This window comes from Medicago sativa, chromosome 5, assembly GCF_051527215.1.
Source record: "Medicago sativa cultivar Bolivia chromosome 5, Bolivia_mono, whole genome shotgun sequence".
In the NCBI taxonomy this organism is placed as follows: domain Eukaryota; kingdom Viridiplantae; phylum Streptophyta; class Magnoliopsida; order Fabales; family Fabaceae; genus Medicago; species Medicago sativa.
Window position 1 is genome coordinate 6346090 of NC_140753.1, and position 284111 is coordinate 6630200.

General features: G+C 33.9%; 18 protein-coding genes, 4 long non-coding RNA genes, 2 other non-coding genes and 3 pseudogenes across 45 annotated transcripts; 14 read left to right on the plus strand and 13 right to left on the minus strand.

Annotated features, from left to right (window-relative positions):
* The first annotated feature begins 10965 nt into the window (after positions 1-10965).
* LOC146919536 (FCS-Like Zinc finger 1) lies at positions 10966-12116 on the plus strand. The gene is made up of 2 exons (XM_085712962.1): positions 10966-11386; positions 11497-12116. The coding sequence occupies exons 1-2, from the start codon at positions 11088-11090 to the stop codon at positions 11678-11680; spliced, it is 483 nt and encodes a 160-aa protein (XP_085569088.1). The 5' UTR covers positions 10966-11087; the 3' UTR covers positions 11681-12116.
* An 8138-nt stretch (positions 12117-20254) lies between these two features.
* On the plus strand, positions 20255-76494 carry LOC146919537 (pleckstrin homology (PH) domain-containing protein). Of its 10 annotated transcripts, none has more exons than XM_085712973.1 (63): positions 20255-20444; positions 21325-21428; positions 21650-21784; positions 21884-21934; positions 22165-22259; positions 22338-22455; positions 22864-22965; positions 24293-24481; positions 24569-24729; positions 25986-26156; positions 26520-26612; positions 26717-27038; positions 27141-27264; positions 27336-27431; positions 29178-29245; positions 34090-34210; positions 34289-34483; positions 34570-34773; positions 34881-34990; positions 35809-35905; positions 36004-36102; positions 37852-38013; positions 38095-38169; positions 38243-38662; positions 38743-39213; positions 40233-40346; positions 40424-40608; positions 42936-43044; positions 43255-43398; positions 43547-43837; positions 44826-45470; positions 45573-45764; positions 47684-47787; positions 50003-50292; positions 50381-50465; positions 50568-50888; positions 51210-51569; positions 51680-52169; positions 53280-53443; positions 54824-54986; positions 55121-55390; positions 55696-55884; positions 56895-56937; positions 57129-57259; positions 57339-57836; positions 59389-60159; positions 60256-60329; positions 60486-60834; positions 60916-61014; positions 61098-61253; positions 63503-63684; positions 64409-64921; positions 65532-65709; positions 65834-65970; positions 66440-66566; positions 68691-68912; positions 68981-69340; positions 70722-70880; positions 70961-71245; positions 71316-71528; positions 71620-71672; positions 72720-72828; positions 75880-76494. In XM_085712973.1, exons 14-63 carry the CDS (start codon positions 27339-27341, stop codon positions 76216-76218), a joined length of 11229 nt encoding a protein of 3742 aa, XP_085569099.1. In that variant the 5' UTR covers positions 20255-20444; positions 21325-21428; positions 21650-21784; positions 21884-21934; positions 22165-22259; positions 22338-22455; positions 22864-22965; positions 24293-24481; positions 24569-24729; positions 25986-26156; positions 26520-26612; positions 26717-27038; positions 27141-27264; positions 27336-27338; the 3' UTR covers positions 76219-76494. The 10 variants fall into 10 exon arrangements, with proteins under 10 accessions (XP_085569099.1, XP_085569091.1, XP_085569092.1 ...); XM_085712965.1 differs by having other exon boundaries at positions 27141-27245; XM_085712966.1 differs by having other exon boundaries at positions 27141-27245; positions 34304-34483.
* A 10320-nt stretch (positions 76495-86814) lies between these two features.
* Positions 86815-89267, minus strand: LOC146919538 (uncharacterized). Its single transcript, XR_015011519.1, has 2 exons — positions 88981-89267; positions 86815-87099 (listed from the first exon to the last, which is right to left on the minus strand). It is a non-coding gene; the product is annotated as an uncharacterized LOC146919538 (long non-coding RNA).
* A 2485-nt stretch (positions 89268-91752) lies between these two features.
* LOC146919539 (uncharacterized) lies at positions 91753-93428 on the minus strand (annotated as a pseudogene).
* Positions 93429-93551: 123 nt separating this feature from the next.
* On the minus strand, positions 93552-95883 carry LOC146919540 (uncharacterized). Its single transcript, XR_015011521.1, has 2 exons — positions 95718-95883; positions 93552-93836 (listed from the first exon to the last, which is right to left on the minus strand). It is a non-coding gene; the product is annotated as an uncharacterized LOC146919540 (long non-coding RNA).
* Positions 95884-99295: 3412 nt separating this feature from the next.
* Positions 99296-101088, minus strand: LOC146919541 (uncharacterized). The gene is made up of 2 exons (XR_015011522.1): positions 100950-101088; positions 99296-99543 (listed from the first exon to the last, which is right to left on the minus strand). It is a non-coding gene; the product is annotated as an uncharacterized LOC146919541 (long non-coding RNA).
* A 4008-nt stretch (positions 101089-105096) lies between these two features.
* On the plus strand, positions 105097-114770 carry LOC146919542 (lon protease homolog 2, peroxisomal). 2 transcript variants are annotated; one of them, XM_085712974.1, is made up of 16 exons: positions 105097-105342; positions 105680-105886; positions 105996-106165; positions 106721-106812; positions 107141-107320; positions 107406-107489; positions 108216-108343; positions 109141-109342; positions 109438-109644; positions 110308-110438; positions 110896-111109; positions 111605-111907; positions 112270-112464; positions 112856-113101; positions 113851-113952; positions 114184-114770. In XM_085712974.1, the coding sequence occupies exons 1-16, from the start codon at positions 105236-105238 to the stop codon at positions 114265-114267; spliced, it is 2652 nt and encodes an 883-aa protein (XP_085569100.1). In that variant the 5' UTR covers positions 105097-105235; the 3' UTR covers positions 114268-114770. The 2 variants fall into 2 exon arrangements, with proteins under 2 accessions (XP_085569100.1, XP_085569101.1); XM_085712975.1 differs by having other exon boundaries at positions 106732-106812.
* Positions 114771-117497: 2727 nt separating this feature from the next.
* On the minus strand, positions 117498-131688 carry LOC146919543 (MraZ). The gene is made up of 23 exons (XM_085712976.1): positions 131529-131688; positions 130164-131111; positions 129658-129773; positions 128580-128788; positions 126951-127070; positions 126666-126794; positions 126427-126552; positions 125993-126048; positions 125769-125868; positions 125303-125420; positions 124957-125166; positions 124453-124777; positions 124081-124174; positions 123777-123885; positions 123430-123695; positions 123178-123302; positions 122388-122622; positions 120936-121124; positions 120560-120843; positions 120113-120320; positions 119787-120026; positions 119119-119204; positions 117498-117943 (listed from the first exon to the last, which is right to left on the minus strand). The coding sequence occupies exons 2-23, from the start codon at positions 130970-130972 to the stop codon at positions 117784-117786; spliced, it is 4314 nt and encodes a 1437-aa protein (XP_085569102.1). The 5' UTR covers positions 130973-131111; positions 131529-131688; the 3' UTR covers positions 117498-117783.
* Positions 131689-139707: 8019 nt separating this feature from the next.
* On the minus strand, positions 139708-152912 carry LBA1 (RNA helicase). The gene is made up of 29 exons (XM_085712983.1): positions 152204-152912; positions 148509-148760; positions 148254-148424; positions 148077-148127; positions 147811-147903; positions 147562-147657; positions 147402-147452; positions 147201-147319; positions 146225-146333; positions 145234-145356; positions 145066-145137; positions 144912-144983; positions 144742-144808; positions 144381-144523; positions 144232-144303; positions 144032-144160; positions 143691-143846; positions 143435-143548; positions 143254-143352; positions 143100-143177; positions 142828-142962; positions 142226-142300; positions 141949-142060; positions 141425-141786; positions 141265-141327; positions 141105-141176; positions 140796-140927; positions 140586-140705; positions 139708-140400 (listed from the first exon to the last, which is right to left on the minus strand). Exons 1-29 carry the CDS (start codon positions 152702-152704, stop codon positions 140278-140280), a joined length of 3762 nt encoding a protein of 1253 aa, XP_085569109.1. The 5' UTR covers positions 152705-152912; the 3' UTR covers positions 139708-140277.
* Positions 152913-158311: 5399 nt separating this feature from the next.
* LOC146919545 (serine/threonine-protein kinase RUNKEL-like) lies at positions 158312-164450 on the minus strand (annotated as a pseudogene). The gene is made up of 10 exons (XR_015011523.1): positions 164403-164450; positions 164228-164322; positions 164074-164126; positions 163763-163838; positions 163478-163539; positions 163310-163388; positions 163143-163202; positions 161385-163006; positions 160285-161154; positions 158312-159655 (listed from the first exon to the last, which is right to left on the minus strand). The product of XR_015011523.1 is annotated as a serine/threonine-protein kinase RUNKEL-like (transcript).
* Positions 164451-169406: 4956 nt separating this feature from the next.
* On the minus strand, positions 169407-171589 carry LOC146919546 (putative cytochrome c oxidase subunit 6b-like). Of its 2 annotated transcripts, none has more exons than XM_085712985.1 (4): positions 171306-171589; positions 170024-170118; positions 169849-169930; positions 169407-169661 (listed from the first exon to the last, which is right to left on the minus strand). In XM_085712985.1, the coding sequence occupies exons 1-4, from the start codon at positions 171471-171473 to the stop codon at positions 169608-169610; spliced, it is 399 nt and encodes a 132-aa protein (XP_085569111.1). In that variant the 5' UTR covers positions 171474-171589; the 3' UTR covers positions 169407-169607. The 2 variants fall into 2 exon arrangements, with proteins under 2 accessions (XP_085569111.1, XP_085569110.1); XM_085712984.1 differs by having other exon boundaries at positions 170024-170124; positions 171306-171587.
* A 2220-nt stretch (positions 171590-173809) lies between these two features.
* On the plus strand, positions 173810-178391 carry LOC146919547 (ras-related protein RABH1b). The gene is made up of 6 exons (XM_085712986.1): positions 173810-174182; positions 175393-175463; positions 175830-175918; positions 176492-176603; positions 177468-177558; positions 177931-178391. Exons 1-6 carry the CDS (start codon positions 174066-174068, stop codon positions 178072-178074), a joined length of 624 nt encoding a protein of 207 aa, XP_085569112.1. The 5' UTR covers positions 173810-174065; the 3' UTR covers positions 178075-178391.
* An 836-nt stretch (positions 178392-179227) lies between these two features.
* On the plus strand, positions 179228-181206 carry LOC146919548 (Haloacid dehalogenase-like hydrolase (HAD) superfamily protein). 2 transcript variants are annotated; one of them, XM_085712987.1, is made up of 5 exons: positions 179228-179288; positions 179883-180000; positions 180135-180286; positions 180378-180639; positions 180715-181206. In XM_085712987.1, the coding sequence occupies exons 1-5, from the start codon at positions 179260-179262 to the stop codon at positions 180889-180891; spliced, it is 738 nt and encodes a 245-aa protein (XP_085569113.1). In that variant the 5' UTR covers positions 179228-179259; the 3' UTR covers positions 180892-181206. The 2 variants fall into 2 exon arrangements, with proteins under 2 accessions (XP_085569113.1, XP_085569114.1); XM_085712988.1 differs by having other exon boundaries at positions 179886-180000.
* A 3410-nt stretch (positions 181207-184616) lies between these two features.
* On the plus strand, positions 184617-189955 carry MED8 (mediator subunit 8). Of its 2 annotated transcripts, none has more exons than XR_015011525.1 (11): positions 184617-184780; positions 185242-185643; positions 185724-185848; positions 185924-186107; positions 186427-186540; positions 186631-186695; positions 187353-187658; positions 188537-188743; positions 188954-189128; positions 189248-189396; positions 189481-189658. XR_015011525.1 is itself a non-coding variant. In XM_085712989.1 (11 exons), exons 2-11 carry the CDS (start codon positions 185334-185336, stop codon positions 189690-189692), a joined length of 1638 nt encoding a protein of 545 aa, XP_085569115.1. In that variant the 5' UTR covers positions 184617-184780; positions 185242-185333; the 3' UTR covers positions 189693-189955. The 2 variants fall into 2 exon arrangements, 1 of the variants encoding a protein (XP_085569115.1); XM_085712989.1 differs by having other exon boundaries at positions 188954-189007; positions 189336-189396; positions 189481-189955.
* A 1096-nt stretch (positions 189956-191051) lies between these two features.
* Positions 191052-194436, minus strand: LOC146919550 (protein TOC75, chloroplastic-like; annotated as a pseudogene). Its single transcript, XR_015011078.1, has 6 exons — positions 194418-194436; positions 193160-193416; positions 192650-192869; positions 192442-192549; positions 191543-191786; positions 191052-191442 (listed from the first exon to the last, which is right to left on the minus strand). The product of XR_015011078.1 is annotated as a protein TOC75, chloroplastic-like (transcript).
* Positions 193801-197076, minus strand: LOC146919551 (pentatricopeptide (PPR) repeat-containing protein). Its single transcript, XM_085712990.1, has one exon. The coding sequence runs from the start codon at positions 196810-196812 to the stop codon at positions 194605-194607; it is 2208 nt and encodes a 735-aa protein (XP_085569116.1). The 5' UTR covers positions 196813-197076; the 3' UTR covers positions 193801-194604.
* A 1272-nt stretch (positions 197077-198348) lies between these two features.
* On the minus strand, positions 198349-202904 carry DRT101 (phosphoglucosamine mutase-like protein). Its single transcript, XM_085712991.1, has 9 exons — positions 202807-202904; positions 202419-202681; positions 201044-201163; positions 200808-200950; positions 200431-200682; positions 199779-200191; positions 199524-199699; positions 199201-199297; positions 198349-198740 (listed from the first exon to the last, which is right to left on the minus strand). The coding sequence occupies exons 1-9, from the start codon at positions 202865-202867 to the stop codon at positions 198598-198600; spliced, it is 1668 nt and encodes a 555-aa protein (XP_085569117.1). The 5' UTR covers positions 202868-202904; the 3' UTR covers positions 198349-198597.
* Positions 202905-203011: 107 nt separating this feature from the next.
* LOC146919553 (allyl alcohol dehydrogenase-like protein) lies at positions 203012-203521 on the plus strand. The gene has a single exon (XM_085712992.1). The coding sequence runs from the start codon at positions 203073-203075 to the stop codon at positions 203388-203390; it is 318 nt and encodes a 105-aa protein (XP_085569118.1). The 5' UTR covers positions 203012-203072; the 3' UTR covers positions 203391-203521.
* Positions 203522-205987: 2466 nt separating this feature from the next.
* On the minus strand, positions 205988-208370 carry LOC146919554 (Vacuolar protein sorting 55 (VPS55) family protein). 3 transcript variants are annotated; one of them, XM_085712993.1, is made up of 5 exons: positions 208112-208370; positions 206922-207064; positions 206775-206814; positions 206560-206644; positions 205988-206367 (listed from the first exon to the last, which is right to left on the minus strand). In XM_085712993.1, the coding sequence occupies exons 2-5, from the start codon at positions 207018-207020 to the stop codon at positions 206175-206177; spliced, it is 417 nt and encodes a 138-aa protein (XP_085569119.1). In that variant the 5' UTR covers positions 207021-207064; positions 208112-208370; the 3' UTR covers positions 205988-206174. The 3 variants fall into 3 exon arrangements, with proteins under 3 accessions (XP_085569119.1, XP_085569122.1, XP_085569121.1); XM_085712996.1 differs by having other exon boundaries at positions 206922-207031; positions 208112-208252; XM_085712995.1 differs by having other exon boundaries at positions 206922-207085; positions 208112-208235.
* A 2774-nt stretch (positions 208371-211144) lies between these two features.
* Positions 211145-215784, plus strand: LOC146919555 (Man1-Src1p-carboxy-terminal domain protein). Its single transcript, XM_085712977.1, has 10 exons — positions 211145-211425; positions 212315-212442; positions 212544-212615; positions 212748-212884; positions 213003-213117; positions 213235-213315; positions 214066-214203; positions 214746-214833; positions 215076-215186; positions 215311-215784. The coding sequence occupies exons 1-10, from the start codon at positions 211188-211190 to the stop codon at positions 215331-215333; spliced, it is 1131 nt and encodes a 376-aa protein (XP_085569103.1). The 5' UTR covers positions 211145-211187; the 3' UTR covers positions 215334-215784.
* A 925-nt stretch (positions 215785-216709) lies between these two features.
* Positions 216710-216782, plus strand: TRNAK-CUU (transfer RNA lysine (anticodon CUU)). Its single transcript has one exon. It is a non-coding gene; the product is annotated as a tRNA-Lys (tRNA).
* A 13417-nt stretch (positions 216783-230199) lies between these two features.
* On the plus strand, positions 230200-236373 carry LOC146919557 (two-component response regulator-like APRR2). Its single transcript, XM_085712978.1, has 12 exons — positions 230200-230428; positions 230982-231182; positions 231862-231941; positions 232385-232451; positions 232694-232740; positions 232959-233036; positions 233119-233655; positions 234084-234224; positions 234339-234611; positions 234743-234811; positions 235160-235207; positions 235594-236373. Exons 2-12 carry the CDS (start codon positions 231053-231055, stop codon positions 235753-235755), a joined length of 1632 nt encoding a protein of 543 aa, XP_085569104.1. The 5' UTR covers positions 230200-230428; positions 230982-231052; the 3' UTR covers positions 235756-236373.
* A 7507-nt stretch (positions 236374-243880) lies between these two features.
* Positions 243881-246782, plus strand: LOC146919558 (small ribosomal subunit protein bS16m/bS16c-like). 4 transcript variants are annotated; one of them, XM_085712998.1, is made up of 4 exons: positions 243881-244969; positions 245101-245314; positions 245430-245644; positions 246296-246782. In XM_085712998.1, the coding sequence occupies exons 3-4, from the start codon at positions 245466-245468 to the stop codon at positions 246507-246509; spliced, it is 393 nt and encodes a 130-aa protein (XP_085569124.1). In that variant the 5' UTR covers positions 243881-244969; positions 245101-245314; positions 245430-245465; the 3' UTR covers positions 246510-246782. The 4 variants fall into 4 exon arrangements, with proteins under 4 accessions (XP_085569124.1, XP_085569123.1, XP_085569125.1 ...); XM_085713000.1 differs by having other exon boundaries at positions 244028-244969; positions 245434-245644; XM_085712997.1 differs by having other exon boundaries at positions 243881-245314.
* An 8793-nt stretch (positions 246783-255575) lies between these two features.
* Positions 255576-262391, plus strand: LOC146919559 (tobamovirus multiplication protein 2A-like). Of its 2 annotated transcripts, none has more exons than XM_085713002.1 (7): positions 255576-256097; positions 256273-256606; positions 257583-257682; positions 257865-257945; positions 258044-258148; positions 260345-260557; positions 261891-262391. In XM_085713002.1, the coding sequence occupies exons 2-7, from the start codon at positions 256344-256346 to the stop codon at positions 261996-261998; spliced, it is 870 nt and encodes a 289-aa protein (XP_085569128.1). In that variant the 5' UTR covers positions 255576-256097; positions 256273-256343; the 3' UTR covers positions 261999-262391. The 2 variants fall into 2 exon arrangements, with proteins under 2 accessions (XP_085569128.1, XP_085569127.1); XM_085713001.1 differs by having other exon boundaries at positions 255576-255624.
* Positions 258932-261065, minus strand: LOC146919560 (uncharacterized). Its single transcript, XR_015011526.1, has 2 exons — positions 260679-261065; positions 258932-259442 (listed from the first exon to the last, which is right to left on the minus strand). It is a non-coding gene; the product is annotated as an uncharacterized LOC146919560 (long non-coding RNA).
* Positions 262392-272063: 9672 nt separating the features above from the next.
* On the plus strand, positions 272064-276505 carry LOC146919561 (type I inositol polyphosphate 5-phosphatase 2-like). Its single transcript, XM_085713003.1, has 11 exons — positions 272064-272116; positions 272244-272303; positions 272380-272485; positions 272584-272676; positions 272789-272879; positions 272992-273096; positions 273452-274262; positions 274580-274764; positions 274865-274973; positions 275714-275862; positions 275947-276505. The coding sequence occupies exons 2-11, from the start codon at positions 272274-272276 to the stop codon at positions 276158-276160; spliced, it is 1893 nt and encodes a 630-aa protein (XP_085569129.1). The 5' UTR covers positions 272064-272116; positions 272244-272273; the 3' UTR covers positions 276161-276505.
* An 824-nt stretch (positions 276506-277329) lies between these two features.
* LOC146919562 (U6atac minor spliceosomal RNA) lies at positions 277330-277466 on the plus strand. Its single transcript, XR_015013084.1, has one exon. It is a non-coding gene; the product is annotated as a U6atac minor spliceosomal RNA (small nuclear RNA).
* Positions 277467-284111: the final 6645 nt, after the last annotated feature.

Genomic DNA, 284111 nt, shown 5'->3' on the forward strand with positions numbered 1-284111 from the left:
ATGATTAGTATTACTCAGTGATCATAATATCACTTAGTTTACAATTCCTTGCTGAGCAAGTTACAGCTGTTAGGGTTCTTATCATATATTGCATGCTTATGATAGGTTACCATGCACTTACAGTTTTGTATATATACCAGTTGTAATGATCAATTCATCAATAACAAATCATTTTACTCTCATTTCTCTTCTTTCCTAATATGGTATCATGCGCCTCTTCTCCATAGGAGAAAGGTTGTTACGATCCAATAACGGTTTTGTAACCGTTTTTTCTCCGCTGCATTTTCTTCTCCGATCATCATTTTGATCGTTGATTTTTGTTCTTTCCGGTGTTGATTCTTGTTTTCCTCCGTGATTTTTTGCTTCTTGTGGTTGTTTCAACCTTGTTACGCCGTTGATTTTCACAGTTGCACCAATTTCTTGCTTCTCTTCATCTTCTTCATTGAAGCTTCTTCATACTCTGTTTTTCTGCAACTTAAATTCTTCTCTGAATTTCCATGGCGCCTCGTAATTCATCTCCTGATACTGAATCTGTTTACTTCGTTCATCCTAGTGAGAATCCTAATTCTCTTTCTATTACTCCTAAGCTCACTGGTTCTAACTACATTGCATGGAGCCGCACTGTTGAGCGCTCTTTAGGAACGAAGAACAAATTAGGTTTCATCAATGGTTCAATTCCAATTCCTGATGAAGATGATTTGAACCGTTCAGCTTGGGAACGTTGTAATCATCTGGTTCAATCTTGGCTCATCAATTCGGTGTCAGAATCTATTGCACCAACTATTGTGTTTTGTGACACTGCTCTTGAGGTATGGCTTGATCTGAAAGAAAGATTTTCCAAAATTGATCGTATTCGTATTGCAAATTTGCGTTCATCAATTAACAACTTGAAGCAAGGTTCTAAGAGTGTTTTAGAGTATTTCACTGAAATGAAATCTCTTTGGGAAGAGTTATCTTCACACAGACCAATCCCTAACTGTGTTTGTGTTCATCCCTGTCGTTGTGTTGCTTCAAGAACTGCTAAGTATCATAGAAATGAAGATCAAATAATGCAGTTTTTAACTGGTTTGAATGATCAGTTTTCTGTGGTGAGAACTCAAGTTCTTCTTCTTGATCCTCTTCCTTCTTTGAACAAGGTTTACTCTTTGGTTGTTCAAGAAGAGAGTAATCATGCTTCTCTCACTTCATTAAGTGTTTCTGAAGATTCCTCTGTTCAAATTAATGCTTCTGAATCAAGGAAACCTCAAGGGCGTGGTAAAGGTTCCTATGGTAATAAACCAACTAGGTTTTGTACTTTCTGCAACCGTACAAATCATACTGTGGATTTTTGTTACATGAAGCATGGTTACCCCAATGTTAACAATAGATCCATGCCTCGTGCCAATGCAAATGCTGCTTGTCAAGAAGATGTGGAAACTGGTACTTCATCTTCTCCTAGTTCAGGTGCTTCTGCAAGTTCTTCATCTGCTGGTTTCTCTCAAGAGCAGCTTGCTCAGCTTGTATCCATGCTACAACAATCAAATTTAGTTGTTTCAGCATCTCCTCCTTCACAAGCTACTTCAAATCATGTCACTTCCACCAGCATTGCAACACCTGATGCTTCTGCAGGTATATCTGCTTCTGTTTCTTCTTCCACAAGTAAACCTTCCTTTTGGCTCATTGACTCAGGTGCAAATGAGCATATTTGTTGTGATCTTTCATATTTCAGTTCATTTTATAGAATCAAACCTATGTATGTCTCTTTACCTAATGGTAATTTGGTATTAGCTTATCATGCTGGTACTGTCTCTTTCAATTCCAAGTTTACCTTGCATCATGTTCTTTATTCCCCTCATTTTAAACTCAATCTCATTTCTGTAGCCAAAGTATGTGAATCATTGTCTTGTTTCTTTCAATTTTATCTTGACAAATGTATCATACAGGACACACAGTCTTTGAAGATGATTGGTTTGGCTAAACAAGTGGATGGCTTGTACAAGTTTTATCCTACATGCAAGGCTTCAAATATTGAGTCACCTTCTGTTTCTAGTGCTTCTTGCAATGTTATTTTACCTTTCAGTTGTAATAAAAATGATCATTTTGTACCCAATGATGCCTTATGGCACTTTAGACTTGGTCATTTGTCTAATCAAAGACTTTCCAAAATGTCTCTTTTGTATCCTGATATTACTTTCAATAATAAAGATACTTGTGATCTTTGTCACTTTGCCAAGCATAAGCATTTACCTTTTATCTCTAGTTCTTCATATGCTTCTACCAATTTTGAGCTTATACATATGGACATTTGGGGTCCTTTATCTGTCACTTCTGTGCATGGACATAGGTACTTTCTTACCATTTTAGATGACCATAGCAGATTCCTTTGGGTTATTCTTCTTAAAACCAAATCTGAAGTATCTAGTCATGTCCAGAACTTCATTCTCATGATCAAAAATCATTTTCATACAACCCCCAAGTTCATAAGATCTGATAATGGTCCTGAATTCAATTTACCTTCATTTTATGCATCTCATGGTATTATTCATCAAAAATCTTGTGTTGAAACCCCACAACAAAATGGTAGGGTTGAAAGAAAACATCAACATATTTTAAATGTTGGAAGAGCCTTATTGTATCAATCCAAACTTCCACCCTCTTTTTGGTCTTATGCTATTCATCATGCAGTTTTCCTTATTAATAGAGTTCCTACACCTATATTACAAAATCACTCACCTTATTTCATGCTTCATCATAAACTTCCTAACATTTCTTTGTTTAAAGTTTTTGGATGCCTTTGTTATGCTTCCACCTTACAATCTCATAGAACAAAGTTACAGCCTAGAGCTAGAAAATCCATATTCTTGGGTTACAAGACAGGTTATAAAGGTTTCACATTATATGATCTCCATTCCAGAGAAATTTTTGTTTCTAGGCATGTGACTTTCCATGAAAATCATATCCCTTATCCTCATTCACCCTCTTCTACTTCACCTGATTGGGAGTATTTCTCTCATCATTCTCCTTCTCCTTCTATTGATACTTCTCCTTCACAACCTCCCATTTTTGATGACATTGTTTCTCCACCTACTACTACTTCTTCTTCACTGCCTTCTCCCATTGTTGAATCTGTCCCTTCCTCTTCAACTGTTGTTCCCTTTGTTCCCAGACATTCTACCAGAAATATTACTACTCCTTCTTATTTGCAAGATTATGTTTGCAATAACATTCATGCATCCACATATCCCATTTCACATTATGTTTCTCATCACATGTTATCTAACACTCATTCTTCTTTTGTTATGTCCCTTCACTCTCAATCTGAGCCCACATCATATGCTGAGGCAAGTAAATTTGATTGTTGGAAGAATGCTATGCAAGCTGAACTTCAAGCTCTTGAGAAAACTGGTACTTGGAAGCTTGTGGATTTACCTCCCAATGTCAAGCCTATTGGTTGCAGATGGATATATAAAATCAAGTTTCATGCTGATGGTTCAATTGAGAGATACAAAGCTAGGCTTGTGGCCAAAGGATACAATCAGATTGAAGGCTTGGATTACTTTGACACATATTCTCCAGTTGCCAAGCTTACAACTGTGAGATTGGTCATTGCTTTATCTTCAATTCATAACTGGCACATTCATCAGCTTGATGTTAATAATGCCTTTCTTCATGGTGAACTTCAAGAAGATGTATACATGATAGTTCCACCTGGCATTAAGACTGATAAACCAAACCAAGTTTGTAAATTGCAGAAGTCCTTGTATGGTTTGAAACAGGCCAGTAGGAAGTGGTATGAAAGATTAACTTCCACTCTCATGCAACATGATTACATTCAGGCAGCCTCTGATCATTCCTTGTTTGTGAAGAAAACATCATCCTCATTTACTATTCTTTTAGTTTATGTGGATGACATCATCCTTGCAGGCAATTCTCTTCAGGAATTCACTCACATCAAATGTGTTTTGGATTCATTGTTTAAAATCAAGGATTTGGGCTAGTTAAAATACTTCTTAGGCATTGAAGTTGCACATTCCAAATCAGGTATTTCTCTATGTCAGAGAAAATATTGCTTGGACTTACTTGATGATTCAGGTACTATAGGTTCCAAACCTGTATCCACTCCTTCAGATTCATCAGTTAAGCTTCATCATGATTCTGGCCCTCTCTATGATGATATTCCTGCATATAGGAGATTAGTAGGTAGACTGCTATATCTTAACACTACCAGGCCAGACATTACTTTCATCACCCAGCAACTGAGTCAATTTCTCTCTAAACCAACTCAAGTTCATCACCATGCAGCTCTCAGAGTCTTAAAGTACCTCAAGGGTTGTCCAGACAATGGTTTGTTCTTTCCCAGAAACACTTCTCTTGCCCTCCAAGGATTTTCAGATGCAGATTGGGCTGGCTGTCTTGACACTAGAAAATCAATTTCTGGTCAGTGTTTCTTTTTAGGAAGCTCTCTCATTTCATGGAGGACAAAGAAGCAGATCACTGTATCCAGATCTTCTTCTGAGGCTGAATATAGAGCTCTTGCATCTGCTACTTGTGAGCTTCAGTGGATTCTGTATCTTCTCAGAGATTTGCATGTCTCTTGTACCAAGCTTCCTGTGCTTTATTGTGACAATCAGAGTGCCATTCACATTGCCTCTAACCCTGTGTTTCATGAGCGCACAAAACATTTAGAAATTGATTGCCATTTGATCAGAGAGAAGCTGCATTCTGGCATACTTAAGCTGCTACCAGTTTCTTCACAAGACCAAGTAGCTGATTTCTTTACAAAAGCTTTACTTCCAAAGACATTTCATGCCTTATTATCCAAGTTGGGCTTGATTAACATCTATCAACCTCCAACTTGTGGGGGGATATTACTCAGTGATCATAATATCACTTAGTTTACAATTCCTTGCTGAGCAAGTTACAGCTGTTAGGGTTCTTATCATATATTGCATGCTTATGATAGGTTACCATGCACTTACAGTTTTGTATATATACCAGTTGTAATGATCAATTCATCAATAACAAATCATTTTACTCTCATTTCTCTTCTTTCCTAATAATTAGAGTTTCAATGTTACTAACAATATATATAGCACTACTACAAAATTACCTTTGAACTGTATCGCAGGAGACAACAGCCTACGCACTTCTCAATCGTCCGCCATCCGCCTCTTGTCTTCTTTAATGTCTTGTATATTTGAGTCATACTTTAACACTTAACATTTGTATGCAACGTCATAAAATTTTAAAAATATGAAACCACATATAATTTGAATGTGCAGTTTTTAATTTATTTGTTTTAATTTTTATGGTTGATGCTGAAGGTCGCGAACCCAAATTCAACGCCGACTGCTGTTTACTTAGTCAAGGGGTTCGATGCTTCAATTATTCAAACTCCATGGCAGGAAATAAATGCTGTTCACTATCAACCGATCACACCCGTGACTAAAATAAATACTGTGGTGGTTTCAATAGGAAAAACTTTTTTTTTTTTGTGAACATAGGAAAAACATTATTATTGATTAAGAGTAGAGTTGCTGCAGTGAGTATAATATCTATAACTATTTAGGTCATGTCTTGAGAAGGCTCTCAAAGAGGTATTTATAGCTTGTTATGGACTTGGATCCTCATGACTTAAGCCCCAAGCAATGAGGGCTTTTCAATCTTTCTGTCGAGCTCTAGAGATTTCTAGAAGCTGGCTGAGGCGGCGTTCCCTGAAGGACACGCCTTAGGTCTTGAAGACCTTTTGGAGGGTGCTCAAGCCTCTAGGAAGGGTTTCGGGTCCTTCTGGAGGGTCTTTAGGCCTTTAGGAATGTGTTGACAGTTCAAGGTCTATTTTTTTAGGAAATTGTGTTATAACTTAATAATATAATGGTGGAGTAATATATATATATATATATATATATATATATATATATATATATATATATATTGTTTTTTTGAAAAACAATGGTGTGATATAATTAAAAGTGTGTGTAAAAAGATACTAATATTGTTGTAATATGTACTAGTAAACTTGCACTATGACAATTTTTTTTAGAGGTGAGAAAAACGTAATCACGAGGTTGAAATTAAATTTATATATCTCTGCCTCTAAACCATTCTTACAAATGTTACTGTATTGGTTATTATTTTACATGCACTTTTTATTCAAGAAAGCGAGGAGTCAATAGCAAGGTTTATGACATTATATTTTTTTTTTTGAAGGAATGACATTATAATTTTTAAATAGTAACTTGAGTCTATAAGTTTTTATAGTGATAAATATGCGACCTTATTGCAAAATATATTTTTGAACTGTTTTTATGTTCAGCCACACTTTTAAAAGGAGTTGGAAAATAAATAAATAAAAAGGCTTACATCACATACATAAGGAACGCAACATTGGTCATATAATTTTGATATTTTTTTACGGTATATAAGTTTGAACTTTTTTTTTTTGAGCAATATAAGTTTTGAACTTAACATAGTATATTTTGATGCTTATTTAGGATTACCACGAACCTTATTTGTCTTATCTTTGTTGGTCAATGAGTTTTTTTTTTTATTTTTACAATAAGACATCTTCACGGTTTAAGCCATTTGAATTCTTTATGGGACTAATCTCTAAAATAGGGGGACATTTATTTAATTTTATAGCATGATTGAATTACGTCTCAAATGGGGAATTTCAAGAATTGAATCCATTTTTTGTTTTATGGAGCAGATTCAAGTTGTTAATTATCCCAACACCATATATATAAAAAATTATCCCAACACCATATTAAGTTTTAACCTAAATTGACATATGTCAAATTTTGGTTTTCTTAAACAGGTTATTAACCCCTAAAAAAAGTTATTAAGTCGCGCTATAGTTCTAAAAAATTAGATAAAATAGGAATGAATTCTCTCATATAACATAAGAGTCTAATAAAATATCTATCATCAATTTGAAGGGAAAAATAAAGATAGTTTAAAAAAAAATATAAACTTTAACACGAGAGATCATTAAACACAAAGAAAACAATTAAAATAATCTATTTTTAAATCAAACCTAAAGAAATGTGACAAATATAAGTCGGACTTAAGATTCTAAGTTGAATTTGTTTAAATTTAAATACAATCCTTATGAAGTTCAACAGTGGCGAGCCCTTCATGGGCTGGGGTGGGTCACAACACATCCGAAAAAAATAAAAAATTAAAGACTATAGATTTATTTTGTGAAATTTTATACAATTTTGTGTCGATTTTAAGTTTCGGTTGATCCATATTCCCGCAAATTGGTGCAGTGGTCCACCCAAAAAATTTAAATAATTAATTCAATTATAGTTGTATTTTGCTAGACTTTGAACAATTTTTCAACGGTTATAGTTTTCCGCGGTTTCAAAAGTGGCATACGCGATTTTTGTGATGCTTATACGCATGTTAGCGGAGGCTTATAGTACAAATTTGCTTAGGTTTCAAATCTCCCGCATATTGTCTTGTCAACTGAAAATTCTCTCAGTTAATAGTTGTAATGTACAATTTTTTTTTTTTATAATTTATAGTAGTTCTTAAATATGTAATTATATAAGTATGCACCATAACTTTTTAGTCAAACTCCGTCATTTCAACTTCATACTTGATGCTTATTACAACTTTAATTTGTATTTATATATTATAATTAATTTTAGTGGAACACCCGAACTTTTTTTTTCAGTGAGTTCAACCCACTTAATTTCAATCCTAGTTGCGTAAATGGGTTTTCCTATAGGAGGAAAAAATAGGTCACGTGGATATTAAATAATGGCGGTGTACAAAATTAAATCCTTCAAATTTTGTGGGGTTGAAAATCAAAATTAAACTTTTTAGCAGGCAAAAATAAGATTTCATTTCCTAAAAATTGATCATAAACAAACAAATATCAACTACTTCTATCATATTTAATGTTATCATTTATAAATTACCATTTAATTAATGTAATTTTTTTTTCTTTTCATGGAACAATCTCTTAAAAAAAAAAGTTTCCATGAAAGAGAAATTGCACTCCCTCCGTCCTAAATTGTAAGAAAAAAAAAAATTTAAATCACACTTATTAAGAAAACTAAAACATAAGAATTTGAAATATAGTTTTTTGTGTTTTCTTTGGAATAAGTTTTATAGAAAGATGTAAAAACAATTTTCATTGACTATTTGTTATGGAGAAAATGGAAGAGAGAGAAAATTGAATGTAATTTGCATTTAATTTTATAATTATAAACAAAAGTTTTTCTTGGAAAAAGATTGTTTAAAAAAAAATTAAATATGATAAATGTTTGTCTTTTTTGCTTACATTTTAGGACAATGAAAATGAATTTTTTTTGCTTACATTTTGGATGGAGGGAATATTTTTTATAACTTTGAGAAAAATACTCCATCTGGTCCTTTTTATAAGAAGAGAAACAAAAAATCATTAAAACCAAGACAATTATTAGTTGTTGCAATTTTTTGAATGTTTTTACAAATATATCCACATAAAACTTTGTGAAGTACTCCCTCCAGTCACATTTATAAGCAAAAATTGACTTTTTAGGTACATTGAATAATTAATGTATCCGGTCACGTTTATGGGTTAGATACATTAATTATTGAATGTATCTAAAAAGTTGTTTTTTGCTTATAAATGTGACCGGATGGAGTATTAAATATATCCACTATTATTAAAAAGGCAAACATTAAATGAGGGTTGGAAAAATCTTTTAAACAATAAACGTACCTCAAAAGTTGTAACTTTTTCTTAATATGACCGGAGGGATTAAATGACATCAACTAATTTTCTTAATTGGTGCGATTAGTTTTTTGTTACTTATATTCAAGAACAGTGAACAAAAGAAGTAATCGTTTTCGTGTAAAAGTATACTCCTGTTGAAGTTTAAAACATTGTATTATAAATTATGTAAATGTTGAAGGAGTATATCCGGAACACTTTTTAAAAACCATAAATGTTTTAAAAAGAGCAAAGAAAATCTTAATGCTATGTTTGGTTTAGAGAAGAAAGTTAAAGGAAAGAAAGTGAATGGATAGATAATAGAAGGAAAGAAAGGTAGAAGAAAGTGAGATGATTTGTTTAGATGTTTGGTATAAAAGACAATGAGTAGATTGTGAGAGGAAAGAAAGATATGTATATTTGCAAAATGACAATTATAACCTTAAAAGATTTTAGTTAAATATATTTATTTTAAATTAATTATATTATCTACACATTTAAATATATTTTATTAATAATTTTTAATTTACATAACATTTGTTAAAAAAAATTTGTTAATGTCATTATGCCAAGAGAAAAAATTGCAGAACATGATTCAAAAGCATAACTTGTCTTACCATTGTTTGCTGGTTCAAAAAGTAATATTAACAATTATAGCAAGGGTAATTTTGACATTTTTCCAAAAAGTTGGTGCTTCCTTGATGTTTCCGTCCAAATCAATGAGGAAAGGTTTTGAGTGTGGGTCCCACCTCAAACTTTCTTTCCTCAACTTTTTGAAGTGCTGCCAAACAGTGGAAAACCAATCTTTCCACAAACTTTCTTTCCTTCTTCAATCTTTCATTAATCTTTCTCTGGATCCAAACACAGCCTAAGAGAATAGGAGTATGTTTTTTGTATTCTAATAATTGTTGAACAATATACTAATATTTATGAAAATCCGTGTATTTAATGCATTGATAATTGAAATAATTAACTTTTTAAGAGAATAACTACTTAAGAAAGAATGCTTAAAAGTACATTGAGCTACTCGTTAATAAGACTCAATAAATTATTAACATTAAACATAATTATTAAATTAAATAATTTACATAACGTATTTAGTCACATTTATAGATCAGATGCATTAATTATTCAATGAACCATATAATTTATTTATTTATTTATTTTCCTTAAAAAAAAAGTTTAAAGTAAAAGGACAAATGGAGTGAAAAGATCGCCTTATAAGACGACACAGCTAACAGTAGTAATTTATTTGTGTTTATGGGAGTGTGGTTAGTTGAGGTTAGATTTGATGAATGTGGGGCAGGTAGCCTTGGTGGCCCCATTTAACTAGCTCCTGAGAAGTGTAGTGTAGGACATGGGCGGTGCTGCCGTTACTCTTACGCGCGCTACGTGAGTTTGGGAGTTGGGACCCAATTTTCCTTCCTTTCTCCCAGCACAATTTGACGTGGAGAGGACAAGGAAGAGAGGGACATGTGCAGTTTGGTCCAAAATGGACCCTACCACTTTGTAAAGTTTAACTACAAGATCTTTCTCTTTTTCTCGTTTATAACCCTTCTATTCTCTTTAAACCACCAAAATGCCACTCATACTTTCCATCACTAACATACATAGGCTAAATCCCATTATATTCAGATTACATGAATATTTAGATGATACTCTCCATTTGTCATAACAATTGTCGCATTATTAAAAACAAATTGTCCGAAAATAATTATCATTTTTCAATTTTAAATTAAGCATTAATTTTTTTAAATCATACTTTATAGTTTAAATAATATTACACACCATTCACAAATTATTATATTTTTATTTACAATAAACAAACACGACACCTTTTATACTAGCATTAGTCAAAAAAAAATTAGTTAACACAAATGGTAAAAACCTTTTTTAGAGGAAGTGGTAAATACTCAAACCTCTTATCAATATGGTACATGGTTGGCTTCTATTTGGTTTAAAAAAAATGAGAATTTTTAGGTTACATATAGAAAAAAAATTATTTAGAACCATAATGACACTCCCATTTAAGGATTAATTAATTGATTAATGCTATTTTCTTAACTAAAGTCTCATAAATGGCATTGATGTAATTTCCTCCATGACGAATGACACAATTTTGAGTGCTCCTTGAATTATGCAATTATAAAATAATCATAATCATAAACCAACAAAAAACTGATTAAAAAAGTGCATTTAAGCCAATGGATTCACTAGGACGGATTCATGTAAGTTGTAACCTGCCGCTGTTTATAATCCCCTCTCAATTCCGCATACAATTCAATTCATCTTCACCTACCAACCACTTTATATAAACTCATTCTTTCTTCTCTCTTTTTCTCTCCCATTCCCATTTCTCTCTTTTTCCTTTCCATCCATAACCCTAATTCTCTTTCATTCATCCATGGCTACTTCTTCTAAAAGACACTGTTTCTTGAACGATGAAGAAGACGATGGTTTGGCTTCAATTACAACAACAACAGACATTGAACCTGGCTATTCTGGTCACAATCATTTCTCTCATCAACACGGTTTCGTTTCAAGAACTTTAGGTTACGGTTACGGTCTCAGAAACAACACTAATTCTCCTAGATCTGGTCGTAGATTTTATGATGCTAGATTTGAAGATCATCAACCTCACTTTCTTCAATCTTGTTTTCTTTGCAAAAAGGCTTTGGGAAACAAAGATATCTTCATGTACAGGTATTAATTAATTTTAAATTAATCAATTTTCCTTAATCCATCTTATTATTCTTCTAATTGTTTTGATTTGGTTTTGATTAGATCTATTTTATTTTTGTTTGGTATTGCAGAGGGGATACACCTTTTTGTAGTGAAGAGTGTAGACAAGAACAAATAGAGATTGATGAAGCGAAAGAGAAGAATATGAACATTGCTTCATCAATGGCTTTGAGAAAAAAAGAGCAAAGAAAATCTTCATCACCAAACAAAGCACAAGATTACTCTTTTCGCACAGGGACGGTTGCTGCTGCTTAATTAGTAGTTAAGAAACTGAATTTTCAAGTTTCAAAATTCAAATTAGGCTTAAAGAAAAAAAGAAAGAAATGGAACTGTAATGTTCTCGATAAAGCAAGGAAAAGGGCAAAAAAGGAAAAAAGATGGAAAAAAGAAGAGTAGAAGTGAAGTTCCAAGTTTAACCTTCCTTTTTTTACTACGGAGAAGGGTTAAGAAGAAAGAGAGAAGAGATCTTCAAGAAAGTGATTTTTGACCAGAAGCTGTGAATATGGTAAAACGGTTTGAAAAATTTACTGCTTGTTGATCCTCTCAATGAAATGACCCAATTTTAGTTTGTTGTGTTTTTTTTTTTTTCTTTCCTTTTTTTAATATTGGTTATTGGTTATAGCTTTACATGGATGTAATGTATCGAGTAGATTCGAAGTTTATAAATGAAGAAACTTGATACGAACATAAATTTGTTGGTCCAATTTTTGGTTTTTCTGTGATATTAAGCGTTGTTCGCGGAGGATTTTTAATTTAGCTGCGATTGTGGCCTGCAGGATGAAGAATACGGTCGAATAGGTTAAAGACTTGGGTGCATATAAAATTTAGAGGTGGGAAACAGAATATGCCATCGTTATTATTAAGAACAATCAATAATAATTTATTATTAAAAATTACATTATTATTTTTGTATTGTTTTTGTTTATTTGTTATTGATTATGTAAAAAATGGAAGAAGAAAAAAAAATTACAAACTGCTTCCAATAAGATTTTTTTTAATGGTTTCTAATATTTTTTGTGATTATAGTTTCTATATCTTCCAAGTAAAAAGATAATTAATCTTTAAATTAATTGCTTACTCCCTCGTCCCATTGTAAGTTAGTTTTTTTTTTCTTCTCGTTTTACACATTTAAGAAAAAAGTTTAGGAGTGAATGAGAGTAAAAAAATGATTTGAAGTATCTTGTCAAGTATCGATGCATTCTTTTTTTTTGGTACAGTATCGATGCATTCTTTATTATCATAAATGTGAATTATAATATATTGAATTGAGACTGATAAAAATAATATTAATAGACTTTTAATTGAAAAAAAGAATTAATATTGTATAAAAAAGTGAAATGAGTCAATTATTTTTGAACAATTTTTTTAACAAATGATTCACTTATTATTATATGGGGCAGAGGGAGTAACAAATTTGAGATTGTTCTAGATTTTGGAGAGACTGTATAAAGTGTTCTAGGCAAAACAATCATGCTGATTTAGATCGGGAAAGGTGTAGGTTGTGTTTGGTTTGGAAGAAAAGATTCTAACATAGAAATATGAATGAGATTTTGAGAGAGATTGTGAATAGAGAAAAATTCCTAAAAATAAAGTATAAGGTAGTAGCGATGATAATATCTCGAAGTAACCACAATAGTTTTTAACGGTATAAGTTATGGTGCATAAGCCATTTCCTTATGCACCATGCATAAGGACTTCACAACCATCAGATTTCTTTAACGATCATGATTTGCTAGTGCATCGTAAAAAGGAAGAGAGGAGCACACATGATTAAATGAAATAAGGGAGGTATATAAACAAAAAAGTTGAAGATAACACTCACAAACTCTTACGTTTCTCTTTCTTTAGAGAACGGCTCCCTCTCTCTTCTCCCTTTCCATTCATCTTCTTCAAAAAAACAACCGCCGGAAACTTCAAAGGACTCGCCGGAAACTTCAAAGGACTCGCCGGTAACTTCATAGCTCCGGCGACACTTCCAAATTCCGGCGAGCTCCGATTCATAATATTTTTACATCATTAAAATCGTATTCTCACCCTCTTCAAGGATCCGGCCTTACTTTTTCAAAATAAAACTCGTACAAGCCTAGATCTACAACTTTGGATTCAGATTTTTTTGAAAATAAGCAAAGAGAAAGCAAAGTCACGAAGTAAATTAATGGTGAAACGGAACCGAACCTACTTCTTCTTCTTCGAACTGGTTTCAGATTCACCTCTTCTTGGCTCTGATTTCGTTCCGGTCTCAGGACTGTATGGTGATTTTCGATTGAGATGCTTGCTGTTTGAGTTCGATTTTGCAATGATTTCGTGTGTTTGAGACTGGAAACAGTTTGGATGTTGTTGCTATATGAATTTGGAAAATTATTTGCGCGATGAGTGTTATTGTGAATGGATTTGTGTTAGGTTTTGAGTTTATCTGAAAAATTATTTGCGTGATGAGTGTTATTTTCAAAGAAAACCATTAAGTACATCTAATGGTTTTGGAGTACAACTCACAGAACTGAATGATGGCAATGATTCTAGATCCTTAGTTTTTTCACTTGCTGGAAACCATTAAGTACATCTAATGGTTTTGGAATACAACTCACAGAAACTATTTCCACAACAAAATGGTTTCATTAAAAACCATTACACAATTATTTTGGTTTCACATACAAGACTATCAAAACCATTAAACCATACTTATGGTTTCAGTAATCCATACCCTGAAGTTAGTGAACAATGGTTTAAATGTTTATTACATTTGGTCTTTTGTTTTATTACAAAACCATTAGACAATTATTTTGGTTTCAGTAATAATTTCAGTGTATAACATCTTTGTTGAAGTTGTTTTACTCTTTTTTTCATAACATCGTCACTGACAAAATTACCGAAGCTTTTTTCTTTCTTGAGAATTGGCAAAAACGGTGAAAAGCTTCCGTTTATTATTGTAAAACACCCATTTCAATGAAAAATTCAAGTGTGCTAATCATGAAGACACTAATCTGACATTATTGTGAAAAAACAATTCTTTAATTCGATGGAAACATTTTTTGGAGTGGAGAAAAATGATCTAAACTAAATCCAATGAAATGGAATTGCATCTAGAGCTAAAACGGCACCGTATCATTTACGAGGGAACATGAAGTGGAAAAAAAAATCTGGAAACTTGTGGAAAAAAAAATCTGAAAACATGAAGTGGAAAAAAAACAAGGGAGGTTTTGACCAAAATAAAATTCCATATTCTTTAAGGGGGTGCAGTGTGTGAACAGTGAGGGTGTAAAAAAACAAATAAAGCAAACGGGCCTAGAGAGGAGAGGTATTGGGCTTGCAGCTGGATTTATGCATGGTGCATAAGGATTTCCTTATGCACCATAACCACTCCCGTTTTTAACATATAGAAATTTTAAAATAGTTTCTCGTTGTGCACTTCGTTAGTTGAAATCGTCTCTAACATTAAAACACTTTCTTAACAATGTTGACATTAACTTCTTTTTTTATATTGAGACTGATATGCAGTAAATGAGTATTTATAAAGACTAATATGACAATAAATAAATATATTAAATGACATATATGACAATATTATTAAATCATTTTATTGTAAAAGATTATTTTGTCTAACATGATGTACAATCATAGATTATTTAAAATTTTGGTACATTAAAAATTATTGTAACTATTCGTTGCATATTCAATGATCGAAATGACCATTGTCCAATAAAGTATATTTGTTATATTCTTTGAAATAAGAGAAAGTAGAGAGAAATAAACTAACATTTTAGTCATCTCACACATAATAAGAAAAAAATTATACGTGAAAGAGAGAAAAAATGATTTTGAGTGTTTTGTTAATTGTTGATGCATTCTCCATTATCACAAATGTAAGGTATAATATATTGAATTGAAAGTAACGAAAATAATATTAATTGGAGTTATAATTAGAAGACAAAAAAATATTACATTGAAAAATAAATTGGTCAGTTATTTAGGGACAATTTTATCGAGGTAGCTTCAAACTATAAATTAATATTATATTGTGAAATATGAAATGGGTCAATTATTTGTTAAAAAAATAGTAGAAAAAACTAAAAATTATACTCCCTCCGGTCACTATTATAAGCAAATTTCTACTTTTTAGATTCATTTAATAAATGATGTATGTGGTCTATATTATAGACCACATACATCATTTATTGAATGAACCTAAAAAGTCAAAATTTGCTTATAATAGTGACCGGAGGGAGTAGAAATTAAAATAAACAGCTATAACAAACAACCCCTTAATATGCTAGTTTGAAGTTCCTTAAAAAAACACTATTAGTTTGAAGTTTGTATTTTGATCTTGTTGATTAGAACATTACTCATGTTAGTCTCAAATTTTTTATTTCGGCATTGCATTTAATGGTGTACTAATACATTCTTAAAAGGTTCAACCTAGTTATTCATTAAGAGAGCTCAATGAAAAGATCAAGTATAAACAAGGCAAATAGGCCAGCGAATGGGACAAGTCAAGGTCCACCAAGGTACCCGCATCGATAAGACATGTGGTATCACGTGTGAGTCAATCTTCTCCACCAAAACGTCAAAAACAACACCTCAAAATGATGTGCAATGCAGATTAACTACCACAATAAGATATTATGAACCACCTCGTCCCACTTTGTACACTACCACGATGTCTATGTGTGCCACCGCCACAAAGCAAAATCAACATTTAGATAGCTAGTGTTTGTTCTAGATTGGATCCAAAGACCTGGTCTATTTACGAGTATAAAGCCTAATCCATCACTTGCTACTTCACTTCATCATAACTCCTCGTAAGATCCCTTCACTATATATAGATCCCAATCATCACCCTAAAAGCGACACGACTTTATGAACCATTTGACTCTCTTACTGCGTTGAACGTCAAAATGTTTGCAGATACTATCCTTTCTTCGCTGCAACAAAGACATTGTTCATCAAATCGACAACCATTTTCAATCTATTGTGTATCAACATCGAATAATTTTTTTTGGGAACACGCATTTTGAAAAGGGGGGAATTTCAAAATTTAATTTGTGAAACATATTTATTCATTTAAGACTTGAATTTTTGAAACACATATATCTGTATTTTAGAAATTAAGTTTCAGTAAGCTAAAAAAACGGTTTATAAGTAAAAAAGGGAGGTGTAAAGAATCTTTTCTTTTTAATAATGAAATGAAACATAGTAACCAAAGTAGTCCGATCCAATAAATAAATAGGGATATAAAAATTCTTTGGCTGGAAAAACAAACGAGTAACAAAAAAAAAACATTTTGACAAGCAATAAAACATAAAATATAAAAAACAACACTAAGTGCTGTCCTTTTGGTGTGGGTTTCTATGTGAGCTACAAATAAAAAATGGATTTTTTTGACAGACATGAAAAATAAAGGAAAAAAAAAAACTACATCTGTCTCAAAATAATTGTTTTTCAACATTTTTTATCGCTCTCAAAATTATTTTCACTTTAGAATACTTGTGCAACATTTATTATTTTTTCCACTATTATGCCCTTATAAATTGAATTTCTTCCAACTTAACCACTCCACTAACTACAATTAATAAATGTATTTTAGTAATAATACTACCTCCGTCCCTAATTATAAGACCCTTTTGAGAATTTTTTTTGTCCCTTTTTATAAGACCCTTTTGCTATTTCCAACTACATTAATTATTTCTTTACATACATGCCCCTATTTATTATACATCTTTTTCTTCAATCAGCAATAAATAACATGTTGAAAACATAAACCAACTCTCTCTCTTAAAGGATAAAATTGTAAAAACAATAGTAATTACAAACATATTTAATACAAATATCCACTATCTTAATTCCCGTTATTTTTTCAAAAGGGTCCTATAATTAGGGACGGAGGTAGTATTAATTTTACCATTAAAATCAGCACAATTAATCATTTTATTAAAAACCGTATACAAATCTTTTTTTTTTTTTTTGAGGGAGGGAGTATAAGAAACTACAAATGGTTTTAGAGAGTTGGATAATGTAGAAACTATTTTTCTTTTATAGAAAAAAAATTAAAAGATAGCAATTTGGATAAATATAACATTATACTGTTATATTTGTTCAAGAGGTGTTAACTTAATAACAAGAGTTTGACTTTGTAACGTCAAAGATTATGATTTGAATTTCGCACGGAACATTAGTAAAATGATTATTAATGTCACTATTAAATGTGCATTTTGTGCAAGTGTTATATGATTATGTGATCATTTGATCGAGATTGTCCTATTTCTTACTATACATTGCATTGCATAACTCGACCATTCACTCCTTTTCATCTACTCGTAAATGGGTGCTTGCAATGGTGCAAACATTCAACATGAAACACATTAATTATTAGAGGATGTATGATCACTTTGATGTTTTTAATAATGATTAATATTAGAGGATGTATGATCACTTTGATGTTTTTCATGCTTTGAGGATTTTCATATTGTGAGACATTTGATTGATTAATTGCCTGAGTATTTACTTTCTTTTAGGAACTTTGACTATCGTTGTGATAATGATACTTGGAGAATTGTTATCATGTTGTTTTCCTACCTTTCTATTTGTTGAATTTTCAAGTGAGTGGTTAAATCCGCACAGCCTATAAACAACTAAAATATTGAATATAAAAGAGTTAATTTACATATCTAATTGAGCACAAGATAAAAAACTGTATAAAAAAATTTAACCCTAAAAATTGTGCATTTACAACCTTAAAAGGTTAAAAACTTATATTTTCTTTTTGGTTACACAGCTAACAAAGAAACAAAAAAAGAACAAAACAAAAAAAGACTAGTGTCTCAGGAACAAAGTCCTGGAAGCATCATTCCGTAGGAAAGGACGGAGATCTTCTGGTGGCGAAGGGTGGAGAAGAAGACTAGCATCTGAACTTGCTCCTAACTTGGCCAAAAAGTCTGCACATTGGTTACCTTCGCGGAGAGTATGGTGGAGCGAATAGTTCGCTTGAGACAGCTTGTCTTTGATGTCTTGAATGAGAACTGCATGGACATGATACTTCGATGAATTACCGGATATGAGGTTGATAGAGAGGAGAGAATCTGAGTAGCAGACCAACTCGGTGATACCCATATTCGTAGCTATAGAGAGACCGTGGAAGATGGCAGTTAACTCAGCTTCTAGGATATCTGAAGAAGAAGGAATGAAGCCTGCAAACCCAGTCAGGTAGAACCCAGCACTGTTACGAATTAAACCTCCAAAGCCTGCACGAATTGGATCACCAATACAACTACCGTCTACGTTTAAAATGGCACAATCAAAATTTTCGTTATTCCATCTAATGTGCCTATCAGAAGAGGCAGCAGGAAATGACTGATAGAAACAGAATTTAATGTCTTCTGCTGTGTTATAAATCTGCGACAGCAACCTGTTTAATTGCATGACTTCATCATTCAAGCACATGGTGTTGCGGTATCTCCACACCCACCACAAACCTGAAGCGAACAAGTTAGCAAGCGATCCGTTTAGCCTATCCTTGATCCAATCCTTGACACTGGAAGCCGCAAAGAAAGAAGGATCAGAAAATCCAATTTGCTGCCAGATTTGCTTCGAAAACCTGCAATCACGGATGCAGTGAAACACCGATTCTTCAGAATCTCCGCAACGAGTGCAAATAGCTGTCGGAGCAATGTTTCTGTGATGGAGTAAAGCTAACGTCGGTAACGAATTGTGAAAAATTAGCCAAATGAAGAACTTATATTTTTCAGGTATTTTTTGTTTCCAAATCCATGTCCAGGAAGTGTTATCAGAGTGAGCTTCTTGAGAGGAGAGCAGCCAATTATAACCGCTTTTTGTAGTATAAGTTCCATTTACGTTGTGATGCCAAATAAAGATGTCACCTATAGCATCGTTGAACCTGAGATTGCTATTGTTGATAAAATCAGCCACGGCAGGAGGGAGAGGAGTATACAACAGCTGAGAACTTTGACCATTTGTTGTTATAACGTCCTTAACAGTAAGGTGGGTATCATGAATGTCAATGACGGGAACAAGGGATCCAAGGGGGCCAAAATCACTCCAAGGGCTGAACCAAAAGGAAGAAGTTCCGGAACCTGCGCGCCACGAGTAACCGCTCTTTAGAACATTCTTTGCTCGGACGATGGATGACCAAGTGGGAGAGCTGCTAGCGGTGGTGGAAGCCTGAAGGAAAGCCGGTCCAGCTGAATACTTCTTCATGAAAATATGAACCCAAAGCTTATTATTAGTTTGAATCAAATCCCATACCAATTTCCCAAGAAGACAAATGTTGGCTAAACTTATATTTTCAATACAATATTTATTGTTTAATTCTATTTTAAGATCCTTATCTTATGCTCTAAAGACACAAATTAACATGACCCCACACACCTCCTCCTCTCTCATCTATTACTCTCTCTTATTTATGCTTTAAGAAAAGTTGATTATTCACATCACACAACGTGGCATGTTTGTTTGGCCAACTAGTCTTGCAGATCTTTGCCACGTCCTGTATTGCCGACCTCAAGGGTGCTTACTTTTGCCTTGTTGAATGCTAAGTGTGCGGTGCTGTGCATACTTCCACCGATCGAATGGATACTGGCAAATATTATGCAAATTAATTAATAATAATACTAAATTAATTAATTTTACAATTAAAGTAGAAAATGACTATACAACTACTATATGCGCCACATCCACGTAACTGTAAACGTGAGCTCACGTGATCAAATATTCTGTCAACTCTTTGTAATAAAATACTACCTACACCCGATTTTACGCCATCTGCACCCCCTTCCAGAAAAAGGAGGTTAGAAATATCATAACGACAACGTGTCCTTCAAGCTCCGAATCACGCAGTTTTCTTTCTTCATCTTTGTCTTCGAAACGGTTACGATCAACGATTTTGTGCTTTGTTCATGATCTTCAGCAACGATGCTGGAGGATCAAGTAGCGTACCTTTTGCAAAGGTACCTTGGCAATTATGTTCGAGGCCTCAACAAAGAAGCTCTCAAAATCAGTGTCTGGAAAGGTTCATATTCGTAATCACTTTCTATAAGCTTTTAAGTTTTGTTAATTTTTCACTTCACTGTTCAATTGAACTATGAATCAGACTATGAGTTTACTCGAATGCATATAGAGGTTTAAATTAACTGTTTAATTCATTATGTTGACTGTATTTACGCGATGTTGTGTATTAGCAAATTGTGCTAAAAAATTGGTGAATGCGAAAATTCTGCATTGTTTTAGTTACTATTGTTTTGATTTGAATTAGAGGGAAAATAAATACTAGATAAATGCCTATGTTATTTGCAAGTGTAATTTGGCTGTGCTGGAGTATTCAATACTTAATTTGCTACTATGAAGCACGTACACAGACACCGGACTTCACACATTGACATTGGTAATAATTTGTGCAAATGACCAAATTTAATGTAATCACAAGTGTCACTGTTGTCGGACACCGGATACGCCTATGCTAAAGAGATTTGTTATCTAGTGGTTTCTTATTCCAAACTAAATTTGCATTTGCAGGCATATGTATGCATACATTATAAGTAGAGAAGTGATACTTTGACATCAAAAGATTGATGTCAAATACGGTGTCCTTTTATTTTTATGTGTATTTTTGAAATGTTTGTAAGTTGTAGAAGATGAAAAGTAGCACAGAGATAGATATGAACATATAAGTATATGTGTATCTTAGCCACATACGGTGTCTGTATTTTGATGTTAAAAAAACACAACTGTTATAAGTTTATATGTATCTTAGTCACAAATTATTGAGAGATTCATTGAGTTTATGGATGTACATTTGTGTGTTTTTGCTTTTTATTTTCTTCACATCAATTTTTTTGAATGTATCTTTGATGCTTTTTTTTCTTCGTCTCTAAAACTGAACTTTGAAACAGGTGATGTAGAGCTGAAGAATATGCAGCTGAAACCGGAGGCTCTAAATGCTTTAAAATTGCCAGTGAAGGTTAAAGCAGGTTTTCTTGGATCAGTGAAACTTAAGGTTGGTGGGGCATTAACTTCTTTCTTAGAAATTTAGGAGTATAATGTATTGAATCTGGTTATATGCAGCGGAATGATCTAGATTCCTTTGTTTCTTATTTTGAGTGGTTATATTTATGGATATAGAATGTTTCTATTGTTCACTCATTGAGCAAACTATTTAAGTAGCATATTCCTTTCTCTATAAGTGGTGTTCATATTTGATGTTTGTATTTTATCAAGGTTCCATGGAGTAAACTTGGCCAAGATCCTGTTTTAGTATATTTGGATCGCATTTTCTTATTAGCTGAACCTGCAACACAAGTTGAGGGATGTAGTGAAGATGCTGTCCAAGAAGCTAAGAAGAGCCTAATACAGGTAATAATATGTAGGAATTAGGCAAAAGGTTTTGTTCGCTTTTTTACATAACAATTTTATTTGATGATGAAAAATTCATTCCTTTCCTTTTGCAAACAGGAGACGGAATTGAAACTGTGGGAGAAGTCACAACAACTACAGTCAGAAATGGTACGAGCTTTAATTCAGTTGTTTATGTCTTTTTTTTTTTGAATTAATAGGATGTTTTCAACTTAGGTGGTTCCATCTATATACCCAAGGTTCTGCAAAACTGCTTGGTTTCTTATTTCTATACATGCTCGAATGACTGCGGCCTAAAATATTTGAATGACTGCATACACGTTTCTATGTGTTCAGGAATAATTTGTATTAACTTGTTGATCTTTTTGTTTATTTTTAAGAATAAGTCGTGGTTGGGATCCCTCATCAGCACCATAATTGGAAATTTGAAGCTTTCAATTTCTAATATTCACATCAGATATGAGGACAGTGAGAGGTAAAGGAAAATTCAAATAAATTAGTTGTCTTACAGATGTTTATATCTTTCACCAGCCTGATATGTTCTGTCTTGTAGCAATCCAGGGCACCCATTCGCAGCTGGTGTTAGTTTGGACAAACTCTCGGCTGTGACAGTTGATGATAGCGGGAAAGAGACTTTTATTACTGGAGGTGCACTAGATCGCATTCAGAAGGTTCTATTTTATCTTAGTATAAAATAATTTGGTTGCAACAATGAAATCCCTTGGTCCTAATTTAGATGCTTTATAATTTGATGAAATTCTGAACATCTTGCATTATGACAAAGAAAGGTTAGCTTAAATTTTTTATATTGATTTTTTCTTGCTCGAGAGTTAGAACCAAGAAGCTTATTTCGTTGTTCATAGTCTTTAATTCTATTCACTTTTTTTATTGGCCTTTTTTAACGATCTTATTACTTACCAGTACTGAATTACTGAGAGTTGTAGTTAAATCCATCATTGCAAAACGAAAAATAATTTTAATTTAGAGTCCAAAATGGTCATTGTCTTTCACTTTCCATAACTATATCATATCTCTAGTTCTTTTGTTCTTAATGTCTTTTGTCCTCGTCACTTTTGCAGTGTGTTGAACTTGATCGGCTTGCAGTTTATTTAGATTCAGACATTATTCCATGGCATGTTGACAAAGCATGGGAAGATTTACTTCCTTCTGAATGGTTTCAGGTGTGTACGGTGGATATTAGAGTGAATAGTGAAGGCTGAGTTTATGACGATCCTTTTATCCGTTATCTTTTGTAGTTCTTTTCTGTCAATTTATACTATCTATTAAAGAAGTTATTGAGTTTACAGTAGCGAAGATACTATCAGATAAAAAAAAAGTAACGAAGATACTATATTTGCGGTGAAGGTTGGAAGTTTTCACCCCTAGGGGTGGGGTGTTCTATATTACTACCTTCCCATCCTTATTATAAGAGAATTTTCCGAGATTTTTTTGGTCTTATTTATAAGAAAATGTCACAATTTTTAAGGGGTGTGTATTTATTTCTTAAAAGACTTTTTTTACCCTCATTTCAATGTTTGTCTTTTTAATCTTAGTGGTTGTATTTAATGTCACAATTTCTCATGAGGGTATATTTGTAAAAATATTCAAAATTTTTACAACCATTCATAACTCCATTAGCTTCGATGTTTTTTGATTTTTCTTCTAAGAACAAGGACTAGGGAGAGTATTATCTTATGGCAAAGTAGTAGAGTACTATAGTGAGTTTTGTACATGGTATGTATTAGGTTTTTACATTGCGCCGTACTCATTCTTACAAATACGACTTGTAAGGGGAGGGTGGCACTAGTGCTCAGAGGCACAAACGAATCCTTTGGTACTTTTACATAGGTAGAGTTGGAAAAATAAAGCGGAGACCCTCTTTCAGTTTTGCCTAGGATTTCTGTGGTTAGAATATAATATAATATAATATAATATAATATAAAGATGTATAACAGAAATCTTTTATGTCTTTGTATTATATTAGACATAAAGTTAAGGGCTCCTGACTAGTGGTTTGAGAGTAAAAGTTTTCAATTTACAATTTTGGATGTAAAATATCAGTTCGAAATATTGTTTACTTTTTGCATAAAATAGTTGCATACTGGGTGATTTGTTCGCAACTCAAAATTCTTAGCTTACCCAGGCCAGGGTTAATTAAGAGTTATTAAAGCTATTCTCAGGTTCCTTGCTTAGCATTGTATTATTATGGCTACATAAGACAAATCACACGAGAGAGTCTTGCTAGGCTTGGGGAATTGTAGGTGTCGGGGGCTTTGGAAAGAAACATTCGTAAATAGACAACTTCCAGGGATGTGTATGATGTAATGTTATTTGGTTTGAATGGGACAACAAATATTTAAAGCAGAGCAGGTGCATTTTGCCCCTCTGAAACGAATGGATTATTTGACTTCTTTATAGGTGGCTCGCGATTTTCTCTTGTCATCACGATTTTATTATTACTCCATCTCTCCCTTATTGTTTCTCATAGAGATTCTCATAAAAAACCAGATATTTAGTTTTGGCACTAAAGATGGGAAACCAGCGGATACTTTGTCGCAAAAGCACTCATATATTCTGCAACCGGTGACTGGGAAAGCGAAGTACTCAAAGCTGCATTCGAGTGAAGTTGCTGATAGCAAACAACCTTTGCAGACGGCTGTGGTGAATTTGGATGATGTTACAATCAGCTTGTCTAAGGTTCATTTGATGCTTCTTTTTTGAACATTTTGTTGCGTGTGATTGTTATTATTTTTGGGGATAATCTTTGTATTTCTGTCTTTGCAGGATGGATACAGTGATATGATGAAATTAGCAGACAACTTTGCTACATTTAATCAGCGTCTAAAGTATGCTCATTTCCGTCCACTGGTACCAGTAAATTCTGATTCCAGGTCTTGGTGGAAGTATGCTTACAGAGCTGTATCTGATCAGATGAAAAAGGCAAGGTATTTAAACACATTCCGACTATGTTCACAGCCTCATGCATTAGTTGTCAATTGCTAAGATTTGTGATTGCTAGTTACTGTAATAGGGTTATAACTTGCATAAGTAGCCTGCAGTTTAATAATATAATTTGTAATCAAACAAGACTAGTGGCCAGTAGTTGACTAATCTATATACTCGTTTCACACTGTTGAGAACTCTTGTGTCAACTAGAGATGATATCAGGCCTTATTCTAGATCTGTTTTGGGCCATGATCTATGTTGCACCACCCGTATTTGTCCACACTCCATATATACCCCCTTATGGGCACGAAGGAGTGTGTTGACTGTTGAGATCCCTGTTATTTCACCCGCATTTCATGCTTAAGATGACAGAACAGTGATTGGGCAGCTAATCCTTTGGAAGGTTCTGACAGCAGTAAAGGCTACTTAGGAAGAAGCAAACGTGGTCATGGGACAGCTTCCCTCTTTCTGTCTTGAGGATAATGGCATTAGAGTTATCGAATAGCTCATCTGTTGTCAAGCGGCGATACCCTTTGTCTGACTTGAAGACAAGACAAAATTTAAATGGGGTGGTATTGATTGGCTTTTGATTTGAATGGAATCATGACAACCTAGTGTGCAGTACTTGCTCCCAAATGTCCAGGCCTCCAGGGCCTATTTAGAGTTACCTTAGTTAGGAAATAGGAAAGGAGGGAAGAGGAAGTTAATGATAGAGATGAGGAGGAAGGTTACATATAGGAAATGGAGGACAGACACTCCCATTTCTGTAATAGTTTCTTTTCAATCTATGTTACTTTTCTGTCAATGTTACAATTTTGTTCATCTATTGAATTGTGCTCTTATCAGAAGCAAAGTAGACAAACACTCACTTGCACTATTTAGTCTCATGTAATGTGTGATAAACTCTTTGTGTTCAGATGACAAATTTCATGTGGTTACTGGTACCTCCTACTAGATTTTGGAAGAAGGGGAAATTTTATGTGGCTTTCAGTTATCATTCTTCTGTCTATTTAGCAACCTAAATTTTATTCAGCTAATGTACTGTCTTATAAGGTGAATAACTTGTTTTAATGTTTTCATCAAACCAAACAGCCACTTGAGTTCTTGTTTCTAGATTCAGAATACTGTGTCGACCTTTGTAGATATCAATATTATAGCTTTGTGGGACCTAATGATGATAGTTGATCTTTACTTATCATAGTTAGATGTTTGTATTTCATTACCTCTTGAACTAAGGTTATTTTATTTCTGTCAGTGGAAAAATGTCGTGGGAGCAAGTTTTAAGATATACAAGGTTACAGAAGAGATATATCTCTCTCTATGCTTCACTGCTTAAGTCTGACCCCAGTCAGGTGACAATTAGCGGAAACAGAGAGATTGAAGACCTAGACCGTGAACTTGATATTGAACTTATACTGCAATGGAGGTATATTGTTTATTCTGGGATATTTGTTTGGCATGCTGATATTAACATTGATAATTCAATCAATAAAATGTTTAATATTTGATAAATATTGTTTATGGCATGTATGATTTAAAAGTGAAAACTATTAAAACAAACTTGTATAAAAAAGCTATTAAAGGATAAATGTGTATATGTCATTCTTTGTCCCCTTGACTTTGTGAGCATTAGATATTTCTTTCTTCCCTAGCAATTGTACTAACTTGGAATCTGCATATTTGGATTGAACTGAAAGATTCACACATATGTGTGGAAGCTATGTTTGACATTGGAACGTTCTTGTCTATTCTTCAACCTTGAAAAATCTATGTTTATTGGTGTTTACAGAATGTTGGCGCACAAGTTTGTGGAGAAATCAGCGGAATCAAATCTTAATGCTAGGAAACAGAAAGTGGGGAATTCTTGGTGGTCATTTGGATGGTGTGGAGTCTCTTTTAGAAATACTTTCATATTTCAGCAATTAAATAATGGATTTTACTTGAGTTTTGGCTGTGCTGCTCACCTATAACCACATACATTCTCAGGACCAGTAATTCTCCTAAAGAGGAAACCGAGGAATTCAAATTCAGTGAAGAGGACTGGAACCAGTTAAATAAAATGATCGGGTATAAGGAGGGTGATGATGGGAAATCAGCTGTAAATAGCAAGGCAGATGTTGTTCATACTTTCCTGGTAGTTCACATGAATCACAATGCTTCAAAACTTATTGGGGAAGCAAACGAGCCTGTAGCAGAATTATCATGTGAAAATCTTAGTTGCTCAATAAAGCTTTATCCGGAAACTAAGGTTTTTGACATTAAGTTGGGTTCATATCAGTTATTATCACCAAAAGGTCTCCTTGCAGAGGTTTGAATTTTTTCTTAATGATTGGTGTGAATTTTTTTGCCTTTTGATTTTTGTAGTTGCAAAATATGTGGTATCATGAACATTTGTTTGACATCCTTTCAGAGTGCAACCTCCAATGACTCATTAGTTGGTGTCTTCAATTATAAACCTTTTGACGACAAGGTGGACTGGAGCATGGTGGCCAAAGCTTCTCCATGTTACATGACTGTATGCTGTTTTTCATTTGGTATCCTTTTTCCCCGAGATTTTATTTATTTGGTTTAATTTTTTACTGATTTTTCTTTGGCATTTGAACAGTATATGAAGGAAAGCATTGATCAAATTGTGAAGTTCTTCAAAAGTGATACTGCTGTAAGTCAGACCATTGTGCTAGAAACTGCAGCTGCCGTGCAGGTACTATTTAACATCTCTGCTTTTTGGAGTTTTGTTAACCGGCAAAGTTATAACTAAGATACCTAGGCTCAGTATATTACATAAAAAGTTTACGAGACAGTTGGACTTTGTCATGGACATAATTGTTTCTCTCCAATCAAATGCTCCAAAGAACTGCAGAAATCCAAAAGTTTCATAATGCGACAAAACTTCTGCCTCCTTTTTACCAAAGCCTTGAATTCTAACCTTACAAAACTAGTTGAAAGTCTGACAAACCTAAACTTCATCAGAAGCCACAAGGTGTTCCATAAACAGGCGTCACCTTGTGATTATAGAACAGGTGCTTACAGGTTCTTAACTTGAAAAGCACATCAAGAAAGAGGATGTAGAGGAGAGTTGTGGCCTACTGACATGCAACAGATCAATTGCGTTGATCCTATTATGTACTTCTGTTCAAACAAGAGACTTCCCTTGAGAAGGACGGATAGGATCTGCCTGATGCCAGTTTTTGGTTAGGAAATTATAAGGGACAATCATTTAATGGCAGTTGTAGGAAGCTTAATAGCAGTTATTACTTATTAGATGGTTATGATTGGAAAATAACATCTGAATTTTTATTAGTATATATATAATAGGGTTAATTATGTTTTTGGTCCCTACAAAATTGCGACCTTGTAAGTTTAGTCCTTACTTAATTTTAATAGCATTTTTAATCCCTACAAAAAAAATTTTACTTATAATTTAGTCCCTGCTAAAATAAATTTTGTTTAATTATCCTTAAACTCTTAAATTTTTTAACGATTTTTTTTATACAAGTTTAGAACACTATGAAAGGTTCATTTACTAAAATCTATAACTTTTTAACATGAAATAAATTAAATATGAATTTTTTAAAACGAAAAAAGTTTAAGATATAAGTAACAAAAATATGGACGTAGAAATCAAATTTTTGCGATATTTTTTTCGGAGGACCTTTAAATAACGTTCTTAACACGCTTGTAAAAAATTGTTGAAAAACTTAAGAGTTTAAGCATAAATTAAACAAATTTGGATTGAGTAAGGACTAATATTGAGTGAAGAAATTTTTTGTAGGGATTAAAAATGCTATTAAAATTAAGTAAGGACTAAACTTACAAGGTCGCAATTTTGTAGGGACCAAAAACATAATTAACCCTATATAATACTATGATATGGTAATATCAGAAGAAGGGGGAAGAAGGTTGTCATTTTGACAGAGAATACGCTCCGTAGGATTCTTAGTCTCTGGTACAACAAGCGTGTTAATGCAACTTGTGTAATAGGAGAATTAGTATCTGGGACAACAATTGTATTCCTATATTTTTTGCAATTTGGTGTTATCAAGGACCTTTGGATTTAGTTAACTGATCAGGATTCAGGAGGAATGTGGTAGCAATTGGAAGAAGGAATTACTAGACACAAAATTAGATCAATTCAAAATACAAACTCTCCTATCTGGATTGATACTGATAGTGGCTTAGATGAGTACAATCAAGTAAAACCAGACTCGATTCCAGCTTACTAGCTTCCCTGTGCTTCAAGTCTACTGAAAGATTTATTGTGTTTTGTTCACATTTTCATTTGTAATTTTTTCCCTCCCAGATCTGTTCTCTCTTTATATTGTTATGTTTCTGTGTCTTTTCTCAATATATTTCGTATGCGAATTTATTTTTGTCTTGCTGGAGGGTTCCACTGTTAAATCTTTTGTGAAAAAAAAAAGTTCTAATTGGTTCGTATCATTTTTCGTAGATGAAAATTGATGAAGTTAAGCGCACTGCCCAACAACAAATGAACAGAGCATTAAAGGATCACGCCAGGTGACTTTACTTTTCATGTGGTCTTCTAACTATAGAAACAGAGCCTATGGTGCTTGGGCAGGAAACAGTTGTATACTATTGTTGAAGAATGACAATAGGAAATTTCGTTGTTACGATGCTTATTAGATGTTGGTAATTGAAAATGAGGTTGATTTAAATCACACTTATAATAAGTAATAGTAACAAATGATACACAAATGAAATGAGCGTTGGACATGATAATATCCAATACAGCTATTTGACTCTTACTCAAAACATATACAAAAAATATAGGATATATGTTTATAGTTAGATTTAAATCACACTTATAATAAGTAATATTAAGAAATCATGCACCGATGAATTGTGTTGGATTGGATATGATAATATACAATATATTTATTCTACTCTTGCTCAAAACATATACAAAAATATAGGATACATGTTAAAAAGATCTGAAGTGCGTGTGGATATGCTTCTTCTGCTGCGGCTGAAACTTTTAGATTGTGTAGAATGGCTCTAGGTGATTCTGATTGTGGTGGTTTAGGCAGGGAAAGTTGCTGGAAAATTTTCTGGAAGAGGTAGTAGTGACTAGAAAAGTATCCAAATCACGTGGGAAATGCACCGCCAAGAATATATTAAAAATAATGCACATGAAGAAAACTTGGTACAGAAAATTGGTTGTAATATGTGGAGTTTTAGACTTTGGGCTGCTTAGCAATGGAATACCGACGGGATAATTCATGGAGGATGTTGCTGCTCTTATTCTGTGTTGAATTTATGGGGTTTTAAATAAAGGAGGGAAGAGAAAGAATTGAAGACTTAGAATTGTGATTATGGTTTGGTTGTTTGATTACAAAAGTAATAGGCCAATTACCCAAGTATATAGGAGAAGAGAAAAGAAAGGCCTTGAAGGGACAAGGGAAGATGCTGATGGGCTTAAGAAACAAGGCCTTCAATGTAATTCAATTTTCACATTCAAAGCAAAAACATCCGTCGGCTCTACACTTTGTTGGTGATTTTTGGGGTTTGTTTGAAGAACCTAAGAATTTTAATTTGAGATTTTTTGGGGGTTTTCTTTGAGGAAGATGATATGGATAAAGAGGATGATTTTCTTGGTTTCTTCTTTGATGAAGATGACGAAAGTTGATGAAGAAGATAAAGAATAGGATGAAGAACCCGGCTAATTTTTATTTGGAATTAACATTAATTAAAAATATGATTCGCTGAATACGAGTTTTACCCCATCAACATTGTTACAAACAACATCTAACAACCCCCGTTTTTTTTTTAAATGGAGTTAAATGGGAATTAAAAAAACGGACCATGATGTGCAGGTTTTTGAGACTTACAGGACCAATATGGGAAAATCAACTTAAAGGACTAATCCAGGAGAAAAATCGAACTTAAAGGACCGCAGGTGTAATTTTCCCACAAAAAATTGAAGATGGAAAAGTGTTTTTAGTCTCGTACCAGATATTTTCCATAAGTCTCTAACTATAATTCTCAGTTCTAGGGAAGCTAAATGTACTGAAGGTTTTATTAAGAGACATTATTGAATGCATAATTAAAATATGGAACGAGATTATTTTTTGGGGAAAGTCCCAGTTTAGGCTTATTTTTCTAGGACTACCATAAGGACAAGTTGATTTATTGGGGTAATTGTGGGGCTAGACTGTTTTCTCTGGGATAGCTTTGGCCAAGGACAGATCCAAAATTTTTAGAATGTAGTTAATATGTTTTTTTTTTTGAGAGGATATACACGGGCGGATCCAGAATTGAATTATTAGCGGGGAAAGATATTATTTTTTGAAGGTAGTAAGACAAAAAATTGGCGAAATAAATTACACAAATTACAACATATATATTAATGGTAACAAATTACAACATATATATTAATCGTAACAAATCGTCAATCACTTTTTTCCTTGTGTAGTGATGTTCATATTTTAGTGAAATTTAACTTTCTACTTATAATTCAAATAACATCATAAAAATGATAAAATATTTTAAATGAATGTTAATTCAGAGTAAAAAATCTCAATCCAAAAATGTGTCTCATTTTAGCTTAGTGGGAGATATTCAACTCAATGGGTTTCACCTCACAAGTTTGATTCCACTGTGTTTGTTTCTACGATTTATGTTGTTTATATTATTCTTTGAAAAAATTAAAGAAAAAAAAGCAAAAGTTGAGAGTTGAACTTGGGACAACCAGGTATGAACACTGAAGCTGCACCACTAGTCCATAGCATCATAGTTGATGATATTTTGTAATTGAACATATATATTATATAATATTGGCTTTGCATAAAAATAAAAAATAAAGGTATGGGCTGGGCTGGTGTGGCAATAGCCACACCCAACCTCACACACGGGCGAAGGGCTTCACAAAGATGGGGTAGCATTGGCTACCCCAAATGATTTTTTTTTTTTTGAATATTTAACTTAGGTATATATGTAGCTACCCCATTAAGATATTATTTGGCTACTCCAAATAATTTTGTTGGTTAAAACAGAGATATTATAAAAATATTGATAATCAATTTAGTTTAGTGTCAATTATGGATAAATTTGACTTCTAAAAACTCCTTAGAGCTCAACTTTTATAAGTAACACTAATGTTAACTTCTATTTTCTTTGTCACAGTTTCATTAAATATGAGTAAAATTAATTAAGTTTCGTATATTAGTATTTCATTTTTTTTTTCTTTATATTTGGCCCCCTCGTAAAAATAGTTCTTGCTTCGCCGCTGCTCACACAGGTCCGCCCCTGGATATACAGTTAATATGTATTGTGGGTGTAAGATTTTTTTTTTTCTGCATATACATTGAATTATTCTTTATCATTATGCTACTTTATTGTATTACTTTTAAAATATCTCGACAGATATTTACATGGTGAGATGTGATTACATGTATGTGTTAATTGTTCTTACTAACAATATCAACCAATTTAACTCTATTAAAAGTATAATATATTATTATTTTTAAATGAAAATATGTAAAAATATGTATTATAACATATAAGATATAATAAAATGTCATAATGTATTGAATTGTATATATATAACATATTAAAGTGGATTCAACGAGAGACCATGAATACTATTGTATTGCCTCAAACAATTTTTGTTGTGTTTTGTCAAATTTGCTTGTGAAGTGGAAAAAATATTTTTAGAGTATTTACTCGTATAACATTTGTATATCTCATGGAACAACACTTCACATATTTTTCTGAAAAGGAGCCCATCTTATAAGTGTCAAGCATACATTTTTATGAACGGTTGAAATATTACTGAGGCACTTGCCCCCACATATTCGTGAATAGCTCCGTCCCTGAGTGGGGCCTAGGAAAGGAGAGTAGATCTTGCCAAAGACTAGATCTAACCCTTAATTATACTAAAACTTGACTACTATTTCTAATTAAATAAGGAAACTAATCATGATAACAACTAGATGCCGAGAGATAATCTAAGATATTTCAACATAAGGTCAAGATATTACAGGATATTTAAAATAAGAGAAGGGATCCATTGACTCCAAGAGTAAGTCTCTAGAGTTACTCTTAATCTTGACCCTCAATTTTAATATTAATTAATGGTCATGATTAATTATTAATAATTCTTATGGTGAGATTTTTCTACATCCTCATCACACCCTAAATATTCGACTGGAAAACACCGAATGAAGACGACCATATCTTCATAGTCCTCCTGATACTAAAACTTGACTACTATTTCTAATTAAATAAGGAAACTAATCATGATAACAACTAGATGCCGAGAGATAATCTAAGATATTTCAACATAAGGTCAAGATATTACAGGATATTTAAAATAAGAGAAGGGATCCATTGACTCCAAGAGTAAGTCTCTAGAGTTACTCTTAATCTTGACCCTCAATTTTAATATTAATTAATGGTCATGATTAATTATTAATAATTCTTAATGTGAGATTTTTCTACATCCTCATCACACCCTAAATATTCGACTGGAAAACACCGAATGAAGACGACCATATCTTCATAGTCCTCCTGATGACAGAACTTTCTCTATTCCATGTTCTGAGAAATCGTGGTTGGGCCTAACACAACCCCACAAAACCGGCTTGTGAGGTGAGGATTGCCCCCACTTATAAACACATAGTCAGGCCATCTCCTAACCGATGTGGGACTCTTAACACATGTATCTCAAAGGATTAGGTTATTATAATTTCACAGATGTAATTAGGTTATTCTTGATATACCTTTTTTGATCAACGTGTAGTGCATACCTATTTTGAAGAATAACCTACATTTTGGTATGAGCACACATCATACAGATATCTGAAAAGAGTAGGGGAATCAGAAAGAAAACATATCAATAGTGATCCGTTCTAAGATCATTGATGCAGTTGGCTGTGATTCATTGTTAATATTAAGGCCATTCATTAACTTGTAATAAGTTTTGACTGAAAAAAAATCTTTTAATAAAGGAGTGATTCATTTGTTACAATTGAGAGGAGAAAGGAGTGATTCGTTTAATAAAAAAATTGATGCAGGCGGCTGTGAGTTTAGAGAGAAAGGAGTAAAACATCCTCACCATAATATTATTAATAATTAATTAAGACCATTCATTAATATTTTAATATTAAGATCAAGGGTTATGATTTGGAGAAACTTTAGAGACTTACTCTTGGAGTCAATGGATCCCTTCTCTTAAAATAATAATAAACATGATCCTAGATTTTATGGATTTTTTTGTTGCCTTCTTGTTCGTGTACATATCCGTAAACAAAAGGTTTGTTGTTGAAAAACTTGTTTTTTGTTTTGTTTTTGCAAATGGTTGAAAAGCTCCTTGCTAATTTTAGCTGTTGCTTATTTATTAGGTTTTCATTGGACTTGGATATTGCAGCTCCCAAGATTACCATTCCTACTGATTTTTGTCCCGACAACACCCATGCTACAAAGCTTTTATTGGACCTAGGGAATTTGATGATTCGAACACAGGTCGGTACTCCTGATAAGTTTTAATGTATTTATTTGGACTTTTTTAATCTTTTAAATTTTTTTGTTAACTGTATGCAGGATGACCATCAAAAGGAGTCAGCCGAGGATAATATGTACTTGCGATTTGATTTGGTTTTAAGTGATGTGTCTGCATTTTTGTTTGATGGCGACTATCACTGGAGCCAAGTTTCTCTGAATACATCCACCCATTCTAGAACTCGTGATTTCTACCCTGTTATTGACAGATGTGGAGTTATTCTGCAACTTCAACTGGTAAAGTTTTTGGCATTTGGAAATGTTCGTTACAGATCTATCTCTTTTATGAAAAGCATTTTAATTTTATTTGTCACTATGACCAGATTCAGTCAGAGACTCCTAATTATCCTTCGATGCGCCTTGCTGTGAGGCTTCCAACACTGGGCTTTCATTTTTCGCCTGCTCGGTATCATCGACTGATGCATGTAATAAAGATCTTTGAGGAGGGTGATGGTGAGAGCTCAGAGTTTCTTCATCCTTGGAATCAAGCTGACCTAGAGGGGTGGTTATCTCTTCTGACATGGAAGGTAGGGGCTTCTTTCATCCCCTTTGGCTAAGCTCTTGGTTATTTTTGTTGTCTATGTTTCACCATCATCTGATGTCCTATATTCTGTGTCCAATAAAAATGTAATAGGGTGTTGGAATTAGGGAAGCTGTGTGGCAGCGGAGATACATCTGCTTAGTTGGGCCTTTTCTTTATGTACTTGAAAGCCCCGACTCAAGATCTTACAAGCAGTACACCAGGTGCAAAAGCTTTCTTTCTCATGTCTTGTTATTAGTCCACGTATGTAAAGTTTGATTTATTAGATGTTGAAGCTGATAAGGGGTCTTTGCACGTTGCACTTCAAAAATAAAAGAAAAAGCTGTTTACATACTTATATACTATTGTGTAAAATCTTAGTCTATATATGCTATTAGTATTTATAAGGGGTAGCTGTCTTTTTGCTTTTTATTTTCAATCAATTATGTGATTCGTTGTTTGAATTTTGTTTAGAATTCCAGTTAGTTACTTCAAATTATTATATCTGTCATGGTAGCATTTAGCAAGTTATCATATGGATTAGGCGTATTCTAGAATGGTTTTTACGTCGAGTTTTATAATACTTTTATAGCGTTCCCTAATTTTTGGTGAAATAACTTTTATAATTTCACCAAAATGTTGTTTCATAACATGAGAATATCTTTGATACTTGGAAGGAGTTCAGCAGTCATTATTTCCCTATGAGAATATAATTATTATGTTTGTTTTCACCTTTGTATGGGTTTAAGCTTGCTCAGCAAGCCTTTTTTGCTAGTTTCCTTGCTGCCAGGCTGGCATCAATTAGTTAGAAGGATCTGCCAGCTTGCACTGGGAGTTACACCGGTCTTTGGTCTTTCTTCACACGGAAAGTGTAGGACAAGTGCTACATGAATACCAACATGAGATCATTTTTTCTGATTACTTATTATAGTCGTTTTTCTTAGTCAATTTTAAAGTATGTGCTTGAAGTGTTTCTTTAATCAGACATCTGAATCTTAGCTTCATATATGTTCTTAACGGCCTTTGCAATCTGATTGTATAGCCTACGAGGGAAACAAGTATATCAGGTTCCACCAGAGTTTGTTGGTAATGTAGAGCATGTTTTGGTTGTTTGTAGTCCTTCACGACCCAATAATAAGGTAATCATCATCATCATTTTCTATCCAGGCATTAGATCTTTCTGTTATTTACATGAAGTTTTGAATGTCTGTTAATAGCAATCGCTAAATGGGTGTAGGTTGTGGAGGATGCAAATGCACTGATTTTACGCTGCGAATCTGAGGAGTCAATGAAAACCTGGCATAGTCGCATACAAGGCGCTATCTATAATGCATCGGTTTGTTGGTCTTGAGTTCTCTTTCTTTGTTTCTGATGAAAATAGTTTTCAACTTGATGTGTTTTCATTTTAAAAGTGATTGGCAAAAAATTATTTGTATGTCTTGCAAGTATGCTGTGTCCGTGTCTAAAGTCTATTTCTGATATCAAAGTGATGATTATGATAGTAGTTCCGTGATTGAGTATTTACAGGCTACACCTACAGTAGTTAAATTACTACTTTTAACTGCTGTCGCAACTGTCTGTTACAGAATTTGTTACTAGTTATATAACAGAAGCATGCAGTTGATTATACGAATTAGACTGCGATCGGTAAGAACCTAAGGTGGGGAAAGGCTGGACCAAGTCTAAATCAACTAAACCTGAGATACACAACAATTAATATAGGAGTACGAAAACATAAATGGACCGGATATTAATACTGTTAATACTTACTAATTTTTAACCAGGAAAGCATTTGAAATTTAGTCTTTGATTTACTTTAATAGTTGAATTTTGGCTTAATAGCAGTTTTGGCCCCCTATGTTTCAAGAAGTTGTGATTTTGGCCCCCTAACTAAAATAATTCGATTTTGGCCCCCTATGTTTTGCCCCCTTTGCACTTTTGGCCCCCTAGGCCAATTTTGACCAAGTCAATGCTGACGTGGCGCCACATGTGTACTTTTTTTATATATTTTTTAATTATTAAAAAAATAAAAAAAATACTTTTTAAATTTTTTTTTGGGTTAATTATGTTTCTAGTCCCTATAAAATAGCGACCTTGTAAGTTTAGTCCCTACTTAATTTTAATAGCATTTTTAGTCCGTAATTTTGTTTTTCTGCACTGAGTATTAGTCCCTACTCAATTCAAATTTGTTTAATTTATGCTTAAACTCTTAAATTTTTGAACAATTTTTTGCAGACATGTTTAGAACATTACTAAAAGTTCGTCCGCAAAAAATTATCGCAAAATTTGATTTCTACATCCAGATTTTATTACTTTTTATCTTTAACTTTTGTCGTTTTAAAAAATTCATATTTAATTCATTTCATGTCAGAAAATTCTAAATTTTAGTAAACGAACCTTTCATAGTGTTCTAATCTTGTCTCAAAAAAATCGTTCAAAAATTTAAGAGTTTAAGGATAATTAATCAAACTTTGTTTTAGCAGGGACTAAAATTATAAGTAAATTTTTTTTTATAGGGACTAAAAATGCTATTAAAATTAAGTAGGGACTAAACTTACAAGGTCGCTATTTTATAGGGACTAAAAACATAATTAACCCTTTTTTTTTTTAATTAAAAAAATAATTTTTTTTAATTAAAAACTATTTTTTTTTTTATAATTTTTAATTAAAAAAATATAAATAAAAAATAAAAAATTTACACACGTGGCGCCACGTCAGCATTGACTTGGTCAAAATTGGCCTAGGGGGCCAAAAGTGCAAAGGGGGCAAAACATAGGGGGCCAAAATCAAATTATTTTAGTTAGGGGGCCAAAATCGCAACTTCTGTAAACATAGGGGGCCAAAACTGCTATTAAGCCTTGATTTTTCGGTGTTTTTCCATTATTAAGCCTTGATTTTTCGGTGTTTTTCCATTTAATTGACTGGTTTTGGTTACAAAGAAAATATTTTTTTCATTATTTCATTTTTGGATAAATAATGCTCATAATTTGTTGTTAACACCCATTGTTTGATTGAGTGTATTTAGTAGAGCACACCGCTAGAGTTTTCTAACAGTAAATGCTCATATTACACTGTACTTCTGCAGAATACTGATCCTATTTCTGGTCTAACGGAACCTTCGTCAGATCATGATGATACTGAATCAGAACATAATAATCAGGATGTCATTGATGTATCAATTGCGGAAAGATTGTTTGTAACAGGTGTTCTTGATGAATTAAAGGTTTGCTTCAGTTATAGTTACCAGGTTAGCCTTTCTGTTGCTTTTTTGTTGTATAAGTTTCAAATCTGAATTTCACCTGTATTAAAAATGTGCATCGTGCTGCAGTCTGATCAGAGCTTAATGAAGGTGCTTTTAAATGAAGAGAAGCGTTTATTTGAATTTCGAGCTATAGGTGGTCAGGTAAAATAGTTCGTTTGTTGTTTGTAACAGGACTCTTTGTCTTCTCTTTTCTGAGGCATTTATATTTGAACAGGTGGAGGTTTCTATCCGAGACAGTGACATTTTCATTGGCACTATCCTAAAGTCTCTGGAAATAGAAGATTTAGTTTGCTGTAATCAACAATCTCAGCCTTGTTTTTTGGCAAGATCTTTTATTGGAAATGCTGACGAGATTTCGTTATTCTATAACACCACAAGAGAAAATGTTGATGGTAGCGGAGTAATTCCTACTGAAACTGATGATAAGTTTTATGAGGCACCCGAGACTTTAGCAGAAAGTGCAGATTATTTTTCTCTGGAACTCCCAAAGTTCAGTCGCATTAGTGGACTTCTACCCAGTGATGCTCCTTCTACGAGTACTAAAGAACTTGGTGACAAATTGGAGAGTTTTGTTAAAGCACAGATTGTTATTTATGACCAGAACTCTACTCGGTATAATAACACAGATAAGCAGGTGAGTGTTTGTTGTGGGTTTTAGCAGATTGCTTTCTGTTTTTTGTGGTTTTTTCACCAAATATTTTATTGTCATTTCAGGTTATAGTGACTCTGGCTACCCTGACATTTTTTTGTCGTAGACCAACAATCCTAGCCATTATGGAATTCATCAATTCTATTAACATTGAGGATAGAAACCTTGCAACTTCTAGTGAGAGCTCTTCAGCCATTGTTGAAAATGATGTATCAAGAGATTTGGATGATTTAAATTCCACTACGGTTGAGGAACTTGCTGTGAAGGGATTGCTTGGAAAAGGGAAATCCAGAGTTATGTTCAATCTGACATTAAAAATGGCCCAGGCCCAAATCCTTTTGATGAAGGAAGATGAAACCAAGCTTGCTTGTCTGTCTCAAGAGAGTTTGCTTGCGGACATCAAGGTGTTCCCTTCTTCCTTCAGTATTAAAGCAGCTTTGGGGAATCTGAAAATAAGTGATGATAGCCTACCTAGCAGTCATTTGTATTACTGGGCATGTGATATGAGAAATCCTGGGGGCAGATCTTTTGTGGAGGTACTTCTCTCTACCGCCTTCTTGTATTTCATTTAAAATGTGACCCATTGATTGAGTTTAAGTTTCATTGTTCACTGTAACTTATTGCTCTTGGATAAAGATGATTTGAAGGAAGGCTATTTTTCTTTGCTATGATATGCATTACCCAGAATATTGTCCACTCTCCCTCTATTTGGTGTTCAGCGCAATATTATTTTGGGTGTCTCTTTGTTAGATTCATAGAAGGACTTTTGGGCAGTTTGTTTTAATTTTTTCATATAGGTTTAGCCTTTTTATTTCCAGTTTGGCAGTTGACTTTCTTATTAGTTTTCTTAAAAGGATTCTTCAACTTGAAAGAGAAAATATGGATATAACTGAATATTATTTATGATAATTTCTGATAGAAGTGTTGGGCGGTGAAAACCAACACAAGAATAAAATAAGTGTAGTAGAGATGAGAATGTTGCGTAAGATGTGTGGTAAGAGTAAGACTAGACGAGATATGATAGGAATGCCAACATTATTGAGTGTTGGGGTAGCACCTACCGTGAAAAGATGGTGAAAACTTGGCAGCTTAGGTGGTTTGGGCATGTGGAGAGAAAAACTGTGGATTCTGTGGTGAGGAGAGTTTATCAAATGGAGGGTAGTGAAATCGCTAGATTTAGAGGAAAACCTAGAAAAACCTAAAGAGAGACTATTAAGAAAGACCTAGAGATTAATGAGTTGGATAAAAATATGATATCTATGCTATATATAAAGACAATACATGGTTTGGGGGTGGCTTTTTCACTTCCAATTATACCCTTAAACAAAATTACCTATAAAAATACTATATTGTTGGTATCATTCAAAAAGATAAGAAATTATATTATATTTGCCATATTGTTTGTGTCATTGAAAAATATAAGTATAGTTTGTTACAATATGAAATATAAGTATAGTTTCTGATTCCTCCTCATTTCTACTAGATTTATTTGAAACTTCCTATGTCGAGTTCTAATGTAGTGATTTTATTGTTCAATGCCCCGATGACATTGTAGTTGGAGTTCACATCATACAGCAACGATGATGAAGACTATGAAGGTTATGATTTTAGTCTTTTTGGGGAGCTTTCAGAAGTGCGCATTGTTTATCTGAATCGATTTGTGCAAGAGGTATTTTACTGAATGGTTTGAGCATTGTGTATTTTGTGCATATTATTATAACATTTAATGTGTACAAACACATACAGGTTGTTGGCTATTTTATGGGTCTTGTTCCAAATACCCCAAAAAGTGTCATCAAAGTGACAGATCAAGTGACAAATTCAGAGAAATGGTTTTCAGCTAGTGAAATTGAAGGATCGCCTGCTGTGAAGTTTGATCTTTCTCTTAGGAAGCCAATAATATTAATGCCTAGGAGAACAGATAGCCCTGAGTAAGCTGAATATTTAAGTTTTTTTATTTTCATTTTGTTGAAATGATAAGGTTTTAGATATAGAATATACTACCATATAGTAGTTTATACTGTATAATTTTAACTATATGTGTGTGTTTAATAATATTTATATTTTTTGAACTTTTTATACCATGTATTATGTAATATTTAAAAATATAATATTTATTCTCATAAACTATTGAGTTTTTCTTTAATGTTTTATTTTTTCATATATACGATATATGTCAATTGTAAGCTTTTTTGTCATTTATAAAGCCAATGTTATTAATTTGTTTTGAAAAGGCAAGCCAATATTGTGAATTTACTGTTATCATACCTAGTATAAAATATTATACCTGTCAAGAATAATGGTAAATTGAATTCTATTCTATTGATTGAATTATGCCCATAATACATCAATCATATATTCTAGGGATGTTCCCATTATACTAACATATGCTAAATAGGGAAACAATATACACGGTTTTGACACTCCCCCTAAATCTGGTGAATAGGTATTTTCCATTTCCCAAATGGAAACAATCCTTTTAAAGTTGTTGCTATTCAGCCCCTTAGTTAGAAGACCTGTAAGGTTGCCATGGGAGGAGATATATGGAGTGTAGCTTAGGCCACTATCTAAACTCAATGCTTGTCAACTTCAATATGTTTGGTTTTACCATGCTTTACTGGATTAAGGGCTACACTAATAGCGGGTTTATTATCAGAATAAAGTCTCATTGGTTCATTTCACCTTATCTACAAGTTTTCCTAGATGATCTTCAGCCATAGTCGTTCACATATCCCTTGTGCATTGCCCTGAACTCTGCTTCAGCACTGGACTGAATATGTATACCACACTTCGTTTTTTACTCTTCCAAGTCAGAAGATTCCCACCAAGGAAAGTGCAATACCCTATAGATTGTGTTCTACAATATCTCAAAGCCACTCCAAGGAGAGGATGACTTCTGTTTAAAAGAGGTGGATGCCTAACTATGGAGACATATAATGATGTTGATTATGTAGGTTCAACGAGTGATAGAAAATCTACTTCTGGCTATTTTACCTTCTTGTGTGGGAACTTTGTTGCTTTGGAGGAGTAAGAAGCAAAGTGTAGTGGCTTGATCAAGTGCTGAGGCCTGAGGCAGAATTTAGAGCTATGGATGAAACTCGTGCTAGAAGATTTGAGGATACAGTGTGAAGGCCATTTGAAGTTGTCTTGTGACAACAAATCGACCATCAGTATTGCTCATAACCCTGTTTAGTATGACAGGACGAAAACATTGAGATAGACCGACATTTCATTAAAGAGAAGCTATATAGTTGATTGATAGCTACAACCTATATTCCTTCTAGGTATCAAGTCAACTGATAGATGTGTTAACAAAGGGTTTACCAACAAAAAGATTCAACCAACTTACTTGCAATCTTGGAATGATAGATATCTATTCACCAGCTTGAGCGGGAGTGTTGCCATTGTAAATATTAATATTTGTAATTATGTGTATTTGTTGAAATATGGGTTAGGAGTGCCTCCTCTTTATAAACTCTTATCAAGAGTCCTATCTAACCGATGTGGGACTAAATCCGCCCCCTCAAAGCCAACACAAGGCAAGCCAACACGAGACAGCTCAAATGTCGCAATTAGGTGACTAGTGGGAGGTTACAATAAATGCGGAATTTCCAACGCACCCCTCACGCTCGGACCCAATGGGCATGAAGCGTGGCAATGCAGAATCCCAACAAGCCAACACAAGGCAAGCCAACACGAGACAGCTCAAATGTCGCAATTAGGTGACTAGGGGGAGGTTACAATAAATGCGGAATTTCCAACGCACCCCTCACGCTCGGACCCAATGGGCATGAAGCGTGGCAATGCAGAATCCCAACGGTAGATCTTGGATAGACTTTGATACCATGTTGAAATTTGGTGCCTAACTCATCCTTACAAAACCGGCTTTGAAGATGAGGAGTGTCTCCTCTTTATAAATTCTTATCAAGAGTCCTATCTAACCGATGTGGGACTAAATCCACCCCCTCAAAGCCAACACAAGGCAAGCCAACACGAGGCAACTCAAATGTCGCAATTAGGCGACTAGGGGGAGATCGCAATAAAGGCAGAATTTCCAATAGTATTAATAGTATTCGGCTCGTTAATCAAGTCCATTAGGTTTAGAGTAGTCTATATAAACAAATTAGTGCTTGTACTGTTTTTACAACTTTGAAATGTATCAAATGCTTAATTTATACAAATTGCAAAAGTTGTTAAGCTATGGCTCAATTGTGACATGAGTTTCTTCAACATTCTGTCTTTGATGTTTCTGTTGCAGCTTTTTGAGGCTTGACATTGTTCATATAACTGTGAAGAACACCTTTCAGTGGATTGGTGGAAGTAAAAGTGAAATCAATGCAGTGCACTTGGAAACTATGATGGTTCAGGTGAGACTGGTTGGTCGTAATATGATTGATCTGTAGGTAATGGAAACATGGTTAGAAAGGATCTCCAAATATCATGTGGATGCGCTTGTGCATTGGAGTTCCCTATCTTCAGTGCTCACTTTGATGTTTTCATTTTCTTCTGGAGTAATAAGTTCCAATTTCAAAATTATATCATTTTAATAAGATTGGTCTCTCAACTCTCAAGTGTAGGTTGAACACATCAACTTAAATGTTGGAACCGGAACAGACTTGGGCGAAAGCATAATTCAGGAAGTCAATGGGCTTTCAGTGATTATTCATAGGTCACTCCGAGACTTATTGTGTCGGTTTCCAAGTGTGGAAGTCATAATCAAGGTAATATATTTCATTTTCATATGAAATGCTTCTAAAAAATTGGTAGTCATCCATTGAAATATCAATGTTATTATTTCCTCTAGTTTCCACTTGGTAAAAGCTTGCTATTCCTATGACATATATTGTATTTGATATTGTGATTCTCCAGATTGAAGAGTTGAAAGCGGCACTGTCAAATAAAGAATATCAGATTATCACCGAATGTTCTGTATCCAACTTCTCAGAAGTTCCACACATTCCTCCACTGCCGAATCAGTATTCCTCTATGGAATTAAATGAAGCAACTGTAGATATTGTGCCTGAGGTTGCAAATGGTGTTGCTTCAGGGACCACAATAGTTGAAGCTTCTGTTGTTCTTAAAATTTGTGTGTCCGTTGATCTGGTTGAGTTGAGTATATATACAGGGGTAACAAGAGATGCATCTCTGGCCACTGTACAGGTAAATTGTCTTTTTTACTGATGTATTTTCATTACACCTTAGATTATCTTTATTTTTTTCATTTGATGAAATCTCATTTGATAAAACTTTAAGAGGATAAACTATGTATATTCATTTCTCTTTGGAAAAATGAATTTTAAATTGAATGGAGTTGGTAATAAACATATGGACTGCATAGAGACTAAATTAAAAATTGTGATTTTATAGGACTAAAAACATATTTAACCCAAACTAAACATATGTATTAATTCATTTATGGTTATTGATAAAATATTATCATATCATTTTAATTTTTAGCAAGGATTTTATTATATCATTATCATATTTTTTTGGTGTACCCTAAATGCACTGTATTATTAAGTTGTCAAGGAATCATGTATCACCATATCAAATGCGCATCAAATCAAATAGCCATATTTTAGCATTGTGAGGTAGCTTGGTAATTTAAGAGTTGGGCTTGTTGGAGATGTTGATTTGCCCTTCTAAGGCAGATTATGTCTGTGTGGGGTTTTTGTTCTGATGTCATAAATGATTAAACTGTCTATGTCATTTCTCAGGAAGGTCAAATAATTACTCCCTCTATTCCTATATACAAGACTTTCATTGTTATTTTACTCAAACCAATGAATAACTTTGATTAATAAGCAAATTTAAGTGTAAAATAATTGGTTATTTTAGTAACCCATTTACTCTCTCTCTCTCTCTCTCTCTCTCTCTCTCTCTCTCTCTCTCTCTCTCTCTTCATTAATGTAAGTGTAAAATAATTGATTATTCAACTAGCAAGGAAAAAAGATAGTAGCATTGATGAGATTAATCAACAAAGGTTTGATAGCTGGTGTTAGTGATAGAGCATGTAAGAAAACATCTTTTTAGTTGAAGATTGAAGGAATAAGTTACTCTAAAGCTTAATACGGTTATAAAAGGTGTGATAGAATGATGATAGTGATATTCACTTTTGTATGGTTCTACTCTTGTTTCTCTCATGTAGGTCAGCAGTGCATGGCTGCTGTACAAGTCCAGTACAGCAGGAAATGGATTCCTTTCTGCAACACTACAAGGTTTCAGTGTTTTTGATGACCGAGAAGGAGTTGAACAAGGATTTCGGTTAGCAATAGGAAAGCCTGACAACATTGGAGCTAGTCCTCCAAATACTTTTTCATATTATGAAAATCAGGACTCGGTTGATAGTAGCTCAAGTAAAGGGAATAGTATTGAACCAGTTCAGACCATGCTCATTGTTGATATGAAATTTGGTCCGGATTCAACATTTGTTTCTTTATGCATCCAGAGACCTCAGTTACTTGTTGCACTAGATTTTCTTCTTGCTGTAGTTGAATTTTTCGTTCCAACAGTCAGCAGTATGCTATCATTTGAAGAACACGATTCCTCCATGCTGGATGCTATCATCATGGATCAGTCCATCTACAAGCAACCTTATGCTGAATTTTCCCTCTCACCTCAAAAACCTTTAATAGCTGATGATGAAAATTTTGATCATTTCATTTATGACGGGGATGGTGGAATTTTATATTTAAAGGATGCACAGGGTTTTAATCTTACATCAGCTAGCTCAGAGGCTATAATCTATATTGGAAATGGGAAGAAATTGCAATTTCGAAATGTTGTTATTAAGGTTTCAGTGCTTAACTATATCTATTTAGTTTTTAGCTACTTTGTGAATTTAAGGTTTCAATGCATGCTCAGAAAACGAATTGCCTTGGTTGTCTTTTTGCAGGGCGGACAGCACTTGGATTCTTGTGTTTATCTTGGGGCAAATAGTAGTTATTCAGCTTTAAATGATGATAATGTCTATTTGGAACAATCAGTTGAAAGTCCTAAGTCAACGTCTCCGAGAGGTAGAGTGCATGAAGTACCATGTCAGAATAATGCAGTTAATAGCTCTACGGAAGTTATCTTTGAGCTTCAGGTTAAGTGTTGCTAAAGTTAAATACTTATGCACTTGCGTATTCTTGAATATGTCATTGATTCTTAATGATGGGAGAGTTGTGTATGTGTACTTTGTCTTGTAATTACCGGAAGTTCTGGATTGTTGTTAGCAACATTCAAATAGGTAAGCCACGTTTAGCAAACCGTTTCTTACGAGGTGTGAGATAGCTAAGACCACATTATGATTTTTATCTTGATTTTCTTCCTATTTAGATTGCATCTCCTATTTAGCTAATGTCAGTGTAAGATTACTGTACCCCTCCTTCCTTCATAACTTAGAAGCACCGAGCAGATTTTGAAAGAAGACATTGCATACCATCAAATTAATAATGCTACTTTTCATCATCATAAAAATTTCAATCGATTTCTTCAAGCCAATCAAAGCCTTGAATCTCAGAAAATTAATTAACCTTACATTAACACGTAATAGTTTTTTAGGTTAACAATCCATTGCAATTGAAGGCAACCCTCTTGGATGTCATTGATAAGATTCAATGTTAACCTTCCAATTATTTGAAGGCATTCACAGGTTTGTATAGATTTTTCAATGGCTAAACTGACATCAGTTTTTAGATGGAATTGATTACTCGAAAATTGTTCACTGTTTCAGGTTTGAGGTCTTTTCTTCCATAATTAGCGTCTCATCTCATGTGTAGCGTGCTTGGTGTTTAGAGAGCAGTATAAAAATCTTATTCTAGGCATTATTAGTGATTAATCACAACCATTAATTAAAATTAAAATCAAAGGTCAAGATGAGGAGTAACTCCAAAGACTTACTCTTGGAGTCACTACTAGTATGAAAACAAACAATATAAATCCTACGGCAACAAAGAAAAGGGAGTGTAAGGAATATAGCTCTTCACAAATCTTCCGTCTCACGTATATTGGTCTGGAGTCATGTCAAAAGCTCCTTCTGTTGATTATTGTTGGATCCTTGTTAAGGTTTTGTCTTCTGACTAGAATGTCAGCAAAAGCTCCATCACGTGTCCCATGTAGCCCCCCTTCAATCCTAATTAAGCAGATTCTGCTCCAGGTTTTGTCTTCTGAACCAAAACGCCCCTGGTAAACATGCATACCAGACATATGGACAGCCTTAGCTAGTGCTTAATGATGTTGGACCATGCATTGATTAGGGAAAACTCAATGTGAAAGCATGCACCTGCCAGCACGAGCACATATGCATTCTTGGGCACAGTGATCATGACTGTGCTTGCTATCTCTTATGAGTTATCAGATCCTTTTCACTAGAATATTCTGAAATTTACTCCTTATTGCTAAAGGTTTTCTAAATGTTTCAAAAATGTAATAGAAGCATCCCCGGATTCCTGACAATAACAAGGCAGGATGACTGTTTATCTACTGTATTTCTTGTCACTCATTTTCTATGACAGCCTCTTAGGTTATGCGTGACAGGAATTGTAAATGAATATTGAAGAGAAAAAGGCAGAAAAATGGTGTTTGTATTAGAAGTATTAAGTACATAAGTCCTTTTACAAGGGGCTTCCCTTTATCCTACTGTGAAAATATCAATTTTATTCATTTACCCAAAAAAGATTTCCTATTATTATTTCAATTATTTAATTACATGTCCATTGTTTTTTGTTGACAGATTTTAATTACCTATGCTTCCTTCTACTTTTAACTGCTTAAAACCGACCGACTAGCCTCTTACTGTTTATCTTCTTCTTGAGTATACTCTTCAAACCTTACTCTCTAAAGTGTGTGATCATGTTGTGACATTCTGCTTCTTTCTTGCTTATTTTATCTTTATGCAGTCCTTTTGATATAAATATTTCCGTAAGTGTTTTGACAAGAAGTAATGGTTTTGAGTTATATTGTTTGTCTTTTTATTTCTAGTTTTTTATTTTATAATGTCTTAGCCGGATTATCTTCTTGTAGGCTGTTGGTCCAGAGTTAACCTTTTATAACACATCAAAAGATGTAGGGGAATCATCAAACCTGTCTAATAAACTTCTACTCGCACAGTTGGATGGATTTTGCAGGTGAGTTTTTCTTTGGTGAATTGCATTTACATTTTCCAATAAAATTCCATGCCTTTTTGACCATTTATGCTTCTGATTACTACTTGTAGTACTTTCTTTTTAATTATATTATTACTGCTACTTTATTTTTTCTTAGTTCTAGAATGACCGATCAGTTAGGAGCTTAATCTTTGCCCAACTAATTCTTAATTATTATTGTTGAGCATAATGTAGGCTTCAGTGAGATAATATTTCATAATGTGTTTGATATTTTGTTAGTGTCTTAGTTTATTTCTTAGGATTAGTGTTTAATCTTAAAATATCTTCGATTGTCTCCTAGGAATAATTTCCATATTTACTTGGTTATTAAGATGATTTGTTTCCTGATTTCCTTATTTATTTATTTAGTTTTAGGATTCTTGTACCCTATAAATATAAGTTAGTGTTGATTCTTTTCTATCAAGTCAATATCAAGTCATTATACCATTTTACAACAGAATCATATTTCTTCTTATTTTATCTAAACTTCATGACTTCAACATGGTATTTAGAGATTAGTTCAATGCTCTGTGACTTGTCTCATCACTATTTCGCTGCTGAGTTCTAAAATTTTGGGAACCAATTGTCTTTAGTTTTGACTTTCTGTCGCCGTGTCATCCTTTTTCCCTGTTTATTTTCGACTTTTCTGCTTTCTTAGCCTCGAACAACCAACTCAACCATCATCCATCATGTGCTCTAGCATGGTGGTTTTGTAGGGTTGAGTTAGTCTCAACCTTAATTCTAAAATAGTATTAGAGTCTGTTCAAGATTGGTTTGACCATTCATGATCAATCCACTCTAGTCATGCTCATGTCCAGTTTAGGCGTAAGAGGGGTATGTTGAGGGTCTTACATTGAATGTAATATGTCATAAAAAAGTGTTTATAAGTAGGCGACATGTTAATAGTTGTTATTAGAAGTTAGTTAGTTGATGTTGTTATAGACAATATGTGTATAAATAAGATAACACAAAGGGGGAAGAGCATCTTTAAATATTTGTAATTGTGAATATAGTATTCTCTTTGAAGAAGAAACTGAGGAGAGATTCTCTACTATTCTATCATTTGTTTTAATAAAATTGTTGTTTCTTTGGAATCCAATTATTTGGTTCCTAACACAAGATGCGAAACAAGGTTCTTCTTGTCAATAATGGAGAATAGCATTCAGTAATATGCTCTGAATGCACCTCCCAAGTGCCTCAACTCTTGCTACAATAGTATTCTGGTGAGGTGCATTCAACATATTGTTGAATGTGCTGTACCCTCTTCAAAATTCACAATTTACACGCATGCCTACTTTCCGTCCCTTCTTGTGCTATAGACCTAGCTTCCTCCTAACAAAATCCTCAACTGCTAACTAACTGCCACATTGGCAAGATGGACTTTCTTCCTCCTAGAATAGACGTTCCACGTAATGGACCTTACAGGCCTAGAACACATAATTAATCACCATCAATTATGTTAGCCTATCATGTTTTACATCTATTTTTCAGCCAATTACAGATCATGTTAGCCTATCATGTTCTATATCTATTTTTCAGTCAATTATAGTGAAACAGATAGCAAAATCAGAAGTGTACTTTGGACCCAATGATGTCATGTCATTGTTCTGTCGAGACAATTGTTGTGAGCTCAGCTAGCAAACCTCTTGCATACAATACCTTTTGCCTTTATGGGTTAATGCCATCTTAGTAATCCGTGTTTATATCTATTAGGTTTTATATTGGGCCTAACTCATCCTTAAAAACTGGCCTGTCAGATGAGTACTGCCCTACTCATAAACACTTTTAGGCCTTATCTCATCCAATGCGAAATCTTAACCCGCTCCCCCCCCCCCCCCCCCCCCCACGCCCAGGATCGGACATCTGAAGTGCGACCCAAGTCACTCGATAGTGGTGATCTGATATGAGCCGATAGCGATGACCTTATAGCACGTGGCTCAACTGATCATAGGTAGGCTTTGATACTATATTAGGTTTATATATTGGGCATAACCCATCCTTACAAAACCGGCCTGTAAGGTGAGGACTGCTCCTTAAAACATTTTGAGGCTGTATATCATCCACTGTGAGACTTTTAACAATATCATAAAACATTTATCTTGCTCCTAATAAAAAATGCTTTTTTTTCCAGTAATTTTCTTGGAAGAAATTAATAATGCGGGATTGACTGACATTTGATGTTATTTTCAATTGCCAGACTTGTTTTGAAGGGTAACAATACTGAGATGAGTGCAGATGTGCTTGGTTTGACTATGGAGAGTAATGGAATCAGGATTTTGGAGCCATTTGATACATCATTGAAGTACTCAAATGCTTCTGGGAAGACCAATATACATATATCTGTTTCTGATATATTCATGAATTTCACCTTCAGTATCTTGAGACTATTTCTAGCTGTGGAGGATGATATTCTATCATTTTTGAGGATGACATCGAAGAAAATGACTATTGTTTGTTCTCACTTTGACAAAGTTGGAATCATAAAAAGTATATTGATATTCTCTATTTTGTTTTTATTTTGGGTAAATATGTTGGCAACTGTATTGACACTAGTCATATTTCTTGCACCATGCAGATCCTCATACTGATCAAACTTTTGCTTTTTGGAGACCTCACGCTCCTCCTGGTTTTGCTGTACTTGGTGACTACCTCACACCACTGTCAGTGAAATTTCTTAATATTACCATTATTTTTTCTTGATTCAGATGGGTGCTTTAACTACCGATTGACTTAAATATTAATATGATGTGTTGCTTCTACAGAGACAAACCACCTACAAAAGGAGTCCTTGCAGTAAATACCAATTCTATAACTGTTAAGAGACCCATTCATTTCAGATTGGTTTGGCCCCCTTTAGGCACTAGCGGTGAAGAAATGGACCATTCTGACTTATCATGGAAAACTGAGTCAGATGATAGCTGTTCTATTTGGTTCCCTGAAGCTCCCAAAGGTTATGTGGCACTAGGCTGTATAGTTACTCAAGGAAGGACACCACCTCCTCTATCTTCTGCTTTGTGCATCCCTTTTTCTTCTGTATCTCCATGTTCATTAAGGGATTGTATCATGATTGGCATGCCTAATACGTAAGTGGAAATTTTGTGTTGTCTCCTGTTTAACACGTATGTCCTGTTTATAATGTATAAATTTGGCAATGGCTTGTATGTTGTCTTCTTCTGCAATGTATAAATTTGAAGTTCAGATCCATTCCATTCTCTACAAGTGGGGATGATGTCAACTCATAGATTTGATAATTTGTATGTGATCATTTTACTCGATTGTTACGTTTACCATGGATTTTAAGTTGGGTAGTGTACATACATAATAATTAATTTTAACTGTTGATCAGACACAAGATCATGTTTTTCTCATTGATTTTTTTTTTTTCTAAATTGTCTTGGTTGCAGATCATCATCTAGTGTGAGATTTTGGCGAGTGGATAATTCTTTTGGCACTTTCTTGCCAGTTGATCCTACTACACATATTTTGATGAGTAAAGCATACGAATTACGTTGCATTAAGTATGGTTCTCTAAAGGCATCCTCAGCAGCATTAAATAGTTTGAATTCTCATGCTCGTCCTGGTGGACAACAATCTTTGGAATATGACCAGTCTGCTGATGCAAATTCTAACCGGCGTTTGGAGCCTGTTGCAAGCTTTCAGTTAATATGGTGGAATCAGGGATTAAATTCAAGAAAGAGGCTGTCCATATGGCGCCCAGTTGTTCCCACGGGAATGGTATATTTTGGAGATGTAGCTGTTAAAGGGTGTGTTTTACACCATTGTACTCTGAATCTTTTATCGTAAAAGTTTAGCTTGAATTTTTTATCTTGTCTTTACAATTAATAGAGAGCTGATTCAATTTTCTGCTGTTTAGGTATGAGCCTCCAAATACCTGCATTGTTCTTCATGACTCTGGAGATGAAAATGTTTTTAAAACTCCCCTAGATTTTCAACTTGTTGGACAAATAAAAAAGCAGAGGGGTATGGAAAGTATATCATTCTGGCTTCCCCAAGCTCCACCTGGTTTTGTTTCTTTGGGTTGTGTTGCATGTAAAGGGAAGCCTAAGCAAAATGAATTTAGCACATTAAGATGCATGAGGAGCGATTTGGTTGCTGGAGATAAATTTCCGGAAGAAAGTGTTTGGGATACGTCAGATGCCAAGCATGTAACAGAGCCATTTAGCATATGGACTATTGGCAATGAGTTGGGGACTTTTATTGTCCGTGGTGGTTTCAAAAGACCCCCAAGAAGATTTGCTTTGAAGCTAGCAGATTTTAGCTTGCCAAGCGGCTCAGATGCGACGATCATTGATGCTGGAATTGGAACCTTCTCAATTGCTCTTTTTGATGACTACAGTGGTTTGGTGAGAATAAAACACTCAGTTTGCAGCTTTCATATAATAATAATAATAGCTGAGTGCCCAGTCACCTAGGCACTTAAGCTTGTAAAATGAACGGTACTTATCTTTGAATTTTCAGTGAATATGGAAAGTGTTAATTGTGGCATGCAGCTAGATTTTATATTTGAACAAAATTTATCCATTGACATACCTTTATCTTCTTATTTGACTGCAAACACTAATTTGATTCATAAGTTGTATGTTAAATATAATGAAAAATTGTGCATGTATAGAGCATAGATTTTCTTGGTTAATATTATGTTTTTGGTTTAAGTATGTAACTATTAAGTATTATTATTGTGCTTTTTTGGACATCAAGTAGGGGATTTATGTTATTTCTTGCTTTTTATTTTGCTATGATTAATGTCATTCTCAAATAGTGTTAGATGTAAAACATTCCATGGATAACAATCTAAGCTTTTGGAAGAGTTAGTTCTTAACATTATCAAAGCCTCCTTTACATTATGACTGAGTGGCACGAAGTGGTCTAGAAATTGATCTTTGATGTCTCCATTCTCCGACATAAAAGAGTTGGCTTTCAGCATTATGTTAGCATGATTTCGTGCATTTGTCCAAGTTTCAAGTCAAAAAGTCTCTTGCATGAGGGTGTTTGCTAAATCTAAAATTATTCAAATTCTGCTTTACAGATTAAATTTTGCGAGGGTTGGTTTTTGGCCTATCTTGAGTTTAGGCTCTTTTGTGTTTCAATTTAAAATTATTTAAGGAGGTGGGCTTGCATTGAACTTTCTAAACTGCTAGATGCTTTACGTGTACAATATTAATCCCATTTGTTTTTGGTTTAGACCTTAAATAAGAAGCTATAGAAATTGCTTGCTTTGAGTTATATGTGTTGGAATGATGTATTTTTCTTCCTCAGTCTAATAGTTATAGTTCACTTTAAGGAAAATCAAAAGAGTGGTCTCTCTTTCTATGCTCGTTCTGCTCTTGCTGTCCTTTTGTATTCTTCTCAGTTGTGGATTATTCAATGGTTCCTTTATGTTATTCTCGTAATGAAATCTAATTGGTATGATCATTTTACTTTTGTACTGACTGCCTTTTTTTGTATATTTACAGATGGTTCCTTTGTTCAATATATCTTTGAGTGGAATAACATTCAGTTTGCATGGAAGAACTGAGTATCTGAATTGCACTGTTGGTTTCTCTGTTGCCGCCAGATCATATAATGATAAGTATGAAGCCTGGGAGCCTCTGGTTGAGCCAGTAGATGGATTCTTAAGGTAATTGTTTTGTGTATACAAATTATAGAATTCTCCTATTACACATTGCCTTCATAAAATCTCAAGTGCATGATTGGGAGTTTTTGTTGTTGCAAACAGGAGTTTTTGTTGTTGCAAATCGCGGTGTCCGATACTCCTATGACACTCGTACAACACGTGTCGAACAACTAAAATCGGTGTCCTAAATAAAATTGTTTTTTCTTTAATTCGACACTTCTAGGACCGGTGTCCAACACCTATATAACACTCATACGACCGTGTCGCACAACTCAAACAAATATCTGATTTTTTTTCTCTCTCTCTTGCTTCCACATACGATCGATACAAGAGTTACATATGTTTTGAGAAATGTTGATCAATTAGGGGGTTATAGACATTACAGTTTATTATAACATTTTTAGCCTTTTTGATAGTAGATGAATAAATAAAAGTCAAATACTATTGTATCTTGTTTTAGAACTTTTTCTAATGAAATAACTTGCTCAAGTTAGATGTTTATATTTATGTATTTTGATTTTCATTTTAGACCGTCTATAAATAAATTAACATATATGCAGCGGTGTTGGTGTCCTATATTTTTTACACTAGCGGTGTCGAAGTGTCAGTGTCGTGTCAGGTGTTCGTGTCGGAGTCCATGCTTCCTAGTGTCTCTCTCTCTCTCTCTCTCTCTCTCTCTCTCTCTCTCACATTTCACGCTCCTCTCCTTTTGTCTTTCTGTTCTTCACACCTTTCTGCTACAACTACGGTTGGTTTTTTCATTTAGATTCAATTTCGAATTCAAATCATTCTCCAAGGATAGTAAGTAAATTATATCTGCATTCACTTATTCTTTCATCCCGTTATTAATGTTTTTGATTAATTAAAGTGGTGGTTGTTTAGTAATTGATAATTGGAAGCGATGTTAGATGGTCAAGACGAAGGGAAAGAGTCGAGCGGAAGAGAGAGAGATGATGATGATCCAATATTGTAGATGTATCATTAAATATGTGCCTTGCTTGATCCAATGGTTCTCAAATAGTCTTGCACGGTGCACCGCTTATGTGACTTTTGCACGCTAGAATTTGCCTGGTATATAAATAATAGTAGGGTGGCTGAGGTACAGTATCTTGTCATCAAGTATGTGTGAGTTAGGTGCAGACCTTTGAAGTTTTGCAGCATCTTTATCTACAATTGCAGGAGTTGATCCTTCTTTTTTGTAGTAAAAGACTAGATTCTTATAAGGGGCTTTACCTCTTCTCCGATTTATTCCCCTACCTATTAGATATAAACAAGAGTATTATTATTTTAATAGTTTGAAAGCAATTTTTAATATTTAAATGTTGTGCTTGCTTGTTTTAAAATTATATTTCATTTGTAGTTTCTAATTACAACTACTCTTAGGTACCAATATGATCTCAATGCCCCAGGTGCCGCCTCTCAATTACGTTTGACATCAACTCGAGATCTGAACTTAAATGTTTCAGTTTCTAATGTTAATATGATCATTCAAGCTTATGCAAGCTGGAACAACCTTAGCCATGCTCATGGAAGTTATCAAAATAGAGTAAATTTTCTTTGCCCTCTCTCATTTAAGCTGTGTTGAATTCTGTAAATATATTTTGATTCATACATTTCTTTTCACCTTGTAACGTAGTTACCTGTTTCCCTTTTTTTGTGGTGGTTGTTGACATCTAACAGGATGCATTTTCTCCAACTTTTGGTGGAAACTCTATCATTGATGCTATCAACAAGAGAAATTATTATATAATCCCACAAAACAAACTTGGTCAGGATATTTTTATACGTGCTACGGAAGCCAGGGGTCTGCAAAGTATAATTAAGATGCCATCTGGGGATATGAAGGCTGTGAAAGTACCTGTATCAAAAGATATGTTAGAATCTCATTTGAGGGGCAAACTTTGTAAAAAATTAAGAACAATGGTGACCATTATCATAGCAGAAGCACAGGTATGGTTTGGTTCTTTTGTGGCTGTTGAGATATTGAAAGTTGTGACTGTTTAGTTTATCTTCACTATTTATTGTATTGATTAATCTTCCTTATTAATTGGGGATTAACTAGGAGACTCCTGCCTGTATAAATGTACATTCTCCCCACATAATATGATGTAATAAACATATTTTCAGTCTCAAGAGTGGCATAGAATTTATATTTGATTTTGTTCGCAGTCTCAGTGTTCAGATTTATTAACCCTAAGGAATGCTGCAATGCTTTTTATGCAATTGGTTATAAATTTTTCATATTTTGAATGCAGTTTCCTCGAGTTGGAGGTTCAGATTCTCAGCAATATGCAGTGGCTGTCCGGCTTTCTCCTAATTCGAGTCTCCCTACTGATGGAATGGTTCATCAACAGAGTGCGCGCACATGTGGAAGAAGGGCACATCCTTCAGATCTTGAGTTAGTCAAGTGGAATGAAATATTTTTCTTCAAAGTTGATTCACTGGTACTTGACAATTTTGCTTGCCGTCATATATTCTTTCTCATGGTCAAATCATGTTGGAGATTACTTTCATTTATGTTTGCATTTACTAATGACCAAAATTGTTTCGAATAGATTATTTGGATGTTTTGTAGTCCTGGATTTCTAATAAATATTTGGCTCTGTTTGCACGAATTATTTTTTAGATATTGGAATTAGAGTAGGGCTAATAAAGCTTAATGACTCTCTGTTGATGTAAAGCAATTTGGTTGGATCCAATGTTGTAGGTGCAACTTGTATGATTTTAAATAAAGGGGAGAAGCAGAGAATAAATACTTTGAATGATGATTATGATTTGATATTATGGATGATATAAAAGACCAAGCACTAGCCCTTATTTATACTGGAACCAGACTCCTAATTCTAATCAATTTTGGAAACAAATTGTTGTGCTATAGGAACATCTTTCTTTTATTTCTTCCTATTTGTATGAGTTTCTGGATGAGGACCATCCTAGACAGCTGCTAGTATTGTTATTCCTCGAGGCTTGGCTAGCTCCTTCGGTTCGGTGTGTGGCATCGCGCCTGGGTCTCTGCTGGTCACATCTCGTTCTTCGGCAGTTGCATTTCGTCCGCCTCTGGCCATTCCTTAGGCCACCTCCTTGCGCGTCATTGCGAGTGATTTGTTTGTGGCATTAGGAAGGAGGAACTTGAATCTCTAGATTGTAAAATCTGGAACTACTGATACCATGTAGAAGTAATGGGGGAAATACTCCGAGTTTTATTACTGCAGTGTAGGACTGTTTATATGGTAGAAATTTTGGCTGTCCCATCAATCAAGACTTTCAATGGACTAAGTTAAAATCAAATGGCTAGCTAATTAAAATAAAAGCAGGGAAAATAATATCAGATTCACCTGATTCTCCTATATTTTCTTTTGCTTAGTTATTTTTTGTTGCTTCTGTTTTTATCTTCATTTTGGTTTTCCAATCAATGTTTTCCATTTGTAAACCTAACTTCATGTTTTCCTTGCAGGATTACTATACTTTGGAATTAATTGTGACAGATATGGGTGAAGGTACTTCCATAAAATTCAACCCAGACCTATGTAACATTGAATGCTTACAGATAAAGTCCAAACAAAATTAATATCAATTCAGAATTCAGATGTCCGCAATAAAATTACTAATTACTTGTGTATGTTTTTTTTGGTATTGCAAAGAACATAGGTTGCACAATCTTCACTAAAAGTTTTTCTGTTTTCTGTAGGAGTTCCCATTGGGTTTTTTTCGGCTTCCTTGAGCGAGATAGCAACAACTATTGACGATTCCTCATATTCCCAAGCCTTTTCCAATAAGCTGAACTGGATAGATTTGTCTGCAGAAGATTCTTTGTCCATGGTGAATGTAGTCTATGATTTACCATTTTTTGTTCATATTGTTTTCTCGGTAGTAATGTTTTGTCGTGCTGAGATCGTAGGATGCTTATCAGAAGAAGGCTCGCAAATTGAGATGTTCCATACTAGTGCATAGTTCTGAAGTCCAGAATAGCAACCAAAATTCTAATAATAATGTGCATAAATCTGGGTTTATTCAAATTAGTCCTAGCAAGGAAGGTCCTTGGACTACTGTAAGGCTAAACTATGCTGCCCCTGCTGCTTGCTGGAGGTTGGGTAATGCTGTTGTTGCCAGTGAAGCTAGTGTAAAGGATGGCAATAGATATGTCAATATTCGATCTCTTGTTTCTGTTCGTAACTGCACAGACTTCGTGCTCGATTTGCGTCTTAGCTCAAAAATTCCATCTGAAAAAGTAAATTTGCTGAATAATTCAAGTGATTCTGAATCTACTGTAACAGAGAGCTCTAGAATTCAGACAGACGAGTTTTATGAGACAGAAAAGCTAACTGCACACAGTGGGTGGGTTCGTTGGTCGGGTTATCCTGGGCAGCATAATACATACAAAGGAAAATCCCATCAGGTTAGTTGATAAAAGCCTTCCCTTGTGCCATAATATAAGAAAGAATCTTAGGATACTTGGGTACTATATTTGAATGTCATGCAAAAAATAGGAAGATTTTTTTTTTTTGAATGTGCTTGAGTGATTTGCACTAAGCTGATCTTCTATTTATACACAATACGATTTACATTTACAAAGAGATTAATAGCATAGCCACTTCCTTGGTGCATGTATGATATTCTCTAGGTTCATGACTATGTACATGAATCAGAATATAATGCTACAACTCTCAACACTATTTACCAAAAGCTACTTGGAAGGTGTAACATTAATGTGGTTCTATTTCCAAAGCTCCTCACCCTCAAGTTGGTGAATAGGTATTCTTACATACGAGTACAAATCAAACCAGAATCAATTTTTCTTTAATAAAATGTCTGTCCACCTCAATGTATTTCATTTGATCATGTTCAACAGGAATATGAGCTTTGCTGATTGCTGATTTATTATCACAGTAGAGCTTCACAGATCCATCCCATTTAATCTTATCTTTTAAAATAATTGAGCCAAAGTACTTCACAAATAGCTTGTGGCATAGCTCGAATCCCAACTTTCAGCACTAGAAGCAGTCACCACATTCCGCTTTTTACTCCTCCAAATTACCAAATTTTCTCCAGCAAAGCTACAATACCCAGTAGTGGACCTCCTGTCAGTAATTGACCCTGCATAATCAGCATCAATATAAACCTCAATAATTGCATTGCCAGTCGTTTGATATAAAATTCCTCGTCTTGGGATTCCCACGAGGTACTGCAAAATTCTATGAGCTGCATGTAAATGAACTACTCTTGGGTTGTGCATAAATTGACAAACCAAACTTACAGCTAGTGCAATGTATGGTCTTGTACGAGACAATATATCAATTTTCCAACCAATCATTGATACATCATTTTATCAACTGTGGTACCTTTATTTACTTTTCCCAATTTGAGGCTTGAATCTTGTGAATCAGCAAAACCAAGCACTGATGAGTGATGAATGGTTATGGTGTTCGTTGCTCGTTGAGTTCATTAGGGACTTCAACATAGGAGTCGGACACTGTCCTGAAATGTTAGGCACTAGATGTTGGGGATTCGTAAGAAAATGAAATATTGTAAAGGAAATCTATACAAATCTGAGAGAAAACCGTGTCTATTTCTATGAATCTGAGAATGAATATGATGCACTTATCTGTCAGAATGACTATATTTATAAGCTACGCATGGCTTCTATGTTGAACACTCTATACTTTTACAATTGACAGAAACTGAAAAAATCTAACTAACTAGTAACAGTTAGCATGACTGTTCATCACTTAGCTTGCTAGGTTTGATTATAGGAAGAAGCAAAGATACAACCGTACACTATACATCTATAATTTACCCCTCTTCCTTGGGGGGTTGAGATGACACCACCTTGAGTTTGTCTTGCGTCTTGTACTTGATCAACCTTTTTTGTAGGACTTGTTATCCTCTTTCTTTCTCTTATTTTGTTTTTTATTATTCTGATCTAATAAATAAGTTTTTGTATAATCCAGGATTCTCCTGAAATTGATCTACCACCAGGCTGGGAATGGATTGATGATTGGCATTTAGATACAAAATCTACCAATACTTCTGATGGCTGGATTTACGCTCCTGATGTGGAGAGTTTGAGATGGCCTGAATCAGTTGATCCAAAGGATTCTTCTAATTCTGCTAGGCAGAGGAAATGGCTAAGAAACATGAAACTTATAGCAGACGATCTTAAGCATGAAATATCTGTTGGGCTACTCCAACCAGGAGAAGCTGCTCCACTTCCTTTATCAGGCTTGACACAGTCTATACAATATTTTTTGCAATTAAGGCCAGGGTCCTCAGAAAACCCATATGAGTACTCTTGGAGTACTGTAACGGACAGACCTAGGCTATCAGAGGATGTTGGCAATGGGGAGCAATGCTCAAATCTGTGTGTTTCAGCTCTTTCAGAAGCAGAGGAACTACTGTACTGCAGTGAGATACATGGAACCTCAGGTGGTTCCCACAAGTTGTGGTTTTGTGTAAGCATACAAGCAACTGAGATTGCTAAAGACATAAATTCTGATGCCATTCAGGATTGGTGTTTGGTAGTCAAATCTCCACTAACGATTAGCAATTTTCTTCCCCTTGCTGCTGAATATTCAGTTCTTGAAATGCAATCAAGTGGCCACTTTCTTACATGCTCAAGAGATGTATTTTTATCTGGAGAAACTGTGCAAATATACAGTGCTGATATTAGGAAACCTTTGTTCTTATCTTTGCTTCCACAAAAGGGTTGGCTTCCCGTACATGTAAGATATTAGCCTGTCAGTACCTTTGTCTTAAATACTTGGTAATCTTTTTGTTGTATTGCGTCATTAATACCTCATGTCCTTTTGTTTGGACAGGAAGCTGTTCTTATATCTCATCCTCATGGGAACCCTTCAAAAACAATTAATTTGAGAAGTTCAATATCTGGAAGGTTGTCAAGTTATGATTGTGGGACAGTTGAAATTTTCCCAATCTAATAAATTATTATTTTATAAGTTTGACTAACTTGTTATTGGCATCTATTGATTCTACTTGGGAGGGATTTGTTAATTCGCAAAACTCATCTTATACGCTTTTTTATATACAGGGTTATCCAAATTATTCTTGAACAGAACTACGACAAGGAGCACACTTTGCTGGCGAAAACAGTTAGAGTATACGCTCCTTACTGGTTAGGAGTATCTAGATGTCCTCCACTTACATTTAGGATTCTTGAAACATCGGCTAAAAGAAAAATGCCAAAGATTGCTTCTCAATTTCAAAGTAACAAAAAAAATGGATCAATCTTTGAAGAAATAACCGATGAGGAATTATACGATGGCGACACAATTGTATCTGCTTTAAACTTCAATATGTTAGCCTTATCAGTAGCCATTGCTCAATCAGGAAATGAGCAGTTTGGACCTGTTAAAGACCTTGCTTCTCTTGGTGATATGGTAATGTCAAGCTTTATTTGTTGACAAACAAGAAGTAAATGCATATGGCTCTTCTAAACTTTTGTTCCTTTTTATTTGTAGGATGGTTCTTTGGATATATATGCACACGATGGTGATGGCAATTGCTTGCGGCTAATTATTTCTACAAAACCATGCCTCTTTCAGTCTGTTCCAACAAAGGTTGTTGCAGAAGATCAAATTTAGCATAAATGTTATGAAAACATGAATTTGTAATACTCTTGTATTTATGATTGTTTTTACAGATAATTTCTGTTCGGCCATTTATGACATTCACAAATAGACTTGGCCAAGATATCTTTATCAAGTTAAGCACTGAAGATGAACCAAAGATTTTGCGTGCTTCGGATTCAAGGACGTCCTTTGTCTGTCGCGGAGCTGGGGAACCTGAAAAACTCCAGGTTGGGTACACTTATTTGATATATCTCTCCGATAATTGACCCCATTTAATTAAGAGTTGTGTTACTTTGACACATAGGCGTGACATCAAATTTTGACAACAATTTACATGGTTAACACAGTTAAAATATGTGGCTAATTAAGTTCAGTGGATGATTAATGAATATAACGTGTTGCAACTCATTAGGCATCCACTGAACACAATTAATCGCAATTTTGAACGTCATTAACAATGATTTTCATGTGCTCAAATATACATATATTCATTAATCATAAGTTGAGTTCATATATAAATGATTTTATGTTGTTCAAATAAACATGATATTCATTATTAATCACAGCTTCTGTTCAAATATACACTCGAAAATTGTAGTTAATGACTTTCAAAATTGCGCTTAAATGTGTTCAATTGATTGTTAATTTTTTTTGAACAGTTCAATTGATTGTTAATGAGTTGCAACATTTTGTTATATTCATCAACGATCCCTCTGAACATAGTTAACCACATATTTGAACTGCATTGACTGTCTAAATTGGTGTCGCAATTTGATGTCAAATTTATGTGTATATTACTCCTCTTTAATTAATCTTTCATTTCTCCTTCTGTGCATAAACTTAAAGATAGAAAAATTGTGGAATCTTGAATTACAAATTGTCTAAGGTATTGTTGAATGAGAGAAAAATAGAAAGGTATATGATTTAATTGTGTTCCAAGTCTCAACAACACAGTGAAGTCTCCTTATAGACTTGAAGACAACAAATACAAACTGACAGAAATAACTTCAAGATATCCTACTCCTAATTATACGATATTCTCCTTATTTACACAACCCTATTTTATTTTCAACACTCCCTTTCAGCTGGAGCATTTAAATCATATGCACCAAGCTTGTTACATATTTATTTGATTCGAGGACCTCTTAAGGTTTTAGTGAAGACTTAATAGTTACGTTGGTTTAACTTGGCCCTTACAAAATCAGCTTGCAAGGTGAGGACTACCATACTTAAAAACTTATGTTCAGGCCTTATTTTTCCCAATGAGTCTCTTAACAACCCCACTCACGCCTAACATCTGGAGTGTGACTCGAGTGGTCTGATAGCGCTAACCTTATAGATGGTAGTCCAACGAATCTTGTATAAGCTCTGATACCATCTTAGAAATCCTACAAATCTGGCATATAAGATGAGGACTGTCCCCACTTCTAAACTTATATTTAGGCCTTATCTCATCAATGTGAGTCTCTTAACAAAGATATTTGTCAATTGATCATCTGAGTTGACAAAGTTAGTCGTGACGCCGCCTATTTCGATAGTAGCTGTCTTGTTCAATATGCTTGGATTTCTCATAAAAAACCAGATTCGAGGCAATACGCAATACTGCTTGATTATCACCTACTAGTGTCATTAGTGTTGCCTCTTCAAATTGAAGCTTTTTGAGTAGGTCTGTCTTTGCGAGGCAATTCCGATGATGTGGTGTCAAGTCGCCGGAAAATAGGTCTGTGGCAGTGACTGTTTTGGCCAAAAATGATTGGAACAGAGTGCCAAAGTGATTCACACGGCAGCGAAGGAGGGGGCAAAGCAGAGTCAGAAGACAATTTGCCTAAAAAAATTCTCACCGGAGGACCGTGGGTCCACTGAGTAGGCATGGTTAAGGATTGCGTCTCAATAGGCTCTGGATAAATAGAAAGGCACATGATGAGACGCGTGTCAACTACACAACTGAGTCTCTTCATATAGAAAACTACTCATTATTACACGACATTCTCCTTATTTACATGATCCTAATTTATTTTCAAATGTATTGATAAGCATGTATTCTTAATTTTGTCATCAAGTGAATCCAAAATAACAGGTTTTGTTACTTTTATGTACCTTGTATTAATTAATTCAGTTTCACCATTGTGAAACTACCTTACATTAAATTACCAAATATTTACAGAAATTAGTTAGCTATTATTTTTGTTATGATTATTTATAAACGTTATTTTTTATGTGAAAGAAGGTGGGTTGAAATGTCATCAGATGTTTAATTTGAGTGACTACTCGGTGTATATTATTTAATTGAAAAGTATGACAATGCAAGTGTTAATTTTTTTGTAAAACAAGGTGGGCTGAAATGTCATCAGATGTTTAATCTGTGACTACTCAGTGTATATATTAGTTAATTGAAAAGTATGACAATGCAAATGTTGCCATTATTCGTCTCCATCTTATTAAATTTTAATGATATAAATACTTTCTGTAATTTTAGGTGAGACTAGAAGGTACCAATTGGTCGTATCCCCTTCAAATTTTAAGAGAAGACACAATTTCTCTTGTTTTGAGGATGAACAATGGCACTCTTAGATTTTTAAGGACTGAGATCCGTGGATATGAAGAAGGAACACGTTTTGTGGTGGTATTCCGCCTTGGATCAATGGATGGTCCTATCAGGTACTGATATATGTATATTAACGACTCCAGTCATATATCTTCTACTCAGAGAACTCTAGCAATACACTCTTTTGGACACACTTAAACTCACACTTTGTGATTGGCACATTACTTGAAAAGAGAAGATTTGATATTACAGGCTGATTGCAGTTCAAATATATAGAATAGAAATTCAAATGAATAAAAACTGTACAAATCAAATCCATCAAATCTGTCCTATCAAGTAAAATATCTCTTAATGTTTTTCCATTCATTATATTACACAACATTCCACCTCAAGCTGGTGAATGTAATTTATCATTCACATCAAAGGTCTTGAAAATGACAAGCATAACTATCAATAGGTCTGAGAGAAATAAATAGGAGCTTGTACACCCCTTATAAGGGGTATGATTTGTGATATACCTATTTCATGGAACTTAACCAGTTAAGGATCTGTTTTCTTTACACCAAAAAATTCTCCTCTTTCTCCAAAACATCAGTTTGTTGCATTACTGCACCAATCTATAATTTTTACATTTCAGCTTTAAGTGTATAAAGATGCGAAAGAATGTGAAGATATAAAAAACCTACAATTGCCATCCCTTCCCTCAAAAGAAAATCGCTAACGTAATAGGTTTCTCTTGATAGATTCAGTGTCTTGTCTTATGTGTGTCCAAATCTCTGACTGAGATGCTTGCATGAGTGTTTTCTTTGGGACAGAAGCTAACATTGCTTGTAACAGAATTGAAAATAGAACATCAGACAAGGCACTTAGCATTCGGCAGTCTGGTTTTGGTGAAGAATCCTGGATTCAGTTGCAACCCCTGTCAACTACTAACTTTTCTTGGGAAGATCCATACGGTGATAAGTTTTTAGATGCTAAACTTAGTGATGAAGATAGCAATGCAATTTGGAAACTTGACTTGGAAAGGACTCGATCATGTTCAGCAGAATTTGGAATGCAACTACATGTTATCGATGGAGGAGACATAATAATTGCAAAATTCAGAGATGATAAGATGCTCACTTCAGGTTCATTTGAAGAGATTAGAGACCAAACACCAACTGAAAAACATGGAGTTTCTTCTGTTCACCCTGAGATGCAGAACAGTGTTACACCGTTTGAGCTCATAATTGAGTTAGGTGTGGTTGGAATTTCTATGGTGGACCATAGACCAAAGGAGCTCTCCTATTTATACTTAGAAAGGATGTTCTTAACGTATTCAACTGGCTATGATGGTGGAAGGACAAGCAGGTAACAACCCTATCACATTCATCATTTAAATATAAGGCATGTATTTAATGTACAATTTTTATCCTGATTTATAATTGACTTTGTAAAAATTACTTCACATGCATATTAGGGGCAAAAATATGAGTTGAAAGGATTTGAATTTTATATAGTTGCTTTTTTAGGATAGGGTGAGGGGTAATGTGAATGCGGGTCCTTTTATTTTCGAGTCCATTTGATTTGTAAACAAATCAAATACTGAAACGGACAAAAATATTTGTTCCATGTTTGATTTAAAAAGTGACCATGGGGTTGGACAAAAAGAGGTGAGGCATTGGTTAAAAATCTAAAATATTGTATCTCACCAAACCATGAGAAAAAAGTTGTCTATGGATAAATTATCAAGATGACAAAAATATCCTTACCTTTTTTTGAAATATTCTCTCTCCGTCTCTCTTATCTCACTCCTCCTTCTCTATTAGTATTTACATTCATAAACATTAATACATATCTATCTATATATATAAAGCGTATTTGTACATGTGCAACAACAATTTTTGCTTGTTTCTATCTCATCTTTTGTAAGTTCACTCATTTATACTTCATATATTGATTTTAAACATCATTTTGACAGGTTCAAACTCATATTTGGTTATTTGCAACTGGACAATCAGCTCCCTCTTACCTTAATGCCTGTGCTCTTGGCACCAGAGCAGACTTCTGATGTGCAACACCCAGTATTCAAGATGACAATTACCATGCAGAATGAGAATAAAGATGGAGTTCTAGTTTACCCATATGTTTATATACGGGTATGTTTCATTGAGTTTGATACTAAGACTTGATCTGATATATTCTTATTTTCTTTGGTAATATAAATTTCAAATATTCAGATAATATTGTTTTATAATCCTTTGAAATTGCTGCACACTCTAGGTAACAGAAAAGTGCTGGAGACTTGATATTCATGAACCTATCATCTGGGCTATTGTGGAGTTCTACAACAATTTACACTTGAATCGCATACCTAAGAGTTCAACAGTCACAGAAGTTGATCCAGAAATACGTTTTGAGTAATATTCTTTTCTCAAAAAAAGAAATAATTCAAGATATTGTTGTTGTTTTTGTTCAGAATTTAGTATATTATATAACTGGCTGCATTTTTGCCTAGATTTTGTATTTTCTCCATCAGCAGCAACCTCCCTTTGTGCTTGTCAATTATGTTATGTGTGCATGTCAATTACATTATATGGGCATGTGTTCTCAATTAATGCATTGGCAATTTGAAGCATGCACTACATTTGTCCTACAAAATGTAACCTTTGTATTTGCACTACATTGGCTGTATAATCTCTCCCTTAGCAGTTGCACTACCTTTGTCCAAAATGTTACCTCTATTTATATCAACGATATTATGTGTATCTTTGACATGCATCTACTATTCATTCAGTACCATTTAGCTCTGTGCAATTTATTTGCTAGTATTTGGTGTACTTGTCGGGAATAATCTTCCTATAATATTTTCTCCCTTTACCTTTGCAGCCTAATAGACGTATCAGAAGTAAGATTGAAGTTGTCACTGGAGACTGCTCCAGGACAAAGACCTCATGGGGTCCTAGGCATTTGGAGTCCTATACTTTCTGCTGTTGGAAATGCCTTCAAGATCCAGGTGAGCTATGCAATCTGTGTAACAATGTCCATAGCTCTATTTCTGGATAAATTATTTCATATTTTTTAATAGATATTACTTGCTTTATTTTAATTTATATAAAAAAAAGTTCATATTGTTGCAATCTCACATTTATTAGAAGTGTGGAAAAAATTGGGTAATGTTGTATGTCTTATGCATCAGTCTTAGATTTGTTTAAATAGAGAGAATGCAAGTAATTCTCTACCTTGAATCAAGAAGAGATTTTAGGAAAAAAGGAAAAACATATCATAAAATAAAAACGGCAAAATTACATAAATAGTCCCTTAACTTAATTTTAGGTAACGTTTTCGTCCTTTATCTTTTTTTTTGTCCCATTTTCGTCCTTTATCTTTTTAAAACATTACACAGTTAGCCTTTAAGTGAATTCTGTTATAAGCTCTGTTTAAAAAAAAAAAAAAAACTACAGTTATCTTCTTCCTCCTTCATGTTATATAGCAAGTACCTGTAACAAAACAACTCAACTCGAAAGTTACAATCATTGGCTTCATCACATACAAAACTCACACATCCAATTTTTTTTTCTGATTCCTTCACTGGCCACTTAAAATGTTTATGTGGGTTAAAACCTCTAATTTGAACAGTGAGGAAAATGGGTCTCAAAAGAGGAAGGAAAATTTGGGGTTGTATGAACACAGATTAAGCAAAACAGATTCAAAATCAATCAAACACAAAGTGATTTAGAGATAAGCAAGGAATCAAAATCGAAACAAACATAAATACTATGTTAAGAATCGCTTTCTTTAAAACAAATTCGTCTTCCTCACTTGCTCAATCTCTCACCTTCCTCGTCTTCTTCCAAAGGGACGAAAATGGTTTTGTCAGATTCTTCATCCTCAATCACGTTTTACTCTTCTTTAGATTCACAATTTCCTCTTCTTCAGAGTCGAGTCTTCACGTTTCATTCTGCACTTTTGTTCTGCTGCTTCTGCGTTTTCAAGTTTCTAATTTTCACGTTCCTGGGTTTTCCAGAAAAGTGTTTCTAATTTGTGTAAAGGATTAAAGGGTAAAAGGGTGATTATGAAAGGGAAAATAGAAAAACAAAACAATAATGTAAATTATGTGTTTTTTTAACAGAAGGATAACAGAAGGGTGACGGAAGGGGAAAATTGAAACTGTTTAAAAAGATAAGGATGAAAATGGGACAAAAAAAAGATAAAGGACTAAAACGTTACCTAAAATTAAGTTAAGGGACTATTTACGTAATTTTGCCAATAAAAACAGATCGAAGATATATTACAGTCACCTAGGAAATTACTCGTTTATTACGATAGGCCATATCAATATTGTTTAATATTCAGATGCAGATTGGGCAGGTAGTGAATAATAGAATGTCCACTTGAGGTTATTGTTTTTGAGTGGAGGAAGTTTAACTTCATATAAAATTAAAAAGCAAACCATTGTTGCAAGGTCAAGTACAGAGTATCGTGCTATGACCCACACTACTTGCAAACTTTTATGGTTGAATTACTTGTTACTAGAGTTGACAATATTTGAATTAGGTCCTATTGAACTTATGTGTGGTTATCAGTTGAAATTGTATCTTTCTTCAAATCCGTTTTTCATGAGGACTAAACACATAGAAGTTGATTGTCACTTTATCAGAGAGAAGATCATTTCTAGCATCATTAAAACCTCTCCGGTGAGCTCCAATAATTAATTAGTTGTTTTTTTGAACAAAATAATTAATTAGTTGTTATCTTTGTCAAATCTCTACGGAGGCCTTAGATTGATTTTAAAACAAGCTGGATGCATTTGATATGTATGTTCCAGCTTGATGGAGAGTGTTAATCAGTCTCTAGCATATAAATTTGCACAACCTGATTGCAAATTGCTAGTCATTGATTCTAAATTAATTATTTTGTTTAAATAAACTATTCTTAACCTAATGGCCAGATTAATGGGCTGAATACAATTATTACAAGTAATGACAAAAATGTTATTTACAATAGTTTTCTTTCAAAAAATAGTTTTCTTGTAATCCTAACATGAATTCATCCCGACATTGTTTTGCAACATGACATTGTAAAATGATGTGACTATCTGTAAATTAATTACACTTAACACTATGACCTATTATTTTAGGTGCATTTGAGGAGAGTAATGCACAGAGACAGATTCATGCGGAAAAGTTCTATCGTTACAGCCATTGGAAACCGTGTTTGGAGAGATTTGATTCACAATCCTTTGCATTTAATATTTTCAGTTGATGTACTGGGTATGACTAGTTCAACCCTCTCTTCTCTTAGCAGAGGATTTGCTGAGCTCTCCACGGATGGACAATTTCTGCAATTACGTGCAAAGCAGGTAAAACACTTTTATCATAATGATTTTGTAATCCCACGTACATCAAGATGACTTGAGTGTTGCAACAGGTTAGATCAAGGAGAATTACTGGGGTTGGGGATGGGATCATGCAAGGAACAGAAGCTCTTGCTCAGGGTGTTGCTTTTGGGGTTTCGGGTGTGGTGAGAAAGCCTGTTGAGAGTGCCCGACAGAATGGTCTCTTAGGATTGGCTCATGGGCTTGGGCGTGCATTTTTAGGTTTCATTGTGCAGCCAGTAAGTGGAGCACTAGATTTTTTTTCGTTGACTGTTGATGGAATTGGTGCAAGTTGTTCCAAGTGCCTGGAAGTTTTCAACAGCAGGACTACCTTCAACAGAATTAGAAATCCTCGGGCTATACGTGCTGATGGGATACTCAGAGAGTATTGTGAGAGAGAAGCTATTGGGCAGGTATGTTAATCAATTGCATCTCTGAGTTTATGAACCGTTTGAGTTTTGTTGTTTTTACAGCTATGCTATGGGGTCACTTCAGAAAAAATAAGTATCCCTCATCACTAAAAACGACTTGTTCTGAGACATGTTATGAAGTTTAATCTTATAACCTACAAGTTATTATGAATTCTTTTGCACTTTATGGATCAGTGACCTTGTGATGGATTCATAAATTTTGTGCTGTGGAGGAAACTCTCACACATCTTCATAAGTCTTTGATGTTAAAATATGACCTACTACTATTAAAAGTTAAAAGTAGGAATATGTATTTTGATTTTTATACAATTTTGGAAACATTGAATGCTTTTCTCATTTCATAATCAAGAGCAGTGATGTGACAGGTCTGTTAGTTGAGGGAGTTAGAGTTAGTTAGATTAAGTGGTGATTGAGATAGTTTGAGAGATAGGCTATTTATTAAAAATGAAGAGATTGGGGAGATTATCTTTTCATTTGATAGTGTCAGTGCCTTTCGGAATAGGGATGTGCAGACCCTGAAACTCTACTTTTAATAAAAGACTAAGGTCCTCTTAGTTGGTATTAAAGCTCCAATCCTGGAGCTACAGGAAAATACTAAGATCCTATTGAGTTGGTAATAAAGCTGCAACCAATAGTATTAATGATGGAGGAGGATTAACACCTGAGACATGTCAGTGAGATTCATCCAGTACCGAAAACTAAAGCAGTGGACTATACCCAACTCAACGGATTTTGAGTATGGAAAAATAGGCTTTGAGAAAGTGGACGGAGATAATGATTAGAATGTTCCATTAGGGGTTGTGATTCTAAGATGATGAGTCCTAACGTATTTGATACAAATAATACATATAGTATTAAGAAAAATAAATAGAATCCTTGCAGGGACATCATTTTGGAACTAAATAATATAGATCATTGCTTCTACCCCTATACACAAACTACACGAGGGAAGAATAATTATACCCTTAGTTTTGGTGCACTCATACTCAATTATATAAACATTATTATGAATGAAGCACAAATAAATTGTGTTTTTTTTCTAACAATACATGCTTTGAACAAACACAGTCAACATAATTTCCTGCCTCCAATTAGAACCATTTCAAGTTGGATAGGGGATTTTGATTTGTTCCTAGTTATCATTTGTATAGCTATGAATAAGTATGAGGTTTATTATGTTCTTTTTTGTGATGAAATTATATTTATATTACATGGAAAGATACGCATCTCTAGTCACTAAAAAAGATTTGCTAAGATATCTGGAGGCTTGTGGTTTTGTGTTTTTTAAAATCTTCTGTCTCTCAGTCTGCTGATTGACTGTATGGTATCTTATGCAACACCTTTTTTTTGTTTGCTATTCTAGATGGTGCTTTACCTTGGAGAGGCAAGTCGGCAGTTTGGCTGTACTGAAATTTTCAAGGAACCTTCAAAGTTTGCATTGTCTGATTATTATGAAGAGCATTTTATTGTGCCTCATCAGAGAATTGTTCTAGTTACCAACAAACGAGTCATGTTGCTGCAGGTTAGTCAAAGAACATAATCATGGAGATTTTGTATTATGTTTCTCATCTTGAAAGTAATTCAACTGCTTTTCCTGCTTAGTGTCTTGCTCCTGACAAGTTGGATAAAAAGCCTTGCAAGATTATGTGGGATGTACCTTGGGATGAGTTGATGGCACTGGAGTTGGCAAAAGCCGGCAGTTCCCAACCCTCTCACTTGATCCTCCATTTGAAACATTTCCGGAGATCTGAGAATTTTGTTAGAGTGATAAAATGCAATAGTGTGGAAGAATTTGAGGGAAGAGAACCCCACGCAGTAAAGATATGTTCGGTAGTGCGTAGAACATGGAAGGCGTATCAGTCCGACAAGAGAAGTTTGATTCTGAAAGTAAGTGATATTTATACTGTGATTCATTTCAGTTTGTTGAACTGAATTTTAATAGAATACTCACTTCCAGGTTCCTTCAAGTCAGAGAAATGTATACTTTTCCTGGACTGAAGTGGATAGAGAACCACGCACCCCAAATAAGGCCATTATTATTTCTAGAGAAATTTCATCATATAGCACTGCATCTGATGACAGGCGATTTGTCAGACACAACATTACTTTTTCCAAGATATGGAGCAGTGAACAAGAATACAAAGGCCGGTGCTCATTATGCAGAAAACAGGTGCTTTACTATTCTCCCTTACACATACTGGGCCGTGAGATTCTAAAACTGAGTTGATTTTTCAAGTATAACAAGCCATTTTATCTTTCAGATCTCCCAAGATTGTGGAATTTGTAGCATTTGGAGGCCTGTGTGTCCAGATGGGTAATTATCATTTTTTTTCTCTTCACTTACTCAACATTGCAGATTGCTAAAAATATTTAGATAGGGATGGTGAAAAGGAGAGAAAATACTTTGGATTGTCTTAAAATTTGGGTTTGAGCCTAACTCTAGGAAGGAGAAAAGCTAGATCATGGAGTGAGAGTTTCCCTGCACGTATAACCACATGGATGGTGAAAAGGAGAGAAAATACTTTGGATTGTCTTAAAATTTGGGTTTGAGCCTAACTCTAGGAAGGAGAAAAGCTAGATCATGGAGTGAGAGTTTCCCTGCACGTATAACCACATACTCTAGGACTGAACATCTGGAGTGTAGCTTGCAAGACTGGGCATCTGAATATTTAGATAGTTTGCAAGAAGGGAACAAATCATTCAAAACCAATCCTAAGAGATTGCCAAAAATATTGTTAAATATTTTGAAGAGATATTGATATTAGGAGATAAGATGTTATTATATATACCACATGAGGGTGGAAATCATGCCAACAAGTTAGAGGCTTAAGAAAATTAAATTATTTATATAAAATTGTATAAATTGACCATGTCCTGGAAATAAGCATTCAGGTAGATAAAAAATGCATCAGATTTTTGTTTTTGAAACTTCTCAAACATGATAGTTGGTACAAAGTGTAAAGGTCGCCGTTCTCTTGGTATATTAAATAAAGAAAAGAAAAAGAAACCTTGACCTCCAATTAAATACCATGTGCTAACCTAAATTAACTGTGGTCTGGAGATATAGAACATTGTGCTTGAGGACGAAGTCTTCACCGTCAGTCTAATAATTATTGAACTTTGAGTTCTATTTTCAACTTAAATAACCATTATACATATATCTCCATTATATTTTATTTAGTTGTAATAGATTGGTTGTTTTTGCCTAACAAATTCTGCCTTTATATTCTATCATTATATGGCTCTATTTGTATAATAGAAAAGAAAGTAATTTCTCCAAAATTACAGAAACGGCATGCCTTTGTACTAGAGATATTTACATAATTGTAAATTTTGTAATGCTAAAACACTTACTTTTCAGGTATACATTTATTGGGGATATTTCTCGTGTTGGCGTCCATCCTCCAAATGTTGCTGCTGTATACCGCAAGATCGATGGATTTTTTGCTCTCCCCATGGGATACGATCTGGTAAGTTATACTTGATGTTAAGATTACAAGTTACTTTTGTCACAACATTCATATGATAAAAATCAAGCTTCATTAGTCCTTTCAGAAAAGGAATAATCCTTGCCTATTCTCCACAATAAATAGAGGAAAACCATGGTAAATATGGAGAAAACTTTCATAACCCCGCTAAATTCTTTAGTTTCAGATACAAAAGTTTCAGGTTCGTTTTTGTATCGTAGGGGTAGGGACATGGAAGCAGCTGGTAAAAGATTACCATACTATCGTCTGTCCGACTAAATCATACAAGTTTTACTCCCTATTTGATGCAACCTACTCCTTCATTGATAGACCCACATCAATTTCACTGAATAATCCGTCTTTACTTGCATGCATAGTAATTTCTCCTATGAGTTATGATAAGAGATGATTGTTTGTAGTTCCCAAGCTCTGTTCAGTTAAGCCAAAAGGGAAAGGAAAAGAAACATGCCTAGCGGAAACATATGCTTAGGAAGGATTATAAAATAGTGAAGAACTTTGAGTGAATATTGAAGGTTAACCCTGCCCGCTCCCTACTCCCAGCAATCAAAATTAGAACATTATGGCTAAACTTGTTAGTGGCAAAAAATAGGTAGATGAGCTAAATGGGGTAAAGTGAAAAGGTTTTAATTTGCACTCATCCCAGTAGTTCTTTTTTTCCACTTAAAGGCTATTGGAGTGGTGAACGTATGTTGAGTAGTGTTTAGTGGTTACTTTCAAATAATTCAGGTTTTGTTATACCGGGTTAAAGTGATTTACATTGCAAATATCATATCGCTCCATTTCTATATACTCAGACATCCAAAATTTTGGAGAGAGAGAGAGAGAGAGAGAGAGAGAGAGATCCTTCAGCTTAAAGTAGGTGGGTATAAGAAACATAGGACCTCCAAAGTAGGGTATGTTTGGTTGTAAGAATAAAGTTTAAAGAGAGAAAGAGGTGTGAATGAGTGTAAGAAGAGAGAGAGATGTGAGAAATTGATGAGATTTTTTTTTGGTAGTGAAAATTGATGAGATTTTATGTAATGTTTGATGTAAGAAAATGCGAGAATAAATAGAGAAGAGAGAAGTACTATAATTTTTTGAATGCATTTAAATACCCTTGTCCACATTGTACCCCTTTTGAGCACCAAGGATAAAAGTGGAAAAGGAAACAAAAAGTGTTGTCTCCAACCATTTCTTCTCATGAATGGAGATAAAGGATTTTTGGTGGACCCCACCTTTTGTAATCCCTGTCTCTCATATTTCTCCTCTACCAAGCAAGAAAATTCCTTCTCTCTTTCCAACCTCTCACCAACTTCTCTCATAACAAACACACCTGTAGTGAAACTTGTGCCACAGTGACAGTTCCCGAACTCAGATTTTAACATTTATGTGATTTCATTTTTGTTGGAATTTTTTCTAGATAGTTGGCTAATATTTTATTTTTGTGGAGGGGTTGTGGGGGATACATTTTTTTGTCACTCGAGTGTTATGCTATTTTCGTGCGAGATAAAGAAACTGTTTGGGGATTATAACAATAAATTGTTCTCAAGTGTTGACAAAGAAATATGTTTTCCTCAACCAACAGAGATGTTTCATATCTGTAACCAAGGAGAGATATTTTTGTTGGAATATATGAAATATCTTCGATACTATGTTAGAAAGTTTTAGTTTATTTATTTAAAGGGGGAGCCTTGGCGCAACGGTAAAGTTGTTGTCACGTGGCTGAAAGGTCACAGGTTCAAGTCCATAATGGTGGGACCCCCTCTCGAACCCTGCATATGCGGGAGCTTTAGTGCATCGGGCTGCCCTCTTTATTTTTTTTAAGTTTCTAATCTTTGATTATCTCCTAATTAGTTTTCTGGTGGTTTGTTCTTCGGCACAAAGGTTGATTGTTCTAGCGTTCGTTGTTGGTTTGTCCAATATATTTTTTAGGTTTGATTGTGTTAGGTATTATATTTTCTCTTTTAAAGAGTATATTTGTATTAAGTTTAAAGATTAGTAAGCTTTAACTTGAGCAGGAGTGTTAGAATATGTAAGAAAATATCTTAAAATATTTTGTTTTGTTTTGAAGTCTTCTAGTTTGGGCTTTAGCTTTTGTAAGTGTTGGCTTTAGTATAAGTGTACGGTTTGCCTACTATTCATAAAATTCGGAAGTTGTTTCTTCACTTGGAGTTTGGTGGTTTGTTCTTAGGCATGAACTTTATTGGCTGATCATTCTGGTGTTCACCATAGGTTTATCCAAGATATCTTTTTGGGTCTACTACTTATGTATGGTTTTATATTTTCTCTTACAAAAGGAGGTATATTTGTAATAAACTTGAAACTTTGTCAGCTTTAACTTGAAGGGGGGTGTTTGAATATATGGAATATTTCGGACTATTTTTTATATTATAAAGTGTTTTAGTTTATCTCCTAGGATCAGTTTTAATTTTAGAATATCTTAGTTTATTTTGTAGGATTAGTTTCTGTTACTTGGTTATTATCATAATTTTTTTTTCCTCGAGTATCCTAGTTATTTAGGATTAGGAGTCTTGTATATCATATATAATTATAAAGGAGTTATTATTATTTAGGTCTTTTATCAAATTAGTATCCATTTGTTATGGTCGTAGTTCGTATTGTTTCTCTTCTTCTCTTATTTGAAACCTGTAACTTCAAGGTTTGTTGTGATATTTCTTTGTTAAGTAAAGAATATGATTGGGGGGTTAAAATAAAATGAACCATTCTAAGTGGTTGATAAAGAAATACTTTGCCCTCAACAGTCGAAGAGAGGTTTTCATCATTTAAACACAATTTGTCTTCCAATCAGTCGATGGCTGATAATTGTACACTTGGTTTTTAAATGAAATGAGTCTGGCTACACCATTGGATGTGTTACACAATAATCAATCACGTAGGCACTTTGACAATGGATTATTTAACTGCCCCTACAATCGGTTGTTTTTCTGTTGTGTTGTTCCAAATGTTTGTGCTAGTAAACAATGCTAATCATGATTTGAGTAGACTTTAGGTTTCATGTCACACAACCTAAGAACAGTTTGACACCCTCTGCAGGTATGGAGAAATTGCTTAGAAGACTATGTCAGTCCAGTGTCAATTTGGCACCCACGGGCACCAGATGGATTTGTGTCGCCTGGATGTGTTGCTGTTGCTGGCTATATGGAACCAGAACCTGATCTTGTTCACTGTATTGCTGAGTCCCTGGTTGAGGAAACACAGTTTGAAGATCAAAAGGTTTGGTCTGCACCTGATTCATATCCATGGACCTGTAACATCTATCAAGTACAGAGTGATGCTCTGCATTTTGTGGCTCTACGACAAACCAAGGAAGAATCTGACTGGAAGCCCAAGAGGGTCCGTGATGGCCCTCACGCTCAGTTGCAATCACCGTAGTATGATATTTGTCTTAATCTCCCTGGAGCTTCTGTATCTGTGTATGTGCCTTTCTGAAGATGACAATACTAATGCATACAAACAAAAAGAAGACAGTAATGCAAGGCGGAAGCTTTGTTTTTCTTGTGATTATGACTTCTTTACAGTATGCCACATTGATTGACCATGAATGTGTATAATGCAGTGTACGTATATTCTATCTGATTCACTGATTCGTTCTGTGATATATGTTGTTTGCTTGCTACACCAGAAAAGCACCAAGTGGTAACTTCGAAACGCCCACATGCAAATTATCCATTTATATCCTTGTGTTGCTGATGTGTGGTCTGCAAAGACTCTTTTGGCTTTTTATTTTTGATAAGCCACATGTGGGACAACTGGGGCCCACTCGCTAAAGATTTGGCTGATTTGTGGCACGTGATTTGAACATTATGTTTCCTGGCTGGAGTGGCAGTTTATTTGATTGTGTATAATAAGTTTTGGGTGGGATTTAGCATGGGAAAGCAAAGTTTTTTCCCACCATGGGAAAGTTGAATTTTTACCACTAGATTAAAAGAAGAACATGCTATTATCATGCACTCTCTACATTGGATTTTTTATACTATCTTCCCTAACCATTCTCTCTCATCTCTCACCCACCACAACATCAAGCTCACGGTCCCAACTCTCCTCCACACTCTTCTCATTCTTCTGAAACACCATTGTTGTCATCCCTAGTAACTTTAGCCTTGGACTTTTCAAGCAACACCGGCTTAAAATAAAACCTAAAGAAAAACCAAGCACTCCAAATGCTATCAACACGCCTTAAGCAAACTCTCAGTCTCATAACCACCTTGAGTACCAAGTCCAACATCCATAATATAACAAGGATCAGAATTCCACGGCTGCGGCACCGAAAGGGGTAAATTGATATCGGGCGGATGCGAAAGTATAACCTGTCTATTCATCTCTAAATCAAGTTCATCATGAGAACATCCACTTGAATCCATTGACAAAATTGTTGACGAATCGGGAAAGAAAGTAAAGAAATTCAGAAGAATGAGAAGAGTATGGAGGAGAGCTGGGACCGTGAGCTTGATGTTGTGGTGGGTGAGAGATGAGAGAGAATGGTTAGGGAAGATAGTATAAAAAATCCAGTGTAGAGAGTGCATGATAATAGCATGTTCTTCTTTTAATCTAGTGGTAAAAATTCAACTTTCCCATGGTGGGAAAAAACTTTGCTTTCCCATGCTAAATCCCACCTAAGTTTTTGTGCGGTTTTCTTTTCTTGGTTAACTGTAACACCCCGTTCTCCCAACAACGTAATATTAATTATTATAATCAGAGTAATCACACAACGGAGTGTCACACTACTTTTCAAAAATTCATAAATAGAAAATATCTATTTATTTAAGACCAACATAAAGAATCTTAATAAACCGCAGCGGAATAATTCTTTAAAAATATAGTTTCAACCAAAATTCAACATCAATGAAAATCTTGGCACATAGGCCCCAACATAAATCAACTTTATTTTCAACAACGATAAACTGTAATAGCAAGTCTTTTCCAAAATATGTGATACATAAAAGAAATGAGAAGACATTCGCAACGATTTCCCCATCCTAGTATGTATCAGAGCCCTAGACACTTGAGCCGACCAAATCTACAAGTCATCAGTACCTGCACATTACCCACGGTCGAGGCAACATATACGCAGAAGGGGTGAGAAACTTATCCAATAATAATAATATATAATTCATCAAATTAATGAAAACAACAAAGCATATCACAACAGGCATCATTAATAATGTATTTAAATAAACACATAGGCAACGACATAATTATTTTCGGCAACAAGGTACAGCAACAACAACAACAACAACGTTATCCACAACGACACCGACAACTCGACAATGCGACAACGACAACAACTCGACAATGCTACAACGACAACAACAACCCAACAATGCTACGACAACAACAACTAATGCATCATGCAGGTGGTACCAATCTACGCGCGTTGAATGCTAAGCATTCCAGGGCATAAGCCCCCAACGATTTGGATGGTTAAAGCATCCCAGGGCATAAGCCCCCAACAGGTGAATGATAAACATTCCAGGGCATAAGCCCCCAACAAAACATGAGTATGCATATGGACTCGACTTGTGTATATCAACATACAACTTCAACAACGACTACAACAACAACATATGTGCCTACAACAATTATGACACACTCCCCAACTTCGACATCAGATGATACAACGACATCAACAACGGAAATCAAACAACATAGCATATATATAAATCAATTACATTCATCTCTAAGTCTAAAACATCCTTCAAAAGCAATTAAGTTTTGATCAATAGGACATAAGTCAAATACCCATAAAACACCTCAACTAAGTCCCTAACACTTAAGTTTGAAGTTGGGAAACCAACCATATGTTTTTGGACTATCTTGGGATTAGTTATGCTAAGTTTTCTTAAAGTTTTCTGAAGATCCACTTGGACTATTTTTATCATAACTCAAAATCTACAAATCTTTTCCACTCCAAACCAAGGCCATTTTAAAGCTAACTTAATTATCTACAACTTTCATGTTTACACCTAAGGCCAGTTCAAAACAGAAACGGGTGAAAAAGACGCAAGAACACGAAACAGGGGAATGCTGTCACTATTACATCGTACTACGATGGAATGCATCGTACTACGATGGGATACACTGAAAAAGTCTTGTTTGCTGCTGGAAAAATCGTAGTACGATTTCCCAGCATCGTACTACGATGGAACATGGACAGTTCTACGGAAACAGACCAGTTTTCACTCCAAAAACCCCAATTTCATCAACCCAAACCCTAAATTTGATCCCATAATCACCCAAATTGTTTTAGAAACATGTTTACAGGTTTATTAGACAACATAGGGGATAAAACAACATATAATCATGCAATTCAACAACAAGTTTCATCATAATTCATCATCTAACATAACTTCTCAAACCCTAAAAACCAAGAACAACAAATTCATAAATTTTCAAATTATATACCATGATTATTGAAAGGAATCCCACCCTTACCTTATCTCAGCAAATTCTACAGCAAAAAACGATTGGATTCTCTCTTCCTAGCTCTTCTCCTAGCTTTCTCTTGGTTCTTCTCCTTTTTCTCTCCAAAAACCAGTTTTTCTATTGTTTGTACGTGAAACTGTTTATCTCTGCTTCTCTTTCTTTTTCTCCCAAAAATATAACTTCTTTCTTTTCATTTAACTCCCACTAAACTCTCATAATTACTAATTAACTCCCATTAACCAAAATATTAATATTTTACTCCTATTTTTATTTCTCCTAATATTTCCACAAATAATAAAGCCATATAAAATTATATAAAACACTCAAACATCCACTAAAAATAATATAATAAAAATGGGGCGTTACAACTCTCCCCAACTTATAGAATTTCGTCCTCGAAATATTACCTCAAGCAAACAACTCAGGATATGACTCCTGCATCTTACTTTCCAACTCCCAAGTAAGATTTTCACCAGTTGCTCCTCCCCAAACAACCCTCACTAGAGGTATCTCCTTGCCTCTCAACGTCTTCACCTTGCGATCATCAATCCTCAAAGGTAAAGTCTCCACCGTAAGGTTGTCTCTAACTTGCACATCATCTCTAGGAATAACATGTGAAGGATCCGCTACATGTAACACCCCGTTTTCCCAACGTAAAAATTTCATAACAATTATCAGAGTGTTTCATCACAAAACGGAATGTCACATTTCTAAAAATCATACATAGAATAATTTAATATTTATCCTTCAAAATTCAATCAACAATTAGTTAATACTTTGCAGCGGAATTATTCATCATCTAAAATAGTCTTTGGCACGCAGGCCTTATCATAAAAGTCTCATAAATCTTAGTTCAAAAATAATTCTTAAACTTCAAAAGCAATACGTAAAGGAACAGAAAATAGTATTAAAATCCCCATCCCGTTACGTATCAGAGCACCTAAGGACACAGTGAGAGATAGTCACCCACGACCGCAGCTAATCTTGATTACCTGCAAGTTACCCATACGAAGAGCAACATTTTCAAGCAGAAGGGGTGAGATTTCTCAAACAATAATATTAAGCTTATAAATCATAAATTACATTTAACAACTTAAATATCATTAGCATATCTTAAACTTCATTAACTAGCATCATTAATCTCCTACATTAGTCATATACTTCATCTTATATCATCTTAATCATAGACATAAACATCATCATATAACATCAGTTACTAATCATAAACATCGTCACATATATTAATCACAAACATCATCACATATCGTCAAATATTAATCATAAACATCATAGCATTATCAAACATAGCATTATCATAACAACTTCATAATCAATTCATGGTCAGCTTCATAATCAATCATCAACATCAACTTCGTATTCAAATTATAAATCAATCTTAACAACTTGACATCTTAACCTCTTGACAACTCGACATCTTAACCTCTTAACAATTCGACATCTTAACCTCTTAACAATTCGACATCTTAACCTCTTAACAACTCTACTCGACTATGCAACTTCAACTTCTTAAAATCATCTTAAATCATCTTGATATGCACATGCATGTGGTACCAATCAACAACATAAATGAGCGTAATTAGGCTCTTCAACGTATGAGCATAAAGCTGCCGGGCTTAAAGCCCCCAACGTAGTTTGAGCACAAGGCTGCCGGGCCTAAAGCCCCCAACTTTAATGAGCACAAGGCTGCCGGGCCTAAAGCCCCCAACTTTAATGAGCACAAAGGCTGCCGGGCCTAAAGCCCCCAACTTTAATGAGCACAAGGCTGCCGGGCCTAAAGCCCCCAACTTTAATGAGCACAAAGGCTGCCGGGCCTAAAGCCCCCAACTTTAATGAGTATGCAATGGACTCAATCTTCCTACAACTTGAACAACTTGAACATCATGAACATCTTATATGACCCCAATAATTTGGACGACATCTTACAACTTTACAACTTAGACCGACATTTACAACTTATGACATTAATGGTCAACAACAGCAAACAGCAACAAGTGCAGCATATAACAACTCTTATATAACACATCTTTAAATCACACAACTTCAAATAACACGTCTTTATATAACTCATCTTTAAATTACACATCTTTAAATCACACATCTTCAAATAGTACATCTTTAAATCATACATCTTCCGATAGCACATAAATTACACATCGTTAAATAATACATCGATTAAATTTCATTGCCACTGTTTTCTATCTAATTCCAGTGCTGCTACATGTATCTATTTTATTCCACTTAATTCTATTAATTCCATTACTCTATATTGTAAACTTTGAATTGGAATAGACAATAGCCATCACAGCAATGACTTTCATAAACGTTAACCACCAATTAATTATGACCCTAAGACCAAGAGCTAAAATATCACTCATATATATATATATACACTGTGTGCACTTGAATTACAAAGTGGTACCAAGTCACAAAATAAATATCTTCCTAATCAACAAATTATAAATAAATCATTTAATAATTAGCCACTCTTTAAAATATGGATCTTATAATACATAGTTGCATATGTATGCATATAAAGTATACGGCTTCTATAGCTGAAACCGTGCCTACTCATTGGTGATGATATAATTAATAACTCATAAAATAGTTGCTTTTGTACAGTAAACCGAAGGCATATGCAAAGAAACGAAGAAGATATATATTCAATTCATAACTCATTCGAGGAAATTAAAACCAACAGACAATATAAAACCCAAAAATTAATATGCCACAGGAAGGTTAAAAGGTATGAAGATTCACTTTTACTCATATATTTCAAACCACATCGTAATCATATATAAATCACGAAATCAATATGAAACATCACAATTAAAAAAATCGGCAATTGAACTTAGAATCACAACAACACAAATGGACACAAATTTATTCATAGATTGATCAAAAGAATAAGAAAACAATGAAAATTAACAACCTTTCACTACCCTTTATGAGTACACAACCCTTATGATGAATAAGACTCCCCCTTACATCAATTCAGCAGTTTTCCATCATCTAATCATCAATTCTCACTCAAACCCTAATTTCTCATAATCTCACAAACTCATCCTAAAACATGTTAGTTGCAATCTAATGATCTACATACTTAATATTAGTGAAAGATGGTCTCACCCTTACCTTAGATTGTTTTTCTGAAATCAAAAGCAGCGTTCTTCGTTCCTAGGGTTCTCTCTCTCTGAGTTCTCCTCTTTCTCCTCTTTCTCCAAAAAGCGGTTTAACGTAAAAACTCTTTCTAACCTAAGCTTCTTTATTTATAATACTAATCACTCTTCCTAAATCTATTTAGGCCCAATAACTTATTCTTATTTCTATTCTAACCTCCAATTTTACTTACACTAATAATTCTCGTATTCTAATAAATAATAGAATAATGCCACATAAAAAAATACTAACACCTCATATATATAAATAAATCACGTAAATAGATTCTAACTTAATAAAAAAATAATTAAATAAAAGGAGGGCGTTACAACTCTCCCCAACTTAAAAGAATTTCGTCCTCGAAATTCAAAGCACAAGAAAAAATAAATTTAGTTATTGCTTCTTCAAACAAAACACAAAACCACATCAAAATCAGTTAAACATGATCACGTAATAAAACATAACTACTAACTAGAAAACATGACGACACGACACAACGACTCATCTACTTGGCCGGACGGACCGACCTGCTCTGATACCAATTGTAACACCCCGTTTTCCCAACGTAAAAATTTCATAACAATTATCAGAGTGTTTCATCACAAAACGGAATGTCACATTTCTAAAAATCATACATAGAATAATTTAATATTTATCCTTCAAAATTCAATCAACAATTAGTTAATACTTTGCAGCGGAATTATTCATCATCTAAAATAGTCTTTGGCACGCAGGCCTTATCATAAAAGTCTCATAAATCTTAGTTCAAAAATAATTCTTAAACTTCAAAAGCAATACGTAAAGGAACAGAAAATAGTATTAAAATCCCCATCCCGTTACGTATCAGAGCACCTAAGGACACAGTGAGAGATAGTCACCCACGACCGCAGCTAATCTTGATTACCTGCAAGTTACCCATACGAAGAGCAACATTTTCAAGCAGAAGGGGTGAGATTTCTCAAACAATAATATTAAGCTTATAAATCATAAATTACATTTAACAACTTAAATATCATTAGCATATCTTAAACTTCATTAACTAGCATCATTAATCTCCTACATTAGTCATATACTTCATCTTATATCATCTTAATCATAGACATAAACATCATCATATAACATCAGTTACTAATCATAAACATCGTCACATATATTAATCACAAACATCATCACATATCGTCAAATATTAATCATAAACATCATAGCATTATCAAACATAGCATTATCATAACAACTTCATAATCAATTCATGGTCAGCTTCACAATCAATCATCAACATCAACTTCGTATTCAAATTATAAATCAATCTTAACAACTTGACATCTTAACCTCTTGACAACTCGACATCTTAACCTCTTAACAATTCGACATCTTAACCTCTTAACAATTCGACATCTTAACCTCTTAACAACTCTACTCGACTATGCAACTTCAACTTCTTAAAATCATCTTAAATCATCTTGATATGCACATGCATGTGGTACCAATCAACAACATAAATGAGCGTAATTAGGCTCTTCAACGTATGAGCATAAAGCTGCCGGGCTTAAAGCCCCCAACGTAGTTTGAGCACAAGGCTGCCGGGCCTAAAGCCCCCAACTTTAATGAGCACAAGGCTGCCGGGCCTAAAGCCCCCAACTTTAATGAGCACAAAGGCTGCCGGGCCTAAAGCCCCCAACTTTAATGAGCACAAGGCTGCCGGGCCTAAAGCCCCCAACTTTAATGAGCACAAGGCTGCCGGGCCTAAAGCCCCCAACTTTAATGAGCACAAAGGCTGTCGGGCCTAAAGCCCCCAACTTTAATGAGCACAAGGCTGCCGGGCCTAAAGCCCCCAACTTTAATGAGCACAAAGGCTGCCGGGCCTAAAGCCCCCAACTTTAATGAGTATGCAATGGACTCAATCTTCCTACAACTTGAACAACTTGAACATCATGAACATCTTATATGACCCCAATAATTTGGACGACATCTTACAACTTTACAACTTAGACCGACATTTACAACTTATGACATTAATGGTCAACAACAGCAAACAGCAACAAGTGCAGCATATAACAACTCTTATATAACACATCTTTAAATCACACAACTTCAAATAACACGTCTTTATATAACTCATCTTTAAATTACACATCTTTAAATCACACATCTTCAAATAGTACATCTTTAAATCATACATCTTCCGATAGCACATAAATTACACATCGTTAAATAATACATCGATTAAATTTCATTGCCACTGTTTTCTATCTAATTCCAGTGCTGCTACATGTATCTATTTTATTCCACTTAATTCTATTAATTCCATTACTCTATATTGTAAACTTTGAATTGGAATAGACAATAGCCATCACAGCAATGACTTTCATAAACGTTAACCACCAATTAATTATGACCCTAAGACCAAGAGCTAAAATATCACTCATATATATATATATACACTGTGTGCACTTGAATTACAAAGTGGTACCAAGTCACAAAATAAATATCTTCCTAATCAACAAATTATAAATAAATCATTTAATAATTAGCCACTCTTTAAAATATGGATCTTATAATACATAGTTGCATATGTATGCATATAAAGTATACGGCTTCTATAGCTGAAACCGTGCCTACTCATTGGTGATGATATAATTAATAACTCATAAAATAGTTGCTTTTGTACAGTAAACCGAAGGCATATGCAAAGAAACGAAGAAGATATATATTCAATTCATAACTCATTCGAGGAAATTAAAACCAACAGACAATATAAAACCCAAAAATTAATATGCCACAGGAAGGTTAAAAGGTATGAAGATTCACTTTTACTCATATATTTCAAACCACATCGTAATCATATATAAATCACGAAATCAATATGAAACATCACAATTAAAAAAATCGGCAATTGAACTTAGAATCACAACAACACAAATGGACACAAATTTATTCATAGATTGATCAAAAGAATAAGAAAACAATGAAAATTAACAACCTTTCACTACCCTTTATGAGTACACAACCCTTATGATGAATAAGACTCCCCCTTACATCAATTCAGCAGTTTTCCATCATCTAATCATCAATTCTCACTCAAACCCTAATTTCTCATAATCTCACAAACTCATCCTAAAACATGTTAGTTGCAATCTAATGATCTACATACTTAATATTAGTGAAAGATGGTCTCACCCTTACCTTAGATTGTTTTTCTGAAATCAAAAGCAGCGTTCTTCGTTCCTAGGGTTCTCTCTCTCTGAGTTCTCCTCTTTCTCCTCTTTCTCCAAAAAGCGGTTTAACGTAAAAACTCTTTCTAACCTAAGCTTCTTTATTTATAATACTAATCACTCTTCCTAAATCTATTTAGGCCCAATAACTTATTCTTATTTCTATTCTAACCTCCAATTTTACTTACACTAATAATTCTCGTATTCTAATAAATAATAGAATAATGCCACATAAAAAAATACTAACACCTCATATATATAAATAAATCACGTAAATAGATTCTAACTTAATAAAAAAATAATTAAATAAAAGGAGGGCGTTACACTACATACTTCCGAAGTTGCGACACATGAAACACATCATGCAAGTTTGAAAGATGTGGTGGCAAACCAACTCTATAAGCTATCGTGCCAATTCTCTCAGATATTTGATAAGGACCAATAAACTTTGGAGTCAACTTCTTGGACTTCAATGCACGACCCACACCGGTCATAGGAGTGACTCTCAAGAACACATGGTCACCCTCTTGAAACTCAAGGTCCTTCCTACGCTTGTCATGATAACTTTTCTGTCGACTCTGCGACGCTTTCATATGCTCTCTTATCATCTTGACCTTCTCCGTAGTCTGCTGAACTATTGCAGGCCCCAACACAACACTTTCACCCGACTCAAACCAACATAAAGGGGTCCTACACCTTCGACCATATAAAGCTTCGAAAGGTGCCATACCAATACTCGAATGGTAACTATTGTTGTACTTGAACTCTATCAACGGTAGGTGACTATCCCAAGCTCCACCTTGCTCAAGTACACACACCCTCAACAAATCTTCTAATGATTGAATCGTTCTTTCCGACTGACCATCTGTTTGCGGATGATAAGCCGAACTCAACTTCAACTGAGAGCCCAAAGCTTCTTGCAAGCTCTTCCAAAATCTCGAAGTGAACCTCGGATCTCTATCCGACACAATACTCGACGGGACACCATGCAACGTCACAATATTATGAATATAGATCTCCGCCAACTGAGCTACCGAATAAGTGATATTAATTGGAATAAAGTGTGCCGACTTCGTCAATCTATCGACAACAACCCAAATGGCATCATGTAACACCCCGTTTTCCCAACATAAAAATTTCATTTAAAATCAGAGTATTTTGATCACAACGGAATGTCACATACTTCATTTAAATCATAAAATGGATAATAATGATTATCTTTCAAATTCAACATCATGAAATATCTTAAACTATTGCAGCGGAAAATAGTTCAACATTTTAAAGTCTTGGCACGCAGGCCTTATTGGAAAATCTCATAAATTAGTTCATAAAAGAGACACGTAAGGAATAGAAGTAAAAGCAAGCCCCCATCCCGTTACGTATCAGAGCACCTAGACACCGACTGAGGAGTCCACTCACGAACGCCTCTAATCTTTATTACCTGCACATTACCCACGGTCGAGGCAACATATACGCAGAAGGGGTGAGATTTCATAATCAATACGTTAAGCATATAATCCAATAAAATGCATTTAACAACTTAAGCATTAATAACATATCAACAATTAACAATCAGTATATTTTTCATTTCATAACAATACGATCATCAAATATCATTACTAATTTTCCTCACAATCATAATCAACTTAACACTCAGCATGACGACACAACTCATCTTTGACCATGCAACTCTATCAACTCAACATCAACTCGACAACACAACTCATCTTAGACCATGCAACTCTATCAACTCAACAACAACTTGACAACTTAACATCATGAACTTCTTGATATGCAAATGCATGTGGTACCAATCAACAACAAATGAGCATAATAGGCTCTTCAACGTGTGAGCACAAAGGCTGCCGGGCCTAAAGCCCCCAACTTTAATGAGCACAAAGGCTGCCGGGCCTAAAGCCCCCAACTTTAATGAGCACAAAGGCTGCCGGGCCTAAAGCCCCCAACTTTAATGAGCACAAAGGCTGCCGGGCCTAAAGCCCCCAACTTTAATGAGTATGCAATGGACTCAAACTACCAGCAACTTAGACGACACCATGAACGACTCATACGACTCATAATCATGGACAACTTCTTAATTTCTTGCAACATAGACCGACTCATGCAATCTCAAGACATTAAAGGTCAGCAGCAATGAACAGCAACAGATTTACAACATATAACAGTGTTGGAATATCTCAACATCATTAAAGGAATGGATTACATCAACATAAATATCATAAAAACATCATAACATTATTCATGCAACATTACTAATCATTTCAGTCATATAAACAGACTTCTGTAACATCTAGAAACATTCTAAATCACCCTCATTCTTACTTCTAAGGTCAGCTCAAGACTATACGTGCGAAAGGATCGCATCGGGACAATTTTGGGCAACTAACAGCCTAACTCGCAGTTGCGAGTAACTTCACTCGCAATGGCGAGCAAAGTGTGCATTCTGGGTTCCTACGTATTTACTCGCAGTGGCGAGTTATTCTGCTCGCAGTTGCGAGCTTACAGGTCACTCGCAGTTGCGAGTTGCATTGCTCGCAGTTGCGAGTTCTGGGTTCTAGCTCGCAGATGCGAGTGTTCTTGCTCGCAGGTGCGAGCGATGAATGTCAGTACGGCCAGAAACCTAAAAATTCCAACTTTTCACTTAATCTCCTAATTCTAACCTCAATTCAACATCTAATTATCATCTTATGGTATAACTAAGTTCTGTACACTAATTTAGCATCAACCTAACATCTTTTCATGATTCAATCATCCAATTCGGTCTTAAACCTAATTCCCAATTCTCACCAAAACTTAACCTAATCATGCCAAATTCATCCTATAGAATCATACCCTTAATAGTAATGAAAATTAGTCTCACCCTTACCTGATAATAGCAGAATCGCAGCTCTCCCTCTAGTTCTCCTCTTTTCTGACTTTTCTCCCTTTTTCTCCAAAAACGTACGTATTCTGTTTTCTAACTTTTGTTGTCTATTTATCTCTTCTAATTACTCTTATCACTACTAATTGCTCATCTCACATCACAGCCCAATTTTTCATATTTTTATTTTATTTATCAAATCTTATTTTATTTAATAATAAAATAAGTCATAACAACATAGCAACTTCACCACAACAAAATACTCCACATTATGCAGTTATAAATCATATAACCCACTCAACTTCATGAATCATAAAATTCACACATATCAATCATGAAAATCACGTAAATCATATATATAAATATATTTTTAAATAATCGAATAATTAAGACGGGCGTTACAACTCTCCCCAACTTATAGAATTTTCGTCCTCGAAAATTTACCTCAAGCAAACAACTCTGGATAAGACTCCATCATCTTACTCTCTAGCTCCCATGTCAGGCTTTCACCAGTCGTTCCACTCCAAACAACTCTCACTAGAGGTATCTCCTTGCCTCTCAACGTCTTCATCTTGCGATCATCAATCCTCAAGGGTAAGGTCTCCACCGTAAGGTTGTCTCTAACTTGCACATCATCACTCTGAATCACATGGGATGGGTCTGGAACATATTTCCTCAGCTGCGACACATGAAACACATCGTGCAAATTCGATAAATGCGGTGGTAAGCCAACTCTATAAGCCACCGTGCCAATCCTCTCGGATATCTGATAAGGACCAATAAACTTTGGAGTCAATTTCTTTGACTTCAATGCACGACCGACACCGGTCGTTGGAGTAACTCTCAAGAACACATGGTCTCCCTCTTGAAACTCAAGGTCTTTCTTACGCTTATCATGGTAGCTCTTCTGTCGACTCTGCGACGCTTTCATCTTCTCTTGAATCATCTTCACCTTCTCAGTAGTCTGTTGAACAATTTCTGGTCCTAGAACCACACTTTCACCGGTCTCAAACCAACACAACGGAGTCCTACACCTCCGACCATACAAAGCCTCGAAAGGTGCCATCCCAATACTTGAATGATAGCTGTTATTATAAGTGAACTCTATCAATGGAAGATGACTATCCCAAGTTCCACCTTGCTCAAGTACACAAACTCTCAACAAGTCTTCGAGTGACTGAATCGTTCTTTCCGACTGACCATCTGTTTGAGGATGATAAGCCGAACTTAATCTCAACTTAGAGCCTAAAGCCTCTTGCAAACTCTTCCAAAATCTAGAAGTAAATCTTGGATCTCTATCTGACACGATGCTTGAAGGAACACCATGCAATTTCACTATGTCTCGAATATAAATCTCTGCCAACTGAGCCACAGGAAAACTAATATTAATCGGAAGGAAATGTGCCGACTTCGTCAATCTGTCAACAATCACCCAAATAGCGTCATTTCCCTTAGGAGTATTCGGTAAACTTGTCACAAAATCCATGGATATACTATCCCATTTCCATTCTGGTACATCTAACGGTGTCATCAACCCAGCAGGTTTCTGATGCTCCACCTTCGACTTCTGACAAATCAAACAAGAGTACACAAATTGTGCCACATCACGTTTCAATCCTGACCACCAAAACAGCTTCTTTAAATCATGATACATCTTTGTAGCTCCCGGATGAATGCTCAAGCTACTCCTATGACTCTCTTCCAGAATCATCTTTTTTATCTCATCATTGTCTGGAATACAAATCCTACCTCGGAACCTCAACACACCTTGATCATCGACTTTAAAGTCACCATCTTCAGTTTGATTACTAGCAACCAACAAGTCCACAAACTTAACATCAACCTTCTGTGCATCTCTAATACTTTTCAAGAAATCGTTATCAATTTTCAGCATTCCTAACTTAACGCTCCGAGACGACATTTCACAAACTAAGCTCATATCTCTAAATTGTTCAAGTAATTCAAATTCCTTCACCATCATAGCAGACATATGTAAACTCTTCCTACTTAAGGCATCCGCAACAACGTTAGCTTTACCCGGATGGTAATTCAAACTAAAGTCATAATCCTTCAACAATTCGAGCCACCGTCGCTGTCGCATATTCAATTCTTTCTGATCAAACAAATACTTCAAGCTCTTGTGATCACTAAACACCTCAAATCTCGAACCATACAAGTAATGTCTCCAAATCTTAAGGACAAATACGACTGCAGCTAACTCAAGGTCATGAGTAGGATAGTTTCGTTCATGAGTTCTCAACTGTCTTGATGCATAAGCAACAACTTTACCATCTTGCATAAGTACACCGCCTAAGCCCAATTTGGACGCATCACAATACACTGCAAAAGGTTCATCAGGTTTTGGCAAAATCAAAACTGGAGCCGTCGTCAAACGCTTCTTCAATTCATTAAAACTGTTCTCACAATGAACATCCCACACAAAGGTTTTACCTTTACACGTCAACTGTGTTAACGGGAGTGCCAACTTAGAAAATCCTTCTATAAATCTTCGATAGTATCCTGCCAAACCCAAAAAGCTTCTAATCTCTGTAACCGACTTAGGAGTCTCCCATTGTGATACTGCTTCAACTTTAGATGGATCAACTGCAATACCACTACTAGAAATAACATGGCCCAGAAAACTTACCTCGTCCAACCAGAATTCACACTTAGACAATTTAGCATACAACTTCTTCTCTTTCAGCACTTGCAAAACAATTTTCAAATGTTCCGCATGTTCTTCTTCTGTCTTAGAGTAAATCAAAATATCATCGATGAACACAACCACAAAGCGATCCAAAAATGCATGGAAAATGCGATTCATATACTCCATAAACACGCCAGGCGCGTTACTCACACCAAAAGGCATCACCTTATATTCATAATGACCATATCGCGTCCTAAAGGCCGTCTTCTGCATATCTTCATCTTTTACTTTAATCTGATGATAACCCGACCTTAAATCAATCTTGCTGAACACACGTGCACCCACCAGCTGGTCCATCAAATCATCAATTCTAGGAAGTGGATATCTATTCTTTATAGTTACTTTATTCAGTTGTCGATAATCAATGCACAACCTCATACTTCCATCTTTCTTCTTAACCAACAATACCGGCGCTCCCCAAGGTGAAACACTCGGTCTAATGAACTTCTTATCTAGCAAATCCTCCAACTGTTTCTTCAACTCAGCCAACTCAGAAGCTGACATACGGTAAGGTGTCATAGACACAGGCTTCGTTCCCGGAACAAGGTCAATAGAAAATTCAACTTCTCTTTCCGGTGGTACATCAGGGATTTCATCAGGGAAAACTTCAGGAAAATCACACACCACTTGCAACTTATCAATCACTGCTTGATTCTCCAATGATAAGGATGCCATCAAGGAAAACATCAAGATCCCATCACGCTCCAATTGTTTCAGCTGCTTAGTAGACAAAAATTCTGCTCCACTTTCCTCTTCGGCAGAAGAGAAACGCACCGTTTTACTAAAACAGTTAATGAGAACATGGTTGTACTCTAACCAGTTCATACCAAGAATTACATCCATTCCACTCAGAGGCAGACAAACTAAATCAATCTCAAAATCACGATCAAACATAGACAAAGGACATCGCAAGCAAACAAGAGAAGTAGTCACCGAACCCTTAGCTGGAGTTTCGACGACCATTTCTCCACTCATATCAGACACAGCAAGACCCAACTTAGAAGCACAATCAAAAGCAACAAAACAATGTGTAGCACCAGTATCAATAATAGCAACTAAAGGAGTATTGTTAATATAACAAGTACCTCTGATCAAACGATCCTCATTTTCAGTCTGAGTACCAGTCAAAGCAAACACTTTCCCTCTAGTCTGAGTCTTCTTCGGATTTGTACACTGAGACCCAATATGACCCTCTTCTTTGCAGTTAAAACACACAATGTCCGCATGCTTACACTCTGCAAGTGTATGTCCTTTACTGCCACAACGAAAGCACCGTTTAATATCCTTAGTACAAGCAGTACTCTTATGGCCTTTCTCGCCACAAGTGTAACAAACAACCTCAGCACCAGCATCCTTCTTATTAGACCTCCTCTCATCATTAGCTCTTCCTTTTCCTTTGTCAGCAGGAGCACTGTAAGGCTTTGGGCGACTTTGTTGGCCCTTACCCCTCTTCTCACTCATAATCTTATAATGAGCTTTGCTGTCATCTTCATAGATTCTGCATCTGCTCACCAAAGCAGAAAAGTCACGGATCTGTTGGTAACCAATGGCTCGCTTAATATCAGCACGCAAACCATTCTCAAACTTGATACACTTGGAGAACTCAGCATTGTCCCCCGTGTAGTGTGGATAGAACTGAGCCAGCTCCACAAACTTTGCTGCATACTCCGTCACCGACATGTTTCCTTGCTTTAGCTCAAGGAACTCGATCTCTTTTCTCCCGCGAACATCCTCAGGAAAATATCTGTTTAGGAATTCTCTCTTGAACACAACCCAAGTAATAACTGCATCATCCTGCTCTAGGGTAGGTTGGAGGCTCACCCACCAGTCATCAGCTTCCTCAGCCAGCATATGCGTTCCAAAACGCACCTTCTGATCATCAGTACATTGCATAACTCTGAAAATTCTCTCAACCTCCTTGAGCCACGTCTGTGCTCCATCAGGGTCGTACCTTCCTTTGAAGGTAGGAGGATGATTTCTCAGAAAGGTCTCCAACATTCTCACATCAGCATTCGCACCAGCACCAGCATTTGGATGTTGTCCCACAGCTTGGGCTACAGCTTCCAAAGCAGCAGCAATCGCAGCATCATTTCTTCCAGCCATTCTAGTCCTCTTATAGCAAATAAGATTCGCAGCCTCCAGGTCTCTTCTCTGCACAACACACAACGTTTAGAATATCATAATAGTGGTATTCCAACTGCTAAGGACACAACTCGACTCACTACTTGGCCGGACGGACCGACCTGCTCTGATACCAATTGTAACACCCCGTTTTCCCAACATAAAAATTTCATTTAAAATCAGAGTATTTTGATCACAACGGAATGTCACATACTTCATTTAAATCATAAAATGGATAATAATGATTATCTTTCAAATTCAACATCATGAAATATCTTAAACTATTGCAGCGGAAAATAGTTCAACATTTTAAAGTCTTGGCACGCAGGCCTTATTGGAAAATCTCATAAATTAGTTCATAAAAGAGACACGTAAGGAATAGAAGTAAAAGCAAGCCCCCATCCCGTTACGTATCAGAGCACCTAGACACCGACTGAGGAGTCCACTCACGAACGCCTCTAATCTTTATTACCTGCACATTACCCACGGTCGAGGCAACATATACGCAGAAGGGGTGAGATTTCATAATCAATACGTTAAGCATATAATCCAATAAAATGCATTTAACAACTTAAGCATTAATAACATATCAACAATTAACAATCAGTATATTTTTCATTTCATAACAATACGATCATCAAATATCATTACTAATTTTCCTCACAATCATAATCAACTTAACACTCAGCATGACGACACAACTCATCTTTGACCATGCAACTCTATCAACTCAACATCAACTCGACAACACAACTCATCTTAGACCATGCAACTCTATCAACTCAACAACAACTTGACAACTTAACATCATGAACTTCTTGATATGCAAATGCATGTGGTACCAATCAACAACAAATGAGCATAATAGGCTCTTCAACGTGTGAGCACAAAGGCTGCCGGGCCTAAAGCCCCCAACTTTAATGAGCACAAAGGCTGCCGGGCCTAAAGCCCCCAACTTTAATGAGCACAAAGGCTGCCGGGCCTAAAGCCCCCAACTTTAATGAGCACAAAGGCTGCCGGGCCTAAAGCCCCCAACTTTAATGAGTATGCAATGGACTCAAACTACCAGCAACTTAGACGACACCATGAACGACTCATACGACTCATAATCATGGACAACTTCTTAATTTCTTGCAACATAGACCGACTCATGCAATCTCAAGACATTAAAGGTCAGCAGCAATGAACAGCAACAGATTTACAACATATAACAGTGTTGGAATATCTCAACATCATTAAAGGAATGGATTACATCAACATAAATATCATAAAAACATCATAACATTATTCATGCAACATTACTAATCATTTCAGTCATATAAACAGACTTCTGTAACATCTAGAAACATTCTAAATCACCCTCATTCTTACTTCTAAGGTCAGCTCAAGACTATACGTGCGAAAGGATCGCATCGGGACAATTTTGGGCAACTAACAGCCTAACTCGCAGTTGCGAGTAACTTCACTCGCAATGGCGAGCAAAGTGTGCATTCTGGGTTCCTACGTATTTACTCGCAGTGGCGAGTTATTCTGCTCGCAGTTGCGAGCTTACAGGTCACTCGCAGTTGCGAGTTGCATTGCTCGCAGTTGCGAGTTCTGGGTTCTAGCTCGCAGATGCGAGTGTTCTTGCTCGCAGGTGCGAGCGATGAATGTCAGTACGGCCAGAAACCTAAAAATTCCAACTTTTCACTTAATCTCCTAATTCTAACCTCAATTCAACATCTAATTATCATCTTATGGTATAACTAAGTTCTGTACACTAATTTAGCATCAACCTAACATCTTTTCATGATTCAATCATCCAATTCGGTCTTAAACCTAATTCCCAATTCTCACCAAAACTTAACCTAATCATGCCAAATTCATCCTATAGAATCATACCCTTAATAGTAATGAAAATTAGTCTCACCCTTACCTGATAATAGCAGAATCGCAGCTCTCCCTCTAGTTCTCCTCTTTTCTGACTTTTCTCCCTTTTTCTCCAAAAACGTACGTATTCTGTTTTCTAACTTTTGTTGTCTATTTATCTCTTCTAATTACTCTTATCACTACTAATTGCTCATCTCACATCACAGCCCAATTTTTCATATTTTTATTTTATTTATCAAATCTTATTTTATTTAATAATAAAATAAGTCATAACAACATAGCAACTTCACCACAACAAAATACTCCACATTATGCAGTTATAAATCATATAACCCACTCAACTTCATGAATCATAAAATTCACACATATCAATCATGAAAATCACGTAAATCATATATATAAATATATTTTTAAATAATCGAATAATTAAGACGGGCGTTACAACTCTCCCCAACTTATAGAATTTTCGTCCTCGAAAATTTACCTCAAGCAAACAACTCTGGATAAGACTCCATCATCTTACTCTCTAGCTCCCATGTCAGGCTTTCACCAGTCGTTCCACTCCAAACAACTCTCACTAGAGGTATCTCCTTGCCTCTCAACGTCTTCATCTTGCGATCATCAATCCTCAAGGGTAAGGTCTCCACCGTAAGGTTGTCTCTAACTTGCACATTATTATCAGGAATACAAATCCTACCTCGGAATCTCAACACTCCTTGATCATCAACCTGAAAATCACCATCTGCATTCTGATTACTAGCACCCATCAAGTCTACAAATTTCACATCAACTTCCTGTGCTTCCTTGATACTCTTCAAGAAATCATTATTAATCTTCAACATACCCAACTGCACACTCTGAGGTGTCAATTCACAAACAAGACTCAAGTCTCTAAACTGCTCTAGCAATTCAAATTCTTTCACCATCATAGCCGACATGTGCAATGTTTTCCTACTCAAGGCATCTGCAACCACATTAGCTTTACCCGGATGTTAATTTAAGCCAAAATCATAATCTTTCAACAACTCTAGCCACCTTCTCTGCCTCATATTTAACTCCTTTTGATCAAATAAATATTTCAGACTTTTATGATCACTAAACACTTCAAATCTGGAACCGTACAAATAGTGTCTCCAAATTTTCAACACAAAAACCACAGCAGCCAACTCTAAATCATGTGTAGGGTAGTTCTTCTCATGTATTCTCAATTGTCTCGAAGCATAAGCCACTACCTTGCCATCTTGCATAAGCACACCACCTAAGCCCAACTTGGAGGCATCACAATATACCACAAAAGGTTTATCTGGCTCTGGCAAAATCAAAATTGGAGCCGTTGTCAATCTCCGCTTCAACTCATTGAAATTATTCTCACACTGAGCATCCCACACAAAAGCTTTACCTTTACAGGTCAACTGAGTCAATGGAAGTGCCAACTTCGAAAATCCTTCGATAAATCTTCTGTAATAAACAGCCAAACCAAGAAAACTTCTAATCTCTGTAACTGACTTAGGAGCCTCCCACTGTGATACCGCTTCAACCTTCGATGGGTCCACTGCAATACCACTACCAGAAATAATATGGCCAAGGAAACTTACTTCCCTTAACCAGAACTCGCACTTTGACAACTTTGCATACAATTTCTTTTCTTTCAGCACCTGCAACACAATCTTCAAATGTTCTGCATGCTCTTCTTCAGTCTTAGAATAAATCAAGATATCATCAATAAATACAACAACAAACTTATCCAGAAAAGCATGAAAAATTCTGTTCATATACTCCATGAACACACCAGGCGCGTTAGTAACACCGAAAGGCATCACTTTATATTCATAGTGTCCATACCGTGTCCTAAAGGCCGTTTTCTGCATATCTTCATCCTTCACCTTAATCTGATGGTAACCTGACCTCAAATCAATTTTACTAAACACGCGAGCACCCACTAATTGATCCATCAAGTCGTCAATTCTCGGAAGTGGATACCTATTCTTTATCGTCACTTTATTCAGCTGACGGTAATCTATGCACAATCTCATGCTACCATCCTTCTTCTTAACTAGCAACACAGGTGCTCCCCAAGGTGACACACTTGGTCTTATAAACTTCTTATCAAGCAATTCTTCCAACTGCTTCTTCAATTCTGCCAACTCGGAGGCTGACATACGGTAAGGAGCCATCGACACAGGCTTCGTACCCGGCACAAGATCGATCGAAAATTCAACCTCCCTCTCTGGTGGTACATCTGGAATCTCATCAGGAAAAACTTCAGGAAATTCATTCACCACGGGCAATCTATCAATTATCGACTGACTCTCTACAGACAAATACGCCATCAAGGAAAACATTAAGTTTCCATCATGCTCTAACCGCTTCAGCTGCTTGGTAGATAAAAATTCTGCTCCACTCTCTTCTTCAGCAGAAGAAAAGTACACCGTCTTTCTAAAACAATTAATATGCACATGGTTGTATTCCAACCAGTTCATACCAAGGATCACATCCATACCCGTCAATGGCAAACATACAAGATCAACTTCAAAATCTCTACCATACATGGATATAGGGCAACTCTGACAAACAAACGATGTGGTTACTGAACCCTTAGATGGAGTTTCAACAACCATTTCCACAGGCATACTTGACATAACTAAACCCAACTTATTTGCACAATCAACAGCAATGAAACAATGTGTAGCACCAGTATCAATAATAGCAATTAAAGGAGTACCATTAAAGAAACAAGTACCTCTGATAAGTCGATCTTCATTAGCCGTTTGTGTACCGGCCAATGCAAACACCTTCCCACTAGTCTGAGTCTTCTTAGGCTTCTTGCACTGAGAACTAAGATGACCCTCTTCATCACAATTAAAGCAAACCATGTCACCACGCTTGCACTCAGCCATGATATGCCCTTTCTTGCCACAACGATGACACTTCTTCTCATCCCGTTGAGTACATGCATTACTCTTGTGGCCTTTCTCACCACACTTGTAACAAACTATCTCAGCTTGAACATCTCTTCCCTTGGGTCTCCTTTCCTCAGGCATCCTCTGTTTGCCCTTGTCAGCTGGGGCACTGTAAGGCTTCGGACGACTCTGCTGTCCCTTACCCCTACGGTCACTCATCACCTTGTAGTGAGCTTTGGTATCATCTTCATAGATTCTGCATCTGCTCACCAAAGCAGAAAAGTCACGGATCTGCTGGTAACCAATGGCTCGCTTAATATCAGCACGCAAACCATTCTCAAACTTTATGCACTTAGAAAATTCAGCATTGTCTCCAGTATAGTGTGGATAGAACTGAGCCAACTCCACAAACTTGGCTGCATACTCTGTCACTGACATGTTTCCTTGCTTCAACTCAAGGAACTCAATCTCTTTCCTTCCGCGAACATCCTCAGGGAAATATCTGTTTAGGAACTCCCTCCTAAACACAGCCCAAGTCACAACTGCATCACCTTGCTCTAATTCAGGTAAGAGACTCACCCACCAATCATCAGCTTCCTCAGCTAGCATGTGCGTACCAAAACGCACCTTCTGGTCATCGGTACATTGCATAACCCTGAAAACTCTTTCAACTTCTTTGAGCCATGTCTGTGCTCCGTCAGGGTCGTACCTTCCTTTGAAAGTAGGAGGATGATTCCTCAGAAAGGCCTCCAACATTCTTACATCAGCATTAACACCAGCACCAGCATTCTGTTGTTGTCCTATAGCTTGGGCCACAGCTTCCAATGCAGCAGCCACCGCAGCATCGTTTCTTCCAGCCATTCTATTTCTCTTGTAACAGATAATATTCGCAGCCTCCAGGTCTCTACTCTACATAACAACAGAAATCAGCACAACTGAGACAATATAAATTGTCAAACAACTCTACATGGCTCGACACGACTCTACTAATTGGCCGGACAGACCGACCTGCTCTGATATCAATTGTAACACCCCGTTCTCCCAACAACGTAATATTAATTATTATAATCAGAGTAATCACACAACGGAGTGTCACACTACTTTTCAAAAATTCATAAATAGAAAATATCTATTTATTTAAGACCAACATAAAGAATCTTAATAAACCGCAGCGGAATAATTCTTTAAAAATATAGTTTCAACCAAAATTCAACATCAATGAAAATCTTGGCACATAGGCCCCAACATAAATCAACTTTATTTTCAACAACGATAAACTGTAATAGCAAGTCTTTTCCAAAATATGTGATACATAAAAGAAATGAGAAGACATTCGCAACGATTTCCCCATCCTAGTATGTATCAGAGCCCTAGACACTTGAGCCGACCAAACCTACAAGTCATCAGTACCTGCACATTACCCACGGTCGAGGCAACATATACGCAGAAGGGGTGAGAAACTTATCCAATAATAATAATATATAATTCATCAAATTAATGAAAACAACAAAGCATATCACAACAGGCATCATTAATAATGTATTTAAATAAACACATAGGCAACGACATAATTATTTTCGGCAACAAGGTACAGCAACAACAACAACAACAACGTTATCCACAACGACACCGACAACTCGACAATGCGACAACGCGACAACGACAACAACTCGACAATGCTACAACGACAACAACAACCCAACAATGCTACGACAACAACAACTAATGCATCATGCAGGTGGTACCAATCTACGCGCGTTGAATGCTAAGCATTCCAGGGCATAAGCCCCCAACGATTTGGATGGTTAAAGCATCCCAGGGCATAAGCCCCCAACAGGTGAATGATAAACATTCCAGGGCATAAGCCCCCAACAAAACATGAGTATGCATATGGACTCGACTTGTGTATATCAACATACAACTTCAACAACGACTACAACAACAACATATGTGCCTACAACAATTATGACACACTCCCCAACTTCGACATCAGATGATACAACGACATCAACAACGGAAATCAAACAACATAGCATATATATAAATCAATTACATTCATCTCTAAGTCTAAAACATCCTTCAAAAGCAATTAAGTTTTGATCAATAGGACATAAGTCAAATACCCATAAAACACCTCAACTAAGTCCCTAACACTTAAGTTTGAAGTTGGGAAACCAACCATATGTTTTTGGACTATCTTGGGATTAGTTATGCTAAGTTTTCTTAAAGTTTTCTGAAGATCCACTTGGACTATTTTTATCATAACTCAAAATCTACAAATCTTTTCCACTCCAAACCAAGGCCATTTTAAAGCTAACTTAATTATCTACAACTTTCATGTTTACACCTAAGGCCAGTTCAAAACAGAAACGGGTGAAAAAGACGCAAGAACACGAAACAGGGGAATGCTGTCACTATTACATCGTACTACGATGGAATGCATCGTACTAGGATGGGATACACTGAAAAAGTCTTGTTTGCTGCTGGAAAAATCGTAGTACGATTTCCCAGCATCGTACTACGATGGAACATGGACAGTTCTACGGAAACAGACCAGTTTTCACTCCAAAAACCCCAATTTCATCAACCCAAACCCCAAATTTGATCCCATAATCACCCAAATTGTTTTAGAAACATGTTTACAGGTTTATTAGACAACATAGGGGATAAAACAACATATAATCATGCAATTCAACAACAAGTTTCATCATAATTCATCATCTAACATAACTTCTCAAACCCTAAAAACCAAGAACAACAAATTCATAAATTTTCAAATTATATACCATGATTATTGAAAGGAATCCCACCCTTACCTTATCTCAGCAAATTCTACAGCAAAAAACGATTGGATTCTCTCTTCCTAGCTCTTCTCCTAGCTTTCTCTTGGTTCTTCTCCTTTTTCTCTCCAAAAACCAGTTTTTCTATTGTTTGTACGTGAAACTGTTTATCTCTGCTTCTCTTTCTTTTTCTCCCAAAAATATAACTTCTTTCTTTTCATTTAACTCCCACTAAACTCTCATAATTACTAATTAACTCCCATTAACCAAAATATTAATATTTTACTCCTATTTTTATTTCTCCTAATATTTCCACAAATAATAAAGCCATATAAAATTATATAAAACACTCAAACATCCACTAAAAATAATATAATAAAAATGGGGCGTTACATTAACAATTGACACTAATAAAATTGTAATTCAATTAGCATCTTTTGATTATAATTTCAGAGAAAATTTGATCAGGACCAAAATCTAAAGAATAGCATTTTATAAAACGCAAGAACATACTTAACTCTATTTTTAAATTGGGAGGCACAAGTTAATAAATTGTGGGTTTTTCTAATCTATGCAACATTGCATAGGATAAGGTACACTAAATGCACCATTTTTTTTAACAATAACTATTATATTAATTATCATTTTCTTGAAAAATGGTAATTTTCTCTATCCTATTAATCATCCTATTTTTTTATAGGGAAATGTTAACTTGTGCCCTTAAGACACAAGTTAATGATTTAAATATAGAAATAAATTATTGAAATGTGTGCATTTATTTAGTCTTTCACTTTTAAATGTATTGAATGCACAATTTTAGAGAACATTTTTTCTTTTGGAATTCTTAACATGTGCCCTAAGGGCAGGGGCGGATCCAGATTTTAGGTATATATGGAGCTAAAATTTTAAATAAATATTAATACAAACTTTTTTTTTAATCGACAAATATTATTACCTCATTTTTTGATACAATACATTACAATAAAAATCGTTTTCTATCTATTTGTTTTTTTTGGTTACATTCCGGTCTCTTTTTTTTTGGTTACATTCTATCTATTTGTTTAAAATGAGCTAAAATGACATTATTGTTAATTGTTAATAGAACATATTTTTCTATATCACAAGAGAGTCATTTAAGCATATGAAAGTGAGTGAGTGTGTTGTATGTGTTTTATCTATTAAAAAAATAAAAAATAAAAAAATATAGGGAAACCATGTGGAGCTATAGTCCCATATAGCTCCAACATGGATCCGCCCCTGCCTAAGGGCACGAATTCTTAACATGTGCCCTAAGTTAAATGTATTGAATACACAAAATTTTAGAGAATATTTTTTCTTTTGGAATTCTTAATATGTGCCCTAAGGGCACAAGTTAACAATACCCTATTTTTGGAATTCTTAACATGTGCCCTAAGTTAAATGTATTGAATGCACAAAATTTTAGAAAATATTTTTTCTTTTAGAATTCTTAACATGTGCCCTAAGGGCACAAATTAACAATACCCTTTTTTATAACTACTGTATATAATACTCCATGAATTACATCTGGTAATAAGTATAATAGTGCATGGAGAATTATCCGTGAATTAAATGGAACGATATTTCTTTGTAGGAGGGTGCCATGAAAAATTATTTGGATTTGTTTTTAAGAAGAAAAGTCAGAACAAATTTAACTTCAAAAATTTAGATAGTAGCAACAAATTCAAGTAGTGTCCCTAAAAAAACAAATTCAAGTAGTGTTTGTGTGTCTAAGAAAAAAAACGTAAATATGCTTGTGTGACTCGATGAAATCGTAAATAAGGAATTTCTTGAGAACATATGAGAAAAATGTGGTATAGCTGCCACGTTAGAACAAACGGGTGAGTTTTGGGAACTTGCCATATCCTTCAGAAAAAATTCTAACGCAGAAGGAAAAAAGACTGAAAGAAAAAAAGTTCAACTATACATTGAACTGTGTTTAGAAGATGATTATTCAAATTTTCACAAAATATAATAGAGTAGTTAATAGAGGTGAGAGATGGAGGGAAAATACAATTACTTGCCATTTTTCAAGAAAATGATAATTAATATGATAGTTTTTATTGAAAAAAGTGGTACATTTAATGCACCTTATCCTATGCAATGTTGCATAGGCCGGGGCGGTTGGCTTCATATCCATGGGGTAGCATTGACTATCCCAAAAGAAGGAAAAATCTTGACTAATTGGTATAGGTTTATATGTAGCTACCCCATCAATATTTTATTTGGCTACTCTAAATAATTTTGTTGGTTTAAAGGAAGATGATATTGCACAAATATTGATAATATATTTAGTTTAGTGTCAATTATGAATTAATTTACGTTCTTACAACTCCATAAAGCTCAACTTTTATAAATAACTATTGTATAACTTTTATTTTCTTCGTTGTCGTTTCATTAAATATACGTAAAAATTATTGTAAATTTATTTTACTTATTGATTAAGTTTAATATATTAGCTTTTAAAATATATTTTATTTCTTCTTTATATTTGGCCCCCTCGTAAAAATTGTGTGAACTTCGCCGCTGTGCATAGGTTAGAAAAACTCATAAATCAAATATAGAAATAGTTTATTGGAATGTGTGTATTATATTAATCTTTATAATGAATTGAATGCACAAATCAAATCCTTAAAGATACAAGTATGTGTCGTTATTAAGAAGTTGTGAAGCATAGATTCAGTGACATTCATAAGACATTTACAAGATTTTATTTAGTGTTGAATAGTGGAAAAACTCTTCTAAAAGAGAAGGAAAATAAGGGTTCAAATCAACACTTTTAAAACATACAACAAAACTCACCAAATAAAACATAAAAATAAACAAAAAATTAAATATGAGAATCAGCTTTTATGTCATTTCCCACGTTGAATTTCTATTAGACACATCACACATCTTACAAAACATTAAGTCAAAATCAACTAATTCATTCTAACATTCCTAAATTAACAAACCAAGTTAAAAAAAAAAAAATAATTGTGGTGGCCGGGGATTGAACCCCGAACCTTGAATACATTATGTATTGTCCATATCAACTGAGCTAAGCTCACAAGGACAAACCAAATTAAAATATTTAAATCAGGATAAAACCCAAACAAAATTTTAAAACAAAACCTAAATTGACCAAATATAGAATTAAGCCAAAAAAAAAAGCAGAATAACTTCTAGATTAATTTAATGATAAAATAATCATTCCTTAAGGTTGAGAAAAGGATGATTAATATTGGACAAAGTGATAGACTAAGACAGATACTACCCACACCCCAAATAATTCAAGTTACACCCCAAAATTACTAATATACCATTTAATTAAAATAAACTATAACTATTTTATGTAAACTGATTTTACATATACTACGTAAACTGAGTTTACATAGACTGAGTTTACATAAGTTAAGTAAACTAACGTAAACTGATTTTACACAGTTTATGTAAACCGAGTTTACGTAGTTTATGTAAACTCAATTTACGTAGTTTATGTAAACTGAGTTTACGTGTATGTTATTCCTCTTTAGAATATGTACGTAAACTAAATTCACGTGAGACCTATGTAAACTTAAATTACGTCACCCTTCTACGTAAAATTAAATCAAACAAATCGACAGACAAACGTGAAATTAACAATAACGATAAACATCCATGGTAAAATTAACAACATCGAATAAATCATAGAGCAAACGATAAATAGAAACTCGAAGAAATTTATGAAATTCACTTACTTGTATGAATCGAGTAGGTATCAATGGAAGAAATGTTGATTTAATTAGCGATTTTAGCAGGTATTGATTGCATATCCATGGTGGTTTGTGGGTGAAAAAGGGGTGAGGGTTTAGAATGATAATGAAAGAAGGGTTTTTAGAAATTTAGATGAAGAGGACAATTTTGGTATTATTGTAAAATTTTAAATAAATTTGGGTGTAACTAGAATTATATGGGGTGAGACTAGAAAGAGTCGTAGACTAAGTATGAACAATGAATATTAAAATTTAAAAATGTTGGTAAGGTAGTTGGTGCAACAAGACAGGACCACAATAATCCAAAAAATATCCAACTCAAAAATCCAAAATAGTAGCAACACCAATTAAATTACAACCATATGAATAAAAATTAGTTATTATTTTGGATTGAATTGGATAAACATAAACATCATCCATTATTTCATTTCAATACACTACACTCCAATTATACACTGAAATCAAAATAAAAGCCCCAATTTAGAACATGCCACTGCAAAATCGACTTAAAAAGTATTTAACCTAATTTAAGCGATTTCAATTCTCTCGTTTTCTCTTTGATCAGAAAACATGGCGGATTCGGTTGAGCTACCGAGTCGTTTAGCAATACTTCCTTTCAGGAACAAAGTTCTCTTACCTGGTGCTATCATTCGAATTCGTTGCACTTCACCTACCAGGTAGATGCTTCTTCAATTAAATTCAGGACCCGTTTGTTACAGATTATAAAAAAAGTGATTTTGATACTAAATAATTTAAAGATTAATTTTTTGTGACACGGGTTATAAAAAAAAAGTGATTTTGATCCTTTTTTAAAAAGCGGAAGCTATTTTGCGTTCGTTAATCAGAAGAAAGGTAACTTTTTTAAGAAGTTTTTATAATTTTTTTTGTGGAAAATTTGTATCAAGGGAATGAAAAGTTTTTAAAAAGTGATTATTTTGTCTAAAAAAGTGATTTTTTTTTTCACTAAAAATGTTGTAACAGTGGATTCTAAGAATGTTTCCTTATTGAATGTAGTGTGAAGTTGGTTGAACAAGAACTGTGGCAAAGAGAAGAGAAAGGGATGATTGGCATCTTGCCAGTACGTGATACTGCTGCTTCTGCTGAAACTAAGCAACTTGGTTCCACTGTATCAGATTCTATAGATCAAACTTCCAAAGTTCATGGTGGTTCATCAGATTCTAATGCCAAAGTTCAGAATGATGTTGTTCATTGGCATAACAGGTAGTATGACTCAATTAAGAATTTGATTTAGTTCATTTGAGCATCTTAGATGATAATGTTGTATCAGTAATCTTTGTGGATTTTTGAGAAATGAAATTGTGAAATCCAGGGGGGTAGCTGCTCGAGCATTACACTTATCGAGGGGAGTAGAGAAACCAAGTGGGAGGGTCACATATATAGTTGTTCTTGAAGGTTTGTGCAGATTTAATGTCCAGGATCTAAACACAAGAGGGACATACCATACTGCAAGAATCTCTTCCCTTGAGATGACTAAGACCGGTAACTATTCAATTTATTCTGTATAGCAACACAAGTTTGTGTATAGCTCGGCATGTTACTTTCGAACATTGTTCTGCTTTTTTTGGACTGGTGTGGGGAACCGATTTAAAATATAGTAATATTTATACTTAAACAGTAAATATATTTTGTACTGTGTTCTGCGTAAGATTCCAAGTTTTTTTTTTTTTTTTACAGCAAAATTCTAAGTTATGTATTATGAAACATTACACCACTTTGTCGGGACATATGTCTGCACTTACTGGATGTAAATATTCTGAAATTGACTTTTTACTTTCTCATTATTGTGTTATGAATGCATAGATCATCAAAGCATAAGCACCGTTAATAATTAACACATAAGCTAAAAAATGTTATTCTGTGTGAGAAGCTAATAGGTTTTTATTCTAATTTGAGATAAGTTTAAGATTTATATGATGCAAAATTTTCCTATTTAGACCATATGTTAAAGATCAGATTCAATGACTTCTAAGTGTCATCGTCGTGCTGCCTATTTATCTTTGAAGATGCTGAGTTGCTTCCATTTTTCTAATCTAGAGATGGAACAGGTGGAGCATGACCCGGATTTCATAATGTTGTCACGTCAATTTAAAGCAACTGCCATGGAGCTTATTTCTGTTCTGGAGCAGGTAAAAGCTTGTAACAGTATCACATAAATACCTTCGCTACTAACATAAATTCGTGGAAATAGTGTTCGAGCATTGATCAACAAAAGTGTCGGGCATGCTGATGTAGATGGTTGAAGAATATCATTTTAAAATCCATGATTGCATAAAGTATTTCTTTAATATATGAAATATTGTCTATGGACCCACTTTTTGATAGGCTGTTCATAGTCCAATTGGCTGGTTGGCGTAAACTGTGTTATGTCTATAGATGAATTATTTTGTGGTATTTTGAATATTTCACAGTTTCTGTTGTGTGGGAATTAATAGCTACTGTTTTTCTTCTTTATAGAAACAAAGTACTGGTGGAAGGACGAAAGTTCTTTTGGAGACTGTTCCTGTTCACAAGTTGGCTGATATATTTGTTGCTAGCTTTGAGATAAGTTTTGAAGAACAATTATCAATGTTGGATTCTGTTGATGCTAAAGTGAGGCTTTCAAAAGCAACTGAATTGGTTGACAGGCACTTACAGGCAAGTGATAGATTTAACGATGCTTCCTGTGAGGTTTATTTCCCACTACTTGTCTTTTGATTCCACTTTTGTCTACTGCCAACAGTCAATACGTGTAGCTGAGAAAATCACACAAAAAGTTGAAGGACAATTGTCAAAATCTCAAAAAGAATTTCTTCTGCGCCAGCAGGTTAGCTTTCTCAACATTCCGTGATATATATTTCAAATGCGAATCAGAGTATAGGGGAAACATTGATAAAGATTTATGCTGTACTGAACTACATGTTCCAAGCTAAAAAAAACAGTGACAGTGATTTCAGATGGGAAATCCCTCTAAACGATTCCCTTAGCCTAGCTGAAGCACTGATTTATCTAATATTTGAGACTTCGTGTTTATATGTAAGTTTTTTATGTCTGTATTTAGGACAATATAGGCTTATCATCTAGCTATGAAAATCAATGTCTTGTGGAAAACCATAGTGCCTCAACTTGTCTCATTGTTCGAATGCAAGTTTTTTTTATCATGATCGGTGCCATCTTTGTTGCTCAAATGGTTATTGTCGTATCTACTGATTTTTCTGTGAGCAGTAGATTAAGGTTTACAAACATAGCATCAACGTTTTGCTGGCCTTAAGCTACTACTTGTAGTTAAATGGTACTATGATAATATACATTTCGGCACTGAGTAATTACACTAATTTTCTTCGAGAAAAGAAAAATAGAAATTAAAGTGTCTTTAATTTTATGTATGGAAGCACTATGTAAATGGTGATATGTTATACCAAGGATTTTGAAAGTCTTGGATTCTTGGCCAGTTCTGCTGCAGAGGAGCATTTAATTTTGTTTTTATATATTGTCTTGTTTGAGACTTTATCTGATTGGACTGCTCTTATATTATTGTGTGAAAAATATTCAGATGAAGGCTATAAAAGAGGAACTCGGTGATAATGATGATGAGGAGGATGACCTGGCTGCCCTGGAAAGGAAGATGCAAAGTGCAGGAATGCCACAAAATGTCTGGAAGCTTTCACTTCGAGAGTTAAGGTACTTATGAACAAAATCATAGTTACAAATTCTTAGATTTTGGGCCTAATTCAATCTTAGAAAACCGGTCTGTAAGGTGAAGATTGTCCAAAATTTATTAACTTCATTTAGGCCATATCCCTCTATACCTTGATGAAGTGTCGATCTATTTTAATTTTTTAATATATTTTGTCTTGTCATGTTGATAGTCGATTTATTGATATGAAACAACTTCTTAAGGCCTCAATACTATATTTTCAATTCATCGAGTACAATCTTCATTTAAATTGCAAAATGCGCTTCATGTTCCTACATTCTCCATTATCTTAAAAGCCACTCCAGTGAGGGCACTCTCATTCAAAAGAGGTGGAAGCTGGCACCAATGCTAATTATGCAAGTTCAATGAGTGATAGAAGGCCCACTTCATGCTATTGCACATTCTTATGCAGAAAGTAATTCTGAAAATAGTTTAATTGTGTAAAGAGTACAAACACTATTATGCTTATACAGGCTTTACGGCACAATTGTAAGATCGGCGATGTTGTATGGGATGGAACAGAGTGTTGGGCTGTTAAAGAACCAACACGAAAATAAATTAAGCGTTGCAGAGATGAGGATGTTGTGTTGGATGTTGTAGACTATGCTATACCTATCATGCCTGATTAATAGGCCGAATACAATGATTATACATAATTATAAAATATATGCCTAATAACTACAGATATGGCTATATATTTATAACAAAAACTATGACATTATTTGAATTCATGTCATTCATGGTGAAGGCACTCGGTTGATTTTTTTTGTAATTCTCTCAGGAGACTGAAAAAGATGCAGCCTCAGCAACCTGGGTATAGCAGTTCACGGGCTTACCTGGAACTTCTTGCTGATCTGCCATGGCAGAAGGCCAGCAAAGAGCTTGAACTGGACTTAAGAGCTGCACAGGAACGCCTGGACAATGATCACTATGGTTTAGAGAAGGTCAAGCAGCGGATTATTGAATACCTAGCCGTTCGTAAGGTTGTCAATACCCTATTACTATGCCTCCTTGTAAATATCTACTACTCTACAATTTCGTGTATCTGATAATTCTGATTTGAATGTATCCATCACAGCTTAAGCCAGATGCAAGAGGTCCTGTGTTGTGCTTCGTTGGACCTCCTGGTGTTGGGAAAACATCATTGGCATCTTCTATTGCTGCTGCTCTGGACCGAAAATTTGTGCGCATATCCCTTGGTGGAGTCAAGGATGAGGCTGATATTAGAGGACATAGGAGAACATACATTGGAAGCATGCCAGGGAGGCTTATAGATGGACTGAAGGTTAAATTTCAATTTAAATACTGCAAATTAGCTGTAATTATTGTCCAATTTGAGTTATATTTGCAAATGTTTGTAGGAAGGCATTAGTGGCTGTAGGTTTTATGATACATGGAATGCCATCATTTTCTTGTTATATGCTTTTCACCATTTGTTGTTGTCTCGGTTTGATGTACTAGAGTCGAAGAACCTAGTGAATATTAGGTATTTCTGATTAAGGTACAAATGATAGATTCCAGGACCGTAATTCTTGTTCAGTTATTATAGATTATTACTTCTTTTGCAGCACAGTAGTACGGAAGAGACAGACTAGATTCTCTGTGTCATACTTGGTCTCTCTATTTTCTTATTAATTTCATCCATCAATGAATTCTCATTAAGAAAATGAGATGGGGGTGTTTAAACATGGGCCAACACCGGCAATGAATAATTAAGAAACAAAACTATGCTATCTAAGACTGTTTCAAATTTCAATAGAGGATAACATGAGTTCTATGAGCAGGTTGAGAAGGAAAACCTTCTGAAGACGTCGTTTGTTTCTGCTTCTTTTTCTATATTTAGGCATATGATTCTTTGTTTCTAGGAGGATTGTGAGGCCTAATTTTCTTAGTCCTGACAACTATTTCTGCAATGTGACTGATAGATACTTTTATATTTGACTGATAGAAAGTAGCTGTTTGCAATCCCGTCATGTTGCTAGATGAAATCGACAAGACAGGTTCTGATGTTCGCGGCGATCCAGCTTCAGCCTTGCTTGAGGTTCTTGATCCTGAACAAAATAAAACATTCAATGATCAGTATCCTGTACTCTTCAATATGTTTTCCTCTCGTCTTAGTTAATAAATTATAATATTTTATATAAATATCTCTTTGTTATGAAGATGGAGTAATAAGAAATCAGTACCTAAATTTTATTGTGACACCAGTTATATTGCATTTTTACTCGCAAGCTCGGCCTTCATATTTGTTTTTCACAGTATAAATAAGTTTCTAACTTTCATCTTGATATTCCTAGCAGTATATTTTTGTGTAGATTCCACATGCCTATGCTCATTTGCATGGGAAGTTTCAATGATAATGATCTTCCTAGCAATCTTGATCTTACTAGTAAACATTTTTTATGGAAATTTTGTTAATTTTCTGCCTATCTTGATATATCCATTGTTTCACCAGAACTAGTTTATTTTTTACAACTTTTTTTTTCCTTCTATTGCAATAAATAAACAGTCCATAGTTGTTCCTTAAGTTATCCAGCTATTTGAATGTTCCATTCGATCTATCCAAGGTAATTTTTGTTGCTACGGCAAATAGGGCGCAACCTATTCCTCCACCTCTCCTTGACAGGATGGAAGTCATTGAGCTTCCTGGGTATACACCCGAGGAAAAGCTCAAAATAGCCATGAAGCATTTAATTCCAAGAGTTCTGGACCAACATGGATTGAGTTCTGAGTTTCTTCAAATTCCGAAGGTATTTAATTTATTGACATAAAAGGAAATCTATGAAAAGTGAAAAGTTTATTCTCATTCAGTGCAATTGCAAATAATTTTGTTGCTGTCCTTTTTATGATAAAACAAACAAACAATATTCTATTACTGATAGGAAACATGTGATTTATTGTTAAGTTTACCTGGGTTTAAATGTATAGGCTAGAAATTCAATACCATAGCTATCCATTGTAGCATCTCTTTGTCCAGTCCGCATAATATTGGAAAATTATTGTTTTCTATGTGTTACGCCAAACCATTTTGTTATTTGAGCATTAGAAGTCTCTTTTTAGTAGACCCTGCCCTGGTGCTGTGCTCTCTTCTTCTATATTGTCCTTGATGGTAAAATAACACAATAAAACTAAGAAAATTGTGCAAGATATACTGTATAATTGCACATAAACTCTTTTATTCAGGTTGTTGTCTTAGAAAGAAATTCTGTTCTATAGGGCTTTAACTGGAAACTTTGTTGATGCAGGCGATGGTGCAACTTGTTATCCAGAGATATACCAGGGAAGCTGGTGTTCGAAGTTTGGAAAGGAGTCTAGCTGCCCTTGCTCGTGCTGCTGCAGTGAGAGTAGCAGAGCAAGAACAAGTAGTTCCACTTAGCAAAGGAGTAGAGGGACTTACTACACCACTTCTGGAAAACAGACTTGTCGATAGCGCTGAAGTGGAAATGGAAGTGATACCAATGGGTGTCAACAACCGTGACATATCAAACACATTTAGGATCACCTCTCCATTTGTTGTTGATGAAGCTATGGTTGAGAAAGTGCTTGGGGTAATTTCTATGCAATTTTCTGCTTGTTTTCAATTGAAGCTTCAAAAATACCCATCCAACCCCCATCCAAAAAATTGATAAATTAAATTCTATGAAAAATTGTTGGCCGTCCGTCAGCAACTGGGATCTACAGCTCTAAAGTTTGCCTTATAACTTCGCATTTTACCTTGGGCAATTACATTTTCATTTTATGCAAGTCCTGTGAATGCAATGTCATGTTAAAATGTGCTTTTACATTGAATGAGTGCCTTGTGTATGAAGCCATCTTGAAAGAGATCTTACATAAGCAATCTTCAATGGAAATTACATTTTATAATATACAAGGTGAGGAATGCCTAATTGGTTGATTTCATCAAATGCAGCCTCCAAAGTTTGATGGAAGAGAAACAGCAGAACGTGTTGTAACCCCTGGGATATCTGTCGGGCTGGTCTGGACTTCTGTTGGTGGAGAAGTTCAGTTTGTGGAGGCTTCAACAATGGTAGGGAAGGGTGAATTACATCTTACTGGACAGCTTGGTGATGTGATCAAAGAATCAGCTCAAATTGCACTAACATGGGTAACCAACTACATCTAAATAAGTTTCAACCCACTTTTATCATGGTTGTTCTTTTATGTTCACTACAATGATATGTTTCATGTATGCCTGTCCAGAAAATTTGTTTCGTGTTACTTGTATCGGGCTAATAACCATGTGTATGTGCATGGACACACATACACATGTAAGTGTGCAAAGTGTAGGAGCGACACTTTCTTCCATTTTTTGAGACTAAAACTTAGTCATTTCAATTCCATCTGTATGACATTTGTGCCAATGATAATTGGCTAGCTCAAGTTTGTGTGCATTTGAATAGTTGCCATCTCACTGTTAAATGTTCACAGAAGTTGATGTTTGTATTAATTCAAGACTTGTAAATTGTTTCGACTGACTGTGAAAACTTGATTTATAGGTGAGAGCAAGAGCAACTGATCTCAAACTGGCTGCTGCGGTGAGCATTAATCTGTTGGAGGGTCGTGATATACATATACATTTCCCTGCAGGTGCAGTACCTAAAGATGGGCCTTCAGCTGGTGTGACTTTAGTCACAGCTTTGGTTTCACTTTTCAGTCAGAGAAAAGTGAGATCTGATACCGCTATGACTGGAGAGATGACTTTGAGGGGTCTAGTACTACCTGTTGGTGGTATCAAGGATAAGGTATGTTTCTTGCATTTTTATGGCCAATATAAACTTTCTACTGAATGTTAAAGATAATGTCACACATAGTTAGTAGCAAATATGCAATTGGTTTTGCATTTTTTGGTACTGTTATAAAACCATTAGTAAAGTAATTTCATTATTGCACGGCATGCATAATTAAGCACCTCAATGCTTATGAATGGTGGATATTAGGACTTTCTGGATGGTAACTTACTGTCAAGAGTCACGCATTCAATGAGATATGGCCTGAGCACAAGTTTATAAGTGGGGCAATCATCGCCTTACAAGCCAGTTTTGTAGGGATCGAGTTAGGCTCAACCCTAATTCTAAAATAGTATTAGATTCTATGCAAGATTCGTTCAGGCACCTGCTATCAGGTCCCAGCTATTAGGTCATGCTCCGGATGTCCAGTCCTCTGTGTAAGGGGGGGTTTTAAGAGTCCTCTATGGCCTGAACATAAGTTTATAAGTGGGGACAATCATCACCTTACAAGCTGGTTTTGTAGGGGTTGAGTTAGGTCCAACTCAAATTCTAATACTTACTACCAGTCTCCCTACACTAAGCTAACTAGTGCAACCGCCGATGGCAAGAAAACAATAAACCGGATAACTCTCTGATCACTATATACGAATACTTTTTATACCTGGCTTAAATGCATACATCAAATAAAAATTAACAATCTTTGGTGACAGAAAAATTGCTTATGATTAAAAAGTGGCATGATCTGATTTTGTCAATCTTCACAGATACTAGCTGCACATCGATATGGTATTAAGAGAGTCATCCTACCTGAAAGGAACTTAAAGGACTTGGTTGAAGTGCCACCATCGGTGCTAGCCAATTTGGAGGTAAACTCTGTTGCACGTTTGCTCAATTTTGTAGTAGTTGTGAACCGAGCATATTCAGTACTTGATACTAGGTTAGACATATTTGGCAAATTGATATCAAAACATTTATCACTATTTCTTGTCCGGTCTTTACAATAGAATGTTTTGAAAACACAGTGGACTATGTCCCTGCTTATTTTTTTGTTTTACGTTTATCATCCCTAATAACTCACCAATGAAATGAATATACAGATACTGCTTGCGAAACGAATGGAGGATGTGTTAGAACAAGCTTTTGACAGTGGGTGCCCTTGGAGACAACACTCAAAGTTGTAACTGTATCCTTGAAGGCCCCATTATGATTCAATTATTGCGACACTGGGGAGTGAGTATATCTATCTATTCAGCAGACCGTGATCAACCAAAACTCTAGAAACCACCAGATTGGAAGGGAGCTGACATCTGCATGTATTATTAATACATGATTGAGTGTACCACCATGGACACTAGGAAGGGTTTCAGGATTGCGTAAACGTTTCGTAGTGATATACTCTATCAAGCCACCACTCCATAATTTTTTTTGTAAGTATTTTTCTTTTGCTTTTGGCCAGCTGTACCTATTCAACCTGAGCAAATGTTGTCTCTCTACTCTCTCCTTTGTAATACCCTCTTCCCTGGCCTCATTTATGTTAATTTTTTGCCATTTATGTGGCTATTTTACTGTGCATAAACCATTATTTTTCACGAACAAGGGAGCACTTTAGCTCTTAAATGTGTACAAGGGAGCACTTTAGCCAGTTGGCCCGATTGCAATGTTTAATAAAGGTATGTTTGGTTGAGTTGTTTGTTTAAGTAGAGTAGACACAATTGTATTCAGTAATTTCTAGAAATGACAAAGATCTTAGAAAATAGATGAAGAAAAAGGTTAAACATTGAAATTTAACCAAAAAAAAAAAGTACAATACTCTTTGAACAAAAATTGTTCGAAGGAAACAACTTTCAATTTTTAGAAATGACAGAGTACTTAAAATATTTTTAAAAAGATTGCTAAAGGTCGGAATTTAAAGGCTGCTCTATGGACTGAAAATGTAAAAATAAGGAGACAATTTCCAAGTATTTCAGCACCATCACGGAAAAGATCAATAAAGTGGGATAGGATCCTCTTCATTTTCTATTCTCTCTATTTCCTCCATTACTATAGATTTGAAAATACAAATACAAAAAATGTAGATGTGCATGTTGTTTTCAGTAGTATTAAACACAATTTATTTCCGAATTTTAGATATGACGGATTGAAAAAATTGACTAAAACCGTTGTAATTTAGTCAAAAAGGACTTTACTCTTGGCGTAGAAATTGTTAAAGTGGGGGAATTTTTCTTTAGCAAAGTATATTAACACAGTCAATTTTTTGTTTTTGAAAGATCGACAAAATCTCTAAAACTAATGACACGTGTTCCTTTTGTAATTTTTAAAAATATGTTATAAGATTGTAGGCATACAAAAAAAATACTGTATGCACATTTGATACGTTGAAACGCATATTCAAATGTTTTTCTTCAATTCTCTACATTTTCTTTTTAATCTACACATTATCAAAGAACCCAAAAAAAGTTATCAGCAAGGAGTACAAACTTGCAACAAATCAGCATTCATCGATCAAATGCTAGTGGGAGGTTGGTCATACAGCTAAAATGCATCATCCATCTCACCTTAGGAAGAGACCACTTCACCATGATGTTTTTCGGAAACAGACAGAGGTCGATATAAAGAATCATCATGAGTTTCTTTGTTTCTCTATATTCACATGAAATAGCAAGTAGAAGACCAAATAGAAAGGCAATAAGCATTATTGACAAGGAGTTGAGACAAGTTTACTTTACTTTGGTCGACATATTAAAGTTCACCCAAATGAATTTTAAAAGTTATGGGTAACCATATAATCATAATGTCTCCAAAATGGAATTAGAGCAAACATATTTTTTTTATTTTTTTTTTGAGGGAGAGCAAACATAATTTTATTATGTAGCTTTTAAAAATGAGATATATCATTAAAAAAATGGAGAAACTTAGCTAAACGTTGGGATTTGGCCATAAAAGGCTATACTCTTGTGATGAAATATGGACAATGGATAAAATATGCAAGGTCCGGGTTTCAAACACCGGCCACTACCAAAAAGAAATATGGAAAATTGAAGGAAATAATTATAAAAAATTACCTTAACACAATCATTAAAACATCAATATTACAAACACATGTTATTTATTTAAAAAAAAATATCAACAGCAAAGTACTTGAAAAATTGGAAAATGGGGTAAACGAAAAAATTTGGTGAATTACTGCGGTTTGAGGGACAAAAATTGCAAAATTGAACCAAATGATTTTTTTTGTAGTTCAAAGTTATAGAAAAACGACATAATTTATTTAAAAGTAAATAGAGCAGGGAAAAATAAATCAACATCTACATGTAAAATTGAGAAATATCTTATAGAATTCATAAAATTGGCTTGTAAAAGTAAATGAAATCATCTTTAAAAATTATATCATCAATGCAAAATAAATCACTAAACATATGTAGGAGCTCCTTAAAAAAAACGTGTAGAGCTGACTCATGACCTTTTCAAAAAAAATACAGTGCTGTACTATTTTTTGACGCAATACAATACTCCTAGAATACCTTTTTTTTTTAAAATAAATACTCATACAGTACTTAAAATACTCTTTTTTTAAAATAAATACTCATACAGTACTTAAAATAGAAAAATGGTGTAAATGACGAAATTTAGAAAAAAAACACTTTTTTACAATTTAGTTTTTAAAACAAACAAAACAATTTAAAATACTATATGATAACCACAAAATCTCTTGAAGTAGAGTAGACAAAACTTTATTCTGTAACTTTTAGAAATGACAAAGCACTACAAAAATTAAAAAAATAATGTCTAAACGTTGAATTTTTGCCAAAAAAAAAAAAAAAACTATACCTGAAATTGTAAAAGTAAAAATTGTTTTCTAAATAGCATTGCATCATCACAAAAAGTTGCAATAAAGCCATTAGAGCACGACATACGTTTTTTTTATTGTATCTTAAAGATTGTGAAGTATTTAAATGGAATACTGATCTAAGTGCTCAAATTTGGTCAAAAAATTACTCCTTTTGGGACAGAATTCTAAGAAACGAATGAAGTTATTTTTAATATTGTCAACTAATTTTTAGAAATGACAATCTTAAAAATGACAAACTTTGCTGAACATTGGACAATTTTTTTGTAAAAACTAACCAAATAAAATTTAAATATAGGTAAACTACAAGCAATCTCTAAAAAGTGGGGAGAGTAGACACAATATTAAAAGAGCATGAGGGTTACTGGGATGCATTCAAACCAAATAGGCCACTTGTGTCGTATTGAAACTCTGATACCTGCCGCTCTTCACGATTTGTTAAGGACAAGGGTGCGCACTGTTAGGAGTGCGGTGTGTGGGATATGTGGATGGACAATTGACTTGCTCGCCTAGCACTCTTAGCAGGGTTGGTTAAGATTGTGTAGTCACTGCATGAGCATAGACTTTTGTTCTTGAAAAAATGATTTACAAAAAATATGAAATTTATGATTAAATACATTAAAGAAGGAAATGGCAACCACCATCAAAAAAACAAAAACTACTACAAAGAAATAACTTTCTTGTATTATTATCCCGACTCTAGGACTTTACTTTTTTACAAGGAAGCAAAAAATGCAGAAACTGTACTTGAATCTCCTGTACATCTCCTGAGTATATTCACACGGCAAGGCAGCCACAAATAAAACCTCCTTATGGATGTTCTCATTCTAATGTTTCAGTTCCTTTTCTGTTATAAACCAGATTCATGAGCCCAAAAGGCATCTGGATCAGGACAAAATAGAGAGAAGTCCTGGATTTCCATATTCGCTATATGCCAATTGACAAAACGGGCTTGTACCGACTTGAATAGAAAAAGGATGATGGGCAAAAGCCAACATTTATCATCTTCCCTGCAAGAGCATTCCATCAAAACTTAAAATAGAGTACCAAGTTTAAAAATACAGTACACCAAGAAGTTCTAAAAGAACGTAAGCGACAAAAATTATAGTAAGCAAAGCAAAATCATCAAAACTAACTAAAACCAATTTAGTGGCAAAAGACTCCATGGATCCATGTAACAATAATGACTAGCCCACATTTGATCGGAGACATTGCTGCCACTTTGTTGATGGCTCAAAAAGAATGGGGAAATATGAGGGATTACCTGTGGCTAAGGAAAAGTGGTGGGAAATCTGGAAAAGAAATTGTTAGGAACTACAAAACTAAGTAAGCATTGGGTGTCAGAAATTAGCCATCAAAAGTATTGGCTCTAGTGGCAAAATGGCTGTGGTCGCTGGATGCCCATTGTAACAAGCTATTTAGTGCATGATTTAGATTGAAACATGTGTAATGTCAGGTGATCACTGCTTGTCATGTCAGGTCCTGGAAGTGTATCTATTAGGGTCATGTTTTTTCAGAGCACTAGATACTCTTGGTCAGGGGGTTTTGGCACTTGTATCAAGCTCTAGGAGGACATCGCTGTAGAAAATACCTTTTTGTTAGTGGCCTATTCCAGAACTCTATAATCTTTCTACCTTCCATATTTTCGCGACTAAAATATTTTCACAGCGAAATACATCCTTTTGCAAAATCAAACTTTTATACTTGTGTTGGAAGATTGTGACAAGATTGAATCTGAGAGGGTGTAAAGGAAGTGAGACCTGATGACCAAACACGGCATAGTACAAAGAAAATAAGCAGGAGAAATTTTGTGATATTTCAACATGACCTCCTTAACACGGATACACAGGCTTGTATCTGTGTGGCCCAATTAAAGCAGTAGTAAAAGCACAGAATAAAAATGAAATAAGAAATAACCATTTCTGTAGCATTGAAAATGCAAAGATAACTAACTACCCACACCAAACAAATCCATATTTCGGCTTTTTTAATATTATACATGACACTTTCCCTCAGACAAGTCTTACCAAAACCTCTATGCAGTAAGGATAAAATGATGCAATAATTTTTCAGATTTGATTTCTTAATGTAACCATCAGACACGGGTAAATTTAAACAGAATTCATGCCGGTTGTAAAATATGTTGCTGTTTGAGAGGAAATGATGCCATTAAGAAGTTGATTACCTCTTAACATTCCGCGTACTTGCCTCATCGGGGTAGTGCATGTGGGATAATGTATAATGAAGGAGGCAACAAATAAAAGCCACTCCCTGCATACGCCGGTGCACACACGTTAGATAATGAGGAAATATATTTCAAATGATTACATGAATTAACATATTTTAAAAAGTTAAAAATTCAATATGCCTAGAACATTTTAACTTTCCCTATTTAATCAGGATTAGGAGTCTTATACTTTCATGATTAATTTCCATATTTAATTAGAATTAAAAGTCTCAACAAGGGTAGTATCTAGTCTTTTCTGTATCAAATCATAAATTCAGAGTCTAATCTTTCTCTTCCCTTCTTCCTTATCTAAAATCCAATTATTTCAACACTACTTTCCTTATAACCCAAAATTTTACCACTAAATATTGCATTTTTCAAGTACAAATTATGTACCACAAACCTCAGTTGCAATTTTGATATTTCCAAGTAAATGTGATATAGCAGTTAGAGCCTTTTCATATGCTTAACAATATCTTTCAGCAGTTTCCTCTGAACATTTTTATGTAGTCCATATTTTTAAAGCAGGTTGCTCACAACAAAGCCTATTTTTACTGTTTCTCATCTACTTTATATGTGTAATGGGACGTTATACCAAATGGCATCACAGTATAAGTAAAACTTACAATGTTAGACAGAGAAGTAGCATTCCACAGTGCATAAACTCGAGAAGGTGAAGCTCTTCTAGGTTCTTTACTGAATAAAGCATTCAAACCAGCAGGAAATGGGAAAAGTAGAGATAGAGGAAGGATTAGTAAAACAGAGAGAAAAGCTGCAAGAGAAATCCAGTAGAACTGAAGCAACATGAGGACAGTGACCGAAAGATCAGCCAAAAGCATCAAAGTAATCAGCAGTTGCACAGTATCCTGAAACAATCATGTCATGTATTAGACAATCATGTCATGTTCAATTTATAGTTGTGGAGGTGAATCACCTAAAACAATTTAACTACCTGACGACCAACAGGTCTAGTGTTGCACAACAGCAGCGAAAGTGGGAATAGAAAGTCTCTTTTGAAGTCCAATGATCTTAAGGTAGCATCATTTATCAGGCCACCATTAATACCTCCAGTTATCCTTTTAAGAGATAACGAATTGCTCATGTATTGCCAATTATGTTGTAGCTGCTGAAGATTCTTTATTCCATGTGCCACATTTTGCCTATCATGAACACAAAACAAAATCCCGTGAAGCTAATATACATAAGGTATTTATAAAACAAACCATGAATTCTTGCCTTCCTAATCTCCATCTAGGAGGAATGAAAACAATGTCAAGGATTCATGCAACTCAAGATGAGATGGTTGATCTCATTCCCTGTCATGTTATGGCTTAATTGGATTAAACCAAGCTACAGTCTTAATGTATGCATGCAGTATTAACTCAGCGTCATAAATTACCTCATAGCTTCATCAGTACCAACCCGAGTATCAGACTGGTGCAAACCATGAAGGGAATATTCCCCAACTGCTACCACAACACCCAGCTGATAGTAACCAGAAGCTGTTGCTTGGAACCATCCAAGTTCAATTTTAACTCCGTGGAACTCAAGCTGGGGGTTTGCATGGCTATTTATCCAATCAATAACAGGACCTAGTGCGGTACGAATTGATCCATGCCTCACTGTCCGTAACTGAGCATTTAGTCCAGATACCAAGCGATTCCAAACAGTTGCTGGGACATGCTGTTGATATAAAGTTTGGCACTTGTATGTGAGTTATGTATAGAGAAAAAAAATAACTGACTAAATCTTAACAACCAGCCTAATCAAGAGACCTGGCCAAGGAGGTTGATCAACAGTGTATCACTGTGAAGATTGTAAGGCGCCATATAGCTCCCATCCCCACCAAAAATTATGCACATGGGGAATCTCTTCTGTATAATTGATACAATGTCTAATCTCTTCTCATCACCACCAAGGAAAAAATCAATGTATGCTACCATTAAATCTGGAGTTGCCCCAACCTGCATCGATTGTTTCTTAAATTAAGGACATTAATATGGAGGAAAGCGTGCACCACTTAATACATTGAAAACCTTAAATTGCAAGGTCTTAAATTCAAATACCAGTTTGTCAGAGAAAATTGGTTTACGTATGCATAAATAACATTGTTGCTTACAATTGTCTAGTGTGTAAATGAAGAGATGCAGTCTAATAAACATGACAACATCATCCGAATTTCGATACAGCCATGTTGTAACTTTCAAGCTAACGTACTGATTGCTTATATGAACTCTAAATGATCACAAAGAGGTAACCAACAAACTTTCTGATAGTATATTACTAATCAAGATATAATTCTTAGAAGTTGAAGCATTTTAATGAATAGAATATGGGTGAATAAATACATCGGTAAAAATCTCTACCATTAAACATGCTTATACCATGCTCAAGAACATATGCAATTTATGGAAATCTTTCCAAGGAAAACCAAAAGTGAAATCTTGATGGTGAGAAGGTCAACATAATTATATTCAGTGAAAGGCCAGTCGCTTATACCATAGGAATATGATGCACTAGTATCAAAAAATCACATAACCTTAAAAATCAATTCATTTTAGAATTTTAGTTTAGCTTTGATTTTTCATGATGACTGTATTATTATTCCATATTTACTAGAAGCTTTTCAGATTTTTTATATCAACTTAAGACTAACTATGTCCTTCTCTTTATTTTGTACTGCTACTGTCAGCAGACCAGGCCTTTGGCCTATTATTGGTCTTGGATTGTTCGTTTGATGTTTGTGTCTTGGCTAGGAAGCCCGAGTTGAGATCCTCTCCATTTGCTTAAAATAAATGGAGAATGCCATTTAGTGAGAGATGGATACAAAAAAGTTGATAGTGGGTCCTATCACTAAGTGGGTCCCACCACTATTAATTATTTATATTTTTTTTCCAAATTTCATTGTGTCTTTATCTCTCCAAATGGAAGAAATGGAGAGGGTACTAGATGGAGAGGATCCTAACTCAGGAAGCCTTACTAACCTACAAATCACCCTTAACCTCACATTTCCAAATTCCCAATGAACCTTTATTCTGCTTATTTATTACAACTTCATCCTTGATACATCAAAGAAATTTCAATATGTTAAATCCTAAAGGCCTCTGCTTACCTACATCATTCTACCTTGTCTCTAACTATTGCAAGAAAAATTATATCAACAAAAGTGAATAACTAGGAATTTTGTGGAAAATACTCCAGGATGTTAAATGTTTAAAAAGTCAAACCTTCATCCCTTTATACAAAGCACGGGATCGACAGGAGCGTAGACAAGAATGGTCATATTCAGACTTGACATATTCCTGAAGGCGGCCAATTTTGACTGTTCGCCGCCAACGCTTCCAAGACCAAGCACAAGGATATGCCACAACTGAAAGTATACTGTGCACCGATCCTTCCCACCAATCATATGCAGCAACAGAATTGATCTCATCAATAAATCTATTAAAAGCATCCTCATACCTGCATCCCATTAGGATCAAATCCTAATCAGAACCATGATTATTGTTTAAGAGTAAAGGTATAATATAAAACAATTAATGTGTCGTTTCAGCTAACAGATAAAACTTTTGGGATAGATGGTTGATAACATTGTTTCAGAAACTGTTAGGAGAAGGCATATTAATAATTTATTATTACATCACAGCAGTTTTACAGTATTGTGATGAGAGATTAGAATGCTAAGGTGTCATTAAGCCTCCCAAACTGGGTTTGTTTATCTTTTCTTTACACATAGATGCTTGATGTAGAATCTTTATTCAGGAGTCTTTCCCGTACCAGACGCCTTTTGCAATACAAACTAAGAAAAACTTGTTTGGCAGCAAATATAGGAATTCAAGAAGTACAGAGTAAATTAAGTTCGACCCGTAGGTGGAATAGCCGTGATTTTTAGCAACACTGAAGATTTATGATTTGGACTAAAACAAATATACTATCCAGTATTTATCAGCACATGGTCCACAAAGTAAAATGACATCAGAATCCATGACATGCACATGTGAATAAGTATTTTCTTACACAATTTCAATTATAGCATGGGGAGGTGAGTAAGGAAGATGCCAGGGTTCTCTGAACGTATTAGGACCCATAAAGTACATTCTGTGTACATGACTTTGAGTTTCATCAGTTCTGGCTCCACGCACCTAGTTTAAAAAAAAAAAAAAAACAAATGTAAAGCATCCAATAGTTTCAGACGTAATGTGTAGAAGGTCAATTATCGCCACAGCAAGACCTAATTAAACAGTGCACACTTTGGTATCAGAATAGTACCTCGGAAAGAGAAAGGAGATGTGGAAAACTATGATGATTATGTTGTTCAATTGGACTCGAACTATGATATGAACCAGAACCAATCAACTTGATTCTCAAAGTACTTAATAGCAGAGCCAGCAGTAATAAAACGAATGACAACACTACTGAAAACAGCCAGGGACCGCCAAATGTATAAATTAGCTCCTCTAGAGGCGTATAGCAATTCGGCATTCCATACTTATCTGATATACATTTATATGGACAAGAGCGCGTTGTAACTCCCCCTGCAATGAAAAGGACCGCATTAAAAATGAGAGATAGAGCAAAGTTAGGGACATAAAGCCAATATAAACAATCAAAGATACCTCGTTTATATATGAAATTTGCACGATTTGGAAGAAGATCGAGAGGACAAGGAATGCAAAGATGTGCATCGGAACCATCGACATCTTTGTAAGTACCAACAGGACATTCCTGAATATTTTACAAGAGAATAGAATTACGTCTTCTAAAAATATCCGTACAATGGGGCAAAACGAAAAAACATTTTTTCAAAGCGGAGCTTGCTAGTTTCTCCATATTTCTTGTTTACCACAGAAAGTGACAGATAGATACACATATCCAATAGTCTAGGCAAAAACAAATGAATAAAAAACCAGTGGAACAAACCTCGCAAAAGATTCCATACAGGCCTTTTGGACATGCTTTCCCAGTTATGGTACCCTCCTGTCCATGAAAGCCATCATTGTCTCCAGCGCCTCCACTGTTTAAAATCATAAAGAGGTGCTATTTTTTAGCAGTTTATTTAAAGAAAATGTCTGTTACCTTTTTAGCAAAATAATGATTACTGATTACATTATTTACAACAATCATGCTTCAGGTTACTTAATATAGTAAAATTTCAGATTGGTACTCAAAAGACTATGGTGTATGTTCATTAGTCCTTTAAAGATGAAAACAGTGTTCTAGACCAAGGAAAAGCAGGAACGTTCTATTATGCTCTGATTCTAAACCCAGTAACAGAAAAGTGATGATGCATACCTATAGTTCATGGTGCCGCTAATACTTGCAACGGGAAAATATTCTTCCCCCATACCAATCTTTGACCAATGGAAATGAACTCGGCCTCCTCCTCCACCACCACCACCAAGGGAGCCACCATTACCCCCAACAATAGATAAGGAGGAACTCTCCAAAAGCCTGAATTCTTGAAGGAAAAGAAGGACTGTTCCACCAGAACCTCCGCCAAGACCACCAACCAAAGAACCATCACTGCTTGTTATTGCTTTGCTAAAGCTTTCACCATCGGCCCTCAAGGATCCATAAAGGTCAAGTCTCAAAAGTGGCCACTGAATGGATCCCATCACTAGCCAAATTTAAACAAGAATAACTTCTATTAGAGAGTATTACAAAAAGTATAGATATTTTCGTCATATAAAGAAGAGGCAGACATATAGAATCTGCATCCATGTTAATATCAGAAGCAAACTAGATAATCCATTTTATTGAAACATATAAACTCAAGGGATATTTAAAACTATTTACCAATCATCCCTCCTCCAACAACATGCCCATATGACTCATTAGGGCCCTTAGTTCCACTTCCCAATTCACATGGAAGAATAGCATTTCCATATTCATTGCCACCAATACTCATTATCCCATTGAAATATCCAGCCCCTCCTCTTCCACCATGTCCAGCACCGCCGCCAGCTCCATTCAAAAAATTCCCCTTACCAATGCCTTCGGTGCAACCTGAAAAAGGTCTTGATCTAATTAAAATATAAAATTATAATATCCTTTTTTGGCAATTAGCATTTTGACTAGCATACAAAAACATAGAAGGGATGAAAGTAACCAAGAGTAACGGATTTTGAAAAAATTTAGTTACCTAATTCAGAGGCCGTAATGATACCATCAGTATCAACAATCACAGTCCTTGCCCTGTGAATATGAATTATGCTTCCCTTCATAATGCCATTTACAATAAGATCCTCAACACGACAAATCTACAAACACTCAAAAGAAGAAAATATTGCTGTTATTGAACCTCAGTCAAAAAGCAATGCCCAACCAAAAAGTTGAATGTGTTGTACTAAGGAGAAATGCACTGTACTTGTCGGTATTTCAGATCACTTTTTTCTATAAATTTAAAACTCTTCAATACTTTCACCTAACAAGTTAAGCTTTTAAGATATTTGGTTCACGACAAATTGCATTAAATGCAACAGAAGTGGGGGGGAAGACGTTCCAACTGAGTGTAATAACTGAATACCAAAAAAATAGTGCAAGAATGTCTTTTTAAAAAAAAAAAAAATACATCTAAAAGTAAAACCTGTGCTAGAAACAAATCTTACTTGAAGTGAGAAGGATAGTGTATAATTGACATGACAGTCGTCAGGTGGAGTTATCAAATCTATTGGGCATCTCTGAATGTCACAGAGATGTTTTGTAACCCTACAAACATCATTAAGAAAAGAGAACAATATAATCAATTAAGTTTAGAGTTTCAGAGGAGTTCAACAGCTGGATGGAAAATATCTAAGTCAAGCAATGCGGCTACAAAAGCAATCATACTTACGTGCCTCTACTAGCATCATCATCCAAAGGCGCTTGAAGTAAAGAACCTGGACCAACCTGTCAGGAGTGGAGGGCTGTTAAAATACTGCATACAAATTCGTGAATTCTGGAAACAGTGACAAAACACAACTTGTCGTAAAGCAAAAAGAAAACAGAAAGCCTTGAAAAGAAAACAGAAATAGAACATGTGCATGCTGAAAATTCCTGCTTTCTGATCCATCTATACTGTGGCTATGTAGATATTTGCTCCTACTAATCGTAGACAGTATGTTCAAAGAGTTAATTGATTTTATCTTTTGGATATTGGCATCCCCGGCATGAGGGAGAGCCCTAAACAATTAAAACTCTAGAAGAATGTAATACAAATCTCTTGTAAGTTGTAACACTTATTCTTTAAAAAACTATAAGCGTATTACTGTATTTGTAATTGCTTACAGTTACATTATAGAAGAGAGACAAGGATAGCCGCTGGCCTTTGATAGCATCACCATCACCAGTCAATTGTAGCAGCCCCTGACCATATAAGCCCAAGTTTGTATTTGAACTAATTACAGAACGTTGCTGCAAAGGTAAGAAATCACAATCAACGTGAACACTGCGACCCGCGAAGAACAAGATATGGTTCTGTAACCAAGAATACTACATAACTTGAATTAATGATAAAGACCATTTACCCTTAGGACAGCCAGATTTCTCACTTCAAGTACTGAAGCAGACACAACAGTACTTTTACCACCGTCAATTTCCATTGTGGAGTTCCACATGAGCAGCATTTTAACAGCAACTCTAAATGCACCAAAAACCTTCATATATGTATATTAAAGGTAAAATTGTTAAGTAATAAGCTGACAGTTGAAACTAAAGCTCACATAAATAGGATTCTAAAACTAGGGACGCCTAAATGGATTGAGAGTAGAACTAAAATTACAGAAAAAACACTTTGAATCGCTATATTGTACCTTTATGATAGAATCACTCAACAAAAGTTCTTCTGCAACAAGCTCAAATTCGGAAATTGGAAAATCAGACAACCCAAAGATTAAGCTTCCTCCATTGTATACACTTATTTGGCCTCTTACCTTCATAATTGGAGAATTCAAATAAACATCATATATTAGGCTTCAAGGGTTAAAAATTGCATGGACTAATAAATAAATTAAATGAAATATATATAATGGTCCAATGAAATTATTTTCAAATGCAGAATGTAATATTAAAAAAAAAGTTTCACACAGGACCTTTTATTCTTGAAAACTCTATAAGGAAACCAAATTGGCTCATTATAGTCGTTATAACAAAATCAAGGTATCCACAACTTAAGGGAAACATGGCAAGAATCTCTACTAGCATTGATATATACTTTTAAGTGTTAATAGTGTTTTACCCCCCCGGTAATATAGGTCATTTTCGGTTTTCCACCCTGTAAAATTTTTTGTTTTGTTTTCGTCCTTGTAATTTGAAATTTTTTTGGTTTTGGACCTTCATGGCAAATTTTGCCCCCTGTAATTTGAGAAAATTTCGGTTTACCCCCTTGTGATTTGAGCAAATTTCGGTTTACCCCTTGTTGATTTGAGCAAATTTTGGTTTAGCCCCCTGCCATTTCGTCGATTTTGTACTGTCAAAATTCATAAAGGTCCAAAACCATAAATCTTCAAATTACAAGGACAAAAACCAAACAAAAAATTTTACAGGGTGGAAAACCGGAAATGACCGATATTACAAGGGGGTAAAACACTATTAACCCTACTTTTAAAAGCCATGGCTGTCATACACAATGTTTTATAAAGTAACTCAAAGATCGACAGAAGCTGTTAAGGATGAGAGAAAAGATACATATATGATTGAATCCATCTGTCTAAATTACACAACAGATATGCTAAGATAATCATGATGTAATTAAAAGAATAAAAAAGTCCTCACTAAAATAGTTGCAAGATATGACCAGCTTATTTACATTTATTTCAACACCCTCTCTCATGCTAAAGCATATAGGCCACATACAAACCAAGCTTGGTACATATATTTACTTATCATTGTCATGGGGCCTTTGAGAGACTAGTTGAATCATCCGCATATCGATCATTTGAATTGACTAAGCCAATTGTGATATCTCTAGATAAGACTTCTTCGCTACTAAAATGGTACTCCCTCCCTAATTACAAGACCATTTACAGAAAAATGGTTGTCCCTAAATATAAGAATTACTACAAATTACTAGATGCATTTATTACTCTTTTTCCAATTATACCCCTTATTAATACCATCAAATTATCTTGGAATATGATAAGTAATATTGAATGCATTTATCTACAAATTAGTAATAGTCACACACATTTCAGACAAATTTATTACTCCAACAACTTTTCTTAATACCAGTGTTTTTTGTAGAGTGTTCTTATTAAAAGGGACAGAGGGAGTAATAAATTACAGTATGCTTCGTGAAAGTGGAATTGGATGTGATAAAACTGTTATGAAAGAAGTAGTCTGTTGCAGCAAAAATTCTCTGAAAAATGTGTAAAATATAGTGATAAAATGACTACATATGATCGTGTGTTTGTCATGGTACATAATGTGTATAACTTTCCTACCTGAACTCTGGACCAAACAAGTGGAACCAAAACTTTTGCATTATTTTCCACATAAACATTTGACCATAAAGGGCTGGTTGAGAAGTCAAGCAAAGGAGTTTCTGTTTCTGTTGAGACATTGTCATTGCTGACTTTTAAACTTAGTAAATTTGCATTGAAATATGTGCCAGCTGCTCCAGAATTCCCAGTGCAGCCAATACTCGAACCACCTGTCACAACAAATGCATGTATTGTGTAGAAGTTTCTTCTATTCAAATTAAAAAAAAAAAATAAGGCATGCTTGCATGCTATATGAATTGAAGAAAATTGAAGATACGGAAACTATCAAATTGTCAGCCAAAAACTTTATATCAAGAGAACGTATATAAAAACATTAAGTGCAACATCAACACCACCAAAAGATTCGGGTTTTGTGCGAGTGTGTAAAGGAATTAAACTCCTTGCTTTTGGACAGAGGTTGGCATCCACCTCTTTTCACAAGGATACAAGGGCAGTCCTTCAAAGAGTCTTAAAGAATTAAGCTTGTAAGAGACGGAAACAGATACTTGCTTGACATGAAGGACATCAATGTGACAATGAAAGCCAATAACATAAAAATGGACTCTAATCTGGAATAATGGACAGATTCCAGAATCTAAAACAAGAGAACAACATTTCAGATAATCATTAAAATTCAATGGAAAGCCTGACAAGTTGAGAGCTTTTGTTAACAATTGATATCTGCACTCTATACTCATACAATTTAAAGGATTGAAAACAGGCCAGGTTTCTCAATTAAAAATGAAATTTTTCCTTTACAACAATTTATGTAGCACCTACTGTAGCCTGTATGTAACTTATAATTCTTTTTTCCTTTATGAAGGAAGTATCATGTCCTCACCTACACTCATTTTCTTTCAGTAAAAATGTGGTATTCTGCTTATTTCGAAAATTGCGAACAAGTTGTATTTGTTTAAAAGAATTGTTTGGCCCTTTGATTTACATAGATTTAGCTTAACACGCTTACGGTAGAATTAAACATCAAGCATGGGTCATCTTTGGTTTAACCACCATGTACAGAAAGTGAATGGAAACAAACCATGGACAGTAATTTTAAAATCTTCTTGTATGCTGTAACAATTAAGTGATATTCTTCCTCCACCACCTCCACCCCATCCCGTCCCACCAGCAGCACTGATAATACCATATCCCTTCCTACACTCATCCAAAAAAAAAAAAGCCAAGTCCATAAGAAAGTTACAAGAACATTACACTACACAACATGTGTTAGTTCCCTAATAAACATATGATAAAGATAGTTGTAAAAACTAGAAACTACTCAAAAACATTCAACAAGTACAATTCCAAGAATATCAGCATTTCTTCAGAAGAAAAAGAATACTGCCATTTGCAAATTGTAAATGAAAAAAGAATACTGCCATGTGCAATTAGCAAGTAATAACTGTTAGTAAAAGTGACTTCAGGTGCCTTAAAAATGCATTTTCCTTGTCAATCAATAGTTACAGACAGCCTTAAAAGTAGTTTAGAAGCCATAACATGAAAAACAGGTATATGATCACAGACTGACAAGTACTTCATACTCACAACTTTATGGCGTGTACTATTATACTTCCGCCGGAACCACCTCCCCCTTCATACCCTCCATCTCCTCCCTCTGCAGTAACAGACCCATTTAAATATATAGTGTCCTTCGCTAGAAGCTTAATACGCCCCCCACCATTCCCTCCATATTTTTGTTCAGCAGACTTTCCACCACCCTTGCTCCCGTAGCTCCATGGTTCAGCCAAGGAAGACCATGCATAAACATCACCACCCCAGTTTGTCTTATTGTTTTTTTTACAAGATGCACCACGCCCACCATGCCCTCCACCAGCACCTTCGTTATCACTAGGCGTGCCACTAGTTTGGGAAGGCGGTGCCCCACCCAAAGATGATGAGTTTATAGCAGAAATGTAGTCCATGGTGACATTGGCAGCTGATATAATAACAGAACTAGCAACAATAGATGAATTTTGACCAAGTTTAATGTTGCCAGACACATTGACTGTTATCATGCACTCTTCTATAGGACATAAGAGTGAAACATGGGAAAGTATCTCCAGGTTCCCAGTACCATATATGAGAATATTGGATTTCAAGTAATGAGTTGAGCTTAGCAAGCATGTTGTATTAAAAGATCCTACACCTTCCAAGTCCTCACAAGAAACAGACTGATTCAACGTTTCAGCAAAAGCAAAGTGATCGAGCTGAGAATCATCACTGATAAGCGAGTCGGTAGAACCCAACAAGAGTTCTAAGCCGGTACTAATGTTCAAATGGTGTCCTGAACTAACAGAAAGGCACGGTATATAAAGATATCCCAATAGAATGCAGCAGCAGAGGAAGTTAAGCATTACGGCAGGTAGGTATGGGTAGAACTGAGAATCAATGTGAGGTTTGAATCAGGTGTGTGAAGATGATTATCTGTAGTTGTTTCGGAAAGCTACCTCCATACGAATTAGTATGGAAGGAATCCAGTTATATAGATATATTCTGCAAAATTAAATAGACAGGAAAATAGCAAAGAATAAGAAAGTGATTATGCAATTGACATCACATCAGCACTTATAAACACGAATCTGTGAAATGAATTAAGTCTGATCGCGTACAAAAATTATGTATATCCTTGGAGGCATGAGTCGAGTAACAAACAGAGTGAGTGAACATGAATCAAATAAATTTGTAATTGATTTGTGAAACAAGAAAACATTGGTATAATATTGAATTCATGGAAAGGTGCAGAAGAGTGAAATTCAAGAAGTGACAAAGCTCGATCGGAAAAGAATTCATGCAATGCGATCGGAGTGATTAATTATGAGCATAACACCGATTAATTAAATAAATAATAATTGTTGAAAGAAAGAAAGAAAGAAAGGTGATAGAAGTTAGTGAGTGAGTGAGTGAACTAACCGTAACAACAGAGTGAGTGAGTGAGTGAATCTTTCTTTGATTCTGTTGTTGTTGTTGTTGAAGAGACAGAGTCAGAGTCAAGTGAGAATCGTTTTTTCTTTCTCTTTTTTGCTTTTTCACTTTTTCATTCTTCTCTTCTTCGAATTGAATTTTTTTAGATGAAAAAAAAAAAAAAAAAAAGCACGCTCTACGCTGGTATTGTATTGGTTTAGTTAGAGAAAGTAACGTAGGAAAGAGAGTACGACGAGTCCAACCTACGTTTTTGCATAGCTGGAATGGAAATGGAACCTGCTCATTTCTCTCTCTGTCAGTACCCTCATTCACGCTGTTATTATATTATTATTTTAACTACTTTTATCCTGCCAACTTTCTTATTTTTCTATCCCCTCCTTCTCACTATTCAATTTTCAAATAACTCTTTTATTTTAGTCTTTGTAATAAGAGAAAGTTGACTTACTTAAAATTTGATGTATTTGCTTCAAATTTAAACTAGGAGCTCTATGAGGAATGTCCACCCTAAAAGCTTTAAGAATGGAGAATTCAGTCATGTTATCACACAGAGAGACATTTCTAAGGATGAGATTGATGGCAACTTTCTATTGGAAGCATTTGTTTTGACATCGAGTCTGGTTCTTAGCATACCAGATTAAGTTCAAGATATTTGTGAGGCAAGCTAAGATGACCACTTTACACTGAGGGGTCCAACCTTTACGGAGAGATCAGATATCTTCCATATAAGTAAATTGAAGATACTTGTTCTTGTTTAAGATTGTAGCAAATTAGACCAACTATAGGTAGGTGAATGAGATTGTTTTGATTAGACCAGTTAGAGAATTCTTCCATTGGTAATCTGGCATGTAAATGAGCACTCATGTGTTCATGGGCTCCTAACACTGAGCTAAAATCCTCAATGAGAGATCAAGGAATGTTGAATTGAATTGTCAACTATGTAAAGCACTACGTAAAAGTCTTCTTTTTATATAACATGTTGATCCATAGACATCAGAAAAAATAAAAGTTTTGTTGTTTTCACGAAGGGTAAAAGAAACTTGTTGATCATCAGAGCTAACAACTTGGGGGTTCAGGTGGTGAGAGCAAATACACCATAAATTCGGGTGTAAAGTGTTTCTATTGTTCATGAAGAACAGTTTCAAACCTAGTATATTATGAAAACTAAGTCGGATTTATGAAGTATAATTAACCTCTTTAGAGCCAATATTGACGAGGAGTTGGCTATTCCCCTGATGTTCCAGAAAAGACTCATCATCTAAACGGTTTGGGATTACCAACCTTAAACCTGGTGGAATATGTACCTTTCCTTGGTGACTTGTTAGGCTTTTTCTTATTTATATGGGTGACAAGCGAGAATCTAAATGCTTCAAGATTCTGTTGTTCTTCTCTGGAGATTGCATCATCATTGTGTTGCTCATTCTCTAATCTAGCAGCCAAAAAAGAACATTCCTCCGATTTTCTTTGTTCTTCGTCTTTCTCTACAAGATTCAGTCAGGATTCACAAAGGAAGATCATATCTTGTTGGATTCTGACTAAAATATTTGAATTGTGTTCTTGACTTGAACCCTGGAAGGAAGTTTCATCATATTGTACCTGTGTTGCATCTACAAATTTTGAGGTATCCTCGTCATGTTGAAATTTTCTCCATTCGTCTCTTCATTATGGTTATGGGCTTCATTGTTGATTCAGTGGTTCATATTTTGAGAGTAAACATTATCTGTTGTTCCTTAAATCTCTTATACATTTTGAATTTATGCTTCTTTTGATTTCTCCTTATCCTTCATTTCAATAATCTCGACTTTAGCGTCCAGATTGACTGGGGATTGCCTTCTGTCTCTTGTGTTGCACAATATCCTTAGTTGGCTCCTTAAAAGACTCCTTACCATGTCTTTTAATGAAATTGTCATCTTTTGCAGCATTCTCCCCTTCACAAGAAGTCACATTGACTTTGGCCTTTCTACATATTCCAACATGGAGCCCAACAGAATTGCAATAATTACAAAAATCTAGCAGGTTTTCATACCCCGAATCCAAAAAGAAGGCAAAGCCTTTCCTTTCAACAAACACTTTATGTCTCAAAATACCAGCGAGATCAATGTCGACCAAAACCCTTACAAAGTGACCAAATGTACGTTCAAACATGAATTTGTCTGTAACATAGTCAATACGCAACGAGCTTCCAACACTGCTTGCAATAGCAAACAAAATACTGAGCGTCCAATACTTTTGCGAAAGATAACAAATTTTTAACCACACTTGCACAAATGTATTCTTTTGAATGTTGGGATTAAAATCAGTTGTCCAAGTAAAGAGTTTAAGCAATCCTAGACTCAAATTATAGGATCCAACATTTGTCACACTTCTATCATCTTCTACTGGAAAAAAAATGTACGTAAAAACCCTTACATATGGAGGTGATGCCCCAGCAACATAGTGGTTTGTGCTTTTTTTGTAATGCTACGACAGTGAGGGGATTTGAACCCTTAGGACAGGTGATGTGAGCATTTAAATTGTATTTACAGGTTTCTAAATCTAAGAGGCATTCTTCCTCGGGAATGATAATGAATAATCTATCACCTTTCACACTAGGTTTGGGTAACTGCTTTGTGGGATGTCACATACATTGCTTAATGCTTGTGCAAAGGTTTTTTGCAGACTGGGTTTTGATTTTGATTGGATTTTAGCATCTGGGAAATTGTTGAGGCAAGGCCATGTAATAATGATAGGGTGGTTGTCATGGTGATTGAATTTGTTGAGGCAGCGGCGGGATTTAGGGGTTGGTGGATAAGGTCCAAATAGGGTTAAAGATGGTGAAGTCGGTGGTTGGATTTGATTTGGTTTAGGTTTTGAATGGCAGTAGTTTGTACAGTAGTGATAGCGAGAGGTTCATTTGTTGTGAACGACGAACATCACCGAAAAATCGCCAGAGCTCACTTTCACGTGGTTCTTTTTTTCTCTTTTTTCGGAAATAAATATTCATTAAAGGAAAGAAAAACATCTATAAATGTGTTAATTATTAATTGACCATATGATTATGATATAAAAATTTAAATAGATAAACTCGTCCTTTACTCTCTTTTTTACTTGAAATAAACTATACAAATATAATCAAGTGATTGCCTTCAAAATTCAAATAGCGATTGGATTCACCGAATGACGAGTTGTTCGAAAAAAATCGAATTTGATTTCTGGTTAGAGCAATTTTAGTCAAGTCTTACTTGCTTTCTGATCAATTCTGAATAATTAGAGTCATGAGAATCACAAGGTTAACTAAAGAAAAAACTAAATAAACAAATAAAAACTATTGTACTACATCCTTAAGAGGTTGTGATTTCTCAATAATATACAAGCACTAATTACATGGCTGACCATGCCTTTTGTCTAGAGGTATACACCCTCCTGTCACTATTATAAGCAAAATTTTGTATCTTAGATTCATTCAATTAATGATGTATATGGTCATTACTATAGACCACATACATCATTCAATGAATGAATTTAAAATATAAAGTTTTGCTTATAATAGTGACCGAAGGGTGTATTTTTTTGTTCTGGTTGTCACACGACGGCTACCATATGGAGTAGATCATTTCATTTTCCTGTTTGTGTCGTCCATGAAGAAGTTAATGGCTCGAGCCCCCATGTTTAATTGTTGTACTTCAATGCTGCTGCTTGTGTTATTTTTCTAGTTTTGTGACATTTACTTCCATAACAAAAATTACGAATAAACAAATAAACAATAATAATATTAATTATCATCTTTGTAAAAAAAAAATATTAATTATCATCTAAAATATTCTTTAAAAAATATTTACTGATAATATGCATCGAAGATTTCTTTTTTAGAGAAAATGATATATTGAAGATATTAAGTACTATACATTGATATTTTTTAAAATGACTAAGCATAATTTTATAAAATAAAATAACACTAATAACAAAATGACCAACAATCGATATATAACTAAAACTAAAATTATCCTCAAAAAAAAAAAAAAAAACTAAAAGTTGAATTTTCGTCAAAAAGAAACTAAAACTAAAATATTGTAAAAAACGAAATAAATAAATTTATTATAAAAAATAGGGGGTGTGACTATATCTTTGATTTACGTACAAGATTTTTTTATGAGAGGATTTTTTTACAAAATTTGTGTAACTATCTTATTACATGATAATTTATCTTAATTAAAAAAAATTGCATGATAATTTATCTAACTAACTAATATGTTCGACGATACATAACCTTGTTTTGTTAGATAGATTAAATAGTTATTGAAAAGTCACCAGATTTGAGTTTCAATGATAGCAATTGGTCTAGCAACTTCTGTATTTTTGTCAGTTAATAAGGACTTGTGGAAGATACATAACTCTTTTATTTAATAAAAAAACATTTTATGGAATTAGATGACAATATAAAGTTAAAATAATAAGTTTTATTTAAATTGTGTGTCGTGATATAAGAAAAACATTTTTTTTTGGGATAAGAAAAGCATGTAATTGTCCATGTGAGCTTAACTTAGTTGATAGGGACATTGCATGATTTATGCAGGGGCCGAGGTTTGAACTCCGGACACCCCACTTCTCCACATTTAATTTGTGAGTTTCAGCCACTAAACTACTAGAAAAAAAAATGCAATCCAACAGGGAGATTTCATATCTCTAAAAGATAAGATTTCAATTTGAATTTGGATTAAGATATCTTACAAACATGAATTATTTTATCTTTTAGAAACAGAGTGTGCAAAAATCAATTACTAGACAAGCAAAATTCTATATAAATTAAATGATATATTATACTGATATTGTAAAAATAATATTTTCTGAGTAAGGTGGTAGAGGATAGGGTAGGCTTCGAGTGCCAACCTATTTAGGATGTCAAACTATTTTCTGATGTCTTCCTTTATTTTTTATTAAAAAAAGAGAAGAAGATATTATAAAAATAGTATTGCGATGCAATACTTAGATGAAAATTATTGACGGTGTAAAATAATTCTATATGGTAATAATAGTTATTGAACTAGGAATTATGTCAAACACATTCTATATCATTATTCACAAATTAAAAAAGATTTATATGATAATGGTAGTCATTGTATGATAATAATGTTAGTACAACTTATGCATTCCTACATACACGTGTAGGATAGAAATGGAGTGCTGAAAATGATAGTACTATATTAGTGTAAATTCACTATCACTACTCCCTCCGTCCCATATTACTTGACCTAGTTGACTCTGTCACGTATGCCAATGCACAATTTTAAACTTAAATTTCTTTAATAATCTAGTAGAAAAAATTACGAAAATTTGATATTTTGAAAATATTAATCGAGACGAATCTAACAACATCTTATATGCTATATTTTGTTTTTATATATTAGTAGAAAAATAGAGTCAAAGCATGTTACATGAATAGTGCAAATATTCTAAATAGGTCAAGTAATATGGGACGGAGGGAGTATTTTCTAAAACAAATCTATGTGTTGCGTGCTGCTTCAACTGAATAAGACTAATACTATATTTAATTACCATTTGAATTTGACATTTCTTTTCTCAAGATGTTCAAGAATGTCCAAATTAGTGAATTACTATATTCCTCTTAATTTTCTTGTGCATCGTTCACATCTGGTTTCCCCATTTGGCATTATACAAGTATAATTTATTGGACTATATATAACAACATAAACCCCAACTGCCAAGCTTATGCTAAAAGTATATATCATCTACAACTACCAAGCTTATGCTAAAAGTATTTATGATCTAAGAAACACTTGGGTTTTCGTTTAATTAATATAATTACTCGATATGATAATACATCTAAGGATTTAGGATCTGTTTCGTTCCCATAGGGTTGGGAGGGATATTGAAGCGGAGAAAGAAGAGAGATTTTAAAAACTTTTTTATGTTTGAATTTTTTTTTTTAAGAAGCTAAATTAGCCCGCTTAAATCGACTCTGGAGAGAATCGAAAATCGACTCTGGAGAGAATCGAAAGCTAAATTTTTTTTTTTTAAGAAGCTAAATTAGCCCGCTTAAATCGACTCTGGAGAGAATCGAACCTGAGACCTCGAGGAGGAGCACACTCCCAGGTCCCAAGCCAATACCACAAGGACAACAAGTGAGTTTTTTTTTTTTTTTTTTATGTTTGAATTGATGTGGTAGGGAGAGAGAATTTGATGGGAGAGAAATGTAAATTACATTTTAATATCAATAATGCTACTAACACACTCTTTAACACTTAAATGGGTTCCGCAAGTGGACAATATGATTGAATCTCTCGTATTGATCGGTTTTTTGGTCGAATTCGAGTTAAAAAAAAAAACTCTTTAACACATATTTTTAACATGTTTTTTATTGATTAAAAATCATAAGGATCAAACTAAATTTTGTATGGAACTCACATGATATGGTAGGATCATTCCTCTTCTATAAAAGAGTGTGTTAAAGACTCTGTTGTTGCCACTCCTTCCTTAATATTTAAAATCTCATTAAACAAAATAGGTCAAATACCTTTCGCAACCATTTAAGTTAAATGTTTATAACAAGTTAGTCATTTATTATTTTATTTTTTGTTACAAATTGGTTCTTTGAGTTGTTTTTGTTACAAATTGTTCATTTAAGTCATATAATAATTTCACTATTATATATTTTATCAATCAATTTCGTTAAAAAAATACTTATTATTCATTTAACATTGAGGCAGTATGTCCAAAAGTGCTTATGGCATCAAAATAATTACTTACACGTGTTTTTTTTTCTTGTTGCTTTTGAATTCAAGCCTGATTTTACGGATAAACATTTCACCAACAAAATTATAAATCAAGTAATTGATCAATTTTGTTTCAAATCAAGGCTGGATAATAAACCTATGAAACCCTAGTTTTGAGAGCAGTATATTTGGATACCAATTTAATATTAAATGTCTACATAATCACTTTTTAACTGAGTTTGATAAAAAATAAGATAACGGTGCATATATTTTTTAACTTAAAGAACCAATTTGTAACAAAAATAAAACTTAAAAAACTAATAAGATAACGGTGCATATATTTTTTAACTTAAAGAACCAATTTGTAACAAAAATAAAACTTAAAAAACTAGTTGTAAATATCTAACTTAAAGAACCACAAATGATACTTAGCCAATAAAATAATATTGAGTCTCGCTAACGAGTGTCATTAGAACACTCTTTAAAGATTCCAAATAAAGAAATTACTCCAATATATTGATTTAAAAAGTTACACATTTCAATTTCCAAAGCATTTAATGCACCTATTTTTATATATCTCACTTTTATAAACTCTTAATGAGTGCACCTATTTAAGCATTAGCATTTCTCAAGAATATTTTATCATATCATAGTATGTTTTTCGGATATTTTTTCCAAATAAATTCCAAAAATTCGCCTATAACATTGAAATAGGAACGCTGCCTCTAAAAAAAAGAAATATTAATCCCCATAGTAATCAATTAACCAGTGATGTAATCACTGAAAGTAGTAGCAAATATATATTCCTGGGAGTACATATGATAAGGTGCACCAATATCTGTACTTAAGTAGGTTACGGTTGATAGTAACACAAGTAAATGACCAAAAAACCAAGCAGTAGTTAACTACCGCTGGGGGTATTTTAGTATTTTACTTGTGTTTTTAGGAACTATTGAATGTCAAAAAAGCAATTGTCATTTGGGTGTGATAACTACCAAGGGGTTCAAACGAACAAAAAAAATAAGGCTTCCTAGACTAAGTTACAGAACAAGGGATAAATAGACTTTCAACTCTTCCTGTACCATTCTGTTAATTTTTGTCTTTACTTTTATGTCCCGAGGAATAGGGGTCTCTAATAACCCAAAAGTTTGGCTAAAAGATAGGTGAGAACCTAAACAAAGATTGTTCTAGTCAAAAATCAAACTTGGGTATTCCCTGATTAAAAAAGCTTCTTTATAGTTTTAAAAACTACAACAAAGTTTAACTTTCAGTTCAATAAACACATTTCATCACAAATATGATATTTACGTATTTTCATCACCGAGTAAAGTACCAAACCAAACTTGAATTTCACCAGGCGATGAAAGTACTTGAATTTAAAACTTCTGGCACCAGTTGGTGGTTAACCGGTACATGAATTAAGTCGGGAACTCGTGTCTTGTTTCACATAACAAGCCTAATTTACATGAAAAACAATCACCACACCTTTATATGCCACAAATTGTGAGTCACAACAGTTGCATAGTATAGCTTTCAGACACATCATGTTTTTAAAATAAGAGTATAATAATTACATGTCAGGAGGAGCTGAAAGGGTTCACCGCATTCCTGGCTTGCCTTCTATACAATTAGTCCATTCGGCGATTTTTGGTGCCGTATAGATTACTATATTCAGTATTTCACCGACAACATTGTCTGCTTCCAAGATCGAAACCCTTTCGACAAAACCTTTCCATGTAATGCTTTCTCCAACAATTTCACCTTAATCCCAAACAATACAAAACTTCAGCAAGGTAACAGGGTTATCCTTTCATGTTTCAGCCCAGAATATGCCTACCTGTATCTTCTCAATGCCCCACAATTCCACCAACGACAATCATATTATACCAAAGCCTTTACTCTGGGTGCCACAAGAAGTTAATCCTTCGGATGTCTCGTGCGAACATATAGCAGCACAAGATAGGCACAAACCCGGTTGCTGATTGCAAAGACTATAACCCATCAAAGCCACATTAAGCTTCTAAAGTTCCTCAACCGTTGTAGTGAATTTTTTGATTCTGGGAGCTCTGACCCTGAGGCTGTTGTTGAGAAGCCTGCATATTCAGTGGCTGTGTGTTGTAATGAGCAAAAGGCTGGGAGTACAGTGAATTCATCTGCCAAAAAACACAGGATTTACCAGAAGAATTGGAACGAAATTCATGCACCAAACAGCAATGACAAGACAGCAAAGCTTGTCAGGAATTGGGTGGTAAAAACACATGCAATCAATTTTTCGTAGTAAAAGCTACTATTATTATTTTTTACGGAAAAAAAAAAAAGAAGCTGGAATTAAGGAAACCTGTGACTGAAGAGGGTTGGAATTAGCCACATTGAAATGGTTCTGTGTTGCATCATCTTGCAAGGGATCGCTGAACCCAACCTGAGTGAAAAGGCCCTGAGATCCATGGCCCATGTAGTCCTACGGATTGAGAGAGGGAAAAGGATATCAGAATAAGCACAAAGCAGCCAAAGCAGAGAAAAACTGGCTCACAATAACAACTTCAGCAACCTGAGACATAAAATCATTTCCAGAACCGAAGCGTGAATATCCAGCTTGAGAATTCTGGTTAAGAAAGTTCCCTGGGAATCCACCTTGTGCTCCTTGTGTTGCATAATCGACAGCATATCCACTTTGAGAAGCCTTAATGTAGCCAAAGTGTTAATAGGCATAAAAATAACAAATGTGAACATCTGAAGAATATTATAATGAAAAGGAAATATAAGAGCCAGATGCCCTGTTTGCTGATCAATGAGATTTAGGTTTCATAAAAACAAATAGACTTGTCGTGTATGAAATTAACCACGATAGTTCACAAACCTGTGTAGAGAAATCAGTTACATTATAAGGAACATGAGATCCTTGGCTCTTGAAGTCATCACCCAAGAAGTCCTGATGTAATCAAAACACAAATGAATCCCTGAGGATAATTGACACAGAAATAAACCCAGTTCGCAAAGGAAAAATCAAGAATTAGTACCTGAGACATTCCAGGAACAGAAAATTGATCTCGGAATGACTGGCCTGCTCCTTGGACCGGCATCTGATTTGCACAAATAGAAAGTCAGAACTTGTCAGGGCATGAAAACATAGCAACATGAAGATAGAACATATGAAGCTCTTAAGGAGAAATTGCATACATTATTAGCAAAGCCAGGTTGAGACAATGGACCACCAACAGATGGCTGGCTGTTGGGGTTCTCTAGAGCAGGGAAATTAAATGCAGATCCAATAGGCGGTTGGGTGCCTTGGTGTGGAAGATGATTGCCAATTGAAGCACCAGAATTACCTCTCCCAGCCCCAAAACCCCGACTTCCTGGAGATGGAACATGAGGAACTGCCCCAACAGGTCCATGAACAGCCCCACGAGAAGGAATGGCATATGGTTGAGACTGGGGACCACCATGGAAAGGAGGCAAGGGAACCCTTTGCACAGGAAACCCAGCAGGATGCAATCCAGGTTTGTGATTTCCATTTGGTGGACCAGAAGGTATATAAGATCCTAAAGTCAACAGCAAACATTGTTATCATAAAATCTAAGCGAAATATTATAAACTAAAAGCATTTCAGTGGGGGACAAAGAAGTAACTTGACCATAAGGATAACCTAGTGTGTTCAGGGAGGAAAAAAATAAACCCTACCCAACAAATTATAAACTACATACCCCTTCCTCTACCAGTCCTCCGATCTGAACTTGTGCCAGCACCAGAAACAAAATTATCATTAGCGGCAACTCCAGGTCCACCTCCATAAAAAAGCCTACGTTCATTGTAAATCTGCATCAATAAGACCAAGTGTGACAATGAAAGAAATGTAAGCTTCCTGATTAAAAAAAAAAAGTGTCACCAGAAAAGCATGCCACTGAATGCATTATATTTAACAGTGCCCTGCAACAAGGCAATATTACAAAAGTCATCGCACTGTGATCCTTTAACACCTACCTTTTTGGGTTTCTGGAACTGAACCATACTCTGCTTCAAGTTATTTAAAGGCCCTTCCACTAAGCATTCATGTTCCTGTTAGAGAATACGGGAAAAGTGTAGCTTGTTCAGAAAAGGAGATTAGCATGAATTCGCTCTTATAAGAGGGAGAACTTCAAAGCAATGAACCATAAAAGACCAGTGCATTTTGTTCTTATAATTTTTCCTGTTGATATGGTCAATCCTCATTTAAAATGGCAGCATTGTTGTATTTTTTCATGCAAATTTCTGTGTAATTTCCTATCACACATTCTTCTTTTTTCATACATTCTTTTAAAAAACTATATAAAAAAAAAAATTAGTGAATATTCATCCCATGCAAACCAGTGCTCGAAGTTTTATGGATTGGCGTATTTTAAGAAAACAGTTTTTTGTTACTTCATTAGATAGCCTTTGGGGGACATTCGACTGACCCCCAAATACGGGTGCATACAAAAAAACATTCAATTTCTGAAGATTGTACAATTATTCCAAATAAACTTCGGGCCCCTGGAGAGAGGACAATATATCTATATTTTAAGAAATCAGTACCGGCAGCAGAAAAATTTTAGAACACAAACTACCTTATAGTGAGTCAACAAACCATTCCACAGAGGCTGCTTGCTCAGAACTTTAGGGTTTCCCAGTATAACAATACCATATCTTGCTCGTGTCAGAGCAACATTGAGTCTCCTAGGGTCATTCAGGAATCCAATTCCCTAAAAAAAGTATAGAAGTCAACAATTGATCGAGATGAAGTTTTAAATAATAATGACATGCAGACATTTAAAGCAAGAAGATTTTGAAAGACGGAGCACAAATGCTAGCAAAAAGCCACCAAGGATGAGTTGACAACCTGATGTTCATTACTTCTAACACATGATAGAATGATATAGTCTTTCTCCCTTCCTTGAAAGGAATCGACACTAGCAACCTGAAAAGAATAAAATTAATGTGGTAAATGTGGCCAGGTCATACATAGCATGTAAATCAAGGGATTGGTATCCAACCTCAATCTCTTTGTAAAGTTGCTGCCTAAGAGCACCATTTCTTGACATATAGTTTACAATATAAGCTCTTTGCCCTTCGTAAGGTGTTATAACACCGATCTGTTCAACATATAAAAACAAAATATTAACATTTAATGCATTAGTTTAGCAGCAAATGATTAATTTGCACTTCAAAAGATACCTGACTCGGAACCACACCGCTTTTTAAAAAAGTAGTGACAATCTTTTCAACATTTGCAGCCTCGGTCCTATTCAAATAAGATGTACCACTAGCACTTATCTCTTCTTGTCCCATCTGTAAAACAAATAATTAAAAGATGAGATAGAAGTACAATGAACAAATGTTAGGATATATGCCCAGTATAAAATTAAACCGAAAACATTTGTGGCACAAGGTAAGAAAACTGCATTCACGTACATGGTGGTCTTTACAATACCTGAACATAAAAAAACATGGGACGGTTTGGTACAGGCCAAGGAAAATCAATTCCTGTAGATTGTCTCTCATTAACAGTAACTCCGTTTTGTAGGGTGCCTTCATAAAAACTGTTTGAGGGAAATTCTGAAAGGCATGGATGCATACGGTACTGAACCTGATATTTGCGAGAGAAAAAACAAAACCTTAAGGTTAGTACAGCTAACAACTTTAGGAAAATTAGCCAAACTAGATTAATGTAGTTTGTCAACTAGACTAACTCGGCATGGGATATTCCAACCCAGATAGAAATTCACAACAATTTTATTAATGTATTTTCACTTGGAAACTAAAGTACATTACCTGCAACCTTATTGGTTTGACACCAAGAAGAACGAGGCGTTCAAAAAGTGACTGTGCTAACCCAGCCCGTGCTGCTTTCTTGCACATAATAACTGGACCAAGCTGACAATGATCACCAACAAGAACAACCTAAACAGAAGCATATTGTTAGAAACACAGCAATCGAAGAGTACACACTGCATGGGCAGATTGACAAGTACCTGCTTTGCTCCAAGAACCAAAGGAATGAGACATTCAGGTTCTGTTGCTTGAGTGGACTCGTCAATAAGTACCTTAAATAATGTATCAATAGTGTCAGATTTGAACAAATATATAGCAATCAAACATCGTGGGTAACATATATATCAACCTGACGAAATCTAAAATTAGCAAGCCTGGGATCTCCAGCCCCAACACATGTACAGCAAATCACATCAGCACTCTGAGAAATCTCCCTCTCTGTAGCTCGCTTAAGTGCTTTATATTTCTTCTCATCACTGCTAGAAAGTTCTCCTGAAAAATTATCAAACGAAATAAATGTAATTTTTAACCAGATGCATACTAGCCTCTCCAAGTTCAGAGAAATCTTAAATTCCATCATTTTTTGAATAAGATGTACAAAATTATAATTAAATTAACTGTATAAATATCAACCACAATGTGACTCAATATGCCAATCAGGCAATGCTTTCTAAGTTAGATTAGAGTTTGAACGTGAAAAATGCCCGTACCTTGTTCATCCTTTAGCTGTTGTAACTTGTGCAGTTCACTCTTATCAGATGTGTCAAGATGTCGAACCTGCAAGACACCATTTACGTGCATCAGGCAAGCAGAAATATATAGTGAATGGTCAAGATGTGAAAAGAAAAAAAAAAACGGTGGAAAGAAATGCAACACTAACCTGATAGTGAAGAGTTAAATGCTCAACAGGTGAACTCACAGCTTCCCTTGACTTTGCACAGAGCCTCACAACCTACAATATGGGCATTATATTACAGAGGAGGTTCACTATTTTCCTTCATACCCAAATTTGAAACAATCAACAGCAGACATACCTTTAATCCAGTAGCACTTATCTTTTCAGCCAACTGGTCCACGGCTACATTACTAGGTGCACAAACCAAAACCTGAAAATTAAGTTGGGAGGGGAGGAAAGAAGTTGATAAAGAGAGGCACAAAGAGGAAGAAAGCGTATAATGTCTAGAAAATGTTCAGGAATATACCTGTCCCTGACCTTGTTTGGCCATGTGATATACAAGTGCTGCGGAAGTTACAGTCTTACCAGTTCCAGGTGGTCCTTGAATCAAACTAATAGGCCTCTGAAGAACACTCTTGACAGCATATACCTATATTGTAGATCATCAGTGTCTTGACACCAAATTCAACATACAAAATTTTTCAGTGACACCTCACACAATGATATGGCAAGGTATTTCTCCAATTTTATTTAGTGCTTTGAATAATTTAGAATATTAAGCTGTGCATAAAAATACTATTCAATTTAATAATTTAGAATATTATGCTGTGCATAAAAATACTATTCAATAATGGAAAGTATCAAACTCCACTAAAAGGCATGTTTGGCTGGAGCCAAATCATTTAATGGAGAGGAAGGGAAGGTTAAAGGTATGCTTTCCCCATAGATTTCATAGACCGCAAATGGAAAATAAAATATTTTCAAATTAACCCTCCAAAATTCTTTCCCATACATTTAATGGAGAGGAAGGGAAGGTCAAAGGTAAGCTTTCCCCATACATTAGAGATTTCATAGACAGCAATGGAAAATGAAGTATTTTCAAATTAACCTTCCAAAATGCTCCAGCACCCATGCTTCAAAGCCTCCCTATTTGGGAGGATTTTGGAGGCTAAGTTGCTTTTAATCTCTTGATAATATTTCTATATCCCACCTAGATATCATACCTACTGGCTAACATATATTTTTCATTATAAAAATGTTGGCAATGTAATGTTAATATACGATTTAAAATGACATCTGTTTCCTCATTAGTTTCAAATGCTAAAGAAAGGGAACCGCCATTCTCACAAAAACTCCCCCTTCCCAATTACCTAAACATATACTAAAGCAGCAGATGAATGGAAGCAGATAATCTGTCATGGACAATAATGTGAAATGGTCGGCACAATATCCGAAATATTATGAAGGAAATTACAAGGCATGTGTAAGATAAAATAACAGATGAAATGAAGGCATACTTGAGATGCATTCAGTTCTGGAAGACCCGGTGCACCAAAGCGACGGGGCAATGCATTACGCACCATCTGAACCTCAACTTCATGACCCAGTAAGTGGTGATATATATACCTGCATTTTAATAAGCGGTCATAAAAAATCCAAACAAAATGTGAAGCAAAACTCTACTGGAACAGTATCGCCAAATTACCGCCATGGCATTATGGCTTGGCGGGTATTGAGTGAGCAGCCGTAGGGCGCAACACCTATTTTATCCACCATAAGCCACAACGCCATGTTTATATGGAGAATTTTTAGCTGGCAGTCATAATCTGACATCCACCAAATGATAACACTGCACAAAAGAATCATAAACTCTGGGAAATCTCATAATTTATTCATCAAATATAACCCTTCATACATGCAATTTCATTATAGAAATGTTCCATTGTCATAAATATGCCCCAGTATAACTTAAGCATTAACAACTAATAGAAAATAATACCCAGTGCCACGCCATCAGAAGATACGATATATACTCCATGGTTACCCTTCCATTCCTAATCACACTCCAATTAATAGCGACTTGTAGAACCAGTAGTTAGTAGACAGTAATGAATTTGACTCATGAGAGACTATTAGACTGATTAGAAAATTACACCCCTGCCCCCTAAAACCTTTGGGATGGAATGTGTAACCCGAGGGTCTACAAGGACCTGATCCCTCCTTCAGCATGGCCCATCTTGTCTCCATTCTTTGTCCATTGTTTTTTAGGGTTTGGGTTAGGCCCGGCCCGGCCCGAACCCTAAGAATTATAGCTATGTCCTTGCCAACATAAGCCAACATGTTTGATAAAAAAACAAAATCATGACCACTACAATCTACAATCGATGAGGTATAACAAACAAGGGAAAAACAGAAACGGTATAAAATAAAACTACTACATGCAAGGAAGGCATCAGAACTAATGCCATTAAAGCTGCTACAGTAGGAACTTACCCACTGACACTTGTCTCATCTACAGCAAAGGTTTTCATAGCTCCTTGCATCCTATCAAAGCTGGTACTTTTCCAGACAAAATCAACACTGAAACCATGGTTGACATCAACAGGAACCCCCTGAACACAACAAGAGCAATGACTAATGAGTACTGACTACAGATAGGGAGCTTTCAAGACTCAATATAATATCTAAGTTTACCTGACTAGCCCGAAGTTCCAATGCAACCTCCTCTTGTGCAGTTAGCTTAATCTGAAAACAGCATTTAGATCACTTTACACAGTACATTGTCGTAGTTTGAGGTAAATCGTAACTGTCTAAAAGTTAAAACATTTTGCTAGTTTTCTTCACTCATGCATACCACATGACCCACTGACTGCCACGAAGGATGTGCAGCATCACCGGAATAACGCAAACGTAGCTCATCACCAGGTACAAGTCGTAACTCATTATCTTCCTACAATATGACACACCATTGTTTATCATGCCGTAGAGAGACAAAACAAAAGAAAAAAGAAAACATCAAATACGAACTATGAAGCACGTAGGATGAAAAACATTGAATACAAAACTGTAGCAGTAATTAGTGCCCGGCAAGAAGATATAGTACCTTTGGAAATACAAAATATGCAACACGCTTCTTATTGAGACCAATATCCCATCGAATTGTGAGGTTGTCCTTGCTTTGTGATTCTTTCATCATCTACATCAACATAGCCACATATAAGATGCCAAATAACACCACAGAAGATGGAACTAAAGGACTCATCCGAAAATTTACTAGTTGGAGAAGATAAAAAGTACAAACAGAACAAATAACAAGCTAAACAGCCAAGGGACAAAACTATATAAAAAGAGAAAAGAAAAAAATATTACCTTATCATAATCAGCTTCAAGCTTAATGAGAGGTGCAAATACGTTTTGATACTGAGACAACAAGTAAAAAATGAAACATAGTATGTAAGACCCAAGCAGTAAACCATGAAAATTGTGAAATCCACCTTATATAGTTGTATTACAAAAGTAAACGCCAGGAAGCTATCGTTAACACACCTGATATGCATCTTCATATTTCAAAGCCACTGACTGAGGTTCATCGTCTACACCAGGCTTCTCAAGGTCCTCAAAAGAAGCATCGGGGTTTGTCTTCCACAATTCTTCCACCTTATTTATTTGCTGTGCACTTATTTGGCGTGCCCTTAACTGCTCCTGCTCAGATGGGATCTGCAGAAGTCCACATTGTCAAAAGATACACAGGAAACATAACCTTAATTATTCAAAACAAAGGAAAGCAGGAAAGAAAGTAACCTTGACAAGCCACTGCAAGAAACACCTATCATCAATCAAGGGACACCATTGAGTCAGATCCCAATTCATATCCTTCAAAGCATTGACACTCAAACAAGGTTCACGACAAAGAAGAACAACTACACTTTCAGTCTTTGCAGATATAAACCCAAGAAGAAACACATTACGACACCCACAGTTGTAGCATTCAAGAATTGTTTCTCCCAATGGACTGTCTTTATGCAGACAGACTTCCTTGTGCTTTGCCCGAACCTAAAAGAAAAACAAAATAAGCAGCAAACTAAGTAACATTTACTCATCAAAGACCGTTACAAACTATAATCCTTAAATGCAACATCAAAAAAACAAAAATAATCAGTTGTTATCACTCAAGTAGTGATAGCATTTGGATCTAAAATTCATACATGTATCTGTAGTGATAACATTTGGATCTAAAATTCATAAATGTATCTAATAAAGATAAAGAAGAAATTTTCTTCTTGTTGCTTGGCAACAAACCAACTGAGATATCAGTTAAGGAACCAACAGACTTGTTTGCTTATGAACGTTTGGGTTTAAAAGATTCAGAAAACAAGCTGACTGTTGCAGAGATGAGAATGTCACAGTGGACAATCAGTCATGCAAACAATATTAGGAATAATAGCATGAGAAAGTTGCTTTTGTAGACCATGAACAAAATCAGCACATGCTGTAGAAAATACAGTAGTTTCATCTTATAAGGTGAACTGTGTGGAGAAGACCAATACAAGCACCGGAAAGGAGAATAGCCGGGAGAGAAGATAGTGTGATGGTTAGGCATAGAGACACCAAGGAAAACTATATGGCGAAACCATTAAGAGAGATTTGGTCAAAATAGTCTATCTTTACACGAGTCGTGATAGAATATTACGCTATATGTTTGATCCATGTAACCGGACCCATCTAGTGGAAAAAGGCTATAGGTGGCTGTTGTTTTCTAGATTTTCTATAATGAGGTACCAACCGGCCCCAAGTTAAGGCAAACTAAAATGTGCTAAACCAGTTCAAAGACAAAAAGTAGAGAACAAAGTTTTCAAGTTTATCCAAAAATGTAATTAGAGGAACAAAGGTAGGGTAATTGGTATACATGCAAATTACGGATTATTTTTTTGGATGTCTGAAAAACCTATCTCAGCCATTGATGAGAAATATACAGTACTATATCCCATAAATGCTTAACAAATCATAAATGTGTTGAGATATAAAAGTTTATTTTCTCATCAACGCTTAAGATAACTAATTTTTCCCTTTGAAGTTTAAAGAAGCCATATCCATTTGATTTCTTCTTCACTTGGCTTGTTTTCTTTCATTTTTGAAAATTAACGATTCCACAAGATGCAGCTACAATATAGTCGGTCATACCAATTACCATTATCAATTACTAATTACTAAGTACTAATACAATACATACAACAAAACATGTAAAAACCAGAGCATCGAAAACATAGTTATTGCTTATTAGGATTGCACTCACCAGTACAGCAAACATGGTGCATGGCAATACAAATAACAGAGCTTGCAAATTCACTCTGGATCACAGTTTTAATTGTTAATAAGAAGCATTTGGGTGAGTTGAATATCCCGGACCATAGTCGCCTAGGTCTCATGGTACCATTCCGAGTACGCGGTACGCGACTCTTGAAGCATTGGGTATGTGGGAGGTATAAATTTGTACGTTTGTTGGATTTCTGATACGTTCTAATATTTTATTCAGTACGTTACCAATAACTTCTTATAATGTCCAGTTGTAAGTAATAAAGTACATGCTAAAATTAAAAGGAAATAAGCCCAACAGCTAACAAATAATAAGATACGAGTAGCCCCAATATTTTTCAAAATAAAAATAGTCCCGCATTGAAAGTTGGCAGCATATAACTTGTCCCTCTAGTTTAAGCTTTTACACTAATGTTTAAACGGTCTCACATCATAAGTTTTTAAACAACATAGAGGAGGATTAACTATATAAAAAGGCAGTGTGTATCATCATATAGTTCATTTTAAAAGGGAAATAAATTAGTGCGCTAAAAAGAAAGTGCTGGTTCCCATATCTGGTTAATTGTTGCAAACCAGTTTTGGTTCTGGGAGTTTCCTCGCTTGTCAAAATCGGAAGTGAACTGATTCATTGGTTCATGGTTATCTGCAAATTGGGCACAAATTTGTGCAAACCAACTCACCAAAGTATCGTGAATTAACAAAAGACTTTTTCAGAGGTATTTTAGGTTGATTTATGACATATCCAGTTTAGATAAGTGCCACCATCAAAATGGAAAAATATCCTACTTTCCCCATATTTTTTAATTTTATTAGATATAAACAGCCACAAATTTCAAATCAGATAACTAAGAGCTAGAATAGAAAATCTACTAGGTATGCCAAACAGGACCATTAAGGGAATAAAAACAATAAAAACGCCACAATACCAACTGCCCAGCTACATAACCTATTGAATCTATGGCATGTGCTCAACACACACGGTACTACTAATTTTTAAATCGTTGATAACATATTAAGCATTATAAGAAAAACTAACATTGCTTCATTAAGTACAAGTCAGTCAAATAAAGCTCGGAAAGAAGCGTAGAAGATAAAAAAAATCATGGAATCAGAACATGGATCACCGAATGTATTAAAATAAAATGTAGTCTCATATAAAAGAATGATGATATAATTAATAATATAAGTAATGGATGTATAATACTAAAATTCAAGTCCCAAGGTAGATATTTATATATTATGGTTTTTTTTTTTTTGGTAGATAGACGAAATGGCAAAGCCATTATAAACTCACACACACAAGTGGAGGTACCGGGGTTCGAACCCCGGTCATGGCATCCGGCCTAACAATTTCGGCATTTTTGCCAGTTGAGCTAGGACTTGTGGATTATATTATGGTTATTTATTTAATAGAGATTATGAAAAGAGTAACAATCCCAAAAGGAGTAGCCATTGCACAATTCATATAGAAGCATAAAATTAAAGGGGGCTATGTAATATATTTTACATGAAGCCCGATACAAAGGCCAGTTAATAAGTTTCATAAACAGAATAAAAAGCACACAACAGGCTATGAAACAGAGACACGGACAGCTGTAAAACTATTCTACTGATACATTCAACAAACATCATTAAGTTCAACCAACATCAATAACCAAATTTAATCAAAAAAACAGGAGTTTGATAAAATAAAATGTTATAGACGCCACTCAACTAACCTAAGTCTGATAGATAATTATATGATATCCAGTCACAAAATAAATCCATACATCACTTCTTGAAGACAATTAAAAATGTCATTTATACATGTGGGGAGGACAGTGCATTTGAATACACTAATGTCTTGAAACCCAATATATAAGACCGCCCTCTAAAGCCTCGTGTACAGTACAAGCCATTTCCTAACATAAATCTCTTGTTGACTTCATTAATTTACATTAGAATTCAAATATGAACTAAGATACAGAACCACATTTCTGAATGATAAATATTCAAATATGCCAGTGATCAAACTTCACCTATCATGCACCCTAATTCTCCAATTTCTAAACAACCAAACCATTCACCACTAACCCTAAATCCAAAAATAAAGCTACATGGATCAGACGCCGCTTTCAATCAAATATCTATCAAACTCATTAATAATATTGTGCTAATAATCAAAGATAACGAAAAAAACTGACCAGATGATTGACAATGTGCGATCCAGAAGTATTTCCTCTTGAATTACAAAACCATTTTCGACACGAAGGCACATTACACCTAACAACACAAGCCGGGTTGGAAACTCCACAATAACGACAAGCATGTTCAGTAAAATCCCCTTTCCCAAATTCATAATTATCGTCATCACCAGTATCTTCAAAATTCAACCCACTCATCCCAGCAGCAAGCGAATCCACCATCTGTGACCCGCTTCCACTACCTCCACCGGACCTACCACCTTTCGTCGGAGCAGCAGAAACGGGAGATGCATCTGAGTGATGATCCGACCCGGCGGAGCCAGACGGGTCAGCGAGTGAATCGGAAGGTGTAGGCCATGCAACGGGTGACCTAATCGGGTCACGAAAGTCAGGGTAGTCGAAATCTTCGCCTTGGGTGTTGAATTCGAGGAAAGTGTATGCGTCGGTTCCTGTGTCGGGTTGTGAAGCAGTGTCGAAGAGATTGTTCTGTGTTGAGTCCATCGTCGGAGAAGAGTGTGCGATCGTATCAGTGTTAGGGTTTTGAGAGAGTGCGTGCTGTGTTGTGTTGTGGAAGATGAAATAGGGGTTATGAATGAAATTTTTGTGATGAATTAGAATTAGGGTTAGGGTTATGGAAGATGTGAAGAAGAAAGAACAGAGAGAGAGAGAGAGAGAGAGAGAGAGAGAGAGAGTCTCAAACTCACGCGATGAGAATGAGACACACAGAAGAGAAGAGAAGTACGAAGTGAGAAACCGGATGAATGTTTCCAAGCGCGCGTGAACACGCGTGTGTTAGAGGGGCTTTTTGGGTAATATACAATCTAGATACGCACATCATTTTCACGTGACTTTTCCGCCCTCTTAACTTTTTCCTTTCGGTTATCAAAATATTAGTGGGTAATGTTCACTACGTCCTACAATGACTAATCTCCTTTAGAAAATTTGTGGTGCATGCATCTTACGTTATTCATTTTTAATTGGATTTTTTTCTATAGGTATTAGCTAGAAATCGAACTCTAACCACGTGTTTAAGAACTCAAGTCTCTTATCACTTTGATCAATTCGTTGTTGCAACTCTCACTCTTTCTTCTTCGACCTTTCAGCTCTCTCTTTCACATCCATACTTAGTCTCTCCTCCCTCTTTGGTTGGCTTTATTTTGACTGTCGCACTACAACATCCGCTTTATGATTCTTCTCCGACAGCGTGGTGACAATTGTCATGACATTCGGATTTGGACGACATGTGAAGGTTGATGACGATGAGGGTGGTGACCAATGAAGATGATGGAGGTTGTGAGGACCGGGCGTGGTGTTGAGGAGTGAGGACGGTGGTGAGAGGATGGTGACGATATTGGTGGTGGGGAGGAAGTTGGTGAAGGATTCGGAGGACGGCGGGAGTTCAAAAATATAGGGAGAATGGTTGTGAGGACAGGGTGTGGGGTTGGACGATGGTGGTGGAATGACGGTGGGAATTCAGTTCACCGAGATAGAAACAGAGAGAAACCAGAGACAAAAAAAAAAAGGTAGAGGAGAGAGAAAGAATATGGTGTGTAATGTTTTTACAAAACTGTCCAGGATTTAAGGTTAAATGACAAAACTTCCCTTGGTGTTGGTGTTGTGCATGGATGACAGTCAACTGGATCAACTCAAACATAGTTTGAAACTCAACTCGATAATCAGCTCGTTGAACTTGGTTTGTGGACCAAATGAGCTAGATTTGTGTTGAAAATCAAGTTCATTGACTAAATGAGCTGAACTTAAACTATATATAGTTTGAATTGTTTGGTTCATGGGTTGGCTCTATTATCATCAATAAAAAAGAAACTAAAGTCATTTATTTTATTTTTTAAAACAAAGGACTGAGGCATATAGCTAACAATAACAGTATATTTGTAAACAATGATTATATTATATAATAATAGTATTTTTTTTTTGGTCGATAATGCACCCAGTTTTTTTTGTTGAAAATATATCGCTAACATTGTATGAATATATGTCTTTTATGTTTTGTGTGATGCACAATGCACTGGCAATTCGTTTTTGATTCATAAAAAAAAATGCACTGCCAATTTATGTGGATAACATTACACCATGTTTTATATAAATACATGTCTGAAGTGAATCAACATTTCATTTTATCATTTTTTTTCATTTCATTGTTTTCTTGTATCCACATCTCCCAAGTAAATCGTGTCTTAAGTGGATCAAGTGGAAGTTCATGTTAAATATGAAGCTTTGAAGAAGGAGGACGCGATGCAACCCCCCTTTTCTAGGTAAATTAGTGAGGATAACATACCAAGGTATTTTAAGATCACAGCTATGAAAGTGTATCATCATAATGCAACACTATAAATAGGGTCTCCCCCAAATGTGTGATCACTTCACTTTTTATAATCACTTTGCTACTTGCTAGCATCCATATATACTTAGACAATGAAGCGTCTTTTGCAGCCCCCTTTTCGTCTAAAGAAGGGGCATAAGAGCAGTTATGCAGATCAGGTCGTTGGCGTGAAGACACGTCTTGCTCAGGGGGTAAACGCAACTTGTTTATACAAAAACACTAGGTAACTGGATGGTGTTTGACTTAGAGCTTCATATATAGTGTAGTGGGAAGAAAATACTACAAAAATGACAAAATCTATCTTTTTTTCAATGACAGTGTTAAAATGAGAGATAATCTTATTTGGACACAATCCCAAATGAAATCTATACGAACACGCACTACCAATTGAAAATATTGAATGAGAAATTGGTTACATGATGTGACTAGATTATTTTTCTTTTATTTTTTTTCTCATCTATGTATGTGCGCAAATAATTTTTATTTTGAGTTGTACCAAAGTAAGACTTCTCTTAAAACAATGGTAAACCAATCTAATTAGAAAACTTAGATGGGATGTTTGCCCATATATAATTGTAATTAACATTTTACTTTTTCTTTTAACAATAACGGAACCTGCAAACCCACTAATATATATAATTTAGCGCTCGTAACCCTCGAAAGCTCATAGCTCATATAGTATTAGTAACTACAATGGCGCCCTTGAGGTTGGGCATGGTGGACGATTGTCTAGGGTGACATTTTTGTTGGGGCATATCAAAATAATCTTTTCTAGAGATATATGCATATTATGAATAACAAATCTATATTACTCCTCTCAAAAAAAAAATTATACTACTAAAATTATAACTAAAATCATGCAAAAATTGTAATTGAAACTATGTTGCAAACCTCTTAAAACACTCTTTAAGAGTGACGATTCTTACGATCTTTGTGGTGATTTTTTTTCTTTGAAAAATTAAAAATTATTCAAGAGGTTTTAAGTTTTAAAAGTTGAATCAACATCAATTGAAGATATTAAAGTGTCTTCCCAATGCCTGCACGACTATAGATTAATATTAATTACATTTGTTAAAAGAAGTTTTTCTAAATTAAAATGGTTAAAATCTTATTTGCGATCTACTACAAAATAGTCTTACTTTCATTTCTATTGAAAATAATTTTTTTAAAGATCATTAATTATGAAGGAATCATTAATGATTTTGCAAAAAAAAAAAAATTACAAAGAGAAGCATATTCAAATGATTACAAAGCCATCATTTTATCACTTCACCCATATCACTCAAAGTCTCATGATCAACCCCTAGTAACGAGGTCGATAAAACACTATATAATGAAATAGGTAAAATTACACAATTCGTCTTTTAACTTAATTTCGGGTAACACTTTCATTTTTTTTTCCGATTTAATGATTTATGTTATAATCCGATAACACCTTCATCTTTTATCTTTTTTTTTATTTAATCCTTTATGCTATAAAATGTCAATATTGTTACATTTTTTTTATCAAAACAAAAAAAAATCACAAAAATATAAAAAAATCATAAAACTCATAAACAAACTCAAATATTCATCGTACAAACACATTAACTCATATTTCATTGAAAAATCACATAAAAATGATACAATATTGACATTGTATAACATAAAGGACTATATTAGAAAGAAAAAAAAAAGTCGAAAATGTTACTTAAAATTAAGCTAAGGCAAACCCTCCCTTCTTCTCTCTCTTTATCCCATTTTATAATCTACAAATAACAAAAAACAAAAAAAATTAAAATAAAACGGTCATTTGAATAATTAAAAAAAAAGATAGAATTGATGGATCATTAGATTCGTTTGCCGAAGTGCAATGGAAAGTTGTTTAATTTTATGATATTTTATGCTTTTACCGAAGTGCAATGGAAAAATGTTTAATTTTATGATATTTTACGCAATATTTGTTATATAACTTGATTGTTGGGAAAAAATTGTTGCACTTGAAATCTGAAAAGTTTAATGGTTATGCACGTAAAACTCAAAGCGTGTGAGGTTGTCACACTAACTTTTAGGTTCGATTATCCCCCACCAATAACTGTATATTGGATGCAATAGAAATGATCAGCGAATCTTCTTCAGGATACTATGAGTTTTTTATGTGCATTGCACAATCACATCAAGCGTATCTCTTAATAGAGTGTGTGTATATATATACATATAAGCCGGACTAGTAGGCCTAATAGGCTTTTCTACAAGCTTTAACATGACCTATTTAAATTAATGAGTTTTTAAAAAAGCTTGAGCCTAACCTATTTAATAAATGAGTCAAGTCGAACTGGACTTTAAGTAGGTCGGGTCATAGGCCCCTGACGGACGACCTGACCTATTCCCACCCATGTCAATTTCTTCTTGTATGTTTCAACTTTTGCTAGCTCTTTCGAATTTGTACTATCTTGATCTAGTAGTAGCACTTGGAGTTCAAACTAGTACACATGCATGCTTGTTTTAAAGAGGTGATGGGTGATGCACATACTTGAAGTTGAAAGGGCTATTTCCTTTCAAACTAGTTTAATTTGTCTTTCATGTATGTAAGACGTGTCATAGTCCTAGCAATGCCACCTTGCAGTTACATGACACCTAGCTTTTGGCTCACAAGTAATGAACTGTGAAAAAAAAAATCATTTTAAAATGCAAAGTGAAAATTATCAACAAAAAAAATTATGAAGAAAAGAAAATTATCAATGATTGATTAATAGATTTTTGGTTTTACTTTTTTTTTACCCGGTTAGTGGATTTTCTTTGAATTATATGGTAATGTGTTGGCACTTGTTGAAAAAGGTTTGCATTATCCAAATAATTGCGATTCTTAAGAAGAAAATGGAGCTTGGTTACTGTGAGCTTGGCTGGATGGCCTTAACAAAACGATATTGTTTTTATTGGTTGGAAGCGACCTTCAAAGAGATGGGTCAAAATCAATTGTGAAGGTGACATAAAAGTAAGTTAATATGTTGGGATGTTGTAGTCTCCTTCAGGATAACAACGGTGCTTGTTTGAACATTTATGATCGTAAATTTGGTTTTTGCAATGCGCTCGATGCAGAAAAGTGGGATATATGTATGTATGTATGTATGTATGTATGTATGTATGTATGTATGTATGTATGTATGTATGTATATGGCACGACGACGAATGACCGACTATCATGAAGTTAACTATCATGAAGTTGTAAGTCTCTCAACGATCAGTTTACATGACAACAAAGAATTGTAGTATTAACAAGAATATTCATACTTTGATTTGACACACGTATGATTTTAAAAACATGAATTCGTATCAATCATATTTGGTGCGAAGGAGACCTGTCAATTGATTGTTATCTAATTTTATTTTAGGTTAATTTTTAACTCTTTTGATTTTCATGTATTTAAGTCTCCTCCTTGGGATTTTCAAAGTCTCTTGTCTACAACATCTTTTATGATTGCATGCCTTGGAACATTCTTTTAATTTTGTAGTTTTTTGTTGTACAAGAAAAAAAACCATGTTTATTCAAATTTATTATTTATTAACTCAAATAATATTTATTTAAAATCTAAATGCTTAAATGTATTTTTGATCTCTCAAAAGTTTTCAAATTCTTCGATTTTGATCTCTCAAATTTCTCTCTCACTGATGATCTTCCATATTTTGAGCTACGTAATTTTTATTTCAGTCACGTTAATTTTCTATTACAAACGGATAGTGAAAAAAACAGGGAATACAACCCAAAAATAGGATGAGGAGGAGGGGAATTCGTACACAAATTTAGATATATGAATATTTTCCAAGATACAGAGTACACAAACTTTACATAGAAGTAGAGTGAAGCCTGAGTGGAATTCCACCAAAGTCCAAAACGCTTAACCTCTGTCGGGTATTTTACTAATACCTTAAAAGTGGAGAAGTTACAAATTCCACCAAAAATAGGACAATCATATTGTCAGAAAAGAGATCGACAACCATAACATGATACCACCAATTATTCAGATTCAAACGCAGCGAGGTAACCGCTGCAATTCCAAGGCTGCCAACCGAGCAGTGTTGGCTAAAGCAGGCACACTTGAATTCTTGAGTCCAGAAACTATATCTTCAATTCTTGAAATATCTGGTATAGATATTGATAATATCATTGCAGGCAATAAGTATTGCTTGCAAGCATAACCTAAAGCGTGAAGCATTCTCTGCACTGTTAAGTGAGGGGTGTCTTTACTCCAGGATTCAAGGATCACAATGACCTTGGGGAGATTGGCTAGTAGACCAGTGGTAGCTTCTCTAGGAGCAGCCTTAAGCAGTAAAACCACACACTGAGAAGCTATATCAGCAACACTGGTTTCTCCACTCAACTCTAGGAAGACACCAACATTGCTTCCAAAGTCTGCTATATCTCTTATGCATTGCTGGGGATCAACAGCTCCACTCACCTCAGGACAGTCACCTAAGAGAGTTGGTTCTGTTGTGTAGCTGAAGCCTTTTGTACAGCTGACTGAACGTGCTAGAAAGGCCCTACACAGCCCAAGAGTTGCCTCCAGCAATTCTTCCATACCCTTAGCACATACAAACTCAAGAAAGTTGCCAACCCTCCTAACAACTTTCAATTGGGAGAGTAACTTGGACTCCATTTCAGGAGCAGAAGCCAGAGCGAGACAAAGCTTAACATTATTCACATTTGCATTTGACAGATCGCCAAGCAAGAACTCAAAACATTGTGAAATTGTCTTCAGGTGTAGAATGTCCGGAATTGAAATAAAACTGAACTCTAGTAGCATGACAAGAAGCTTCTGTGCAAATATAGGAATAGGATCTTCATCTTCAATCAAGGTTGGGTAGAGAGGAATAAAATGTGTAATTGATACGAATTTCAGATCGTTCAATCTTTGCTCTTCCTCAACTGGTTCACTCAAGAGAATAATCATTACATCGAAAAATATTTTGAGGCACAAAAATCTGGCATCACCGTCCTTGTTACCCTTGTAGAGAACTGTCAAACTAGGGAGAATTTCACGTAAGAAAATGTCAGGATTGGCAAGGATCACAGAAGATTCCTCCGTGAGAGACTCTAAAATTCGAAGAAGGGTTATCTGGAAGTCATCTCTTCCCTGAAAGTCAATCAATAAACAAAGACAATATCAAATATCAATTGTTGATTAAAAATACTTTGCTTCTGCTGAAAGTGGCAGCTGCCATCCAACTTATTGTATGAGCCAATCAATGATAATGTCGGTAAAATAATTGTCAAAAATTTAAGAGATTAATTGCAAAACAATACGTGCAAATTTAGCAGACAACACTGAATCAGTTGTTTTTCTGTTTCAACTGAGCCATTTTCTTTTGAAATAACATACTGTAAAAAATTCCATGCGCACTCACCTCTTGAGGTATACTTAGGAGAAACATGCTCCTAATTTAAAAATAAATACCACCACCCTTATTCGATCGGAAAATTACAACATATCATTTTTAGAAAATAGAGAGAAAGTGTGTGTAACTGCTGGGGTCAATGTCATTTACAAGATAAAATGGGTGTGTGTCATTTAAGTATCAAGTATATTTCATGAAGCGTAAATATTCTAAAATAGACATCTCATCTCATTAGTAAATGATCTAGCAACTACATCTTAGCACAGTTAATATTTAACAAAAATTTGCAGCTCCACTCTGACAGAACTCATGATTTAAGGAAAACATATGATCAAAGGAAACAAGATGTAACAGCTGAGTCACAAACCTGGAACGGTGCCTCCACAAGTTTAATCAGATTCGCCAGCTGACGTAGTACTGGAAGTGTCACCACTTTGTGATTGAAAGCTGAACTTTCAAGAAGATGAAGGACAACAGGAAACAGATGAATGTTGGATTTTGGAGCAGATCTGCTGGTAAGGGAAGAGATATGTCCATGGCGCCTTCCTCCCATCATTTGCTGAATATCTCCGGTTATTATATCCAGTAAACCTGGAATAGTAGATGCCACAATATGCAGAAATGCATCTAAACACTGTCGCACAAAGGCATCCTTCTCTTTTCCCAGCCTGTCGACCACTGAAAGTAACTTATGGCTACAGAAGAACTGTGGAAGCCACCTCCTACCGTGCTTGCAGAGGAAAGCCACAAAGACAAGTGCCTTTCCTTTTAAAACTTCACTGCCCTGCTCAAAAAGAGCCAGAAGACTTGGGATCAGATTCTTATCCTCTGCAAGTTGTATAAGGTATCTTCCAACATTTGTGATCATATGACTTCCAAGCATTGCCGTGTTAAGAAGATTTAAGCTGATTTGCTGCTCTCGTGGACTGCCTTTGACAAGAGCAGAAGCTAGGTCCTTGAAAGAGAGCTTCTCTATAACAGACTGAATGCTAGGAGGATTAAAACGAACTAAGCGCACCAAACATGATCCTGCAGTAAGCCTCATGCTTTCCAGTTTTCCTGCCGCTCTATAGATATAGCAGAGATTACTAATAACCTCTTGACTGGTCAAACGTCCCACCCAGGCTCCTCCTTGACTGCAAATATTCTCAATTGTTCTCAGTGCATACAATTGAGTTATATCATCTTCACCTTTCCTCAATATTGATGGCACCAAGGAAATCAATGAATTAGGAACCTGCAGCCAGGTGGACATAAGTTAACCCCATAAAAACACGAACTTTCAAAGCTGGCAAACAAAGTTAAGATAGGACACAAATTTGACTGAAGATATATTTACCATTCTGTGAGCAACATGCCTAAATTGTGAATTTTTATATATATACTAGTACTAGAGAACTCAAGCTTCAAGTTACATAATAAGCAGATGGAAAACAAACGTTATATGCAACAAGCTTAGAAGCTAACCTGCCATCCATGCACAGTCCTATTGTCCTTTGATGGAGATTCAAGTGGAGTGTTATCCCTGGAGTCTGCACTTTGAGTGGATATATAAAATAGCAACTCACCCAAAGCAGCCATGGAAAACCTCCTCACTTTTTCTTGCCTATCCCTAAGGCCATCCATCAGTGAACCTAGAATTCCAGAACTAGCCAAACTGTCATCAACAAAGGTAGAGTGTCTAATCAACAAACCAATCAGCGAAGCAAGTTGAACACGTAAAGCTGATGCCTTGGATTGACGGAGCAACTTTACAAGAATGAGCATTATTGGCCCATTGGTCAAGATATTGGCTGCATCAGCATTACTGCTCAACGTCTCGAGGTACCTAACCACATTTTGTTTCTCTCCAATGCTAGTACTCCCATTCAATATGGCTATAATTTGGTTTTGGAGTGCCTCCAGTTGCTCTTTAGGCATCTTGACAAATTCAGGTGCTTGCAACACCTCAAAAGGAAGTGAAGGAATGACTTCCGAGCCTTTGTCAACTTTTCTGCTGGGCATTACAGGTCTGACTGAGAGATCAGATGGATGCCAAATAACATGGGAGATGTCATTAGACGATCTTGAAGAATCAGAGTCAAGACCAGATCCTAAGTCATCTTTAAGCCTCTGTTTTTTCACTAGAGGGCTGACACTTGGAGAAATAGCAGATATGTCAGAACGGTCAGGAGTTGACTCGTGAACAAATGACCTTGAATCATCTGAGGCAGGAGTAGTCACAGATGGAGTGTCCAACCGGCGTATATCATTTTCAGTATCATCTGCTTTTCCCTGATTCTGAAAATTACTCTCCATTTTCTCATTGGGCACAGAAGGTGTGTGTCAGAACCATCAGTTTCATCAAGTGCATCCTCTTCACTATTCTCATTAAAATCAAGTTCCATGTCAGTGTTCTCAATTTTAACATCGGCATCCTTCTCAGAGCCATTGGGCAAGGGACGTCGATAGTTTTCTTTCTCATTTTCTTTTTGTAAATTTGATTTTGCTATTCTTGACATTCTCAAAAGATTCAAACCTTTTTTAATAATGGAAGGATCTTTCTGCTTCGCCTCAAGTGTTCTGCCAGAACCCTTTGTCTGAGTTTTGTGTCCATTTGGTGTTGCCCTTGTTGGTGTCTCAATGCCTCTTGCCCCTTTCACATCTTTTTCACGATATTTGGGAGGGGTCCTGTTATGAGAAGACTTATCTCCATTACGTTCTGATAAACATTGTTTAGCATGTAGTTCTGTCATATCATCAAACGCAGGTTGAGGAGGAAGAGACACTAGAGTGAATTTGGTTTTCCAAAAGGCATGTCCACAAAGCTCATGCCACTGTATTCTTTCAGCTGGATCTTTGACTAACAGAGAATTTATTAAATTGACAAAAGGTGGACTTGGATTGCCAGGGAGGGGTGGAGTCGGGTCTGAAATTATGGATTTTACGAGCTGAGTGAATTCTCTTCCCACAAAAGGAGGCCTCCCAGCATAACATTCATACAGTACACATCCTAGAGCCCAGAAATCAGAGGCATAAGAGTGGACTCCACCATCATCAAAAAGCTCCGGAGCCATGTAAGAGGGTGTCCCACGTTTTGCTTGAGGCAACTAAAGAAATAGAGAAACATAGTACATATTGACATCTTATTTGGTTTCAGGAGAAAAATAACAAAGTTGAGTAGAGGTCCATCAATACATGCATATGGATGTGAAAAATTACAGAAGTTGAGTTAGTAAAGCATACCGAGGAAGAAGGAACTTTTGATATCTCTTTTAACCTTCTAGCCAATCCAAAATCACAGAGCTGCTTCAATAAAGTAATAAGTACACATCCAGCTCATATTTAACAAAAAAGGTTAAAAAAACTAAATTAAATTTCAACCAACAATGAGAGAGCAAATAAATTGATACCTTTGTACGCCCATTTTCATCTAGTAGAATATTTGATGGTTTCAGGTCACAATAGATTATTCCATTTGAATGTAAATACCTGAACATTAGTATCCAATTTTAGTGCATGCATGAGTAATAAAACTAAACTGAGGGAAAACAAAGGGAGATTGAGATTAGCAAACATACTGCAAAGCTCTGACAAGGTCACAAGCAAGTTCATTAACAGAATCTTCAGGAAGTTGACTATCCTGCAATTCATTTTGGTAATTAGCAGTAGCACTAAACAAGAAAGTAATATTGCACAGTAGTGCAAGTAAATTCCCAAATTAAGAGGCTACAATTTATAGCAATTTACAACAATTTTGAGTTAATTGCTTAAGTGTGTGTGATCTCCTACTCGAAAACAATGAAGCTACCGTAGTGAAATGAAAGGGTCACAAAACAAGAGATATGCAGTGAAATGGTAAGTACCTGTCGTAATATGGAAAGTAGATCCCCTCCAACACAATACTCCAACACCAACCATAAGTGAGCAGAGGTTTCATACCTAAAAAGCAACATTTGAGAACTGAGGGTGATAAACTAGTAATTCCAATCCAACATTGTTTCAGTAGGGAGGTAAGTAAAGTCTGATCAAAGATTATTCCAAACAAGATTCAAACTGGAATTCTCTAACGGGTAATGAATCCAATATTTTGAATACAAAGCATAGAAATGATTTCATTAATTAATAAAATTTGGTCATTTAATGAATTTAGTTTAAAAGAAAGAATAATTCTAACCATGAATAAAAATTGAGCACATTTTGGTGATCCAAAGTGTGAAGAATCCTAACCTGCAGAAGAGAATAGAAAATGGGGGTAATTCAACAATTAATTAATTAATTAAGATGACTAATTTGTTCCGTAATTGATTAACTAAACGATGAAAACTTACTTCTTGAAGAACCTTGTTTTTGTAAGATTTATCAACGCTTTTGATAGCGAAATATTATATTCGACTGTATTTTTCTTTCTACCTTTGTAAACAGTCTGAAAATGGAAAGAGAAAGAAATTGAAGATGGAAATCAAAGAAGAAGAAAGATGAAGAATGAATGAGTTAGGTTAGTACCGAGTATCTTCCGCGACCAATGGCTTCATAGATGTGATACTGGTTCATGATGATGTGTGAACCAAGAGAGAGGGACAGAGTTCTAACGGGCGGTTTATTTTTTATTTTTGAATTTCTTTGTTTTAAAAGACTCTCTTATCGCATTCAACCAAAAATAAAATACTCTTGTGCTAGAAAAATATTCATATTTTCTTATGGTTTCTCCACGTATTTCTAAAGTTGAATTCATTAATTTAACATTTATATATATATATATCAAAAATTTAATAATCAAACAAATAAAGAGGGTTAAAATAGAGAGGATCTTAACCATAATATATTCAATGTCTCGTTTATTCAATAACAACCTTAAGCTATTAATTATCTCATTGGAGAAAGAAAAAATGAGTATATATTAGTTACCAACAAATATATAAGACCCTATCTCTTCGGCAACTAACATGTTTCACAGTTAAAATAAAAAATAACAGTTGATGATTTATTTAAGTTCATGGTAGTTTGACTTGTTTGATGACTCTTTTTAGTTTACTGTCACTGAAGTCGTCGAGTCCTTAACAAGTACTTTTATTAAAAAATTATAATAAATGACGTGTACATGAAAGACCCTTTTAAAGACCATTTTTAGTTATAACCATTGTCACCTCATTCTTGATGATGGTTTCACAAAATCCAATAGTTTTTGCCCGGTGTAGCTACGATAGTTGGCATGGTATATGTAACACCCCGTTTTCCCAACGTAAAAATTTCTTAATAAAATCAGAGTTTTTCTTCACAAAACGGAATGTCACATTTCTTAAAAATCATAATGGAATAAATAAATATTTATCCTTCAAATTCAATCAACAAATTATTTACTATCTCACAGCGGAATTAATTCAACATCTAAAATATTCTTGGCAAGCAGGCCTCATCATAAAAGTCTCATAAATCTTAGTTCAATAATAATTCTTAAACTTCAAAAGCAATACGTAAAGGAACAGAAAATAGTATTAAAATCCCCATCCCGTTACGTATCAGAGCACCTAAAGACACACACTTGTGAGGAGTCCACTCACGACCACAACTACTCTTGATTACCCGCAAGTTACTCATACGAAGAGCAACATTTTCAAGCAGAAGGGGTGAGATTTCTCAAACAATAATATTAAGCTTATAAATCATAAATTACATTTAACAACTTAAATATCATCACATATCTTAACAATAATCATGTAACATCATAGGATTATCTAAACATAGTATTATCATACACATAACATTATCATAATCAACTTCATAATCAAATTCATAAACAACTTCATAATCAATCATCATAAACATCATAATCATTCATAAAGCACTTCATTAATAGCTCATCAACTTGAGATCTTAACATCTTAACAACTCGACAACTTGACGACTTAACATCTTAACAACTCGACAACTTGACTTGACAATGCATCTAAACTCGACTATGCAACTCTTAACATCTTAAACCATCTCGAATCATCATGAAATGCAAATGCATGTGGTACCATTTTAGGGTATAAACCCTCATCGTCGTGGTTGAGCATAAATATACTCTTAGGGCATAAGCCCTCATCGTCGTGGTTGAACAAAAGTTCCATCGTCGTGGTTGAGCAAAAGCTCCATCGTCGTGGTTGAGCAAAAGCTCCAGGGCATCAAGCCCCCATCTTTAATGAGTATGCAAATGGACTCAACATCTTACGTATTAGAAAACTTCATGAACATCTTACAACTCTTTGACTTAGACCGACATTTACATCTTAATAAAGATCCACAGCAACATATGCACATATTTATATAACTCGACAACTACACATCTTTAAATAGCATCATCGTCAAACATCACATCTTTTATATAACACATTCTTTAAATCACATATCTTCAAATAGCACATCGTCAAATAGACATCATTATACATCATCAACTAATATATCAATTCAAACCATTTAATACCTTACCAATTCAATTTATAATTTTAAATCCTGTTATATTCAATATCACGATTCTACCATAGTTTAACATGATAACTAGTATCACAATTCTAGTCCAAAAATATATACATATGAGTAGGGCCATTGAATACCACTAATCAAATACAATATCCAGTAAATAACAAAGATCACGTAAATCGAAACGATTCATAAAGGTCACGTAATTCATATATATATTCTCATTGAAGTCTCTAGTTCAAATGAATATGAATAAAACAAATAATAGCTACATAATGTTTTTCGAATTAAAAATTGAATTCTGTTATTGAAAACAACGAAGGTTCACGCAGACAAATTGATGTGCTAAAACCGATCACAAGCTCTTACCGATCCATATTCAAAATTAAAGCAGATAATTATAAAGGATGGACAGGCACACAAAATTCAAGTATAACTATTAAAATATCAAAATATAATTATAGCAGCACAAAGGAACACAATTTAATCAAAGGTTCATCAAAGGGAATAAGAAAACAATAAAATTAAAAACCCTTCACTACCCATATGTTCATACAACGCTTTGGTGAATAGAAATTTCCCCCTTACATCAATTCAGCAGTTTTCCATCATCTAATCATCAATTCTCACTCAAACCCTAATTCCTCATAACCTCACAAATTCATCCTAAAACATGTTAGATGCAATCTAATGATCTACAGACTTAATATTAGTGAAAGATAGTCTCACCCTTACCTTAGATTGTTTTTCTGAAATCAAAAGCAGCGTTCTTCGTTCCTAGGGTTCTCTCTCTGAGTTCTCCTCTTTCTCCTCTTTCTCCAAAAAGCGGTTTAACGTAAAAACTCTTTCTAACCTAAGCTTCCTTATTTATAATACTAATCACTCTTCCTAAATCTATTTAGGCCCAATAACTTATTCTTCTTTCTATTCTAACCTCCAATTCAACTTACACTAATAATTCTCATATTCTAATAAATAATAGAATAATGCCACATAATAAAATACTAACACCTCATATATATAAATAAATCACATAAATAGATTCTAACTTAATAAAAATAATTAAATAAAAAGGAGGGCGTTACAGTATAAGAGTGTCTTCACTCTCCATAGTATCTTTTTTTTTTGTGGTGGTCGGGGTTCGAACTTCAAACCTTGCATATTTTATGTATTGTCTATACCAATTGAGCTAAGTTCATGAGGACCTCTTCATAGTATCTATGCAAGTCAATGATGCTTTTCCTTACCATTGCTTACTTTTGCTGATTTTTATTATTTTTCTTATTGTATTTTTCTTATAACTTAATGTATTTTTCTTAATGTTTTTTTTTGAAAGAGTATTTTTCTTAATGTATTTTTCATCTGATTTTATTTATTGCATATTTTGATTCATTTTGAATATATTGTGAGATGCATTTTATATATTGTATATAGTAATGTAAAATATAAATTTGGAGTATATTATGAATACGAAGATGAGTGTTGTAAATTTGAACTTAATCTCACTCAAACAAAGTTCTAGGCTTTGATATGATGTACGTGATGGTGTGTTAATATTTGACTTTGTTTGTTTAAGTGATGGATATTTTATCTAATCGTGTATTTGCCTAGGTGACAAAATTTAATTTTAGTTCCACCGTCATGACATAACATGTGCATTTTATTGTGATGCCTAAGTGGCAGGTTAAAATCAGATATTCTTTGTGATGTTTCAGTGGCGGACTGATTATATATGAATTATTTATTTTTTAGAAGCATGCATATTATTGCAGAAGAACTTAAAAATAAATTAAATTAGGCGTAACATCTTGGATTAAAATTTTGGACATTACAAGATTCAAATTTCATCCAATCCCTTTTACATATGTTATAGATGAGATGAGATTACCACAATCATTCAATCCCCGAGTAAAATATTGTTTGGATAACTAGACAACACTTGCCTTTTATTCAAACATGTACTTCTTCTATTGACAGATTTATGATCAACGTTATCATTTGGTTAGACGTTGAGTAGTGGAAGACTCCACATGATCCTCCACTCTTCAATGTAACTCTTTAAACAAGGATATCTAGACCATCATAACTCATTTACTTCTTCTTTCCAACATAACCTAAATTTACGAGAGAACCACATAACTCTGATTCCCTAAGCACTTAGGGATACACGCTTCTTAAAACATTATCAAAGCATGACGATTTATATTATTTCAAAGGTAGAATTTTATTTGAAGAATTAAAAATTATTCGAGAGGTTTTAAGTTTTAACAGTTGAATCAACATCAATTAAAGACGAACCGTTTTCCTAATGCATGCACGACTATAGAATAATACTCCATCCGTTTCAAAATGAGTGTAGTTTTAGCAAAAATAATTTGTTTCAAAATGAATGTCATTCTCACTTTTCAATGTACTATTAATTACTTTTTTTCCAATAGTACCCTTAATTATTATTATCCACACAACTTTCAAAGTATCATTTTGTACTTTAATTTATAATGATGACAAATGCACCAATAACTAGCGAGACTATTTTAGTAAAAGTATCATATCTTTGGACAACATTATTCTATTCCTTAATCCGTGTGCAATTGGCTAAAACGACACTCATTTTAAAACGGAGGGAGTATTAACTATATACTCCCTCCGGTCCTAAATATAAGCAAATTTCACTTTTTAGGTTCATTCAATTAATGATGTATGTGGTTCATATTATGGACCACATACATCATTAATTGAATGAATGTAAAAAGTCAAATTTGCTTATATTTAGGACCGGAGGGAGTATACTAAATGAAGTTTTTCGAATTAAAATCGTTAAAAATTGAAGACATTGAATTGTTTTCATAGTGCGTGCACAACTATAGAACAACAATAATTACATCTACAAAATGAAATTTTTCAAAATTAAAATCGTTAAATCTTATTTAACGATTTACTATATCACAAAATAGTCTGTCTTTGATTTCTTTTAAAAATACTTTTAAAGAACATTAATTATGAAAAATCATTAACCAATTTACAACAAAAAATACAAAGAGAAATATATTCAAATAATTACAAGGCTATAATTTTATTACTTCACCCAGGACTCTCAAAGGCTCGGGATCAACCCCGAGTAAAAAGGTTGATGAAATACTATATTATGCAGTATTACTTGAAAAAAAAAGAAGGAAAACATATTCAAGATGAAACATATACAAGTCTTTTCAATAAGTTGTCAATATATTTTTCTTTTCTTTTTCGAACCTATATTTTTCCAGGAAACCTCCCCTCCTCTCTCTCTTTATCCCATTCTGAAATCTGCAAAAAACAATAACATTTAAAATAAGTAAAACGAGGATTCGTCATATGAATAATTTTAAAAGAAAGATGGAATGAATCATTATTCATTTGCTGAAGTGCAATGAAAAATTGCTTAATTTCATAATAATTGATGCAATATCATTAGAATTTTTGATGTGATAAACCAATCATATATCTTACTTACCCATTTAGTTGGACACATGGACATTAAATGTGTGCCAGTTTTCTCACATTCGCTTGCCTTTTCACCCTTTTGTTGAATACACCTGATCTCATACACACACAAATGGGACTAGAGGGAGTTAGATGCTTATGATTCTCGAGCAATACAATGAGAGAAGGATCATGACTCACTTTACCTTTGATATTCCACATATTTTACATAACAATGTCGTGTTTGATAATTATTGGATGGTGATTCCGAACCGTTTTCAGCTGTCCATGCATTTTCCCCCTGTTTCTGGGTTATGAAAGTAAGGCTTATGAACAAAACAAATTATTTTTGTACACTCTTTCAAAATAAAATAAAATTTGTACATGCCATTCTACTAAAAAGTTTAAGATATTATGTTTCAAACCAAAATAAAAAAATTGTTTTCAATTTTACGTTAGAGCATTATTTTGTTAAGTGGTCAAAAATCTTTTTATATAATAATTCAAATATCTTATAGAATTAGGGCAACTATTAAAATACTTTATTGTTTCAAGCCAAAATAAAAAAATTGTTTTTAATTTTACGTTAAACCATTATTTTGTTAAATGGTAAAAAAAATTATATATTAATTCAAATATCTTATAGAATTAGGGCAACCATTAAAATACTTGTATATAGAGAGACAAAGGGGTGATTGCTTTCATGGCAAAGAGGTAGCTATGGCTACTCCAAAGGAAAAAAATAATGAGTGGGTATATTTTTATATTAAGCTATTCCTAATAATATATATTTGACTATCTTAAATTTGATTTTAGAACAAATAATATTTTTTCTTCTGACTTTACTTACTTTGATTTTAGAACAAATTATATTTTTTACTTCTGACTTTACTTACTTTTCAATCGAACTTCAGATTACTTGATCCTAAGAATTAAAACCGTTAGCATAAAAAAATATACATATTCTTTGATTGACAATAAAATTGTGACGACAAAAACCACAACCTATAACTTCCTAAAAAAAGCTATCACTATTACCACAAACAGAATTAACGCACTTTACAACCCTTTGTTGTAACAAATCCGTTGTTAGCACTTTGCTTTTTTTTTTTTTCTTCTTCTTTAATTATAGCTAAAAAAATAAGAAATTAGTAAATTATAACCTTTTATTAACCTTTTATAATCCGTTTTTGTTGCTTTGATGTATTTTATGAAGTATATTTTATATACGTAATAGTTATTGTGAATTTTTTTACTTATTTGTTAAATTTACTATTAGTTTTAAAAAAAGTATTTTATTTTTCTTTATACGTGCCACCTCATAAAAATATTGTCAGCTTCATATATATATATATATATATATATATATATATATATATATATATATATATATATATATATATATATATACATGAGTCGAGGTTCAAACTTCATAACCGCTATTCACAATAAAATAAAGATAAGAAAAAGAGTATATATACTACCTACCTTGTTGTTGTTCTTGGTGTCATGAGTATTATTGGTTGAAGAAGGAGGAGGTGGTGGAGAAACGGTGCCAAATTCATGGGGAGGTCTTGGAGCTTGTTCACCTCTTGCTACTTTGCTCAAATCCTTCGCCCTCATCTTATCATGAGGATCCATTTGCGCCCCCGACATGTTAATTTCTTCTTTGTATTAAACTTTCAGTGCGAGCTCTTTCTAATTTGTACTATATATCTCGATCGAGTACTTGGAGTTGAAACTAGTACACATGCATGCGGGTGATGCACATACTTAAAGTTGAAAAGATTATACTTATTTCCGGTTTCAAACTAGTTTAGTTTGTCTTAGATGTACGACGTGCCATAGTCGTAACAATGCCACGTTGCAGATGCATGACACCTAGCCTTTTTGGTTGCTCCTGGTGTCAAAACTCTAACACACCAACATCAAAAAATTCAAGAAATTTATTGTTGGTTTATGTAAAATGTTAAAAAGTAACCATTAGGGAAAATTACATTAACCTCCCCTAAGGTTTATGAAAATGACACCAACACCCCCTCTAGTTTTAAAACTTACACAAACTTCCCCCGAGTTTTCATGAAATAAACAAAAACATCCCTTACTTGTTAACACCGTTACTTTTCCGTTAATTTTCACACATATTGATCCATCTTCCTCACTCGTCCTTCCTCATCGTTGTTATTATGATGTTATCGCTCATGTCATGGCACTCACCATCGTTCACATTGTTGATCTCATCGTCATTCACTTAAAAATATGCATTGAAGGACAAAGACAAAGTTGTTTTTAATGAACAGTTGGAATTTAGAAACGCATACATGGTATGATAGTGCTAATGATGAAGATGCTATACTATGTAGGTGAAACCTTTGATCCAAATGAGGATTCTTTTGTCAAAAGAAAAGAAAACAAAAAGGGAAGAGTTCATAAACAGGATAAATATCAGCTACATAATTTATAAAATGCTGCAAAGATTGAGGCTTGGCCTGGCCACGTTCAAATAGCTGATACATCTTTTCCCATAACAAGAAACAGACACCACAAAAGAAGGTTACCAAGGATAAATTGGGTACTGTGGCAGGAATTTCCCCAACTGCCGCAACTAGCAGTGGGAAATTTGACAAAAAAAAATGCCAGGTGAAAAGCCTCAACAATATAAAGGAAAATATCAAAAGTAGCTTTCGGTGGAAGAATGAACATGAACAGGATCACCGGAGAGGGGGAAAACTAAAACAATATTGAAGAACATCCGTTAAATATTAATGGAAAATTCTTTAAAGAAATTAACGGAAAGTTAACGGTGTTAACAAACAAGGGATGTGCTTGTCTATTATATAAGAACTTAAGGGAGGTTAGTGTAAATTTTGAAACTAGAGGGCATGTTAGTGTCGTTTTAATAAACCTCAAGGGAGGTGAGTGTAATTTTCCCTAACCATTAAAAAAGAATAGAGATAGTAATGATTACATCATTTTGTAATAAAAACTATTTTTTTAATGTTTAACCTATGTCTCTGTTTAATATTCTCCATTATTTATAAACAAATTAGTTTGTCAAAACAAAAATCAAAAACAAAAAATCATTAGCGATGGATCATATAAAAATAAATCTTAATGTGAATAAGTGGAGAATCCAAAGTTCAAATCTCAATCCTACATATATAATATGATGTCTCTACTAATTGAACTATCTTCAGAATACTCAGACTTTAATTAATAGGTCAAATACATCTTTTTGTCTTTTGAGTTTGACAAAAATATCAAATTAGTTCTTGAAGTTTTTTAAGTTCTAAATATTTTCTTTAAGTTGTTAATTTTATACACAGTTTCTCTTTTAAGGACATATTTGAAACTTAAAAACTTCAAATAAATGGATTAAATTAACAACTTAAAGACCTAATTGAAACTTAAAAAATCTTAAAAGCTTATTTTAAACTTAAAAAACTTAAAGGACTAACACAGTGTTTTTGTCAAATTTAAAGGAATAAAAGAGATATTTGGCCTAATTAATACAATGTGCACTACTATCAAGGTGACATTATATTACTTTACATTTATAATAGTAGAAAACACAAATTATTCTTATTTTTGACAAAAGAAAACACAAATTATTAAATGCAATTTTGTCTGGGTCCGTAGACGAAAATTATCTAAAACTCACAAACACAATTGTCAGATCTTTTTTTTTAAAAAATTTAGTGGAGGTGTACAACTTCAAACTTACACTTCTCACTTGTCGGTGAATGCAAGATTCGCTCCTAAGTTGAGAAGTTTTTATTTTTATTTTTTTATCGTGATATTGATATGAAACTTTTTTTTTTTTAATATTGTGACTAATATCTGTTAGAAAATGTGTGGGACACACGAGATGAACTCTTCTCTCCTAACTAAATACTTTTCATACTCACGAACCACTGACCACATGTTTAAAGACTCAAATCCTTTGTCAGTTATTATTTAAAAAAAAAATTTTGACAAGAAAATAAAATAATAACAATAGTTGTTTTCTTTTCTCCAAATCAAATCTTGGAAGTGTCGATGGAGCTGGTTGCAAGTTAAATATAACGTGTAAACTGAAATGGCTAAATCTCAATTTCTCTCTCTCTCTCTCTCTCCCCTCTCCGTATTGCTCCCGTCAATCACTCAACCCCGATCCAGGAAGAAGGAGTTTTTCTCGCCTTCTTCTTCTTCTTCTTCTTCTTCGGATTCATTCTCTCTCTTTTTCTGTTATAATAATTTGATTTGAAAATGGCGCCAGTATCAGCTTTGGCGAAGTACAAACTGGTGTTCTTGGGTGACCAATCCGTTGGTAAAACCAGCATCATCACTCGCTTCATGTACGATAAATTCGACAACACCTATCAGGTATCTTCAATATTCATTCATTTCTCAATATGATTTGATTTTATTGGATTCACTTGCGTCCCTCTTTTTGAATAACATTTTCCATTTATTATAGTATAGTATTCATAATGTTGGATTTGACTCTACTTGACCAAAAACGCCTGACTGGAACTTAATAACAAAAATGAATAACTGCTCAAACTCTTTTTTATATCTTTCATTCTCTTATAATTTGATCCATATAGGATTTGAAATCGCGGTCGTGTTATGATCCTGAAAAATGCACAATTTTACTGTTAAATACGCCTGATGCGATTTGCAGTGACATCAAATACCTTGATTTAGCATTCAATCTCCAAAGTGAATCACCCTTGGAGATTGTATGCCAAAATCTATTTCACTGAGTTGTTGCTTTCTGCACAAATTCGTTTTGGATTTTTTTTTTTTTACTATTATGTGTACACTATGCAGTGTTTGCATGGTATGCTTGTAATAATCCAGTTTAATAAGTTCAGATTCGAATTACTTTTTAGTATTGATCTAACCTGATCAGATGAATGGCGTCCAATGTGGTGGTTTTGAATCTTTGTGACCTCTGGAACGGCGGGGGTGTGTACCTGCATAGTGCAGACACTCCGACTGCTCATGTCACTAAAATGCGGAGAAAGGGGGTTTATGGTTGAATCGAATCGTACCTTTGGGGATTGTGAAGAGTCCCCTTTATATAGTGAGGAGGCGCAAGAGCCGTTGTTAGTGGCACACTGTGCCTCTCAACGGTTATGGATCCGCAGAGATCGTAATGTTGAGCGAGATTTTAGGAGCAACATGGGTGATGTGGCAATTCAGTTTGAATTGGTCTCCCTGATTGTTGCGACCCTCACAGGGGTGTACAAAGAGTGGATGGCCCAATGTTGCATTGGGCCGATATTTAAAATTGGCCCGACCATTTGCTCAGTCCGGAACAAGTATCCTGTTTCCATAAACAACTTAATTAAGCACTTATCATATAAATACTTAAGTCTAACAAAAGTTAAAATCAAGTCAAACTGTTTTCATGTAAGTTATAAATAAGCTCCTTTTTAACCTATCATGGAGAGCTTATGGAGATAAACTAAAAATAGCTCATGGAAATGTTATAACCTGTTTCATAAGTTATTCTTAGCAAACATACAAATGCTTATATCAGTAGATAAGCTCCTTAACTTATTATGATTTTATTCTTTTCATACAGGCAACAATCGGTATTGATTTTCTGTCAAAAACTATGTATCTTGAAGATCGAACTGTTCGACTACAGTTGTGGTAAGAATTAATATACTAGATCAACATCTCGTACTATAAACATGATAGCAAAATATTCCTCAGTATCCTGTACTGAAGTTAACAAGTGTTTAACTAATCCCACTTGGTTTGGCTTGTTGGTGTTGGCTTGGGACCTTGGAGTGTGCTCCTCCTCAAGGTCTCAGGTTCGATTCGATTCTCCCTGGTGCCAATTTGGGTAGGCTAATTTAGCTTCTTCAAAAAAAGTGTTTATCTAATAAACATTTAGTTTCTACATCAGTACTTATATTTTTGGTGCTGAAGTTTATTTTTTTAATATTTTTATTTTTTTACTTTGTTTTTGGATTCTGGTTTTGAACTGTTCATCCTTTCATTTTGTTCTGATAGGGATACAGCTGGACAGGAAAGATTTAGAAGTCTTATTCCAAGCTACATCAGAGACTCATCCGTAGCCGTTATTGTATATGATGTTGCAAGTAAGTTGTTTGGGGCTTGTTTTCCTTTCACCTAGTATTGTATTGTACTTACACACAATCTTTTTGGTTGGACACATCTTTTGCTTCTTAGCAGTTGTTAATCTGATCGAAGCTGCTAATTTAGCTTCTTATTGGTTTTTAACATTTTGATAGTAAACCTGCAAACTTAACATTATTTCAAATTCTGTGAGCTGTTGCAGTAGGATGCCATTATACCTTAGAATATGTTTGGATGGAGGGTCTTGGTGGGGAGAGGAGGAAGGACTTATTTTTCTATTTTAAATTAAGGAAGCTACAAAATGTTTCTAAGATGTTACTCCTTCATTTTTTTGAATAGAATTAGCTCTGCAAAACCCATCTCCTAAACATATCCTAAGGAAAGGAGCATAATGATAAAGTGCATTAGCTCTTTAACTCTGTTTATAACCAACCCTCTACTCTACAACAAACCATGACACCGAAGCTCCATTCACGATCACTCCTTCTATAGTGTGAATGAATGATGCATTGTCCTAATGTCTGTTAAAATCTTTGTTAATAACACTTTCTGATAAACCTGTTCTTGTTGGACAGGCCGGCAGACTTTCCTAAATACAACAAAGTGGATTGAAGAGGTGCGAACAGAGAGGGGCAGTGATGTCATTATTGTTCTTGTTGGGAACAAAACTGATCTCGTTGAAAAGAGGTAATGTGCCATGAATGAAAATAATGATTTAAGCTAGAATTAAAATTAGGAACTATTGGTAAAGATAATTACAAATAGGAATTATTAACCATACCTGCATAAGAACCTAATTAAACACTTGTTTGGCTAGTTTTTCTGAAACCACAACTGTTTTTGCTGAGAATTATTAAATTGTGATCGGAATCGCTTTGGAAATTTTCAGACTGATTGCACTTGCTGATTTTCCTTGGTTCTTTCCATTGCACTCTTTTCTCCTGTATATTATCCAATTACCCTTGACATCTGACATATGAATAAGTACTTGCCACTGCACACATATAAGTTGTTCAAAATAAATAAATTGTTGGGTTTGGAGTTGGAAAACTACTTTGAATTGATAATTCTTATTTCCTTTTCTACCAAGGCAAGATTCTCTAGCATGGGATGTAGGCATGCTTACTACTTGACTGCCAAAATGCATGTTTTCTCCATCTTTTCACATGTACTCCATTTAGCCGGGTCCTGTTTCCGTTCTTGGTTACAGCTTAAACTAGATATGGCTAGTTGGCCTATCTTGGAGACCATACTAAGAAATTAGGATGTTGCTTGACAGTTAAATTCTAAAATGGTGCATTGCATGCAGGTTGATCCTAATCCTGAATCCTGTCATAGAAGACAGTCTTGATCATCGGTGAAAAGCCTTAATCTAGTTTCATTTCATGTTTGAAAGAGTTCTCAGTTTTTTTCTGTGCTAACTTGACCCTAAAGATGTTTTACATGCATAGTTACTGCTTGCTGTATATTTATGGAGATGTGTGCTATTGTTACTAACAATCTGAAACTAACTGTTCGGTTTTACTTAATTTTCTTTGTGCGAGTCTGCAGACAAGTCTCCATAGAGGACGGGGAAGCAAAAGCACGTGAGCTCAATGTCATGTTTATTGAAACTAGCGCCAAAGCTGGATTTAATATTAAGGTAACCTGGGCTCACTTTTTTCCCTCTTTCCATACATCTGCAGTAATCGCTCTGTTTCCCTTTTCTCCCTCTTTCCATATGTATTCAGTAAATTATCTGTTTCCACCAAAATGAAGTGAATTATACAAAATTATGAGATTGGATTCTGTTTCTACTTATTTGGACCTCTTATTATCGACTCTCTACTTGTTATAGTTTTAGTGATTTTCACTCCAGCAGTGTTCTTCAATCTAGAAAATTCATTTTGCTTGCATTTGCCAATTCAGTCTCAATCCATGATCATTCTTCTGCATCATTTTTTTTCTTTTCTATCAGGGAGATAACTAATGTCAATCTTATTTTGTTCTAATACTTTTTTGGACATCTTTACAGGCCCTTTTTCGGAAAATTGCTGCTGCATTACCTGGAATGGAAACACTATCTTCTGCAAAACAAGAAGACTTGGTTGATGTAAACTTAAAGTCTTCATCTGGGAATGCTCAATCTCAAACTCAATCAAGTGGATGTTCTTGTTGAACACACTTTATCTTGTACTTGTGTTGCCGTGTACCATTATGTGTTGTGCTTTTTTGCTCTATGTAGGTTTCTCTATTAAATGAAAAATTCAAAGATTACTTTAGCTGTGTGAGGGAGGGTTTGATAGAAGTTGTTTGTAGTAAAATTCTGATAGTTGGTTATGGTTATGCCGCGATAATGTACTATTGTATTAAAATTGTCAAATTTGACATTGGATTATGTTCATTGCACTCTCTGAGAAGATATGGTTGATGTGAACCTAAAATCTTCTAGCTGCCATGAGTCTCAATCTCAGTCTGGTGGATGTTCTTGCCGAATGTGCCTTATCTTAGTGCTCTTTGATCTTTATGCTTCATTTTATTTGTTTTGAACTGTACGTGTGTAAAGGTTCTATAGTGTTTTAGATTTTTACAAGCTTTGAATACAAGAATGAGGACTGCTGCACCGATATAAAATGTCTCCGCCATCTATTAAATGAGTCAAACCAATGATATTCTCTCTTGATACTATCGATCACATCATTCAGATTGACCAACTTACCGTTGAATATGATATTGTTTCTCTCCAACCAAATACACCACCAAGTTGAATATGATACCTTGTGATTCTTGTTTCCTTATACAATTGAGTTAAATGACATAAAATTCTCCATCTCCTCATACCCATCTCGACGGATTCTAGCCAAGCCAATTAAAGATAGACATTCTATATATCTTTCACTTCACTACATAATGAGAAAAACGAGTGATTATGAGTTTCAAATTCATCAAAACAGAACACATGTGATTATGAGTCTCATATATGCTACACTTATTTATTTTTTATTGAAAAGAGGGCCAAAAGTCCAAAGGAAACAAATTACAATTTAACCATGTGAGGATGTGTATTTCGGCTAAGAATTATTCCAAATAAAATCTGGTTAAAAATTGTTCAAAAGATAAAAATTCAAACAAGAGTTCCTCACTTTTGGCTTTTTGGCTCTACACTGCTAGTCTATAATTTTGTCCTCCGCAGACAAATTATGAAAAATAAATAAATATTAAAGTAAAAGAATAAGTGGGTGGCGGCATATGCGGCATGTGAATTTGATTCTTTGGCGGATTCCATTCGTCGTGGTAAAGTATAATAACTACCTAACCTCTCTCATTCATTCATTCATTCATTCACCACACACGAAGCTAAACTATGGCTACTTCCGAGAATTCCGTCGAAAGGTAACGCTTCCTTCATATTCTTGATTTCATTTTCGAATTACAACAAGATCATCATCATCATCATTCATTGATTTACTAATCATTCTATCGTTATTATTCCTATTTTTCATGATAATAAGATTATTTCATGCTAGATTCCTCGCACTCTTAAAGATCAAAATTGAAGATGCACCCAATTTAGGGATCTGCAGTGAACCATTCACACTTTCTTCTGCTAACTACCTCAAAATATATTTAGTGTTAATGTTAACTGTGAGATCGATCAATTAAGTTGCTATAGATATATTGCCGTTGGTGTCTTTATAAGATGGCATTCGAGGCATAGAACCTTCATGGCCATATAGTCTAGAGTTCTGTCCTTGTTATCTCCATTCTTTTATACAAAATATGAACTTCAAAGCAAGTAAGGTAGGCCTCGAATCTATCCATACTTTATTCCAAAGGGAACTTTCTTGAAATCATTCACTTGCTTTCACCGATAAACTTAAAATCTTTGTGCTAACCGGTTCATGACATGAGTTGATTCATTATATAGAGCATTTCTCGTTTTATCATTTACTCGACTTGTCACCCATTACTTTCATGTTGTGTCAGCAGCAAGAGTTCTCTTACCAAACTTGCTCCAATTGAAGCAGTGCTGTTTGATATAGACGGAACTCTTTGTGATTCTGACCCAATCCACTATTATGCTTTTCGTGAAATGCTTCAAGAGGTGCTGTTTCTTTTCAAGCCAAATAGATATTATAGTATTTATCACTATACTCTTTTTATTGAATTATAAATTGGCATATGACTAAGGACATGATCAATAGCTATTAGAAATTAACAAATGTTGGTGGTTGTCAGATTGGTTTCAATGGAGGTAATCCTATAACAGAGGAATTTTTTATTGCGACCGTTGCTGGCAAGCACAATGATGACATTGCCTTGGATCTCTTCCCTGGTGATCGGGAACGAGGTTTAAAGTTTGTAGAAGATAAGGAAGCCATGTTTCGGAGGTAAACCCTACTCACCTCCCCCCGAACTATATCCCCATTGTGCTAAATTTCAAGATTCTGAAACATATTTCCTTGATGATGGACTATCTAGATTAGCAGCTGAGCAACTGAAGCCGTTAAATGGCCTTGATAAAGTGAGGAAATGGATTGAAGATCGTGGATTGAAGCGAGCTGCAGTTACCAATGCTCCAAGACCAAATGCAGAACTCATTCTCTCAAAACTTGGTCTCTCAGATTTCTTTCATGCTGTTATTATTGGTGATGAATGTGAACATGCCAAGCCTCATCCAGAACCCTACTTGAAAGGTCTTGAAGCTCTCAAAGCATCTAAGGATCACACATTTATATTTGAGGTCTGTGTTTTCTTCTCTATGCCTTAGATAATTTGTTCTTATTCTGCTTCTGACGGACCTGTTTTGTCGTTGCAGGATTCTGTTTCAGGAATCAAAGCAGGAGTCGCTGCTGGGATGCCTGTTATTGGTATATCTACCCGAAACCCAGAGGATTTACTGATGGGAGCAAAGCCTGCCTTTCTGATAAAGGATTATGATGATCCAAAATTGTGGGCAGCATTGGAAGAACTTGACAAGTCCGGTTCTCATTAAAATTTTGAATTACTAGTGCGACCGGCATAATTTCTTGGTAAAAACAAGTAGCAGCTTTCATATTAAATTCACCAGATTACCTGTATAATTTTGTTGCAGGGGGTGATATTATTATACTAGTCCATAATCAGTGTTGCTTTGAAATTGAGCAAACATTAGTTTTATTTGTATTTTGTAATAATGTGATAGTTGGCAATGAAGGTCAATGCCAAGGAATTGCAATACATGTGAGAGAGAGTGAGGGAGGAAGGGAGGGATTTCATTCAATACTCTTCCATTATTCTTTATACTTTATAGATTATGATTTTTGCCCAACTTTTTGTCCGTATGTTTTCTGATGTTCAATGCTCAATGCCAGGAGTATTTGATATGCGTACACAGCGAACAAAGCAATGCGATGATAAATACAATTTACAATACCCTTTATGCCATGTACTTTTTGTTTTGCGCAAAGAAACACTCAGACACAACTAAAGTTTGACGTTTCAAAAAAGTTTAATATTTGTGATTCAATTAAATTAATTTTAAATAATTTTTATTGATATTTTAATATTTGTTGTTTTGTAAAGATCAACTACAATCTATTTAAATGTTAATTGTTTCCAAATCTAAGATCAAGAGCCACGGAAGGGGTAGATTCACCAATTGCAATGTGTGGAAGCAGGGAACTGTAAGCATCCTTTATGAAATACAAAACATAACTTTTATTTCTTTAGGTTATGGTGTGATTCTAGGCTTGTAGAGGTTGAATATGGTGCTACCATATTGTTCTCTTTTTATTTTGACATTTAATGAAATGTGCGAAATGGTAGAATAGATACATAGAGGGTATGTTTTGGTATGATTAGATTCTTTTGAGAAAATTAACATGGTGACATATTTTCAAATTAGATTCTTTTCAATCGAAGTGCTGAAGGATCCTTAACCGGGTGATGACTATCCACAGAGTTGGCAACTTTAGGTTGAGCAACAATTGATGTTCATCAATATAAACGAAAAGATAAATTAAGTATAATGCATGAATTAGATGAAAACTTGGAGAGGTAAACAAATAAGAGAAGTCCTACAGTGCAACAAGGCAATATGTATGACACTAATTCTTAATCATGCAATTTAGGAAATTAGGTTTCAAAGTTCATGAAGGTGAAGCCAAAATAACTATTAACTATTCCAAAAGTTATAACCACGGGAAAGTTTAAACATAGTTATACGATCATATCATATATTTTAGATTCACAATCCTTTATGAAATACAAAACATAAAATTGCGATGTTGCGTAAAAGGCACCCTTCTCACTGCGAACACAGAAACCAAAAGTGTAGCTTCAATTTGTGAAGAAAGTTGTATCTATGTTAGAGTCAGACACCACAGTTTGTGGCGGCTTCCATTAGGACGCCTTTCATTCAATCACCATAGTTTGTGGCAGCTTTCAACATGTTTTTTGATATGTGCATCACGGTCGTTCTCATCATCAGGTAGGTTTGATACTTCAAATTTATTTTAAAAGCAATTGCATCAGCATGTAAGTTGTGTTCAGTGTTCATAAAAAAAAAAAAGGAACTGTGGCCATTAATGCTGATACTATCAGACCTATCAATTTGACTGTTATAAATATTCCGAAGAAGTATAACTCATTCATTTGAATGGCCTAAAGAATAATAGCTTATCAATAAAATGTCATTTTTGTTAACAAATATACTACTGCATAATGATAATAAGTGTGATGCACATACAAAAATGGTGAAGAGATATCAATAGAAGCAAACAGTTACAGATCATAGCAACAATTACAGACTTTAGAGAAAAGTGAGATGTTAAAAATATCAAACTGACTGGAGAGCACTATCATTGTCCAAGAATTAGAGTAGAATAGCTTAATAAATAATTGAGATGATGAATGTAAATGACTGAAGCTATCTCGGTATTTATAATATTAATGTCGAGTAGCAATGATGATATGTTATTTGGAAATTGTTCCATATCAGAAACAGTGCACCACGTAAAACCAATGGCCACATTGCATGTGCAGAGAAACTGAAACAAATAAAAGGACTTAGACAGGAATATACATGGGAGGGAAATGATACTATGGTTGGCGGTTGCAGAGCTTGCCAATTGTATAAAATATATAGATATAGATAGATACGGCTTTAGAAGGTGGAGAATTTGACATAGGTTTTGTTATTGTTCCAACCTATTTTAGTATTTTACCAATCATAGCAGAAATAAACTACTGTCTTGAATGCTTTACTAGTTTTTAGTTTGTTGACAGGCAAGTGAGAATTCGAGAGTCGTCTAATTTTTACCTAAGCAACAAGTTTTCGTGTTGGTTTAAAGATTTTCAGCCCAGATTTCTGATAATAGCAATAACGAGGAAAATCTTAGTGAAATAACAAAGATGTTGCCTTGTCAGTTATCATCTAACAGTGACATATTTGTGTCAAAAAATCCCCTTTATGTATAAGTGTTGGGCTAAAGATATTGTTTTCTTCCTCAATTTTGTAGCAACATTTCTTCTGCTAGTGGACTGTGGATCTAATCTATCTCCAGATGAGAAAGCATGAACTTGTCTCCTCGATGTGCCTATCATTTTCGTGTGGCTGCACGTTTAGCAACATCTGCATCTGTTTTACTCATACCACACACTCCAAATCTCCAATCAATTCCCCCCAAGCAGTCGTGCGAATTGACAGATTCATTCTCAGTACTGTAAAATGCTATGTTAACTAGATATGTCCCATTAGACGTTGATCCAACACATGTTGTCAACTTATTAGGGGCTAGATTGTTTATGAAGTAATTTATCAATAATTACAAATATGCATGAACTAATTATTGATAAACTAACTAGTCCACAAAACTCAACATATAAATTTCAATATGGACAAACTAGTTTATACTTTATAGTATAGTGACAATGATTTGAGATTCTATGTCATACAGTCTAAGAGTAATAAAGTGACTATTTTGACAAACATTTTACTATTTCACGAATTTATTTGTTAGTTCACAAAAATCAAAGACTGTTTTAAGACATTCTTAGATACTATAAGAAAGAAAAGAAAAAAAATCAAACAAAGCCAAATCTAATTTGTTTTGAATTTTTTTTTCCTTATATCAATCATGGCTTAAATATGTCATTGGTGATGCACTTTGAGCATAGTTTGACATTACTCTCTGCACTTTTTTGTGTTTGACATTGGTCATGCACTTTGTAAAAAATTTGCAATTAGTTTTTGTGTTAAGTCCATGATAAAAACAAAATCTTCCAAATATATTATGTTTATTATTATTTTGTTCATTATTTTTATTAAGAATAATTATAAAAAATTCCCCAAAAAAATTATAAAAAATAAAATAAAAAATCCTTTTTAAAGAAAGGTTCAACTTTAATCGTATCACATCGTCGCTTTTTTCTATAATTAACTATTATGGATTCTTGAGTAATGATGAATCCCCATTAAAATTTAAATCACCATTATTTACACAATATAATAGTGGTCAGTTGTACGACAAGTAGACAAACACAATAATACGTAAAGGGAAAAAAAAAATATGTCGTGAGAATGGTTAAATATTAAACATGTAAATTTAGAATAATGATTGTATTATTATTAAGAATTTATTTATTATTGAAAAATCATTTTCATGTCAAAAAAGAAAAAGAAATCATTTTTAAAGTAAATTACATTTTCCTCCTCTAATGATTAGTAAAAATAATAATGAGATTCACAATTCTCCCATTGTCAATCTTTGAAGGTTAATCCTCTCAGAACTTTCATTCAAGCAAAAAGGAAACAAAGCTTAATCCCTCTCCCTTTTTGGATTCACCGAACCCAGCAACACAACCGTCGCTCTCCTCTCCTCTCCTCTCCTCTCCTCTTTCAGGTCAGTTTTGAAATTATTATTATTATACTGAAATTGAATTGATAGTAATTGAATCAGGATATTCAAATTGAATTAAAATAGTGATAGCAGAGCAGTACTGAAATTGAAATTGAAATTGATTTTAACCTTTAGGGTTGCCTCACTGATATTGGAAGCAAAACACTTTCTGTTTCATAAGAATCATCAATGCATTCAAAAAGTGACAACACATCATTACTATAAGATAATGTGAAACCATATCAACCATAATAAAAGGGGAAAAAAGTAAATATTTGAAGTTGGATTATGTTGGGAAATTGTGTCACATTTTTCTGTTGCAAATTCTTCTTTTTCAAACAAAATGTTTTTATGGGATTTTTTTTTTTTTTTGAGGTATAGGATAATCATGGAAACTGAAAACTGAAAACGTGGCTAGGTGCAGCTCCTCTGATGTGTGATTAACCTTTTATTCTATTCTGCAGTACTCTATATTTGTTTGTGGTCTAGCTTTGGAGAGAGAACAAGAGTTGTTGCGTTGGGGGATTGGGACTGACAAACAGAAAAGGGAAGAAGAATGGAGGGTGAGTTGGTGCAGCAGCCACAACCGCAGCCACAGCAGCAGGAGAGATTGAACCAGGCTGTGCAGCAGCAGCTAAACCTAGAACAAGTAAAGACACGTGCTATCAGCCTGTTCAAAGCCATATCAAGGATTCTCGAAGATTTTGATGCCTATGGTCGCACCAACACCAATCCCAAATGGCAAGATATTCTCGGTCAGTATTCCATGGTCAACCTCGAACTCTTCAACATCGTTGACGATATCAAGAAGGTCTCCAAGGCTTTCATAGTCTATCCCAAGAATGTCAATGCCGAAAATGCTACAAGTATGAACACATAATATCTCATATGTATTGTATACTTTCATCCATTCACATTTCAAATCACCATGACAATGTTTTATCAGTACTGCCTGTTATGCTCTCCACAAAACTACTCCCTGAAATGGAGACGGAGGACACCTTGAAGAGAGATCAATTGCTTCAGGGGATGCAGAACCTCCCAATTGCCACTCAAATTGACAAGTTGAAGGTTATCTCCACTTTCCATTTCACATCGACCTTTCCTCTTCTGTCTTCCCTCTTCATTCTTCATTCCCTTTTGCAGGCTAGAATTGATATGATTGCTGCAGCCTGTGAAGGTGCTGAAAAGGTATTGGCCGATACTCGTAAAGCTTACTGCTTTGGAACTCGTCAGGGTCCTGCCATTGCCCCCACTCTCGACAAGGGTCAGGCTGCCAAAATTCAAGAACAGGAAAATCTACTCCGAGCTGCCGTCAATGTTGGCGAGGGTAATGATTTCACCTGCTGCCACCTTGTACTATAATAAATATATTTATAGATATACCACAACCAATCGTCACTCTTGTTCTAAATACATATTAAGAACTAAAATTTCTTTCATATGGATAATTCTGCTAATGTACATTTGTACACTGTTTGCATTAGACTTGGTTTAGCTCATAAGGACTTCTTGAGTACAAGAAGGTGCTATTGGTTGGCTTGCCTTGAATAAAATTTTTGTTTGTTGAACTTAAACTTTCATACCTATCACTCTCTAAATCTGTATTCTTTTTGGTGATTTTTTTGGATATAATGGAACTTATGCAGGATTGCGGATACCTGGAGACCAGAGGCATATAACTGCTTCACTTCCTATGCATTTGGCAGACGCATTTACGGTCAACGAGAGTGCACAATCTTTTCCTGATGGGTCTAGCAATAGTAAATCACTCTTCTTAACTCTCCATCTCCAAAATATTTGGATTTTATAATTTGACTCCGAGTGGCATTTATATATACTATTACTTTCAGATGTGTATATGAAGAATACCCCATTGTCATCAAACAGTATGGGCGGCCAGAATTCGTTGTTACAGGTCTGGTCATTCACATTTCGATGAAGGTTTTATGAATGGATATTTGACTATCTTCTTCACTCGTTTTTTAATACTGTAAATAAAGGGTATATGTGAATTGTGGTTACTTATGATTTTGGATTTTCTTGCTTCAAATGATTTGCTTTCTACCTTTGCCTATCCGGTTTTGCGATTTTGAAATATTCATACGCCATAGTCTCATATTTTAATTTTATATTTGAAAACCCATCTGATCCTTATTAGGTTGAACTTGAAGGACAATAAAATTTGATAAATTGCACAGCTACTTTAAGCGACGCTGCATGGTTGATTCCTCATCTAATCCTATTATTTTTCTATAGATGAGAGGCCACACATACACATAGGGAGGGGGAAGGGTGGAAAACCTGGGATCAAACCCAGGCACCCACATGAAACCTCCTCACAACCAACCACTAGACTGTAACAATGGGGACAAACTAATTTATTGGGAGAAGGCTCAAACTCTCACCTCATCTAGCCTATTTGATTTTTACCTTTCGTGCACTTCCCTCATTGCCGAACTTTTAAACCTATTGAATGAGAACTAATTACTTCATTTGGTGGATTGAAATTATGAAAAATATTGATTCTTCTAGTCGTCAGTTTTTTAATCTTCTCACATTATTGCTAATGTAGACATCGGGATCACAACTTTTGGGAAGATCAGCTGCATCTCCTTCTGCTGCAACCAGCGCCACTTCTTTTGACAATACAACAGCTTCACCAATTCCATATGCCAATTCACCTAGGTCTACTACAAATATGATGAATACGCCATCCCCTCAGCAGCAAACCCCACAACCGCAGCCGCAACAGCTAACAGCACAACAACAGCAACAACAACGGCAGAAACTGATGCAGCAGTTACCTCCACAGCAGCAGCAACAACTTCTTGCCCAGCAACAATACAGGCAATCTGCGATGCAACAAGGACTGGGGCAGGTAAAATTTTGAAAATAAGTATTCTTCATTGAGTGAATACAGCCCTGAAATGACCTAAAAGACTAGTTAAAGTAGACCTTGTTTACTTTGCGAAAAACATTTTCTATTTTCTTTTTCTAAAATTTGTGTTAATTTTACTTGTTAATAAGAATTGAGACTCTTGAAGTGAACCATTGTGATGGAGAGAAGATTGAATGCTAGTTAGAGATGATACATTACTGGAAATAATGAAAACAATTCTTTTCACTTTTTCATTGTTTCCGAAAAATATAGAAATTTTTTCACTTTTAAGAATCTTTTATCTCCTTGTTAACAAATAAAATTAACACAAATTTGAGAAAATGAAAACAGAAAATCTTTTCACAAAGTAAACGGGACCTTTTATTGTTAAATATTAAGTTTTCTAACTTCCTTATGTTTTTTGTAAAAAACAAAATCCTTACGTTTGATAATCATCTCTGGACAAGTGACGCACTCTAACCATGTATCAGAGGTAGTTTTCAACTTTAACTTGTGTTCTGTTCAAGCACAAAAGTATACTCTTGAAAGCCCGACTGGCCGGTTGGCCTCGGTTAACCAAGAAATAGAGCTTCACTAAATTAATTTTTCTTTCTATAGTTTTCCTCATTTTATTTCTAAACTATTGGGTCTCCTTATGCGCACTTATATGTCCGTGCGTTGTTTCAGAAGGATAGTAGTAAATTCTGAGTGATCTAAAGAAAAGAAAGCAATAACTTTGGGATATACTGTTGGGAAGTTTAGCCACCATAAAAACATGTGTGTTCATATTAGCAGCGAACTAGAAACTAAATTAGTCTTATTCTTAGTATGTTTCTCGTTTCTTTCTTGGCAGTAACAAGCTTTTCTTTCCTCCACAGTTGCACGGGCAACACCAGATGCAGTTTTCTCCACAACTTGGGCATCAGCAATTTCAGGGCAGACAGCTTTCTTCGGCGCATATGCAGCATGGCATTGGTCAAAGCCAACTCAATCAAGGAAATCAGATGACTCGTCTAAACCAGTTTTCTGGTCCTGCTAACAGCGCGTTATTTAGTGCTGCTCAAACAACACCAAATACCCAGATGGTATGATAGGCATGTCATATAATTTCAATCCAACAAGTAAACAATAACATATGTTTTTTCTCACCTAGTAGAGTTGCCACCCTGTTTAAAAATATTATTTTCATGATCTTTGATGATGTGTTGTTCTCGTGTTTCTCTGTGATGCCCATACTCTTAATTTGCTTTCCTTCAACAATTACTTCTATGATGATTTTTGCTTCATAATCTCAGATTCCAAACATTTCAGCCGGAATAACTTCACAGTCTCTTCTGCCACGAATGCAGGTTAGTTCTCATTGTTTTTTTTGGAGTAAATTTTTTGTCAGATTAGAATAGAAGGCAAGTCGAGGTATGGTGAATGATTTATCCATGATGTTCTTGGCATGTTTGCTAACCCCGTGATTTAGTCCTTGTAGAGATTGGTCACTATTTTGTTTGACTAATGCATCCACGTTGTACTTTGTGATTTTTTTTTTTTTTTTTTTAAATGGATTTTTGTGATGGGCACAGTTATAACCAGTATAGAATGAATAGTTGTGTTGTCTTGCTTATTAGCTAACGTTTGATCATATGTGGATAACATTGAAACTTGCTACATGTTTTATTTCCTCAGTTCGGATTATCTGGCAACAATCCTCAGCGAAGTCATCCTTCCCATATGTTGAGTGATCAAAGTAAGAACTTCATTCCTCACTGTCATTTATTCTATTTTCTACTTGTCCTATTGCTGAATCATCACTGGGGGGTTTACATTGCAGTGTTCAACATGGGAGGTGGCAACCCTGGTGGTATGATGTCCATACAGCAGCAGCAGCAGCAACAGCAACAGCAACAACAACACGGTTCACAAGGTGCATTTGGTGGCATGGCATCTAATGCTCAGAATCTACAATCCGGTATGATGACGCTTCAGAACGCGCAACAGAATCATCCCAATTTCACTCAACAGAGACAACAAAATCAACAGTGATAGGACTGAGCAACATAGTTCACAAAAACTGAAGCAAACTGTTTTGTTTTTTCTTTGTTCTTTTGGATTGCCAAACTGTTTAGATTATGTAAAAAAAAAAAAAACTGAACTGGATAAAATAAATAGGATTCTTTTTGGGTTTCTGTAATGAGGTAAGATTTGTGCAGATTAGAGTTTCATCTTTTTTTAGTTTATAATTATTTCATCTGATTTTAATTTGAACCAAAGTACTGAAAACAAAAAGAAGAAAAAATTTGTCCCTATTTACCGCCTCAGAAATCTAACATCAATTTTTTTATTTGTCAAAATTTACTTTAGTTCTTCAAAAAATATTTACTTTAGAAACATCTAACATTAACAATTCAATGTCATCAGAGATTAACAGAACCGTCTCTTTTATCATTTATTGAGTTTTGGGTTGACTGTAAAATGAATGTAACAGATAAGAATCACAACCAGGCCACAACTTCAACCATAGATGTATTTTTGGCGACATGAAACCAAGAAAAATGTAGAAACATAGTGAAACTCATTATGTAAAGAATGAACATGTTTTCATTTGCTTAGCAAAACCTTTTATGAACATTGGACAAATATTGACGCTATTTGCATTTCTACAGTTTTAAATACATCGTATTATTCTATTTTGAGAGTACACTTTCGGAAATTGTGAATTTTCATTCTTGCCACATATATTGTTTTCACTAGAAATTCTAACATGTATCACCTTCATAAGTGGTTTACCGTGAACCAGTACTTAAAAAATGTTTAAAACTTCAACAACAACAAGTTGTCTCTTGATAGTAGATGTTTACGACCCTTATTTTTATGATTGAAATAATGACCTAATTCATTACCAGTTTAATTAAAACAAAATAAATAAATATATAACTCGTATTGAATCGACATCCATTAACTCATTGAAAAGACGAGAACATTGGTTTTTATTTTATAATAGTATCACTAACCTTGTTAAAATTTATGATAGTTTTAAGTATTGTTCCATGATGAACCTCTTATAAAGGTGTTTCACCGCAGACCTTGTTTTCACAAAAACAAAAACATAAAAAGGATAAAAACAAAATTAGTTCATTTGATAAACACCGCACACTAAAACAAATCTGATGGAACAATGAACCTCAGTACAGAACTTTCATAATATAAACCATGATTTTATTAATTTATATATTTAATAAACAACCAATTCTTACTATTAAATAATGTTTTAGGATAAAAGTGGAAAACATGAGATGAATATTCAAACCCACAATCTTCAGACAATTATCCTATCTATGTTTACGAGGCTATCCATCCATCTACATCTACAATATTATGCACACCAATTGAATAAAAATCCTGTGAATAAAAATCATTGAACAATTATATTTATCAAAGAAAAACTATACAAGGTTTCACTTGTTCTTGTGGACTTAGCAATGTCACTAAGCGCAAAAATAAAAATCATCTAATAGCAAACATAAACACAATCAGCTACATAAATATTATTACAGAACTTTATACCAATTCTCCGAAAGTAAGGCACCAGTTCCTGAGTTATGATCAATGGCATATTCTGCTCTGACCAAACCAAGCTTGGCACCAACACCTTAAGATGAACCTTGACCCATTCGCCTATAGACTTCTGTAGGGTTCCCTTTGACATCCTTTGAACTTCCTATAGATCATTCCCATGCTCTGCGAAACCATGCACATGCATGCCTTTAACAGTTATCCGTAGCTCAGCAGCAAGCTGTAGAAAGAAAAAGAAATTAGTAAAAAGATAATAAAAATTAACTACTGTACAATAACATCTTGATAAAGAATCATAAAACGAGGCTAGTAATTCCAACCTCCAGCATGTTTCTGGCAGCACCAAGCTCACTTATGTTGTAACCCCTTACAGAGTAAGGTCCACGAGAGTAAAAGCATCATAACTCGCCTACACAACCACCATAGCGGCCATGGAGGACAAGAACCAGTGGTGGTGGTTTACCAGCTCCTTCCTCCACAGACATCAACTGGATAAACTGTGAGAGTTAGCTGGTGACGATTGAAGAATGGGAACTGAGTGCCAATGCCTAGGCCTTGATCTACCTGCAGTTTGCATATATGAAAACTGTATATTCAGAGCATTGCCAAAGGTCCATAGCATACTTCAAGAGTCTTAAATAGAAAACATAGATGTCTCGTCCTCAAAGGTATTGCAAGTTGGACCCTGAATTAAAGTGTTCACTGAAAATGTGTAAGTTAGAGCTCAATGGCATTGATTTATCCAAGTAGCCGGCATCATATAATGGAAAAGATTTAGTTGATGGCTAAAAAGAATGAATGTTTTCCACATCCAAAAGATGGAATCATGTTATAACTCTAGCCAAGGTATTATTCTGTAACAACGCATTTAGTCAACCTCAAAAGATCAGATACGCTAAAATACCATATCAATCTTGAATTAATTTAACATCAATAGTTATCAATCAAGGATAACCGCACCTAGATGTATTCTGAATTTTATGTGCGTCTTAAATAGTAATCATAGGTCTGAAATATTCTGCTCAATTAATATTAAAGATTATGGTTTCGTGGATTATCTACACCATCCAAATATGGATGTGCGTACTCCATCTTAAATGCAAGATCATCCTAGCAGAAAACATAAAGGAAATTTTCTGATACCAGTACCAATATTGACAAAACAAAAAACTATTTTCAGAATAAAATGAAGAAACTCGGCAGACTGGCTCAAGAGTACCTGAGGGTTGAAGAAGTTGCTGGTCGTAACGGAACCACTAAGAGCTCTATTCAGTCCTTGCAGATTCCGTTGCTCAAAAGAAACAGTTCCACCGGGTTGAAGTGAGGCCTGAACAAAATTGAACAGCAATCAATCAGATTAATTGAGCAGAAAAAAATCCCTAGAAGGTTGAAGAAAATGGATGTTTAATTTAACAGAAGTACAATACCAGAGCCGGATACCCTCCACGTCCAGGGAGAATACTCCATTCAGTACAGAAATCAGCTGTCTTCTGATCCATCTCTTTTACCTTAATTTCAACAATTATGCCTCCCTCACTGGTCTCATCAGGCCGTGGATTATCCTCAATATTTAAAAACAAAGCAAGGGAATTTATGTTTCTTAAAGCTTGCTTCCCTGCTTCAATTAAAGGTTTTACCCGGGCGCAGCTGTTAATCCAATACAAAGATCCATCAAGTGAGTAACAAAAACCAATGATCAGATTTAGGACAAAAAAACAATCAAAAACCATAATAACAAAACAACCCGATATCCTAAATATGCAAACAATCATTGAAATTGGCAGCAACTAACCATACTAGAAACATCAATAACGCAGAAGATAGCAAAAATCAACAACCCTCTAAATTGACACCAAAAAGAAGCCTTTGAATCTCCCATATATATAACAGATAACAACATCACATATTACATAACAATGTAGTGTATAATATTATACCTCTTTGGGAAGCTCTCTATGTATCACAGGGGTTTGAGTATAGCCTTCAACAACATTGCCAAGCTTATCGATGAACTGAACCGATAATTGACTTATATCACCTTCAACAACCTCACAAACAACCTCCCATTTAAAAGGCACCCTTCTCACTGTGAATATAGAAACCAAAACAAGCGTATCTTCAGTTTGTGACGGAAGTTGTATCCATGTTACACTCAAGCACCCCAGTTTGTGGCGGCTTCCATTAGGAGGACACCCTTAGCCCTCATTCAATCACCATAGTTTGTGGCAGCTTTCAACATGTTTTTTGATATATGCATCACTGTCGTTATCATCATCAGGTAGGTCTGATACTCACAGATCAAGGGTTGAATTCACAATGATAGGTTTGATACTTCAGATTTATTTTAAAAGCAATTGCGTCAGCATGTAAGTTGTGTTCAGGCCTCAGGGTTCATAAAAAAAAAAAAAAAACTGTGGCCATGAATGCTGATACTATCAGACCTATCAATTTGATAGTTATAAATAGTCCGAAGAAGTATAACTCATTCATATGAATGGCCTAAAGAAAAGCTTATCAATAAGTTGTCATTTTTATTAACAAATATACTACTGCATAATGATAATAAGTGTGATGCACATACAAAAATGTTGCAAGAGATATCAATAGAAACAAACAGTTACAGATCATAGAAACAATTACAGGCTGTAGAGAAAAATGAGATATTAAAAATATCAAACTGGCTGGATGGGACTATCACCGTCCAAGAATTAGAGTAGAATGGTTTAAGAGATGATTAAGATGATGAATGTAAATGAGTGAAGCTTGCTCGGTATTTATAATAAGAATGTCGAGTAGCAATGATAATATGTTATTTGGAAATTGTTCCATATCAGAAACAGTGCACCACATAAAACCAATGGCCACATTGCATGTGCAGAGAAACTGAAATAAATAAAAGGGAAGAATGCAAATATGATATAAAATATGGAATATGAGTGGGTACTTATAACAGGGCTTAGGCAGGAATATACATAGGAGGGAAATGATATTATGGTTGGCGTTTGCAGAGCTTGGCAATTGTATAAAATATATAGATAATTAGATAGATGGAGAATTTGACATAGGCTCTGTTATTGTTCCAACCTATTTTAGTATTTTACCAATCATAGCAGAACTAAATTACTGTCTGAATGCTTTACTTGTTTTTAGTTTGTTGATAGGCCAGTGAGAATTCGAGAGTCGTCCAGTTTTTACCTAAGCAACAACTTTTCATGTTGGTTTAAAGATTTTCAGCCCAAATTTCTGATAATAGCGGTAACGAGAAAAATCTTAGTGAAATAACAAAGATGTTGCCTCGTCAGTTATCATCTAACAGTGATATATTTGTGTCAAAAAAGCCCCTTTATGCACAAGTGTTGGGCTAAAAATATTGTTTTCTTCCTCAACTTTGTAGCAGCATTTCTTCTGCTTGTGGATCTAATCTATCTCCAGATAAGAAAGCATGGACTCTACCCTTCACTAATATCCAACTACAACCAGGTGCCTTCCTCACACCTTTCATCCTCATTTCTCTTCTTAAACTTGTCTCCTCAAGGTGCCTATCATTTGCGGCGTATATGTTGCAAAGGGTCACATGACCTGGTGCATTCAGAGGATCCAACTCAACCAATCGCGTGACTGCACGTCTAGCAATATCTGCATCTGTTTTACTCAAACCACATACTCCAATCAATGCTCCCCAAATGGTATGATTTGGTTCAACAGGTAGCCTCAACACAAACTCCTCTGCATCCTTCACTCTTCCTGCCCGGCCCAGAAGATTGATAATGCTTACGCAATGTTCCAAACCAGGTTGAAGTGCATAATCATTGAGCATAACACTAAATAACTCGCACCCTTTATCAACAAGACCAGCATGAGCACATGCTGTTAGGACACCAAGGAAAGTAACAGCATCTGGGTAAACTCCAAATTCAAGCATGGTTTCATACATATTCAAAGCTTCATTGGCCCTCCCATGATCCGAAAGGCCCATGATCATGGAGTTCCACGAAATTTTGTCTCGACAAGTCATGTTTGAGAATATCCTATATGCATCCTCTATCTCCCCACATTTTGCATACATTGAAATCAGAGAGTTTTCAAGATACATGTCATATTCATATTCATAAATAGTCTTTAGCTGCATAGCATGTAATTGCCGCCCTAGATCAAGATATGCAACAGATCCCACGGCTCCAAAAAGAACAGCATAAGTAGAATTTATAGGAGAAGCACCTTGAGCCATCATTTCAGCAAATAAGTTGATGGCTTCAGCAATTAGCTCATTTTGGACATACCCATAAATCATTGAAGTCCACGCAATGGAATCCTTATCACTATCAGGCATGTCATCAAAGAGATTGCATGCCTTGAATACTTGTCCAGCACTAAGATATCCAGAAATCATGCAAGTCCATGCAATTTTGTTTCGAATAGGGACCATGTCAAACAACTCTTGAGCCTTATCTAATTGACCAACCTGAACATAACCATTTATCATAGAATTTAAAGACTGATCATCACAATTTTTCAGATCACCTTCAAAGACACTGCGTGCTGAGTCCATAAGACCACACACAGAGTACATCCTAACAAGACTTCTCCCTAACCTACCATCATAATCATCAAGCTTCCATCTATTAACAATCATGTGAGCATGCAATTGCTTGCCAAGACAAGGAAACCCCATACCAGCACATGCATATACAAGAGAAACAAAGGTCTCCCCATTAGGCTTAGCATCAGAAAGTGTCATCATATCAAGAAAAAGTAACAACGCCTCTCGATAGAATCCATTCCAAGCGAACCCACCAATCATTGCAGTCCAAGAAACAACATTTTTCTCCGGCATAATCTGAAACAAACGAAAAGCCTCATTCACATCACCCACACGACAATACCCAGATATCATACTAGTCCAAGTGATCACATTCCTACACTCCATTTGATCAAACAAATCCCTCGCTTCATCCATTCTACCATTTTCCACATAACCCTCAATCATAGCATTCCAAGACACCACATTTTTATCAGGGGTATCATCAAAAACCTTTCTCGCTTCCTCCAAATCACCATTCCTAATCAAACCCACCACCATCGAGTTCCACGAAACAACATTCCTCTCAGGCATTTCATCAAACAGCTTCCTCGCATCATCAATCCACCCCAAACCAGCATACCCACTAAGCATTGCAGTCCAGGATACAACATTTCTCTCCGGCATATCATCGAAAAACCGTTTCGCTTGATGGGTCATACCGGATTGCAGATATGCGGACAACATTGCATTGTAAGTGACAATGTTTCTATGAGGCATTATATCAAACAGGTTTCGTGCTTGTTCAACGTAACCATGTTTAGCGTAGTTGGTGAGCATGGAAGTCCAGTGAACAACACAGGAGTGGATGTTTCCGGATGGGAAAGAGTGAAGAATTGTTCGTGCTTCGTGAAGAAATCCATTTGTTAAGTATTGGAGGAGCTGAGATTCGTCGCATTCGTAGTGAAGAGGAAAATGAGAGCGAGTTTTGAGAGAGAAACGCCTTAGACTGAAACAAGAACAACGCATCAACGGCACAAGAATTGGTGTGTGGTGAACAAGAACTTGCATGGCCTCAAGAATGACTACCACTTTTTTCTCATTTCACATTCGTTATTAGGTTATTGGTACGAAGTTTCCACTGCCGCTTAACAATGACTATTCTCCACCGCATGAGTCCACGGTTGTCTTAGACAATTCTAAACTGCTCGGGTTTGAAACCGACACCAACAAATGTTATAACGTACCACTCGACCACTGCAAATTGTTCGAAATGTTATGACCTCGATGAGCTATAGGTCGCCAGTAGACACATAAGAAATCAAACTCTTTATCACATATTTAAAGAGTTAAGACCTTACCATTTAGACCAATATATTGTTGGTCATTTAAGATCTCACTTTTGTGTCGGTTATTTTTAAAATTAACCAAATTCTAACATACAAATATTACTACTTGAACAAAAATATTTTCATTTAGAATACAAAGTTTTTTTTTCTTTTTCCCCTAATTTTTTTTAAGATCATATGATCCATTGATTTATATCATCACACGACCATGAATTGTATTAATGGTGGATTTAATCGTTTTTTTTTTAAAGTAAACAATTATATATTTTTTACAATTCTTCGTACAAATTAGCAATGCTCTAAATTAATATAAGACAATATATACGATCCTAACTCAAAAACTTATGCAACTTGATTGGCTTCGTGATAGACGTGTTGAAATTTGTGGTATCATAAGCTCAAGTAGCAAGTTAGAAATATGATAATTCAGTTGAGTTGGTCTAGTGATGTTGACTTGATCCTTTAAAATGTGCTCTTAGAGACATCTTAAGCTCCACTCTTTCTCTGGGTTTGGATATTGTTTTACTTTTTTTTTCTCAATTATTTTATTATTTAAAAAAAAAGTTATATGAACAATTATATGTGATATATCTCTATCGTGTTGGTTTTTTATGTTACTAATAACAACATTCTTCTAAAATATCTAAATTAATTTTTTTTTCGGGTGCAAAATACTTTTTCTTTTGTTACAGTACAGAATTAATTTATTAATTTGAGTCTATCAATTTAGCAAATAATATTCTCAAAAAGAATAATATGATCTGGAATTTTTAGAATTTTATTGATTTAAAGAGTCCATAATTTGAACCTATAATTTAAGGGACTAACATAATGATAGAAAAATAAATTACTACGTGAAAAAAGAAAAGTATTCATCCTTTGGTGTATTGATATAGTAATCTTCAGAATGTTTAACGAGTAAATGAATTTGATTAGTGGAATATACATCTTGTTTTTGGACCGGATTGTGGAATATACATTCAAAAACTCCAACAAGTATAACTTTTATCATTTAAAAAATTATAAAATATTTGAAAATGAATAGAATCATCAATAATAAGAAATTATTTAAGAACTAAGTTGATTATGAACCTCCTTTAATCTTTCTTTAGCAGGCACCGCGTCTACTAATCATGCTATATATATAAACTGTTTCATCAGTATATTAACAACATGTTCGAACCTGAATTAACAACACTCACGCACTCTTCGCACAAACTACTTGCGCTAGAGCGATGAGTGATTCAACAGTAAAAAGTAGTTGCAATTTTGCTGTGCAAACAGATATTGGATATCCAGCAAACATCATTATAGTCTTAAGATATAAATATATTGGAAGCACATGTGAAATTGAGTGGATTTAAAAGGCAGATAAAAAAATACAGTTAGATGGAGATGTGGATAAGTCAAACACCAACCATCTTCAAACTATAATGCCAGGAGTTTATTGGAAAATCTTGATGGTTAGAAAGAACTGTTACACAGATATGTCAAGAACTGCTACACCCTAACCTAAGAATTGATCCACAAGTTTAGCCACACTGTTGGCTAGGGTATCTGCAGCTTCCTGCGTGGATGCTTCGGCATATACGCGAACAACATCCTCAGTTCCTGATGGTCGAACAAAGCATCGACCTTGATTGTACTTGGCTGAAAACCAGAAAAGACAAGAGACCAAGCTGCAATATTAGTACAACTGAAATTCTAAAACTAGTTTAATGTTCTAATTAAAAGGCATTAGTAGATGGGTGAAACTGACTAGTATTTTCTCCCTCGTAAAATTTTAAAAAATCAATTGGCTTTCAGAACATCATTAGTATTATTCAATTAACAAACATTGAAGGAAAAGGAAGCAACAACAGTTAGACGGTTTCACGAGAAACGCAACCAATCAATAATGAACTAACATAGCACCAATCTTTTAGAATCAAAGAATGCAACAAATATATAAACAAGCCTCAAACAAATCTTGCATAATTGATGTGGAAAAATGCCACTAGTCTCCCTCCTTCAATTGGTGGGTAGAAATGCAACTGGCCTTGAGGTCAAAATGAGTGGTTCCATATTATATCACGGCAACAAATAAAAAGAGAAGGAGCAAAGAACATACAAGTTTCTGCATTGATGGCTTCCTGCAAACCAGGTGGACTCACAACCACAGTTTCTGCATTTGCTGTAACTACGGATGTTCGGTCAGCAACTTTAACCTAACAGTTTAAAAAACCAGAGGAACCGTTGATTTCAGAACAGTTTAAAGCAATTGCTAAAGAATGACAAAAAAAGTGATCGTAAGTTGCAACATATATAACAATAACAAAAGTAGGCACATGTTTATGCCCTTGACTAGCTGTCAAATTACCTGCAATATAACTTCTTGTGGTTTTACAAAAGTTCTACTTCCAGAAATGATATAGTAAGATAATAATAACTGACCTTGAGCTGCCTGCTAGGTAGATCGAGATAAAGTTCATTCCATCTCTGTATTGACCATCCCATGTGCTTCAATATGACTTCCACCAAAAGCACTCCACTCAAAGCATCTCCTACTGCTTGGTTGATCAACTTACTGACTGCCAATAATCTCAAAGCAGCCTTTTCTGCTTCTGATCCTGAAACAAACAACCAAAAGATTTATGTTTTGCTCTGCAGTTGAATCTTAAAATTGAACTGAGAAGCCATTGAATAAACCTTTGGATCCTGAAGAAAGCTTGTTACTTCTGACCTCTAACCACTCTATGAAAGATTCCGAAAATAGGATAGTTCCATGGCCATTTGCCTCAAAATATATACCGATATCAAATTCAGCAGCTTTTTCATGTAAATATTTCACTCCAGTGGGAGTTAAATTGACTTCGAGATCCAAATTTTTAAGGTAATTAGTAGAAGCTCCATTTGCATATGCAGTTTGTACAATACCAAGACGTGCTTTGCCGCAGTTTTTTATATCTTCTTTCTCATTAAGCAAACTTAGTTGCTCCCTAATAAATACAGCAAACAGGGATAGTATTTTGTCCCCATCAACAAGATCAATTTGAGCATTGCTTTCAGGTGGTACTGAAAAATAAACAAGCCGGTCAGCATCTCCATCCAAACTAGCACACCTGCAAACTAGAACCAACTAGCTCCATTAGTAGTAACACAATAAATAACACCAATATAGTAACATTAAGCAAGACACGTCTACTAAATCAAAGGTAGGGGATAGTTATCCAGTGTGGATTGGTTAAATCATTCATAACATGATATCCATTAAAAAAGATAATCTCAACTGTCATAACATAATGAAAAATTCCTGAGATGTAAATATTCATTTTTAGCATCAGATGATGAACAGACTAACCTTGTGCCAGCATCTTTAGAACCAAAGCCGCGTGGAGCAACCTTCTCTTTCTGCACATAATCAGCACCGACTCCATCATTCAATACACCTTCGTCATCACTGCTATTTCGAACCTCCATATCCAACACATTCAACAATTTATGCAAAATTCGAAGTTTTGCTCCACCAACACCATTAGCTCCATCCACAACCAATTTGTCATTCACCCCATCAAACACTTTTCGCTCAGTCGGGATCAAATCCATTAAGCACCTGATCCATTCACATAATGATCCTTAAGGATGTGTTCAATGATGGTTTCACCATCAATCACAGAAAGAAACAAAGCAGAATTATATCTATGCATCATAACAGAATTAGGAAAGGATTGTACTGACCTGAATGAGCTGGTTAGCTGTTCGAAGTAATCCTGCTCCGCCGCCTTTATGCCCTTATTTCTAGCACGAACCATCCAATGTAGTTGTGGAGTTGTCAAAATGCCCATGTCGGACGCAACAGCTCCAACAATTGAAGTGACTCCCTTCATATTTATCCAATTATTTACGACTTTAATACGACGACAAAATAGAACAAAAAGATTATAGAAGCTGAATATAGTTTATGGCGCCCATACTTGTCTAGCAGCTTCAAGCAAAGCTTCTCCACTTGGCCTTGTGTCTCTCCCCAAAAGTATTTCAGTCGGCCTGAACCCATCAAACGGAATCCTTTCTTTCTCAACAAATTCATTTATCAACTGCAAGCCGCATGTAATAACATTCACTGTGAGTTACTCCTTTCGATCTCGATTATAAGCAGAAGTACTTAACTTCACAATCACACTAATTAAGAAACTTGGTTCAGTACAATAATTTTTCTTAAACTCAAAAAATATGTACATTTTCAAAAGTGTACTTCATGAGAACTTGGTCCATGAGAATAAAAGAGACGTATAATATATATATATATATATATATATATATATATATATATATATATATTAATTAAGGATGATCTTAAAAACGACATTAAATATAGTGAAAGTAGTTAAATTTACTTATATGTGAGACAACCAAATATAAGTACTTTTTTTGCTTATATTTGATGTTGTAAGAAAACCAAATAAAAGACGAAGTATGTCTAATACATACTCCCTCCTTACTTCATTAATGTGCCTTTTAAATAGGCAAAGTACAAACTGAAATACATCAAGCATAAACTCCAGAACTCAGTACTAAATAATAGAACAACTACTCAATAAGTCAATAAGCACGCAGTATGCAACATGTGAGGTGAAATTCCAAAAGGAATCATGCAAATTTATAACAACAACAAAAACCATTTGGAGATTCAAACATACTGAGTGGCACCCCTCGGAGATGGGAATCACCCAATACTTAGCCGCACTAACTCCACTTCACACTCATCATGCCCTCCCCTTTCTGTTACTTCACTTCCCTTTTTATAAGGGATTGGATTAACGTTATTTTGTATCCTCCCCTTTAATAATGGGCCTAACCTCATGGTACAAAATTTTAAATTGGTCAGATATACCTAATACAATGCATAACACGGTGCTGGAAAATTTCAACCAATTTGAAGGACTTGTTGGCTGGGGGCCGATAATGATAGTTAAGTTCAACGTAATTTGATTTGCTAGCATATATGGATTACGTGGAAGGTGAGAAATAAGAAGGTCTTCAAAAAAAAAACGAAGGGGTGGTCGAATCACTAGTAGAGGAAATACAAATCATGAGATGGAAATGGTCAAGGAGCAAAGCGAAAGGTTGGATATTCAAAGTTAACCAATGGTTGATAAATCTAGAGTGTTTGGGATTTTAGCATGACAAATTCAGTGTCACAAAGATAACTTTTTTGGCAAGCAACATTAAATTTATTTATAAACTCATAAAATAAATTAAGTTAAGCTGATACAATGCTAGATGGTAACCATAAACCTAACCTATCACACAATTTCAAATTGAAAACAATTCAAGATCAGAATCCCAAACCTGAAGAAGTTGTTGAGGAGAAGGAGCATTTGCAAGTTCGTCAGCGAACGGTTCCCAATTTTGAGACAACATACCCCCATTCGGATCAGCGATTTTAACACCATTATCAGAAATTTTATTATGTGAAGCAGTGATCATAACTCCGATCACCGATTGCGTTTTCAACGATCTCAGAGCCGCCAGAATTCCAACTCTGTACACCGTCGACGACAGAATCGATGCATCTTCTCTAAAACCCGCCGTACCATACGACACCTTCACTCCTACACAAAAAAAAAAAAAAAAACTCAACCGTATTAACAGTAATAACAAAATACGAAAATGAAAACGAAAACGACATCGTTTTGTTAGTTAGAATATACTGTGAAAAGTAAAAATTGCGAAGAACCTTGAGGGAGCAAGAAGCGAGAAGAAGATTCTAGAAGCAGAGATTTTTGTTCTTCATCCATGGCTTCAACACAGAAACACAGATTCAGATTTACTGAACAATGTGTAATATTATGGTTAATTAATTAATTAAAAGGAAGGGTAAAAACGTCATTTGACGATATAATCGAAGAGTTACACTATTATATAATCGTAAATTGAAATGAAATCTTAAGATAAAGTTATTTTTGAACGAAAAAACCTAGAGAGAGTTAGTTAAGCGTTAAGATGGGTTTACTGTGGTGGCGGAAGGGGAAGAATTCACAACCTGAAGCAAAGTCGTCGACGACGGAGAACGCAGCAAAGAATGGCGGTGCCTCGGCGGTGAAACCAACCACGGAGGCGCCAGGGATGAACGGTGCAGTGGAGGTTAAACGGCCTTTGAACGCGAGTGTTTCAGTTTTCGAGTTTGGTTCGGTTGCTGCGAGCAACGATAAGGTTACTCTTGCCGGTTATTGTCCAGTTTCTGAAGATCTTGAACCTTGTCGTTGGGAAATTCTGCCGGCGGTTGAGTCAAACGCGCCGCAGTTTCGCGTTGTTTTCTGATTATGTGTATTCTTGTTTTGTTTTGCGAACTATTTGAATTTTGAACCGAAATTGATGATGTACTTTTATATATGAACACTGTGTTTTCTCTGTTATGTTTTTTTATTCCAATTCATTACGTGTTCCAGTAATTAGATTGTTCGTTATTATTTAATTTAATTTTCAATTCAGTGCCATTACTTTCATCAGCAACAATGAATCAAAAATCCAGTTTATGTATTACTACTGATGTGTATGAAATTGAAGTTAGAAATGAGATGGATTTTTTGTAAAATTGGGAGCAATGTAAGATGCTCATTCTGATAAATTTGTAATTGGGTTCTTAATCTAAAGATTGCTGGTCAATGGTGGTTGAAGTTGCTGCAAGGCTAAGTTTTTTGTTGTTGTAACGTTTGAATCTAGAGAAATGATATTTCAACATCCATTTAGTTACAACTTTTGCAACAACTTTTTTTTTCATACTCACATTACTTTCTATTTTATCTCTCTGTTGCTATGGTTTCTGTGCCAATACTACTTTTTTCTTTGTAAAATATGGTTGTCAAATAAGTTGTCACCAAATTGGTTGTTCAAATAACACTCCTCTTGATTTTATGAATGGAAAATTCTAGATGGACCCTTGATTTGTACAATTTGTAATTGTGTTCTAAATATTAGACATAACTTTGTCTCAATACAATGAAGCAAATTTCATTGATTCACCCTCATTTCTTGTCTCAAGAAAACAAATGGCATGTAAAAGTAAATTGCTAACACTATAAATAACATTAAAAAAGGAAACTAGCAAAACAATTTAAATACAAACTTCGTATCAGCATCTTCGTAATGTAATTTTCTTTGTCCCAAAATATAAGCAAAAAAGGCATTAATCTTGTTTTTTTAAATGTAAATTACGTTCAATTTTCTCTCTCTTTCATTTTTTCCATAACCAATAGCCAATGAAAATTGGTTTTACATCTTCCTATAAAACTTTTTTCAAAGCAAACACAAAAACTATACTTCAAGTTCTTATGTTTTAGTTTTCTTAATAAATATGATTTTTTTTTTTTTTGCTTATAATTTGGGACGGATGGAGTAATAGAGAAAACACAATGGTGGACGTTTGAATTCTAATATTTGTAGTGGTTTGATTGACTCAGTGGGTGTTGTTGCTGAGGAAGCCATTGCCAATTATTCTCTTTCATGCTTTTCTAAGACATTCTATTTTTTTAGGAATGCTAATGAGTGCTCCTATGGCATTGGTTAATCATCTAAAATAAGAAAGTTTTTATTAAAAAGGTGATGTAATACTCCATTCATTTCAAAATAAGTGTCGTTTTAGCCCAAAAAATGTTTCAAAATGAATGTCACTTTCAATTTTCAATGCAATAATAAATTTTTCTTTTCAATTGTACCCTTCAATTAATACTCCCTCCGTTTCAAAATGAGTGTCGTTTAAGGTTTTGGCACACAGATTAAGAAATGGAATGAAATAACCATTAGACATAATACTTTTACTAAACTGCCCTTACTTTATAAGAAAAAAACAAACTAAAATTGCGTTGAAAATTGTGTGAGAGAAAAGTTGGAGTATTTATTTATTGAGAGTAAAGTTGGAAGAATAAAATTAAAGTTGTATTGGAAATGTAAAGTGACATTCATTTTAAAACAATTTTTTTTTTGCTAAAGTGACACTCATATTGAAAATGATGGAGTAATATATACACTACTTCCAAATGTAATGAAAACCAAACCGACAGTTGATTAGGATAATTTGGTAAAATAGCATCTCTCTTTCTTTTAATTAATGCATTTCTTAATACGTGTGTGAAAGCCTTAAACAATATTCATTTTGAAACGGAGAGTAATTATTTGGTCAAAAGTTACACCTTATGTTTCCAAGATAAAATTTGTATTCATGGATTTCTTAACAAATGCCCAAGGAGCACTGGTTAACAAGACCCATTATTTTATTTTATTTTTTGACGAAAACATCTCTTTCCTTTCTAAGACTTAAAACATAGGATTGTGAGCGGTGCAAGCCCTTGTTGTCATTTTAGTAAAATTATTAAAAAAAGAGTAAATTACATTGACCTCCCTTGAGGTTTTCTTAAACAACACAAACACCCCCTCTAGTTTTCAAAATACATTAACCTCCCCTCATTCTAACACCATCGAATGTCATGAGACTTGCCGTCACGAATTGATTTAACACAAATAATTGTGATTGGTTGTTTATCAAATAATTGACAAATTTAAATTACCTCTCATAAATTTCATCATCCAAACACATTCTAAAGAAATGAAATGAACAGCATACAAAAAACTTCTTGGAAACAAAGCAAAGTTAATAAGTTTTTTCTTTAAAAAAAAATTAAGCATGACTTGAATATCAAGGCAATCTAAAGAAATTAAAAGAACACCATACAAAAGAGTTCTTGGAAAGAAAGCAAAACTAACAAGTTTTTTCTTTAAAAAAAATTAAGCATAACTTGAATGATTAAGAGCATCTTTAAAATATAGTCTTGCATTTATAAAATTGAGCAGCACTCTTGTAATGGCTGCCAATAGCTGTGTTTCTACAGAGATGTTTAGAGTGAAGAACAGAGGTGGAAAGGTGGAGAAGGAGAGGCTATCAATACTTGTTAAACGCAAAAGCAAACAATTTATGGTACATGTTTATCAATATTTGAACTGAGGGGAGGAGGTTGAAGTGTACATTACAAAAGCAAAAGAAATCAATAGCACGCAAAAGGAACAAATACATTTTTACACCAATGATGCAAACCTTATTGAACTCCTGTTTCATAGCATACTGTAACTATCTTCATCACTCATCCACAGGAAACACAATATGGCTAATATAAACACAAAGAAAGAAGAGAGTTCCAATGCAAAGGCTGCCCAACCGATCACACCAGCATGTATTAATATGCTTGGAATCGCAATGCCTCCGAGAGTTGAGGCTCCGGTTAAGAACTTGCCGAAATTCACCCAGCTGCACCACCATTCAGCAAATCACAAAACAAAACGAGAAATGATTAATCACTCATCTCAAGATATGGTTTTATACTATTTTCCTTTCTAAAGCATTCAGATCTTAATTTAATTACGAACAAATTTTTTTTGACAAATTGTATGCCAAAACTGAACGATCTTACTTCTTAATGTAGCCAAAATAAAAGCTTACCTATTATCAGATTCAGAAAACATAGAAGAACCATCAGACCCAGCAAAGAACAGCAACGGCATTGGAAGAAGCACATACGTTATAGCTGCAAAAGAACAAAACACCGAATGTAATAACCACCAACCAAGGGGATTTTCTCCCCGTAACAATGCCATCAAAGAAAACATTTAAACTTGCAGTGTACTGGAATCATATTTCAACGTATTTTATCTTACCACTAAGCATCGGCCACCAATTATTATACAAAGCACATGCCTGACAACACAAAACACAAGTTAGTAAGTAAAGAATGATATTATTACCAAATAGTTGTCAACTTTTTTCTCTTTATGAATAAAATCATGGACAAAAACAATACCGACCAAAATTTGTAAGACGATTCCTCCTGAGACCAAAAGTGCCAAAAAGAGAAGCTTCCCTGTGTTGAAACAGTAACGTACATATCCTGGTATGTCATCCATCTTCCAGTCACCTCATGTTACAGAGAGCAAGCAGTATAATACAACTGAAACAGATCTCGTAAGCACTAAGCTATGAGGGTATTAAATCAGAAGCAAATACTGGTATATGAAGAAGCAACACTGACATAGACATGATAATGAGATGAAGTCAAAACAAAAGTGGAAGTCCATGTTCAAAGTTTTACATTGTATTAATTATTGCCCTATTTGGATAAGCAACTTGTTTTTCAGCTTATAGCATAAAGTTACTTATATAACACAGGATAAAATCAAGTCAACTGTTTCTATATAATCTACAAACTGTCTTCATAAGCTATCATAGAGAACTTATGAAAATAAGGTGAAAACAGCTTATGAACATGTCATTAGTTGTTTTCGTAAGTTCTCCTAGACAGTGTTCCAAATGATTATGTCAGCAAATAAACACAAATAAGCCAATCCAAACAGGCCCTATATCACATTCAAATCATACATTGATCACATGTATAATACACAGAGCCTGTCTATGCACCAAGAAAGCAAACCTAGTAGCTTAAGATCACGAACAAGCAAGTCAACCAATAAATCAATGATATCAAAAATATAACAAAAGCCATGTTGTATCGTCGTGAATCAACACCATTAAAAGCAATATGATCTTAGGCTCTATTTGGATAAACAACTCAATTTACAGCTTATAGCATAAGTGCTTGTCATATAAGCGCTTATAAATCAACTATTTCTATTAAACAAGATAAAATAAAGTGAAATTGAATTTGTATAAGCTATAAGCAGTTTTAATAAGATATGTTGAAGAACATATCGAAATAAGCTGTCATAAGTTCTCACAAGCAGTCTCACGAGTGATTATGTGAGTGGATAAGTTGAATTGATTGAATCGTGATTTGGCATACAAGATAAACGAGATTGAAGGCATTTTTACAATGCATAAATGAGAATTATATGAAATAACCTAAAATGAAAAGCAAAAGAATTAAAAACATACAAAATTGTTTCTGATTGTTGAATCAATACATACAGCAACCTAATAATTGGATAAAACGATGAAAGATCAAATCGATAATAAGGTGGTAAATTTTGAAAATTGGTACCTGAAAACTCAAAACGAATTTTCTGAGCTTTGAAGTGAAACGTTTTTTGTGAGGGTTACTTCTTGGTTTATGATTATAGATACATCAACCAACGTAGCGGTCCAACCTTGGAAGGATACTCTGTCCTCGCCTCACCTTACTTTCTCCATTCATTTTTATTAACATTTTTTTTTCTTTCTTTCAAAGTTATGGATAAAAATATGATTATTTTCGACTTCTAAAAAATCATTTTTAAAAGTCAAAAATATTTTTTTTTGTTACCAATGGATACTTAGAGCATCCACAATGGTAGTTCCTTAATAGGGACTTTTTAAATGGACCCCACGTTACACATCACTTATTTATAATATTTTAATAAAAGTACTTATTAAGGACTCAATGACTCCAATGGGAGTACACTAATAAGAACTCCAATGAAAAATACTTAAATAGGCCCCACTAACTTACATCATTAAACAAAAATAATTTGTTTATTAAATTATAAATTGCCTCATAATATTTAATTATAATCCTTAAAAAAATTAAATTATAAAATATTTATTTATTCGTATGAACTTAAATTTTTGCACATTTGCTAATAATTTGAAAATGGAAAAATTAACATTACAAATTTTACATTCCTTCATTAAAAAAAATAAAAAAAAATAAAATAATAATAATAATAATAATAATAATAATTTGCATGAATTACATTTTATTTAAAATGATGATAAATAGATAAAATAATATTGAAAACAACTATTAATTTTGGTGACTCCTTAAAATATTACTCCTTTTTACAAGTGGGACCAAATAGTACACATTTTATTATTTTTTTAATGTGGGACCCATTAGTTACTCAGGAGAGAGAGGGTCCTTATATAGTTGTCCGTTCCTTAACAGAGACTCATTTTTTCTTCCTCCAATGGAGGGTCCTTAACGGGGAGTGGTCCTTGTTAAGTAAGGACCCCCCATTGAAGATGCTCTTATAGCATGGAAAATGTTAACAAATGTATTATTAAATTTAAATCCACCACTTGGGTGTGTGAGTTTATAATGGCTTTGTCATTTCGTCTATCTACCAAAAAAAAATTTAAATAATAAAAATGTGTATCATTTATGATTTTGACAAGTATTTGATTTGTATTTATAAGACAGATTTTATTTTTAAACTTCTTTAAACAACGTTTATAGGACACTTGTTATTATGATTCGTATAACATTTCTTTCATGTGCAATCTTATGTTGTTTGTTCATATGCAAAATATTGACCTTCAAATTCAAGATATTATTACCAGTGACGGTGATAGGGTGTAACATACAAAATATTTTTGTTAAAAAGAAAAATCTACAAAATGTTTATATCATGCTTCCCCAAAAGATGTATGAAACAGTATTTTGGAAAGCATGGCTTGTATATAGGGTGATGTCGTTGACAACATGGTTCAGAGTAAATATATATATGGTGTCAATTAGGTAAAATTTGCATATAGCTGGTAGAACGATGAAGAGGCGTCACTCTTACCCAAAGTTTCTTGGAATTAGTAATGGAAACTTACCCCAAGCAGCATCCAATAATTCCTTTGCTAAATGATGCATCCTGCAATCCTTGCACGAGCTATCATGAATCATAGAGACACCCTTTTGGACTCCATATGTCCTATCCGTGATAATGAACATGAGACCTTGGCGCATTGTTTATCTAACTGTAACGGGGCAAAAGCTATATGGAACTTGATCATGGGCTCTAATTTAGTTTCTCCGAGGAGGATAGCTGGATATTCATGTGGTCCCATGATCGTGTTGGCAAGCTTAGCAAAGTGATACTTATTACCATGTGAATTATCTGATGTGCTAGAAATGAAAGAAAAAAAATGATAGAAGCACGCCTCTTATGATGTTTGTCAAAGATCAAGGTTGTAACTCGCGATATTATTCAAGCTTTCAAGGATATACATAAGGAGACTTCAGTCTCATTTTACTGCTCGTCAAATAGGTCATTCTTATTCATATATCCGGATGTGGATGGTAGTGCTCAAATCAACTTAGGGACAACATGATTCAGTGGCTTAGTTAGAGACTCTAATGAACATTTCATGTATAATTTCCATTGTAATATTGACTACTCGAATCATCATCGTGTAAAATCTTGGCATTAATGCATGAGATTCAAATTTTCTGAGAGAAAAGTTTTAGAAACATTATTTGTTACCATGATTCATACATACTATACTATTCATCTTGTAAAATTAATTTTGATATGTTTAATTGTAAAATTAACTTTACCTTGAGAATCCACTTCAACTTAAAAAACTAGAAATTGAATTTTTTAATTGTAAATAGGGATGGGAATAGGCTATGCCGAGCTAGGCTTTGTAAGGCCTAAGCCTGGCCTGCCATATTTTTTTAAAGCCTAAGCCTGGCCTGCGGCCTGTCATATGCTTACTTTTTAGGCCTGAGCCTGACCTTCTGAAAGTCTGATACGGCCTACTAGCCTGTTTAAAAGCCTATATCGTACGAACATCTTTAAATAAGCAATGTGATCTAAGTTTAAATGGACTAGCGAACTAATAGTTCAATTATATTAAACTCTCTTTTGATAATCAACACGAGGTTTTAGGGAATTCGATTATATATTGTATCATATTTTCATTCTAGTTTATAATAATACATTTATATATGCAAAAAATTAATGTATATTTTACAAATTATTATTTTAATTCAAAGTACAAAATATAACATAATAATAAATAATATTATTCATATCACTTAAATAGACCGGCCTAATAGATTTAAGAGGCTTTTTGAGAGGCCTGTGGCCTGACCTTTTAAGTTAAATAGGTTTAAAAAAAACTTAGGCCTTCTCTATTTAAGAAAAAAGTCTGGCCTGACCTGGCCTGTCGTAGGCTAGGCCGTAGGCTGGCCTGACATATATCCATCCCTAATTGTAAAATAAATTTATTTTTACTCCTCTTAAATTTATATTTATTGTTGAAGCACTTTTGATAAATATATTCAATCATAAATTGAGTGATCTCCCTCGGCTCCACAAGCACCGCACCCTAAACATTAGAAAGAAGTGTATCTGATTGTGAGGATGAATCGGCGAAGTGAGAAAAGTTCAAGAGGAGTGAAGTTGAAATCATCAATACCAATAATCGATAAAGAACCACCTCCAAATCTGCTTCCATCGAAGCACGAATTTCCCAAACTCCTCTTCGTCCTTTCCGTCGCATCGTTAGTTGCTTGGTCCTCCAATCTTCTCTTCACCTCTCTCCTTCATCCATCCACCAAACCCTTTTGCGACACCAATTCCCTTGATAATCACTTTCCCGGTCAGTCTCTCTCTCCCTCTCCCTCCTTCCAAATTTCATTCATTTTCCTTGCATTGCATTGCATTGCACAAACGTTTATATATGAGTTATCTCTATTGCAAAATACAAAACATTGTTAAATAGATTTCGTATAGTTACAAGCTTATTTTACTAGATTATCTTGAAGAAAGAACTTATGAAAATAAGTTCAAAACAACACATGATTATATGAACAATGCCATAAGCTGTTTTCATAAATTCTGTCTCACAAAACTTATGTTAGTAGATAAGTTCAAATAAGTCAAACCAAACAGTCATTGTGTCTAAGATGTATGTACCTTATATGGTGATCATAAGGTAACTAATATAACAAACTTCTATCTAGCGTAAACAATACTATTAAACTAATTCTAATTGATATTCAACTATATGTCTGTGTTTGGTGACAAAAATTGATTTTGAGTGAGTTGATTATGGCTAAAAGTGAGTTGAAGAAGATAAAGTGATTTATCTTTGGACACATTCATGTAAAATTGAGTTGAACAAAAGGTTTGAGTCTAAAAATCAATTCTAGAATCAAAAGCTCCAATTTCTAGCTTCAAGTTAGAATCAATTCTACTCGAGAGCAACCAATAATGTCAAGTTCAATTTTACAATTCTAGAATCGATTTTGGCTCCTCCAAAAGTGGGAGCAAACATACACTATCTCTCACAGAAAAATGTGTTTTTTATCCCTTTTATCCAAAAAGAGAAAGCATTAAGAGAAAATCGATGAAATGCAATACAAGGAAAGATGTGCATCATTTTTGTTGTTTTCCTTCTTCCTTTGAATTACACTATGTGCGGTGTTTTGTATATTTTGAAATGATGTGCATCATTTTTGTTGTTTATTTAATTTGGTAGGACACAGATAGTTGTGAGCCCTGTCCAAGTAATGGAGAGTGCAACGATGGCAAATTGGAATGTCTGAGGGGTTACCAAAAGCATGGCAACTTGTGTGTAGAAGATGGAGATATCAATGAATCAGCTCGAAAAATTGTGTGTTCCTCAAATTTGAATTTGATTTCTTGTCGTTTACTAGTTTTCTCTGTTCTTATTTCCTCATTCTCATTCGAAATATATGCGTCGTATGACATCAGACGGAGACAGTGGAGCGTCACCTCTGTGGAGAATATGCTCAATTTTTATGTTCTGGAACTGGATCAATTTGGGTTAGTTTTTTCACTTTTAATCCTTAGATTGTGTTGTTTACCTGTATTTATCGTACATTTGGCTGTAATTGTTACCACTTGAGTTCTTTTATTGTTACTGGTCTCAAATTCTCATTTGTATTCCCATCTCAGGTTCATGATGATGATTTGTTGAATTATTTTGAGCCAGTGGAAAATGTCAAAGAGGGCAATGCACTTTATAATTATACAAAACAAAAGGCCTTCGATATGATGGATAAATTATTGGAGACGAGGTTAACTACTCGTGGGTATGCCACATTCTATTGGTTTTTGAGCTCTAAATCAACAGTGGCTTTGTTACGTTTAGCTATGTGTTTCCTACCAGGCCAATACTTCTGCTTAAGATGTTACTTATGTCTCTTTTAGGATGAAGGAATTCAAGTGTCCGGATTCGCTAGTGGAGCAGTACAAGCCATATGCCTGCCGCCTTCGTCAGTGGATCACACAGCATATTCTAGTTGTTTTGCCCATATGTGCCATGGTATCCCTTTCTAAAGGCACACTCAAATGCACATTGCACACACCCACAGATTACACAAGTGTGTACGTATGTATGATATCAATGAGTAAACATATTAACATTGGCAAGATTAAACAGCTTGTAGGATGCGTGATTTTGTTCTGGAATGTCCGTCGAAAGCTACGCGTGTCAAGACGAGTTGAGGAGCTTTACAATAAGGTACAGCGGGACGTGTATGTGTGTGTGTGTTTAATTGCACATGGTATATGATATATATAATCACTTTTCTCCTTCTGTCTTATATTATCTGTCCTATTTTATAGTTGGTTTGTATATCACATTATTTGTCACTTGAAAAGATCTAGATAGCACTAAATACTTTTATTTATCCATAATATCCGTATTTATTGCTATATATTTTGTCCTACATTACTCCGTCTACAATAACATTTTATTTTAGTAAAAAAACATTGGTTCACCCCAGAAAGAAGTATAATTAATGATTTTTTTAAGATGTGTCTATTACCTTAAACGACAAATAAAGCTAGATGGAAGGCATAATAGAGTACACTCATGTTAGTTAGAGTTCACAAAGTAATTTGGTTTCTGTCAGATTGAAGTTGTGCGTGGTGAGCAGAGGGTTCATATGCCCCACTTTGTTCCATTTGATATGTGTTATTATTACAGTTCTGTAGAGTGAGATGATTTTAAAAATATCCCTATTCCCTAATTTTGTTGGTAGAGTTTGTATAAACTATGTTTTTGAATAATGCTATGAGCCAATATCCCAGGTGGGAAAATAAGTTTGACATGTAGTTTTTTTATCAAATACACGGCAAATTTGTGTGGCTTTTGTCTCCTGTTAACTACCATTGCAGCTATTGTCCACTGGCTCTTTTGTATGGATGACTATTGCTGCTTTATTCTGATTCAATCCGTGTTTAAACTTCTTTGTTGATGATGTTATAGGTCTGTGAAATACTTGAAGAGAATGCATTGACATCAAAAAGTGTAAATGGTGAATGTGAACCCTGGGTTGTTGCTTCTAGATTACGGGATCACCTGCTTTTACCAAGAGAGAGGAAGGACCCTTTATTATGGAAAAAGGTAATTTTGAAGTTATTTTGGAACTTGCGGTTTGATTGTCCTTTATTGTTTGCAACAATAATTAATCAAATAGCAAAAGATATCAATCTGGTTCAGGTTATCCCATTAGTTAGTTAACTCAGTGCTTCAGTTGCTCTTCAACTGCTAAAGTTGCCTTTGACTGATTTTGGTACCAAGTTTGAGCATAGTATTTCTATCTGTGATTCTGTGCCGAGATCATGCATTCTCTCTCATTACGCTGGTTCACCTTTTGTTTAATCTTCCACTTAAAAATAGTCACTCTTCCATTTTTGAGTGTATCAGTGACAGTGAGGATTAAGTCGTATCTCGTTGTTGCATATCCCTGTAAATCGACGAATTTCAGTGAATCTTTCTTTCCTCATTGCACGTGTTAATTGGTGAAGGGTGTAATGTTTGACCCCTAACTATCTGCAGAGTTGTTGATAAACTCACTGTGCTGTAACTAAAGTTGAATATTACGATTTTTTTAATAATAAACTAAATAAATGGCTGTGTAACAATAACTTTGATCGGGAATACAGGTAGAAGAATTGGTTCAAGAAGATTCTCGTGTAGATCGCTATCCAAAGTTGGTAAAGGGTGAATCAAAAGTGGTATGGGAATGGCAAGGTACGCGGGTGTAGTAACATGTTTGATTTGTCAATGCAAACAAGTTGTTCGGAATAAAATCACATCGAAATTGGGAAATTGAAATTTTAGCAAAATTGCTTGCATTATTCAATTCCTTCGAATTGAAGGAATTGATTAAATTCTAATGGAATGCATTGCTGCCATGTAATCTTTTGAGCTAATATATTATGATTATTCGTCTTAAGTATTGCTAATTATTTTTATTTTTCTTGCCCTTTCAGTTGAAGGCTCTCTGAGCGCCACAAAGATGTTGACTAAAAGAGATGCAAGCAAAACGACGGTCAATAGAAGCACAGAACTAAATAGTCAACAACGCCCTACAATGAAAGCAGGTCAGTAATGTTATGTTACTGGCATATGCGATCATGCTTGTTTTCTGATGCATTAAAATTGATCTGTTGATGTAATAAAATAAAATATAACAATTTGATTTGTTGTTCTGTCAATTTGATGCAGAGCCCATGGAGCCGCATTTTTGATACAGAAACTTCTTTGAATAACCCGTGTTCCGTGTAAATTATGATGGCTGAAACGTAGTTTAACATTGTATGTCTAGAGTTTATCAAAAAGGAAAGAAAAAAAAAATCATTGTATGTGTAGAAAAGTTTGGGTGAGAAGAGAATGTAGGATATAGTCCTATTGTTTACATTTCAGCTGCATGGGGAAATCGTGTAACACCTGCATTTGATGAAGAATCATTTCGCCAAAAAAATGTAGATTCATGGGACCTGCATGCTTAAATTTTGTAATGTGCTTATATTATTATCTTAGGAACTAGTGAGAAACATAACGCCCTTGAATTTTTTTTATGTTTCTAGGTCAGTATGTCTTGATTGTCGGTAAACAGACTTGTTATGTGATGTAATATAAATTTAAGAATTTTTTTTTCTGAAATACAAACCCAATATAATTGAACGTGCAAAGAATAAAGGTGTCTTAAAAATTGTACAAAGAATAACGTGATATGTTTCGTGGTATCGGAGTTGAGCTTTGTTGTTTTGGTAGGAAGGGTTGAATTAAGGATGCATAAGTATGTGGGGTGTATAGGTCGTCCAAATTGCTCAACATATCAGAATGGAACTTTTGATAGGTTTTTTTTTTCTTTTCATACAAACCCTATCAGAACATTGCTTCTGAGTTCTGATGGGTACTTTCATTGAGTTTTACGCAATGCAAGGGCCAGCTATCTCTATAGCCAACTTTATCAATCACTCTAACTAACTAAAGTGCAATACTCTTCAACAATTTCCAAGGATGTCATGCAAATGCAAGTTTTTAAAGCCTCACAATGTGATTTTGGTTTGAGTAGAAGTGGAATGAAATATATGAACTGTAAATTTAGCAAAAGGTAATACACATTTATTTTAGAGGTGAAAGTTAGAGATATATCATGCCACAAGTAGTACAAGTTAAATATTTTAGGTACACTTCAAAACAACGGAGAAATGGAGAGATATGCAAACCATTATATTCAAACGAAGTGGATACAATGGAGAAGTGTATGACTACGAGGCTTTTTATGTGATAGTGTTGGGGCAGTAAAATGTCACTGCAGGAGTGAGTTAAGAATGCTAAGCTAGACGTATGGAAATACCATACGAGATAGGATGACACGTTGAAAACATGAAAATAACACAACAAGTAGTAAAACATAACAAGTAGTCCGTATATCTCAGTGGTGGATTTTATGCTTCATTCTTGATTCTATATTTGTAAGTAAAATTCATGCATTTTAACAAGCAAATCTGGGTCTAGCAAAAGTGTCTACTCTCTCAAAGTGTGACTAGCTAAAACATAACAAGTAAACTAGTAAATAATGAGTTAATGACTGTTAGTAGAAAGACAATAGCAAGTAGCCCGTCTAGCTCAGTTGGTAGAGCGCAAGGCTCTTAACCTTGTGGTCGTGGGTTCGAGCCCCACGGTGGGCGATATATTTTTTCTTTTCCCAGTTATAATTTTTCAATTTTTCATTTTTCCACTTCCATTCATTAATTAAGCAAAGTCAATGAAAAAGCAGTAGTAATTTTTTTGAAGAAGAAACAGCATAGTAATTAAAAAGTAAACATATTCTATTCTCATTGGATACAACCCTGTTCTGCAGACTGCATAAGAGAGAGAGAGTCTCGTTAAAACATGAACAAAGTTCAAAGCTCTTTATGTTAAAGGCAATGCATGTTCGACAAATGCACAAAAATAAAGCTCTGTTTCATGAGGACTAACATTTTTGTTTCACCTTAAGCAACATGGAAGTATGACATGCAACAGACAATTCTTTGTTTCCTATGACGTCTTTGTGCCATTGACCCATTGGAGGACATCATAGTAAACTTAAATTTCTCAGTAGCCAACGCTAACCCCTCTCACCTAGTACTAGTTTATAGTACTAGTGGTTTTTAAATGCTTAAATTAATGAGCATCTGAGCTTGGATAAATTTCTTTAAGATGAATTTATGTACCCTTCACTATTGATGAATTATGGTCATTTACTAGTTTACTAGCTAGTTTATCAAAGTAGGTAATAGAACCCCTAAAAAAAAAAAAGTAGGTAATAGAAAGCTTACGAAATGCTTATTAAAAAAAAAAACTACGAAATAATATTCAATATGGTTCTTTGACTAATGTAGAATGTTCACATCTAAGCTTTTAGACTTATTTTTTAGTAATCCCATAATACTTGACACAGTTGACCTTATTACACATGTCAATGCATAACTTTGAGCTTAAATATCTTGAATAATATATTAGAAAAAATTATGAAAATTTGATATTTTGAAAATACTCATCGAGACGAATCTAACGACATCTTATATGATATTATTTATCTTTGTATATTTATAGAAAAATACGGTCAAAGTAAATTAGGTCAAAATTACACATTTTCAAATAGGTCATCTATTGCAGTACGGAGAGAGTATAACTTTTTGTCACCATTAATTTACACACTGTATAGCTTTTATTTGCGGCGTGTATACTTCCTCTGGTCACATTTATAAGCAACTTTTACTTTTTCAGATTCATTAAATAAGTGATGTATCTAAAACTTAATATAGTCTAGATACATCACTTATTTAATGAATCTAAAAAAACAAAAGTTGTTTATAAATGTGATCAGAGAGAGTACATATTTTCCTTTTCCTGAATCATAATAAAGATACAAAAAAGTAAAACTCTATGATTGCATGCATTATTATTCATGATTGCATGAGAATCTTTATACTAACATTTTAGAGTTTTTAGAAATGCACCATTCCAAGATTCCTCTCCTCCAAGGATGTCCACCTCATCATAATCTTATTTGGCATTTGTTCCAAAAATTTCTTCTAATTTTTAATGGAAGCTTAATAACAATAATTATTATTAAAAACCGTTTTTTAATATAATTATTAAATAATTATTGTTTCGATTAAGATTTATATGTTACATTAAAAAATTGGTACGTTACAAACAAATAATTATTAATATAGTTAGTGTTTCGATTAAGATTCATACGTTACCTTATTACATTAAAAATTTGGTAAGTTACAATCAAATAATTATTAATATAATTAGTATTTTGATTAACATTTATACGTTATATTAAAAAAAAATTAGGTTACAAAATTATAATGAATATAATAACTAATAATTTGTAAGTTACTATTAGATTTCAATTGTTATATAATTAAATTTTTGTCGGTTGCATAAAATAAAATAACTTGAATAAATTATATTTTAAATTTTGGTCCGTTACACACTTACAATAACATACTAATTAAAAATTTAATTTTAGTAATTAGTTTTTGAGGTTGTATAATTAATTTTTATTCGTTACAAAAATATATTACTTAAAAATTTGCAAGATATTATTAGATTTCGAATGTTATGAAGTTAATTTTTTTGTATGGTACATGAAATATAAGGAAAATGTTATTTCTCTAGAAAAATATCATCAAGAATTTTTCAAGACACAGTTGTCAAGTTTTAATTGGATGGTTTATTTGTTCACTTCCTATTTTCAGCCACACCTCCTTGAATTGTGGCAAATAGTGCATTGTGATTGGCTGCTCTTTATTCTTGAAGAATTATTGATGTTATTTTTCTAGAGATATAGCATTGCTCGAAATATAATACAATCATTTAATGCACATTTTATAAAATTAAAGACATTGTTAATATTAATTTTAAAACAGTTAAAGTAATAATTAATTGATATTAACCGTTATGGTACAATTTTTCTATATAAATAGTAGCGCCTTGGGATACGAGTAAATAACAATCACAAATTATATCTATTCTTTATCTATTATCTGGTTCTCTGATATCTATATTCTGGTTGTTTCTGTAATTTTTTCTATCACAAAGGAAGATGTCTATGAAACACGACTTCTTCTCTGATGTTTCGCCAAGAAAACAATCGTGGACATTGGTTATGAGGGTTGTTCGTGTTTGGTTTGTTCAAGACTACAAAAGTAAAAAACTACCATTTTCCTTGGAGTTGGTTCCAATGGATCGAAAAGTTCTTTTTCATATCGTTTTAGTTTTTTTTTTTGTATTTTTTTGTTTAAAGTACAGTGTTTTAATCTTTATTATCTAAGGTGATCGAATTGGTGCGTCTATACGAAAAACATTGATCTACAAGTTCAAGGAGCAACTCCAAGAGGGAATGGTGTTCACGATTTTCTCATTTGACGTTGCTTGCAACAGTGGTTCGTATAGACCATCACGCATCGAATACAAATTGAATTTCACAATCAACACAAAAGTCAAACTCTCTAAAACTGCGATATAACATTTTTATATAACATTAGGAAAAGGTATTTTTTTTTAATATAACATTTTTGCACGATTCATTTATTGAATACATTTTTTTTATTAAATTATAATATTATTGACAAATACTTTTTATTACAGCTTTCTTGGTGCAAATACAAATTTTCTTGCGTCGAGATTGATCCAGTTACCAGATTCATCTCGCATAACTCTAAACGAGGAGTTTCTCAAACTTACTCCTAGGACCAGTATTGAGGAGTTGAAGAATGTTAATAAGTTTTTTTGTTTTATTATCGATCTATCTTGATAAAGTTTATACGTCTTTTAGTATAATGTTATTTTGTATGGTGATGCAGGGCACCTCTTTTATTGTCTTGGGAAAAATTGTTGAGATTATCGATGAGGATGGATGGTGGTACACCGCTTGCTCATGCAACAAAAAGGTATATGCCGATTCTAACATGTACTTTTGTGAAAAGTATGATCGTCATGTTGTGCGTGTCACGCCTAGGTATATGCTAACTTAAATTTGTTGATATTTTAATTAGCGTAAAGCACTATTCTTAAGTTTGTTATTTACACATCAAACCGTTTGATGCAGACTCAAAATCAAGATTCGAGTAGTTGATGATAGCGGAAGTGCACTTTTTGTTTTATTTGATCGAGATGTTTCTGGATTGCTTAATAAATCATGTTCTGACATTATTGAGTCCAACAACATTGTCGTATGTATTTTTTCAACCTTTTTTACACTACAAAGCTCGAATATTATATTTATTTTGGAAATGTATAATTGTTATTGTACACAAACAATAATAACAAATGTATGATACTTTTATTCTTATGATATTATGGTAGGGTGATCCATCTCATGATTTACCTAATGAGATTGCACAATTAGTTCGTAACGAGTCATTGACAATGGAATTACTATTTTCAATTGAATAAATCAATATTGTTATATCTATTGACCCTTAAATGAAAAAATATTTTAATTTTCAGATTATCAATTTACAAGTTACTTGTGTTTTAAACTTACATAAATTCTAAAATATATATAAAAATTAAAGGCCGTTTTTTATTTCAAATAATTTTCTTCTATGAAAATAAATTATATAACCTTAAAAACTAATTAGTACATTTAAAATTATAATTAGTAGGTAATTGTAATTGTGTAACGAATCAAAATTCAAAATATAATTTATTCAAGTTATTTATTATAATTTCGTAACCTACAAAATTTTTAATGTACGGTATAAATGTTAACCGAAACGCCTATTACATTAATAATTATCTGAATGTAGCCGACTTAGTATTTTATGAAAAAATTATTTGAAATTAAAAACGGCTTTTGTATAATAATTATCATTTTGCATGAATTAAGATTTAAGAGAATTTTTTGGAATACATGCCAATCCATCTTATTATTTTAATTATTTGTCAATTAATTTTGAAGAGATATCGATTTGAATGTACTCTTTTTCTATCTTTTGATGAATTTAAAAGGTCGTCCCTGACAATTTCGTTGGCAAAAGTTAAGTTACGTTGCTCCTAGGTAAGTATTTTTTTTTGACAAGTCCTAGGTAAGTATTTATAACTATCAACTTGATTATTTTTTTATAATTGCATTTGAGTATATTTGAAGTTAGATATTTTTTTATAATTGAAATCCGAGAGAGTATTGTGATTAAATAAAAAAAAAATTATTCATAGTGGTAGATTAAAACATATGTAATCATACGTGTTTAATATATTGACTCACTGAGAAATCAAAGTTAATTTGAACTCTTATTAATTAGATAAATTTTTAAGAATATATTAATTATTCATAGTGTGTTTATATTTTAAGCATAGTTTTACTTTTACTCACTATTTTATCGCTCTCACAAAAATAGTTATATCCTTATAAAGTGTAACTTTTTTGGTCTCAATAAACGGTGATTTATTATTTTAATTTTAAATATGAAGATAAAGTACCAAATAATATCAAAATTTTAGAATGAGATCAAACTAAAAAAAATCAAATAATATTTGAAAAACTTATTTATTTGTAAATCCTGTTAAGGAATTTTAAATAAAATGTATCTCGTGCTTGGCACGGGTCGTTATACTAGTTACCACTACATCGTCAAGAGTAGGGATTACGGCAATTAGCTAGTGTAATTAGGTTTGACCCGTATAAGATCATAATAATTTCCTAAAATAATTGAACATGAGGGAAACCAATTACTAGTACTAGGTTACAGTAAATAAATGTGGTTCTCAAGCAAAGTGGAAAACGAAAAGTAATTAGGAGTAATGAAGTGGACCAAACAGATAGGACTTTTTAATTCAAAAGTATAAAGTATAAACTCTTGAAGGACAATGACACCTTAACTAGGCGATCGATATTTTTGAATTTTGGGTATGTGTCTTGGTCCTAGAAGGATCTGATCTCTAGTTTTAATTAGTCTCAATGCTGGTAATGAAAATGATAGAACCTTTGAAAATATTGAACAACAAAAGATAACTATGGTATCATGATATTTTGTACGTGGGGGTTCCACTATCTCAAAGATAAAAACAAAAGCAATCTTATATGGTACTAGTCGAAATTGGTTCCGTTGGTACAGAGTTATCTTATATTCGCAAGTAGAAGCATGAATTAGTTTTTAATTTTTTTAGAGACAAGATAACTAAATGTCCTTTGTTTTTATCTACCGGTTGGTATTGTTAGAAGAAACTATGGGCGATTTAAGGTTTGGTAGGTTGTAGTAACAGTTCCATGTACGATTCAACATTTATTTTTTCTTGATCTTAATTCCTCTACGTCATGCAATTTGATCTACCATCTATATGCCTAAATTGGGATAAGTTGTTTTGACTTGGATGATGATGACGTAACGTAATATTGGTAATTTGGCATCATATTCATGGTGTCTAATAATACAGTCTTTATGTGGGTGGGGTATCCTATCCTTATCGCAAACAAAACTTGTCTCAGTTCTCACTAAAACAGGAATAAACCTGTACTCCAACATCAAGCTTCAATTGTTTGTTTGGTCTAATTATTTACTTACTTTGCATGTATGGAGATTGGAAACTCACGTGTGAAATGTAGTAGGAATCAGGTTTTTGAATCCCGATCAAAGTGTCTCACATAAGAATTTCAATATTTTTTCTTTCTTTAGTTGAGCTAGAGACAATAATAATAATTTCGTATGTTTTTTTTTAAAAGGATAATTTCGTATGTTTTTTTATTATAAATGTGACAATATTAATGAAACATTTCAATATTATAGACTATTTTGACTAACGAAATGCATAATCAGCTACTATTTTAAAATTTTGATTCATTAATGGATTATTGTGACTACTCATTACACATTTATGGACCAAAGTGACTATTTCCCCCCAAACAAAAAGTTGTTATATAAAAAACATATTTAACCCTATTATTAATAGTAGAAGTAAAAAACTGTGAAAAAATATTTACACCAATATATAAAGGGAATATACTTTTTTTTTGCTTGGATTTTTTCTTCCACTTTTACTCTTCATTTAAACTATTTTATCTGTCTTTGTGAGCTTAGCTCAGTTGGTATGGACAATGCATAATATATATGCAAGGTCTGAGGTTCAAACCTCCGTCATCACCAAAAAAAACTATTTTATCATTTTTATAATATTACTTAAATTATAAATTAAAAAATTAGTTAAATTCTATTAAAATAGGAGCAATCTACAACAATAGAAAAACAATCTTAGACACTATAAAAAAACATTATTTTGACCTTACATAAAAAATAGTGTATAATTTGATATAATATTGTTTGTTTCAATTTTACCTTTTGCTTAATTATTTTTTACCCTTTTATCGTCATTGCCAATAAAAATAGAATGACAACTACTAGTAATTAAAATGAAAAGCTTCAAAGGCAAATCAAGGTTCATGTGATATTATATCAGCTAGGTCACGGACCCATCCCTATCACGTGAGTCAAACGTGTATTATAAATTTTGGACGTGACATTTCACTTAAAAGATCCCTTAAAAAAACATTCACATATTTCTTTGCAAAATTTAATTGAAATGTTTATTTGATTTTTCATTAAAAAAAGTTATTTAGGAACAAACTTGTTGTCAAATACTATGTTAAAAAAATAATTAAATATTCAATCCGTTTATTTTTAAGTATCATTTTTAGAAAAAAAAGGAAAATATTTTTTGTTGACCTAAAAACATCTCTCTGACCTCTCTCTAGATCTCCACCGTCATCCTCCTGCCTTCCAATCCAACCTATATCCGCCCCGATGTAGATTCAACCGTTGGTGGTGCGATGATTGGCTTTGGTCGTCCGCATCACTCGGCCACCGGTTTCTCTCAGCGGTTGTTTTCTCCATCGCTGGTGTTCATGGTGGTGTTAGTTTGCTGCGTTTTTTAGGTGGTTTGTGATGGTTTTCGGAGGGGTTTTGTGGTGGTGGTGGTGCTAGTTTTTTGTGGTGGTTCTCAGCGTAATTTGTGACATGGTATCATTCTAGTTGCGATCCAAAGTCTTTGTTTTTCACGTCTTTCTTGTTCTAGGTCTAGCCGTGGTGATCGAAATTTCTTTTTCGATTGATTCCTTCTTGGTTCTGTTGAGTTCTCGGTTCTAGCTGTCACTTCCGTTCTACATATACGATTCTTTTTTCCTATTGATTCTTGGTGCTATTGATTCTTTTTGGCTTTTCTTAATTCTTTTCATTACTTACGTGTTTCCTTGTGTTTGCAATTTTTTTTGCTTGTTCAACCAAAAAGAAAAGTACATACCACCGTTTGTATTATTCACGTGTCACTAGTCACTACCCTTGGTGTACATGTCCTTTGGTGCTAGGTTTCTTTATTTTTTTGGTTTGAAACACGGTTAACATGACTTCGCGTGAGTTTTGTTTTTGGTGATGATATTGAGGAGTTCGTAGGTTGTTTTTTTAGTTGTGTTGGTTTATGGTGCTTCGTGGTGGTTTTCATGGTGATGCTGATACTGCGTCTTTTGTGGTGGTTTTTGGTTCATGCTCATGGTGGTTGGTGTTGGTTTTTGGTGGTGATGCTCGTGGTGCCTGGTGCTGGTTTTTGGTTACGATTAATGGTGGTTTTTGTGGTGGTTAATGGTAGTTTTGGTGGTGGTGCTTGTGGTGGCTAGTGGTGGTTATGTTCTTTGTGGTTTTTCTTCTATGAGTTTTGTTGTTGATGGGGTTTTCATGTTAGACGGTGTGGCTTGTTTAAGGTGCGGTTACATGAGTTTTTAGTAAGTTTGATGGTTATTTTGGAGAGGTTTTTCAACGGTTTGGCACAAGATTGTTTCTGCTATTTCGCAGGCGTTTAGACTTTGGTTTTTGGAGACGACTTCTTTGTTTGGTGTTTAGTTTTTTATTGGTTTCGAGGGCCCTTAGTGGAGGGTATTTTTGGTTTGTTTGTATGGGTGTTTCTTTGGGTGTTCCGCTTATATACGGCACACTTTTCCATTGTATGTTGCTTTTTAAGTCTCCTAGCCTAACATTCCTTGTGCTTGCTAGGATTATTTTGTGTTTTAAATAAATTTCATTTTAGCTTCTTCAAAAAAAAAGTATCATTTTTAGAATTTGTCAAAAAAAAGGTATCATTTTTAGAAAGTTTTTTTAAACTTTATTAATTATATTTAGAGTTCAGAACAATATTAATTATTACTTTTTTGAAATTATCCCTAATTATTTATCGCAAAGATATGTGAAATGAAACAATAAACAATTTGGAGTAGACAATTTCCAGTCACACCGAAAACATTTTCAATTATACCCAATTTTAATTAAAATTTCATAATAGCGAAATTGCTCTTGTACATATAAATAGTTTACGTATTCATTATACATAAAATGTGTGTGTAAGTTACGTAAACTCAATTTACGTCCACATACTTAGTTTATTTATATTGACTCAGTAAACTCATTTCACGATGAATATGTGTTTTGAGACGGAGAAAAACAATTGAAATGACTTTAGGTGCAATTGAAATTATGATTCATTTTAAGGATATTTTAGCCATTTCAATGTCTAACCAGACTTATTTAGAGCATTAGCACTTTCTATTCGAATTCACATTTCATTGAACATATCCACTCATCTTTGATACAAGTTATATTAACAATTTATAAGTAAACAATTGTTAAATACACTTGAAAGTGGATAAAAAATTGGTGGTTGTATTATGAAAGGATGAATGATATTTGTACTTTTTTTTATCAAATAGTCTAATAGTTAGAGTTCATATTTTAAGATGAATAAGTAGGATATCCGAGGTTCAAACATTGCACTAATACAATGATGCAATGTCTTTTTTATACTCTATAGTCAATTTCCCATTAAAACTGGTTAGATTCCTTGCGTGCACCTCTTTTATGGTTGCCACTTGCCATTACAAGCTTTGTAGTGAGCTGAGCGATTGGTACGTGAGGTGGAAACAGGAGCTTGTGATGAGTACATACAATTAAATTAAGGGGAAATTGCACTCACCTCCCTTGAGGTTTCTTTAAAATACACTCCCACCCCTTCTTGTTTTTAAATTGACATTTACCTCCCTTATTTATGTTTGCAATTGACATTGAGACCCCTCCCACTTTAACACCGTTTTGTTTCTGTTAAAACCAAAAATCCAAAATATTATCATTGTTTCTTCTTCTTTTTTGATTGAAACTCCCATTGTTTTATTCAGTGATACACTATATGGGGAGTGAATATTTTCTATAACCATCGATGCAACTTTTCATTTTCCATTTATATTTTTATTTTTTCTAAAGTTTAAATTAACCCATATCTTCAATCCAAACAGAAAGAAATCCCCAACTCACCGTAAGAAAACAAATTGAATTACCCTAGCTTGTATCTGAAATTTAATGAGATTTGGTAGGAATTGTATGCTGGTAGGGAGATACTATCCGAGATTAAAGAAATTTGAACCTGCCTATTAATAAAGTCAAAGCATCTATAGCAAGATTCCTCAAACAATTTTTTCTACTAATTGGTGTATCATGTTTTCACCAATTCATTTATGAATCTACCAATTTAAAATAAAATTTTCTTTCATCTTCTCATGTTACAATTCTTTGACGTGGAAAAATGTAATGGATTAAGTTCAAGTGTAGAGAGAGATGAAGAAGCAAATGAAACAAAGAAAATGGGTTTGAATTTTAGAGGTATTGAAGATGAAAAATTTGTAAACGGTGATTAACAGAGTAAAGCACGAGGGGAGGTGAATGTTTTGTTCAAACTAGAGGGGATGTGAGTGTCTTTTAATAAAACCTTAGGGGAGGTAAATGCAATTTGCTCTTAAATTAATGGTTAAATATGTTTTTGATCCCTATAAATATACAAACTTTTCGTTTTAGTCCCTCTAAAATTTTCCTTCAACTTTTAGTCCTTATAAAATTTTCAATCACTACTTTTGTTCCCTATTTTTAAGTTAATATTTGTATTTTTTAATGAAATTGTGCAGAAATGTGTAGAATATTGTAAAAAATTCCCCAAAAAAATTAGAATTTTTTAACAAAACATAAATTAAATATGAATTTTTAACCGTCAAAAATATAAAAGTTCATATTAAATTCATGTTTTGTTAAAAAAATATAATTTTTTTTGGAGACATTCTTATAATATTATCAATTTTTTTGCAAAATTTTATTAAAAAATATGAATTCTAAATTTGAGTTTACTTTAAAAGAGGGACCAAAAGTGAAGATTGAAAATTTTATAAGGATTAAAAGTTGAAGGAAAATTTTAGATGGACTAAAACGAAAAGATGGTATATTTATAAGGACCAAAAACATATTTAACCCTTAAATTAACTTCCATTTTAATTAACGAACTAACTACCATCTAGACATGTTTAAGCAACTCTCCAATCCATGACTTTTATTCGTTGGTATTTTTTTTTGTTACAATAGGAGGGCAAAAAAACAGAAAAACTATCTAGAAAAAGAAACCCTACCAGTGTCGGTTAGTAGGAGTAGGCTAATTCCTCATTCCTAAGCAAACCCTTGAAACCAGAGACACCAGGATTGCCAAGGCTACTGCCATCAACATTTAAGATCATGCCATTATCACCCTTATCGTTCCACTTTATCACTCGCATGAGTGAAACTGGATCCTGCTTGAGGAAGCCCTTCGCTAGAAGATTAGCATAGGTACACATCCGAATAGAAAAGGGAGAAACAACCTCGTTTGCCATACACAAGCTATTCCTAGAGTGCCATAACCACCAACAAGTGGACATAAACAAAAATCTGGAATGGCCATCGATACCACGACGCATCCAAATATAAAGATCATCCCCTTGAAAGAAAGATAAGTCAGTAAAATATATTTGGCGTGTGCTTATTGCTTAGTACATGCTTAACTTAAAATATATTTTTTCCCTAAAATATTTTTTTTCCTTTTACAATTAATTAAAATACAATATTAATTAAATAATATTTTGTTAGTTAGAAATACTAATTAAAATTCAATCTTATTTTATCGGGTTTGTATATGTCATACGTGACGCATATTTATCCAAACATTGCGTCCATCAACTTCAGGGGTTTTTTTTTTCGTTGAATAAATCAACTTCAGGAGTTTATTGGCATATTATGAAAAATTAATGTGCACCTTGAGGGTCAATTTATATACTGGTAATTGTCTATATGAGACGTAATTAGTTGTAATTTAGAGTCGAAGAAAAGTCTGTTGGTATTTTGTGGAGAAAGGGAAGCTCCCTTAGCAATGGCTCACTATTGAATTTTACATCACGATCACAAACAATTAGCACATGGGACGAAATAGGAAAAGTAAAACACTATTAAAGGAGGGTCAAAAGTCATATCATTTTTTTTAGTAATTATTGGCATTTTGATTTAGCAAAGTGATCATTATCTTTTGAGTTGTTATGAGCAAGAGGATACTTTACCCGGGGCCAAAAAATACTTTTGTGTATCTTTTTGGGTGGTGGGGCTAATTTGATTTAGGACTTAGTAAATTAATTCACTTAGCATCACATTACATAGGCTAAAACAAAATCATGCTGAGAAAATTAGAATCCTTTTTTCACGAGAATAGGCTAATAACATTTCACTAATAACAAAGGAATGTCGAAAAGATGTGAAAAATAACTTTAGATTAAATGATCCTTGTCAACACATATGAACAATCTTATTGATTAGTCTTGTAATAACTTTTGTTATTTTTATTTATAATAATAGCACATGCGTATTTTATGTAAGTTTTCCATATTTGGATGAATATTATTGCTGATCGAAATTGAAACAAGAACTACGTGGGTTGTTATTCATCATTAGAATTGCAGTGGTGATTGCTTATGGAACTTGTGTGTAGATGGAATGGTTAATTGTGATTTTAGTAGACAAACATTTTTTTTTTACTCTAATCTTTGAATGATTTTTGTAGAAAGCACTAATCATTATTTTTTTTGAAGGACTAATCATTCTTTTTAAAAGCAAAAAACAAAGCATATCTACTCTTTTTTTTCATAAAAAAAGTTTATTTACTTTTTTCGTTAATTTTTTTTCGTATACTTGATAAAAAAACATATTTGAAGCTATTCGTAATAAACCCCCATAATATTAAAATTTAAGAATAATGTTAGCAATTGTCTAATACAGGCATTCCAACACATTTAATTTCTTTTGGTAAACTCATATGAGTCTTATCAAATTTATTATTAACTTGTATGATTTGTTTGATTCATATGAGTTTTAATCAACAAAAGAGAATATGTTGAAAAATCCATGTTAAAGAGTTCAAAAATGTTATTCTGATGTAAGAAAATTTGACATTAAAAAAAAAAGGAGAATTGTTAAAGTTCAAATCTACACACTCTTTATGATACACATGTCTGCACTCGGCCTTATTGGTTAAGATTTATTTAGGTCTAGTGTAAATTTGTTGAAATTTCATATGGATTTTTGAGAATTGATGTTTTGATATCCATTGTTTCTTAGAAACACATGAAAATGATAAAAAAAAACTCAGCGGTAGTTAACTACCATCGGTTTTATACTTTGAAGTCAACGGTAGTTAACTACCGTTGGATGTTTTTGGTCATTTTCATGTGTTTCTAAGAAACAATTAAGGTCAAAACAACAACGGTCTGAATTTTAATCAATTAAAAAAAGTAGGATGAAAAGTTAAGATTTGAGACTTAAAATTGTGTTCATATAAGTCTCTAACTGCTTTAGTGGTGAGAGTCCACTCAACGCGCGTTCAAGCTGATGCCATAATTGCAGCTTCTATATTTTCATGGTAAAATGATATCGAAACGCGAGAATTCACACTTTAATATACTACCAAACATACCATAACTTAGGTTCGATTCCTCGATGTCTCCAATATTATGAAAAATGAGGGGTAAATTTGGAAAATGAAGGTTGAAAAATGTTTGTATTATAATTGTGCAATAATTATGCAATTTTCAAGACAAAATCTTTATTCGGACATTTCTTAACCATTGTCACGAGGACACCGGTCAAGACATGTTATAAAAAAATGAGGGGGTAAATTTGGAAAATGAAGGTTGAAAAATGTATTAAGCGCAAGAAAAGTTGATTGATCATTATGAGATGTTACTTTTTTTCTGCATATGTTTGTGGTTCTCTCTCTCTCTCTCTCTCTCTCTCTCTCTACACGAATGTGACTGTTCAGAAGTCACAGACACCCTTCAACGCGCTGCACTTTACCTCTCTCTCTCTCTTCATACTTTCTCTGTTATCAATCAATGAACTAAATTAACAAAGACCAAAACTTCACCAATACAAATTCGTGGGCCATTTTCTTTTCAGCCAAGGTATTATTTCAACATACATACATAGATGAAGAAATGCTTCTTACTTTCTCATATGCATGTTCATTCTCTCTTTCTTTTTGGAGAAATCACTTGTTTTTGTTTTTCTGTTTTATTTTGTTGTTGTTTTGATTATGATACGTGTGCATGTCATGTTAAGTTTACAACTTTGTGCTAGTTTTGTCTTGTTGTGGTGTTATTGGAGTTTTCTCCACAAGATCTTAACTGGGTTTTTCTTACTTTGTTATTCTGTCTCAAAAAGTTCTTTACTTTGCTTCATATTAGATCTTTAGTTTATAGTTTACCAATTAAAGTACAGTTTTTTATTATCTTTTGTTTAAGAAATGCATGATCTGAATTCAAAAAACATGTTAGTATTCTACATTATCTATGTTTATTTTACCATGTGAATAAAGTTAATTTTTTTATTCAATAGAGTTTCTGTTTTTTTTTTTTTTATTTTATTTGTTTTTTTAGTTTTTTGTGTTATGTATTATTAGATTAAAGTATAGTTAGTAGCTTCTTTAATTAATTTGTGATCTCATGGATCTTGCAGAAGAACAAGAACAGATTGGTATTGATCTGCTTACTTGTGTAGAGGACTAGAAAAAGGATGCCAAACCAGCTATGGTTTGCACTGCCAATGATTTACAAGGATGGAAAGATTTCCCAAAAGGACTTAGGGTTCTTCTCCTTGAAGGAGACAACAATTCTGCTTCTGAAATAAGAACAAAGCTTGAATCTATGGACTATAATGGTAAAACAAATTGATCCCATATTTTTCGTTTGGCTTGCCTCACTTCTTTGCCACTTTCCTTAGTAAAGATGGTCCCCTCTTTTCAATAGAATGGCATCTTGTAAAGTGGCACTTCTTTCAATAGTCCTTATGATATATGGTTCTCTGGAAATTTGTGGCCTGTGGTTTTAGTTGCATGTTGTAAAATAGAAAAATTCATACAACACTTTTTTTTTTAAAAGAAATAAAAAAATTCTTTTAGCCTTTTTTTGATGCTTGATCTTAGCACATGTGTGTGGAATTTGACTCTAGAGGGCTTATAAAGGTGTTAAAATTCTGCTTTGAGATTAAATTGTATGTTCTGAGTGTTTAAAAAAAATGAAAAGTGGTCCAAATTCTAAAGGTAATGTGGATAAAAGAATTGTCATGATTCCGACTTTATCGTGGAAAACTGAATTTATTCTATTTATGTGCATTTGGATTTTTGTGACCTTTTAGTTTCCATGCGAATATGTATTAGTTGGTTGCAGAAGATGTGTATTTATCACTAAGTTTAATTAATTTATATCTTAAGAACCAACCTTAGTTTAATTTTATCTTTATTGTGGTATTGTTTTGTGTCTCTTGCTTTTTAAGTTTCTTATACATAGTAGTTGTTTATTTCTTTAATTTGTCAAGTAAGCCTCACTTTTCTATACAGTTTCTACGTTCTACAATGAGAATGAAGCCTTGTCAGCAATCTCAAGTAGTCCCAAATGCTTCCATGTTGCCATAGTGGAGGTAATGAACTTTCATTTTCCGCAGAAATGACAGAAAATCATTATGTATACTGTAGCTGCAAAATTTAAGCAAAAAATAAACTAAAAAGGATTTTGTCTAGTAGGCTAATTAAAATGATGTGAATATGGAGAACTTGACGGTTCTCTTGATTATATTTGTGTCCTGCAGAAGTTTAGGCTCTAAAAGATACTTTCTGCAAAGGATTCATTTGTCTTTCAATTTGTGAAAACCTAGTATTAAGTGAGTGAAGTCAATTTTCATCTTATGCGTTACTCGGATTTATCATGGCATTTATTGTTTCACTCTGTCCAAGTTGTAGTATATTGTAATGCTTTTTTCCCGACAATATAAGATATATACTGTAATTGATCTCTTTTAAATAGTTAAAATTGCTCTGCCTTGATCATATGATTTATAACCTCGTGCGTCCATCTGAGTTGCAGGTGAGTATAAGCTGCCCTGATGGAGGTTTCAAATTTCTCGAGAATGCGAAGGACTTGCCAACTATTAGTAAGTACACAACCGAGCCTAATTTGTCTGCTCTCATATAAAGATCCATCCATGTTGAGGGTGTTTACTAGTAACCAAAATGTACTTCCTAGAAGTTGAAAGAAGGCAAATATTCCTTTCAAATCCAATTTTAACTGTCACTTATATTCAGTATTAGAATTAGTGATACTTGTAAATTCATCTTTCTTTTATTTTATACGCTGTTAACTTTCTAACCATGATACTTGCAATTTTTCATGTAGTGACTTCGAATAGTCAGTGCATAAACACAATGATGAAGTGCATTGCGGTAAGATTTTGGTTATGACATCCTAGTGATGTGTAGCTCAATATTCTTAAAATTAGCAGTACAATGAAACTAGTTTTTGCATTGTTTTCTAATTCAATATTTTATGGACATGTTATCTTTTAACTCATTTTAGATAGACATAGATTACATTTTCACACCGTCCTCCTGATTTTCGATGCATACGTGCTGACTCTTCAATGCATTTTTTCTGTTTATAGCTTGGTGCAGTTGAGTTCCTCACTAAACCACTTTCTGAGGACAAGCTGAAAAATATTTGGCAGCATGTTGTTCACAAGGTCTGGTAATATTATGTTTGCATTTACTATGAACATTATATAGGCAAAATAGTTTCTAAAGTTGTTGAATTCAATCAATCAGGCATTCAATGCCGAGGCAAGCGCTCTGTCTGAATCGCTTAAACCGGTCAAAGAATCTGTAGAGTCCATGTTGCAGCTCCAAACAGACAACGCACTACATGAAAGTACAATATCAATAGATTTAGATAAGGTGTCCAAGTTTAGTGATAATGAACATGAGAATTCGACGGCAAGCGATAAATATCCGGCTCCTTCGACTCCTCAATTAAAACAAGGGGCAAGGTTAGTGGATGATGGTGATTGCCATGAGCAGACTAATTGCTCAATAGAAAAAGAAAGTGGGGAACATGACGGTGGTGAATGTAAATTTGTCGAAACTTCATGTGAGAATTTGAACGCTGAAAGTTCTCCTCAACCTACGAAACCTCTGATTAAGGCGGAAGAAGATTTTGCCAACGGTTCCAAGGGTGAGAATGGGGCTTCATTGAATCCACAGAATAAAAAGTTTCTCGGCAACGCTGGTGGTAATACATCTCCAAATAAAACACGTGCTGTTAACGATCCATGTGAGAATAAAGCTAATCGGAAGAAGATGAAAGTAAGGATGCAATGACTATTGTTTCTTCTTATCATATACTATGACTGTATGAATGTAAACTTGTCTCTTAGTTGCAAAATGCTGACATTAATACCTTCGCTACCCTTCTCCTTCCTCTTTCTCTGTACCATTTGCATACACACGCTCATGAAGTTGATATCTATAGCACTAGGATGGTACATAAATACAAATTATTTCCAAAGTTTTGTATAACCGGTCAATATTCCCAACATGATGCATCTGCATGCTTTGAGTTCTTAAAGAAAGCATATGTAATAAATGTTTCTTGAACATAATATATTATTTTTGTGTAGTTCGTTGCATATCCTTATTTTTCCCGGTTAGAACATCATATATTTTTTTGGCTGTATAGAAGATCAATTAGTATGATTATCTGATTACACTTCTGGTTCTTGGTTTTGGTTCAGGTAGACTGGACCGCTGAGCTGCACAAAAAATTTGTGAAGGCAGTGGAACATCTAGGTATTGATCAAGCCATTCCTTCTCGTATATTGGAGTTAATGAAAGTCGACGGTTTGACAAGGCATAATGTGGCAAGCCATCTTCAGGTAATTATTTTGTTTGCTAGTTATATGTATCTATCACTATTCTGGTAATGATAAATAAAAATGACATATATATGGTCTTGCGTAAAGATTTAGTAATAGATTTTTGTTGAACAGAAATATAGAATGCACAAGAGACAGATCATCCACACGGACGAAGATCGAAAATGGCCAAATCGAAGAGATCCTATGCAAAGGAACTATTGTATGCAAAGACCGATTATGGCCTATCCACCATATCATTCTAATCACACCTTTCCTCCAGCTCCTGCATATCCTATGTGGGGCCAACACGGAAGTCAAACAGCTGGTGTACCGATTTGGAGTCCTCCGGGTTATCCTCTATGGCAGCCTACAGAAAGTTGGCATTGGAAGCCATATCCGCCAGGGGTAATCTTTTTATCCGAAATCAAAGCAGGATATACATTTTTTCCGTTCATATGTATGGCTTGTTTGTGATTTTGTGACCTGTGATGTAGAAATCATGGATGCAGTTTGATATGAAATAACTGATTTTTCAGGTGCATGTGGATGCATGGGGTAACCCAATGTTGCCTCCACCTCAAACTCATTGTATCCCTTACACTCAAGTAAGTCAGCAAATTGAATACTTGGTTCTGTGAATGTCACTATGATATTTTTATATGCCAATAGTTAATTCAAGCATGTGTATATAATTTATCTTTGCTAGTTATTTAAGATAGGATTAAAATATGTTTTCATGTTGTCTTTGAACATATAGTGCTTCTATTGTTTTAATATCTATTTAAATTCAATCCATTTTTAATGTCTGTGTTCGACGAAAAACATTTTTAGTCTTCTCAAAAAACTAAAATGACTTGAATTTAAACAGGGACTAATTTCCGAAAAACATCATATGTAAGACTTCAAATTATTTACCAAAGTAATTTTGATTAGATATTTTCATCAAACTGCAGAATATGGCTGGGATGCACAACGCTAAAGCAGTGGATTATAGTTATCCGGTAATGCAGTTCTTCCCTTTATGTTTCCTTCAACTTGATTAATAGTATAGCTCAATGGACAAGTCAATAACCGTTCCTACAATGTGGTCGACCCTTAATTGGTGTGTAATACTGTCTGTCTAGTTGAGTAACAATTGTAACATTAACGGTTTAGGTGTAATATTGTAAAATTGATACAATTGGTTGAACTCCACGATCAAATCTCATGTTCTAACAAATATTTAAAATCCTAAGTTTGAATAATAGAAAGGTTCTGCAGCCGCACTATAGTTGGACACTCTGCGATCAAATCTCGCGTTCTTTCTTTGCGTTTTTTGTATTTGTTATCTTTTGAACCGGATTCTTGTTCTAACGATATTTGGAATGTGTTATATTCATTGATGCAGGCAGAGGAAGTGGTGGACAAGGCTGTAAAGGAGGCAATAAACAAGCCATGGCTACCTTTACCTATAGGCCTCAAACCTCCTTCAATGGATAGTGTGTTGGATGAACTTTCTAAACAAGGCATTCCTTTTAGCAAGAAGAGCAAGGGCTCTAGACCATGCTGACTTGTTGTTCATGACTCAAATGGGTCCCACCAAACAGTGCTAGTTACTGTGGATGGTGGTGGGTGGTGGACAGACAAACTTGCTGGCAGACATGCATGGGCCAATGCCATATGGACTGTTGTAATAATCTTGTATCTCTCAATTTTACCCTCTTAGGCTCCAACCAACCAGAATGGTAGATTAGATTAAGTTGGGACCAGTTATTTTTCCCCTGTGGTCCCTACCATAACACGGACACCTTATGTAGCTTCTGGGAAATGACATACAATGATGCATGCAACAAATGGAGATTACATACATGGATGATGATCTATTGCCACTTGCTAAAACCAAAAAAATAAATAAAAAATTGGTAGCTAAAAACTGGCCACACATTTGTTGAATTGAAGCTTTAGTGCAAAAATGTTGCATGTGGTTGAAAATAAGTTCAGATACAAAAAATTGATGGAGATTGTGACCATCAATTGAAGTTTGTACCTATCTTTTTTGTGTTAGTGTTGTTGGATAGGGGGCCTAGTAGAGTTATCTAATAATGGAAAGTTTAGGTAGGAAGTAGGATAATGTTTTGATTGTGAATGAATTAATGATGATTGATTGATGAGTCCAGTCTTTGGCGGATACTAAGCGTGTGTTTGCCACAGCGGTGGGAGTGGAAAAAAACGCCGTTTGGACAAAAGCTACAAAAGGTAGCTTCTGTATTTTCACGTTCAAAACGCCTCGGGCCGCGATAAATGCTATTCCACCGCTATTTCAAACAGGCACTAACTTGTCCCTCATTACCAATTTCATTATTTTAGCTCTTAGCTAAAATCAGAATTAAAGATAGCATGTAGTAACAATTATGAGGTTAGCCTTTGTTTTCTTCGATTTGTCTTTTAACAGTTTTTCAAAATAACAGAACTCATAATCCATATCAAATCACCAAAGCAGAATGAAAAATAAAATTAGCTTCTTTTGTGATATCATCTCACATTTGTTTGCCATTTGAAGTTTTTTTACACAAAGCTGATTAGTATCCCTTTCTTGCCTATATAAAGATTCTGAACATATTAGTCAAATGTAACAAATTAACACATCACAAATTGGAGGACAAAGAACAAACACAAATCAAATAAAATTGCATCCTATGTTTTTGTTTTACAAAAATAAAATGATATTCATTCATTCAAATCGATAGAATACATCAGATACAAACATCGCTAAAGATACAAACATCGCTAAAAACGTAGAGGGTGAATCTGCCAACAAACTAATAGCACCCAAGTTAATAGCATACAACGGCAAAAAGCCTACAAATAATATGATAAAACGTAAGTCACGGAAATTCCCATGCTTCCGGATCTGCAACGTTGACAGCCAAATCATTGGTTGAATTTGTAATTGACTGATGCCGATCTTTCAATAAAAACTAAACGTACACCGCGATAAAGACGCGAAATCAAACGCCGCATAAGACGACGAACAACACAACGTCGCACTTAGACGATGAAATCACAAAAAACACAAAATGAAAAACTTGATATACGTGAAAACCACTTATTTAGATCGAAGGAAAAGGAGAAAAAAGATGTAGAAGGGTGATTGATTCTAGGTTAAAAAATGAACTAAAACCACCCATTCTCGATGAACAAGGAGAAAAAAGTTTAGAGAAAAGTTGGAGTTCTCTCGCTATAAAACTAGAGTGATAAAATTAGAGGTATTGCATCCTATGTTTTTTTTTTTTTTTTTGAGTAATGGTATTGCATCCTATGTTATAACTTATAAGTCTCTATATGCTTCTTCCGGTGTTACGATTACATGGCTAAAGTTATTTAAAACTGCAAATCCACAAAAAATTATGATTACAATTTACTAGGTTAAAGTTAGGGGTATTCATATCCAAATTAAACAATAAATCAATAATTTTTTTTTGGCTAAAGTGCAACTTTGGCCCCCTATCTTTCAAAAAGTTGCGATTTTGGCCCCCTAAGTTTGAAAACTACAATTTTGGTCCCCTATGTTTTAGCCCCTTTGCATATTTGGTCATTTTGGTCAATTTTGACCAAGTCAACGCATACGTGGCATGCCACGTGTGTAATTAATTAATTAAAAAAATAAAAAATCGAAAAAATCAATTTTTAAATTAAATAAATGAAAAAAATAATAAAAAAATCTGGAAAAATGAAAAATAATAAAAAATATTAAATAATTTTGAAAAAATAAAAAAAAATTTAAAAACGAAAAAATATTACAAAAAAACGAAATAAATTCTTGAAAAATAAAAATATTAATAAAAATGATTAAAAAAACGAAAAAAATTTCACAAAAATTCATGGACAATTCCAAGAATCACTTATTCGAAAAAGTAATGTCATGGAAACATTCATTTTCCTAAAGAAGAAATATGTACCAAATTTGTGGCCAAGTTGTATTCTCGTCGGTGTTTTTGTGTATACTTTTTTCATTTCCTTGCGCCTTTAGAATGTCAAATTTTCAACATTAGAAAATTCTGTAAAAGATTCTGGAAAAAATTTGAAAAAAAATTTTCGAAAAAAATTCTGAAAAAATTTCGAAAAAAATAATGTCAAATTTTCCAGATTTTTTAAAAAAAATTCCTTATTTTTTTCGAATTTTTTAAAAAATCTGGAAAATTTGACATTATTTTTTTCGATTTTTTTCTTTATTTTTTAATTGTTTATTATTATTTTTTTCATTTATTTAATTTAAAATCTGGAAAATTTTTAAATTTTTTCATTATTTTTCATTTTTCCAGAATTTTTTAATATTTTTTTATTATTTTTCATTTTTTCAGAATTTTTTAATATTTTTTTCATTTATTTAATTTAAAAATTGATTTTTTCGATTTTTTATTTTTTTAATTAATTAATTACACACGTGGCATGCCACGTATGCGTTGACTTGGTCAAAATTGACCAAAAGGACCAAATATGCAAAGGGGCTAAAACATAGGGGGCCAAAATTGTAGTTTTCAAACTTAGGGTGCCAAAATCGCAACTTTTTGAAAGATAGGGGGCCAAAGTTTCACTTTAGCCTTTTTTTTTTAGAAATTGCACAAACCAAATACTCCCTCCGTCCCGGAATAACTGACCTATTTTCTAAAAAAAAGTGTCCCAAAATAACTGACTCATTTCAATTTTCAATACAACTTTCATCATTCCCAATACAATATAACACTAAATAATACTACTTTTATCATTCCCAATACAATATATTCCACTTTCCCCTTTATTTATACACTTTTCTTAATCTGTGTGAAAAACCAAAGTAGGTCAATTAAACCGGGACGGAGGGAGTAGTATTATTGAACATCTTAAGATGTCTTTTTTGTGAAAACTGCTTGGAACAAATCAGATTTTGAATTCTTTTTTCGAAATCAATTACAATTCTTCAAAGAACTCGGGAGTGAGAGAAAAATATAAAAACCAATGAACAAGTATTATTGATGATTTGATCAATTTAATAATAATGAATACAATGAAGCATATATTTATACATACAAGTCCATATATGAAAATAAGAAGATAACGACTAACGATGATAACTAACATAACTAAATCTAAACTAACTATTAACAAACTTATCTCTAATATCCCCCCAAACCAGAATGCATCTACATTTCAGCTTAACAAAAAATGTCATAAAATAATCGACGAAAAGGAATATGAAATACAAGAAATACATTGCTTTTTTAACATCCATTTTTTGTTTTTTTTAATAGAATCTAAAATTCCAATAAAGCTAGAGAGAATGGAATTGCTTAACTATCCATTTTCTTTATAGATAGAAAGCCAAAATGTCATGAGGCTAAAAATACGAAAAAGGTAGAGTTTAAATAATAATTTATGTTAGCAAGACCCAAATTATAACCCTTCAAAAAAATGAAGAAAATTATAAGGATGTCACCCTCTGTAAGTGTAATTCCAGGGCTATCCCTAGACAATAAAAATCACAGCATAAACTTGTTTGACAAATGGTTTTGAGCTGTTAAAGCAAAATGGGGTGACAAATTAGAGCAAGTAGATTTGTTTGTGGATAACTAGCCTAAAAAATATTAAAATAAAAAGAGAAGAAAAAGTTTAATTTCAAGTTGTGTATCCTTCTGAAGTAAACCCACCGACAAACATATGGACATGCTTCATCGTTAAAATTGGACACATCAATTATAAAATAGGGAACAAAAGACATTAAATGTTGGGAGCCAAGATCACACGATAAAATATAGGAGAACCAAATTTGTCAAATTGAAAAACTGCAGGACTAAAAGTGCGATTAAGCCTAAAAATATAACATAACATGATTAAAAGTATATTATGTAAAGACAATTTTTTTACATAAACACATAAATATTTCCACGAAGATATTCTATTATTTAAATTACATAGCACCAAATTATATCATAAGAATATTTGACATTTTACATGAAAGAATCTTTTTTTTGAAAGAAAAAGATATTTACATGAAAGAATCTTAAAAATATATTTTTATTATAAACTACATTTAATATACTTTTTTAAGATAGATTTCTTATTATACATAATTAATTTTTTTCTTCTTGTTTTAAATTGAACTTTATTTGATTATTTTTAAAATTAAATTTGCGTTGATTTGATTAGAAATTTTTATTTATCTTCTATATTTTTATAACCTATTTAATTTTTTTTATAGTTTTTTTAGAGCTTATTTATTTTTTATAGTTAACTATCAAGCTAATTTATAATCGTGCATGACACGGTCACTGCATTAATAGTATAATATAACATTCATATTTTTTTTTTTTTAATAAGCATTCATTCGATTCTATATAATATATATAAGGGGATGCATTTTTACTTTAAAATTGAGACACTTTTCTCCAACTCCAAGTAATCCCAAAGTTTCCAAAATATTCTTATGTGTTTTGTTGCTCTTTCTATTTATCTTTCTCATGTAAGGCTTCTTCCTCCAATTTAATCCTTTCTCATCTTCTATATTATTATATGGATACAAATTCTAATCCATCATTTCCTTATTTTTCTCATGATTGGTCGATCACTCATTTAAATTTGAATTCATGGCGCATATCCTTTTTTCTATCTCAAACAAGACCAACCATGTTTCTGGTCATATGATTTGGTCGTCCTTATCTTACATAGTAAAGAATATATATTATATTTATTATTTTGATTTGTATGTGATCCACAAATTGAACTTATAATCTTTTCATCTTTCTGCATAATATAGAGCTAATCAATTCAATAATTTAAATAGTAGCACATAATTGCTCTACAAATGAGTTAACGTAATTCCTTAAAAATATACTTTGGAGCTTATAAATCATGAAAGGATAAATAGAAATAGAAATAATAATAAAATGTCGTTTAAAAAAGATAATGAACTCAAATAACTAACAATATTTTTACGTGAGATTGTCACATATATGAAGTAATTTATTGTGTGAGCTAAAGGGGTAAACACAACATATCAATATACCTAAGAGGCATTTGATATACAAAATAACTTAAGAGACATTTATGTTGTACAAAGTGAATAGAGCATGAGTTTTTGTTTATAATGTACAAAGTGGTTGAATCAATATTTATTCGTTACATGCATAGGAAAACAAGTATGACTAAAATTTTTAAGTTTGTTTATACTATGTTCATTTTAATTTCTCTATTTCTTGTTGTTACCAATGCCAATGGTAAGCCTTTTTCTCATTGTATTCAAGTTTTCAAATTGACCTCATACATAATATTTTGACCATTTTCAATAACATTCTTTTATTCTTATATTCTTATATTTCAGCTAAAAATTGTACCGATACCTCTGATTGCTCAAGTGATCATTGTTCCTATGAGGGGGTGTCATTATGCATGAATGGTCAATGTATATGCATTTACGAGTAAAGTTGGAAACTAATTGTATTACTTAAGTTTACAATTTTACTTATATGTCACGGTGAGTGTCGTTAGTCTTATGGTTTCTCTCACACTTTGAGTTATACCTTCGACCTTTCAATTTCTTTTCCAGAACAAACAGAAGAAAACAATAAAAATGTTTTAGTCACAAATATGTAATAAATATATGCATTGTAAATTCTATTACTTATTACAATACCTTATTACTAACGAAAAGACCAACAATAACGTGTTGTTCTATACAGTTTTTTCTATTGTGCTTATTTTTTTTTTGAAAGAAGGACGAAGAATTGTGATGTATGTATATTGGATAAAAGGAAGGAAAAAGAAAGTAAAAGTATGTTTATATTACGAGGTAAGCTCCAAGTGTTGTCAAATGAGAGGACAAAAACATTGATGTTCGATACAACCCATTGATGTCTTGTTCAATAATATTGTCTATGATTATATTGTATGTGATGTTCGATCCATGCAAGGGACTTTTTGTATATACTAATATATATTGCATAATCTAGAAATAAATTGCATAAAAAAAATAAAAAAATAAAAAAATTGTTTCATACGTACGTAAAAATAAAAGTGCAGGGCTAATATTAAACATGAATAATAAGATGTGATTAAAATAGGTATACAAATAAGCACAATGGAATCTTTCAAAAAAAAAAAAAAAAAGCACAATAGAAAAAACTGTATAGAACAACACATGTTTTTTCTATTGTGCTTATTTTATTTTTTTGAAAGAAGGTACATCTATGTTTGACGCAAAAATTGTTATTTCAACAAATCCTAATCGTTTCTCAAGGTCTAGAGCCCATTTCAAGAGATTATATTAAGTAGGAAATACTTGAAATAAATATTCACCATATATCATGACAATTTTCACATATAGATAACTAAAAACTATAAATTTATAATTTAGATACCAACTTGATAAGCGGGGAAGTATTAAGTGAAATCTAGATATTTCATTTTAGGTTTAAAATTCAATGTATGTCTCTCATATGTGGTCCATTTAGTGATAAAACTTAAATTTATAAAACAATATCTTATTCTTAGGGTCCTTATGTAATTGGAGGTCTTACTCTCATAGGGTTGTCGGAGAAGATGAAGGTTGAGACTAAAGATAGGTCCCTAATAAAAAAAATACAACTTTTTTATAAAAGAGAAAAATAGAGTTTATAATGTACCTTCTTAAAGCTTTGCTATTTAATATGACAAATATGAACAAAAACTGTTCTAAAAAAATAAGAAAAAAAAGAAGTTAAATTGTGTTTTTTATTTAAAAATATATAGTCCAATAGGCCTAATTTATCATGGATTTGAGGTTTATATGTCCTCAATACTCTTTTCTTCCTTGAATTCGGCCCAAATTGAAATCTTATCATGCTAAAAAGAAAACTATATATAGAGCCTGACCGGTGGAAGTTGAACCCAAGATAAATCATTTCGTCTTGGTTGTTTTACACATATCACGGTTCTATTTTAAACATTTCTTTGTAAGTTCAACTTAACTACTCCACTCATAACTTGCATACGTATGTGTTTTGGGTGTTTTTTAAGAAATAAAACTTAAATGTTCTTCTGATTTGAAATATGATTTTAGCCTCTATATTTTTGGTTTTTGGAGGGCGCGCGAGAAGGAGTGCATCGTGGGAAAAGAGATTATCTGAAAATAAATAGACGAGAAGCCTAATTTACTCTGATTTGAAATATGATTTTAGCCTCTATATTTTTGGTTTTTGGAGGGCGCGCGAGAAGGAGTGCATCGTGGGAAAAGAGATTATCTGAAAATAAATAGACGAGAAGCCTAATTTACATTGTTTTTAAGAGGCTCGTCTTCATCATCATCATTTGAATTCTGCTCTTCTCTCATCACGTTTTGCTCACTCCAAACCAAACTTTCCAAAATACTTCTGCGTGAGTTAACTCACGCTGGATATAACACTCGCTTGAGTTAACTCACGCATGTGTTAAACATTAAATCCAAAATACTCTAGAATGAGCACTTGAGTTAACTCACACAGATGTTAAACATTAAAAAACATCTGTTAACTCACGCGTAAGTATTTTGAAAAGTTTGGTTGGGAGTGAGCAAAAACGTGATGAGAGAAGAGCAGAATTCTCATCATTAGAGAAAGTGGAAGTGAGTAAGTGTAATTTAGTACGCGTGTCAATGTCATGGTGGTGTTGGATATCAACAAATACCCGACAGTAGACATGTCTTCATTGTGAAGAATCGGTGCTCCGTTGTTTGCCTACTAAATCTCCCCAAAGCTAGTAGTTTTTATTGAAATTTTAATACTCTGCTCATGTTTATTTGAGAGATGCACCTTTAGGATTAGGATATATTAGTTTGTAGCAATCTTTAAGAACAAGATTATCTATCCAGCCATCTATCTCTAGATAATGTTTTACATCTTTTTATGCTTAAAATTTGAATGAATCAAATGAAAATTAGGATCGTTTATTCACATTTTTATCCTTTATAATTTTGAAATAATCCATTTTTGATTATTTGCTATCTATTCTGTAGTTTTTAGTAAAGTGACTAGGATCTAAATTATAAAGTTATAAACTAAAACTAGTTTTTACTTTAAATATCAAATATCAAATTCATAAACTAATACTAGTGTTTGCTCTCTTTGTTATTCTTATTTATTTTACGGTTAGATTATAGGTTGAAAGGATCGATTTTAAGGTTCTGCAACAAATTTTAGTTTCCCCCTATTTTAGATAAACCCTAATTTTCATATAGTTCACAAGTCCTCAAAGCAAGGAATTAGAAATTTCATGGTATCTCTCGTCAAGTTTGTGGTTTGTTTCCCTTTTGTTGTTTTTCCGTTTTGATCCTTTTTCCTTTCTTTCTTTCTTGTGCTATGTTTTCTACGCAATATGCTCTGTTTTCTTGTGTTTTGTATCAGTTAATATGATTCTTTAATTGGAAGGTTTAAGCTGTAAAAAGTCTAGATATACCAATATTGCTATGTTGAGAAAATTGGTGTGGAATTTGCATCTGAATTTGAACAAACAGTGGGTTACCACCTTACAAAATCAGTTTCTAAATGTAGTGTAGCAGTTTGATGGAGTATAAATGAATTAAAGGATCCCCAATTCTTGGTGTCTCTCTTTGTTACGTGGGTTTCTAGTATAATTGTATTGTATGTCTCTTTTTATCTAGCCGATTAGCAATTTAGCAAGACTTTATATTGAAGATGTTGGCAAGAATCTCAATGGTGTTGAATAGGTGTCAAGTTGTGAGGCAATATGCAATTGAGTTTCTTTGTGCTGAAAAATAGAGCATCATTCTTGGCATCAAGGTTTATGTTGAATTTCTTGCTGCTTTATGTTATTAGTAATTGATTTGTGCATTTTCTAAGAGCAACTGAATAGTTAAACATACGAAAATATCAACGAGTTTTATGAATTTCAGTTATAATTTTGTAATCAGTACTTTCTGCTCTTTCCAATATTTTGAGCAAGATCCACCACTGTTCTCTGGCTTCTAAATTTAAACAAGCACTATATCCCGACCACTCACTCAAATAGCCGGAGTTGCTCATTCATTTCCGCCGGCGATCACATCTCTCACGGCCAAGACCACCGCTCTATATCTCGACCACTCACTCACTCAACCTTCATTTTCGTTTTCTTCTTCCAATCAAGTAAGTTCTTCAATTTCGATTTCTCAAAGGCTATTTTTTCACTTCATGTGTTGCCATTCGATATCTGTAAGTAACTTCTCACTCATTGATTCGTGCTATTGCAAACATGACACAGATAGATAGAAGAAAAGAGGTTGAATTTTAGGGTAAAATGGTGGTTAGAATTCGACTTTCACGTTTAGGGTGCAAAAACAAGCCATTCTACCGTGTTATGGCTGCTGATAGCAGATCTCCAAGAGACGGAAAGCACCTCGAAGTTCTTGGTTACTATAATCCCTTACCTGGTCAAGATGGTGGCAAAAGAATGGGTATCAACTTTGATAGAGTCAAGTAAGTAGTCATTAATTAATACTGATAGAAATGGAAAGCACACTCGTCAGTTCCCGTCATGACACTAACACTTCTGATTGCACTCAGTTAAATAATTTTTCAAATTATCATTGATGTCGACGTGTCTATGTAAGTACATGATGTATGTGTCGGTGCTTCCATATGACCTTTTGATTGAATGTGTGTCTGGTGTCTGACACAATACTGAGCTATGTGATTGCATTCAATTAATTCATTTTTTCAAATTATTACATATGTCAATATGTTAGTGTTGTGTTGTGTCTGGTGTCTATGTAAGTGCTTCATAGCTAACTAACACTTTTTTTATGCCAATTCTCTCATGTGTTATTTACACATGAGATACTAAAGTGTGACATCTCACCATTCAAATTTGTTCCATTTAAATTCCTCATGTTGGATCGAAATATGGTATATGATAGAACATAATTTGATTCATGTATCCGACCCCACTTAGTGAGATAAGACTTGGTTGTTGTTGTTGTTGTAAATTCCTCGTGTGTTTCTGTCTGTCTCTCTCTTTCTCTTTGTGAATGGTTAGAGATCACACTTAACTCTTCCATGTGTAAGATACACACAAGAGGATCCATTCACGTTTGTCTGATAGTGTTGTTTTTCTTCTTTATGTTTTAGGTATTGGCTTTCTGTTGGAGCTCAACCTTCAAATCCCGTTGAGCGTCTTCTGTTTCGAGCAGGGTTACTTCCTCCACCGCTGACTGTTGCCATGGCGCGTAAAGGAGGACCCCGTGACATGCGTCCTGTTGATGCTTTAACCGGGCGAATCATCGGTCAACAGAAGCCTCCTAATTCCAACAACGGTGACACTGCTGTAACCGAAAACCCTTGAAATCTTGTGTTTTTCATTGCTGTCTTTAAGAGAAGAAGAATAAGTTGGAATTTGAAGCCATTGATTTCAATTGGTAGATTATCTTGCTGTTCATTTATATTTTGTTTTCGTGAACCTGTAGCGAATGTAGTTAGTTTGATTTTAAATTTCCTGTACTGTACTCCTGGTTGGTTATTTGGTGATGAAGATGCAGGATTTTGAAATATAATCCGTGTATACTGTTTCTGCTGTGAATGCATTTGTTGAAACTGTTTGTTCAGTTGTTCATGCTAACTTGTGGTGCTCTTTGTTGTTTTGGTTACTTAAGTGGCAATTAATAGTATGTGTTCCTTGTTGTATTTTATTTGTTAAGGCTTCAAATCAACCCTAAGAATTAGCATATATTAAGTCTTGTATGGCTTTTTCTGTTGATGCATATTGGTTTTGTCTGTTGCAATAATTTGTTGGGTAGAGCTATTTATTGGAATTCTCATCTATTCTACTATGAATTGATTAATAAAATGGACAGCCTGGTGCACTAAAGCTCCCGGATATGCAGGGTTCGAAAAAGGGTCTCACCATTTTGGTTATTATGAATTGATTATTACTGTAAATTATTGTTGGCACAATCTTCGTTTGAATTAGTTTAATCTTGTTGTTTAGACCCGTAGGAAATAGGAAGGAATTGCATTCAAACATGTCTATGCGAGAACTGACTTAGTATTGAGCAGGGGCGGAGCTGCTCCTACACGAGGGTGTGCACCCTCAACTTTTCATAATTATATCTGCCATCCTATTTAACTCATGTTCTGTATATCCTGAGAAATTTATTTTGCACCACTCTCGACAATTGTTTGTTTGTGCTTTTCGTTTTTTATACAATAGGAAGGCTGATCACTGTCAAGTGAATATACTTTTGACAGTACTGCATGTTTTGACCAACAATTTTAAGTTGGTTTTCCCTTGTTACTACTAGTTACTTTTTATTTTCCTTTCCAACTTTCTTGTGTTTTTTTTAGGCACTTATTGTACTACTTGAATTTCCCATGAACACATACAAAATTAAGAACCAAACGGATTGAATCTATATTATGAATTTATGAATTTAATCTTTGAAGGATTTGCCATAATCAGTAGAAACTCTTTGAATTAATACTCAGTAAATTAATAAACTCTCTAAAATAATAAATTTGTCCGGTCCCGACTTGGGCCAATGTAAATAATTGAAAAACTCGATAAAATAATAAGATAATAATTTTTTGGGAGATCCCTTTATAATTTTCGGTCCCAAGAAAATCATAAATTAATAATTCATAGAAACTGAAAAAAAATATATTAAGAATACATTGAACACATTTGTTCCTCTTGTTTACATTTACTATACTTCAAAAGTCATTATTGATTTCCAATGCATATGAACACAGTAGTTACTAATTTACGTTGAGTCCCAAGGTTCGCTGCAACGTAATTCTAAGAGGCATAGACTAATTTGCCTTTTTGTTTGGTATGTACAATATAATTACTTAAAAACTCTTTAAATTAATACTTATTAATTTATCGATAAATTAATAAATTTCTCCGGTCCTGACATTATTAATTTATAGAGTTTTAACTGTAGTCCGTCCCTAATTACATGGACTTTTTGAAAAAATAATGGGAATTCAAAAAATTAAAATTGATGATAAATTTGTTTGTAATTACTACTGTATTTTTTTACAATTCTATCCTTTAAAAGAGAGTTAATGTATATTTTCAACATAATATTTAATGTTGATTGATGAAAAAAAAAATATAATAAATAGAGGCATGTTGGTAATAATTAATTCATGCACTTCTTAAAAAAAAAATTAATTAATGCACTTGGAAATATCTAGGGATGGAAGTAGTACAAAATAATCACAGTTTCTTACTTAATTGACTTGTTTAATAAAAAAAAAAACTCCAAAAATAAATGACACTTTCAATTTTCAAGGTCACATATGTTGTCAATAGCGGTCGCACCACCCGCTATAACGGAGCATAGAAGAAAAAATCAGCCTGCCGCTCCTAGCTGCGATGGAGCGTGTCGTATGTGAATAGCGGTCAAAGCGGTCCGCTATTCAGCAGTGCGGGGCGGAGTCAATGCTGCCAAAGCGGCCGCTGCACACACCCCGTAAAAAGACAATTTTGCCCATTACTTTAAATTGTTTTAAGGGTAGTTTGTAATTTTTGAAACGTTAACTTCATGAATTATGAATACTTTATGAATTTTAAGTAAATGTTTAAGGTATATATGGTATTTTAGTATTAAATATATTAGTGTCTGCGCCACAAAATAGCATCCACTACACGCACCGCTCCCGCGCTGCGCCGCTTTTCCACTTTGACAACAGATATACACCAAAAATGGTCTGTAGTTGTTGTAGTTATAGGATTTGACTTGCCTCAGGATAAGGATCATTCATGACGGATTCTTTTTGTTACGAGACAAAATGAAGTGTAGTGCAGGCTGGTTGCTCTGTAACAAATGAGGTTTCAAAGAACAAAAAAATCAGCACCGCCCAAAAATAAGTGGAGCGGAGCCTCCCTGAAATGCCAGGTGTATGTTATTTGCTTTGTACCACTTAGGTCCTTTTACTTGCACAGGTCTTCCTGTTCTCTGGTACCTCTTCAAAGTAGTCGTAGAGTGCAATATCAACAGGGAACTGTTTTTGAGTTCTGAAATCAATGACCAACGTCATACTTTCTTGTCAGTTGAAACTTGAACAGCAAAGTATTCAATAATCTAAAGTTTAGTTATGTTTTACGTACGTAGCATTATAATTGTTGCATGCAGTTCCATGCTCAATTTTATTCTCTCTTTTTCTATGGCTGCAATGTACACAATTTTGTCAGAGATACTTGTGCTCAACTGCTCAAGAAATTGCAATGGTTCTGCAGGTGAAAAAGCTTCCATAAAAAAACAATGGCTGATTTTTTAAGTGTGAGTAGCGTGTTAAAGTTCAAGAGAACGAGGTTAAGTTTTAGACTGAGTTTCTTTTCTACATGATCATTGAACTAACATTGAATGCCATTTACTAGAAAGTTCGTGGAGGAATAGGGTATGTAAGACTTAAAAATGTTACTTATAGTGCAGTGCACCTTTTTATCACTTAGCAACTACTACATCTTTTTTATTTGAACTAAATGGACATTACCAAACCTTAAATAAACCAATTTCTTATTATACATAATTAACTTTTTTCTTCTTCTTTTAAATTGATATTTATTTGATTATTTTTAAAATTAAATTTGTGTCGATTTGATCATAAATTTTTATTTATCTTCTACATATATTTTTATAAATTATTTATTTATTTTTTTATAGTTTTTTTAGAGCTTATTTATTTTTTATAGTTATCTACTAAGCAAATTTACAATCGTGCATGACATGGTCACTACACTAATAAGCATTCATTCAATTCTATATAATATATATAAGGAGATGCATTTTTACTTTAAAATTGAGACACTTTTCTCCAACTCCAAGTAATCCCAAAGTCTCCAAAATATTCTTATGTGTGTTGCTGCTCTTTCTATTTCTCTTTCTCATGTAAGGCTTCTTCCTCCAATTTAATCCTCTCTCATCTTCTATATGATTATATGGATACAAATTCTAATCCATCATTTCCTTATTATTCCCATGATTGGCCGATCACTCATTTAAATTTGAATTCATGGCACATATCCTTTTTTCTATCTCAAACCAGACCAACCATGTTTCTGTTCAAATGATTTGGTCGTCCTTATCTTACCTTACATAGTAAAGAATATATATTACTTATTATTTTGATTTGTATGTGATCCAAAAATTGAACTTGTAATCTTTTTCATCTTTCTGCATAATATAGAGCTAATCAATTCAATAATTTAAATAGTAGCATATAATTGCTCTACAAATGAGTTAACGTGATTCCTTAAAAATACACTTTGGAGCTTATAAATCATGAAAGGATAAATAGAAATACAAATAATAATAAAATGTCGATAAAAAGAGATAATGAACTCAAATGACTAACAATATTTTTACGTGAGATTATCGCATATATCAAGTAATTTATTGTGTGAGCTAAAGGGGTAAACACAACATATCAATATACTTAAGAGGCATTTGATATACAAAATAAGTTAAGAGACATTTATGTTGTACAAAGTGAATAGAGCATGAGTTTTTGTTTATAATGTACAAAGTTGTTGAATCAATATTTATTCGTTACATTCATAGGAAAACAAATATGACTAAAAATACTAAGTTTGTTTATACTATGTTCATTTTAATTTCTCTATTTCTTGTTGTTACCAATGCCAATGGTAAGCCTTTTTCTCATTGTATTCAAGTTTTCAAATTGACCTCATACATAATATTTTGACCATTTTCAATAACATTCTTTTATTCTTATATTCTTATATTTCAGCTAAAAATTGTACCGATACCTCTGATTGCTCAAGTAATCATTGTTCCTATGAGGGGGTGTCATTATGCATGAATGGTCAATGTATATGCATTTACGAGTAAAGTTGAAAACTAATTGTATTACTTAAGTTTACAATTTTACAATTTGATCTTTCAATTTCTTTTCCAGAACAAGCAGAAGAAAACAATAAAACTGTTTTAGTCACAAACATATAATAAATGTATGTATTGCAAATTCTATTACTTATTTCAATACTTTTATTGCTAAAAGAAAGACCAACACTAATGCGTTCTTCTATCCACCTTTTCTATTGCGCTCAATTGTATACCTATTTGGTCACATCTCCTTATTATTTATGTTTAATATTAGTCCTGCACTTTTATTTTTATGTATGTATGAAACACTTTATTTGTAGATTATACAATATATATTATTATATACAAAAAGTCTCTTGCATGGATTGAACATCACATACAATATAATCATAGACAAAATATTATTGAACAAGATATCAATGGCTTGTATTGAACATCAATGTTTTTGACCTCTCATTTGACAACACTTAGAGCTTACCTCGTAATATAAACATACTTCTATGTTCTTTTTCTTTCCTTTTATCCAACATCTATCCCTCACAATTCTTCGTCCTTAACATAGTCTTCCTAGAAGGTGTATCTATGTCTGACGCAAAATTGTTATTTCAACAAATCCTAACCGTTTCTCAAGGTCTAGAGCCAATTTCAAGAAATTACATCGAGTACGAAATATTTGAAATAAATATTTACCACATATATATATATATATATATATATATATATATATATATATATCATGATAATTTTCACATATAGATAACTAAAAACTATAAATTTATAATTTATATACCAGCTTGATAAGTGGGGAAGTATTAAGTAAAATCTAAATATTTCATTTTAGGTTTAAAATCCAATGCGTGTCTCTCATATGTAGTCCACTTAGTGATAGCACTTAAACTGATAAAGCAATATCTAATTCTTTTTTTTTTCTTTGTTGAAGAAAACAATATCTAATTCTAAATTGTAAACATGATCCTATAATAATTCTAACTATAAACATTAGAGTTTAGAATTACCTGAACATGCAGATAACAATGAACCAATGATCACCGGTCTGCAATTATTCTAATGTGTGTGAGAGAGAAGAGAGAAACCATATTCCACTAGTGATGAAAACGTGTGTAGTCTTAATATGACAATTACACTTTAACTAATGAAAAGAGGTTAGTCCTCTTCTTTAATTGAGTTATATGAAGGGACTCATTCATCATAATAATTCCCATAAAATATTCATCCACATACACCCACTATCACCAGGGCTTAATAATAATGTAATAAAAATCTCAAATTCAATCCAATAATGGTGATCAAATAATTGAGACTAACAATAGATATACTAATTCAAAATTAAAATAACCAAACACTTAGATGACATGGTCACTTTCTTATTTGGAAGTGTACATCTTGATGGCATATTATTCCACATTCTGGATGGATAGCTATTAGATAGAGATTTTTAATAAAAGAGAGGTAGTAGTATAAATGAGGGTGCAAATAGTAGGTGTCTAAAAGTTTAGCTTATTCACAAAAAATTTCTATGCTGAAAAAGGCCAAGCATAAGAAGCACTTGAATATTGATTTCTTTCAGGACCCCACCCCCCCCCCCCCCCCCCCCCCCCCAAGAAATGATTTGAAGACAGTGCTGCACTATGAAGCCCAGATACGGATACCGGTACGGGTACGATACGATACGGGTACGCGGATACGCAAATTTTTCAAAATTTAGGATACGATACGGCTAGGATACGTCAACAAAATTTTTATACTAAAACTTATATGTATGTAAAATACTTGAAGAAAATAAACATTGATTAAAAGAACTCAACACAAATTTTATCTAATATTGATTAACTGAATCATCTCTCTCTCGTTACCTTCATTCACAAGAAGTATAATTTTAAGCGGTTCATCGAGAAACAATTCTAGTGATGCATATCTAAAATTGAATCATATATATCTCCACTGAAGGTTTACATCATCGTCTCACTTTTTTACTCTTCATCTTTTTCTAGGATACGTATCTGTGAAGTATCTTATAAGTATCCTTGTGTATCTGCGGAGTATCGTATAAGTATCCGTTAAAATATTTTTTAAAACTTTAAATAATTAATTCGGATACTTCGTGGGTGCGTATCCGCGAGTATCCGTGGAGTATCGGTATCCGATACGTATCCGGTACGGGTACGTCTCCATTTTGGAGTATCCGGGCTTCATAGGTGCTGCATCATGTTAGCATCTGGTCTCTTGATCTCACGTGCATTATGTTATGCCTCGTTAGGAGTATTGGACTACAAGGTGGTTGGTTACTAAGATTGAAAGAGGACATGCTGTTTGAAATTTGGTAAATCTTTGTTGACCAGTGGTTGGTTGGATTGAAACATTTGAACGATTTACTATCCGATGCTTGTTGGTGGTCGTTTTTTTTTTTTTTTTTTTGTCATTATATGTTTAGCCGTCCAAAAAACCTTAAATTGAAAAAACCTTTTTAATAGGTCCTCTCCAAAGTACTCGCCCCGTTCTAAAATATAAGCAAAGGGAATTCACTTTTTTCATCTCAAAATGTAAGCAAAAAAGATAAATTTTTATTCTATTTAGTTTTTTTTTTAAATCATCCTTTGCAATAAAAACTTTTGCTTATTCTCATGAAATTAAATGCAAACTACATTTAATTTTCTTTCTCTTCCATTTTCTCCATAACAAATAGCCAATGAAAATTATTTTTACATCTTTCCATCTCCCCATGAAACTTATTAAAAACAATATAAAAAATTGGGAAATGCTAACAAGTGCCCTTAGGGCACTTGATAAGAAACTTAAAGTAGTAACTTTATTTTGGAAATTGTTCATTCAACTTATTGAAATATTAAAAAGCAACTTTTTCTACATGAAATTTCACAATTATTTCCTTTTTTGATTCCTTAACCATTGCCCTAAGGGCATTGGTTAGCAAAACCCTAAAAAATTATACTCCACATTCTTACGTTTTAGTTTTCTTAATAAGTGTGGTTTGAGTTTTTTGCTTATATTTTGAGACGGAAGTAGTGCATGCTACTCCCTCCGTCCTTTAATGTAACCTCCCTTTGTTTTTTTTCACATTTCTTAAGAAAAGCTGACAATGTAATTATTATGTCTGTTTTATGTGTTAATATTACCATATTGTCCTTTGTTTGTATATGTATTAAATTTGACTTTTTAAATTTCAAAACAAGTTAGTTGTATTAATTAGGGGTACGTTTAGAAAAAAAATAATAAATGCATCTAGTAATTTGAAAAGGGGTTTAGATTTAAGGACAAAAATAAAGTCAAATGACTGGTTAGATATAGGGACGGAGGGAGTAATATTTACTTCCCCTAAAAACAATGTTATTACGACACTTGTTAGCAAGACTCTTTATATGAGAAATGCTAACAAGTGTCCTTAAGACTTTATTTAAGCATTTATAAGTAGTAGTAGTTTTTATATTGAAAATTGTGTAGTTATGATTTTTACATGTGTTTCATTTGTATTTTCAAGACAAAGTTTCTTTTTGCGTGTTCCTTAAACAATACCCTTAAGTACTTTTTTAAAAAAAAGTCTTGTTCCTAAATATAAGCTCATATACAAATTACTATGTACATTTATTTTTTTTCTAAAGATAACCTTAATTAATAATACTAGCAACTTATTTTAGAATATGAAAAGTCAAAATTAAATATCCATAGTATAAAACAAAAAACAATTTAATAACATTCACGCACAAAATATATATATTAATTACACTATCAATTTTTCATAATATTTGTGTTTTTGGTCAAGGGAGTTTATACCAAGGGACATAGGAAGATAATCTATCATTTTTAGCCTTTTACATACATGAACCAATTTTGTTTGGGGTAATAGTAATTTTGGCAACGAGTAGAACAATAGTCTCTAACTATTTTTAAAATAGTCTTTGATTGTACACTTTATTAATTAAAACATTTTCCTACGTTAAAATATTTCATTAATAATGTGGCTTAATAGCGGTTTTAGCCCCCTAAAAAAAACTACAAAACCGCCCCCTAAGTTTTGCACTTGTGGCAGTTTTGTAGTTTTTTTCTTAGGAGGTCAAAATCGCAACTTTGTAGAAGTTAGGGGACTAAAACTGCTATTAAACCTAATACTGTCATATCAGTCTTCAATATACCTACTATCATACTAATTTTCATAAATATTTACTTATTGTCATACTGATCCTTATAAAAAAGATTATTATCAACGTGAAAAAACTATTTTAACGTCAAAACTATCTAACAGATTGCATAATAAAAATTATTTTGGAATTTCAAAAAATGAACAATTGCCCCAAATTTGTTTATGTAAAATATCGAAGAGTATTATCCCTCAAAAGAAATAAAAAAAAAAGGTGAGTGGATGACGTCAAATTTAGAGAGTTGGCCGGTGGCAATAACAAATGACAGAGTGGCACGTAGCACAATCACTTTATTATCGTTTTATTGTTGTTATTTTCTTCTCTTGTTTTTTTATTTGAATTGAATTTTGTACAGTAATAAAGGAAGGAACAAAGGAACGAAGCTTCATAGAAAAGAAAAAAAAAAAGAAAGGAAAAACGGTCATCGATTCGTTCTGTAAGTAACTAACTTCTCACTCATCAACATTTCACTTCATTGTTTTTTAGGTTTAATTTGCATTCTGTTTATTCATTTTTTATATTTCAATCATCAATCATTTTTTTTAATTAAGCACTTCTTGTTGAATTAAGTGCTTATTATGATCAATTTTGAGGACACGTTATGAACCTTGTTTGGATAAATAACTTAATTAAGTGCTTAAAACATAACTGCTTCTGTAGAAGCTATCTCTATAACAAACCATACAATAAACTGTTTTAATATAAGCTATTTTCAGAAATTATCCCTGAGAGTTTATGGAAATAAGCCGAAAACAGTTTATGGAATTTTCATAAGCTGTTTTCATACGCTCTCTAAGACAGTCTTAAAGTGCTTTTACTATAATATAAGATTAAATAAGCTAATTCTCACAAATTCTGCCGAAAACTTGCACAAGTGCTTATCTCATAACTCACAAGTCCAAATAAACAGTAAGTTCTTCCAAACGCATCCTAAATTATTATTGCTATTAATTTCCGTCTACAAATTGAGGTTAGCTTAACTATTCAAAGTTCAATTTGTTTGATTAGCAGGTCTTATCCATGTTTTGATAGTTTCGATTTACGACTGATATGCATTGAATAATGGAAATGTTTGTTTATGCAGAAAACATATATAGAGGGCTTTGAACTACCTTTTAAATTTTGGTTGAGGGATTAAACCACAGTTAGAGAAAGATGGTGTGTTGTAGAGGCTTCTGGGAGTGCCTTTTGAAGCTTTTAAACTTCATATTGACCGTGACTGGTTTGGCTATTGTGGGTTATGGGATCTATTTGCTGGTTGCATTCGCCAAGACTTCTGATGACGATAAACCCGACATTTCTCCAACGCCAGATATTTCTCCGGTCAGCGGTGATAGTGCTCTAATTCAATTTGGGCGGCCGATGCTTTTGGCTGTGTCTCTATCTGACAACTTTTTTGACAAATTGCCTAAGGCTTGGTATGCTTGCTTACTGCTCTTTTCCTGCCATTTTTGGGGCATATCATTGTGTTATGTGTATCATTGATTACTTCTTTGACTCGTAAAAGGTTTTGTTTTTTGTTATATTTTGCTGCATTAGTTTGGTATATGTTATCTAGTTTGAATCTGAGTTATGTTGATGTTGACTAAACATTATTGTCCTCTAAGAGATTGGAATACATTTCTTTAATGACTGTATATGATAAAATCCATAGTTATTAAGTTAACAATAATACTAACTTGCTTCAGAAAAATTATGGCTAAAATGTAATTGGGAATTTATACCATAGACACTTAAGAATCAACTTCTCTCATCAATTAGCTTTTGAGGCATGGCCACTATGTGTATTCAGTTTGATGCCATATTTTTATGCTTGGATTTGGTCATGCCCGTAAGGGTTAAACGGTGTAACTTTTGAATGCTACTGTAGATCTGTGCTTAAGTAATAACTAGGGCTTCATTATGTAAAATTAAAGGCTAAGCTTATTTCGTTATTTGGTGCATTAATCATCATTGTTGCCTTTTGTTTAAGAAAAGAAACTTTAAACAAACTTGCTTTATACACTTCCTAGAATGGTACACAAAAAGTGAATTTGAATTGAACCTTATTTTTTCTACACATGTTTCTAAGATTTACAGTCTACTTTGATGTATTTGCTTGAGAGAAAGTAAATTACTGATAAAATACCATATGTAGTATTTTGTCCTTGTATTTGTCATTACTGTAAATTGACGAGGCTTTATGATCCTAAAGCTTTATTTGTTATCATTCATGGCTGACTTTTTACATTTATATTCTAATCTGCCAATGTTCAACTCATAATATCAGTATGAATTGCCTTCCTTTCACTTTGTCGTAATTCTTGATACGTATGCATATTGTTTGTATAGGATGAAGTTAACGAAAACCATCCAGTACTGTCTCACTTTAATTGCATGTTTCATGTTTGGCAGGTTTATTTACTTATTTATTGGTGTCGGAGCTGTTCTCTTCATTGTTTCTTGTTTTGGTTGTATTGGAGCTACGACACGGAATGGTTGCTGCCTGATTTGTGTATCCTTATCAAACGTCTTATGCTAAATCCAAAAATATTTCATGGCCACACAAGTTTCAATTAATATAAAAAATGAGTGAAGTTCCTCTTTCACTCTCCCTTTGTATGTGACGTTTTGTGTGCATATATACATGCATTAATCATTAAACGAATTATTGGAAGTTTCCTTAAGTGAACAAAGTATTCAATTTTAGTGGCACTGTTGATCTTGGTAGAGCTGGGATGTGCAGCCTACCTATTCTTTGACAAAAGCTGGAAAGAAGTAAGTAAAATTCTCCATGGTAATTTATGATCTGAAATTGAAGGTATATGGGTCATCTTACAGTTTTTTTTTTTTTTTTTTTTTTTTTTTCTTTCCAGGAAATTCCAACAGATAAAACTGGAGATTTTGATATGATATATGGGTTTCTCAGAGAGAATTGGGATATTGTGAGATGGGTTGCTCTTGGGATTGTCATCTTTGAGGTAAACAAAAAGTTGTTTGATTGGCATTTAAAAGAAATCAATGTTGCTTTGCATTCATACACGCGTCTTTGTCCCGCTTGCTGCTAAGGGAAAGTATAGAAGTACCAAAATATCATCCCATGAATATTGGTTGATAAGTACTAGTTTTAACAAACCCGTATGCTCTTTAGACAAATAAATAGGTTGTTGAAGATTATGAAAATGACTTAAAAATAAGAATTAAAATTTAATAAGAAAGATAAGAGAGAGAAAACAAGATAACCAAAACATTCAGAAAGAAAGGTCTAATTATGCAAACCTAGGGCATTCATTTTCACACATGCAATCATTAAGGTATTACTCCCTTTCTCTATAATTTGTGTTTTTCTTATCAAATTTCCTTCACCTACTCTAATGCTATTGACACCTAATGTTCATTCAATAAAGGGCAACCCGGCGCACTAGAGCTCCCGCATATGCAGGGTCCGGGAAGGGGTCCCACCATTTGGTGTATTGTACACCTAATGTTCATTCAATGTTAATAATATTTTTCAGTCTGAAATTTCCAATGGTCATGCAAGGTTAACAATCAAGAAAAGCATAAAGCACCGACAAGTTTGTTAATTTGATAATGATTGAAAATGAAGGATTCAGTTTTCCTTACAGTTCCATTAATTCCAGTTGCCAGACAAATAATTAGCTAAGTAAAGAATGACCATTCTTATAGATATAGGATCCAAAGTTCATAATGTAGGACCTACTACAGTGCTATGCTCGCCATAGGTTTCGTTGCACATAGTAAAAGAGACAACCAAACCAAGAACTAAAACCATAAGAAAATCCATAATACAATAAAAAACCAAACTAAGAATTCCTTTTTGAAAGGAATGATATTCAAATGCAGTAAAGAAACTCTATCTCTCACTTGTAAATGCTGTGGAAATCATATTGGAGCGGGAGAGTGAATCCCAAAGAATACAGGGAAGGCTGGAAGGTGGTATGAAACTGTGCATCTCGTGTTTGAACATTGACGGAGGCTTTTATAGTTGAAAGGATGAGTATATTTCCCAAAATAATGTCGCAAAAGTAGTATCGTTATGCTGAAGACTAACATAATTGTGGCAAAAAATACGATAAACTGTGCTTCAGGATACAAGCATGTGCCATAGGTGTTTTTGTGTTGGATCTTGAATTCTCAAAATATCACACCCTCCTCAATCATACCGAAACCGGAAACAAGCCTTTCTTGCTTTGAAACTCCCAAAAGTGAACCCTTTTATCCAAGTATTTTCAACAACCACTAAGTTCATCAATTCTACAGCAATAAGGGTAAATGTAAATGGATCAAAGTTAGGATAAAAAACTTGAACATTAATTAAAATCACCCAAATTTTCTCGTAGAATCGCATATTAACAATGTGAATAACAATTTGTCAATTTGTGTGCATGTACCCATCGAAGCTCCTAGGATTAAAACCGAGCTTTCAATTTCAAATTGGATTGGGCAATTAATATACTTAGAATGCTTGAAATCTTGATGAGGAGAATGCACTGGTTTTTTTATTGATAGAAAACTTTTGAGAGCAGAAAAACAAGGGAAATGAATTGATTATTAACACCATCTTGGTTAATAATTTTATTTGAGTTGTTTGACAGTCATCAATGACAACGGCACAAACAAAGCCTTTTCCCTTTAGGTGAGGTCGTATGGATCTGTCATTGTCATAATGCTCTATCATGTATTAGTATAAGGAAAGGGTATTCTCTTGCGTAGTTTGGAAATATACAGAGAAACCGACAGAAGTACCGGTAAGGAGGCTGGATGTAATGGAAGATAGTCCAATAGCTATAGAGGGACAATGAACTATAAGTCTCACTAGAAAAGATTTAGAGGTACAATGGTGATCAATGAAAACGTTGCTAGAATTTCAGTCCCTGACCTGGATTTAGGCATACTCCGCTCTAGTGGCCAATTTTTCACATTTCTTTATTAAAGAGAAATGAAGTCACGAGGATATACTCGTGGACCTAGTTTTTCTCCCTGCCTACCCTGATTATCCACCATCAAAAAAAGGAGAGAGGTATACTTGGGGGGTCTAATGTAATGAAGGCTTTAAACATTTATGCAATGTAACATGCTCATTTTCATGTTTGTCAAACAAAAAATCTGGTGTGTTCTTATTATATTTTGTCTAAGGAATGTGTATCGAATTGCAGGCTCTTCTTTTCTTGTTAGCCCTTATTGTTAGGGCTGTAAATAGGCCAGCAGATTACGATAGTGATGATGAGCTTATTAATCCAAGGCAGCAAGTTCGGCAGCCATTGCTCAATAATAGACAAGCAGGTCCACCATCAGGGTTACCAGTTGCTGGGACAACGGACCAACGCCCAAATAGAAATGATGCATGGAGTACACGGATGAGGGAGAAGGTGCAATCTTTATTATTTTTCAGTGCACTTTATCTGATATTATGTTCTGCTGGTTTTCATATATTTGTCTTAACAAGTATGCATACAAATTACTTAAGAATTGCATTAAATAGCACTATACTTGTGTGAGTGTGGTGTGTATATGGCTTTGACTTTTGCCTTCCTGTCTTATGCTCCTGTTTCTGTACAATTAAAAGTATGCTCTCACTAGAGGAATATATTTTAATTTGGTATATCTAAGCACTTGGGAAACCCTCCCTTAAAAGCTAGTGATCAAGGAGGGAGAACCAGGCCACTTAAATACTACACCGAGCATCCCATAGTAGTCGTGTGGTACATGGGCACCCAATAATAACCAAGTTCCTAGCATGATCATACAACCAGAAGAAATGTTGATATTAGACTTGAAGTAAAATAATCTTTGATAGATTTCCTGGTTCTGCACAAAAAAAAAAAAAACTATTTAACTTTGATAGATTTTACATAAGATAGAAATTGTTTTTCATTTGGTTATAATATAATTATGAAAGACACATTTTATATTATAAAAAGCAGTTACATACATCTATAGTTTTTTAAAGGAAATACTCAAAGCAGCTTTTGATAATAATATGAAATATATTATTTGTTTTTCAAATTATTAGCTTTTAAAATGTTCTTACAAACATTGTAAAAACTTAAAAAATTTACTCTAATTCCTCTCACCTCTTACACACATAAATGGTCATTTCATTGAGTTTCCTGATTATAGTACAACTGTCATATTTCTGACTACATCGATTAAGCGATATCATTAATATCATATCACACCATGAATCATATTTGATGACAGACAATTTAATCTTTCACACTTGAAACTACTGTACTTGAGCATACATTGTGCTCAGCAAGTAGTTTCCTGACTATAATGTCATTGCATTTTTGAAAGAATATTGCATCATTGAAATAACATTGTCTATACATTTTCATGTGAGATTTTATGAAGATTTCAATTCAGACCATTCTATTGATTTGATGTCTCAATTCTCAAATGGATGGCTAAACACCTTAACCGGAATTTTATGTAATGTTTTTCTGATGCCACAAAAAGCACAAAACAGAATATCCTTTTTACATTAGACATTTTTCAACCAGCTCTGTTATTTAGCAATCTATAGTGTAAATGTATTATTTAGTTAGTCTTTCTGTTTTTCACCACTCTGAATTGTGATCAATATGTTAGGGATGATTCGAGAAATGACACATTACTATAGTTTTTTAGTTACATAGCTGATCATGGCTTTGTATGCGATTTTTAGTTTTTTACTGTCTGACAATACTGCTCCTTGTTCAGTATGGGCTTGATACTTCAGAGTTTACGTACAACCCATCCGAGTCGCAAAGGTTCCAGCAAGCAAACTCACAGCCAACTGAAGAAAAAAGCCGCTGCACCATCATGTAATCTCTTCATGTCTGCGATTCTAAGCCATATCACATGGCATTGATTTGGCTTCCAATTATTATTTCTGTGGTCAATGGTGTTGAGATTGGAAGTTTGAGAGAAATATATCTTTTGTGGAGTTTGTGTACAGCTCTCACTTTAAAGGGTTATTTCTTGACATGACAAAATCTTGTTTATTTTTGTGTTAATATTGTGCTGTGAGAGTGAGACATCATAACTTAATGTGGGCTGTGGCGTTATTTATGTTCATAGTTTAGGATACTAGTAGTAAAGTCATTAGATGCTGATATCATTATCTTTGTCTCCGAAAGATTGAGTTAGTTTTTCTAGTCTCTGCAGCAACAAAAAATCTAGTCCAATTCTAAAAAGCTGGCATTAATTTAGTTTCTTTGATCTCTGTGTTTCCCATTATTACAATAGAGTATAGACAAATTTTAAATATTAAATGAATCCAACCTTATTTCAAATAGATTAGTTCATACATAATGACAATATAAAACTAATTTACACTATCGTCTAATAATATCATTATCCTCTTGACACGCCATTTTCAAATAAAAAACTTAAAAAAAAAAATTCTAATTATGTGTTTTCTTTTTGTCGTTTACTTCTGTGTTGGGGTGAGTTTTTCCTTCTATCTTCGTTTGTTCTTTCTGCATAGCCAAAAAATACTAACTGTAGGGATGACACTACATATGTTCAACAGTGGAAATTGAGGATGCAATATAAGGAAACATAACAAAGCATGTTAACCAACACAATATTGCTAACAAAAATAAAACTGTTTAATAAAGTGCGAGTCAATACAATATTTTAGTTTGCGACACAAGTGTTTTTTGAATGAAAAATAGAAAAAGAAAGACTTTTTTGTCAAAAAAAAAAAGAAAAAGAAAAACTTTGTTCACGTTTGAAAGAAAACGGGGTAAGATAAATGGTAATTTCCATTACTAATTTTTTTGTAATAACTAATGATATAAATGAACATATTTTTAAAATGTGTGACATTAATTACACATTTATACACAAAACCTATAATAATAGAGATGTCCATTTTTTTTAATTGTTAGAAGAAAAAAAAGATTAAAGACAACTAGACGGTTTTTACCCAAAGTTAAAATGCGAATGACACGTATGGATAATTTTTTTTAAACTGCGGGTGTGAAGACGGGTCATACTACCTTACCTAGACCCTGCCATCCCTCTATATATAAGCTGGGGCTATTTGCAAATTGCAACAAATCAACATGGGAATGTACCTATCATAGATTGTGGCTCATAGAGGACTATGTTTAGCAGGTAATTAATTTTTTTTAAGGAAAGTAATTATAATTAGCTACCATGGGTGAAGAGGTAGTTTATGTTAGGACCACTCAATTAAAATATGTTTCCTGGACACCAAGGTATATTTGCATGTTGTGATTAAAAAACATTTTTGGCATTATTAAAAAAATAACGTGAATTGCACAATGGATAATGGTAAAATTATTTTTTTATTTGCTGTAATAAAGTATTTTATTTTTAAAGGACAACTTGCACTTCAGTGGGTTATTAAAACTACAAATTATTTTATTTTTAATATGATGAAGACACCTTTAAAGTTTGGTTGAGTATATATTCATAGTCATGTATTTTTTCATGTTAGTTTATTAAAAATAAAATCAAGTTTTGTATGAATTTTGTCTACGGGATATCAGTATCAAATCAAACTTTAAGATACGTAAGAATTTTCAGTTCTATATACAGACCAAATAAAACTTATTTTACATGTACATCCAACAAAATCATATCAAGTAGTAGATAATTTTTTTTTTTTTTTTTGAAGGAATCAAGTAGTAGATAGTTGTAAATATATTATAGAAATTAACCTAAAAATAAATATTAGGTTATAAAGTCTTGGATGCAAAATTCACTTGCATACAAAATTTAAACCAATCCTATTAACTAACCCAGGTTATTAGATAAACATCAAATAATTCATGTAATGCCTACGACAAATTGAGAATCAAATTCTCAACTGTACGACTTTTATTAGTGGCTAATTCATTGATCAAAATTAGCCGTATAAGATTGTTCTTTCTACTACTTAACAATTTATATCGTTTGAATGTACATGATGAAAAGTAGCACCCAGTTTAAATGTTTAGTTGGAAGTTGGAACATGACATTGCTTTTATCATATGACAAATCAAAAACAAAGAAGCAAGGACTTTACCAAATTATTTTGTTAAAAGAAAAAAACAAGTGTGCCAAAAGTTATCAATATCAATCAATAATAATTTCAAGAAGTTGGGAATGACGGTCCAGTGTAAGAAGCAAATTCCCGTTATAGTTGACGATGTTATGCCGTCAAATAAATCTCTTCATGAATTGATTAAAAAAAATAAATCTCTTTATGAATTGATTAATTAAATATGTTCCATAAGAAGCCTCTGGAACCTCTTTCGGTTATTATTCTAATTCTAAATAAACACAATTTCCCTTTCTGCGTACGTACATTATGCACAAAACTTTACATTCCATAATACTATATTGCATTTGCATGTTATATGTTATCAGTATTATTTTTTATATGGACGCGTTCGTCAACCCATTTAATTAGTTTTTGCATGAAACCTTCACCATATATATGGTGGTGTCCATGTAGAATAAGTGCATGATACATTACAATGCATGATGCAATATTTATTCTGCAACTAAAACTCACTTACGCAACTCAATCTGAAAACCATATGGTTGCAATTTATTTAAACTTCCTTCCACTTAGTCTACTAATTCTTATATTTAGCTATTTAATTTAATTTAATCATATATTATGTGATTCTTTATTGCAAGAGGGGATTAACTAATGTTCACAAACTTATTAGGAATCTATAATGGTGAAGATATAGATCCCCTTTTTTGTGGATTTGCTTAGCAGTGACGAGTTGGCTGTTGTCACACCTTCATTTTCTTGTCTAATCTTTCTTTTCACATTTGATTTTTCATTTTTTTATTATATTTAAAAGTTTAGGTGAATTTGGTGTCAAGTCTCATCAAACACACTTCTAAGTCTTCATACGAGTATTTTTCTAAAACTGTCTAAAATTTAATATGATAACATATTTAAATTAATGGTGAATTTGTTGAACCTTTAAAATGTAGTTTTTGTTAAAATCTCCGTTATACATCGTAATTCCATCAAACACCGTCAATTCAAACATATAATAATTTTGAGAGATTTTAAACCTTTGAAAACCTATCACCATCTTTATTCTTTAAATATGCTTAGTTGCTAGCTTGCATCCAAAATATAAACAAATATAGAAGGCATTTTAAAAATATAAAACCATAAAGAATAGAAGAAATAAAATAAAGTTTAGTAGTTAGTTACTAGTGTTATAGATGGTTGACACACTATACCATGATTGAGTTGTAACACAAATATCTTGAATTTTATTGCTTTAGACTGTGGTGATCCCGTATTGTCTAATTGTTGCTTTCACTGTCTTAATAATTGTGTAATAACTCATTCATTTCCTAAAGAAAAAAACTCCTTGACCAAAAGAATAATAATTATAATTGAATAATTTTTTCCTCCCCCTAATATCTAGTCAGTTCACACTGTGAAATTTCTTAAATTTGCCTAAGGGGTGATTTAATAAATAATATGTACCCATTGCATTTTGTAGAAGAAGTGCATGTCTTTTCTTATGAGAGAAAAATGCTCATATAGGTGGTCCATGAACGATTTTTTCCAATTTGAAACTATGTGCTCTTTTTTAGTTGGAGAAGGACCATTCATTGAGTCTTTTCTTAAGGTACAAACATTGCGTAAGTATGTAGATAATATTATGGAATTGAACTTTGAACTTTTCTTTTTCCAGTTGGATTCAATCAAATCTATTGAAGAAGTTGATCAAAAGGGTTAGGATTTTCATGATAAGATTTTCATTTTGCAAATCGACATGGCAACAACTATACATCTACAAATTAGATTGCTCATTCTAAACTATTATTATATATGCAAATGATTTAATTTGTCATTAAAATCCAGTGGTATGAGTTAGAACGTTCAATTCGATGACTAGCACTTGCCTATAATAAAAACTCATTCCATGATATGATTATTAGGTTTAAGTGTAAGTGATTAGTGTTAGTCCCACATGGATCAATGTAGATATATAAGACGCGATGATGTCTAATATTTTAAAATTTTGATTGAAAATGTGGTGTCAAAATCGATATTTCTTGGATTATTTGACCTAAGCCGGTTTATTAATTTTTAATGCGTCATATTTGAATTTAATTTAAGTTTTTTTCTTTCTTTCCATGGCTCTATTTTGGTTGTGGATCTTAGCTAATTACAACCACGGAAACGACAATTATGGAAGATAGTAAACTTAATTTTCCTCAACAAGGATACTATGGCTTATCAAATAGAAAAAGGGGTACTATGCTAGACAGCTATAATGCTAAATGCCAACATTTTATTGTTTCTATCCAAGTAACATCACATATCACAATTGCAGTTGTTATTATATATATTCCATTTTTGTTTGTTCAAAAAAAAAAACATCACATATCACAATTTCGAATTTTCCTTGTCTAGCCTAAGCCATAATCCCACTAATTTTAACTCGTTGTTGCGTTCAACATCCAGCAGATTTGAAAGGGCACCACTTCTAAAATTGATATTTAAAAAAAAAATTGGGTATTTTGATTGTACCAAAAAAAAAATTGGGTATTTTGAAAATTTGAAAAAAAAATCAAATTAAATATTTTTTTTTGAAGAAAAATTAAATATTGTTTTCAGTGTTATGAACTACCTTTTATAAGATCAGTTTTAGTTTTCTCTCATTCACAATTAAAATAGGAAAATTCATAACTAAATGTCATCTTAGTCGTTCACATGCAAAATGATGAAAAACAAATATTAAAAAAAATAAGAAATGTTGTTGAAAAGTAAATATCCCCTACGGCAACAACTATATATACGTCCACAAATTTGATAAGATACCACATTATTTCATGTATTTTAAATTTTTATACATAAGAATATGCTAATAAATTTGATAAATTCGGTGTAAAATTGCCAAACATTCACAAATAATCATTTATATTTATATGACTTTTAAGTTAGATACGATGAAAGTCGAAATGTTTTAATGATCTAATAGGTACGATTGACTTTTAAAGTTTCACCGTATCTAACTTAAAAGTCATATAAATATACAATTATTGAATATGATGAATAAGATAGGTGTCTCATATACATATTTTAAAGTTTTAGGTAAAGATGCGACGTCTTCCTCTATTATTAATCGTGGAGCATTGATTCCTTATTGTTCCTAGTGTTCATCCAGACTTTCCCAACAAGTAATATTCTGAAGAAGGAGAGTTGATGCTGGTTTTGGATCCTGGTATTGGATTTGTTATTGGGTAAACTATGGATTAGAAAAAGATTGAACAAATAAAAGATGGTGTGACTCATCATACTCCCCAACACATATCCTCATTCAATATTACCTTGTTTATGCCCAACAATATCACATATCAAAAGGTCGAATTTTCCTTGTCTGGAAAAATTAAGTCATATATAAACCACCGATTACTTTTGTTGATAAAAAAATTATATGGATTTCGATTAATGGATCCAATTTTTCCACCTCTAATTACATTATATTTTTGAGATGGGGATGACATTCTAAAGAATCAAAGAAAGAATCATTATCGCTGTCAAGATTAATAAACTGTTTGAAAGATGCTTATTGAGAGGCCATGGCATATATAACACCTGCAGGGATGCATGTGCTCCTTGATGCTTTTAACATTGAAATTCCTCACAATCATAATTAATTTGATTGAATTGAATTGAATTCTTAGCTATGAGTCCAATGGCACAAAGTCACACATATAATTATTCCTTGGTTTCTTTTTAAGTGTTACTAACTTTTTAGAATTTTTCCCCTAAAAGAAAAACTTTTTAGATTTTTTTCGTTTGTGTTGTTTATATTTTATTTTCAAAATCTAAAGTGATTTTTTTTATTTGACAAAATCTAAAGTGATATTGACTATATTATTTTTAAAAGATATTTCATCCATTCCTAAATACATGTCGCATTTTGATAATATTCACATAACTTGCTTTGATCATATTTTTTAACTGATATATAAATATTAAATACAAATGATAGCATACAAGATGTTAGATTTGTCTCACGGAATATTTTCAAAAAATCAAATTTTTATAATTTTTTATTATAAATAATTAAATAAATTAATAGTTAAATTTGTGTCTTTAACATGTGTGAAACGGTTGACATGAAATATCTTTAACTAATTATTACAAAAATTAAAGTAATTAAAATGATGTAATACATAGACAAGAACATAAAAAAACAAATAATTTAATTTTTTCTTATTGATTTTCGTAGTAAATTTAACCAACACATAAAAGAAACAGAAATAGTGTGATTTAGAGATGCAGTTCTAATAAAATAAACAAAGAAGGAAAAGCAATTCTTAACAAATGTGTCAACTTTATGTGTTATATCTATAACAATTTTAATATAATCAAACTCCAAATTATCAAGGTCTATTTTCTCTGGAAATCGGAGAATTAATAAGAAAAAGAAAATAATGGAAAACTACTAACCAAAGTTAGAACAACATTAACTATTGAATCTATTTTATCGAGTAAACTTTTAATTTTGTTGATAAACTATCTGTCTCTTTCTCAGTTATTGAATTAATCTAATGGTTGAGATATCAATCAACCATTTAATTAAGAGTTGAATAAGTTTATAGTTACTATAAATATATCATATTTTATTTTAGTGATGATAATATTTTTAAATTTCTCAAAAAAAAAAACAACGATCGTTTAAATATTTTTCGTCAACAAATTTGTCATCATATATAAAAACATAAAATTTATATTATCCTTCAAAAAAAATTATATTATATGATCTTTTGTTAGTAGTCTCCCTATACAACACACATGTGAAGCCTTTAATAATGATAATCATTTTGTTGACGGAAAATATTTAGAAATCATTGTTTAGAAAATATATTTAAAAGGACTAAAACCGAAAGATGGACATAAACTCATATAACCCTTTAATTAGTCCAACAACTTATATAGAGATGACTCAAGTCCCATTTCTTTAGTAACATACAAGGAAACTAAACTAATCCTGATATTGTACCCCCGTGATTACATTGCAAGTTGCATAAAGCCACTATTCAATAAAAAAATATCTTACTAGCCTATGATATATTGTTTTTGTGATACAACTCATTTTCACATTTTGCTAAACTTTTCTTTTTTCCTAATGAAATTATAATTTTTTTTTTGAAAGACCTAATGAAATTATAATTGATCATGAGTTTCGTTAGAGAAACGCAACTTAGAGACTAAATCAATTGTCAACTTGTCATTCAAACGAGAAGACCATGTAATGCAAAAACAAAAAGTTAATTAATCCACTTATTAGCAAAAACAAAAGTCAATTAATCCACCAATCCGGATAAACCGTTACTATAATTTCACTAGATTGACTTCAAAATTATTTGATTTAATTTAATTAATGAGGTTCCAATATTTCATAGGATGTGGAGGTTGACGGCGCAGGACAAATGCAGCTTCCAAATTGTGTCTTTTTTCGCAAATGTTTGTTTACAAATTTGCTTCCTTTTCTCTCAATCCATTTCACCACTTTTGCTTAGTTGTATATTGGTCCTCTTCATTACTCTTTTCATAGGGAATAGTATAGTGGAGAGAACACGAGAACGCGTACATCAAATATAAAAAAAATGGAGAATCGTAGAACTCGCGTTTCAAAATATCAAATATCTCTGCAACGATCAACTTTTATTTGTTAGTCCTACTAATAATGAATAAAATTTTGATAGAATAGAATTGTTAACCCTAATGAACTATAAATATTTGCTAATTATATAACGTTTGAAACATGCTGCACTGCAATAAGCAATTAATCATAGTCAAATTTCAGGTTTTGTCCATTGTCCATAATATTATTCATCACCGTCTTACTTATTCATTTAAGTCGGCATAAAATGCGTTACAACTTTTGTGATAATAATTGATAAGGATATTTGTACTTGAGAATTCAGAATTTTTATCTTCACATACAGTGCTAGTGCGTTGGACCTACATTTAAAATGTGACATCTTTCTTCTCTATATACCTCATGTTTTAATTAAATTTTTTAGTCAATGTCTTCATATTCTTGTTGTTTTTCCTCTAAACTTCATTATTTTATTCATTTGCATGGCTTGTCAGGTTCTAATATTGTACGTGTTTGCAAAATAGTCAGAGAAGAAGAATAAGATGGACAGACTAACAATACAAAACCAATGGGTCTACAGCTGTCCTCATTGACATGATGAAATCTTAGTTTACTTTATTCTCTACTTGTCAATTTGAGCCAAACACACTTTTATGATTTGTGTAAGGGTCAACTTTTGTTTAGTAGTATAATCATATTTAACTCTTTCTTCAAAGCTTGTCACACACACATTTGTGGGGTCTTGCCTCCTTTGTTTCCACTCTTTTTCTATGAAAATACTTTCTTCCTTCCTCTCATTTGGAATCACTTTAGTATTTTTTTCACAAATAATTAAAAAACAAAAAAATAAATAAATGAAGTAATAATTTTGTAAAATTTTCTCTATTAACTATTCAATATTAATTAGAGTCATAAACGTATATAAAATATAACCGATTTGAGAGTAGTACACATAGTATAAAATATAAACACTAAGTTGAAACAAAATATAAGCAAAAATTATTATGTTTCATCTTATTTAGTGGTAGTATACTAAAATTCATCTTTATTTAGTGTCCAAATTTTTGAATTAAATGTTTCATTTTTTGTACACAATTAAATGAGACGCGGAGTAATTTAGATATTGAAGCTGAACTTTTTATGTTTTTGGTAGACTATGTAGTAAACATCATTGAAACTCACACGTATAACTGTGAAGTTTTGAATTCGAATATGAATGAAGTTATCAAACCTAACAATTTCAAGAATTGAACTAGACTTTACAAACAATGAAGTTGAACTTTCAAATAAGAACAAAGAATAAATATGAATAACTAATATCTTATCAAGTGTATAAGTAACTAATCTTACTTATGTTTTGTAGAAGTGAAGTATTAATTTAAGAGTTTGATTTACAATAAAATAATCAACAATTCAACACTGTATTGAAAAGAAAATAACACTTATTTTAAGATATATATTTATTTTGTTAATGCGACTAATATGGATGCATGAATGCTTATCTTTCTATTAGAATCAATATATAGCGTGTAAGGCTGACAGACCAATGAAAATTAAAATATGACATTTTTTATCAAGAGATTTATTTTAATAATCAGTACCTTTCATATCTATTATATATACACACATTGTATTCAATTGCAATGCTAGCTTGTTCCACTAATCCAATCACGTTAGATTTGTCTCCACACTTTAATTAAACATCTTTGGCTTTTTTTATGCATTTTTGTCATCAATTTTTGTGTCCTCTACTTTATATCTGCTTTTGCAAATATAGCATATATTATTATTTATATTATTTAATCAAATAAAAAATTTGTTACGTAAAAACCATTAGGGTTAGTAGCATATATTATTATTTATATTATTTAATCAAATAAAAAATTTGTTACGTAAAAACCATTAGGGTTAGTTTATGTCATAACCTAATTGATTGATTGTCTATGATAATAATTTTCTGCTACTTGTCTTGCCTACCCTAATAAATAAATGAATAAAAAAACAAACATTTAATAACATCTTCTGTTTGTTGATGCTCTCTCATGATTAATATTTTCAGAAATTGTTACACAAGTGTTCTAGTGAGTGTGACATTTGGTTTTGTTGGATCAAGTTACTATTAATAATGTTCTGTTTTATTAATTAATATTAATATAAAAAAATACCTTAGTGACATTGTGCAAGGACCAGTATTTTTGTTTTCTTTGTGCAAGTTGTAGTTGTGAGTGTCTTGCAGATATAATGTTCACATATTTTGTGTCTTTTTCTATTTGGTACTAAAGAGGATCTTCCATCTCATCATCATCATTCAAATAATCCCATTTTTTTGTACTTTTATAAATAATCATATCATATTTAAATACTATACTATATATTATAAATGTCAGTGATTGATTCCATATTTAAGAACTTGTTCTTTCAAAGTCTAACGCATTAAGCAACTGTTTTTTATAAGGTTCTGTTATTAGTCCTTTGACTTGAAACAATGAAGGGAAGAAGAGGAAAAAGATCAGAGGTAAACTTTATAACATTCTTTGAAGAACCATGATTATTTTGAATGATCATAAGTTGCTGATTTGATTTTATTGTAGGCTTTTTGGCCTTCCATTGTGATGAAAAAATGGCTTAATATTAAGCCTAAGGTGAATGATTTTAGTGAAGATGAAGTTGATACTGAAACTGAGAGTGAAGATGATGGTATATTACTATGCAAATGATTATTCTATTGTATTTGTATACTTCTTCTTTTTTTTCTTTTCTTTTTTCAGTTTTTGATTCTTATAATTATGATACAGTTTGTTCTCCTAAGCAACCAAGAATGCAAATTAGTGATGATAGTCCATTTAGAACACAAGGGACTCAATCTATATTCTCAAGTCAAATATCAGGCAAGGATTCATTCCATTTCAATGAAAAAGAAAGAAAAAAAAAAAAAGTTAATTTTGATAAATTCCATTTTTAGAACTGTGATTTGATGATTTCATATTTGTAATTATTCAGATGAATCTTTTAAAAAGGGATACAAAACAAGACACAGAAGAGGAAAATCAGAAACTCTGCGTGCTCAGTATATAAATACTAAGGAAGTGAGGTATGGTTTGCAACCTAGTTATGTATAGTATAGCATATCATAGTGTTAATTAGTAATTAATTTAATGATAGCAATGAAATAATGATAAATCATAACTTTGGTTTTTCTTCAGGGTAGCAATTGGATCTTGGAATGTTGCTGGAAGACATCCATCTGAGGATCTTGATATTGATGACTGGATTTGTGCCGAAGAACCAAGTGATATTTACATTTTTGGGTGAGTAGTTCATGAAATTGTAAATTCTTTTGTTCGGTATAACTCATAGTTTACTGATAAATGGGCAGTACAGTTCAAGGGTAATTTTTTAAACTGGACCGTAGTATGTACTCAGTGATCCTAAACTTGAATAATAAATAAAATGGTTCTGAAGTCGTTCTGTAGTCGGAGACGACGTAGGCATAATTGATCGAACTCCGTGATCAAATATCATTTTCTCTTTTTTTATGTTTTCGTATCTTTTTATTTTGAGCCGAAGTTGTTTTAAGAATTAGTATTTCTAGTCAGTCTTTATGTTATGTTTACCAAAGTTTTCTGTAAATAACTTTCAATTGTGGTGTCTTGTGCCTCACAGTTTCCAGGAAGTAGTTCCACTGAATGCTGGAAATGTACTAGGAGCAGAGGATAATACACCTATCCAGAAATGGGAAGCAATCATTAGAAGATCTTTAAACAAATCTTCCGAGCCTGATAGCAAACACAAAAGCCACAGCGCGCCACCTTCGCCGGTGTTGAGAACTTCTTCTGCTGCTGATGTTCTAGCTGATAATATAGATGCTGCTAATCCAATTGATATTCTTAATGATGAGCTCATGGAAAATGTTGACAAATATGATCTGCAACAGCTCGAAGAAAGTAACATAATTAGTATAGGGAATGATTTGCATGTGAGGAAAGTTTATGGTATTGATCTTGATTGGCCCGAACGTCCGTTAGACGCAATGTCACAAATTGTTGATTCAAATCCGAAGTTGCGGAGAGTATTAAGTAGTTCAGCTAGAATTGGCTTTGACTTGAATGAGAATGCTTTCATATACGGTGGTGGTGGTGGTGGAGGTGGATTGAAACGTTCGCATCATAGTTCCGGAGATTTGGGCTCGTTATTGAAAGAGCAACAAGTTATACCTAAAGTAGTTGATTCGTTAGATGATGTATCTGAGATGTTATCTGATGAGGGTGATGATGCTTTTATTGAATTACCTGAGAACCAAGATGATGATGGATTAAGCGCGACGAAATCACATGCGAGGTATGTTCGGATTATCAGTAAGCAAATGGTGGGAATCTATGTATCTGTTTGGGTGCAGAGGAGGTTGAGAAGACACATTAATAATTTGAAAGTTTCACCTGTTGGAGTTGGTCTTATGGGCTACATGGGAAACAAAGTATGAGATGTTTCACATTAAATTAGGCTTCATAATTCCACATTAATTGTTAACTAGGCTTCATAAACTTTTCAGCATTCATTTACAGTATAATATGTGCTTCATGCATTTTATGATCATTTACTATTATTAATCATATTGCAAATCATCATGCTGAATAAAGGTCGGTCGTTAGAATCCAGTGTATCAGTTCAATTCAACTACTTACCTTTGTCAGCGAGGCTAAAGAGGATCCAAACTCGTGCACTAGTGATATAAAATTTTCTTTTATTTACATATATGATTGGTTCTGATAGACACATTTCTCAATGATGCAGGGTTCTGTTTCGATAAGCATGTCACTCTTTCAGTCCCGTATGTGCTTTGTTTGTTCTCATCTGACTTCTGGTACAAAGGATGGAGCTGAACAAAGACGAAACTCAGATGTTAATGAAATTCTACGACGCACTTGTTTCTCGTCTGTCTTTGCTACAGATCAAGCGCTAACAATCCCATCGCACGAGTGAGCTTTATTATATCGTCAAAATTTTCCCTTGCAAATTTTATGAAATAAGTATTTCCTAACAACTTGTGTTAACTTATGTTTTGTTTATTGTTAACAGTCAGATTTTCTGGTTCGGAGATTTGAATTATCGAATCAGTATGTTAGATTCGGAGGTTCGGAAATTGGTGGCTCAAAAAAAGTGGAATGAACTAATGAATTATGATCAGGTAAGACTTGTGAATCCACAAACCTTGCAAAATATGCATAACTTTAATCTTTCCCTTAATATTTTAAACTTGGTCTCATAAAAAACTTTATCTTATCTACTAACTCTCCACCCAAACCTTTTATTTTACTTGAATGGGTATGTAAAGTATGTCAAAATAGTACACCACATAAAAAACGGGGAATTAGTCACTTTAGTCCCTGAATGGGGAACGATTCGTCAATTTAGTCCCTGAATGCAGATAAATTGCAAAATAGTCCCTGAATGTAGACTTTGTTAGTTAATTTAGTCCCTGAATGCAGACTCCGTTAGTCAATATAGTCCCTGAATGTAGATTTCGTTAGTCACTTTAGTCCCTGAAATTGACCATGCAGGGACTGTTTTGCATATTATCTGCATTCAGGGACTAAATTGACGAATCGTTCCCCATTCAAGGACTAAAGTGACTAATTTCCCCATAAAAAACCCTACCTATAATAAGATAAAAGGTTGTTGATATTTTATTTTTCATATACTTATCCTTTCTTACTATGTAAATTTGATATTTTATTCCTCATAAGGAATTATTGCTATTATTTTTTTGACAATACAAGTAACAATTTTACCACATCTATAATTTGTTATCTATGTGCATATAGTATCAACTATTATAATTGTAACATACAAGTGTACTTATTTATTTATGTTCTGTGTTGTCCTAGATTATATAATTAATTTCTAATTAGTCATTACTTTATGCAGCTAAGCAATGAATTGCGTGTTGGGCATGTATTTGATGGATGGAAAGAAGGGTTGATAAACTTTGCACCAACTTACAAATATGAAATTAATTCAGATAGATATGTTGGTGAGATTCCAAAAGAAGGGGAGAAAAAAAGAGCTCCTGCATGGTAATTAATTGCAATATTTATTAGACTATGAATATTAATTTGTTGGTTTTATGTATTAGATAATAAAATTATATATGCATGCAGGTGTGATCGAATATTGTGGCTAGGAAAAGGAATAAAACAACTAAAATATGAACGTGCAGAAATTAAGCTCTCAGATCATAGACCAGTTAGTTCAATTTTCTTGGTTGAAGTTGAAGTATTTGATCATCGCAAATTAAGAAGAGCACTAAATTTCACTAATACTGCTGCAGTACATCCTGAGATTTTTCCTGATGAAGATGGTCAATTTTTCTAATGAAGATAAATTAATTGAACATTGGTATCAAAATATTAAGCATTTTGTGAATTATTTGAGTCAGTTACGTTACATAAGGGGGAGCCAATGAGATAGTCATATAATAACAAAAAATTGTATATAGTCAAAGAATATATATGTTATAGGAAGATATTTGACATTTTTTTCTTCTTTTTTTCATAGTGAACAATTATTATTCAATTTTGGTCTCATCATTAGTCGTGTGTCCCAGTTATTTTATCTTTGGACAATAAACGTCAGGGTGGGTTGTTTTGTTGTAACAATAGACAAGTTTTGTGTAATCTAATATATTGATTTGTACAATCAATTTTTATTCTTGAGCCATTCATTCATTGTTCCCTCAACCTTTAAGTAGTTTGCTAACAAAACTAATTAACATGCAATACAAAGATAATGTTATTGTCAAATTTTAAAAATCTATTGACTACGAATTCAAGATTAACAATTCCCGACTCTCTTAGTGTGTCACTTTTTGATCCTTAGGGTGGTTGGGTAGATCAATAAGTTTAAACAGAGATAAAGAATTGGAGGTCCTTAGTTTGAACACAGACGAATGTGTACATATCAATCTAGCAACTAATTACTAACATTTGTCATAAAAAAAATCATTTTGATCCTTAAATATATGAGACATTGTCACTATAATTTTTAAATGTATCGAAATTGTAAACACGTTTCTGATATCTTTTTTTGTTGGTATTTTTATAGACTCAATTGACCCATAAAAAACATATTCGAAAACTAATTGACTATGTAAAAACATATTTGAGGATAAAATTATTAAAAGAAACACATGTGCGGATGTATTTGCATTTTGGATGCTTTCAAAAACTATAGCACAACACCTCATACATTCAGGCCCTATATACATCAACGTCTAAAAGATAGGGATTTTCTGATGGATTTTACATTGGTAGTTTGTCGAATTTGAATACTATTGTTGCTAATATGCCTCCGGTATCATGAGGCATATGTTTTCAAAAGCAAGGTATCTCCAAATATATGAACCAACCATACTATGTCTAACAGTAGTGTTGTTAATAAAGGGTGTTTGAGTATGTGAAGAGGTGGTTTGAAAAATTAGTCCCACATCGGTTAATAATACAAATGTTAGACTCTTTATAAACTAAATTCTCAGCCAAACAGTTGTGTTCGTGAAAAGGAGAGATGGTTGGCATCTCCCCTGACAGGGATGGGATCAGCCTTCGGGCTTTCCTGTTACTACACACCTCGGTTAAGGCTATCCACCTCTTTGTAGAGTTTGGATCTATAACCCAATTTTTTTACCACACACCTCGGTTAAGGCTATCCACCTCTTTGTACACCTCTTTGTAGAGTTTGGATCTATAACCCAATTTTTTTACCACACACCTCGGTTAAGGCTATCCACCTCTTTGTAGAGGTTGGATCTATAACCCAATTTTTTTACCTTTTTTTTTACCTTTTCCTTTTGGGTATTACTTTTCCCACCCTATGCCTTTCCTATCTTTGTAGAGTTTGGATCTATAACCCAATTTTTTTACCACACACCTCGGTTAAGGCTATCCACCTCTTTGTACTCGGTTAAGGCTATCCACCTCTTTGTAGAGGTTGGATCTATAACCCAATTTTTTTACCTTTTTTTTTACCTTTTCCTTTTGGGTATTACTTTTCCCACCCTATGCCTTTCCTATCTTTGTAGAGTTTGGATCTATAACCCAATTTTTTTACCACACACCTCGGTTAAGGCTATCCACCTCTTTGTACTCGGTTAAGGCTATCCACCTCTTTGTAGAGGTTGGATCTATAACCCAATTTTTTTACCTTTTTTTTTACCTTTTCCTTTTGGGTATTACTTTTCCCACCCTATGCCTTTCCTAACGCGCCTTACTCGGTTAAGGCTATCCACCTCTTTGTTGAGGTCGGATCTATAACCCGATTTTTTTACCTTTTTTTTTACCTTTTCCTTTTGGGTATTACTTTTCCCACCCTATGCCTTTCCTAACGCGCCTTATTTTTTCTCGGTCAAGGCTATCCACATCTTTGAGGTCGGATCTATAACCCAATTTTTTTGCCTTTTCCTTTTGGGTATTACTTTTCCCACCCTATGCCTTTCCTAGCGCGCCCTATTTTTTTTCCCAAAATACCCTTAGTCCGGATTATATAATCCGAACTAATTCCGGAACATATATTCTTGTTGAGGTCGGATCTATAACCCAATTTTTTAACCTTTTTTTTACCTTTTCCTTTTGGGTATTACTTTTCCCACCCCATGCCTTTCCTAACGCGCCTTACTCGGTTAAGGCTATCCACCTCTTTGTTGAGGTCGGATCTATAACCCAATTTTTTTACTTTTTCCTTTTGGGTATTACTTTTCCCACCCTATGCCTTTCCTAACGCGCCTTATTTTTTCTCGGTCAAGGCTATCCACATCTTTGAGGTCGGATCTATAACCCAATTTTTTTGCCTTTTCCTTTTGGGTATTACTTTTCCCACCCTATGCCTTTCCTAGCGCGCCCTATTTTTTTTCCCAAAATACCCTTAGTCCGGATTATATAATCCGAACTAATTCCGGAACATATATTCCGGATTCATTCGTGTATTTTGACACTCCATTCACCCTGATGGTTGATGATGCCAGTTATAAAAATAGTGGTCTGGATTATATAATCCGAAACATGTAAATCACCCCGTTGAAAGTCAACAAAAGGGGGTGGTGGACGACAGTTCCGGATTATATAATCCGGAATGCGCTAATTATGTCCGGATTTAATAATCCGGAGTGCATCAGTTCAGAGGCAGAAGCCATCTGTTTTGGCTGAGCCTCTGTTTTAGAGCAAATCCAGTCAATGTTTTTGGCCTTTGACCATACGCAAACTAGAAAATCAAATTATAACATCCAAATTAACAACGTAATATAATTTTTAAACTTTAATAAAACATAATTATCCAAATGGTACATAACATAATTATCCAAAATATTCAAACATTAAAATTACATAAAATAGTATCAGTCCCTAATAACTACACCTCTGCTACCACCCCTGCCACCACCTCTGCCACCACCCCTGCCACCCTCAGTAGCTTTCCGACGACGGTAAACTTTGGCATCATGCACCTCTCTCAAGGCATCCTCCAAATGCTGCCATTCCTCACTCCCTTTCGGCACCAGACCGCTTCTCATCACAGCATAAATGTGGTCTCTGATGCGGCTCATCCTTCCGCTAAGCTGTAAGTACGCAAGGTCTCCATCATCTTGAGCTGCTCGGGCATCAAGGACCTCACGCTCTGGTGGCTGTGGCACCGGTACCGGCATGTCTGGAAGAATCATGCGTGGATGAGACACTTGGTAAAACCACTCGATGTATCCATCTACTACCTCCACACCATGGACTGCAGTCTCTCCCAACTCCTGAGGTGTCAGCGCATAATCAAGTGCACGCTGAAAGCGGTTTGTGATCTCCGCCAAGTTCACATCAACAGGTGCACTCTGAACGGGATGTCTCGGTCTGGTCTGAACAAACCCAAACTGGCGAAGCACCCTCTCCGGCAGATATCTCACCATGCGGTCTCCGCATCTCAGCCATCCAGAGTAAAGGCTGACCCGCTCAAACGGACGTGCCTGACAGTGCTCTCCATATGGGGCCATGACAACCCTCGTCAAATCCAGCGCATCTAGATAGTTCCTGTAGTTGTCCACCGTGCCTAAACCATGCAGTGGCACAAAAAGCATCGCGCGTGGATACAAATTCTCCACATATCCGTCCCAGACATCCTTGCTTCCCATACCTATGAAGTGATGAAACACCCAAGCCTGCATCAAAGACAACCACATATAAATATACAAACCATATACACTTAAATTAAAAAAAATTAAACATAGTTCTTATTTTATACCTGCAACAAACTCAGGTATCCTGCCACCTGACTGGTGTTCCAACGTGCAGCATTGTTGAGCTCCTTATACAACTGAGTTAGTGTCGCAGCTCCCCATGAATAACCGACATAAAGATCAAGGTCTTTGAAGTACTTCAGGTAGACAACATCCACAGCCCACTGACTTTTGTCACTGAAGATCGTGATCCCCACCAAGTATAGCAAATATATGCGGACAGCCTGGTCCCGCAACCTCTCCACCTCCTCAGTCACACCATACTAGTCCACCAAATCCCTCTGCTCCTTCAAACGCTCCTTGAATATCCTCTCCAAGTAGTTAAATCTGCAATGTGCACCTTTGGTCTTCTCGACCTCTTTGAGTGCATCACCAGATCAGACCCCAAGTACTCCACCATCCATTCCACCGCCTCGTCCCGTGATATGGACCCGTGGGACAGGAGCATGTCGTCAATGGGGATATGCAGCAAAGAGGCCACATCATCAAATGTGACTGTCATCTCCCCAAACGGAAGGTGGAAGCTGGAAGTCTCCTCGTGCCACCTCTCCACGAACGCACAGATCAGCCCATGAACAATAATCGTGTAGCTCGTATCCTGGAGCCAACCAAGGCCTGTGCGACGCAATCTGCTTTCCCACCAACGTGCAGCCATGATAGGTCTGGTGTAACGCCCTCCTTTTTATTTAATTATTTTTATTAAGTTAGAGTCTATTTATGTGATTTATTTATTTATATGAGGTGTTAGTATTTTATTATGTGGCAATATTCTATTATTTATTAGAATATGAGAATTATTAGAGTAAGTAGATTTGGAGGTAGTTTTGAGATTAGATGTCTTTTTATGATTTAGTCGATTTATTTTGATGAGTGGTATTTTGTTATGTTATATGTTGGTATTTACTAGAATAATATATATTTGTTATTTGTTAGAGATATATTTGTTATTTGGTGTAGAAATATATTTGTTATTTGTTAGAGATATATTTGTTATTTGGTGTAGAAATATATTTGTTATTTGTGAGAGATATATTTAATTTAGAAATAAATAAGATTATGAGGATTATTAGTGTGAGTGGAATTGAGGGTTAGAATAGAAAGAAGAATAAGTTGTTGGGCCTAAATAGATTTGGGAAGAATATTTTAGTATTATAAATAGAGAAGCTTAGGTTAGAAAGAGTTTACCTTAAACCGCTTTTTGGAAAAGAGGAGAACAAGAAAGAAGAGAAGAGAAGAGAAAAGTCAAGAGAAGAGGAGAAGACCTTAGGAAAGAAGAACGCTGCTGCTGATTCAGGAATTAATCTAAGGTGAGGGTGAGACTATCTTGCATTAATATTAAGTTGTTAAATCATCAGATTACATCTAACAAGTTTGGGGAGAGTTTGTGAGAATTTGAGAATTAGGGTTTTGAGAGAGATTTGATGATTAGATGATGAAAACTTGTTGAGTTGATGTAGAAATTGTATACAGTCCTTAGATAACCCATAGGATGATTATTGGATGTAGTTTTGAGGTTAAAACCATGGAATTGGATGAGATGTTGGTGAGTTTAAGAATTAGGGTTTAATAATTGTAATAGGTTGTTAATAGATTTGAGAACCCTTTGAATTTGCATACAGTAAGTTGATGAATAATTAGTGTTCTAATGATAGAGTAATCATAGGGTAAAGAATAGGGTCAAGTTTGGAGAGTATTGGATTGAATAAGAAGTGGAAAAGATTTCCCCAAAGCGAAATCGCAGCTGAACTGCGATTTTGTTGTCAATGTGCAAAACGCATTTTTATTGTCTCAGTTTGACAAGTTTAAGTTCCGAACTGGGTTTAGGTGTAAACACGAAAATTGTAGGTATGGATGTTAGCTTTCTAATGTCGTTGGTCTCACGTCAATAGGATTTATAGAACTTGAGTTATGGTCAAATTACTGCACGTAGGTCACAGTAAATTTTTATGGACTTTCAGCACAACTTTTCCAAATTTAAAATAAAAACTGGTATTGATCGGTACAGAATTGGTCTTAGGAGTAAACATGAAAGTTTTAGATAATTTTGTTAGCTTTCTAGTGGCTTTAGTTTGACGTGAAAATGATGTTTGGTCTGTGAGTTATGATGAAAATACTACAGGGAGGTCTTAGTAAAATTGTACGGTGACAACATTCTCTGTTTCATGTTTTTGCGTTTTGTTCATATGTTTCTGTTTTGAATTGATCTTTGTTGTAAACATGAAAGTTGTTGATATTTGTGATATCTTTCCAGGTGAAGTTTAGTATGGGAAAGAAAACTTGTTTCCCACCATAGGAAAGTTTTTTTTTGACGATCAGATTAAAGAGGAACACATATTTTATGATAGTCTGCCCACACCATATCATATATCAGCATTCTCTCTCCTCCCTTTCTCCACTCATTCACCCACCCACCACCACCACCAGACTATTTTCTGTTTGATAGTATGCTGTTAATTCAAATCTAATTATTATGTTTGATTCTTTTTTCTTCTTTTTGGTACTGTTTGATTATTTGTTCGAATCAGAAATGGGATAAACTCAACAGATCTAATTAGACTATATCTTTTCACTTTGTCTTCAAACTCTATACCATTTCCATCTCCACCACCGAACAACTCCGATGGTCACCAAAAAACGATTTGCGCTGCAACTTGTTTATCTTTGGTGGGAGAGATGAAAATACAACTTGTTTATCTTTATCATAATCCAGTTTGACTCGGGCTTAATTTTGGCATCTGGAGAAAGATTAAACCCATTTATCTCACCATTAATTTAACATTGATTATTTGTTCAACATTAAAATCGATGAATGGTCAAATTGGGTTGGACTGAAATTATATTGTAAAATTTAGATCTGGAATGCAAAGAGGAAAGTAGAGAGAAAAGAAGCAGATTTGAGACGGGATGGAGAGAGGAAAGTGGGGATGGAGGAGAGAGAAGAGTAGTAGGAGATGAGTGTTAGATTTAATACTGACAGTCCATGATAAATATGTGTTCTTCACTAGATCTAATGGTCAGAAAAAAGCTTTCCCATGATGGGAAAAGATAGCCTTTCCCAGGCTAAACCTCACCATCTTTCCAATAGTTTTGGTTTGACATGAAAATATGTTGTGGATAATTTATTATGTTTTTACAAAGATACATAGTGAATAATTGTTGATGTTTAAATACGATGTTATATGAAGTTGTTTATGATTGATGAATATGATGTTTTAAGATGTTATTTATTATCATTTGATATTGTTATATTATGATATGACATGAATTATTTATGTGATCCATATGTTGTCAAGATGTTAAGATGTTAAGACGTTAAGATGATAAGAGTTGTTAAGTCGTCAAGTCGTTATGAAGTCATCAAGTTATTAAGATGTTATGTTGTCAAGATATCAAGATGTTAGGATGTCATAGATGTTCATGAAGTTGTCTAAGTTGTAGGAAGTTGAGTCCATTGCATACTCATTAAAGTTGGGGGCTTTAGGCCCGGCAGCCTTGTGCTCATTAAAGTTGGGGGCTTTAGGCCCGGCAGCCTTTGTCCTCAAACTACGTTGGGGGCTTTAAGCCCGGCAGCTTTATGCTCACATGTTGAAGAGCCTAATTACGCTCATTTATGTTGTTGAATGGTACCACATGCATTTGCATATCAAGAAGTTTTAAGATGATTTAAGATGTGAAGTTGTCGAGTTGTCAAGTTGTTAAGTTGTCAAGATGCTAAGATGATTTGAGATGTTAAGAGTTACATAGTCGAGTTGAGTCGCATTGTCGAGTTAAGTGAGGTTTGATTATGAAGTTTGATTGTGATTTGATGATTATGATTTAATGATGATGTTTGTTTATGAAGTTGATTATGAACTTGATTATGAAGTTGCTTTCGATAAATGCTATGTTTTGATAATGATACTTATGTGAATTATATGATGATGCTTACGATTATATTTGGTGTTAGATATTGATGCTTATGATCATGATTTAAGATAAGATATTTTATGAATAATAATTGAGATTACTTGATGAAGTATATGACTAATGTAGGAAGGATAATGACACTAGTTAAGGAAG

Bases quoted from the DNA above. Each gene is read 5' to 3' on its own strand.
- LOC146919542 (XM_085712974.1), top strand. From the start codon at position 105,236: ATGGCGGATTCGGTTGAGCTACCGAGTCGTTTAGCAATACTTCCTTTC. The intron at 109,645-110,307 runs GTTAAATTTCAA...TTTGACTGATAG, and splicing joins GGCTTATAGATGGACTGAAG to AAAGTAGCTGTTTGCAATCC. The intron at 111,908-112,269 runs GTAATTTCTATG...CATCAAATGCAG, and splicing joins TGGTTGAGAAAGTGCTTGGG to CCTCCAAAGTTTGATGGAAG.
- LBA1 (XM_085712983.1), bottom strand. From the start codon at position 152,704: ATGGACTCAACACAGAACAATCTCTTCGACACTGCTTCACAACCCGAC. The intron at 145,138-145,233 runs GTATATTCCTGA...CTTAATTTTCAG, and splicing joins CCAAACAAGGTCAGGGACAG to GTTTTGGTTTGTGCACCTAG. The intron at 140,706-140,795 runs GTTGCTGAAGTT...CTCAATCCGTAG, and splicing joins GAAATGATTTTATGTCTCAG to GACTACATGGGCCATGGATC.
- LOC146919546 (XM_085712984.1), bottom strand. From the start codon at position 171,473: ATGTCGGGGGCGCAAATGGATCCTCATGATAAGATGAGGGCGAAGGAT. The intron at 170,125-171,305 runs GTAGGTAGTATA...TTCATAACCCAG, and splicing joins ACACCAAGAACAACAACAAG to AAACAGGGGGAAAATGCATG. The intron at 169,662-169,848 runs GTAAGTAAGATA...TGTTTTTTGCAG, and splicing joins CCATGTGTCCAACTAAATGG to ATTTCAGAATGGGATAAAGA.
- LOC146919547 (XM_085712986.1), top strand. From the start codon at position 174,066: ATGGCGCCAGTATCAGCTTTGGCGAAGTACAAACTGGTGTTCTTGGGT. The intron at 175,464-175,829 runs GTAAGAATTAAT...TTGTTCTGATAG, and splicing joins ACTGTTCGACTACAGTTGTG to GGATACAGCTGGACAGGAAA. The intron at 175,919-176,491 runs GTAAGTTGTTTG...CTTGTTGGACAG, and splicing joins TATTGTATATGATGTTGCAA to GCCGGCAGACTTTCCTAAAT.
- DRT101 (XM_085712991.1), bottom strand. From the start codon at position 202,867: ATGGATGAAGAACAAAAATCTCTGCTTCTAGAATCTTCTTCTCGCTTC. The intron at 200,683-200,807 runs GTCAGTACAATC...TGAATGGATCAG, and splicing joins CAGCTAACCAGCTCATTCAG to GTGCTTAATGGATTTGATCC. The intron at 199,700-199,778 runs GTTTATTCAATG...TGTTTGTTTCAG, and splicing joins GCTTTCTTCAGGATCCAAAG to GATCAGAAGCAGAAAAGGCT.
- LOC146919555 (XM_085712977.1), top strand. From the start codon at position 211,188: ATGAATCGGCGAAGTGAGAAAAGTTCAAGAGGAGTGAAGTTGAAATCA. The intron at 211,426-212,314 runs GTCAGTCTCTCT...GGTAGGACACAG, and splicing joins CCTTGATAATCACTTTCCCG to ATAGTTGTGAGCCCTGTCCA. The intron at 213,118-213,234 runs GTATCCCTTTCT...AAGATTAAACAG, and splicing joins TTTTGCCCATATGTGCCATG to CTTGTAGGATGCGTGATTTT.
- LOC146919536 (XM_085712962.1), top strand. From the start codon at position 11,088: ATGGCTACTTCTTCTAAAAGACACTGTTTCTTGAACGATGAAGAAGAC. The intron at 11,387-11,496 runs GTATTAATTAAT...TTGGTATTGCAG, and splicing joins AAAGATATCTTCATGTACAG to AGGGGATACACCTTTTTGTA.
- LOC146919553 (XM_085712992.1), top strand. From the start codon at position 203,073: ATGGGTTTACTGTGGTGGCGGAAGGGGAAGAATTCACAACCTGAAGCA.
- LOC146919554 (XM_085712993.1), bottom strand. From the start codon at position 207,020: ATGGATGACATACCAGGATATGTACGTTACTGTTTCAACACAGGGAAG. The intron at 206,645-206,774 runs GTAAGATAAAAT...GTTCTTTTGCAG, and splicing joins TTGGTGGCCGATGCTTAGTG to CTATAACGTATGTGCTTCTT. The intron at 206,368-206,559 runs GTAAGCTTTTAT...ATGGTGGTGCAG, and splicing joins TTTTCTGAATCTGATAATAG to CTGGGTGAATTTCGGCAAGT.
- LOC146919548 (XM_085712987.1), top strand. From the start codon at position 179,260: ATGGCTACTTCCGAGAATTCCGTCGAAAG. The intron at 180,001-180,134 runs GTGCTGTTTCTT...GGTGGTTGTCAG, and splicing joins TTCGTGAAATGCTTCAAGAG to ATTGGTTTCAATGGAGGTAA. The intron at 180,640-180,714 runs GTCTGTGTTTTC...TTGTCGTTGCAG, and splicing joins ATCACACATTTATATTTGAG to GATTCTGTTTCAGGAATCAA.
- LOC146919559 (XM_085713002.1), top strand. From the start codon at position 256,344: ATGGTGTGTTGTAGAGGCTTCTGGGAGTGCCTTTTGAAGCTTTTAAAC. The intron at 256,607-257,582 runs GTATGCTTGCTT...CATGTTTGGCAG, and splicing joins GACAAATTGCCTAAGGCTTG to GTTTATTTACTTATTTATTG. The intron at 260,558-261,890 runs GTGCAATCTTTA...CTCCTTGTTCAG, and splicing joins GTACACGGATGAGGGAGAAG to TATGGGCTTGATACTTCAGA.
- MED8 (XM_085712989.1), top strand. From the start codon at position 185,334: ATGGAGGGTGAGTTGGTGCAGCAGCCACAACCGCAGCCACAGCAGCAG. The intron at 186,541-186,630 runs GTAAATCACTCT...TATTACTTTCAG, and splicing joins TCCTGATGGGTCTAGCAATA to ATGTGTATATGAAGAATACC. The intron at 187,659-188,536 runs GTAAAATTTTGA...TTTCCTCCACAG, and splicing joins TGCAACAAGGACTGGGGCAG to TTGCACGGGCAACACCAGAT.
- LOC146919561 (XM_085713003.1), top strand. From the start codon at position 272,274: ATGAAGGGAAGAAGAGGAAAAAGATCAGAG. The intron at 272,677-272,788 runs GCAAGGATTCAT...GTAATTATTCAG, and splicing joins ATTCTCAAGTCAAATATCAG to ATGAATCTTTTAAAAAGGGA. The intron at 274,765-274,864 runs GTGAGCTTTATT...TATTGTTAACAG, and splicing joins CTAACAATCCCATCGCACGA to TCAGATTTTCTGGTTCGGAG.
- LOC146919557 (XM_085712978.1), top strand. From the start codon at position 231,053: ATGGTTTGCACTGCCAATGATTTACAAGGATGGAAAGATTTCCCAAAA. The intron at 232,741-232,958 runs GTAAGATTTTGG...TTCTGTTTATAG, and splicing joins CAATGATGAAGTGCATTGCG to CTTGGTGCAGTTGAGTTCCT. The intron at 233,037-233,118 runs GTCTGGTAATAT...TCAATCAATCAG, and splicing joins GGCAGCATGTTGTTCACAAG to GCATTCAATGCCGAGGCAAG.
- LOC146919537 (XM_085712963.1), top strand. From the start codon at position 20,348: ATGCTGGAGGATCAAGTAGCGTACCTTTTGCAAAGGTACCTTGGCAAT. The intron at 34,484-34,569 runs GTAAAGTTTTTG...CACTATGACCAG, and splicing joins TTATTCTGCAACTTCAACTG to ATTCAGTCAGAGACTCCTAA. The intron at 35,906-36,003 runs GTAATCATCATC...AAATGGGTGTAG, and splicing joins CTTCACGACCCAATAATAAG to GTTGTGGAGGATGCAAATGC.
- LOC146919551 (XM_085712990.1), bottom strand. From the start codon at position 196,812: ATGCAAGTTCTTGTTCACCACACACCAATTCTTGTGCCGTTGATGCGT.
- LOC146919543 (XM_085712976.1), bottom strand. From the start codon at position 130,972: ATGCTTAACTTCCTCTGCTGCTGCATTCTATTGGGATATCTTTATATA. The intron at 120,844-120,935 runs GTCTCTTGATTA...TTATATCAACAG, and splicing joins TGATCAACCTCCTTGGCCAG to CATGTCCCAGCAACTGTTTG. The intron at 120,321-120,559 runs GTAATTTATGAC...TGTTCATGATAG, and splicing joins GGTACTGATGAAGCTATGAG to GCAAAATGTGGCACATGGAA.
- LOC146919558 (XM_085712997.1), top strand. From the start codon at position 245,466: ATGGTGGTTAGAATTCGACTTTCACGTTTAGGGTGCAAAAACAAGCCA. The intron at 245,645-246,295 runs GTAAGTAGTCAT...TTTATGTTTTAG, and splicing joins ATCAACTTTGATAGAGTCAA to GTATTGGCTTTCTGTTGGAG.